We start from the raw sequence: 286089 nt of genomic DNA on the forward strand, positions 1-286089 counted from the left end.
GAAGAGGGGCCTGAAAACTGAAGGCTCTCCTCCCATTCTACTTTTAAATACTCTAGGAACAGCAAGTAGGCCTGCAGAGCGAGAGCGAAGTGCCTAATAGGTGATATGCACTACAAGGTCATAAGATAAGATGGGGCCTGATTATTTAAGACCTTGTATGTGAGGAGCAGGATTTTGAATTCAATTCTGGATTTAACAGGAAGCCAATGAAGGGAAGCCAAAACAGGAGAAATATGCTCTCTCTTTCTAGTCCCTGTCAGGACTCTTGCTGCAGCATTTTGGATCAGCTGAAGGCTTTTCAGTGAGTTTTAGGACATCCTGATAATAAAGAATTACAGTAGTCCAGCCTGGAAGTAATAAATGCATGAACTAGTTTTCAGCGTCACTCTGAGACAGGATATTTCTAATTTTAAAGATATTGCGCAAATGGAAGAAAGAAGTCCTACATATTTGTTTAATATGTGCGTTGAAGGACATGTCCTGGTCAAAAATGACTCCAAGGTTCCTCACAGCATTACTGGAGGCCAAGGTAATGCCATCCAGAGTAAGAATCTGGTTAGATACCATATTTCTAAGATTTTCAGGGCCAAGTATAATAACTTCAGTTTTATCTGAATTAAGAAGCAGAAAGTTAGCGGCCATCCAGGTCTTTATGTCTTTAAGGCATTCCTGCAGTTTAACTAATTGGTGTGTGTTACCTGGCTTCATGGATAGATAGAGCTGCGTGTCATCTGCATAGCAGTGAAAATTTATGCTATGTCTTCTAATGATGCTGCCCAGGGAAGCATGTATAATGTAAATAGAATTGGTCCTAGCACCGAACCCGGTGGAACACCATAATTGACCTTAGTGTGTGAAGAGGACTCTCCATTTACTTGAACAAATTGGAGTCTATTAGACAGATATGATACAAACCACTGCAGCACAGTACCTGTAATACCTACAGCATGTTCTAATCGCTCTAATAGGATATTATGGTCAACAGTATCAAACGCAGCACTAAGGTCTAGCAGGACAAGCACAGAGATGAGTCCACTGTCAGAGGCCATAAGAAGATCATTTGTAACCTTCACTAAAGCTGTTTCTGTGCTGTGATGAGCTCTGAACCTGACTGAAACTCTTCAGATAAGCCATTCCTCTGCAGATGACCTGTTAGCTGTTTGACAACTACTCCAACACTTCCAGTGTTAAGAGCCCAGACCCATTTTTTACCGTCATAAAAACCATGGGACAGTCAATTCTGAACATTAACAGAAAGTGTCCTCAATGTGTAAAGGGGCAGTGACACCTGTGTCACTGTGGGTGCTTAATATATACATTTTAAATTGTTTTGATCCCTTTACCCCGAATCCTAAAGTATATATTATTTCTTACTCTTCTTATATTTGTTGTTTGTTTACTTGCACTGCTGTAACTGGAGCCTCGTCGTCTCGTCTCTCTACATACTGGACTGTATGTAGCGGAGATGACAATAAAGTTTACTTGACTTCAGCAGCGCGCAGGCGCACCGAGAGCTCTCGCGCTCACTTTTCAGGTATAGAATTTCGAAAAAACATCAGTGCAAATTATAAGTCTGTATCATGATGTCTGGTGTTTTCGTGTTGTTGGTTTGTTTTAATTTTGTTTTATTTTGCGAGTTGGTTATTAGATGCTGCTCCAGTCAAACAGAGAATCCCCCGCCGCCCCGCCCTCTCCTCCCTGTGCTGCAAGAAGCAGGCGCACCTCGCAAACGGAGGGCGCCCTTACTCCCAGCAAATGGGCGATAGAAAACCGATCGGTGCCTATGCCATTCCCAATATGCGCTGGCTGATGTCGGGGCAGCATGAGTACGAGCAATTTATTTATTTATTTATTTTGCCGATGCCCGTGATGCCGCCCCCCACCAGGATGCAGCCCGGTCAACTGCCCGTGTCGCCCGTATCTAAAACCGCTACTGATTGTAACATTGTAAACATAATGTTACAATTTACATTATGTTAAATTGTAACATAATGTAAAATTGTAACATTGTAAACATAATGTTACAATTTTACATTAAAATTGCAACATTGTAAACATAATGTTACAATTTTACATTAAAATTGCAACATTGTAAACATAATGTTACAATTTTACATTATGTTACAATTTAACATAATGTAAAATTGTAACATTGTAACATAATGTTACAATTTTACATTATGTTACTGTCAGAGTCGGACGGTGCCCCGACCGGTCGACCTGTGTGTGTGTTGTTCTCCTCTCTCTCGCTCTGCTTTTTCTCCGGCTCCGCTGCGATTGTCACGCGGTCGCGTAGCAACGGAAGACCTCAGACCCGGAAGTGCTGCCGCTCTGAGCTGCCTCACCTGCGACCGATTCGTCGCCAGCTACTGCCAATTATCCACCATCGTTGGCAGGGCTATTTAACGGTGTGGCTGAGTGACAGACAGCGCTGGAGTATTGCACCAAGCCTGGAAGCGAACGAGACGGAAGGGGAGACTTCAATGATTCTCTGGAGTTTTGTGGACACACGAGGGGAGACGGGGAGAGGAGCACTGAAGGGACTTGCACTGTGGATAACTGTGGATTGGTTTTGGCTTCACTATAAATAAAGACACTGTTCAACTTAAACGAGAGGTCAGCGTCTGGGTTCGCTAACTCACCACCCTTAACAGTTACAATTTAACATAATGTAAAATTGTAACATTATGTTTACAATGTTACAATTTTACATTATGTTAAATTGTAACATAATGTAAAATTGTAACATTATTTTTACAATGTTACAATTTAAAATTGTAACATTATTTTTACAATGTTACAATTTTACATTATGTTAAATTCTAACATAATGCTTAACAGATAATGGTTATCCTTTTTTTATATCATACACAATTGTCTTTTTCACAGGTATTGATGGTAATTTGCAGTGGTTTAGTATTGATTGAAATACCTGTGAAGTCCTGTTGGTTTTTAATGATGATTTATTGTTGCTTCAATATATCCAAGGGTGCAAACGTGGTGGAAAATCAGAATCAGAATTTAACATTGATCCAACATCAGACCCTAACTTTGTTTCAATATAGGACAGCGAACTGGATGAAAGTGACAGCGAGTACGAGAGGATCCCAGAGTCAGGCCTGAGGAACAGTTAGGAGATCAGGGGTCAGTTAAAGGTTATCAATACCTGATGTGTGTAGGTAATCAATAGTGTGTGTGTGTGTGTGTGTATGTGTGTACTTCTATGAACATCAACTTGATGTTTCTTAAAATGATAACTTATTAATTCATATATAAACAAGGGGCCCAAAGCTCCTAACAAGTAGGGGTGGAAGTAGGTTTGGTACAATGACAGAAGATATCAGTAGGCCTGACACCGGAACCGGGCTGGACCCGCTTTTGCTTTCAGCCATCAGAAGAGGGTACACTGTGGTCATAACAATACTCAGACTGTAGCATTTAAAGGTCCCAAAGTGTACCAGGGAAATATCCCCTGCACGGTTACACCAGCAGCCTGAACTGTGAATGTGAGGGAGGATGGATCCATGCTTTCATGTCGTTCACTCCAGATTCTGATCCTACCAGCAGAAATTGACACTCATCAGACCAGGCGTCATTTTTCCATCTTCTTCAACATGTTCAGAGCTCTCCTCCGTACTTTGGTTGCTGTAGCCTTTGTATTGGCTTGAGGCAGTCAGGTCATTTGAAATCAACATGACCCAACCGGCCTGTCTAGCACAGACAACCACATCACGAGTCCATTAAATCATCTTTCTTCCACATCCAGATCCACACTTTGAACTTCAGCAGGTCGTCTTGCTCATGTCTAGAGTTGCACTCATCTGAAACGGGTTAACAGCTGAACAGGTGTACCTAATAAATCGGCCAGTCAGTATGTGGATTTTGGTTAAAAAAATTTTTTTTAAAGTGTCACAAAAGGGTAAGAAGACAGATTATTGTTCAGATCAACAGAAAAATAACCACCAACATGTCCTGTCAGGTTGTGTACATACATTTCCATGTGGGACCATTTGTCGGATATTTTCGGGCATTTCGGAGGCCAAACGATTAATCTGTCAATCATATTCCCTACTGATATGATAACACACAGATCTTGAAAGTCAACAAAAATACCAAGCACAGATTCAAATTTTCCTTTTTATTATTTTTCTTAAAAAACAAATATACATAAGAAATGATAAATATAAAAAAACAACCCAGAGCCAAAGAAAAAGTTCTTCAATGTTACAAACCACTTCGTACTGCAGAGAAAACAAACACTAGTGTTACACCTGACAGTTAAACTCGTGTTGCCTAAAGTCTTAACTTGTTCTTGTTGCTATGAAGCCGTCCCTCATGAAGACAAAGAGTCACATCTGAAGGAAACAAAGACGTCAGAGTTTTTAGTGCTGTGGATCTAACAGCAGATTATTCACACCGTACGAAGACGACGCGCTGCAATACGGAGCTGGAACACATGGACATGCAACTTTACTACAACACCGGCCCTTCATCTGCTCCGATCCGGGCCCGAGGAAGCAGGCAAACAGTCTCAGACTGCCTTATTTAAAACCTACAACTGAAGTGAGAGGGGTGGCACGTAGAGGACGAGTTAGAGACACTCCAATGTTAAAGAAAGATCACTCCCAAGGCTCAGAAAATCACATCTGAATAAAAATAAATAATCTGTAACTGGTTTGGTTGGTCTGTTAACAGGATTACTCAAAGAGCTGTGCACAGACTTAAAGGTTGGCTCAAGTTGCAAGTCTTTAAAGATCTAGATTTGGGATGGGGTTTTTTTTTACCGTTATGGGTAATAAAAATAGATAAAAAAAAATAAAAATGGACATTTTGGGACATTATATCAAACTGACCACTGATGTTCTTAAGAAAATATCAGAATAGTCTGGGTTGAGATGTTAATAATCGGGAGAGAATATGCGAACATGTTATCAAAATGTTGTTAAGAGTTTAGAGTGCTACCCCCAGCCGCCTAGCAGATGCACCTACGACAACATTTTCAGAAAACTTGACCTTGACCTTCACATTGAAGTTGAGGTCACTAAAAGGTCAACCTTTATGGCTGAGGGATAACAAGCAAGAAACAACTTCAAGGCTCCGACAAATGAACCTATAAACTTGAACTGAAACAATGTTGTGAAGTTAAAAAAAAAACATACATGAAATTTACTTTGTATTTGGATAGTTTTTGTGAGTTTGGTCAAATTTGTCGACATTCAAAGCTAACCCATTCTAAATTTCTTAAAGACAAAGACAAGATGCAACCTGAAAACCCTGCAGGTAACGATGAAGGTTTTATACTTCTTTTTAAAAATCAAGAGGTGAAATGTTTTCACGTAGGCTGTAACCTAAATGTCACTGAGCTACGAGCAGCACAAACATCACAAACACCGGTGGAGGTCACGTTTGTGACAGATCTGGGGTTCAGTTCAGGTTTTGGAAACATTCTTTACCTTCTGAGACGAGACAGAATTTGACTTAAATCAGCCTTAAATTTGTGTTTTGCTTTTCTTTTTTTTTTTACCTCTGTGATTTCAAACTGATGCTTCTTTTTTAAAAAGCTCTTGTCTTTATGCAGATGTGACAGATGTGACCTTAAAGTTAGATGCACCCTGTGTTTAAATAAAAATACAATAAAATCCACTGAAAAAAAAAATCATAATCTGATTATGACAACGCTGCATAAGTCAGTTGATACAAAGATTCTGATTGGAGTGTCACTAACCCACAGCTCACCTGCTGACCCTACACCTTCAGCAGCAGCTTGACCTCTGCGTGCCAACTGGATGGATTGAAATTGGTAAATGAAACATATAATTAATCAGCAGACAAGGAAGAGGAGCTGAAATGTTTCATTCCAAAAAGAAATAGAGTTAAATAAATAACAAATTTGCTTTGTTAGTTCATGATTTTCACATAAAGTCCTTAAACAGGCCGGTCACACCGGAAAACCCTCCAAAGTTTCTCAATTAAAACAATTCTGTAGAGACGTCTGGACAAAAATACCCCAAAGTGAAGTCTGTTTGTGTTTTAGGAGACACACCACTTAAAGCTTGATGGGGATTTTACTGTTTTTATATCACCACGTTTGTTTACCATCTCGTTTTTGTCATTATTCCAATCACACTGATGGATTTGAGTCTTGCATATGAGTATCTGTACAAGTTCTAACTGAATACTTAAAATGATCAGACTTTTCTGATGTTGGAATGAAACTTCTCAGTTCCAGGTTAATCTGCAGTCAGGTTAATCTGCCCGGCGACAGCAGTCACATGGTCCAAACTAATCTAAGTGTATCTGAATAGCAGGAGTTACATATTTCCTTGATTGCTCTTAGTTTTTTCTTTTCGGGACGTTTAAACATGAGTAAATGTGTGTGTGTGAGAGTGTAAGTGTGTGTGGTAATATCTGAGCTACGAACACTGTTCATCTAAAATACTTTACAGCTACTTCAAACGGACGTCAGTGATGAATGAACTCCATCTTTAGTGCAATTAGTTAACATGCTCAGAGCATTGAGTGCGGCGACCACGGCCTCGCTGCTTTTTCACACACATGCTCTTAATAATTGAAAGCTGAATGTCAGACTGAGGTCCAGTTTTCTGCACACGGAGAGATTTCCCACAACAGCTTGTGAATCTGTCGGATTGTTTTGTTTTTGTTTGGAGGAGACGCTCCTCAGCTTGGCCTCTCTGAGCGGTTTATCTGTCAAAGTGAAGGAGGTGTTTGGCAGAGACGAGGTGCATGATGGGAACAGTCGCAGCCTAAACACCGCCGGTCAGAGCCAATCAGCTGCGCCCATTAACATCTCAGGAACAAAAAGTGTTAAACTGCACACAGATGTTCATCGTCACAGCAGCAGACTCAGACCAGAAACATGTCAGCAGGTCGATGTTTGAACACAACAAACTTTAAACTGACTGAACCCACAGAACGTCCAAACTCCAGACTTCATCCTTAGGATGTCTCCATGGAAACACCTTCAGCTTCAGTTTACTGTAAACAGCTTAAAAAGGTAACATTTTTTGAATAATGTGGATGAAAGTTGCTCTGTTTCCACTGATGCAAATGGTAAAGTGCCCACAAGCTGCAGTTCCTCTAACATCCACCAGAGGATCCAGCAGCGAGTCAGTCCCCATAAACCCCCATGTTAAAACTTTACAGCAGAAATAAACATGTTTACAGTTTATATAAAAATGTTTTTTGTCTCTATAGATAATTTACACCTTCATAACACTTCTACAAGTCAAGAATGTTTTTATAACTCACCTCTTTAAATTATATTAAGGCTTGAAGTTTGCATAATTAGGGGTGTGGTCTATTTGACTGACAGCTGGATGGTGATACAGGTGACTGTAGCTGCTAGCTGTCTGCTAGGCTTCACCTCAAGTAACTGGAGTTAGAACTGGACCTCTGCACCATGTTTGTTGGCGCATTTTTAATGCAATTATCTGACCAATAATATGGCTGCTGTGAGGTTTATGGACTAACCGACTGTCCAAATGTTCTGAGCTTCAGTTTTGGTGAGGGAAATTTTAGGATTTTATTTGCAGCACTAATTAGGTTCTAAACCTTCATTAATTTCCCTCCATTTTGAACCTGGTTTCCAATGGGAGTTACTCATGTGCAGATCATCATAATGATTTAGGATTTGGGATGATATAGGAGTGTTCAGTCTACACAACATAACTGAGATGTAGGTCCCCAAAGTGCCCAGATAAGGCCAGACATGTTTGCTATCTGGGTTAAGTCTGTATTTCAGTCTGAAGGAAGGACGCTTGGATTCAGCCTCACACACAGCTTAACCTGCAGTGCAACAAGGCAACATGTTGGCCAACCAGGAGAGTAGTTGCCTCGGCAGCACCGTTGCTCTCAAATCAAAAGTTCCACTTTCTTCAGCACTTGACTAAAGACTTTCTGATAACTCAAACTCACATTTTGGGCAACCTTTCTTGCTCAGGATGCCCAATGAGTTGCCTTGTTGAACAATAAAAGGAGATTAAACCTCTGACAGTCGAGCCATTGGTCGGACTTCCTGCCTGAGGCGAAATTAATCATTGAACCTGGAACATGTTGAACAAAAGGAAGCAGGAAGACTTGTTGTCGTTGTTGATGTGGTCACATGATGCAGTGTTTTTTTTATTGCTGACTGAACTCAGCCGTCACATCTCCCACCGTCTTCTCGATGGAAACAACAATTTTGATTTGTGGCGGTTTCAGAGATCGGCTCTGGACAGGAAGTGGGATCCGGGTGATTGTTTGTTGGAGCATCCGTCTCTGACTCCAGTAAACCGTTTTGAGCCCCGACCACGAGGGGACTCGGCTGATCGTTACAGCCTACGAGGTGAGAGTCATGTGACTGATGGAGACAGTTTTCTATTGGCTATTTATAGGTCTGATATGCATCAAAGATTCTGTCCTGATATGTTTAGGCAATGCACAATACATATCTTGGTGTTTGAAATGACTGATTGATATTTTTTAAAAAGAGCGTGATTTCAAATGTATTGATTTATCAGTCAGGAAACCTTTTAAAATTATTTTCCATTGTTCACAGTCAATATGTTATCTGCAGTGGGTGGCAGTAGGCCACGCCCACAAGCAGATGCACAAACTAGAACCATGGGCTGCTATGTACACAAGATTTTCTCCACTTTACCCATATTAAACAGCTTTTTTTAAACAAGGAACTGATGCTGTTACACTCCACCAGACCCCATTCATAAAAACAGTAATTTTACCCCAAAAAACACAGGAGTTACTCATCTACTGTTGCCACAATTGAATAGTTTGTAATATTGTGTTACTTTGGTGATATAATGCATTAATTCGGACCCAAACTAATGCATTAAAAGCAAAAGTCACACAAAGAGGTCAACAACACTCTATTTTCAGTGTTAAAAAAATCCCTGTTTTTGTCAAACAAGTCTGGTGGATTTAAAAAAAGAGCCACTAACCCCGTCTTCGCCACAAGCTCTGTTGTCCTTCCTAGCTGCAGGAGAACTTCAGGCTTCAGCAAACTGAAGGTGCTTCATTAAGGAGTCACATGACTGGTCTCATGACCCACACCTTGCAGGTTGTAGCATTAACTATGGTAGAAAAAACAAAAAACGCACACTCGTGGTGATCCATCCCACATGGAGTCTGGCAGCCTCAGTCTGACCTGGACAGATCTCATCCACCAAATAAATGTAGTTTTATGGCTGCTGTTCGGCCTGTCCACAGGCCCCACCCCTTTGATGACTTGGTTGACGAGCTGTTGTCGGGTCGTCTCCAGAACAAACGTTAAGACAAAAAACGGAAAAGTGGCTGAAAACTGTTAGGAACTGAAGAGTGAGCGATGAGTTGGGGTGAGTTTTATAAAAAAGGACATCACTACGAAAAAATGCATCAGCCGGTTTAAAATCTGCAGCGCTTCAATATAAAGTGCTTCATTACATTGTTACTTTTTTACAGTTTCTTATTAAAATATTGTTTTCCCTGGAGTGAAACCATAGTAAACATGTTACACGTTGGTAAAAATAAACATTTGGAATGTCTCTTTTTAACAAGTCCCATTGGCTGATTTTGGTCAAGCTGAACTCGTCCCCGGAGCCTGAAACAGGAAAATGGTCATATGGTTAACACAAGTCATGATCAAACACATTACAGGCAGTCACACAGGGTATGGAGGAGAGAGCAGAGCATAATGGGAGATGAAGGTGAGTCAGGTCCACATAGCTGGAGCAGGGTTTGCTTATTTCCTAGTTTTTCTTACTAAGTTATTCACTTAACAGTTTTTAATATTATTATTATTATCATCATCATTATTATTATTATTATTATTATCATCATCATCATTATTATGGGTGTAACAATTCTTCAGTCGGTCCCTTATTCCCATGAGAGTTCCAATCTCTGGACATCCTGTTTCATGAGGACGCTCATGGGGATGCCTAGAATAAATGAGGCTCTATGGACTTAGAGCTAAAAGGGGTAAATTTTGAGGGTTAAAGATTTACTTCTGGAAGATGTTACTATGTTTCTGATCAAATGGAATAAAAAAAACAACAATGACAACAACAACACTTTTGTTACAGTTTTAGATTTTTGTGGTAAAATCCCTTTCCTCGAGTACTACAGCACCAGAAGCCGCTTTACTATATCTTACATTCTGATATCTGGCTTCATACAAGAGGTAGCTTCCAGATAGTATTACCTTTAACAACCACTTTGTCTACAAACACTTGTAGGATCTATATAGTTATTGCCACCAAAGGAGGACCTCCTGTCATAAATCCTAAACTGAGCATCCATTAGCAAAACAATGATGGTTTTTAGGCAAAATTGGCTTCACTGTAAGACTAACTGAAGGACTATTTGTAAAAAATTAGCCTAGAATCTGGCAAATAACCTCCAACTGATCGAGACAGTCCATCCTTCCCTGAGCCTGGTTCTGTTGGAGGTGTCTTCCTGTTAAAAGGGAGTTCTTCCTCTCCATCATCTCCAAGTGCTGTTCATAAGAGTTTCGTCTGATTGTTGGACCTCTTTCTTAAAGTTGTAGGCTTTTGATGTTACGGTATTACGGTGACTGTTATGAAGTGGTGTTATAACAGTTGAAATAACCATTTTAGCAGTTTGGCTCCAGAGTGGAAAAGCTATCCTTAAACTGCTCTGCAAAACTTTAAGAAGCGACTCAGGGTAAAGTGTATCCACCACAGCTATTTTTCCAGTGCTATTACTACCGTGACAGAATACTGGGGATTTTTCACAAACTGAAACACAATCTGCACAAACCTACAAGAGCTGGAGTGGTCCTTTGCATCTCTCTGTTGTTGCTGCACTTCTAGATTTGGTTGTTTTTTGTCTCTCTGCAGTTTTTCTTTGGTTGATTGTTGGGGGTCGCTGATGGACAAACATACAGGACGTGACAATCACCTGGTTTCTGGTTTTTAATTCGTCTCACTCTACCAGGAATAAACATCTGGTGGGGAAAATAATGAACCCTTTAGAATTCATTTCTGAGTCAGACCTAGCTCTTCCTTAGCTGCTCGAACTGTGAGGGACATGAGTTCAAGAGATGAAATATCATTATATGAAACCAAACAGGAAGCTAGGACCCAGAAGAAAGCATCTTTCTAAAAACCACCTTTAGTTAACCTCAATCGGCTCCCGAAAAATAGATTTTTTTTTAAATCTATGGTCCATAAACTGAACTCTGTCAACATTTTTGATTCATATTTTAAAAATGAACTAGCCTGTCTTATATCTGTTCCAATTTTATTGGTTATTCAATCATTTTGATCAGCAGGGGAGAGCAGAGTTTACATCTCAGTTTAAAGAATTTTTCTCCAATCATAAGGTAGTATATCTAAAAACATGATGACCAGGACCAGAATCACAGAAGCACAAAGAGAGCCTGAGACTGAACCATGAACCTGAAGCTGCAGCTTACCATCTACTGAGTCCTTCTTCTCGTTTAAAGCACCACAGTGAGAAAATAAGGCTGAACAGAAATTCACTCAAACAGCAACAAAAAATCAACACATTTATAAAAAAATATTTCAAATATAAAAATTACAAAAGTAAAAAATAAATAGATTACAAACAAAAAGTCAGTAGGAGTTTAGTCTCTGAGGAATCAGCCAGCATGATGATGATGATGATGGCGGCGGTGTAAATGGGTTTGGCTAGCATGCGTCAGTGGGCCATCCAGTCAGCATGCTTGAGTCACCACATGCATCAGTTAGCATGTATAGGTTAGCACACAGTGTTTACGGCGGCTGATTTAACATGTGATTTGGCAGAGGGGGCGGGGTTTGGCGTGTTCAGCAGGCTGATGAACAGGAAGAGAGTGGAGGTGGGAAGGCAGACACAGAGGAAGAGGACGACGTCCTCGCTGAGACAGAGGACAAAGTCGCTCTGCTCCATCAGCATCCAGTCCACCAGCACCCCCACCAACAGGTAGTAAACCTGGAATTCCTGATGCTCCTCCCACTCCCCGTCACCACCCCAGTCTGGACCCACCGATGCCTCCTCCAAAGAGTTCTTCTGCCTGGCCACGCCCCCTCTGGTGTCACTGTCACTCACCATGGGCTTGATCTCCGCCCCTTCTGATGCCACTTCCTTCACCCGACTCCGCCCACGTTCCACGGCACGCTCCAACCGCCGGCTGCTCTCCACAAACTCCTGCAGGAACACAGAAAGGTTGAACGAAGACCAAAAAGGTTAAAACACTGCGCGCCATTGATCTTCAAGAAAATCCTGTTATGAGGAATCATAATCAAAACTTTATTTAGAACACAATCATGTTTAACAATGAAGGAACTACACATCCCATAATGCATTGCAAACTGGAGATTCAACAACAAACAACTCACCCTTCTTGAACTGACACCTGCAGGTTATCATTACACTGACATAATTTCAGAGCTGAATGTTACCATATCAGTCATTTTAGTTAATTCACCGAGCTCTGAGGGAAACAGACGAAAGATCTCACCATCAGAGCTTTGTCCATGAAGAACTCCTTCCCTGGAGTGCCGTCGTTGTACTTCGTATCAATGGCGAAGCAGAGGAAGAGGACGTCCACCACGATCTCAAAGATGGACAGGAAGCAGTGGGCCACCAGGAAGGAGAAAAGACACACGATGATGAGCGGCAGCAGCCACTCTGCGTAATCCCGCTGGTAGTTCAGGAGGAGGACTCCAGCGAACGCTGTCGTCGTCACAATCAGGATCTGAGGAGATATATTCAAATAAACTGATGACAGGTGGGAAAAGAAAAACTGAAATCCACTGTCTGCAAATGCCGTGATGCTTCAAAGTTCACTTGCTACTTTTTTTCTATTAAAGACAGAAATCAACAGAGCTCCCGAGAACACCTTAGACAGGTAACCTACCAGTCAACATCAGCTCCAGCTCTGCTGGGGTGTTTGTAAGCTAGAAATTTATCTATCAGCTCAATGTGGACAAAAGCGGAGATGAAAGCCCTCCCTGCCACTAGATTTTACAGCTAAAAAACAAATGCAAAGAAAATCAAGAAAGAAGATGAACATAATAGCACTGTTTCTGGATCTGGCTAGCTAATAGCTCCTTTCCCCACCTATACTGGCGTATACGTATAGTATAGAAAAAACATTTAGGCATGGCATTGAATCTCATTTCACGGGACCAGTAAAAGTGTGTAAAGTCAATGTTTTGGAAATTCTGAACCTAATCCAACAGAACTACTGTAAATGGTAAATGGACTGGTTCTTATATAGTGTTTTTCTGCTGTACCTGAGCACTCGAAGCTCTCATACAGCAACATTCAGTTACGTGGTCACAGTGAAAGTGAAGATCCTTCCTCCAAAGCAGCACAAACCTGGCAGGAAAAATGAAAAATCAAGCTCCCGCCTCACCTTCCCCAGGAAGAGCACAAAGTCTCCAATGGCGTTGATTGTGGCGACTCGCAGCGCGTTTTCTACCAGGATCACAAAGGCGTCACGTGCAGACGTGCAGAAACTGGTGCTGTTGATGGCTGTGGCTGCATATGCATTCTGGGAAATAAAACCAGACATGGTGAGATGAATGTATCAATGAAGAGAAGAGAAGAGAAGAGAAGAGAAGAGAAGAGAAGAGAAGAGGGTGGAGTATTACCTGATTGAGATAGTTGAGGCACTTCTCCAAACACCACAGACAACAGATACAAGTTTTCAGCATACAGCGAGCGCACGCATTCTCCTGATAAACAACAGATAACATCAGGTTATATACAAAATGTATTTATGTTTACATGTCACATACAACACACTGTACATGTAATCATTTTAAAAAAGGATGAACGAGTTGTTGATGCAACAGAAATGGTGTGGTAGTGATGAGGAGAGTTCTGTATGAACAGCAAAACATCATCAGCATACAGACGGATGCTGTTTGGTCTGTATTATTACCAAACCAAGTGACAGTGTTATGGTAAGGTTCCCTACTGAGAAAAAAAATCCATAAACCTATGCACATCTCAGTATTCATCAGGAGTTTCAAGAGGACATACAGAAAAAAAGAGGGAAAAAAATCTGCCTAAATGCTTTCTTTAACTAATTGTTACATAAGATCAATGTAAAATCTTAAATTTAATGGGATCTGGTGAAATAAAATTTACTTGGTTGTTGTATATTCAGCTTATACTAAGCACTATCCTCTTTAAAAATTAGGTATTTGAATAAATAAACCTTGGATTTTAGGTATTTCGGTTGCGTCTTATTGCTTTATTGCTTCATGTTTATTAAAAGTGAAACATTTTTTGAGGGTTGGATTTTTTTAAGGCTTCTGGCGCCCCCTGTGTCTGTCAGCCTGTTACGGCAGCTCTGCTCATTTCTGAGCTTCTTTCTTATTTCCTCTTTATCTTCTTGTAACTTTCTAACTTAAGTCTTAGCAATTAGATGCTGCCATCATGCGCTACTGTTTTGTGCTAATTATAGCATTTTATCCTATTTTATATATTATGCTATTCTTTTATCTTATTCTATTCCATTGTTTTTCTTAATTTTTGCTGCTGTAACTTTGCAATGTCCACTTTCTGCTGTGACACAACAAATTTCCCAGGTGTGGGACTAATAAAGGTTTATCTTATCTTATCTTATCTTATCTTATCTTATCTTATCTTATCTTATCTTATCTTGGCGGTCTAGTTATAAATAAAGTTTTTGTACCTTTCCTTTGAGCTGATTATGAATGTACATGAGGATGAGTCGTGGGATCTTGACCAGTGTGATGATGAAGGATCCTTTAGCAACTGTGCCCAGGTGGTACCGGACCAGCCTCAGGACCGAGGACAGGATTGGAGTCACCGGGAGTCGGTTCTTGTCCCTGAAATACAAAGTCCTGGTTAAGAGTCTTTCCTGTCAGGAGGCATTTAGCAGAACCTTTGTTTCCTGAAACAAGGAGGTACTAATGTGGAGAATCCACTCTGAATCCCAGAGTTTAAAAAGGCAGGCTAAAAAGATGCAGTATTATGCTGTCATTGTATAACACAGTGACTAGAAATACAGACAGTATGATTTTAATACCTTGAGAAAAAACAAGAATAATAATTTTTTTGGTAATTTTGACTCTGTACACCTCCACAGTGTACTTTACTTCAAAGAATTACGATGTGGCTAAAGTGCACTCTCTAGAAGTATCACAGCCAAGGTCTACAATCAAGAGACACCTTCAAAAACATAAATCCATTTTGCAGCTTTCATCCAATAAGAGGACCAGATTAGACTTTATGACAAAACATCTAAAGAGCCTGCACAGATTAACTTACACCAAATGGCAAAAGAAAAGTATGGAGAAAGAGACACACATGATCCTGCTGTCCAAATACTTACAGACCAGCTGTTCATTTTCCTAAAAGTACACAAGCTGATTTTATCTACTTTCCACCATGATGCTTTACTACATTGATTACGGTCATTGGCTCAGGCGAAGAGAAGCTGTCTTTTCTATTTAAATACCATCATATACCGAATTCCCCAGTGAAATATCAAGTACGAAAAAGGTACGTAAAGTATAGTATGGACTCACCTGGTGAAATAGTACGTGACCACGGCACCGGCCACAGTCATCTGCTGACAGGCCAGGATGAACTCACTGATCCAGACCAGGCCCACAGCATGGTACCAGGTCAAGTACTGAAGAGGACCGGTCAGTCTGAACTCCGTCAGCCCCGTCTCCTCGTTCTCTACAGGGTTACCTGGATGACCACACAGAGCAAAGAGAGAAAGAATGATTTGATGAATAAAACTAAATGAAATCTGCTACTTTACATTCAACATTCGACACAAACGCAAATCCACAGAGATAGTTTCCAGTACTGGGATTCGCCCAAATTGGTTCAAGCATAATTTGTAGGATAAATGATTTACGAATGAGTTAGTACAACCAAAAGGTACAACAAGAACAGAGAGAAACTGTAGATATTGGACAGGTGAACATGTGTATGTGATTGGGGGTTTTTTTTCAACCAAATATATACCAGCTGTTTGACTTATTAGCAAAACAAAGACAAATATCTAACAGCATTGCAGTTTAAACTGAAGACAGGAGGCCGAGGTAGCAGTAGCAGAGTTAAAGATGTTAAGGTGTTCACTGGGAGTAACCAGGAGAGATAGGATTAGAAATGAGCACATTAGAGGGACAGCTCCGTGTTTATGATGTCAGCTTTTCTCTTTGACAACTGCAACTGACCGGTGGTTCCCAAGAAGAGAAGGACCAGGATCCAGTAGATCCAGAAGAGCAGGAGGGCAAAGAAGGTGACAAAGGGCTGCAGGGTGAGGAGGGGGAGGTGGATGAAGACTTTTCCTGCCACGTGGAACAGAGCGATGGTCAGAGCTACTCGTTTCCTCATGAAGAGCATCAGCAGCAGGAGGATGATCTGGAGACAAAACACACAGTCAGTCTCGGGTTTAAAACTCCAACTGATCACACTTTCTCCGCTCTGTTTGATGACGAGTACATACAGTGAATACAGTGGCAGCAACGGCATAGACAAGCAGCGCCTGTCCACTATCTCTGGTGACCTCCACCTCCTCCTTCGCTTCCTTCAGCACTTTAGAGGAGGTGTCGTTCCCGTATAGCCGGTAGTCAATGTAGAGCCACCAGAGCACACTAGTCCCCGCTTAGACACAAAAAGCAAAGCCCTGATTTCAGACACATTTCATCTGTTTACATCCTTTAATGCAACCAACAGACAGGAAGTGGTCTCACCAAGGGATCCAAGGACAACCAGTGAGGTGAGGATCCAGACGAGGACAGCAGAGATGTAACGAATGATCACCATGAGGATCATGGAGAGGACTAAAAAAGTCAGGCAAAAAAGTGATGTTAGAGCCTCAAGTGGCCATTAGAAGAACTGCAGTTTTTGGCACTTCCATATGAGAATTAGATTTTCATCTTAGAGGTTGATGCTTGTTCTCACACAGTGCGAGGACACAAAGTCCGATGATGATCTCTTTACTGGCAGCGACGCCAGCGATCAATCGGTGCAGAACACTGTTATCCCCGACAAACGTCACCACAGCCTCAGCAAACCTTGCGTAGCAGGAGATGTCCACCGGAGTGCAGCGATTAAACACGGGCAGCGGTTTACTGAGAATGGAAGACAGAGGTCAGAGGTCACAGAAACAGCAAAAAAGCAAGTGACTTTGGGGTGAAAAGCTGCTACATACCTTGGTGGAACAGGTAGTTTGGGGCATTTAGTGGTCCTCTGTTCGAGAACAGGATATCTATGAGCTGCTAACTCATAGGAGCACAGCTCAGAACCTGAAAGAAAAAAAATATTTTAAATAATAATAAAATAACTTCTAATACAGCCCTTTAGATGCAGGGAAGGTCTTTGACAAGGTTTAATGATCCTAGTTCTTTAAAGTCTCACTGGGATGGTCCTCTGCTACCGCTGCTGTTTACACTAGCAATTCCACTTTTGCAGTACCTGTACCCACAAATCTATGGGTTAACAACAGGACACATTGGCCATCAACTATCACTATATGTTGATAATATAATTTTGTTTATGCCAACAGCATCAGACTGATGTTTGCAGACGATATGCATGACCTAATGGAAAGCACATCTGCTTCAGTTGCATTCAGGCATTTACAACACAGTAAATCAAACAGTTCCTGAAATAGGTTTCTACTGGCTTAACCATTTTAAAAACAATAAAACGTAATAATAAACACTGAAACACCGACACCATTTTAACTAAATATTGCATCCTGCGTCATTGAGAAACCTGCAAAACAAAAATGCATGAATTGGATCAAGATCAAATTGCAAAGTGTCAGAGATTGTCAGTTAAGTTATTAGTATGAGAAGCCTATATTATATTCTTCCTGTGTAAATACACCTATTGCATTCACAAGATTTTTAGTAAACATAACCTCTGACCTTAACCTTGAGGTCAAGGTCACCAATATTGATACTCGTCCAAGATTTTTAGTAGATGCACTTATGGGATCAAGTCACTAAAAGTACAAAAAGGCACCACTGTTCAACTATAAGCTGTTCTGCTAAATTTGGGGTGTTTTGATATTCACAATATTGGTATTCTAGTCCTCAAGTTACAGAATCAGTATGATGTTAACATGCAGACTTTCATGGTTTTCACATCCAAGCTGATGTCATGGTCGGGGTGAGTGCTGGGTTTTTCCACAGTGCCGGCGTTTCCACCTCTGAGCGTAGCCGCCGCATCACCCCTGACAGGCTGCACCTGAGTGTAATCTGGGCTGCTGGCTTCTTGAAATCAGTGCTCACATTCACACTCCGCCAGATCGTCTGCTAACCCTTGTTAGTCAAGGCCGCCACAGTGATAGTGTCTTGCCATAGTTATTTTTGTATTGACCTTGTACTTTCTGCTCACAGAAAACCTCCTCTGGATGTTGCTGAAACTCACTGCCATAGCCCGTCTTGGTTCAGTCGCTGGTCAGCACGCAGCTTCTCCACTTACACTCACCTGCCTGCCTCCCTGTCCAGCACTCTGACATTAACGAATTTACTCATCGGAGTATCTCTACACCTCATCCGGACCACCAACCCCTCTATGCTTCGCTTCCGCCTGTGAAAAGTAAGATTGTTTGCAATTTGCAACCTACGCCTTGGATCAGCATCTGGGAGCCCTTCTAACACTTGTTTCCCTTGTTTCAGTGACTCTGAGAATTCCGCCACACCCCATGGGTCCTGCACTGGATGTTACCCAGTGTCGGGTCCTCAGCCCTCGTCCGCAACAGCCCCAAGGCTCCCTCACAGACCATGTCACAGTTCACGTAGTGATTTACTAACCACTCATTTCAGTGTTTTTGTAATTGTGTGACTTTTTTATAGTGTTGTTTCTGTGCATCATAGTATACTTCACGTTCATAGTGTTTCTTTGGAGCATTTGAGTAGTGATTATGGAACAGTTCAAGGAGCTAGTACATCATAGTATTACTCCTGTTCATAATGTGTCAAAGAATTATTTGAGTAGTAGCTTCCTAGTTTGCTTTGTCACTCGCCCTAAGTTTATGGTATACTTGCTAGCGCTCCTTGCATTTCTGTATACTTTGTGCCTCAGTTCACGCTCTGTAATAAAAGTCTATTTTGCTCACAGTCTCTGACTCCAAGTGTGGTCTGCATTCAAGTCCATTCCCTCGTGTTGACAGCTGGAGGAAAAGTTTAGGAATTATAGGTCTGTACTACACAGACAACTTCCAGGGGCCAAATGTAACTTGTGGTACAGGGTTTCATTAATTCATCATAAATTAAACAGCCAAAAGGTTGATAAAAGAGTCCAGGTCCATCTGCTATTGGCAGCTGCTTGTGTGAACCCAGAGCATGCAGCCAAAGAAGCTCTTAGAGTCTAAGCATCTTAGTTTAACTACCCTAAGCACAATACAAATCCTTCACTGTTCCCATGACTTGTGACACTAGGTGAGGATAGATCGATAGTTTGGTACATTCAGAAGAAAAATGGAACACAATGTTGGGCCCAGCAGTACGAAAAGGTCTGCAGTTCCACAGAAGACAACAGTGGAGGATGATCATAGGATCCTTTCCATGGTCAAGAAAAAAAGAACACTTTCCAGGAGCTAAACAACGTTGCTGAAGTTTACCATAAAGACACAACTTCAGAGAGCAACTCGAGTGGGTTCAGCACAAGCTGCAAAACCCTTCATCAGCCTCCAGAACAAAAGCACCAAATTAGACTAGAAGAAAAGAAAAACATTTAAAGCCTGAGTAGCTCTGAAACAGCAGACAGATAACACTAAAATAAACATGTAGAGTAATGATGGGGGGAAAATGGGTGGAGAAGGCTTTGAACAGCTCAGGATATGAAGCAAACCACATCCATACAGTGTGATGCATGGACCAGTTTAGCTTCCAGTGACACTAGGCCAATGCTGATTACAGATGGACTCTGAAATGTACATGGATATACTATACTGGTATACTCTAGAGGTAAGATACTATTTTTAAACCAGTTAGTTACTTGGGCTTTCATTTTTTGGTGCAACATAGACATTACTGTTTATCACACGGTCAGAAATATTGCAGAAAATTGCACATATTTGTATCAACAAGGTATCACTACCTCTGCTCTACACAGTGATCATGCTTGCTGCCATACATAATCACCACCCAAAGGCACCATTCTTGGGAGGAAAAAACTCTAACAAAAGAAACATGCAAAGCCACAGATGACTACAGTCATTAAAATGTCTTGTGTGCAAATCCTTTAAAAAACCCATGGGAACACGTGGCTGAAGAGGGGAAAAAAACACACCATCCAGTGCAAACGGCTCCAAGAAAAGCAAGTCCCCAACATGCCCAGTCATTTGACTAAGATGCCCAGTTTGTATAATTCCTGACTGTGAACTTGATTTTTATTTTGAAAGTTTAATCTGAAACATATGAATATTTCCGCTTGTATGAACAAACTGAGTCTGAACGTGCTGGAGCTGGGCCTCTGTGACAGGCTGCTCAGGTGTAGCAGATAAACTAGTTCCTCTGTGTGAATCTGTGACAGTGGATCCTTTATAAACGACTGCCGGAGGAGCTGTGAGGTCACCTGACCGAGGGTCTGCCGTCACGTTTCAACACGTTTGTGTCTCAAGCGAACAGTGAAGGCTCTGAGTCACAGAGCAGCCATGATGGAGGAGAAGCAGAGCAGAGTGGCACCAACGACGCGACACACATTAATGCTGCCTTTGTTACTGTACTGTAAGTTCAGTATACTGTTGGTGTGTCCGGTCTGCAGACATTCAATCATCACGGTGACGCGATGGCGAGCGGTCGGCCAAGTGGTGACATCACTGCTTCCTTTAAAACCAGCAACATGCTCGTACTTCTGTCTCCGCGAGAACATCGAGTCACACAGTGCACTCCCCAATCCCCTGCCACTTCCAGCACTCCACCTGCTTTTCGCCTCCAACGCATCACCCACCCTTCATATTTAACACCTGCTTTCAGATTCAGCACATTGTGTGTTTTCACCTTCAGCAGATCACCCGTTTTACCTTCAACACTTTGCATGCTAGAAAAGGATTATTTATTAAAAAAATCATTACAGAGAATGCCTTTGTCAGAAGTGTAAAGCTTGCACATGCATGTGGCAGAATGTGTGCAAAGCAAAAAATAACACAAGAAAACATGATGCAGCTGAACTGGTCCAGTTTAGAAGGTTGGTTTCAAATCCAAACCAGGACAGGGAGCAATGCAAGTGCAGGCAGACGGGAGTGTTTCACTGGGCCCAGCTCTCACAGCTAATTACTCTCCAAATCAGACAAGACGCAGCGAAAACCAAAACAGGGACATCTAGTGCCTAAGGGTCGTCACAACTTCAAGACATCACTTGCTTTCACCTGCAGCGGTTTACCTACTTACATCTTTAATGGTTCACCTGCTTTAAGCTTCAATACTTCATCGGCTTTCCTCTTTAACACTTTGCATACTTCTTTCAAACTTTATTATATTATTTAACCTCAACATATCACCTGCTAGCCATACAAGGGTAGAGAGATGGGGGGAGGGTGGGAAAAGTTTATTTTTTGTTCTTTTTTGTCCCACATACTGTCTTATCCTAATTCTTTCTTGTAATTACCAATATTGTTATTACTTTTTGTGTTTGGTTTTCAGATGTTTGAAATGATCCTTGAATGGCATGGATACAAGAATATACACCTAAGTGTGTTCCTGTAGTCACAATAACTTAGCATACTGTAACGAGTTGTGATATTTACTATTTGCCATAAATGTTCTGTAAGAGCTTTGGGTTTTTTTCTTTGTTTAAAAATGAAAATAAATCTTATTAAAAAAAAAATCACCTGCTATCAAGTCAAACATGTGAGCTTCTTTATGCTTTATTTCCTTCTATTTTTATTGTTTCCATTATCTTCATATTTATTAAGTTACCTGCTTTTATTTTTTTACATTCTGCACGCTTGATCTCAACACAATCGTCACCTTCTTTCAGTTTTCACCTCCAACACATCAACCGGCCAGCTTCACCTGTTTTCATCTTTAACATATAATCTGTTTATACCTCAAAAACTTTACCTGCTTTGAATGTTTGACCTTCCTGAACAATTAAAGACACATATTCAAATACATTTCCCATCAACACCCTCTCCTGCCTCTAAAGCCAAGAACAAAGCCTCTTTGTCCCTCAGCTCAGACGTGAAAAAACACATCTGGATATCCAGACAAGCGTGCAAGGAGTCGTGTGACATTTATGCCCTCACCATTGACCATAGCGAACCTCTTCAGGTCCTGGTAGGTCTTCAGCTCCTCTGTGGGACACAGAGACACACAAAGAGCCATCGACTTGATTTTCCTTTGAACAATGTCGATGTTACAGGGATCCAGGAAGAAGACAAACCTGTAAGCGACAAAAAGCACAGGAAGTCAGCACATCGACATTTATAATAGAAAAATGACTCAATATATATATATAAAAAAAAAAACGCAGGTAAATGCCTCCAAAGACCTTAAAATCTAAAAAAAGAGTGAGACCAAATAGGTCAGCAGTGGATTGGCATTTAAAACATTTAACGAATGGTGCTTCTAAAACCAGAAAAATCTCCATCTTCTAATAAATATGAAGACATGAAGCCAGTAACTTTATCAAAGTTTAATTTCAGGAATTGCTGATAAAGAACACAATGCATTTTTAAAAGAAAAGCACAATTTTCCCGACTTTAGAAGAGTACTAAATATTATAAATAAAGCAAAAAAGCTTCTGAAGTCCTTTAAGTGTCTTTAAGTGCAGGGAAGGCCTTCAGTAGGGTTGAATGGACCTTCTTATTCAATGTGTTTTAAAGTATCAGTTTTAAAGGATCACATTTAATTAAATATCAACTGCAGAAATGTTTAAGAACAGGAATATTTTACACCTAATTTCTATTAAAAGAGGGGTATCGAGACTGCAATAGAATGCAATCACATTAAGGAAATATATTTAAAAAACTGGATAAACTTGAATGTAAGTTATAATTTTATACTCATGATCCATTTTATTATTAATCAACCTCATTATGATACAAAACCCAGCAGAAGCACTACATCAGCTGCCTGCCCTTCAGTCCATCGTGTATCAGTGCTGCTACTATCTGACTGTTTCACGTATTGAAGACTTGAACTGACTGTTGAATTTTGGCAGCGCTGCCCACTCTGCCCAGTTTGATAATCCCGACTTGAGTCATGAACAGAAGTGTTCGAGTAAAAATAGAAGCTGAGACTGAGCAGAGGAGGATTAAAGCTGAGCAGAATGCAGGAATGTAGATGTGGGAGAAACGTGTGACTCAACAACAAATGGAAACAAAGAGCCACAAAGAGTCTGCAGAGACTCAAACCCTCGCCGTTCCTCTCCTACAGGAGCAGGAATCTGTGATCCCGCTCACTTCACCTGAAATCACCTCGCTCTCTGTTCAGCCTCGTGTTCCCGTGGGTTTATATCAGCTGAAGGACTACATCTGATCCCACATCAGTCAGAATGTCTCAGAGATCAAACAGTCTGACACAGTAAAGAGCTGACAGATGTCTAACAAATCAGATCTGTACCGTGTGTAAAAGTAGGTCTGACATCGCCTCCAAACTCCAACAGCTGCTCGCCCTCCAGCAGGTGGAGCCCTGTGTGTGCGTGTGTGTGTGTGTGAGATGAGTCACAGCTCTCAGCTAGTGTCAGCATAATCAATGCTGAACTCTCCCACAGGACCTCAAACGCATCGAGTGTTAAAGTGCCAGGATGAGCCGCCACAACGCTCTAAAAATACCAAAGTACTACTTCAGTAATACTGCAAATTAACAAAGACAGACTGTACAGGACAGACGTGCAACACAAAAATACTACAGAATTACAGTGAAATTAAATTATTTACATATATCACCACCAGGAGCACAAAATAAAGGAAACAAAACTGCAAAAAGACCTTGCTAACTTAAAAAAACCAAAAATATTTATGCAAAAAAAATCCCAATTATTAGACACTAAAAACACGGCATTGTGTAATAAAATATCACCACAATAATCGAAACTGCTATGCACTGAAAAAGCTTTATAAACTGCAAAGATGAACACCTTAATACAACCTATAAACTAAGATAAGCCAAACTACAGAATTCCTGTAGTCACGACAAATTCATAGACAAAATCTCCCTCTGATAACCTTTTTTTAAACATTGCTTTGGTAAGTGGAGTATATATTTACTCAAATATCACATTTTTGTTTCTCAAATAGTCAGAAGTAACTTCAAAATGCACAGATTCCTGTCAAACAGTAACAAACTCAACACTTTAACTGTACAAGGAACAGTAAAAACACCAGGACTTACTTCCTGTCAGTGTGGTCGAGGCCACTCAGCCTGACGCCTTCAATCTGTTCATTTCGTTGGCCGCAAGTGTTGCCATAGCTGTCATATCCGAAGACGAGGCGAGCGGCGCCGCCGGTGACGATGGTGAACCCGCAGATGCTGCCCTGGAGGATAGAAAGAGAGTCAGCGAGTGCAAACACACACCTTTAGCAACAGGCGCGTTTCTTGCTGTCTGTATTCACTGAATCTCATCACTGCACTCGGCTCCATCCCTCAGTGCACTGTATCCCATCTACTGCTGTCACATTCTCCAGTTACACTTTAATTTATATTCAATCAATAATCTAATCTCACACCAGACTCTGAATATATATGGAAGCTTTTCATGACTCTCGTCTCAGCAGCATGTAAAATGACCGAACTCAGGATGAGTTCCAAACTCCGTCAGGACATCACTGTGAAAAATCTGAGACCACATGACATCTAAAAGGTTTAAATCCACAGAAATCAGGGCTGAAGAGCAGATGTTCTGACCTGAATAGGTTCAGATCCACTGTTTATTCTCTACTCATCATAAAATTTTCATGCATCTATTTCTGTCCTCACTTCAGTTGTACAATCAAACGACTCCTGACCAGTCAGATCTCTGCCTGAGGCTCTACAAGCCAATCAGCTGCCTGCTCTGCTCCTGCTGCTACTTCCTGTTACCACAATGTTCATACAGATGTGCACATTCATTCAGCCCCCCAAAAAAATTATATAAAGGGGCAGACATATACAGTTTAACAACATGCTCCAGTGTGATCCACATAGAGCCACATAAAGTTTATTAGCCATCAAGTTATAGTTTGCAAAACAATTCATTCTGATTGCAGTTTTTCAGGTACCTCACAACTTTCACAAGTCTGAGTCTGACAGCTATGGTTAGAATGAGGCATTTCATAAAACCAAACATGTCGTGGTGCCGAGTCAAAAAATAATACACCTAAATAATCAGGGAGTTTGCCCGCATCATACAGCCTGGCCTTCTGCCTTCAAACGTGCTGCAAATAAAAATGAGTTTCATCACTGCTGTGCTGTAGTTACAGGTCTCTTCAAACTGCTGCCTGCCTCAATAAGTCTGGCAGGAGATGTTGTTGATGGTCAAACAGCATTTTGGTTTGAGTTGTTGAACCCACCAGGGCCAGCGTATGAACATCTTACCACTTCACCTTGAAAAGTAAAGCAATCTGTCCTGTCTTTTCTTTATTTCTGAGTTTTTTTCTCAGAAATTTAAGATGTATCAGAACCCAAAAGTTGTGTAATTACTAAGCTGAAAAGGAAGAAAAACTACTTAACCATGTTTATTAAAGGGCAAAGAGACAGCGGCGTTTCAGCAGTAAGCCATCGTCAGCGATCATCAGCGATTACTGTGTTACAATGGCTAACTATATATAAAATATAAAAAAGTGAAGACTTATTAGGTCAAAATCTACAATAAGGGGTTAAAATGTAAAATGAATGCAGTCATTGTGGCACAAGGTGGTAAAGATTTTCCATATCTGTGTTTGTAGCAGCAGAAAAGTATTCAGCTGCATGTCCAGTAAGTAATTTTCCTCATAAATCAACTCAAACAGAAACGCTGTTAGAACATCAACACCAAACATATTACAGAGGCAGGCAGCAGTTTGAAGGGGCTTCTAACTACAGTGCAAACAGTTTCTTCAAGTCAATTCTTAACAAGACGAAGCTGTAAAGGCAAGTTTCACCGACTTTACTTTTCATACATGTTTTTTCTCTACAAGTGTTCACAACTCTCGCACATCTTGATTATACCGCCATGCGCTCTCACGCTGCTCAGCCAAATCCCAGTTACAGAGAGTCTCAGAGTCCGTTCTTTATGAAAAACATTAGACTAAAACAGGCTTGTTCCACATTTTAGCACCAACTCTGAACCATAAACATCAGAAAATGCAAAATTCACTTGCCTGATTTTCTGGGTCAACGCTTATCGGTCAGTAAGATGCAGATTCATAATAATTTGTATTTTTATTTCATTTAAAATCTTTGGTTTAGTGTCAGTGAATAAAAATTTGCTCATTTAAGTTTAAAAAACAAAATAAAACATAATTTCATTTTCAGCCGTCGGCCACTTTACTGGTTACATCTGTTCAGACTGCTTTGAACTCAAATGAAGGCAACAGTATCTCAAATAACCACTCGTTACACCCAAGACATGCAGAAGAGCATCTCTAAACGCACAACCGTGAAGCAGATGGGCTACAGCAGCAGAAGACCACACCATGTGCCACTCCTGGCAGCTAAGAACAGGAAACTGAGGCTTCAATTCACACATGCTCCCCAAAACTGGACAGTAGAAGATTGGAAAAATGCTGCCTGGAATTTAGGGTAAACAAAATGAGAATGTTGTGGTGGTGGTGTAATGGTGTGGAGGGCATTTTTTGGCACACTTGTCCATTAGCTGTCCATGAATTTGGGACCAAATTCATTTCCTGATGGATGCTTGACACATGTTCCTCTTTGTGACACATCATGTCACAAAGAGGAACATGAGAATGAGCTCACTATATCCAGACGCCACTCACAGTCACCAGATATGCATAGAGCACATCTGAGACATGGTGGAACATAAGATCGATATCATCAGCAGGAACTATGTGATGCTATCACATCGATATGGACCAGAATTTCTGACAAATGTTTCCAGTACCTGAATAATTAAAGCAGTTCTAAAGACAAAAGAAGGTCCAACCTTAAAAAGGTGGCCAATGACTGTATAATGTGTAGTATTTGTCAGATTGTAAGATTTAGGAAGTGTGGAACTGTCCGGTTACACAATATACCACACAAACACCTGACTGAGTGTCAGGTACATATCCCAGTATCAATAAACAGATGCACCAAAGCCTCCACAGGTGTGTCGTGTTAACATAGCTTCCTAACCGACTGCAGTGACCCGGAAGTATCCACATAGCAGCCATAACAAGCACCAATCGAACATCCGACTATTCACGAAAACAAAAACCATCAACACAAGTGGCACAATCATGTTTAATCAACTGTGCGTTTGGAGCCTCTACGGACAGGCTGTTAATCCCACACAGGTGAACTGTGAACGTTATGCTGCTGTGATAACATCTGCTTCTTATGAAGTTTTTGTCATGTGTGAAGAATGCAGATTTATACTTTAGAACAGCGGTCCCCAACCCCCGGGCCACGGACCGGTCGTTTGGTACCGGGCTGCAAGAGTTGAGGCTAGTGTGAGAAATTTATGGTTTTCAGGGTTTTTATCGTTAACTCAGTTTCCCTGGGTCTTTTCCCGTTGTGTGTCTTATTTTGAAAGAAATATTTACTTCTTACCATAGCAACCAGAGAGCATTAAGGGGCAGAGAGGAGGATGTTACTCTCATTGTTGTTTCTGCATTTCAGGAGGATGCTGCTAATAAAGTTGCACAATTACACAGTGAATTGCATTTATTATTATATTTACAAAATACCACAGTTTTTGTCTTGGTCGTATCATTTTATTTTGTTGTATTTATTCGCGTTGTATTAAGGCTGGTCCATGAAAATATTGTCTGACATTAAACCGGTCCGTGGTGCAAAAAAGGTCTGGGACCGCTGCTTTAGAAGGTTTAGAAATGAAGATTATGAGCTAGATAAAGTCATCAAAAGGAAGCTAAGCTGTGTCCTAATTTCCTTGCTATGTCCTTACTACTCGGTATGACCATTGCTGTGTTACTTTTACTTTTATTATTAATTAATTTGACTTCAGCCACAGAAAGCCTTAATAATTTCACTCGATCGTCTCTCCAGCAGAAAGAGATTAAAGGACAAGCATTGCATTTCACTGTTTATGAGCTATATATCCATTATTGTTTATATTCTTCCAGTCTTTGTAATGAAGTGATGATTTTAACCTTATTTTTTATATGACCTGCTTCAAAGAACACGTTAAGAACACGTTAGCAAAATATCCAAGGTGAATTTAATAAGTAAACAATATCATTTCATTTTTTGAATAAAGCCTAGTTTTTATTTCAGTAACTAAAATTTATTTAGTCTGTAACTCAGAAAATATTCATAAATGAAGCAAGTAACTTTTAAATAATGTCTAATATGAGATCAAGATTGGTAACAGTGAAAATAATTTTACTGCAGTTAGTGTTAGAGATGAACAAATCTTGCAATTTTCAACATAATCCTTCACAAACTAATAAAATGATTTTGTGAGCAACACAGAGAGAAGAGCTATGCTCATAATCACAAATGAACAAAGTGGGCTCTTATTTACCCAAAAATCTACTATATTTTGTGCTTTTATTTTACTTAGTAGTTAGTGCTGGTGGACATTATTAGCATAGTATAACTGTTTTATGAGGTATCACTACTGTAGTATCACTGTAGCATTGGTGGTATAATTGCTGTAATACAGGAGGGTGCTATTGCTATAGTATCACTGTAGTACAGGAAGTATTATTACTGTGGTATTACTATATTATTGTGAGGTAATATTAATGCACTATTACTATTGTTTTGGCACTCTTATTGCTATAATATCACTGTAATGTCGAGGGTATTGTTACTGTATTTTTACTGTAGTACTGGGGTATCATTACTGTAATTGCTGTAATTACCAGAGTATCACTGTAGTTTTGTGTGGTATTATTACTGTATTGATACTGTATATTCGAGGGTATCATCACTGTAATACTGGGATGTTACTGTAGTATCACTGTAGTACTAAGAACATTATTTCTACAATAATATCGTAGTTCTGAGGTTATCATTACTGTAATAATAGGATATTAATACCATATTGTCATTGTACTATTAGTTGGTATTAATACTCTAAAAATACTGTAGTTATGGGAACATCTTTACTGTAATATTTACTGTGGTATCACTGTAGTATCAGGCATATCATTAATGTAATATTACTATAGTTCAGAGGTATAATACCCAGGGTATTACAGTAATAATACTGTAGTGTTATGTGACAATATTACTGTATGTACTCCTGAGGTAATATCACTGTAATACCAGGTTACTATCGCCATATTATCATCGTAGTATTGTGTGGTATTATTACTGTAGCATTACTGTAGTACTGTGAGTGATGTGGGTGCTGATGGAGGGTTTCTGTGGTTACCATGCCGACGCAGAAGACGGTGAAGAGCAGAAACCAGGGCAGGTCTGTGCAGCTCCGGTCCTCCAGCGGTCTCCATTCTCTCTTTGTCCTCTGAAAGACACACACGCACGCACGCACACACACGGTGAGAGCACAGCCGGGCCTGCAGGAACTCCATCCCTCCCTCTATCCCACCTGCCCCGGCCTGCTAACTCGGCTCGGCTCGGTTCCATCCCCCAGCTCCGTGTCTGTTTACGGCCGCAGAGAGCGGAGTGGGGCCGCTCACAGGCCGCGGTTACCCGCCTATTCCTATTCCCGGCTGGAGCTAATTGGATTAAACGAGCTGCTGGCTCTAATCCTAGCTCGGCCCGCTCTGCTGCCCGGGACCGGTTTCCCTTTCACGGTCACAAAATAAACACACACCGGCGCTCTGCTGAAGGACACACTTAGAAGAACGAGCACGGTACCGGATCGAGCCGAACCGGACCGAACCGAACCAGGCCGCGCGTACCTCCGTGCTACCGCAGCATCCCATTGCAGTCAGGGTGGAGGTGCCCGGAGCTTCACGGAGCTTCACAGAGCTTCAGCTCAGCAGCAGCGGGGGTCTGGAGCCCGACAGGCGGGGGGGTGGGGGGCGAGGAGGAGACGACCAGCCCCGCGTGATCCCGGAGGCCGAACCCGGAGCGGAGACGGTCCCGACGGTCAGACAGAACGCTCCGACCCGCTGAGCATTCTACTTGTCGGAGGCTACTCCGGGTACCTAACCGAGCGGGGATTAACGGCCGAGGATTTGTCCGCCACACTTCCTGGTGGGCCGTCAGGTGCTGCGGCCATTCATCTCATTGCGCGTGCGCAATTAGTGCCCGCGCCGTGAGCGGAGCAGAACAACAAAGCCGCTTTTGACCCGCAGCTGCAGTACCCGCTTTGACCACTAAATCATTCTAAAGGCAAGATGCCGCTGTTTGCCCTGTAGAGCTCATTTACACTAGAAAGTAACACAAAACACCCTAAACAGTCACATCTTCTAAGTAACAACAGTAATCAACAGTTTTCTGAAACAGAGTGAAATACCCTAAAGTTATGAAACAATCTATCCAATAAATAAATAATTAAACCTCAGTTTATCCCCCCAAATAACGCAAATAAACATTTCTGCAAACCAGACTGATATCTGCTATGAAAGGTTCAATAAAAGCATAAATCTCTCAGAGGTGTGGCTTATTTAAAATAATAATAATAGTTTGGATACTAATAGTGTATGTCGTACTCTACCCTATTTATTTTTAAAGCTTTATTTTTTAATAGAATATTTTATTATTATATAATGTATTTAACATAGATTAGTCAGGAGTACAATCAGTTGAAATCATCTCCAGCTGCAGCATTAGAGTGATGTGTGGCAAGGATAATGGAGCATTGTCTGATATGAAAATTAATGGATCGATAATTTTATTAACTTGTCATTTTAAACTACAGAAGAGAGATGGATGCAAAATTAATTCAATTTAAATTCAGTGTGCCGAGCACTGAGCAGTGTATATGCTTTGATTATTTTATTGACTGTATTTTTTATTGTTTTTTTGTAACATGATATAACATGATATGAAGCACACAGGAGCTGGAGGTGGCAGTACTGAAGGTGCTCAGATTTCCATTGGGAGTGAGCAGGATGCAGGATTAGAAATGAATCCATCAGGGGGACAGCTCAGTCAGAAACGTGAGGCTGAGATGATTTGCACATGTGCAGAGGAGGGAGAGTAAATGTACTGGACAAATGATGATGAAGGTGGAGCTGGCAGGCAGGAGGAAAGAGAAAGACGTCAGAGCAGGTTCATGGATGTAGTGAAGGAGGACGTGCAGAGGGTTGTTGTAGAGATGGAGGCAAATGATCATCTGTGGCAACCAAAATAAGAGGAGCTGAAGATTAATTTTCAGTAAACTTCCTCACTTACAAATACTGTTTATCCTTTCGATGTTTTCACTGTTGGGATAAGTTTGACCTGTGCTGCAGAAGAAGCTGCTCTGCTGTTGTCAGCTCCCCCGCATGTATGTATTTATGTACTTTTTCATTTCCCTCCTCTTCCTCAGTGTGCATTTGCTGTTGAAGCTGAATAAAGCCACTGTGTCTGTCACCGTAAACCTGCTGGTTTTGATAAAGCTTTTAAAGAAAGCAGTTTGACCTCTGACCTCCACAGACAGACTGCCACGCAGAGCTCCTTCAACATTTAAAGAAGTGACATCTTTGTTTCACGTTCATGTGAACACTCAGTGCACTGTTGACATTCTCCACCCCAGTCACCACATACACAAAACACCAACATACAGCAACACACGCTTTCTTCCACATGCTGGACACATCACTGTCATAGCTAAGAAAGAAAAAAGGCTGGCGTTTGAACTTTGCATCACTCATTTACGACGCCATGTAGCTGCTGTGGTATTTTCAATTATAGAAATGTTTCCTACCATGAATTCATCATAATTCTACTTTAACAACTTTTCATAGCTATTTATAGAAACTGCTCCATTGGTGTGGAAAGGAAAGGAAAGGAAAGGAAAGGAAAGGAAAGGAAAGGAAAGGAAAGGAAGGGAAAGGAAAGGAAAATAGAAAGTTGTGTGGAAATATTTTTAGCACTACAGGCTCTGATTTTGTTCTGATTTTTGACTTCTAATGGCTACCCTCTGATATTTCGAAGAGACAGATCTAGAAGAAGACTCGAAGATATCCTGAAGTAGGTGCAGTTTGACAATCGAGCAGCCAGAGCAGATGGTGAACAAACCTGCTGCTTTCAGGAATATTTGAACAATGTTTGTAGCGGGGCCTGTCTCCCTGGTTCTGATCTCTGTGAGGATGAACAGTTGGTAGCTTTCAGAGCCAGGTGCAGTTTCAGGCAGTCCGTCCCTTCTGAGAAAACCGTGATGCCAGAACTGCATTTTTTCATAAAATGACTGAAAATCATAATTCATGATGTCAAAATATTTTAGAGTGTCTGAAACAGTTATAAACACAAACAGTGCCATGAAAAAAGGCTTCCTTTGTAAGTTATGATGAGGTCTTGACCTGCAGCTGTTTCACTTTCTTTTTATAGTGTACATATTATTTATTAATGCAATTTGCACTGTTGTTTAACTTCCATCCATCCATCCATTCGCTTCCGCTTATCCTTTTCAGGGTCGTGGGGGGCGCTGGAGCCTATCCCAGCTGTCATAGGGCGAGAGGCGGGGTACACGCTGGACAGGTCGCCAGTCTGTCGCAGGGCCAACACACAGGGACAGACAACCATTCACACTCACATTCACTCGCACATTCACACCTAGTGACAATTTCGATTATCCAATTAACTTGTCTAACTTAATCTAATTTAATTTTTGTATTTTATTTGCTGGTTTTAATCACTATTGTATATATAAATTTTGCACAGCATACTATGCACCTGTGGCACTTTTACTGTAACTATATTGTTTATTTATTGCAGACTGTACTATTTGTATTCTGCACTAACACAGTCATTTCCCTTATTCTCATTTGCTATTAAGTCCTTTCACCTGTGCTCTGTCCTCCCACCTTTTCTTCCTTTGCGCTCCTGTACTCCTCGAGTTAATTCTTTTACTCCTTGTGCCTGTTGTGGATGCTGGTTTTGCCATTTCTTTGTGGTTTTTGTTTACCTTTTGTTCAAACAGGCAAATAAATTACTCACTTTTGGTCTGATTGTGTCCTGCATTTGAATCCTTCACACACCACTTTCTCACACTAGATATTAGATTTCTGGGAAAAGACTTCTTCAAGTTTGTGTCACTTCTACAACCACAGCTAGACTCTAGACTCAACTTTCATCATGTCAAACTTGAGTGTTTGAACTTTTATCTGAGAGCTGAGGTGTTACTGCTGGTATAAATTTAAAGAAGGATTTTCCTTCAGTTGATCTGATCTGAATGTTTAAAGAAATTCTCAGTTTATCCTTTGAAGCATTCATTAAACCATCTGTTAACGTGGGCGTGCCTTCAGTCGTGATTACCTTTTTTAGAATTTTTATAGGCTGTCATGGCATCCCGCCCAAAGACGTAAAAACAAAAGTTTATTTTGTGCTCTCTCTGACTGCCATGAAGTAAAGGATTCGGTCTTCATGACTGCAGCTTCTGCAGCAGGCTGTGTGCACCTCCTTAAACTGTTTTAGTGCTGATGTGACTGTAAGTGTAAGACAGTGAGGATGCTGATTTTCATTCAGTCTTACACTGATTTCGCAAAGTTTCCTTCACATTTGTATTTGACTTTAAAGCTGCACTCACTCTGCTAACTTCCTGTAGCCCCTCGTTGGCTGAAATAAGCACATTTCCCTGATTTTAGTAGCACTTTGTGTGTAAATGCAGTGTTTTTCTATTGTTGTATTTTACTCATACATTTGCTGCAGTGAAAGCTTCCCTACCTCCTCAGGTCATCCCTCAACAACAAATTGTTTCTGATGATTAAAATCAGGGGTTAAAGTGCTTTTTTTAAAACTTGCTTTATATTGTTGAGCCATAAAGCTCTCTGCTTTCATTTTGTCAAGTTTAGTTCTCCACAAAGGACAGTGAACATTGGAGTAGCAGCACGGGTTAGCAGATCACAGCCTGTACACAAAGCTCATAAAACAAAGTGTAATCTTAGGGTTCCCCCACTTTCCATATCGCACTTTAACTCCTCAATAAGGGTACTGCAGTCAGTTTAGAAACTCTTGTATTCATTGTCCAATCAGTGCTTTGTTATCATACTGTTGTTGTATTTTTTGTAGTACTTTAATATCACTGTTGGAGGTAAGTTTACTTTTTTGTCACACTACTTTTCCTGTAAATAATAATCAGATTCTCACCGAGTCATTGAGCGAAACCAAACCAACTTTTTATTGTTTTTGTTCATTTTTGTGTTGCTTTTTTTTTGAGTGTGTGTGTGTGTGTGTGTGTGTGTGTGTGTGTGTGTGTGTGTGTGTGTATTCTCCCTCCCTCCCTACGTCAAAACACGTACAATCAAACAGAGTTTCTGTTCTTGACAACAAGAAAAAGGAGAAAACGGACTCAGTGAAAGCACGATAAGAGCATGATGCTGTCAGTGTGGAAATAGGAACATTTTAGTTCATGTAAAATAATCACGTTTGCTGTGTGAAGAGCAGCAGATCTTTTACCTTTTGCCTGAGTCGAACCTGCTGCTGAGAGCTTGAGGAGAGGCGCTTGGGGTCCATGTTCCTGTGGGAGTCCTGGAGGGTCTCGGAGGGTTCCGCAGAGTCCTGGTGCTACTGTCAGACTGAGGACGGCAGTGATGTAGGTCTGATCAGGCTGCAGAGGACAGAGAGCTTTTGTCTTATTGTTTACTGTTGTACCAGGCTGAACACTGGGGGTGTGTGTGGGCATGTGTGTTCCTGCGTTCTTCTTGTTATGGGGAGTCTAAACTGTTCACACGGTCACATTTCGGGCACATAAAGCAGTCAAACCTCATAACATAAATCATGAAGTTTTATTAAGAATCAAAGTCTCAAATTAACACACACAGTCATGTTTCCATTCCTTCAGAGGGCGTCATGACTGTGTGTGTTCATTTAAAGAGTTGACAGGCAGCAATGTTCAGCAGAAATATTTAACTTCTCTCAAAATCACATTTGAATCAGGCAGGAAGCAATCGTGACCAAACAAATCTGTCAGGAAGAGGCAAAAATCCAAAGACAGGCAGACACACGAGGAATGAAACAAACAAGACTGAAGAAATTTCTGGAAGGCTTACTGGTGAGAACAAGAAAACACTGCAAAGGACCAAAGACACACAGAGGAGTTTACATACTGGAGAGTTATTAACAGATTGCGAGCAGGTGATGGTGATGGAGGTGGGGCAATAAAGGATTGCTTCCTGTCTTAGTCTGCCTCCCTTAACACTGAGATGGCAGGAATACAGAAGAACCAAAGATTACAAAATAAATTAGGAACTAGTTTGAGACAAAGCAACTCCTGCAAAGATGACATATTTGTGTAAAATGTTCCCAAAGAAATGCTATAAATATTAAACTCTGTGCAATTTTTGGTCTCTGATTTCAAAAAGAAAAAAGTTTGTGTTTGTGGAAATGGAAAAAGTAGACAATGTAAAGAACTTTTATTAGAGATGGAGCTGCAGTTTTCTTTGTTATTTTCTCTGACACAAACAGACTGACATAATGAGGTGCCCTTTGACCTCTTGAGTCTGTTTGAAGGATTTGAGTTGTGTCGAGTGATCTTTTTACACCAACCAAATGCTCCTGTGAAGTTAGACACAGGTTCATCCATAACTTTTCAGTGTGCTTGCTGTCGGTGTCCAGTCCGACTCTGATGGAGACACAGCAGTGTTCAGATGTTTGTTTTGTGCTTTTACAGGCTGTAAATTCATCAGTTCGCTTCAGCCACTTCTGTGTTTAATCCATTTACCGAGGGAAAGGAGGCATAACATGGTCTGACAGGGGGAAACAAACTTAGTCACAAATACAAGCAATTAGAATAAAAGAGCTGCTGATAGGCCATGTTTGCATTTAATTTACATTTATTCTGGTTTTACTTTCAAAATTAAACAAAGAAGAAATAACAATAAACAAGCAAAAGAGAAAAAACTCCATTAGTTAATACATATAGAATCATATAGAATCAGAGAGGAGGCCCTGAGGGCAGCCCCAGGACACGCTGGAGAGATTATATCTCTCAGCTGGCCCTGGACAAGCTGGAAAAAATAAAAAAAAAATAAAAAAGTAATCATTTGATTGCTGTTTGAGTTCCATGAGGTCTATGAGTATGTCCACGAGGCATGTTTAAATGAACCCATTTAGTCTGTAATTAAGTCTGCACAGGCTGCAGCTTTATTATTAAACAAGAAATTGTGTAAAATTTCTTTAGTAGGGGAATAATAACAGTTCTTTGTATTGACTAGACTTGATATTTATCCATAAGATAAGCACTATTATTAAATGTTGTTGTTGCCATGCTTATTTGAAGAGTTTCATTCGGGTTTCAGAGCTCATCACAGTACAGAAACAGCTTTAGTATTTAAAAGTAGAATGGGAGGGAGAGCCTTCAGTTTTCAGGCCCCTCTTCTGTGGAACCAGCTTCCAGTTTGGACTCAGGAGACAAACACTATCATCACTATCACACTAAGATTAGGTTTCAAACTTTCCTTTTTGCTAAAGCATATAGTTAGGGCTGGGTCAGGTGACCCTGAATCTTCCCTTAGTTATGCTGCAATAGGTGTAGGTTGCTGATGGATTCCCATGATCCACTGAGTGTTTCTTCTTCACTCATGTGCGTTTAATCATTACTTATTATTAATCTCTGGCTCTCTTCCACAGCATCCTCCCCTGACCCCTACCAGTCGGGGCAGATGGCCGCCCTTCCCTGAGACTGGTTCTGCTGGAGGCTTTTTCCTGTTCAAAGGGAGTTTTTCTTTCGCACTTTCGCCAAAGCGCTTGCTTATATGGGGTCATATGATTGTTGTGGTTTTCTCTGTTTTCTTTTTATTACTGCAGGGTCTTTACCTTAAAATAAAAAGCATCTTGAGGCAACTGTTGTTGTGATTTGGCACTGTATAAATAAACTTTTACTGAACTGAATTGAACTGAAGTTTATTAACAGGATCATCCAACATGTTCGAACAAAGGAACCTTCAGTATTTATAACTGATGTGATGGTGCAGTTTCACTCTGGTCCAGCAGAGGGCAGTGTGACACAGCAGATGCTTCATCATCGTTGGGAAAAACGCAACAAGACAAAAAATTTAAACTTTCCAAGCTGACTTTTACTTTATTTCACAGTTATAGACAATCAGGTTATTACAGGCTTTCTGAAATCTTATGTCAGCTAAAATCTATTAAAAGTGTGCTTTAATGTCTGCTAAAGTTCAAACAAACATCTTTTAATGCTTCCTGGGGGCAACAGCTGGAAGTAAACTCTCACAGCTGGTTGTCATTTGTGCAGCTGTGCTGTCATGGTGATAAGTACCCTTGTGTAATTACCCACAAAAGAGCTCAGGTACAGCAGTGGTCTTCTGTGGGCCAGACTTGAATTCAGGTCACTTATTTCTGTTGCACACTTAAAAACAATCAGGAGTTTACTCAAAGTGCTTTCCAGACACCAAGGATACAGAAAAATATGCAGAATACGCAGTGACAACACAGAATAGGTGGTGCAAAGGACAAATCATGAAAATCTCATAAAAGTGATGTCAAATAGAGTAGCTTAAAGGAAAATACATTTAAAAATATTATTGAATGGATAAAAGCTAAGCAAAACTGAGAACATATAAAAATATCTATATGAATGTCTTTATATCAGTTATTTAACTGAACATAGGTGAACACAATCAGGGAATAACGTTAAAATAAAACAGGAAATAGCCAAACAATAGAACATAACTACTGGTAACACCTGAGATGAAAGAGACCAGGAAACAGAAGGGACCAATGTACAAACACAGAAACAAAGGAGGTACTGAAAGAAACACTGATGTACACACATGGGAAAAATAAAGTTTTCACAGGATTCTACTCTTGCCAGTGAAAACTTTCTTTTACACATTATTGTATCCTAATAACATGCAGATTGTTAGCCAGAACACAAGATATCAATAAAATGAACTGACCACCAGAAACTGTGAATGAAAAATAGGAACTAAAGACTCTGAAAATACTTGAATTATAAAGCCTGAAAATGAACAGACACAAAAAAAAATCTAAACTTTAAACATTGTAATAACATTAAACATAAACTTAAGGACTCCATTATATTCTCTAAGCACCCAAAACAGAACTCAGCGGAAATGTGGAAAAGCTAACTTCAAGCCAGTAGCAAAAATCACCATTAACTGCAGAATCTACCAAGGAGATGCCCTGTGCCCACTGCTCTTCTACATGGGCCTGAACCCCTCAATGAGATCACTGAAAAGACTGGCTACAGATACCATCTATGGAACTGAGCAATCGTCAGCCACCTCCTCTACATGGATGACATCAAGCTGTATGCCAGGAGTGAACGAGACCTCAATTCGCTAATCCACATCACAAGGATATACAGCAATGAGACTGGAATGTCATTCGGACTAAAGAAGTGTAGTCGGATGGTAACAAAGAGAGTAGGTAGTCAGACCTGAGGGCATCGCACTATCAGAAGGCAGCATTGCAGATATCAGGGACAGCTACAAGCACCTTGGTGGGGATGAAGAGGCCACTAGGAAAGCTGCAACCACAAAATACCTGCAGAGGGTCAGGCAAGTCCTGAAAAGTCAGCCGAATGGGAAGATCGGGGCAATCAAAACCTACACCCTAGGTAGGAGGAAGGTGAGGGGATTGGTCATTGGTACCCTGCTGGGATAATAAGCTGCTCAAAGGAGGAGATAGAAGCCACTGACATCAAGACAAGGGAGCTCCTGAAAATGCATGGAGGGTTTAACACCAAATCCAGCACCCTGATACTGTACGCTAAGCGAAAGGAAGGAGGCCAAGGACTGGCGAGTGTCCGAACAGCTGTCCAGAATGAGACAACAAACATCTATGAATACATCAGGAAGATGGCCTCAACCAACCGTGTGCTTAGTGAATACCTCTAGCAGCAGAAACCAGAGAAAGAAGAGCAGCAAGGAGCAGAACCATCATGGAAGGACAGGCCCCTGCACGGTATGTACCACTGGCAGATAGAGGAAGTGGCTGACATCCGGAAATCCTACCAGTGGCCAGACAAAGCGAGACTGAAAGACAGCACGGAGGCACTAATCATGGCAGCACAGGATCTCTGTCCCAGCCTTTATGGATCTAAGTACAAGATCCATAGAGGCTAGGGTCTACCACACCAGGCAAGACCCCAGGTGAAGGCTCTGCGGAGATCCACCTGAGACAATCCAGCACATAACAGCAGGGTGCAAGATGCTAGCAGGCAGGGTATACATGTAACACCATAAACCAAGTGGTCGGCATAGTATACAGACACATCTGGACCAAGTCCTGAGGGACTTCCACACACAGATGGACAAATTAGTGCTGGCCAACCAACCTGACAAACTAGTGGTGGACAAGCGGATGGAGATGGCTGTAGTGACATGTAGCTACATGGTGTGATAGCAACATCAGCAAAAAGGAACACGAGAAGCTGGAGAAGTACCAAGGGCTCAGAGAAGAACTTGAAAAGATGTGGAGGGTGAAGGTAACGGTGGTAAATCGGTGCATTCGGTGCAGTGACCCCGAAGCTAGGCGAGTGGCTCCAGCAGATTCCGAGAGCAACATCCGAGATCTCTCTCCAGAAGAGCGCAGTCCTGGGAAGAGCAATCAGCAAGAAAATGATTCTGTCTGTCAGCTGCAATGAGGTCACAGCAGCCCCTTCTACAGCCACCATGATTCCAGTGTTTTATGGGAATCAGCAGCTGTGTGATGCCTGTGCCAGAAAGTTGGCTTTGTCCTCTTCAAAATAACTAGAGTAGTGGAATAACTGATATGTTTGACAGTTACAGTGACGATGTGGGAAGAAAATGTGCACAGATACGGACTGTCAGAGGTCCTACTAACTATCAGTCGAAAATAATTACTGCTCCAATGCAAACTGTGCATTTGTTATTCAGGTCCATAAAGACTAATTTAGAGCTACAACCTTTGGAATTGTTTGTGAACGTCACTTTACAATCTCAGGAGCGTGAGCTTGTAAAATGACATTATCTGTTTTATTGATCCTTTCTGGGTCAACATATTTCCTACATTTAATACACATCATCAAGAGGAATGGGCGGCCACCGCGTGACACCACCTGGGAAACTACCTGCCTCGGACGTGGGAATAGTTACAGGATATTTATTCCTGGGATAAGCCAGAAACTTGCACAATGCTAAAAGGACTTGAATTCTTTCTGATTGCCAACAGGGGGTAACTCTGGTTTTGAAAAGAAAGCTGGTTGTATAGAAGTACATCAGAATCAGAAAGTGTTTTACTGCCAAATGTTAAGCAGATTTACAACATTAGGAAATTGCTGCGGTACTTTGTGCGAGACATACAATAAGACAAACACTTAAATAAAAATAAAAAGTGCTAAGCAGAGAAATACATGAGAAAATGACTCTCTCACTCACTTGATCTGTGACCCCACTGAACACTTTCTTGATGGGTCTATGGCCTGTAGTAGTAGCCTGTAGTTTCAAGCCTTACTGAACACAACATGATGATATTTGATCAATTTTGGTCATATTACTTAAAAAAAAGATGAAAAAACAGACTGTATTAGAATGATATGATGATGATAGGGATCCCCAGTGCAGGAGCTGCATGGTACCGCCTGGCTGCTCATTTTCATGTCTTTGAAATGGACAGAATACATGTCAAATATTCAGCTGCAGGAGCCTGAGCTTTGTGACCTATATGCACCTTTATGCCACTTCTGTTTTCTCTGAAGCTCTATAATGGTGGTGGAGAACACAACATTAGCCTTAAATTTGACCTTGACCTTACCCACATGGACACAACAGACACATTAATGTGAAACAGAGCAAGTAAAAGCTTTATGTCCAGGGTCCAGTCAACTACTGACTACTGAGGGAGGGCAAAAACTGGTTCATGGTCACCTGATCCAATCTTAACTATGAGCTTTATAAGAAAAAAAAGTTTGACATCTGGTTTTTAAAAGTAAAGAATCCAATCTGAGAGTCGGAACCACAAGTAAGCATGCAGTCTAAGAGTGAGGTGTTCTATTGAAATATATGGTGCTATGAAGTAGCAGGGAGCCATATAATGGGTAATCTGGGAAATATATGTATATGATCTGTCTTTCTAGTCCACATAGTGCCCCTGCTGTGGGATTTTCTTTGATCAACTGAAGGTTTTTCAGCAGCTTTTACTGCAGTTTGATTATAACGAATACGAAACGATCCAACCTATAAGTTTGTCAGCGTCACATTCAGACAGGAAGTTTTCTAATTTTAGTGATATTTATCAGATCCAGTCAAAAATTACTCCAGGGTTTCTTACATTGATACCGGAGGCAATGGTAAAGCCACCCAGAGGAATTCTCCGCTAGGCATGACGTTTCTGAGACGTTTAAAGTGAATTTAGTTTCATTGTACTTTCATTGTTTTTTTGTTTGTTTTGCTTTGCTTTTCTCAATACACATTGATATTTGACATCGATACGGTCAACTTTATTAACCAAATAGAGAATATCACTATATGCTGATGATGTGCTGTTTTATTTTTTGGGATTCTGCTTCATAATGGAACAATGTCAGCTTTTATTAAAGTCAGTAAAGTCTGTACATCATCATATCAGTGCCAAATACCTAATAGATGCTAAAGTCTTTCAAATTCTCTGTACATTAAAGAGATTTTACAAAAATAATAACTCTGAGGAGCAGCTCTTTCTCTGTGACAGGTCTGTGTGAACGCTGAGTGTATATGGCAGAAGATTTTTAGGGTGACAGTTGAAGGGATTGTGTTTCTGTGTCACAACAGCTCAGATGCATTCCCATGATTATATCACACGTATCCAGCTGTGTGATCATCTGGAGCCAGGCCTCTGGGTCAGCAATCAAGCTGTGATGTCACTGTACAAACACCAATGAAATGGCTCCACTCTCACCTACTTATATAAAAGTCATATAGTTTGTGTGAGCTTTTTACTAGTTTGAGGTTTAGTATTTGGAATATTCTGATTCATTGTTAATCATCCAGGTAAGAAGATCAAATCACAAAAAGTTGATTCTGTGGGAGAAATGTGTCGACTTCTTCAGTCTCAGCAGGCTTGCCCAAACTTATAAACAATACATTTCCAATACATTTAAGTACCATTCACAGAGAGTTGGGGAATGGTTGCAATCACAGCATTATAAGATAGTCAAAGATGTACTCACAGGAATTGAGGAGGGGGCCTAGGATCTTTCACCATCCTACAATGCTGTGATTGCATTGTGAAAGTTGTCAGTTTTTGCCAAGTTTTTGTGCATCAGCAGAATCTTGATTATGAGTTTCATTTTTGATTAATAGAAACTGTTGGAGCTATTTGTTCTTTATTTCTATTATTTTGAAATTTGTTAAAGTTTGTTGTTAGTTTACTTATATTTTGGGGTTTATTTACAAGTTTATTTGTAGGTTAATATTTGTTTGTTTGGTGTTTACCTTGTTAAATCAGTCAGGATGAGCTGTAGGGCCATTTTGTTTCTATAAATAAAGAGACTGGTATAGGACCAGCATGCACTGGGGTGGGCCTATGGTTTTTTACCAGAGCAGGAGAAGCAGCAGGAAGAAACAAAAAAAATGGATCTTGTTATTGCTTGCCAAACTGGATGAATAAACCATAAAAAGGCAACCTTCAAGTTTGGACAGTGGAATTCTTTTGCCTGCGTACAAAATATTATCTCAGTGCAGCAGTGGCTTGTGGACTTTTAATTGTGGGATGTTTGGTTTGTCAAACAAAGGAATTGCCACTACAGAAACCATAAAGTTAAAATAAACATTTTCCTGAATTATCTATAGAAATCTAGACTCCTGCTTGAGAATATCAGGCTTTCTTTTATTGTCTGAGATTCATTTTATTTTCTAAGTATGTCCTACCAGTTAGTCATCCATCAATTTAATATGTCTATTCGGGTCCTTGGATCACCTCAGCTGGCTCCCTTTGTTGTCGAGGACTAGCAGTTCTGCTCTGAGTTTCTCCAAAATGACCAATCCCCTCACCTTCCTCCTCATCTCTCCCAGAGAGGCCAGACACCCTCCATGGATCACCACCTTATCACTAGTTAGTCTAAAATGTATTAAAACAGAATAAATACCAAGTAAAATAGGCAAGCAACTTAAAATACATTAAAAGGGCAAACCACCATAACGTGTAATGAATAAAAATGACCCCTTAGGTACTTCAGTGCAGGCTGTGTCAGTAAAACTAACATCAACTTAATAACAGAATAAATCTTTCAGCATTCAATGAGCTCTAATCAGTGAATAAATGTACACAGTTCCAGACTTAAAAAAACAAACAAACAAAATAACAAAATAACGAAACTACAAAATAAAGTAAGTGATGTGTATGCCAGGTTAAAGATGACTAAATAAACAAAGATTCTAGTACTTTGCGTCTTCAGTGTTCCCATTTCACATGAATCACTGCGGAAACTCTCTTATTGTGAAATATCAGCTGGACTATCTTTTATTGTGAAACAGTGAACCCATCTGCTGGTGACCGAGAGAAACCCCGCAAAGTGAGCGCTCCACCAAAGGACGCTCAGTATGACCGGAAGCGTTGCTACCACAATAAAAGCATATAAAAGCAATATAAAATATAAAAGCGATATAAAAACGATTTTCTTTTCACGCTTTTTAACAGGTTTAACTTTAACTTTTTAAATTTGCATTTGACCTGTTAAAACAAAAGCATGTCTTGAACAAATTACTCACAGAACTAATATTATTTTATAACACTAAAGTTTTTATATTTTGGTTGTTTCTGTCTTATATTTTTATTCTTTGCCTGTACTTGACTGGTTGTTACCAATTTACGTAACTCATAATTGTACTGCAGTCATACAATATCAAGAGTCTTATTTTTTTCCTTAATTAATAAGGTTGCATAAAATCTTATAAAATAAATTAAATGTATTACATTTCATAAATTTAAATCAGGTAGCCTATTTGTTAGCTTTTTACCTGTTGGTCCACACTAAAAATGTATTATTTAATTAGCTTTATTAGTTGCTGATGATGGGGTAACCCCCCCCCCACACACACACACACACACACACAAAATATCTCTGTCAAAAAGCAGAAATGAAAGTGAAATATGTTAAATATTATATGAAATATGATACACAATATACAATATTTAAAATATATTATCTAAAAATAGAATGCGATAAAAGAAATATTTACCAAAAGCAGCCTTAAAATGTGCTCTTTAAAATGTAGTGAAGCCGGAAAAAGAGCACTGACATGCTCACTACCCTCCACCTGAAATCAGCAGCAAAAATCAATAAACCTGAAAGATCCGATCTATGTAGATGAATTTAAGTAGATTTGCTTTGATTAGATCTGGAGGCGATTACATCAATGACCGCTTTCATGGACTTTTCTGCTGTTTTAGGGTTGCTCAGCTTTGACATTTGCTTGTTTTGTGTTTTTTGTTGTTATCCTGGTTGAATAAATGTTTCATTAATTTTTTCCAAAACATAAACAAGTACAAAATCACACACCGGTTTGTAAAACTTCCACCAACATTCTTGTAGTTCGTTTCCTCCCTGGCGGTCGGGTTTTATTTTGAAGGTCCTGGCGGAAGTGTGTTGTGACTATTGGGGCTTTACTCCGGTGAGTTTTGTCCGGCGGCTGCTGCTCCGTGAGCAGCAGATGCTGCTGAGTGAAGGCAGAGGAGGAGACAGGGAGTCCCGGACCGAGCAACTGACTGCTAGCCACACAGGTGAGATCACTTCGCTTCTCTCCTCCTGTCCTCCTCTTTCATGTTCTCCCCTCTGCTTCTGCTCTTTAATCCGGTTTAAACTGCGGTACAGTGGGAACACAGCGCTCGGTTTAAACGCGTCACGTTTTACCTCAGGGGAAAACAGAAAAGTTCGTTTTAGGTTCCCGGACTGAATAAAAAGAGGCTCCAAAATAAACTCCAAAGAACAAAAAGTGAGACATTAAGGAGGAGAAGTAGGTCGGGGTGTGAACCCGGTTCACGTCAAACCTTTAAACTCTTTAAAAAACAGAATAAACTCTTGCTTTCAAAGTGCATTTTAAAGCATTTAGCGGGAGTTATTTGGATTTTTAAGAAAGTTTTAAAGCGAGTTGAGAAGCAGAATGTGCAGTTTGTGTTCGTACCGCTGGGGACGCTGCAGCAGCCTGTAGCTGAGGTTTTATCAATCAAACTCATAAAGCGGCATCAAACTGCAGATCAAAGCTTCTGACATGTTTTATCTGCCCGGAAATGTTTATTCCTGAACCTCCACAAGTCAGAGTGTGTGAAATGTTCATATTTACTCACTTTTTTTTACGCCACACAGCCTCCTCCAGAGTCCCAGGGGAGTAAAATCCAGACCTGATGAGTTGAAACCAGCAGCAGAATCAGCTTTTAGAAAGTCTGTGAAGAAAAGCTCAGTTTTTACGTGTTGTAGATGATGCCATGTCAGGCTGCAGGTATTGATTATTGTCATATTTGCTCAGTGTGTGTGTGTGTGTGTGTGTGTGTGTATTCAATTCAATTCAATTCAATTTTATTTATATAGCGCCAAATCACAACAGAAGTCGCCTCAAGGCGTATGTGTATGTGTCAACATGTGTCACGCTGTCTGTTAGAACCCACAGACATTAAATCCTCAGTCTGGGAGTGTTATCACTGATGATTGGATTCTAATCATTTACCTTAATCAATAACTGCATTGATTCGGGCAGACTTTGAAGATGACAGTGTGGCGTTTTCGAGATGAATTGTGGAGTTGCAGATTTACCTGATCAAACTTTATCCATAAAGTTTTCTATAGATGAAGCAGCTGTTGCGCCGTGGGCCGTTTCTGATATGCTGATTTAATCATGGGCACACCACAAGAAACAAGTGTGTGTGTGTGTGTGTGTGTGTGTGTGTGTTAGAGGCGGACCTGCGGCTCATTGATCAGTGTGAGTAAAGGTGTGTGTGTCCATGTGGTCTCCTTCCTTTTTGCCCAATCACACTGATCAGTCGGGCCAGTACCGATCAAACTCTCCACTGCTGCTTAAACTACTTTCAGATCAGTGAAAACTTTATTTAAAACCACGGGCGGCTCAGACTATTCTCGACTTTGCTCAAAGATTAAGGCAGATTAGTCGTAACTTTCTACGCCCAGGATAAGTAAAGCTAAGTCTTATTTCAGAGACGTGCCTGAGGAGCAGCCCCGATGGCAAAGGAGGGGAGAAAAAAACAACACAGCTGATAATTTGCACGGCACAAAAGAAAGAGAAGAAATTGAGCTCAGCAGTTTAGATTAAAGACTTGATCCTAACATACAGGTGATAGGCATGAATTTAAATGCCCGTAAATAGCAGCGGTGCGTTTCAGGTGCAGATCAGGCTCTGACAGCCCTGCTGTGGATGGTCGGTGTAATGAAATGAATGAATTTAGTCGTCTATCTAAAGTCTGAAAAGATCAGTTCCAGCTTAAAAAGCCAGCACTCATAACTCCTTAAGCAGCTCTCCACATGTGTTCGCTCAGATCAGATTAATCATGCTGGCTGTAGCTCAGGAGGTAGCGCAGGTCATCTACTGATCGGAAGTTTGGTGGTTCGATCCCTGGCTCCTCCAGTCCATGCCTGAAAGGAGCAGCTCCCAGGTGACGTCCAGCTGATCCCTGCGGTGATGCAGCAGGTAGACGTCCAGAGAGCGTACATCGATTCAGTTTAGACTCCATCTTTAGTGCCTGCTTTGTGATGAGACAGGACGCAAGTAATAGGTATTCACTCTCGTCATTATGCATTATTAAACTTTAAAAAAAAAAGGCACACTATGAGCAAGCACTTGGCAACAGTGGGAACGAAAAACTCCCTTTCATGTTCTTCAGGCTTGGGGAAGGGCATCCATCTGTGGCAACCGGTTGGGGGTGAGGGGAGGAAGACAGGATAAAGACACACTAGAGCCAGAGGTGAATAATAACTAAAATTCCTTCAAAAGGATCTTCCTCGAAATATAATTCAAATAAAAAAATTAAAAGATGAAGAAAAGGCAGTGTTGGGGTTGCTGGTATACACAGGGATGGATTCTGGGCGTTTTTGACTGTAAGGGTTATTACCCAGCCTGTACCGAGCGAAGAAACACAGACTGTGAGAGTCACCTAGACCCTAATTCCTGGTCCCTTCTTAGGGTCCTGTTCTGTTACCATGTCCTCAATCTCATTAACACCACGAGTAACACCTGAGCTCCCTGAACCTGGCGACAGGACGCATGATGACCTCTCACACCACCCAGACTTTAAACCCGAGACCTGCAGGTTAAAGAGCGACACCTGTGGCTCAGTCTCAGGTTAATGTAGCGCACGTGTAAAACCAGCTCGCTTTCTTAGGCTACGTTCACACTGCAGGCGAAAGCGTATCAAATCCGACTTTTTTGACCCTATGCGGCCCATATCCGATCATGGTATGACTGTGTGAACGGCACAAATCCGATATTTTCAAATCCGATCTGGGTCACTTTCGTATGTGGTACTGAATCCGATACATATCCGATGTTTTAGAAAGCGACTGCTGTTTGAACGGTCATGTCGCATTAAATCCGTCTTTTACGTCACTGACACAAGACGGACGCCGATTATCAGCGCCGGAGAAGACATCGCGAACGCTTCCTGGCCATCCAGTGTAGATGTCAGTGAAACTGTTGGGAAGACAACGTGAACATTTTATTTGTACTGTATAATCTGCAGATTCTGACAGAAATCTGCAACTATCCTTTGAAGCACCGCTCCTCTCTAAAACAGCAATAAGGGTAATTATTAGGTTATTTACATTATTATGTAAATAACAAAATAACTTAAAGCAAAAATTGGGAAACGTAAAGTCCGAAGTCTTTATATTAAGGACCATCAGTCAAACAATATTGTTTGCTCTGGGTCTAAACAGAGCGCGTTGTGTGTGACATCTTCTTTTGCGCATGCGGGCCGCTTTGAGCGTTCACACTAGAGCGCGTTTGCTGTCGCATTTTATTTGTAGTGTGAACAAGCAGACAAAAAAATCGGATTTGATCAAAAAATCGGAATTGAGCATTAAGACCTGCAGTGTGAACGTAGCCTTATTTTCTTAACAAGTTTTACTGTTTCTGCATCCGAGAGTATGCAGGGTGACATGAAGTTTGTTATCAGACGGTGAGGGTGGGGCTCAGTGTGTACATCCATAGGCTCTGCAGCTCTGTGTCCATACCAGTCAGTGGGAGGTGAATGATTGACATCTCTCATTTAAATCAATACAAAATAGAAAACAGAGCAGCTTCGTATGGAGACGAGGGTTGTACGTGTGCCGCAGTCCTGATGCAGCTTTTTGCGTGCTGCCTATTGTGTGTGTTCTGCTTTTCTGTAAAGAAAACCACCAGTAGCCCACGAGAAGTTCTCAGAAATGAGGGCTGATGTCACATGGGTGAATATTGCTGACTGGATCTCTAGTTGACGTCTCTTACTCATTGAAATGTCTGACCTTAAACACCACATATCGTATCTAAGCGCATATTCATGCCGCAGTAAAGGAAGAGATAAAGCTTTAGTTTCAATCTTTATGGTGTAGATTTTTACGTGCACTTTGAGGCGTTTGAATGCTTACACGCTGGATTTAAATCACAGGTGCTCAGTTTGTTATTAGCTTGCAGGCGTGTTTTGTTTGGTTCAGACTTTCAGACCAATTGGAGTTACGACAAAAAACCCACAAAGAGAATCAAAATCACTTGGCATGTGTTTGAAGATGCAGAAACGTGTTTATTTGCAGCTTCTTGGTATTAGACCTTCCTCGAGTTCTCTACCTTTTCTGCTAATTAGTGTGTGGGAGGCTGTTTGCAGATCCAGACCTGAAAAAAGTCAAAATACGAGGAAGGGATCAAGTTTTTACTGAATGATGGTTTGACGTTATACAAAGTAAAGTGGAATAAAGTAACGCCTACAGGCAGGCAACAAGATGGATGTGCTCTCTGTTTAATAAAGTCATAATAGAAGGCAGTAGTCATCACGGTTCAAAGCGAGACCAAGCCCATGTAGGTGATGATGGCAGGGTGGAGGTATGTGAGGTAAAGTTGTTTTTGTGCTGTTGCGTGTTTACAAACTCAAGCTAAAGTAAACCCGAGTGCATGAAACCAAAACGTGAACCTTAGTTTGGAGTTTGTGGTGTGAGAGACGCTCAGGTGTGTATTTTTAAATCCTGAAAGTTGGATCGTTTCATAGCCAGAAGTGACCAAATCTGGATGAGAGGGTGGAGTAAACCCGGGAGGAAAACAAGAGAGCTGAGAGGGTAAAAAAGGAGATTTTCTTAGATTCACCTTTGCTATAAATAATTCTAAGGGGATGAAATCCTGAATCCAGAAGGATACCTGGATCTGACACAGGTTGCGATGTTCTCCTGAGATCATCCAGGTGACGCCTCATAGTTCTGATTTCAGTTTGATGTGTTTGTAAAGATGTAATGGCAGATGTGCAGTTTGCTCCAAAGGGTCCTGGGTCAGGATTCGAATCACCTTAAAAAAAATACAGATGTCCGGTTTCTGATTAAAATCCTCAGATAATTTAAAAATGTTTGATAAGATTTTAATTAGTGTTTAACTTTGTGAAATATTTCCTGTTTTATTTGTAAATGCTCTCACTAAGAATGAAGAGTGAACCCCGTGAGGACGACTCCGATGGGAGACACTGAGACAGCTGCTGACTGTGTTTCAGCTGATAACTTGGACTGAGATCAGCAGCTTCAGTATCTGATGTGACCTTTGACCCCAGCACCTTTGAGCTCAGTGTTGTGTGTGTGCTTTAATGCAGAGCGAGCGGCAGCTGACGATCATTCCGGCGGAGCAGCGACGGCGGCAGCAGGCATGTCTGTCACTACACAGCTGGGTCTGCTGCTGTGGAAGAACTTCACCTACAGACGACGACAGACGGTCAGTCACACACACACACACACACACACACACACACACACTGTTCATCGGGGCTTAGCCTGCGAACCTTTTCATTCATCAGGGTGTCATTTGGTCTTTTTAAAGGTTCTTTTTCAGTTTCGGCGTTATTCAGTCAATCACTTGGTCCATAAATAACCTTTGAGGACCTTTAGACCCTTAAAATGTTAAATGTTGGACTGAAGGAAAAATATTGCTAGACAAAACAGTCGATTAGGCTGCTTTTATGAGCCTTTACCTTCCTGTCCTTAAGAAACTGCACCTTCTTCAGCTCTGACATGTTGGATTTATTAATCAGTCATGCGGTTCCTGAAACAGCCGATATCTTGAACTGAAGGAAAAAGTGTTTGTGGGATTTTTACAGATGGCTGAAGAAAAGTCTAAAAACGTGGATTAAATGCCATGTTGTTTGAATATGTTATCAGTGTTTGCCTGTCCTCGCAGAAAGAATTACTTGTATAGCAATTTAGATTAAACGTTATTTAGCTGATCAGTTTCTGGATAAATCAATTGCTTGATTGGTTGATAACATGTCTGATAACAGAGAGAAACGTTTTTTTAATGATGCTCTTCTGCAAAGCATCATGAGTGGAGCTGGAAATAAAAAGAATAATTTTATTTTCTACATTTTTATGTTTGCAAACTGAGATGAAGCTGACTGTAAATGGTTCAGTTTGTGTTACCTGGATAGATCCACCTGTCTGATATGTTTTATGTTTGATCACAGAAACAAAGCGGTCAGCGTGATGGGGGTTAAAGGTCACCTCTCTGGAGTTGTGTGGGTTTTTTTTGTTTTTTGGGGGGGTTTTTCACTCGACCCTGATCAGTAACCTGCTTCGGGCTCTGCTGCTGATCGATCAATCACTTTTCATTAATTATGAATAACTTCTAATAATAAACACATGAAGCTGCTTCCTGTCGTGGGGAAACACTTAAAAGGAGCCAATCAGGAGGCTTTTAGACCGCATGCACACATTCTTTGTGTTTTTCTCTAATGGTTTCCTGTTTCTAGCTGGATTACGTGTTAAAGTCTGTGTCTGTGTGTGTTTCAGCTCCAGCTCCTGGCAGAGATCGTCTGGCCCCTCCTCATCTTCTTCATCCTCATCTCTGTGCGGCTGAACTATCCTCCCTACGAGCAGCATGAGTGTGAGTCGAAAACCTTTATTTAAACGTTACTCTAACGGCGCTCTGGTTCAAAGCCTGAGTCGATCGACCCGTTGAGGCAACAGCTGCCCCAGTTATACAAAGTTTACCTCAAGTGATGAAGAGTGATGTCAGAGAGCATCCTCGTCCAATCAGCCTGCAGCATCGTGTCGTGACGCGAAGTTTATGCTTGTCATGGTTGACCCAGCACACGGAGCTTCGGGCTAAAAATGATGATGTCATAACCATGGTGGTGACAACATCGGGCTCTGTTTGACGTATGTTGGGCGTCTGTGGGGACTGACATGTTTATCGGGCCACTTTTATTTCTACGTTGACTTCGTTTTTCAGCTATGAAGGTGATTTTCTTTGCACAAAAAATGAGCACAGCTTCAGCTAGAAACGCTCTCAAACCAAAACAGAACTGGACCAGCACCAGTCAGGTGGTGCAAATACGCGCTGGAGGTGAGAGACATGAACACAAAGGTTCAAATCTAGAACATTCCTGCTGTGAGGCGACCCTGCTAACCACTGCACCACCATTATATAAACCACACGTATAATATATTAGTGTAGCGGGAGTGGGTTGTGCTGATGGACGATTTTATCAAAGAATGCGCTTTTCTGTTTTGTTTTTTTGTCTAATTTTCCCATTAATGTGCAGATAAGTCACACACAGACTGTGTTCTTGCCCAGAGCTCTGCCCTCTTTGAAATGAATGATAAAAAATACCCCAGAGCCAGGCTGATGTTCAGCTGACTGCTCTTGACTATTATCTATGAATTAAAGCTAAATCTATATCCTTTTTTTTTTAATTTATATTTTACAAACAAAGTCGCAGGTGTGTTTCTGACACCAGCATCATCATGGAGGGGGGATAGCGCTACCTTAATTTGTGCACCCTGACCCCGCCTCCTCGCCCGGCGTGGCAGTGAGGGTGTCAGTTATCGGTGGTCACACAGAGGGCGATCAGGCTGTGGGCACATACATTCCAGCCTAGTCCAGCTGGAGTCCTGCAGATGTTGCAGAGGTGTTTCTGAAGGGTCCAGGGGCGGCCAGGTGTGCGCTGGTTATCATCTCTCTTCAGACCCTTGCACCTTTAGGAACATCTAATATCGGTTTCACACTGATTGATTTCCGATTACCCGAGGTTATTGATTGACAGTGGTCCTGGAAGCAGGAGGAAGTGCATTATTGCTTACTGCTGCAGGATTTCAAATTAAAGCTCCATGTGCTAAATGAATCGCCCTGTGTTGTTTGTCACGAGGAGCTTGTTTTTTATTGCTCTTTATCGCTCATTATCAGACATCGTGAAGGTCGTAGAGATTCATCGACGATCATTAAAGTTCTGATAGGAGTGATAAACTGCACGAAAGGGTTAAACCTCACTTCAGCGTCTTCTTTTTCCGTCTCAGCGTAGACCTCGATGTTGCATAAATAAATCAGCTGTTTGAAATCAGATGTTTTGAACATCTCCCCAAGCCTGAAAGGAAATATGACGAAGGACATGGAGAAGTTTGGAGAGAAGAAGCTGACTCAGACAGGAAGTTATGGTGATCTCACAGAGAGAGAAAGCAGGAAAACATTTTCCAGGTTACTTCCACATGGAAAGGAGCTCATGTTTGAATCAAAGGTGTTCAAAGCTGGATTGAACTGCAGATGGAAATTGGTCTTTTTTAAGTTTTCTGTAATGTGTAGATTCAACACCGGTTAATCTCTTGAATTTGGTGCCTTTTTATGTTTAAGTGATTCATTTGTTAATGCTAAGTGGTTAAAAATGGTCAGGTATAAGAACTGGACCATGGAAAACTGGAAAATGAGTGGAAAAGCAGCAAATGTCCAGAGAAAAACTGGATTTTGCTTCTTGAAAGCAAAATATGAAGACTTGAAGGGATGACTCGGTAGCGTAGGTCCACTTTAAACCGATAGTGAATGGTTGTGTGATGTGAGGCCTTTTTGCCCGGCAAGCGCTGTGAAAATGAAGAAAAACTGAACATCTGCGGTGACTCTATTTATTAGTCACATGTCAGCAACTTAAATATGTTTCCACCCATCTGTTTGTTCATTTACTTTGAGCATTGACTGACACGTCCGCTCAGCAAAAGCTGACGTCGCCCGACCAACAGTCCAAACCTCAAAAACACAGAGTTCACGATTGATCAGTTCACGTTCTTCCCAACAAATGATCGGTAAACTCTTCCGCAGCTGCAGACGATATTGTGCATGCAGCCAACAGTCCCTGTGACCCCTGTGAGATATAAAGTCGCAATCTGGGACGACCCCAACCCCAACCCTGTTTTACAGCAGTGCAAAAAAAAAAAAAAAAAAGACTTCCTGTTGTGTGTCAATCAGAATGATTGTTTTCATGCCGAGACTTTGAAGAAACAAAAAAGTAATTTTTCTCATTTATTGAGCAGTTCAGTTGAAAAACAAAGGAAAAACAGCCTGAGATTGCTTAAGAGAAATTAGTGGAATCAGTGGAAATATACCAGTTTTTTTCCACACTGCTGTCCTTAGAGACCCATTGTTATTCCACTGCCATGAAATCTTTACGGGAAAGGTATTCAAGCAACTTCTCCAGATCAAGAAATGCTTTTAGATTTTAACTTTCCGTATTAAATCTGGCATCACTGCACTGGGAATATCTGTGATTTTACTGGGAATTTGTCACAGTTAATAACAGTAATTTGCTGTAATTGACTCTTCAGCTGTCTTTTCATCTCGCTCTGTTGAAGCTCAGGAAATATTTCCTTAAAACGACACAGTTAAACTTTTAAAGTGTAACACACGTCGGCATAAACCGGCTCAAATAGGGTGTAAAATGCCAAAGTTTAAAATGACTGAGGGGCTCTTGAGATAATCCGGTGTCAGCAGCTGAAGATGAAGAATCAGGAGCTTCAGGCTATACTTTTTTATGGGATGAATGAAACCTGCCTGACAGGAAACAAAAGGGAACGCTTTCATTCCTCACCGATTATCTCAGAGGAGGAGCGCCTCTCTGCCTCACTCGGGCCAAACATCAACATCAGGAGATGAAGACGGAGCAGGAAGCTGCTCGTCTTCCTCTTTCCCCATGAAAGCAGAAGCTCTGGGCACTCGAAGTACTTTCAGTTCTCGTGCTGTATGAGAATAGTTGTGCAGTGATTCACGCAGCATGTGAGCTGCAGGGACGTGTTGAAACTCGCCACTCTCGGCTGGAAGGCGCTCGGAGAAAGTTCCTGAGGATCAGAGACGAGCTGGAGCGTGGTCCCGCTCGATCCTTTAATATCCAGTTTTACACGACAGCGTAGCTTTGAACGTGTTCATGGAGATGAATTTATAATGGTTAATCCCTCTGCGTGGGCACTTTGGGTCAACACCGCGTGCTAAACGTGCTGTACAAATGAACGTGACTTGACGTGACACGACAGCTCCGCTGCACACAGTTCATCGTCTGCTCTGTGGAAACTTTTCTGTTTGTTTTTGTGGCAGATATTCAGAGCTGCTGAGCTGCTTTCAGCTGTAGATCCCACTTTTCTTTCAGGCGATTGTCCGCCATGCCAGCCAAAAACATCAGAAATATAATGGATGTGACTTTTAGCTGTGAAGCTGGGTTAATGAAACATAATCGGACTGATTGAGTCAACAGGATAAAATTACTTTTTAAGGTTAATTTCTAAAAAGAATGTGGCTGTTGACATCACCTTTAACGAGTCTGAATCAGTTATGTTAGAGCAGTCTTCTTCATCTGTGGCTCATTTTTAAGGTTTTTGCACATTATTCACTTTACTTGACTCTGTTTCTAAAAAAGTTTAGATGCTGTTTAAAATCTAAAGAGTAAAACCAAAGTGTGGATGTTTCATCCTACAGCAACTCGTCAAGTGTTGAAATGTGATTGTCTTTTAAAAAATATCAGCTTTTTCTCAAATTCAGTTGTTAACACGCTTGAGTGAAGTTGTTACGGGAGAATGTTTCCCACTGAGGTGCATCACATCTGTACGCCAGCGTGTTCCTCCAAAACCTCTGACTTTTCAGAGGTGTACTTGAATGCATCGCCAAGTCTCACAGGTGATTTAGCGTTAAGGCTTTGCTGAAAAACTCACCTGCTGCACCGTGAAGCGCTTTGGGAAGAAAATATTTCAACTATTTCTTTATTTTACCAACTTCTAGCTAACTCTGAACACCTCAGGGGACATGATAAGTGAAATTACTAAATAAAGCAGCCAGCTGACTGAGGTGTAACCACGCTGGAATATAACTGCAAAGAAAACAACGTGATGATGTGGATGGTGTGACGCAGTTATCACAGCAGAGTCAGGCCACAGCGCGTAGCTCCACATGTTTGAGTTGGCAGCACGAAACAGAAGTTCTGTTTCATAATAAGACACAGACAAGAGAGACTCCACCTGGTGCTGGGACAGGTGGAGGACTGAAGGATATCCCTTTAGTCTGTCTGTGCCTAGACTAGCACCAGTTATCTTTAGAGTGTAACTAGTTGCATTACGGTGTGTAAAAGGCTGTTTACGGATGTGATTCAGACGTCACTGAATAGCGAGCTAGCGTAGGTTACCAACCATGAAACCCACATAACCTCAGCTCTCCTGCAGCTCTCTTTCTTCCTCTGGTTTTTTTTTTTTTTTTTCAGCCCCAGTGGGAAAAATCTTGATCTGATCTGTCTGTGTGTATGAACATGACTTCTCTGTCACGGGCAGCAGACATGATGAAACCAGTAGTGATAAGTTTATTAAAATATTTCTCTAAACCCGCATGTTTATGTTTACCTGCCTGTTTTTGAGGATTCTTGGCCGCTGCTGGTGTGGGGAAATCATGGTTCAGTCCGTGGATGCCCGTCGGCCTGCAGAGGGTGGCTGCTGGTGGTCTGTGAGCCACTCTCTTGCTTGTTGTGTTGTTGGTCCTAAAGGAGAGTGAAGTCATGATGTGCAAGGAGGTGAAGTGAAACCAAGTGTTCGACTGACTCATGGCGTCATCCACGTCCCGCACTGTGCAGCACTTGGGAAACTGCACGGAGCACGTTTGCAGTGGTTGGAAAGCCCTCTCTGGGGAAACGCGTGCACAAGTGGATCCAATTGCAGTACTGTAAATTGCACATGAGTCTGCTTATGCCTTCTTATGATGTAAATCTGAACCTGACAAACACCAGGAGGGAGGTCCGAGCGGCTGGAGCTTTTGCTCGAGCTATTAATTGATTATTAACATGTTTTATGATCATTATCAGTTCACATCAGTTCTTTTACACCCAGTCTAACAAGTCAAGCTCTGGTGTTTTGATCTGGAGCCTGTGGGAGTTTTTCACCCCTGTCGTCCTGAGCTCATCCTGAAGCTGTTGTTCCACCTGTGTGGCCCTCACTCTGCTGTCGAGTGAAGTGAATCTGCGCCTCTCGTTTATCTTATCTGTGTTTTGATTAAAAAGAGGCCAGTTGGCAGTCTTAAAGGTTCCCTGATATCAGCGCCTTCTCTGCGCGTACGGCTAACACGGTGAAGCTCGATGAGAGAAGGGGGTAAAGGTCTTTGCTCTCCAGTGAACCCGCTCGCGCCTCTGCCCTCAGCTTCAACCTGCAGCGGGTGCCACTGATGCTCGACTGCGGGCGACAATAAACCAATTGCAGCTTATCTGACACCTCTGAGTCCAGGGGAACGTGGGAACACTTTGTTCCATCAGATCAGGAAGATAAAGAAGCACCCTGAACATCTTTCAGATTAAATCTGACCGCAGCACACAGGCAAAACCACATGTATGGCTTTAAAACCTGCACATCTTACATTGGGAAACACAGGGGCTCTATTCTCTTCATGTTACAGTGCACAGGTGAGTTGGAGGGCGCCTCAAAATGTGCACTACATCTCCCATGAGCCTATTTGGAGATCTGTTTGCTGTTTGAATTAAAGACTCACTCTTCTTTATAAAGTTAATTATAAAATGTCGAGCTGGTCACAGCTTTCCTGTCACTTTTACTGCAAGATCTTCAGACTTTCTTGTGACTTCCTGTTTTCATTTCCTGTCTGCAGGTCATTTTCCAAACAAGGCTATGCCATCAGCCGGGACGCTGCCCTGGCTTCAGGGAATCCTCTGCAACGCCAACAACCCCTGCTTCAGACATCCGACTCCGGGCGAGTCTCCAGGCATCGTCGGGAACTTCAACGACTCCATGTGAGTGCCCAAAAAAGAGGCTTTTATTCTGAAAAATTACTCATCTTTATTAAACTGCGAAAGCATGTTTGTGGTTTCATCTTTTACTAATCAGCAGACATTTTTAAGTAAAATGAATTTTATTTTGATAGTACCTCACATTCTTTCATTTCTTGTTATTTACATTTACATATCAAGTCTGTAGAGTTGAAACAGGCTGTCAGTGACTTTATTTCTGAAACTTTATTGATACACTTTAACTTTCCTTCTCTCACACATTAACAGACAAAACTGGATTTTAAGATTTCAGCTGCTCTCAGTGTTTTTGTATAAGCTGACGCTTCAGCTGTTTTCATGGCCAGTATCACCCAGAGGTCGCTGGAGGTTCACAGGCTGGTCTCTAGGCCTGTGTGACTGAGGCCTCAAATCTTTAATCTTATTGGTTGCTTATCAAATTCCTGTTACTTTTTCCCTCTCCTAAGGAGCCAGAAGCTCAACTACTCTCAGATGTTTTGAAACATAAACATCAACTACTTTTAAGACTTAAAGCTACAATATAAATTACTTATCTGAGGTTTTTCACTTTAACACTTCAAGTTATATAGTGACACTTAAACTTCCTGTAGAGTTTAATTTTGAACCTTTTTCCACTGTTTCACTTCACATATTTTAAATGACACCTTCCTCCCTTTTCTGTCTGCAGACAGTCAGTGTAAGAAGGTTAGCTTTTGAACCTGTGGACTGAAGTAGTAATCCTGACATAGCTACTACTTTTATCTAGAACCTACTTTTGGCTGATCCCTTATTCAGAAGGTCGTCACGATCTGTGATCAAACCGGGGGATCTTTTGCTTGTTAGGCGAATGTAAACCTTAAACTCTGGAGTTCAGTTAGTTTGTATGGAAGCAGTGACTAACACTTTAACTGTTTTGAGTGTCAACAGGAATGTGTCATTTTAACCTGTTTGTTGTTTTCACTGTAAGCTGGCCTGTGCCGGGTCTTTCCCTCTGTGTTTGTATGTATGCTAAGAGCTCCTTTGTGGCTCACGTTTGATGTTTTACCTTTATTTTGCAGAATTTCTCGCCTTTTCTCGGATGCCAAGAAGATCCTCCTGTACAGTCAGAATGATAAAAACCTTGAGGGCTTCAAGGAGCTGGCTCGAGCCTTGCAGGTGCTGCAGTCCAGCCGCTCAGGTAGGACACACAAAACGCAACCTTCACTTTGTGGAGATGAGCTCAGATCAGGGTTAGCGATGCAGTTTGACTTTGTTTGATTTTGCTAATCTGCGCATCAGTGTTGTTTGGAGTGATAGCAGACATATCAGCCGTAATCATGTCATCACAAAATAAGAAATACACAGTGTAGATAAAAGCTCAAAGCGTGTTTAACTGGTGAAAGTTCCAGCTACGAGGTGTATTTATAGTTATGTTTTTTTTTGTTTTTTTTTTAATCTTAACAACCTGCACACGGCAACAAAGATTAAAAAAAAGGACTTTGTCAGCTTTTGGATAAGAAAAGTAAATCTTACTGTGTCAACATGACCATAGTAATATTAATTATTATGATTTTTAAACTGTATAACAGAACAAATACAGAATGTAAAAGAAGTAGAACATTTTTTTAAACATCCAGCCGGTGCCTAAATGTGAAGGTTTTATTGCCATTCCCACAAGGTAGTCCTTTAACAGAGGAACCTAAAGGCCAAAATGCATGCACTTATTTTGAAAAGTAATGTTGTAAAAACACAGCAGAACCCTAAAACTGGTCACCTGGGCCCTGACTGGTGTTAAGAGGTTAAACTGACTGAGACTTCGGGCCAGATGAGAGCCTCAGAAACCAGCCACATAACACCCATCTTCCATATTTCTGTACAAACCGTTCCACCTGCAAAACAAGGAAGCTGGAGGCAAAGGTTTAAACATTTCTGGTGCTGATTTCATGGTAGCTATAGGACGTTCAGACGTTTAAGACGCACCTGATGAATTCCTTAACCCCAGGTTACCATGTTAGAGGAGAGGATGGACTGAAGTTATCACCTAATGCTGGCTACATTGGTTAGCAAGCTTCATCTATAGACTGTACAGTAGGACACACACAGTTAACAGACAACTTGGAAACTGTATTCATACAATTAAGCTCACAGCAGCCATAATATTGGTCGGATAATTGTATGAAAAATTAAAAAACTGCTGGAGCCTCGAGTGGACATTAGAGGAACTGCAGCTTTTGAAACTGGAGCCTTAGCTTTTATTTTTTAGCCCCAGAGGTTAATGTTTGGAGAGCATGCCTGGACTAATCCTACAGTGTAATTCATAAACCTGTGAGTCATGACTGTCGGCAGGCTCTTTTTTGAATGCCACCTTCGTCAATAAATCATCTCTGAGCTCGCTGAAGGAGCCTAACAGCTAGCGAGTCTTTGCAGAGCCTCTCAAAGGTCAACAGGTTTTTAGGCATCCTCTCTCTGCCGCAGGAGATTTCAGGCTCGCTGAACAAAAAGAATTTCTCTCTTTTGTGCGTTAATTTGCAGCTTTGGCTCTCTGTGGGGGGCGTTTGTTTTCCCTACCTGCACCGACCTGCCGGCTCTCTTGCTTCTCCTCCCTGTTGATTGAACATCAGCAGTTTCTGCTCTTTATTCCCACTAATCTGATAATAAATGAAGCTGTTTTATTGGTCAGGAGGAGCGATGGTGTGATGAGGGGGCGGCATGACACGCCGCAGCAGGTTTACCTGCTTACCTTCCAGGTGAGCTCACCTGGTTAGGGAGCAGCAACCAGGATTCAGCAGTTCTCAGGAAACTTCATAGCCCGAGGGCTTAGAAACAGATCCGCGAAAATGCAAATGTTTCTCTGCAGCAAGCGACCTTTAACGGTTTGTTTAGCAACAATAAAACGGAAAAATTTTCATTTCAGTTTTAAATCCAAAGCAAGCATAGAAAGCTAATCGGCTAATTATCCAGCTTCAAATGAGCCAAGACCCCCAACTTTCACATCGAGGCGTTAAGACCAAAGACCGCACACTGAAACACACTGAAAGTTTTTCCTTTGTTTGTTTCTCTCTGGTGGTTTTTATAGTTTGTTTTGTCACTTTGTGTTGTTTTTATTTGTATTTTGTGTTGTTTTTGGTTGTCTGTGTTTGTGTCCTGTTTTTGTGTTTCATTGGTTTTTGTCTCTTCATCTTTAATTCGTTGTCTTTTTGTCTGTTTTTGTCTCTTTTGTAGTTGCTTTTTGTCTCTGTATGATATTTTGCTTCTTTGTATCCAGTTTTTGCCTCTTACTGTTTGATTTCTTCCTCTTTGTGTTGTTTGTCTTTGTTTTCTGTGTTTTTGGTTGTCTGTGGTTGTTTTTTTGCCCCATTATGCTGGGTTTGTTGTTTTGTGTTGTTGTTTTTGATCTTATGTTTTGGTTTGTTTTGTTTTGTATGGCATGTTTTTTTTGTTTTTTTTTGTCTCTGGTTTATTTATTTGTAGTTTTTTTGTCATTTTGTGTCCTGTCCTTGTCTCGCATTGGTTTTCTTCTCTTTGTATTTGATTTTTGGCTGTTTGTGTTGTTTTTGGCTCTCTGTAGTTGGTTTTTGTCTCTGTGGTGGATTTTGTTTTTGTGATTTTGTGTCTTATTGGTTTTTGTTTCTTTTTATCTTTTTTTTGCCTCTTCATGTTTGTGATTTGCGTCTGTTCATTTTATTTTTTCTGTGGTTTATTTATTTGCCACTTTGTGTCCTTTTTTAATTTTTATGTGATTGTTTTTGTTTCTTTGAATTCAGTTATTGCATCTTTCTATTCAATTGTTCCCTCTTCGTGTTTGATTTTTGCCACTTTTTGTTGTTTTCTCTCTGTTGTGGATTTTTCTTTCCGTTGTCGTCTGATCGTGAGCGGTCACTCCACACGCAGTTTTCTGATATCAACACAACTCTCTTCTGACTCTGCTGAGGGAGGTAGAAGGGTGGCAGCAAGAGCCGATTCTGATTGGCTGGCCCTGTGGCCCCTCCCCTGCAGGTGGACTGACAGGGTCAGTGTGTGCGGTGTGTGTTCGCGACGCCCTGTCGTGTTGGATTTTCTGCTGCTCAGCTCGGCGCCGTCCCGCAGAGCGTCACTGAGTTCAGATGTGTCCCTGCAGCTGTACAAACGTGTAATTCAGAGTGCCTTAATGGGGGTCCACATCAGACCTGAACCTGGATTGGGTCACTGCAGTCATCTCACATAACCATTACTGTACAGTTTAGCAGCTGACTGTTAGTTCCTCTGTGGATTAAAACCAATCTGGCGAAGTTGAAATCATGAAAGTGGAGGACTCTTTGAGTGTCTTTATTTTCTGAAACGCTATCAGAAAGTTCAAACATGATGAGCGGCAGACAAGAACCAGTTTTTTGATGTGGCTCCGGAACGCGGTGGTGTGGCGGTTTAATGACGCCGAGTTGTGATTGAAGCAGACGGGCTTCTCTGCTGGAAACTGCTTCTCATTTGACCAATCACATCACTGCAAGCTGCTGATGTCAGACAGCTGGACCTGTCCTCTGACCCGTCACTAACACTAACTGTAGTAACACACAGACGGCTTTTTGTCCCCAAAGGGCCTCTATACCGCCGCTCATCTCAGCACAGATGAACACCACCTGATTGCTGCCTTGGAGCTGAAACAGGAAAATTAATCATCGATTGATTTATTAGAGACAGATCAGAGAACATATGATACTTCCTTGGAAAAGACTCGCTTTTACAGCGTTCCTGCCTGAACTTGATCTGTTCAGGGTTCCTCCTGCTCGAGCAGGAAGTGAAGCGAGTAGCTGATCTGGGCTGGCACTGAAATCAGATTGAGGCTGAGGAGTGACAGCTTCTGATTTAAAATAATTTCTTTCACAACAAAATCACATAAATCATAAATACGATCTCTGTATTTTAGCTGAACATGGTGAAGTCTGCAAACATGGAATGAAAAGTGGACAATTTAAACAGGTAAATATGGAATGATAGATTTTCCAGGCTTACAAAAGCTTGTAAACCAAAAAGATGTGTGTGAAGTGTCCTACGTGACATAAGTTAAAGTGCATTTAGTGGAAAAGTGTCCTAGTGTCAGTCCCAAGCCCAGATAAGTGGGAGGTTTGCGTCAGGAAGGGCATCAGGCGTAAAATCTGTGGGAAAGCAGATGTGCAGATCCATCCACTGTGGCGACCTCTGGGGAAAATAAGGAAGCAACCGGAAGTACCTGTACTGTCCAGTCCAAATATGGTCGTTTGTGACAAACCTGTAATAAAATATAAATATTAAGAAGAACCAACATGGCACGAGCCAAGCTACTAATGTTAAGTCACTTTGAGTGAGCTATGGTAACAACTGTGTGACAGCACAATGGCTTTGTCCATGTTTTATAAAGTCTGTGAATAGAAGGGTAAAAATATTAATTGGATGTATGAAAATACGGATCAAATCTTGGAAAATAAGAAGTGAAACAGGAAAACTGCAGAGAGGGATAAAAAAAATATGCCTCAGTTTGATGCTTTCCTGCTGATAAACAGAGTGATGAAGGAGCCGATTAATAACGGTGACGTCGTTCTAAGCTGGAGGATAAAAGCTTCTGAGGAAGCTCGACGATGCTTTTATTGAATTTTGGGGTTTCTGATGGAAGCTGGCTGATGGATCAGCAGCCGCATTTTACCAGTTAGAGCGTTTCTTCATGGATGTCCATAAAGCTGCAAATAAAGCCAATCGATCGATACATTTCCGTGGTTTGCTGATGTTCAGCAGGCTGGAGGAAGGAGGACAGCAACACAGCAACGACTGTAATCTCGGATGATCCATCATCTTAAGTCTCCACGTTTTGAAAGAGTGAAGCAACACAGGCAGAGAAGCTTCACACGTTAGCTTCCTGTTTGTTTCAAATGAATGACAAGAGAAGCTCCTCTCAGCCTTCGTTGCAGCTGCCTGTTCAAACCTGCAGAAGAAGAAGAAAGGCGCAGGGAGGGGTGGGCATGTATGCGTGTGGGGGCTTCATGCAAAAGTGCATCCAGCTGCTGTGATGGAGCTGAGTGGAAAGTTTGAGCTGCAGGCGTGTGAGAGCACGCAGGTCGAACGAAGAGCAGCGATGACGTAGCAAAGACTGAACGTAGAGGCCACTTGCAGCCGCTCGGGTACGGACGTGCCCCCGACAAGCCCAAATATGGTCCGAACGCCTCCTCAGGCCGCGGTTATAGCATCTGTACCTTTACTAAAATGATTTCTATCTGACTTTCAGACTCAAACTGACATCAGATTAAAATTAAAAAATCCAACCACAGTAAACGGACCATTAACAATCACTCCAGCCTTCCAAATCCAAACAAATAAAACCTCTCAATCTTCCGGGATTATTCGTAGTTCAAATATCTGTCAACAAAGGTTTTTATTGGTGTAGCAGTCGGCTCTGTTACCAACAGTCACACCTGTTTTGTTTTTTTTTTCTTTTCTTTAATTTAATCTCAGATCTGTGTTTTTGTGTAATTGAATTTTTGTCATTGCAGTTTTTTGGGTGTTTGAGGGATTTTGTTTTTCAGGGATTACTCACAGTTTACTTACCGATGTCATAAGAACATAGAGGAAGGTCTCTGTTTAACGCCCTGACTGTTACCTGTTAGTCTTTCTCCTGCACCAATCACGAGTGAATGGTGTGTCACCTGAGAGGCCTAAAAGCTTGAATGAAACCAACATTTTATCAGCCTGTCTCGTTCCCAGCTTGGACGGATTTTAGTCAAACCGAAAGCAGAGATGTCATTTTAAAAATGTGCTGGGGGAACTGCTTCATCCCCTCCTCTGTAAAAAATTACACAATTGCTTTGTGGCCGCAAACACGTTCACATTTAAAAGACAAAACCCTCTGATTTACTGGAGGTGGAGGAGGAGGAGTCAGGTTTCTCTGACCTGCTCTGTTTTGTCTGTTTTTGTTTTTTCTCCCACAGGCTTCAAGTTGAAGCATTTCCTGCGAGACAATGAGACTCTGTCAAGTTTTCTGTTGAGGAACGCCTCCTTCCCCGAACACAGCGTCCAGCAGATCACGGAGGCCGGCATCAACCTGGAGAAGGTGAGGAGGCATTCTGCACATGCTCAGTCTGACCCCTGTGAGCCCTACATGGATACGGGCAGCTGGAGGAATTTTACTCTAACAGTGTGGAGTAAAACCATCCAAAATATACGGGATAAAAAAGTTGGCAGATATCAGATGAAAGTCTGAAAATATAGGTAAAATTAAAAAAATATATAAAATGCACACAAACACAACACAGTATGGAGTATAAAAGAAGAAGAAAGTGTCAGACTAAATGGAAATCATTTAGGAAAAAGTCAGTTTAGAATATTTGGAACATAAAATTAAAGAAGTCTGAGCCGATGGTGGAAAAGTGACTGAATTTGGAATAAAAAAAGTACAAATTAGAAAACAAAAAGTGGAATATTAAGCGAATGACAACTTAAATTCAAATATACGAGAGTTGGATAATACTGAACTTAACTTTATATCCTGGGGTTTTATTCACTGCATTTAGTCAACTGCATGTATTAAAAGCAGTGAATAAGATTATGTGATTATGGGGATTTTCTTAAGGAAGGTCTTAAAATTGGAATTAGGTTTGGTCACTTTGGAAAATATGAAGGAGAACAATGAAGACATGGAATATAAGCTTAAAAATATGCAATAAAAGCTGGAATATTGTGGACCGGTGTACAGAACACAAAAAAGAAAAATGCAAATATGAATTAAGTGGAGGGGTGGAATAACAATAAGGAGGAAAAGTTTGTGGATGATTAAACACTTGAAATAGAATTTGCCTACATGCAGAAAATCTGGATCCAAACTTGGAGAATATGGAATAAAAGACTGAAATGTTGGAGTACATGTTACACAATAAGAACATGAAGTAAACACAATGATTGAAACTAATTTCAGAATATTAAAGTCAGACTATAAACCTGAAGATAAAGAAATCCGTCTTTGGCCTCTGTTTCTGTCTCAGGTCCTCCTCGGGGGGTTTGGGGTCCACCTGAGGGACATGTGTCCCAGCAAGGGGGGCAAGCAGAGCCTGGAGGAATTTGTGACGATCTCGGACCTACAGGTGTCAGCGATGGTGCAAGAAAAGATCTGCCAGACTTCGCCCACCTGGCTCAACCACGCCGAGGAGCACTTTCTGGACAACGTGGACTTCCTCAAACCCATCCGGGTAAATACGGCCCCGCTAATCCACTGATATGATTCATTTTTTTGTTATGGTTTACAGATGATCAGTTTCTGCTTTAATAAAGTTTATTTTAGCTTCTCCCAGTGTGAAACCACTTCCTGCAGCGTTTCAGCTTATCCTTTATGAACACATTTCAAATCTTGACTTGTCTTCTTGTCTGTTAAATACTTTCTCAGGTTTTATAAACTTATTATATAAAGTTCCTTATAGATGTTAAACACTTGAACTGACACATTGAGCACTTTTAGCCCAGAGTTCTGCCTGCAGGTATGTCTTTCAGGCTGCCTCTAACATACTTTAAATAACAAACTTGTCTGAAAACGTAGTGAATTTTACACTGGAATAGTCCAAAGGCATTTTTTCCTTTCTTCCCCCCCGCTCAGGTGACACAGCAAAGGTGTGCTGGCGTGTCCTCAGCATATTAAATGCGTGTGTGTGGGAGGAGGCGTGCCTCGGCCTGTCCCGGCTCTTTACAGTCTCAGTTTTCGTAGCCGGGAGACCAGTTTTAAAGAGTTTGAAGGATTCATTGCAGCCGTATGTCACAAGAGGCCTCAGCCTCTTTTGTGTGCAGAAATCTACGAGCGCTTCGAGTGACTGCGAAGCTGAAACCGAGCGAGTTTCCACAGCAGCACAGAACGAAGTCCGTGAAAATCCAGCAGCCTCGTCTCAGAGAAGTCATAGGTGTTTGGCTAGTTATCAGTTATAGGAATCTTAAAGAGAATGAACTAGACTTAAAAACCAGATTTTAGGGGAATAACCCACACACATGCCCATTATTGCCGTGCATTTATCTCCAGTTATGACACAGCAACTTTTTAAACTTGATTAAAAATCAGACAAATGGCAACGTTCGGAGAAAAGTGGACAACACGAAAGCAAAGAAATGTTAGATATTCAGAGAAGTCAAATCGTCACAAATATGAGCCCAAAATAAACAACAGCGAGCAGAGTTCAGGTGATCTGCTAGAAGTGCAAAACACCTAAAGAGTTCAGAGTTCAGTTTGCTGAATGAGTGCTAAATCCGTCTGTTTTCAGGGTACAGAGAACGTTCATATGATGACTTATGTCATTTCAACACTGCTGGGAAGGTCTCTGTCTCATCTGACTGTGAAACATGTAAAAATAAAAATGCACTGAAATAACTAAACTGAAGATAGATGAGTGGGTTATTATTTATTTCAGCCAAGGTTGAGCTGAAACTGAAAACGTCTCTTTGTGTCTTTCAGAGGGACGTCAGGGCTGACCCCGAGGCCGTCCAACAGGTCGCCAGGGCAACCGACAACCTGCTGGATAGTCTTGGTTCACTGGCAGTTGAGGTAAGTCATCAGCAGGAGCTCAGACCTTTATTAGTACGATTAATATCTCAGCAGCCGTGTTATTGGTCCACAGGTCCAGTTCAGACACTGAGGTTTAGCCTAGCATAAGCTAGCAGCTTAAACCACCTGTCAGTCAAAGAGGCCACTCCCCTTTTGTATCAGACTCTGAAGGTGTTTATTTTTGCTTTAAAATTGGCCTCTTTGGGGACTGGCTCACTCCTGGAGCCTTTGGTGGACATTAGATGAACTTCAGCTTCAGCTTAACTTTTCATCCCTGATGGCTGATGCTTGATTCAGGCTAATGCAAAGATCATCAGTCAGTTTTTCTTTGTCTTTTTTCATCATGTGTTTTTAACGATGGTGTTTGTCTCACGAACAAAGATCAGGGCACAAAATATCACAGTCAGCTTTTTACTGGACATGCGTGTCCCCCAGTCAAGTCTTCCGGGCCACGTCAGCACCATCAGGGGCCACTGGGTTTACTTGGCAGCTCCGAGTATCTCTGCAAGTCTTTGTGTCCAGATAAAAGCAGTTTCCCTGCAGCAGAGACAGACGAGTTCCCAGCTGAACAAAGACTCAAATGTCTCAGTGGGTTTTCACTTCACAGCCGCCTCAGGAGGAGAAAACACGAGTCCGAACAAACAGCAAACACTGAGCGTCCATCTATGTCCTGCTGAGACGCTGCAGACCGCAGATGGCTGCATGCAGCCTTTAGTGACCATGTTAGAGGTCACAGAGACACTGAGGAGGCTCTGAAAGCTGCATTGTGCAGCAGAAAGTTGTTTGTGACACATCTGCAGCTCTGCAGAGCCTCCAGCCTGGGATTACAGTGGGAATAGACTGGAAATAAACTTGGAGTGGGAGACTGTGGTTGGCGTGAACAGTTTGATAATCAGAGTAAAGTTCAGTGAGACTTCTCCAGATTGTTGTTTTTTGCCCCGAGGTTATCACATACTTTAAAACACACAGTACACACAATCGCTCTGTGGGCTAAAGTGAAAACATGTGACAGAGTGTTTTGTTTGGTTTGTGCAGGCGCTGAGTCAGGGACAGGACGAGTGTGATCCTGTAAAAAAGGAACTTAAGATGGGCATTATTGAACTGGCAAGCCAGGAAATTACAACATTTAGTTTTAAAAAAACCAACAACAACTGTTTAATAACTTTAACAATCTTATCTCCTTCGTTCTACTTTGTTCTCCCGGTCAGAGAGGAAGTGTTTTTCCCAGCACTGTGTTAAAAATCATGTGATGAAGAAAAAAGAGACACTCGGCTGTGATGGGACCATTAGAACAAAACCCATTTTACATTTTCTGTGAAAAACTCCCAGTTTAAAATAACTTTATTTAAACATCTGGAGCTCCATCTGTTTGATAGGATCCCAGTCATATGAAGAACACATACAGTGTCTCCCTGTCCACAGGTAAACACATAGTTTACACGCCCACGCCGTCAAAACCTGACCTACTTTCAAGTGTCTCAGCTGTGAGGTTTAAAGACGATATGTACGGGACCCGACGATACAGTGACAATAAAGTAGTCCTTAATTTTACTGCCTGGTTAATATACTTATTAGTTTAATCAGTTCATAAAAAGAGTGCTTTGAACAATAACTTGAACAGCTTTAACATGAATGGTAAAACATGCCTGTCCGAATTTCCCAGAGCCCAGGGGACACACTATAGAAGCACTGACAACAAAGGCTGAGGACAGTAGAGACACAATAAACATGCTGAGGACAAAAACAGGAAACCCAGCGTAGAAATACTGGAAACAAACTTTAGAGATACTCGACACATAGTACTCAAACTTTTGCAGATAATCCGCATAAATATTGAAGAGGTGTTGGGGACAAATTGAAGAAATACTGGGACAAAACTGTAGACATATTGAGGACATGTTTGGGACAATAACTGACCTTTTCCTCAGATTGGAGCTGCAGCAGTTTCATTTCTGCTGAGGGCCGGTGACCTAAAGTAACCTGCGGCTCTTCCTCTTTGAGGTTCCTTCCTCTTGAGGCAATAAAAATAATAACATCTGAAGGTCCTTTTACCTTTCCTCTACTGTTACTTTTTAATGCTGATATTTAGATTCTGCCAGCAGGCACCAAAACTCCTGTGGTGTTCTGGTCAAATTAGAACCTTTTCAATTAGAAGAAAATCACTTTGTTACAGAAGAATGTGTTCTTTCTGGTTCCTATTTTGTGACACACCTGGGGAACATCTGTGAGCTTAAAAGGACCTAATTACCAAAAACAGGTGAAATAGCAGAACTGAAAAGATTTTGAGTCAAGCAAGCAAAAGTTGATGCTCAAATCTCTAAATCTGTTTGCTCTCTAAAAATGTCTCATTTAAAGGAGAATAAACCAGATACGCTGAAAAATCATGATGTGGTTTAAGGACCGAATGATTAATCTGTAAGCAGAAAATGAAACTGCTGATTAATGAGTTATCAGATATTTTGGTTACAACTGTGAGACTTTTTAAAACTACTTGAAATTAAGCTTGTGGACCTTAAACCTTGTTTTTTGACATTAACTGGATCAGCTGTTTGCATCTGAACTTTTGCTTTGTTACATCACTTTTGTTATGAAGTGTATAAAATTAGTCTGAGCTTCAACAGGAAGCGCAGCCAGACACGAGTTTACTGTCAGCAGTTTTTAGCTAGGGGAGAGTTCAGCTTTAGTCTGTGATCCATTTTTAGCGTGTTCAGTTTTTAAACTTCAGCGAATGTCTATAATTCCTGAGTTCTGACTCTTTTTAAAGTTTATTTCATTTTTAATTAGTTTTCCACTTGAGCCTTAACTTTATTTATATTTTTCATTTATTACATATTTATATATTTTAATTTAGACTTTTATGTAAATCTAGCATTGGTTCGTAACAAGAGACAGAACCCAAACATTCAGATGACCTGTGAGAAAGCTTGGCGACGTCAGGGAGGAAAAACCTCCCATTTGACAGGAAGAGACCTCAAATAGAAGCAAGATCAGGGAGGAGCATCTGCCTTGACCTGAGGGGTGAAGGAACAGAGACGAGAGTGTAGATATAAAGAGCAAAACACAAGCTACAGTCAAGCGCAGACAAAATTTAACAATGTGAAGAGGGAAGTGGATGCTCAGTGCATCATGGGAAGTCTCCCAGCTCCCTGAGCGTATGCAGTGTAAATTAAGGGAGGGTTCAGGGTTGCATGATCCAGTTTTAGCTATCAGTTAATTGCCTAACTGCATTTATGTCAATGGGAGTCTCCCTCGAACCAGTCTGACCAGTATCTTCTGTCTCGGGTCTACAGTTGGCCAGTATGAAGAGCTGGATCGATCTGAGGAACGAGATAGTCTTCCTGACGCAGAACGCCACGTCGTCGCCCAGCACCATGTACCAGGCCGTCTCCCGGATCGTGTGCGGTCACCCCGAAGGCGGCGGTCTGCAGATCAAATCCCTCAACTGGTACGAAGACAGCAACTACAAGGCTCTCTTTGGAAACTACAACAGCAGCGAGGACGAGACGGCGTCGCTCTACGACAACTCCTCCAGTGAGTCCTCGGGGTCATCCTCGGACCTTCCAACCCCAATGAAGCGTTTGTCTTCAGATGTCCTCTTCCATCTGTCAGAGTAGACAAACATTCAGCTAATACAGCCCATGTCAGACAAACTAAAATCCTATAACAGCCTCCTGTGAACAGATAGATGTCCGAGTCCAAGAATAAAAACACTGAGGTGGAAATGAGCTATTATGTCCACTTCAAATACTCTGACTCTGATACTTCTGTATTTATTTGTCTTTGTGTTATTGTGACTCCTGAAACACGCCAGCTACATGTATGTGGTAACCTCCATCACGTGTGTGTTGTAGCTCCGTACTGTAACAGCCTGGTGAAGAACATGGACTCAAACCCCATGTCCAGGATGATCTGGCAAGCCCTGAAGCCCCTGCTGTTAGGGAAGATCCTGTACACCCCCCACACGCCCGCCACGCAGAAGATCATCCACGAGGTATGATGTCACTTCCTGTGCAAAAGCTCCAGACTGCAACTGATTGGTCACCTTTAGCTAGTAACCCAGGGTAACAAGACTCGTGTCTGTGGTGTGTTTAGGTGAATCGGACCTTCCAGGAGCTCGGTGTGTTTAGGGAGCTGGGGGGGATGTGGGAGGAGATAAGACCCAAAGTCTGGGACTTCATGGAGAACAGCGAGCAGATGAACGTGATCAGGGTAAGCAGGCTCCGTCCACCACCTCATCGATGTCTTTCTAACTCATCTGCTTTATTTTAGACTGTGTGGAAATGACTTTGTAAACCCTCCGTTTGTCCTTTCGTATTTCCTTCCTTAATTCCCTCTCTTTTCTTTTTCTTTCAACCTTCCTTTGTCCTTCCTTCTTTCCTTCCCTCCCTCCTTCCTATCTTTCATTCAGACTCTGCTAAAGAACAACATCACCGCCAGAGTCTTTCGCGCTCAGCTTGCTGACACGGATTGGACCGTAGAGGACATCTCCAACTTCCTGTCCAAGCAGGCAGATGACCAGCAGCCACCAGGCAGCACCCTCACCTGGAGGGATGTGTTCAACGAGACCGATCAGGCCATCATGAGCATCTCCCACTTCATGGAGGTCAGTATCCGAGCATTCAAGGCAACTGGCTGTAGTTGGCGTGCACAGATCACATGACCTGATGTGTGTCTGTGTGTATTTTAAGTGTGTGAATCTGGACAAACTGGAGCCGGTCTCCAATGAGGAGAGAATGGTGAACCTGTCCATGAAGCTACTGGAAGACAGGAAGTTCTGGGCAGGGATTGTGTTTCTGGATGTCCCCTCCAACGCCACAGAGCTACCTCCCAAACTCAACTACAAGATCCGCATGGACATCGACAACGTGGAGCGGACCAATAAGATCAAAGACGCGTAAGGAGCCACACACACAGGCAGATAACAGTGTCCTGTTCCTCATTCCTAAATTCCAGAATTTGCTCCAGTAAAGCCAGCACAAATAGTTTAGAGGTGGGTTTGTATGCGGCCCGTGTGAGGACTCGACTCTCAGTCAGTAACAGCCAGGACATCACCGCAATGTAAACATTTCATTTCAGGGCCAAAGAAACTGATTTCATTGTCTCTAAGCATTCAGACTCATGAAAACCAAAATTACGCTACAAAGGAACCTGGAAAACAAACCTTCAAAGAAAACCCTCCCAAAAAACTGTAAACCTGGTTTAATCGGTCAGATTTGGAGGTGCTACTAGGTGCATTTTATCAGGGCTCACTTTGGGGTTTCAGGCTCGGACGTTAAAGCTGATTAAATCTGAGATTTTGTTTTTTGTTTTTTTGTTTAATGTGTATGCTGTTTGATGTAAGCTATAGGTAAAAAATGTGTCTGGCAACACTGTAGAGAAAGCATAAACAGTCTGTGGTTGAAAGGTTATCTGGTGCTAATGCTGATCCTCAAACAGACATTTTTAATCTTCCAAACATCTGCAAACCAGAGTTTTGGGTTTTTTTGAGGTCTAAAATGACAAAGTCATGGCCTTGGCTCCTTTGCTTGAGCATTATTTAACCTTTCTGAGGCTTTCTTTCAGTCTTGCACTGTTTCTTCTGCAGCTCACATCCTGCCGTTTAACTAGCAGCACTTCCTGCACTCTGTCCTCCTCCTCAGATACTGGGATCCGGGTCCTCGTGCCGACCCGTTTGAGGACATGCGTTACATCTGGGGTGGGTTCTCGTACCTTCAGGACGTTATTGAGCAAGGCATCATCAGAGCGATGACGGGCACCAAGGAGAAGACGGGAGTTTACATCCAGCAGATGCCGTACCCATGTTACGTAGATGACATGTGAGATTATTCACGTCATTTCCCAGGTTCGGTCCCCTCCTCGCCACTCTCGGTCTGTAACCCTGTCCTTCCTGTCCTCTGTCTCAGTTTCCTGCGGGTGATGAGCCGCTCCATGCCTCTCTTCATGACTCTTGCCTGGATGTACTCAGTGGCCATCATCCTGAAGAGCGTGGTGTATGAGAAGGAGGCCCGACTGAAGGAAACTATGAGGATCATGGGTCTCGATAACGGCATCCTGTGGTTCAGCTGGTTCATCAGCAGCCTGATTCCTCTGCTGATCAGCGCTGGGCTGCTAGTGTTGCTGCTCAAGGTGACGACTAAAAACCAAAATACATAAGAAACACAGAACATCCACACACACGCACATCTCCAAGAATACAATATTAATAACCTGCTTTCTCTTCTTCTCGTGTTTCCTATGCAGATGGGAAACCTCCTGCCCTATAGCGACCCCGGCGTCATCTTCCTCTTCCTGGGGTCCTTCGGCGTGGTGACCATCATGCAGTGCTTCCTGCTCAGCACGGCATTCGCCCGCGCCAACCTCGCCGCCGCCTGCGGAGGAATCATCTACTTCACCCTCTACTTGCCGTACGTGCTCTGCGTCGCCTGGGAGGAGTACATCGGCTTCGGGACGAAAGTCTTCGCTGTAAGGCTGCGCATCTTTTTCTCGATTTTGTTGGTATGAAGGGAATGGGGCGAGTCACATGCCCACCTCTCGCTCCGCAGAGCCTTCTGTCCCCTGTGGCATTTGGATTCGGCTGCGAGTACTTCGCCCTGTTCGAGGAGCAGGGAGTCGGTATCCAGTGGAAGAACCTGGTGTCCAGCCCACTGGAGGAGGATGACTTCAGCCTCCGCACCGCCATCATCATCATGTACTTTGACTCCTTCCTGTACGGAGTCCTGACCTGGTACCTCGAAGCCGTGTTTCCAGGTGAGAGCTCTTCTTCATGTGTTTACTGAACTGCAGTCATCATTATTTAGCATGCTACAGGAAGTAAATGTGAGTTATACATCTTTATTAACGGTTATAATCAACACATTAGCGTCACATCCTTTCAATAGCCCATCAAACTATCGATCAGTCCACAGGCTGTTCGTACACTGACCATGAAAAATCTCTGATACACAACAAAGACTGCATAAAGCACGTTCTCCTCCTCAGGTCAGTATGGGATCCCTCGGCCGTGGTACTTCCCCTTCACTAAGTCCTATTGGTTTGGAGAAAAGGACGGAAAGTCCACCAAACTCCCTCTGAATCGGAAAGGAAACCCCGGAGGTGAGACTGCTGTGCTGCGAAGCTGCAGAACTTCCTCCTAAAAACCAACAACTGAGTTCTCTTTATTTTTAAACAGAGCTATTAATGTGAAAGAGACTTCCTGAACAGTGCGGTAAGATGTGTCTGTATGTCTGCAGCGGTGTGCATGGAGGAGGAGCCGACTCACCTGGAGCCCGGAGTCTACATTGAGAACCTGGTGAAAGTTTACCGTCATGGTAAGAAGCTGGCGGTGGATGGACTGACGCTCGGCTTCTACGAGGGACAAATCACCTCCTTCCTGGGACACAACGGAGCCGGAAAAACCACCACCATGTGAGTCCCAGACACACGCCATGCTGCTGATACAGATTCTGTCACAGGTCCTGGTGCAGGCAACATCCTCCTTTCTTTTCCCTGCAGGTCCATCCTTACTGGCCTCTTCCCACCCACCTCTGGCACTGCCTACATCCTAGGCAGAGACATCCGGACGGAGCTGAGCGCCATTAGGCAAAGTCTGGGAGTCTGTCCACAGCACAACGTCCTCTTCAGCATGTGAGTGCTTTTCCTCAACCCGCTTGTTATGCTGTCTTTGCTCCATCTTTACCCTGATTGTTGTGACATGACCTTGCTATTGATGTGGCACGCCTTGCAGGCTTACGGTGGAGGAGCACATCTGGTTCTACGCACGGCTCAAAGGCCTGCCAGAGGAACGCGTGAAAGGTGAGATCGAGCAGATCCTGCAGGACACAGGGCTGCCACACAAACGCAACTGCAGGACCAGCACTCTGTCTGGGGGCATGCAGAGGAAGCTGTCCGTGGCTCTGGCCTTCGTTGGGGGGTCAAAGGTTGTCATCCTGGACGAGCCTACAGCCGGCGTGGACCCTTATGCCCGCAGAGGAATCTGGGACCTGTTGCTGAAGTACCGCCAGGGTAAGGTTCTCTCAGATTGGTCAGATTTCAGCTTCTCTTTTGGTTTTGACTGGATTTTTAACGTTGGGTCTCCTTTCAGGCCGGACCATCATCCTGTCCACTCACCACATGGATGAGGCGGACATCCTTGGTGACCGCATCGCCATCATCAGCCACGGGAAGCTGTGCTGCGTAGGCTCGTCTCTGTACCTGAAGAACCAGCTGGGGACTGGCTACTACCTGACACTGGTGAAAAAGAACCAAGAGCCATCACTCAGCTCCTGCAGGAACTCGGCCAGTACCGTCTCCTTCACCAAGAAGGTCTCTGCAGAATTTAGTTATTAGTAATGCTTAGCTCTGCAGTTTTCAGTAGGTCTTTCTTTACGCTGTAGTTCAGCAGTTTGTCTGTTAGTGAAAAGTATTTTTGCAATATTTTACCTTTACTGTGTAGTTGTCTCGTTATAGTATTTTTCTTTAGCATTTGGAGTATTAATTAGCAATATTAATTCTTCCTGTGCAGTAGCAATACCTTAAAGTAAAACTGTTTGTGTTTTAGGAGGAGGAGTGCGGCTCAGTCAGCAGCAGCGACGCAGGACTCGGCAGCGAACATGAAAGTGAGGCCGCTACCATCGGTGAGCTCTCTGTTCTCACAGAGCGTTTGATTGGTTCGCTGTCCAGTGGAGCTGATTTGTTTTGTGTCTCCATCCTCAGAAAATGGCCCAGCGGCGTCCATCTGCAATATCCCCTTTGTACCCCCGGACGTGTCTCTGGTTTCTGCCTTGATTCTGCGTCACGTCCCTGACGCCCGCCTGGTGGAGGACCTGGGACACGAGCTGACCTACGTCCTGCCGTACAGCGCTGCTAAAGACGGAGCTTTTGTGGAGCTCTTCAAAGACCTGGACACAAAGCTTTCCGACCTCGGCATTTCCAGCTATGGAGTGTCTGACACCACACTGGAGGAGGTGGGACACGTTTGCGTAAATCTGATTCGTGAAGGGAAATGTTTCTTCTCCGTGAATCACCGTGAAGCATGAAAACAAAAGCGTTACATTAGTTTTAATGTTTTATGTCACTTTAGATTTTCCTGAAAGTGGCTGAAGACAACGGAGTCGACACTGAAGTGACCTCAGGTGAGGAAGGAGTGATGTCTGACTGTGACATATCAAAATAAGAGTCTGAAATCACATTTCCACGTTTTTTGTTTAGATGGGACATTTCCTGTCCAGAGGCGGAGGAGGACTCATGCTTTCGGTGGAGGAGACCCTCAGAGCTGCTTAAGACCGTTAACAGATGATGACAATGATGACTGTAATGATTCTGAAGACCAAGGTACAAAAAAAACACACAGCAAAGCAATATTTATTCACAGAGAGTTGCAATGGGATAAAATACCAGGGGCGCAAAATTCAAGGGAAGAAAACAAAAGACTCTGGAATTGCAAAATAAAGCACCAACTGTGCAAAGTAACGAGTGCAAATCTGAGAAGTTTCTCACTTTTTTTGTGTTGTAACATCCTGTCTGTGCACTCTCCAAGTTTTCTTATTTGATCATGTGACCTCGTTTCCTGTCAGAGTGCAAAGAAACCGACTGGCTGAACTGTACTGATGGCAAAGGCTCATATCAGGTGACAGGCTGGACTTTGAGGAGGCAGCAGTTTGTGGCTCTGATGTGGAAGCGGTTTCTGTATGCCCGGCGCTCCAGGAAGGGCTTCTTCGCTCAGGTATGCCGTCGCCAGCAATAAAAACCCGCTGCTGCTTTCTGATCAAATCCGCCTGCTGCGGCTCATCAGGAAAACAAATCTGTGTTTCAGATCGTCCTCCCGGCCGTGTTCGTCTGCATCGCTCTGGTCTTCAGTCTCATCGTGCCGCCGTTTGGAGTTTATCCCAGTTTGGAGCTGCAGCCGTGGATGTACCAGGAACAAGTGACCTTCATCAGGTACACGCCTGTCCTGAACTCTCTTACTGAGTTATCCGGAGGTATTTCCTGCGATCTGACTGTGGTTGACTGTGGTTCTTCCTCTCAGTGATGATGCTCCTGGAGATGCCAACATGCAGAAGCTTTTAGATGCGCTGCTGAATGTTCCAGGATTTGGCACTCGCTGCATGGATGGATACACAATTCCGTAAGAAGCGGCGACACCCTGAGCATTAAATTCCCTGTTGCTCCTCATTGAACTCGTCTTCATTTCTGTGTGAACGAATCAGCTTTTACTCACCTGAAACCTCACTAAGTTTTTTTTTCTACCCTCTGTCTCTTCCTCTCTCACCCCTGTAGAGAGGCACCCTGTACGATGGGCGATGAGGACTGGTACACTCCTGAAGTTCCTGAAAGCGTCCTGGAGCTCTTTAGCTCCAGAAACTGGACCATGGACGATCCCTCTCCAGCCTGCATGTGCAGCTGTGATGGCAAGAAGAAGATGCTGCCAGACTGCCCGGCTGGAGCCGGAGGTCTGCCCCCACCTGAGGTCAGAGCACGGGATTGGTGGGCGGATAACGCACACATTCGGCCTCTATGGGGTGCCCGTTTTACACCCAGTCAACTTGCTAATTAAGCTCAACTACAACAAATTCAAGACGAGCAGTTTTTTTTTTTTTTTCAACAAACCATCAGATTTCTCAGTTTCTTTATTTCAGATTTTTTTTTAAATTATTTTGTGAATTAAATGCAGACACTTTAAATGATTGTATTTACATTTTACACAGCATCCCAACATTTATTACTAGAAGAATTAGAACACTCAAATCATCCTCTTTTTTTACTTTGAGCTCTCTGAAGAGGGATTTCTGTAAGCTTAGAAAAACTTTGAAAAGAATCACCTGAACACATTTAATATTAAAATATTAGTTCTAAAATAGTTCTTATATTAATATTAAAACTCTTTTTATGCCACGTTTTTGTTGATTTTTTGCATTTACCCCAACTTTAGTCTTAGATTTACCTGACCTAAGCCTGACCCCACCTGTGTGCAGCATCGTGTGTAATTGTGGTTAAATAACAAAGGACTCTTCCTGTCATTCAGATGAACCTGAGCGACACAGACATCCTGCAGAACCTCACTGGGAGAAACATCTCCGACTACCTGGTGAAGACTTACGCTCAGATCATTGGCAAGAGGTAAGCCACACACACGCTCAGATAACTCACCTGCTCACACACACACACTCACATACACACACACACACACACACACACACACACACACACGCTCAGAGGACTCACCTTCACACCTGAACACAAGCTGGACTGAAAGTTTTTTTTTCTGTTTTCACAGCCTGAAGAACAAAGTCTGGGTGAATGAATTCAGGTTAGTGTCTGGTTTTATTTTGAAATCATAAACACCATCTGTTGGTCATTTGCAGGTGCTCAGATGTTTTCTTTTGGTATTTTTACAGGTACGGAGGCTTCTCATTGGGTGCCAGGAGCACTCAAGTGCTCCCTCCGGCTAACGAGATCGATGACGCCATAGAGAGAGTCCGAAAGATCTTTGAGTTACAGAAGGTCAGTCAGAGAGAAACCAAATGTTTGACTCATTGCAGCTTTTATTATCCAGACATTCCTCCAGGCTGTCGGGTTTATTACAAAGCAAACGTTTTACTAAAAACATGTCGGCTTCAGGCTCGACTCACAGGCTGGATGAACTCAAAAGACAATTACACCATCAGAATCTAAGTTGAGATGGTGGATCTATTTTAGGTCAGAAATTATTTAGTCTAATTAAGTTCATCAGAGGAAAGCCAGTCCACCTGTCTGATCCAGAACCAGCCCTTGGTTCTTTAAAGGGAAAGTAAGACTTGAATGTGACTGCTGTTTCCTGCAGGGAGCCGCTGCAGATCGATTCCTGGACACTCTGTCTGGCTTCATCAACGGTCTCGACACAAAGAACAACGTCAAGGTGAGAACACATGGTGGCGCCGGCGCCCTCTGGAATATGACTGGAATGATAACTTTAGTATTTTCAGTGAAGGCCTGCAAATGTTTGGTCTTTATACTATGAATTAGCTTTTCGGCATTTTGTGCTTTATAGCTACAGGAGATATTAAGACAGTTTTTTCAGGGTGTAGAAACACTTAAGTTAAAATCATTTTATAGTTTAATTTTGTTTCCAATTATTGAAATCTAATAATACGAGTGGACTTTTGTGGACTCAACATGTACATGCAGCAGGTAAATTGTGTGTTTTACAGACAACTTGATGTCATTTTACTTTGTTGTTTTGTTTATAATGTATTATGTTTTTATTTTATTAATAATTACATGTTAGAAACAAAACCATCAGTCCATCAATCACGCCAGCTGACCTGAAGAGGCTGTTCACTGGTTTGTCCTTGAATCTTCTCTCCTCAGATCTGGTTTAACAACAAAGGCTGGCACAGCATCGGCGCCTTCATCAACGTGATGAACAACGCCATCCTTAGGGCAAACCTGCCTCAGGGAAGAGACGCCAGCAAGTACGGCATCAGCGCCTTCAACCACCCGCTGAACTTGACCAAGGAGCAGCTGTCCCAGGTCGCTCTGTGAGTGTGCACCTGAACGACGCACCTGCCTGCAGTCTTTGTTTGCACGTCAGTCCTCTTAACCCGTCCTCTCTTTGTCTCTCCCCACCACCTCCTTCTGCTCCTCATCTCCAGGGTGACGACCTCCGTGGACGTCCTGGTGTCTATCTGCGTCATCTTCGCCATGTCCTTCGTGCCTGCGAGCTTCGTGGTCTTCCTCATCCAGGAGCGGGTCAGCAAAGCCAAACACATGCATTTCATCAGTGGCGTCCATCCGCTGCTCTACTGGACCGCCAACTTCATATGGGACATGGTGAGACCCAAAACAAGCGCCCCTGTGTCCTGTGTGTTTGTGCGCTTGCGTGTTTGCTGATGCCTGCTTGTCTCTGCAGTGTAACTACGTCGTCCCGGCAACACTCGTCATCCTCATCTTCATCTGCTTCCAACAAAAAGCCTACGTGTCATCCACCAATCTGCCGACCCTCGCCCTGCTGCTGCTGCTCTACGGGTCAGATACTGCAAAATACTGCAAAGTACTGCAGTGTACTGCATGCTGCCACTGTATCGTACTACATCAGAGATTGGCACCGAGCCAGTTTGTGCTCTAACAGAAACCTTCGTTTTCCTTTTTTTCCCCCAGCTGGTCAATCACGCCGCTCATGTACCCGGCTTCCTTCTTCTTCAAGATCCCCAGCACGGCGTACGTCGTCCTCACCAGCGTCAACATCCTCATCGGCATCAACGGCAGCATCTCCACCTTCGTCATGGAGCTGTTCGGAAACAACGTGAGTCCTCACGGACGTCGATGCTCGATTTTAAAACGATTCACAGATCGAATGAAAATAAACCAGTTAAATAAACCCGAGAGCAGCGGTTTGACTTTCCATTCTTTTCAGGAAATCGGAGGAATCAACGACATCCTGAAGAACGTCCTCCTCATCTTCCCTCATTTCTGTCTCGGCCGAGGTCTCATCGACATGGTGAAGAACCAGGCGATGGCCGATGCCCTCGAGAGATTCGGTAGCTTTACAGTTTCTGATCGCAGCATTTATTTGTTTTTGTAGTCAGTCAGTGTGACGTGAGGCTGTTGAATGGTTCTGTGAGCGCTGTGGTTGTGTTCCAGGTGAGAACAGGTTCCGCTCTCCTCTGGAGTGGGACATGGTGGGAAAAAACCTGCTTGCCATGGCTGTGGAGGGAGTTGTCTTCTTTTTCATCACTGTCCTCATTCAGTACAGGTTTTGCATCAAACCCAAGTGAGTCAGCACACCTGGATCGCTTCATTTCGTCTTATGTAGACCAGTTTGCAGGAAAGCCGGTATGAGCGTCGTGTCTGTGTGTGTGCAGGCCGGTCAGTAAGCTCACCAAACTGGCACCTCTGGGTGAGGAGGATGAGGACGTGGCCCGAGAGAGACAGCGGATTGTCCACGGCCTCGGACAAGGAGACATCCTGGAACTTCGGCAGCTGACGAAGGTGCAGATTTTTATCCAACTTCTGTTTTTTCCACCTGAACACAGTCAGAGGCTGAATGACGCTGATAAACTACATTAATGAAACAAAGCAAGTACTTCCTAAGAGCTGTTACCCAACGCAAGGAAATTTTACTCCCGCTTTTCCAAACATCTTGGTTTTATTTCAGATGCTTACGTTATTTTACTTTCCACACAGAAACAACATTTTTTCACCAAAACCAAAAACTACCAGGGTCCAGATGGTTAGCCCCCCATGTTAACAGTCAGTTTTGTTTAATTTTTGCAGTCGTTTATTGTATTTTTTAAGTCGTGTACGTCTCCTGAGCAATCCCAGCCCATTCTTCTTTTGGGAATGTCTCCGGCTCCTCCTCAAATCTGGAGGAGCCTGAGAAAGAAAACCTAATGAGTCACTCTCTCTTTCTCCCAGATTACAACAAATCTGTTGTTGTGTACGTGTATTTTTATGATGGTTGTTAATCTTTATTGGAGATAGGAAGCACTTTAATCCAAAGTAAATGATTCCTGACAGAGTGAACTGTGTCCTGCAGGTGTTTAAGAGGAAGGAGAAGCCGGCGGTGGATCGACTGTGTGTCGGGATTCCTCCCGGAGAGGTGAGCTCGATCTGCAGTCTCATGTTTCAATTCAGCCTCTAAAACCAAACCATCACCTTCATAAAAACAAACCTGTGAATGGTGGTTTTTAAATGTGCGTCCTCAGTGTTTCGGCCTCCTCGGTGTGAACGGAGCCGGAAAGACGACCACCTTCAAGATGCTGACGGGAGACACCATAGTGACCAGAGGAGAGGCTTTCCTGGCTGGGAAGAGGTGAGGTCAAAGGTCTAAGCAGCTCAGAGCTTATTGGAGCTGAAACTTTGTGTGTTGTTGTTGTTGTGTGTTGGAGTCGGGGATTGACCTGGTTCCTGCAGATTTATTCTGAGGATTTAGTTCACTGAGAACTCATTTCATATCACATGGTTGGGCCTAAAAATTGGAGGCCGTAAGTCATAATTAAATAATTTAACCTCATTTCTAAAGAGAAGATAGGACGATGTGTAGCACGTAAAAAAGTTTAAACATTCTTCAAACAAGTAAAAGATCTTTGGATCGATCCTGAAATCTCTTTGGGGTTGTATCAGGAAGAAGATCTAAGGTAAAAATCAGGGATTTCAAATCTGTGGAGCCGCCCACCATGTTATTCCAAATCATGACCACTGATTAACTAAAGACACGAGCCTCTTCATCTCTGAGGGCTTTGTCTTCTCTTGATTTCTTCTGACTGTGCAAACAGAACCGGAGCTGAAGCTTTAACACTCACATACACTCGTTCCCCGATAAGCTCATTACTCGCTGCTCGATCAGCAGCTCAAACAAAGTTGTTAAAACAAAGCCAGGAAGTTGCTCCATTATTTTTTAATTGTCAGGAATTCGTGTGCAGAGCTGCGCAATGTTCCCTGCAGGGCCTTCGCCCTCACACACCGTCCTCCACCCCCCAGAAAGTCACACTAGGCACAGGTGCAGCGGTGGGACAGCAAGAGGATTAATGTAAATTTAAATTAAAGTATTTTTCTGCTCTTCATGCTAATATCTGTGTGTTTGCAGCATCCTGCGGGAGATCGACGAGGTGCATCGAAACATGGGTTACTGTCCTCAGTTTGACGCCATCAACGAGCTGCTGACAGGAAGAGAGCACCTGGAGCTGTACGCCATCCTCAGAGGGGTGCCTGAGAAGGAAGTGTGTGACGTGAGTGTAAACACACACTGTAAACACACCGCCAACAGACTGCAAACACTCAAAAGAACAAAGCAAACATGCACTGCCAACACACATTGTAAATATGCAGTTTTAAATAATAAGACACCCTGAGCAACACACTGCTGTGCATCTGCTACCCATGGTAATTCTCATCATGATGATACTGCTGCTGTTTGATTGACAGGTAGCAGAGTGGGGTATCAGGAAGCTGAGTCTGGTCAAGTATGCAGATAAAGCAGCTGGAAGCTACAGCGGAGGAAACATGAGGAAGCTGTCCACATCCATGGCTCTGATCGGAGCGCCCCCTGTAGTGTTTCTGGTAAGATGCACCTCACTGCCTAACTTTAGTTAAAGGTAAAACTAGATTGAAGTAAGATTCAGTAAGATCACCACGAGGGGCATCGAAGCAGAGCCACAGATTCACCACAGGGGTCAAGACTGCAGGCTTTTCCTTTAATTTGTCACTCGTCTTGTAACTGAAGGAACGCTAAAAAACACGCTGTTGCACAACAGCAGCAGAACCAGGGCAGCCAATCACAGTGCAGATGTTTAACAGTAGGATTTGTGTCTGGGGGCGGGGTGGAGTTGGAAGGGTGGAGGTTGTGTAATGGGAAAAGGATTTAAAGGAGCTGCTGAGGAAAACAGGAGTAGGAGACGGGGAGGTCTGAAGCACAGAAGGACGAGAGCCGGTACTTTGTCAGGTGCAGGTGGAGGAGGTGTGGCTACAATGACACTCCTCCCCCTCCTCCTCACCTTTACCTTCTGCTTCCTGCTGCATCTGTGGGCCAACCTCAACCTGGCTATCCTACTCGTTACAGGACGAGCCGACCACGGGTATGGACCCCAAGGCCCGCCGAGCCCTCTGGAACTGCATCCACAGCGTCATCAAAGAGGGCCGCTCCGTCGTCCTCACCTCACACAGGTAAACACGAGGAGAGGCGGATGGTTTTATGGTTAATGCGTCTGCCAGTCCCTCGGTTTAGTTGGTAGAGATTTTGAAAGGTTGAGACATGTTTTTACCATATCTGTTTTATTAAAGCGGCTGTATGTGTTTCAGCATGGAGGAATGTGAGGCTCTGTGCACGAGGATGGCGATCATGGTGAACGGCAGGTTCAGATGTCTCGGCAGCGTCCAGCACCTGAAGAACAGGTAGCGCTCACAGACACACGACAGCACCTACATTTAAACACATTCATGCTCCTTTTTCATATCACAAATCCAGCTTTTTAATTCGATCAGTCAGAGAAGTTTGTGCTCAGAGGTTCAGGATACTGGAGAGTCTCTAATGTGACTTTATTTTAAATGAATATCTTCAGTGTTGAACTCCTGGTTTTGTGCCTCAGGTTTGGCGACGGGTACACCATCATCCTGCGGGTGGCGGGGCCGAACCCCGACCTGCTGCCCGTCATGAAGTTCATTGAAAGCGAGCTGAGCGGCAGCACGCTGAAGGAGAAGCACCGGAACATGCTGCAGTACCAGCTTCCGTCCTCGCTCACCTCGCTCGCTCACATCTTCTCCATCTTAGCCAAAAATAAAGAGACGCTGAGGATCGAGGACTACTCCGTCACTCAGACCACGCTGGACCAGGTAGAGACTCGCACGCACCTAAGGAGGTACTAAGGGGGTGTGGCCTGCAGAGGTTCTGACTGATGTTTGTGCTTTCAGGTGTTTGTAAACTTCGCGAAGGACCAGAGTGACGACTATCACTCCAAAGACAACTCTGTGAGGCGGAAGGACGTCGTCGTCATCAACCTCCCGGCACTGAGCTCGACCAGCGGAGCCTCGCATGACGGTGGCGGGGTGTCGGAGAGCGTCATGTGACCGCACTGTGAGGCTGAAGCTTCAGCCTGGACTTGACCCGCAGCAGAGAAGACACCTACCTCTTCTCTGATGACACACTGATTTAAAAAAAAAAAATGGCAGTGGGCGGAGTCACCTGCTGCCTTATGCCAGTCAATGCAAATGATTTCCTCTGGAGGCGGGGAGCGCTTTGCCGACAACGCCGCCTTAAACACTTGAACGAGTGCCTTCAGACCTCCCGCGGCTCTGAGACTCTTCTTCTCTTCCTGATTGAAGGCGAAGAACACGAGCGACTGTTTTTGGTGACAAACGATGAAGAATCCGAATCATTTCAAACGGCCGAGGGCTCGACTGCAAAAAAAAAAAAAAAAAAGAGAAAAAATCACACGTTTTAGAAAAAACAAAACAAAAAAACATTTGATTCCGTTTCTATTGTCAGACTTTATTTATATGTGTAGTGAAAAGAGACGTGTAATTTGTTGTTTTACTTTGACGGAGTCATTAACTGTTTCCTGTAGTGTTTAACTGCCAATCAAAGCACCTGATACAGAGGAGACGTACTGATTTTTATAGTTTTGTTTTTTAAAGAAAGGATACTAAGAAAAGCCGATTTGTGAGTTTGGGTGTGAAACAGTGAAATACCTCATCAGCTTCTGAAGCACACTACAGTATTGATGAGCAGCCTTGCTGATCGATCGGTGCTCTGATTGGTCGGCGAGCTGCTAAAGGCGACTCTCTGTGACTGCAGCACTTGAAGTGTTCAAACACCATCAGTTTGTCTTTGCACTGAAATCAAACTTGCTTTCCTCTGATCACGTTTATTGATCGTGCGGCTGATGGATGAAGAGCTGTTACGACCCGAACAACCAGGATTAAACTGAAACAAATCTCCCGCCTCCACCTGGCTCTTTACTTCGCTCTGAGACACACACACACACACACACACACACTCCTCTCTTAGGTTTTTTTAAATCACTAACAGTAAAAAATGAATTCAGGTTTGGAAAAGTTCAGTTTAAAGAGCAGAATCAGTTTTGGAAGCCAGGGCCTCCACCCACCGCCTGACTGCCACTGAATCTCACCCAGCAATCTTGAACACCACCTCTGTGAGGTATTTTGACCATGTCCTACAGGTAGGAGGCTTCCGAACACCTCCTTATCCCCACAGATGACTGGGAGGTGGTGTGTGGGGAGAGGGCAGTTAGGACGTCTCTGCTTAGACTGCTGGCCCCACCGATCCGAACCTGGATAACCGGCAGGAAGATGGATGGATGGATCCTGATGAATCTCCTCAGACCTCTCGTATACACTCATCACTAAAAAATGTTTGTGGAAACAAAATTTGTGCCACTATGTTTTTTATTATTATTATTTTTTACATGTTTCTATGATGTAGTGAAGAACAATCGTGAGCATTTCATGTTTCAAAGGCTTTTACTTGTTAGACTCCCAGAGTCCCGCTCTATACACAAATAAATCAAATTTCAAGCAAAGACTCTTCTTCTGCTGCAGTTCTCTGTGACGTGCTGGCTATCAGTGCTGATCAGGTTGCGGGTTTCTGCTTGTCCACCCATTTTTTTTTTTTAAGGAAAAACCAAATAATGTTACTGTTTATAATCCATATAGCCTGAGGTGGACATGCATAAAAATAAAGTCTAAACTGTAAAGACAGAATTCAGATTTACACAAACTTTGAAGTTTTTGTGTGAAAAGAAAACGCATGTTAAAACCGAGAATTCTTCAAATTTTAGAAATCTTAGTTTTTCTCCTTTATTTTGAATGAGATGCTTTCCCACTGGGTTAAATAAGCTTTTAGGGTCATTTCATCAGGATCAGCTGATTTTACCTGAATACTAGTAAATTACTATTACACAAGAGCATCCATAGCTCACAACGCCCCCCGAAGGCCAACGGCTGTATTAAAACGTTGATGTTTGTATTACCACACGATGCCGCCAACCTGTTATGGCGTCTCTGTGCCTTTTCATATAATATATTACTCCATGGTTTTTTTTTTTCCAAGGTCAGTTTTGACCTTGGGTGCCAACAATGAAGGTCAAATGCTTAGCCAGCCTGGGTACTCGTGCCCCCCATGGCCTTTGTATTGATATAAAGTATAAAGACTATGCATAAAAATTGTGGGAAGTAAAAAGTTTCTACTGATTTACACAGTTACTGTGACCTTGACCCTCAATCATCACACAAAATTTGAAAATGAAATCTTAAACTGTGGACGCCTGACTGCTAACAAACAAACCGATTATATGCTCCAGCAGAGACCAGCAGAACAGTGACTGGATGTTGATCCTGGTGTTAAAAATAGGTGAAAATGGGAATTTTCACATGTTCCAACTTGTTTGGAGCAGCCACCCATCAAACATGGTGACACAATGCCTTAAAAAAGTGCATTTTGGGTAAAATTTAAGTTTTCTCAGAAAACAACATGATCAAAATTGCATTAAAAAGCTCCAGATTTTAACCCAGCTCTACTTGCTTCTCAGTTTTCAGCCTTTTTATATGTTGTCTTTGTACCAGATATTATCATATATAAAGCTACTTTGGGCTGCTCCTTTATTCACAGCAGGTAGCCCCACACATGCCTGATGCAACCCCTTTCAGAGCCAAATGAGGGACCTTTCACCTGTTAGGTGAATGTGTAAACTGCTCCAGATGTTATCGGATAACAGGCGTGAAATGACATGTAAATCATCACCTTTGTTTAAATATTTTTGAGTCCCAGCTTTGTGGAAAATAATTCCATCCATGAGTGGAAAAACAGTCCACAGAGTCTGAGAGGCACGTGACAGTTTATTTTCACACTTTGAAACTTTAAAGCAGCCAGTCAGCTAACGTAAAGCAGAGAGAAGCCCTGCCCACCTTTAAGCAGTCACACCGTGCGATTGGATGCTGTTGCCAACACTTGCTGCTGAGAGTGTGTCTGTGTCTACAGAGGCCCACACAGGTCAAACTAAAGATCAGGTTTGCATGCTAAACTTTGTTCTGGGTGAGAGGCGGGCATCAGGACAGGAAGTTACTTCAGAGGTGAGAAAGGACACGGCAACATGAGCTGGTTCCTCTGAGAGTCCAGATTGACGATGTTGTTTCTCACTGAAAGACACAGATTATCGATTATTGATTAATGTATGAGGGATGTTTGTCAGTGTGTGATGTCATTATGGGCAGAGTCTCACCTGCAGCCACCACTCTGGCGTCATGGTGAGCTGTGTGTCGGATTTCAGCTCTATGGTCGGGGCTCTCGAACCACCAGAGGGCGTGAACTGACGAGACGCACACAGTGACATTGTCAGCCACTCGCAGTCACATGATCTTTCACACACAGTGACATCATCACCTCAGTACCTCTATTTTGCAGTCCGAACTCGCAGTGGAAAGCTCCTATCAGCTTGCCGTACCCAGGTGCATCATGGGCAGTGACAGCGGCCTGGAAGGCCTTTCCCCAAACTGCTGGTCCACCAGGACGCATCTGGAAAGAAACCAGCTCGTACACACCTGAAACAAACAAACAAAACAGGTGATTGTTGACCGACTGGGGATGATGTCACTGACACGTAAAACACAGAGGGCGGGGCTTACCACCCTCTTGCGGCGGACTTTGCAGGCGGCTCCAAGGAACCATATAGGTGACTTCGTTGTCCTGTGACGTCAGCATTGGTAAGGCCTTGGAGAGGTACTCTGACACCCAGGTGGGATCCTGAGCGAGCGTCGCCCGGACCTCTGCCCGCTGGGCGTAACTGTCTGAGGAGTAGGTGGGGACGCATTACCTTTTAAAAGCCCCATGAAGAAGAAACACCTTCATATTGTGTGAGAGAAGAAGAAACAGGTCCTCACCATACTTCCATATGTGGAAGACCTTGTTCAGGCCACCGTACTCAACGCTCCAGTAGCCAACCAGCTCAGAGTGGGCAGTGCGCAGGTGGATCTTCTCATTGGTCAGCTTGAGGAAGGCGGCATTCTGATCCGGGTGGATGCAGTAGGTGCGGAACTCATAGAAGGTTCTGTGTTTCTGCTGGGGACCGGTGCCGAAGTGCGCACGTGGCTGCAGAGAGGAGGGAGGAGAGCAGAGGTCTCACTCTAACAGAAAAGAAGGAGCACGGGGTTCACCGATACTCAAAACACGTCCTGGTTTCTGTTGTCCTAAAATCAACGTTTGTATGATACAGCAACAAGAACACGCCAGCCAATCAGCAAACAAAGAAACACATTTGGATCAAAAGGTCTGAATTATGGGCCAGTGCTGCTGGAGCACAAGTCAGGAACTGATCACCATTGGCTGGGTCGCCTGAACGAGGACGTCTGATGTCACAGGACTGAAACACCGGATGACTTCAGGAAACATCACTGATGATGTGACTGCTGAAAGAAGTGTACAGAAGTGTGTACAGGGGTATACTCCCTCAAAAACTGACAGGATGAAGATTAACAGTGTGAATGGGTAATTTTATAATAAATAAGCAAATGACTGTGTTCCATCAGACTGTCCTTTATTTAAATAAAACTGGGGGTGAGGGTCATGAAATTATTTCTGTGTACCTACTATCACCAACTCCTCTGTGAGATGCGGTTCTTCAGCAGAACGAACCATCTAAGGCTGGAATCAGAACCACAACCAGAACTCCTAAAGCATGTTTCATTAGTTTTTTGTTGTTTAATTTCTCAGAGATGTTTCCTATTTAACCACCCCCTTCCCCCATGCCTTTTTGGGTCCCACATTAAAAAACTAAAAATAATCTGTTTATAAGTCTGTATTGGGGCATGTGAGCCCTTTAATCTGTGTTAGAGATATGACCAGAGTTAGAGGAACATCCAGAACCCAGCATGGGAGGACAGACACCAATAAAAATCAACACAAAACTGTGGTCATGGAAACGGTTTTAGTTGTATCCTGCTGCCACCTGCTGGGCTCCTTAAAACAGGGCAGCTGAGGGATACGTGACCGTGGACCACAGAGCAGGCTGTTTGTGTCTCCGTGTACTCGTGTGCGTATTCACGTGAACCTACTGCTTTTCTGCTGCTGGTTAATTTTAAACTTGTGACCTTTGACCCAGATCAAAGCTCAGCAGGTCAAACACGGAGCAAGCAAACATGAAGTCCAGAGCAGGAATGTGCGCGTGCACAGGTTCAAGTTTACATGTTCCAGCTCGGACGTGCGTGCACTGTCAGGGTCACGGTGCAGATTCGGTGCACTGCCCTGCTGGGCTGGTTCTGGGCTGCAGCTGGACTCACCTGAGCAGCAGCAGCGGGTCTGAGGAGTAGCGCGGCGGACCTCAGAGAGCAGCTCAGCTTCAACATGTTGACAAAGTGTCCGAAACAAGTGGAACTGCAGGAAGAAGCTCAGGCAGGACGTGTGCAGATCCTCTATGAGCGCGAGGTCTCACTCCTTAGTACTTCCTTCCGCTCCCTCTCAATGAGATGATTCCTATCAGGGTATTCCCTGCATAGGATTGGACATTGCACTGACTCTGCCTGCTGTCTCTTCCTTCTTACCTGCCCCCTTACTATCCCTCTGTCTGATTGGACTGATGCACCCAGTCCCTGCTCCAATCCAGCTGCACCACCACCCACTGTACCACCAGCTGGGGTCATTAAATAAGTTACTCAGAAGGTTCCAACCACGCATGACAGTACCTTTTCAATGTGCGTGGAGACACAATGAGGGATTTTACATCCACAGCAATCATTAACACATAGGTAACTCGGTTGTAGCTGCTAGCTGCCTCCAGGCTTCTCCACCTAGGGAGTAAAGACACAAATGAGACTTAAATTCTATCTGGTGACAAATATTTATTGTAAATTGTCTCTGCTAAAAAATAAAATAAACAAATTAATTAAGGTCAATCTGTAAACAATTTGTTTTTGCTTTTTGTTTTTTACATTTGTGCGTCTAAATTTAAGGCGGAGTGAATTCTCCTGTCTTAAAGTCTCAGATAGCAGGACGTTATGACGTCACGACGTTTAAAACGTTTTCCATTTGGCTGAATTTATGAATTACTTTATTATCACTATCTCACGCGCAGTGTTTGATTTTTTGATTGCTTTTAAAAAAATAAAGTACATTTATTATTATTTTTATTAAACCGGAACATAAACAAGCCACTAGCTTTACGTCACGTCCACAGGAGGAAGTTGACGCAGAGAGGTCGGCTCCTCCGCGTGTGCTGAGTGTCGGTGCGTGTGTGGCCGTCGGGATGCTAAAGGTCCTGCAGGTGTGCGTCCGCCGCCAGCTGTGGAGGAGCGCGTGTTCTTCTGCCGCGGGAGCGCGGAGGAGCTCTGGGGCCGCGGGGGGTCGCGGTCTGAGCCGGCCTGGGGCCCGGACCTGCACCGTAGACCCGAACCTGGAGGAGCAGTTCGTGTTTGTGGACTGTACAGGTGTGTGCGCAGAACAGGCTCAGCTCAGCAGGTGGTTAGCTGTTCTGCAACAGTTTAATGTGGAGATATCTCTGATTATTTATATCTCTGTATATGTGTTTAATGTGGAGATATGTCTGTTGATCAGAGAGAAACACTAAAATCAAGCACCAGCTGACAGTTCAACCTTAACTGGAAGGTTGAACTCTCCGGTTACCTGCCGGAGGTAGGTGTTTACAGTAATAGTTTTTCTCATTTATTATTATTATTATTTCTGCTGGATCAGTGAAGGTATTAGCATAGCATTACCTGTCTGTCCTCTGTTATGTTCATATGATCAACAGGTACAGACAGGTACTACTAAGAATCTCTTAATAATGCTTTGAATACTCTTTAAAAGCTTTAGACCCTCCTGCTGTCTGCACACTGAGGTCTGCGGGATCTTCCAGGAGTGGTAATGCTGTTTTTTTAGTGGAATGATTGATTGGTGGTGGTTCTGTACCATAAGCTGCTCTGGAGCAGGTTAGGTGTGCACTCACTGAAAACCGAGCCTTAAAGTTTGCTAAGCCCCAATTCCAGCTTCAGAGGACAGGTCTCTGCAGAGTTGCTGCACATGTGTCATGACTCTATCTTCTTCTCTCCTGGTTCAGATCCAGATGAGGACTCCAGTCAGGAGGAGAAAGAGCTCCTCCATCAGCTGAGCGCCACCGCCTCCTCTTCTTCCTCCGCTGCTGCGCCCGGATCATTGGTCGATACTCAGTTGTCCCCTCAGAAACACCTGAGGTCTCTGGAGCGTCAGCTGCAGCTACTGAGGCATGGCGTCCTGAAGGAGCCACAGGCAAAGCCAGACTCCCTGATCCAGTTCCATGATGTGGACTTCCCGCTGGACGAGAGCATCGTGGCTGCAAAGAAGAAAAAGAAGAAGACGTTGGGAAAAGGCGAGCACAAGATCTTCGGCACCCCTGACGTGGACGAGCCGGTCAGTGACACGTGCTGCTCGGGCTGCGGCGCCGTGCTGCACTGCACCGCCGCCGCTGTCCCTGGCTACCTGCCCAACGAGAAGTACAAGGTGCTGGTCCAGGAGGGTCGTCTGAGCGGTGCCACCTGTCAGCGCTGCCACCTGCTCACCCACCACCACAAGGCCCTGAACCTGCAACTGCCCAAAGACCAGTACCGGGACGTGGTGCGGCAGATCCGCCCGCACAAGGCTCTGGTGCTGCTCATCGTCGACCTACTCGACCTGCCGGACTCCATCATCCCCGACCTGCCTGAGCTGGTGGGACGCAACAAACACATTGTTGTCCTTGGCAACAAGATCGACCTGCTGCCCGGAGACTCGCAGAACTACCTGCAGCGACTCAAGCGGCAGCTGTCTCAGTACTGCAAGGACGCCGGATTTGGCGATCAAGTGACCGATGTCCACCTGATCAGTGCTAAGACTGGTTACGGCATAGAGGAGCTGATCTCGAGTCTGCAGCGGTCCTGGAAGTACAAAGGCGATGTGTACCTGGTTGGCAGCGCCAATGCCGGGAAGTCGACGCTCTTCAACACACTGCTGGAGTCCGACTACTGCAAGTCCAGAGCCTCAAACGTCATCCACAAGGCTACCATCTCACCGTGGCCAGGTCTGCACCAGACTCCATTTACATTTCCCCCAATTTATCGTATCTTTATTTTCATCCAGACAAAGAGAAGTCCCAGAGCATGATGGGAGATGTTTATGAATTTGAAGCAGCTGCTGCTTAATTCAGGTTGAAAAAATATTCTGTCACAAACAAATCTGTCAGAGATACATTCAAGACAAATGCTGCTGGTTTTAGATTTTTAGTTAAATCTACTCCAATCATGTTTATTAGCTTTACTAGCTTAGTTAACAGTTACTAATGACAGCTGCACCCATGAGAGATTGAGTCAGAGGGCCTCTTTTTAATTATTTTTTTATTTTAAGACATTGGCAATAAAAAAAACATTTAAAACAAAAAAATATCTAAATACTGTTTTAATGATTGAATTCTTCTCCTCTTCAGTTATTTCTGATATTCTTGCCTTTTGGTTGAACTGTTGAGTGTCCCATCATCATGTGACTGTTTCCTCCTGCTGTGGGGCCTTCAGGGACGACTCTGAACCTGCTGAAGTTCCCCATCATCAACCCGACTCCGTACAGGATGTTCAAGCGTCAGGAGCGACTGAAGGAGGCGTCGCAGCAAAAGGAGAGCGAGCTGTCGCCGGAAGAGCTGAAAAGGCTGCAGTACTTCAGCAGGCAGGGATACTTAGTGGGTAAGTGGTGAAGGAGCAGGAAAGACGAGGAGGTGCTTCCTGTCTGAACACGTGCTTATCTCTTCAGGTCGCATTGGTAGAACGTTCCGGGTTGAAGGATTCAGACCGAATGAGATCCAGTTTGATCCTGACAGTCTGGCATTTGGAGAAAACGAAGACAGTGAGGAGACGACAACAGGTGGGTGAACTGATATTTTATGATAATCCAAAAAGTGATCATTAATTAAGCTTTAATTAGTGGTTATTTTGCTGTAACATGCTTTACCTTCTTCCTGTATTCAGCCTGATATTTACTTACTCCACAGGAGACTCCATTAATCTTCTCTCACATCTAAGCCTCCAGTTGTGATTCTCATAAATTATTACAAGTCTTGTAGAGTTTTACTGCACTGCTGATTTGACCTTTGACCTCTGTGTGACGTTGCCTTCCAGCTGCCAGCGGGTCAACTGAGGAGCTGAGCCACAACGAGCTAAAAGACGCCCACTGGCTGTACGACACGCCGGGAATCATGAAGGAGCTTGACGTGAGGCTCATTTTAATCTTCAGGCTCGGAGCTAGTCCTTTAAGAAGACTTTCTTCTGATTGGCTACCCTTCGTCCCAATTATTGTAGTCACCTGAGTTCATTCTCTAAGCAAATATCTCTGGTGTCACTCTTATACTTTCATTAACTATAAATCAGTGCAGAAGCTCTGATTTTACATGTTAACTGTAAATGCCAGCCTCCATACAGCAGGGGGCACTGCTCCACTGAATAGACTTCTCCTCAGTGTGTTGCTGACGTTGGATGTTCACAAATCTTTCATTGCCCCTCTCTCTTTCTCAGATCCTAAACCTGCTGCATGAACAGGAAGTGAGGTTGGTGGTTCCCACCCAGGCCATCGTCCCGCGGACGTTCGTTCTGAAGCCTGGCACGAGTCTGTTTGTGGGAGCTCTGGCCAGGATTGACTTCCTGCAGGTGAGAAGAAGAAGCTGAACAAAAGAACTGAAATCCAACAACTGTGGCGAAGAGCGAAAAAGAGCAAGAGAAGCAAGCTGTTAGTCGCAGTGGAGGAGCAGCACCAGTGAGAGCGCTCCATATAAACTGAGCTGGATGAGCTGGTGACTGTAGTCCTCGATCATCTCTGCGGCGCTGCTTTGGGCTCGAAGTTTGGGGGAGGGGGCAGAGCAAGGCAGAGCAAGGAATACTTTTGGATCACAGAGTCCAACAACGGGATGAGGCTTGCTAGAGAGGCCACTGAACATATTCTTCAGTCATTTATTTATTTATTTATTACAGAGTACAGGTGTGGTCAGAAGTTTTCATCCACTCACCGTGGGTGTGAATGTCACGGTTGGCTGGGGAAAAAATAAAAATCCCAAATAAATTTCAATTTCTTTTTTTTTTCTTTGAAGTCTTTAAAGATGTACAATAATACCACCGTGGACACAGAACACTTCAAAGAAATCATTAAAAGCCAAAAAATATGATGAAATTCATACCCACGAGTGAAGAAGTAGAAAATTACAAATTACAGGGGGAAAAAACAAATATTTTCTTATATAACTTGTATATCTATAATGTGTGTAACTTTCTGTTATCCTGACCACACCAACGATCCAGTATCTGTTTAAATAAATCCAGATATTGTTAAATAAATTGATAAATTCATGGTTGGAGATGTTTAAGGATTAAAAATATCACAGTGGCACACAGACGTAAGCCTGGGCTCTGAAACGGCACCACTGTCACTTGAAATTCGAGAACGTGTGGATGTGCCTGAAGCAGCTGCTGCCACAAATAGAAATGAGCTCTTTGGTGCTTCTGAGCGATTAATAAGTGATTGATCAGCTGCTGATCGGCACTGTTCTCCACAGGGAGAAAAGTCCTGCTGGTTTTCCGTCGTGGCCTCCGATCGGGTGCCGGTTCACATCACCAGCCTGGAAAAAGCCGACAGCATTTATGAGAAACACGGTGGACACATGCTGCTGGGGGTGAGTTGCATGAGCCCTGCACAGAGCTGCTTTCGAGTGCCTGTGATTATTAATGCTTGTGTGCGTGCTGCGTTCAGGTGCCTGTTGGAGGCTCAGAGCGCATGAAGGAGTTTCCTGCATTGGTCCCTCAGGAGTTTAGTTTGGAGGGTCGGGGTTACCTGGAGGCTGCTGCTGACATCAAACTGTCATCTGCAGGTAAATTCATAAACATCACCTGCAGCACCTTCAGTGTCTCACCTGCCTCACCTGCCCATCTCTCACTCTCTCTGCAGGCTGGGTGGCTGTGACGGCGGTGGAGGGTGATCAGCTGCTGTTGAGAGTTCACGGGCCGCAGGCTGCAGGCTTTGGTTTGAGGACGCCGCCGCTGCTTCCTCATGTTGTCTCTCTGAAAGGAGAACGTATCCGCAAGTCTGCTGCCTACAAACCGATGAAAGCCGTGGGTCTGCTGCACAGCGGACTGTCGGCCGCCGGAACCGAGAGGCTGCAGGTGAAGAGGAAGAAGAAGAAATGAGCCAAGGGTAGAGGACGTGGACTGTCTCACCACCAAGACTCTCTGCAGGTGGTTGTAGCTCCACTCCTAGAAAAACTGACCTCTGACCTTAGGGAATGTGGTTCTGGATCAGTTTGGCCTTGCTGGACGATGTGTGTCGTTCTGTTATATAAATATACGTTTCATACTGTTATCGTCAATGGCGTTTATACAGCTGGGTCTTAATGTTCTGACAGTGACAGGCTGAAATTCAGCCACAATAAATATGAAGTTATACTATCAAAATAAAATAAAATTCACACTTTTAAACTTGACATGAAGGATTCATGTCTGAACCCACCAACGTCCTCACAAACTGGGCCTCCAGTGCCGTTTCTTCACTTCTTTATTTGTGGTTCTTAAATTATTCAGTTGTTTCCCTCCAAAAATTCCTGGTTTCTTTCACTCTTTCTGGTAGACTTTAACCTCCTGGGCAGTGTTCATCATTTGGCTGGACAGAAGAGGATCCTGTGGTCAAACCCCACTCTTATCATCTATGGACATCCAGGCCAACAGCACTCAACGGCTAAAAGCTTATGCGTGCTTACTTTGGGGGGGGGTTGTTTTGTTTTTTTCAGAGCGTCTTCTTTGAAACAGTTTATTTTGTTGACGTAGCTCATGAGTGACATTAGACTTTGTATTTCACTACGTTGTACGCTAATTTTCCCTGAGCCTGGTTCTGCTAAAGGTCTCTTCCTGGTAAAAGGGAGGTTTTCCTTTCCACTGTCACCAAGTGCTTGCTCATAGGGGGTCATTTGATTGTTGGGGTTATCTTGCTATTATTGCAGGGTCTTTACAATATAAAGTGCCTTGAGACGCTTGTTGTGATTTGGCACTATATAAATAAAGCCTAGGTGGAAATACCCTCACATTAAATCTTAGTTTTCACTGTTTAAACTCGTATTCACAAAAATCTGTTGGTAAACTGTTAATTTGGGGAGTTTCGGTGTTAGCTGGCCGTGATGCTTTGATTCCATTCTGTGCAAAAACACATCCATGTGTGATATTTTAAAATATGTTGTCGCCAGCATATAGATTATATTTAAAGTCACACCAGATTTTCTTTGATGTCTGACATTAAGGACTAATGAGGCTTTTAATAGACTCCGAGCTCCGGTTACTTCTGAATGTGTTCCAACTTTATTAAAAACGGCCAGACAGATGCGGAAGCTGCTGATAGTGTTTGGAAATCTTTATTTACAAAAAAGCAGAAGAAAGTACGTTACAGATTAAAGCTTTAATCGGTTAGTTTTTAGCTGAAGAGTGCACTCAACTTGCTCACAGTAACATCAGACAGTTAGACAAACATTTCTAATTTGATTTAAACCTCCTGACAGGAGAAGACATTTCATCTTGTTAAACAGACTGCAAACCTTTGTAAACGATAAAGTTGGTGTCATTTTATCTGATCATTTTCATCACTCAGTTACTCTGATATTCAGCTGTACACCTGCAGGTGTGAAGCAGATCTCAGGCAGATGAATGGAGACTGAAAATAGGCTAATGAAGCACTCCACCCTCTCCTTGTAGCTTCCAAAAACCAACATGGTGGAGTCCAAAGTGCTCAGTTGAGGCTTCAAGACAGAAACTAAAATACAAAGTCTGTAGAAGCAGGAAGAACCTTCTGATCTCTGTGTGAACTAGCAAGAGAAGCTGTTTCGGGACCCACTGGACGGATTTTTGGGCTCACATAAATGTAGTGTCCTCTGAACGCAGCCCTAAATAGATTTAGTTCCTTTTTTTAAAAATATCATTTTCACCTTTTTGTCACAGTTCAGTTAAGCTTAGAGATGCCTGAAACCAAGAACTGAGGGCAGTGCTTGGTCTCGAAGACTCGATGAGCCCCAATGAGCTTAATTACAAAAAAGATCAAATAACACCATCCTCATCGTTAAGTTACAGAAACTACACAACCTGCTGCTGACACAAACCTTTACAAGCAGTAACTCATACATATGATGTCGTTTTCATTTGATAGCAATAAGCCTCTGTAATAATAACAGTCCTCGGACGACGATCACTCTGTACAGTCGGAAAGAAAACACTTTGGCGTCTCCACTAAAGGGAATATTGCACTGAAACTGTAATGAAAAATAAGAATATAACCCCCCCAACCCCTAACCCCTAATGGAATTTAATGTTTTACTAGAGCTGGTGTAATAACCAAATCTTTAACCAATCACATCTCAAAGCATTCACAAACTGGTACCAGGGCCCCACTAAGGAAAAAAAAAAGGAATTTTGAGAATAAAATTCATCTTCCTGTTGGCGCCTCTATAATATGGCCTGTGCTGATAAATTTGCACAGTCTGGTCAAAAGTATCAGGAATTCAGTTATTCCCGTTAGACACATTTGAGCAAACTCAAATAGCTGCTAATGCACAGATGCAAGAACATCAGTGGTCACATCTGTGTGAAATAGTGAGAGGCCACCACAGGAAACAGTGAGACACTTGGTGTTTGATCCTGAAGGCGTGGGGCTCAGGTGCTAACCTGGCAATAATGGCTTTAGCAGGTGTGGTTTGAAGCCTGCTCAACACACACACACACACACACACACACTCACACACACATCATTTTTTTGTGGAAGCACAAAATAATTGTGTGAGCAGGTTTTCATCCTTTCAAAAATCTGGTTATTTTAAGTAGACTTATTATTTAGTTTGGTTTTAATCAACCTTTTCCATAAAGTGGCCCTGACACTAGAGTCCCTAACACAAAAATGGCATGTTCAGACCAAATGCAAAGTGAAGTTTAAGTGCAGCATGATTACAAACAAAGTTTGGAAAAAGTTGTGAAGAACTGAACGCAAATTCAACAGATTTGCTTTGAGCTGGAAAAGCCAGTTGCTAAATGATAAGGAGCGTAATCTTAGGACTTCATTTGAATGTTACATGACTTCAGGTATTGGTGAGGTTTATTAAGCAGCAGTCCTCCCACTGGCTATTAATATTTGTGATTGTGAAAAGGTCCAAAAACATTCCAGCGACTCTGCTTCAGGTTTTGTTTGAACACACCAAAGGGGAAAAGCATTTTTCTGCAGACTTGAACCTTCAGACGACAAATATAAAAACAAATGAGAAAAAGAGCGCAACATTTCAACAGCTGATTGTCAAAGGCACTGAATGTTTTTTCTTTTTCTCTTTTTTAAAAATGGGGAAAACAAAAATCCACTTTTACACTAGAAAATCTTTTTTTTCCTACATGGAGACTTTACGACACTGACAGGTTTCAAAAAGGTCTTCAGATGTTCTGTGGCGGTCATGAAAATTGATATGATGTTAAAATTCATTGTATGTGCTACAGCAGAGTTGAGGTGGACATGATCTGAGAGAGAGAAAAGCATATGTACATGTCACTGTGTCGGCTCAAACTGACCCTACAGACCAGACCAGCATGTAAAAGTTCAAAAGGGTCTGAGCACCTAACACAGCCCCCTGACACCTCTTCCAGGACTCCACAGGAGGAGGATTCCAGGTCTTCAAATCAGTCAATCAAAAGCTGTGGAATCTGAGCAAAACAAGAGCAAATCTGGTGATAACTGAATAGAAATCAGCTGCTAAATTTGAAGAGTTGGTGCTTGGACACCAAATGATGAGACATTTGTTCAGTTTATATGTTTGTGCAGTCTTATTTCACACAACTGGAGTGTTTGCACTTTAAAGCAGAGATGGGTCCTAAAGATGCACAGTGTGATGGATACAGCTCCTCATTTCTGGGAACTGCTGTCCATGTAGTAGACGTTCACCAGGTGGCGGTTCAGGTGGCGCCGGTACTCCACCTCCAGGGGGAACGTGCGGTCGCAGAAGATGCACATGTGACTCTTTAGCTCAGTAGGAGTCGGGATCTCATCAGTGGGTGTTTCCGGGTCATTGGGCATCTTAGTCGACCCGGCGCCGTTGCCATTGAGGCCGGAGTCATCGCTGCCCTCAGAGGCGCTGTCACTGATGTCACTCCCTCCTTCGTGGCTGCTGTGGATGCCCTCGTCATCCTCGGGCTCGGTGGGTTTGCTTCGCTGCCCAGGGAGCACCAGAGAAGGTGGTGACTTGGGTTTTAGGAATGTTGGGGCAGGTTGTTCTTCAGCAGGAGAAGGCGTGTCCTCACCGGAGCTGCAGGTGGGTGAAATGTCCGTCTTCTCAGAGGGTTTGTTCGGAGTCTTTTCCGACTCTGATGGAGCATGTGTACTTGCGGAGGTGGTTCTTGCTGCAGGGCTGTGTTCTTTTGGGTCGCTGTGAGCAGTTTTCTTTGAGTTGTCCAGATGAGGAGAAACTTTAGGAGCCTCTGAGCATGGACTGTTGATTGAAGTTGCTCCACCCTCTGCTGGCTCCACAGCAGGCTGAGGGATGGTGGCTTTCTTGTTGGAGCTCCTTGTCTTCTTCTGCTTTGCAGGTATTGCCCCATTGGACTTGTGTGCTGTCAGACTGGACTCAGTTACCTTGCTGGTCTCTTGTGAGGCAGGTTTAGACTGAACATCCTCCACAGCTGAGGCTTTCACCCTCCTGGTTTTGGATGGAGTGCAGGGCTTGCTGGAAAGATCTAAAGCCTCCACAGCTCTCCTCTTTAAGGTCTTTTCCTTGACTACCTTTTCCTTCTGACCTTTCTCTGGACACTTGGGTTTCTGTGGAGCTTGTTTGACGTGCTCTGTGGTCTTCTCAGACTTCTTTGTTCCAGACTTTCTGGCTTTGCTGGCATTTTTGCTGTCATTCTTCTGATTTTCTTTCTCTTTCTCAGGCATCACTTTTTGTTCCTCTTTGTCCAGCTTCTGCCTGGCTGATCTTGCCTCCTCTGGTCTTTGCTGGTCAGATTTCTCAGTCTCTGCTGGGTTTTTCTGGGTTATGGGTGCTTCTGCTTGGTTCTGAACAGCTACTTTCTCTGTTGCAAGCTTCTTGGCTCGTCTCTTCACCTTGTTCTCTACACTTCCTGTCTCCGTCTGGATTTCTTTAACAGGTGCGTTCTCCACCGGACTCTCAGTGACCTTCTCGACCTTCTTCTGTCTTGTGATCTTTTTCTCTGATTCCACTTTGTCCTTCGTCTTTGGCAGTTTCTCAGATGTGATGGTTGATTTCTTCTGAACCTTGTCAGGTGTTTCGGTCTGTACCGATTGGCCAGTACTGGGCCGAGTGTTTTTTCTGATTGACAGATTGATAGGACTCGACTCCTCCTCCCCCTTGTCCATGTCCAGGTCTTCCTCAATGCTGGATGAATCATCGAGCTTATTTGCTCCAGAGTCTGACTTTTCCTCTGCACTCTCTGGACCTGGTTTCTTGACTCGCAGCTTGACTTTGGAAACATCCAGGGCAACGTTGCAGCCAGAGTGCCTAGACTTGATGTGATACTGCAGGTTGCATTTCTTGGAGGCAGCATACTTGCAGAGGGGACAGAGGAACTGCCGAGGGTTGAGGTGGAGTTCAACATGCTTCTTGTAGTTGCTGCGATCGGCGGTTTTGTACTCACAGTAGGGGCAGGAAAGAGGTTTGGGGCCATTGTGGACCTGTCGAGCGTGTCGAGTCACCTCGTGTTGGTTGGCTGCCAAGTAGGTACAGCTCTCGCACTTGAAAGGACGCTCACCTGCACACAAGAAAGTGAGAAAGTGTTACAACCCTGCAGTGAAGGCAGTAGGATATAGAAAAGCTTCATGCAGCAGGTGAGTCTGATACTTGAGGATCTATACACATCAGTAGACTGATTCATTATGTTTGTCTGTAACTGCTATATGTCTGTATTCACAACACTGAGGTCCCTTTCTTAACCATAAAGAACAAAAAACACACCATGCATAAATCTGACTGATCTCTACTTCAAGGTAATCTCCTTGTGGACCTGTGGACAAATTCCCATTGTGGCTGCTGCTTTTTGAATGAGCTCCATGGTGAAATCAAGCAAACTAGCTTCCAAACATCAACTTCGGTTTTAAAGTGGCCACCTTTCAGGCCAAAGATCATGACTGCTGAAGCTGAAGGGTCTCCAGCTGCAGCCCAGAGACCAAACATTTATCCAACGGGGTGAGGGAGGGCAATTACTGCTGACCAAACCAACAAAACTTTACCATCCTACCCTCCTCACAAAATTTGGTTACGTGGAGATTGGTCAAATTGCTGTTAATATGTTTTTTGCTTTTTATAGGTGGAGTTTTTTATTTAACCTTTTCTCAGCAAATCTATAAATTGTGTCTTGTTTAGTAAAATCTGCAAAATTATTACTTTCAAATCATTCAGGTTTATTTGTGTATCCCGATGGAAGCCAAACAACTGAAACAGGATTGTTCATGCAGGAGTTTGAGGATCACAGAAGAGCAGATAAACTGAAACCACTTAAATCTGAGGCCGTTTTCAACCCCGCTGATCTGTTTTCAGATTCATCTGCTCCTCGGTGTGAATGCCCCACACAGCAACACAACACAACACAGGAGGTGGTAGCATGTAGTTCTGCTGTTACCATGTTAGTCCAACAGCGACAGCTTCAGTGAGAGCAACACAAACAGAAATGTTCACAGTGAGTTAGAGGAACAAAAACAGAGCGATAACATCAGTGACATTAATTCTGCTTAGTCCTATCATATATCACTAATATCACCATGCTACATCTACTAAAGTATAGCAGTGTGAGCACTACAACTACCGTAATACTAATATTTTAACAGTTTTACTCTCGGGTCTTGGATATTCAACTATGAGCTAGATAAGAAAGAAAGGTACATTTCAATATCTAGACCAGGGGTGTTAAACTCAGCCGTATTTTATAAATATGGGACAAATCCTGCTTTCAAGGGACAAGAAACTACTACTACTAATACTACTACTGCCCTGAAAAACTGCCCGTGTCTTTACGCCATCTGCTTAATCCTGGAACAAGTGCCAAACAAAGAAAGCAAACCACTCACTCTGGCCGGCTAAGAGAAACATCGAGCAGTGCTGTACAACTGATATAACAGGTGACTATTCAGCTCTCCAACTGATTTATTAGCCTCTACAGTTAGTTTTACCTGAGTGAGTCCTCATGTGTCGGGTCAGATGGGTCTTTTGTGAGCTTGAGTAGTCGCAGTATGGACACTGGAAAGGGCGAACACCTGAAATAGACAGAAAACAACACTGAGGTCCCACGACCACCTACATACAGACACTGTTAGTGCCTAAAAGACTGATACACAGAGGACCGTCGTACCAGTGTGAGTCCGAATGTGCTGGATATAGTTGCTCTTGCGGTCAGAGAAGTAGGAGCACTGGCTGCAGGTGTGCAGTTTGCTGGGGAAGTGATTCCTTAGGTGTTTCCTCCAGTGGTACTGACTGACGGTGGTGTATGGACACAGAGTACACTTAAACACCCTGCAGAGACACAGCGGCAGCACACATTCGTCACTCAAGTCGGTAAAAAAAACTGGTCATGGTTTCCTGCAAAATGCTGGTATATGGAGGCAAACTCTGTGTGTGTGTGTGTCAGTGCACAAGTGCAGGTCTTACCTGTGGTCTTCACCCTCCTTGTTGTGGTGTTTCAGGTGGGCGATGTAGTGGTCGTATCGGTTGGTGTTGTAGCCGCAACGCTCACACCTGATCAGCCCTTTGATATCATCTGCATTGGCTGCCACCTCCCCGCCGCTCTCGGCCTCCCCACCTGCTGGGGCCTCGGGTGCTTCTGCCTCCTTTGACTTGGTCTTGCTCCTCCCCTCCACCCGGTTCACCACCATCATCTTGCTGATGCTGTGGCTGCTAAGATGATCCACAAACTCCTGCTCATTTTCCGCCTGGAAGTGACATGGTTTGCAGTGGAATGGTTTCTTCTTCTTCGTGCTCTCCGTCACAACAGGACCGTCTTTGCGTTTGGCACTCTGGGGAGGTGGTGTTTTGGTGGTGGTGGCGGAGGAGGAGGAGCGGGGCTGAGGCGGGCAGGAAAGATCTTCAGCTTTGTCTTCCTCATCCTCGTTCTCATTCTCCTCTGTCCTGTTTCCAACAACCACGGCGCGGATACCTGGGCCCAGAGTCTCGGGATACTTCTCAATACCGGCATCTCTCTGATTCTGGTTCTCATAACCATACCTGATCGCACACACAGGTGAGTTAGTGGCCAGATGAAACAGGTATCTGCAATATTACTATCAGGTTCTACAGAGCAGGTCTTTCTTTTATTATCAGTAATATCTCAATCAGAAAATCTAGCGCATGCTTTAAAATATTTTGCCTGCTGTGGGCATCCTTTGCACAAACAAGGGAATTCCTCACAATACGCACTCACAGCTCAGCTGAAATCAAACCAAACTACCCACACTAAGTGCTGCTGGACAGGGAAAATGACTACAAAAGCAACAACTCATTCTCCATGACAGCAAAAAAGGCAGATAACTAGCTTCTGAACTGGGAGCACATGGGAGCATCGCGGGCAGTCCTTACCTAGAATATGTAACGCCTTTTGCAACTTCACAGGGAAATATAAAACATTTATAGATCTTAGCTTCCTTCATTTTAATTCCAGACTTTTTAATGACCCGCAGGAACCCTGTGTGTGTAATCATGTTGGACCAAACGCATTCCCAACAGAAAAAAAGTGTGATTATGATTTCTGCCATTCAGAGGAGCTGTCGCTGAAATGTCTTTCTATTAATGTCAAATATAGAAACAGCTGGATGTTTCCAGGAATAGCAAACAACCCATGGAGCAACACAACTGGCCAATAAAAGTCAATTACTGTGTTAGCAAATAGTTTCAATGTTTGGTTAAAGTTTCCCTTGGTTAAATATGGGGGTCAAGCCGAGGTCAGACTCGTTCTCACTTCCTCACCTGATCACACTCTCGTCCTCGCTGTCCGAGTAGCTGCCTCCCACAGTTTTCAGCTCCATCATCTCCTTCTCACCGTCACATCCACCACCGCTCTCCGCGGCTGTCACCGCTGCCACGTTTGCCAGCATCACCAACTGAGGGGCGGGCAGCGTGTTCCTGGGCATGTCGCTGAGATTCTGCCCATCCTCCATCAGAGGAACGCCCACGGGGAACATGTCGAGCGAGAACACGGGCTGAACTGCCATGTGGAGTTCAGCGCTTCACCTCGACACACAGAAAGCTGCAGGGACAACGACACAGGAGGAATATTTTTAATAACTGCAATCTCAGAATTATAACCACATATATGTTTCTTGTTATTTTTTCCTGTAACTTATGTGTAACACTGAACATGAAGCGTTCTAAACCCTCTCTGCCTAAGACGGACCACAGATAACAGTTTTTCTCATGTAGGATTTGAGTGCAATCTACTTAATAATGTTCATAATTACAGATAAATGCAAATCTGTTAAACAACACCACACAAGCTCATGGCCCTCATTTCTGAATATTTGAGTGGAGCCGTTCCTACCCTGTGCAAAAAAAGAATCTACAAAACATGTGCACCAGCTTGTTTGCGTATGTTACTAAATCAGACTCATTCTGAACCAACAGGCTTGTGCAATCTGCATACTGCCACGACTTTTCTATCACTTCTCTAGTTTACCTCCAGTTGAAGCGGAAGTGGTGATGATGTTTTAAGAGAGAAACATGCACCGCTAAGGCAAGAAAGGGGGTGGTGTTCCACTTTATCACTTCCACTTTGGCTTTAGAACTGAAGAAACCTCTTGGATGAGACGTGAAACGTTTTCAAGAAATTTAAATAAGTCCAGTTGCCTTCTTTCAAAGCTTCTTAGGCTACCATGACCTGGTTGACTGAGACATTATGGTTTGTTTGGGGGATTTTTGCAAACTGTAGATGATGACCAAAGGGCAATAATAACAACAACAGTTTTATTATTGTTATTAGCAGCAGTTTTCAATTTAAAGACTTGTGATTTTTCCTAAGACAAGGGCCACTATTTGTTCTCATGCATGGTCGGAGTTACATCTAAGTTTGAGGGTATAGTACGAACACAGTCAGGTATAAAATTACTGATAAATCACTGGTTTGTGTGTAAATTTTTCTTACTCACAATTTACGCAGTGCATATGCACAGTTAACAAATGAGCACCAGTGTACTCCTATGTGTCATAGAAACAGTGTTTGTCTTAACTTTTAAAAATGTTTTCTTTTCCCAGTATTACTAAAATAAAGACAAACTTTTTTTTTTAATTATTTGTAATACTTGGACTGTATAAATACATTTTACTGATACAATGTGTGTTTTTAACTCATTTAAAAAAAAAATGGGACTTCATTTTATTTTATTTTGTTTAAAATATTTTTCATAGTAAAAAAAAAAAAAAGCGATTCGTTTGTCATGTTAGTCGCTTAAATAGCTTGGTCACTTGAGGCTTACGTCATTTTAATTTACCAATTTTAAATATTAGCGCTTATTACTAATCAATGAGCCTCCCGGGAGATGAATTTGCCTAATATAAAAAAGAGGAAGTCATTACAGGGTAATTTTCCTTCCTCTCAGAATAAACATCCTGCAGTGAAGACGCTGAAATAACAACTGAAAACTTTCACTGCATCTCTCTGTCGGCCATTTTGAAAGCAGCACCACGGCTCAGTCGACAGCGCCACACAGAAGTCCCACTGGAAAAACACCAAGTTTAGAGGACCACCCCGCGGGAAAGGAGGCCGCCTGGCAGCTATTTCAACCCCACATCTCACCAACTAAAGGTCAACGTTATTCAGCAGAAAATAAGCCGAATTTATGGTGGAAAAACAGAAGTGACAAAAACCTTAAACTCAGCCACATAAAAACACAAATACCTCCATAAATCTGTCGAGCACAAATTAGCAGTGGTGAAAGTAAACTTGTTCAGCAGATTTGGATCAAAATAAATAAAGTCAGAGTGGGCATAAGAAGAAGGTTTTAAGTAGGTAAAGGATTAAAAAGTGAAAGTGCAATAATCTGCACAGATTGAGGATGTCTGGGGACTAACAACATCAGGAACTATTTTCTGTAGAAAAATAAAATCTCACTCCCGATTTTTTTTTCCTGAGACGTCTGATTAAATCACTTTAAACTTGAGCCATGAGATTATATTTTACTCGTGTAAAAAAATGGTGGCTGTAAAGCTGCCGTTGTAATTTACAGCCACCATTTCAGACCCTCTCGGAGTTTCACCAAACTTCGTTTGCGGAAGCGCACAAGTCGAATCAAACAGCGACATTTTACTGCGGCACTTCGGAGTCGGTCTAAAGTGCTACAGGAGCTTTTCCAGCTGTTTTCCAGCGGTGAATCTGCAGCTGGCAGCCGGGAAAATGTGGGGAAAGTGTGGGTCGATGTGTTAGAGTGTTAGCCATGGTCCTGATCAGCCCCGGACAGCGCCTTCTTCACCACCTCACCGCCTCCATTTTCCCAAACTGACTTCAACTTCGCAGCCGTTCCCCTCCGACAAAAACCCCGCACAGATGCGCTTTCAGCCCGACACTTCCTGCCCTGCAGCCCGGACACTTACCGGCTCCTCACGTCCGAACTCTACGGAACTTTTCCTGGACTTCTGCTTCTGTTTGTAGCTTTTCCTTCTCCCTTCGACGAACAGCGCACGGAGAAAAGTGGACACAACTTTCCGCACATTCCTCCACAGCGACGCACGCCCGTGACGTCAGCACGTCGCTCACACAGCGCGAGGAGGTGTGGAAATCAGCTCCCGTATTATTTATTTATTTATTAAATTGTATTATTTATTAATTTTATTCACTTTATTTTGATTATTGTATCTGATTCATCTAGTTGATTTTAATTTTTTTATATAAAATGTTACAGTTACCTACAAAGATGACTTTTCCCTCATACGGAACAATAAAGAGAGGTTTTTGTTTTGTTTTTTAATTCAAAACAAAAAGTTATACTCTGTTGTTTCAGTGTTGTGCCAAAAAGTAGCCTTATATTGTTATGGAACTCTTGTGCTTGCTACGCCAAATGGCCAGTTCCTGTAAAAAAAAAAGAAGAAAAGAAGAGGAAGCAGATTAACATTTATCATGCCCATTATAATTAAAAATATCACAGCACACAAATAAATATATGACTTGAGCCATAACTGACCTCACCTGGTCACTTGAAGGTTATGTAGGCAACTTTTCAAAAGCAAGCACTGACAGTTTGCAGCTTGAAAATATAACTTTCCTTGCCTTTTTGAAACAAAAACGACTTCCAGTGAACAATAACACTTTTCTACCATCAAACATTGGTTTAATACTGACAGTGTTTCTGTCATAATACAGAAATATTTGGACAAAAATGCAGGTTTTCTCATTTTATTTTGAATTTTTATATTTTGAACTTCTGAAAATGGGAGACTATAGAAATATGTGTCTCCTAAACAGCTAATGCAATGCTCTGGTTAAATTCTTTGAATTAAAGCTGAAAGTCTGTGCCTCAATCACATCTTGTTTTTTGTTTTGTTTTTTTAATTTTAAATCCACTGTGGTGTGGACACAGACAAAATCACACAAAAAATTCTACATACATTAATACATATTGTAAAACCTCCATATGTATACACACCTATCATTCAACTAGATTATCCCATTAATGATGAAAGTATGTGAATCAGTATGATAAAGGGTTACATGCTCACACCACTGACTCCTCAGAATCATTTTTGTTTCAGTCAATCAGATTTGATTCCTTATTGAATGATTTTAAACACAAAATCAACATCTGAGTATATCAAAACATTGCTTTTGCGACTCTGTTAGCAAAGGGAAAGGTTTATAGTGAATTTTATAGGAGGCCGGATACTAAGGAATGACAAAAGAACTTGCATCAATTGGCTAGGCAGAGATATCAAACTGGAAAGGATGTGCAACAGGTTAGGGTGATTAAGGACAGAGATGGAAGTGTACTAACACCCGAAAGGAGTACTTTGAGGAGCTGATGAATGAAGAAAATGAGAGAGCGAGTGGAGGGTGGATGGAGGAAAGAGTGAATCAGGAAGAGCTGATGATTCGTAAGGAGGAAATGAGGGCAGCTATGATGAGGATGAAGAGTGAAAAGGCAGCTGGTCCAGATGTCATACCTGTGGAGGAGATGTCTAGGAGAGAGGGCAGCGGACCTTTTGATCAGATTGTTTAACACAGTCTTAGAGATGATCTATAGTGAGAGTAGGGAACAGCTGGGAGAGGGGGGAAAGGCGTGCTCTGGAGAGGATGACTGAGAAATGGAATAGAAGTGCGCTGGTACCAAATTTCAAGAACAAGGATCCCAGAGTTTAACAAGAGCAGTGAGCAGTACGGCTGGTGTTTGATTTGAGAGTGTTCATTGAGAAGTATAGAGAAGGCCAGGGTAATGGTTAGGTGTGCAGACAGCAAAGGCAAGTGTAAGGTAAATGAAAAGAAAACATTTACTGAGTTTGGAAAAGTCTGAGAACATAAATCCAGGAATTGTAAAAACAAGCTGGGCATCTACAAAGATAGAAGACAATACAGCGTGACAAGAACTGGGGCAAAGTGAGACTTTAAAGAGACGCATCAGGTATTCAGCGATACAGGAAACATCAGGGTAACGAGACACAGAATTCAAGAAGATGAGACCAGGGCAGCATTACTGGAAACAAGAGACAGGAGCTACAAAACAAAATACAAACCTGATTTATTTTGATTTTTCTAAAAGGATCTTGGAGCAGTTACCACTAAAAGAAATGAGAATGAGGAGAGGAAGTGGAGGTTTGGTACCTCTGGGCCTCCATCTGGAGCCTGCCTAACATTAAAAGTTTCATCCACAGTGAGAAACAACCAGCAGCTTACTTACAGGTATTCTCACTTCACCTTCAGTTTGCACAGACGACAGAGCAAAGACTGCCCGCCGAGGGAGAAGTCCAGGTGCTGCTGAATGCTTCTGGAAAAACATAATGAAACTGATTCTAAGTCCAGCATAAACTTTAAATTTATGGATGGGTACTTGTTTTCTTTTTTGCCAGACAAAAAGCTGTATTGAACATATTGTAACAACAACACAGGCTGATCAAATATAATGATCCATAAATATAAATATGAAAAATAAATATGTCAATAAATAAAAATTATACAAAAAGGAGAGAGAGAAAAGAAAAAAGGCACACACACATATTAAATTTAAATTACTAAGTAATAAGAGTAATTTATAGACTGATCCATTTTGAACTGCCTTCAGAGAATTTCCACTTTTCTATTCTGGCCTGCAACCAGTCCAAAAGGACTGTATTGTTTTACTCTGAATTTTTCTAACTCACTGTTACAAAAATACAACAATTTACATGCTCTTTAAATCTCAGTGTAATAAAATCATTAAGTGGATGAATTTCATTTGAAATGGTTTAAAATGTTTTTTATCTGTCCAAATTTTGGTTATCTGATCTGATAGAGATAAAATATCTTATCAAGATATAGTGTCTTTTAACCGTATACTACCGTTTATTCACGGTATGTCACTGTAAGCCCGCTGCAAGGTAATAAACTGCAATTTATTTACCAGTAACTTACCGTTGTCATGCATCATCAGTACCAAAAATATTCATCTCTGCTAGAGGATACTGTGTTCCTACAGGCGGTCATTTACTGTTTAACAGGTTGTAATTTACCGTAATTCAAGGAAACAGTAACATACTGTAAGAGACTGGAGGGTTCCCAAAAAAATAAATAAAATAAAATACAAAAAAAAAAAAAATTGTATTGTATTTAAAAAAAAAAAAAGTACCATTCATTTATTTATATATATTTTTTATAAAAACATATATACCCACTATCGATCGATTGGTCGAGATAGATATATACACACACACACACACACACAAAATATAATTCATGTGCTTCACACTACTTTTTTATTTGTGTTCTGATTTTTCCTTGCTGAAATACACATTTCCAAAATCAAGAACTGAAAACATATTTTCATTGAGGAAGCATTTGTTTTTACTAAACCATGTAATCCATTATTTTCTCAGATGGTTGTACAAACAATAACAATAATATGTCATATGCATATCATGGCAGTCAACATATGCTCAAGTGTTGGGTTTTCTTAGTTATATTTTGTAGGGTCTTAAACCTACACTGTGAAGTGCCTTGGCATTCATTTTGTTGGCACCATACAAATAAACGGAATTGTAATGAATATAATATCAAGCCCCACACTTCTGCCTTTATATACACTTTGTCCAAAATACTGGCTCACACCACCAAATCAATGCACAAAGCAGGGTCCACAACGACATGGATGAGCGTGTGTGGTGTGAAGGAACTTGACTGACCTGCACTGAACCCTGACCTTGCTTTGTGGACTGAGTTCATTGATTTGTAGGGTGAGCCAATACATGTGACAATTAAAGTGTAAGTAGCTGAAATAAATTTTAACAAACGGGTAAAAGAAGGAAAAAAAAAAAATCAAAGCTGTTGCACTCAAAAAACCTATTGGACAGAGACAGCTTCTTGCAAGATGGCGAGAGAGCTTGTCTTCATTGGTGTTCGTCTTGTGCAAATGTCCAGAAAGCATGGGCCATGGATCATCTGTGGAGACACAGGTAACAACACATTGGTCATTTAAATTATACAAGAAATTCACTATAAATGGCAACAACAGTTGCCTAATTTGAAGTTTTCCACTCAAATTCAGTAAGCAACTGGAGGAAAGTTGTGACATGAGGGTTAATGTGAACAACCTTTCGCTTCACAGTGGTCCCAGTCTTTCTGCTTGTCCCAACCTTGGAGGTACATTTTGTTCCCTCTTCAGGGTTTATCCTTACAAAAAACCTTAAAACATGCCACAATAAATAGTAACATACAGTAACATTGAGTTGTGATTTGAAATAATGAGTTACTTACGGATAATTTATTCATCATCTATCACTATTAGCTAACTGTTCAAACATACCTCTGAATTAGTTCCAATGTTGCACACGCTGACTCCTGGTATTCCAGGTTCAATACATAGAATGAACCAAAGAAGACTGACAGCATCAGCAAAGGTGTTCTCTTTGTCCAGCTCAACAATTACACGCCCCTCTGCACTCACCATCCAGCAGGTGGCGGTCATTAAACTTTGTCCTTAAATGTATAGGGGCAACATGTTGTCATTATGCAACATAAAATAATTTCAATACTTCACTTCTTCACACTGTCTAGATAGTCATAAAGCAAATAGCTACGTACAGTTAATTATTAATGGCCTTATGTACATAAGTCTGTTTTAACATATGATTGTACATAATTGGGAATTATTCTGCACTTTAAACACACCTAACAAAGAGTCAGCCCAATTAAATTACCGGAGATGAATCAACTGTATGGTTATTTTGGAGTTTGTGCTGCTGTTAAACTTTACAGTATTGACTTCAGTATTTCTGCTGTTGGTGTAGCTAGACTACTATGTTGATCAGTAATATGTAATGTGAAACTTGATATTGTTACTTTGCTGGATTCACTGAGACACATGTCCAACAACCTTGGTTTATAAAGGAAATTACAGAAGTTTGAGCTAACAAAACAGAGACTGGATACCCGTGTCCATGAAAATCTCCTGTCCCAAACAGAAATTTTAATATGGTCTAATCAGCTCTATTTCATAAATGACTTCTTACCAAGCATAATCAGCCTTGGGGTGCTTGGCAGGTTGCTCTCTGCTTCAAGGGACATCCTGGTAGATGTTTGCTGCCAGAAAAAGGACCAAGACATTTTATGTAACAAAAAACAACATCAAAAAAAACAAAAACAAGAACAAAAAAACCCCAAACCAAACCAAACCAGGACAGCAAGCAACAGCATTAAACCTAGAGCTGTATGAAAAAAGCTTACAAAGAGGGAGTCTTCATCTTCCTTGTAGTACTTCATCATGAGAAGTATGGCTGCTGTGCCAACCTTGTTGTTGGTCAAAACTCCCTCACTTTCTATCTGCTGGATGAGTGTCCTTATACCAAGGTTCCATTTGAGCTTCTGGCTGGAGAAATAGTTAATAATCCTTCTGCCTTTGGTTATGAGGGCCTGACCTAAGCGCTCACTGATATCGATGCCTGTGAGTTTGTAAAAGTGGTTCGAAAGACCTTTCCGAGTAAACAAGAATGGCCACTGCTCCTGAATTTCAGCTACTGAAAGTGAGGGACAACTGTTGATAAGCTGCCGCTGAGAAATATATGCGAGTCATGAAGTCATCCACATCAGGTCTCTCCACAGCTCCAGGTCCTTCTGAATTAAAAATTGTTAACAAGACGTGTTTCTTTTCCTCTAAAGAAGCTGGCGTTTCCCCCTCAGGAAGTTCAACTGGCTGCCAATTAATACAACCATAGCGATCAACAAGGCATCTAACTTTTTTAGGTGGGGTTGCATTACTGTTGGGATCACTTGCTTCTCCAATGATTTGAACTGTAGGTGGAAACAGTTGGCCCACTGAGAGGTAGGACTGCAGTAACTGATGCCGTTCTGTCAGAGTCTTGCATAAGTTGACAAAGTTGTTCTTGTACATGCTTTGAAATACGAGTGCTTGCTCTCAAACCTAAGGGTCCACAAACGAATGAGTGGTCCAAAGTGAAGGATAAGCTCTGCATAATGTAACAAATAGTGATGTTTAGCTTTTAAAGCTTTGTCAGGAAACCTGTGTCTCAGATGTATACAGTCCTCTATCAGTATCTTTAGATAGGCAATGTCATTGTGACTTATTTTCGTTGTGTCCTTGGGCAAGACACTTCACCCGTTGCCTACTGGTGATGGTCAGAGGGCCCGGTGGCGCCAGTGTTCGGCAGCCTCGCCTCTGTCAGTGCGCCCCAGGGTGGCTGTGACTACTATGTAGCTTGCCATCACCAGTGTGTGAATGTGTGTGTGAATGGGTGGATGTCTGGATATGTAAAGCGCTTTGGGGTCCTTAGGGACTAGTAAAGCGCTATATAAATACAGGCCATTTACCATTTATTTTGGGGGCACATACAAGATCCACAATGTCTCTAAGTTTAAGGCATAACTGCCAAACCTCACTATCCACAGGATGTTTTATCTTTTCACCAATGTACAGAGGCAGAAGTGGTAGAAGACACCAGTTCTGTGCTGCTGAACCCCCCAGCCTCTGCCCTGTTTTCACCTCACATGGCTTACTTAAAGCATCACTTCCTACGTGTTTGAACTGTACAATTGCTCTATTTAACTGGTTGTATGTGAAATGCCCTTCCACTCGCTATATATTGATACCACAAGGGTATCAATATATAGCGAAAAGGCACTGGAAACCACTCCTTCAAATAAATCATGGCCCAAACATTGAGGTAACCCAGAGCACACATGGAATTACTTCAGTGAATTAAACACAGAGTCAAATTTAATGCCATTCACAACCGAGTGGTCACTTGTAGAGAGGACCTCAACACTGTTTTTATAGTTATCAGCTGTTCTTTTTTGTCCAAGTGATAGTGGATCATTGATAAAGCTTTCCCTGTCAATTAAGCAGTATCTGCAAAAATGTTTGCTGCAGCTGAAATTCTCAGTGAAACCACCTATGCAGTGGGAGCCCGGATTATCTCCTAAGATGGCTATCAAAGCTGCCTTCATTATGGTTCCATCCTCTACCAGAACCCCTGTCGCTTCCATATCTTTAAGGTCTGCAATAAGACTGGAAAAAACTTTGTTATGGCCAGAAGTTTTGAAGTCCGTGTCCCTGCAAAGCAGAACAAGTTGCATTGCATCAACAGAGGACTGGTTGTGTGGCAAGATCTCACCTAGAGCCATGTACACTGCCAGGATTTTATGTTTCTTTTTGCCAGACCCTAATGGATTAACCACTTCAAAAGCATCTTGGTAGAGAATGAGTGAAAGAGATGATGGATAGTGCTGTAAAAGTGCATTATCCTTGACATTTTGACCATCTGAGACATCCTCTAAAACAGGGGTGGGCAATCTCAGTCCACGAGGGCCGGTGTCCCTGCAGGTTTTAGATCTCACCTTGGGTCAACACACCTGAATCACATGATTAGTTCGTTACCAGGCCTCTGGAGAACTTCAGGACATATTGAGGAGCTAATTTAGCCATTAAAATCAGCTGTGTTGGTTCGAGGACGCATCTAAAACCTGCAGGGACACCGGCCCTCGTGGACTGAGATTGCCCACCCCTGCTCTAAAACCATGTCTGGTGATCGGCGTAGTTTTGACTGTTTGTACTGTTCCCGTATTGTGGGTTGTCTCAAGAGAGACTTCAGTGTTTCTTTAATTGGCACATACTGAAAATAACGCTGTTTGCCTGTACTGTCAGATCCTAAAAAACTGAGTGGGTTCCACATAACTGAAATTTTCTTTGAAAATTGTCTTCCTTGTTTTGTCAGATCTCAACACACCTTTAGTGTACAGTGTTAAGAGATCATTCTGTGAAAGTTCTTGAATGATGTTACCCACTTCTGCCTGTGGAATATTAAATGCAGACAGTTTGTCAGAACATCGTGCATTGCACAGCTGTGAAGATCCTGAAATTCCTCTATGATGCACTGTATACTGCTGGTTGGCAAGAGCATTGTAGCCTGCATTTTTAAATAAAATAATGCCAATCAATCTAGAAATAAATCTTCATCAGTAGTATTGTGCTGTGAATCCCTGTCTTCTAATAGATTAACTGTGTCCTGTCCTTGTATTATGGCAATTTCACCAATTTCTTGTTGCCTTGACTGCTGAACTGTAGGCTTATGTTTTCGAGAAATATGGCTGGAAAATGATGTTCGGACACTGAAGTATTTAGAGCAACCTTCAAATGGACAATACTTTCCCCCCCCCCCATCTTTGATGTGAAATCTGAGTTGTGAAGTTTTGTGCAGCATACCCACATCCAGGAACTTGACAGCTGAGGTCACCAGTGAACTGGTGACCTCAGAACTCCTCCTCAGTGGTCTCCCTTCTGGTTCTGTGATTCCTATGCATATGTGAACGAAAGGCAGAAAATGTTCTGAACGTGGCAGGACAGTTCTCAGTTCCACAGGAAAACCTATAATTAGCTACATGTTTGTGGCTTTTAACATGCAAACTGAACAATATAAATTTCCGTGCACGGAAGCCACAAATTTACAAATAAACATATTTGCAAAAACTTCAATGACAAATTACCTATCCAAAATGCCATATGCAATGCAAAAAAAAATTTAATAAAAATAAGAGTATTGTCAATAGGGACCAATTCCCAGTTTTGACATTTTCAAAATTATTCACAAAAGGCTTCAATAAACACAAAATGTGTGCCGACAAAAAGCACAGTAAAGACAAGTGAGCAGTGCACAAAAATGAAAAAATATTTGAGCTCGACGCTTGAATGAGTTTAGCCTGACTTAGTCAGCACCCCGCACCGTACAGGTAGTACAAGCACACCTGAAAACACTGACCATTTACCAGCTTTAAGCATGGTAAATGGGCGCAACCTCGTTAGTTCGCCAATTCACCTGTTGCAAACGTCCATGTTTCTATCATCTATTGACATTTTGTCTTAGCATTTGACTGAAAATAACCAAACAGTAATAAGAACACATTTCTGACTTCTCTCGAATAAGTGAAAAAACACTTACCTTCAGACTGATTAGCTTGTTCCAGTTCAACTTTAATGTTTCCCATGTCAGTCAGTCTTAGGGGAAAAGTGTTAAGTTTAGTTGTTTCATTTACTTTGAGATACTCCCGCATTAATTGGATGAGAAATTTGGAGTCTAGCAGAGTTGTCATGAATAGCATACGATCTTCAGATATAATCCAATCAACTGTGCATTTAACCTGATTGAACTCCATCCAGTTACCTCTGACTGCTTCTAAGTTGCACATCTTAACGGTCCGTAAATTGTCTCTTTTGTTCTTCCACCATCTCATCATCACTCTGTGCTGCAGCGAACTGGGACTGTGGCACAGAATAATTGATGGTCATGTTGTTCTCCTGCTTTGCAGCTTTGTTTGAGTCTGAATCGCGTCTTAAACGTGCACAACTAAGAAAAACAGATCAATATTTTCTTCTTGTTGTTATTTAATGGTGGTTGGCAACCAGCATCTTCTATCCGCCATTGTTGTTTTGAAAGCGTGCGCCATACGTCACGTTGTACGTCAGGTAAAGGTGTGGTCTCGACTATGGCTCTCCCATTGAGATGTGTAACAAGTGCTACACACACCTGTCGCATAAAATGCTTTAAAAACGTAACATTCGCTTTAAAAACACAACCCAACGCGCTAAACATGAACAAACAAAAACACCCGTGTTACATTATCATGTATATCCAGGACATCTCTCCTGAACCAAGATAAAGTGGTGCTACAAGGAGAGTGCATTTTATAGCAGTCTGGCCTGCCACAAAATGCACCGCTAAAAATACAGTTTCTGCTTGTCCCAGAATTTATTAACCTTGAGAGTGAATGTACAAAAGGCCCCGTAGTTACGGTTTTATTCTGTTCAGTTGTTCACCTGTAGTTTTTGAGAGTGGCCAGTAGAGGTCACCCCACCGCTTTGTATGAGAGAGACCATGGGCAGGGAGAAACGTGGGCAAGGCACCTGAGCTTTTCTGCTCCAGATTACCAGCAGAGAATTGGTCATTCCGTGAGAAGTGTGCGTTAATGAGCAACGTAAGTTTGTGATATGTGAGGATGTGATAATAAGATGTGTTTGGGACTTGTCCCTAATTCAAAAATATTGAGGATAAGAACGAAACAACAATGATCCAGAAGACTTTGGTCAAACAATTATTTTATTGAACACACGCACGGGGAGATGGATACTGCACACAATCAGCATAGATCTCCACCCAAAAATACACAAGCAATTGGTTTTATAATGTCGGGTTTGACGCCCCTTCACGCCTTACCAGAACATAATTTGCATCTTAAGAACATTATTTGCATCCAGGGGCGATTTTAGCCCATTTTTGGGGGTGAATCAAAGCACCCCCAAAAGATTTCTTACTTTTTTTGGACAATATTTGCTGTCTGTGTGACACACTGCTAAAAATATAAAAAGCATACAGTACTTGGTTGAGACATAACATTTTAACAACAAAAGTATAGATACCACCCCCCCCCCTTCCAAAATGGTTTGTTCCAGCTCGGCTCTCCCCTACTCTGGCTCTAGCGCCGTTGCTGCCAGAGCGGCAGCAGACGCAGAGGAGCGGAGGTGTAAGTGCCTGGCTTAAAACAGGACATATTAGCTGCATTTAACCTTCAGTTTCTCTTTATATAGTTAGGTAGGAGTCATAACATGTTTCTTTTTAGCTGAAAAACATTACACCCAGGTAACCTGCAGTGTTGAAAACATGTTTTCTACCCTACAATCCGTCCTGCTCTGTAGTAAAATCAGCGACAGGGGTGTTTTGGAGTAAGGAAGGCTCAGGGTTTAAGTAGTCATCATCATGGGCTCATCCGATTAGAATGAGATTAAGCAGTCATCAGTCATTTGCAGGTTTTGTCCTTTTATTGGATAATGGGTAAAGAAAGGAAAGACACACATGGACTGCTATCTCTCAGCTGCCGCCCCATGTGGGAGTGAAGAAAGAGTGAGGGGTAGGTGAGTGCAGTCCTTATATAACAAATGACAGGTGAGTGCAATTAAGGCCAAGCACCACCCCCAATCAAAGGTGAGGAAAAGAAACAAGGTGCATCTGGTGAAGTGAATGTGCTGAATTGTGAGCCTTTACAACAAGGGGAACGTGAGGAGAAAGTACAAGGTCAGGAAAAACCAGGTAAGAAAACAGACAGGGAACAGTGACAGGCACAACAGAAAATGTTAAACTGACAAAGAGAAAAAACCTGATTTTACTCATACAATCTGGAAGTTGTGCTCTCCCTATATTAAAGCTGCTATACAGAATCTGCAAAACAAACTGGGTTGAAACATTTTTGACCCTCTTTAACAACATTCCAACATAACATTATCATTGATTGGGGAGATTAAAATTAATGATATATTTTTATGTGGTTCAGCCACAACTCTACTAAAACCTCAGCCAGTAATAGGTAGGCCAACTTTTGGACCGTCCAGTTGTCTGTATGACTGCCGCAGTACAGTATCAGAAAGTGCCAAACAGCCCTGGTGGAGTGAGGAGCTGTAAAGAGAAGCAGAGTGCTCTGTTTATATTCTAAAAGTGTTTTAAGCTGGCTTGTTTCAAAGATTCTGTACTGCAGCTTTAAATGTTTTCCAAAAGCACACATACACTTATCAGTGTTTCTCAAACTTTTTACAGTGTGTACCACCTGACAAAAATGTCAAGCTCTCCCAAGTACCACTATGAAAGCATGAAACTCATAAATCTTACAACACAAAATTAGTATTATTAAATCAGTCGAATTAGTATCTGCAGTAAAGATTTTTATTTGTAATAATTTATTCTGTTTTGGGAGTGTTTTTTATGTATCTGTATTATATTATACATACACATTAAAAGTGAATCTCTGTCCAAATGCACTCAGTTTACTTCTTACTCACTATGAGCATCATTCATTATTCTCCCCCAGTAATTAAGGTTAGGATATGTTTTTTTTTTTTTTTTTTTTTATTCCAATCCATTCTTCTTTTGCAGCATTTAAATAACCTTTATCAGATTTGATGGTTTTGTTACAGACTTTTCAAAAAAAGTGTTTTGCCTTTCTTTCTCAAATGTGGGGATTAAATTGTGTTAAAATGTACAAAACAGTGATGTCATGGTTTGAGACGAGGACCAAGGCACAGAGAGATTTGTTAAATTTAAGAATCATATGATTTAATAAAGAAATTTGCAGACTTGCACAGAGATGGTAAAATTATGATGACTGATAACGGAAATGAAGACAACAGTCGACGAGGACAGGGAGGAACAGGGGTTTAAATGCACCAAGGAGACAGTCAGAGGGAACTCGGGACAACTGGAGACATTTAAGGATGCAGGGACTGACAGAGACAGGGAAGAAGTCTCATTGTGACGTGTAAAGTTTATCTTGCCTGGCTGGGCAGCTCTCTGGGTGCTCAGCACCCCCAAAGCTCTGATCCTAGAATCGCCCCTGTTTGCATCTTTTACAGACAATGATCATTTTTAGAGCTAAATGCAGACACAGAAGTTCCCCTCTCTAGCATCTTCTTCCAAATATGGTGATGATCTCAGGCCTTTGAGGTCCCCATGGACTGGACATCTTCTTTAGCACATCTTCTGTCACGTGTTACTAAGCAAACTCAAACGCAACAAGTTGCTGAATAGATTCAGGCCTTTGCCCAGGCCTGTTCCTAGATTATATGTACTATCAGGGCTCTAGACTAACTTTAAAAAGTTAGGCGCACCGGCACAAAAGTTAGGTGCACTCAAATTTTTCAACTGCATCGCTTAACACCGCAGTTTTACATGTGTGCTTTTTTTGGGGGGGGGGAGTTGCAGTCCATACAGACAATATTCATTTCTAAATTATTAACTAACAATCTTGTGCTTAAAGTGCTTTGTCAATATTGTAGAAAATGTTAAACTTAATCATCATCTTGGCTCCTCTGACGACCTGTTTGCTGCTGCCTGCTGCTGAAAGGCAGTGGGGAGAGGGGACACTTGGGCAGTGCATTTATTGCAGCATATAATGTGTTTTCTGGATACACTGCTGCTTTTTCAGCATTCAAAGATTGATGGCACCATGTCAGAGCTGGCTATGAATTTCAGACGGATCAGGCCTTAACAAAAAAGTTTTCAATAGTTCTTTTCATCTTTTCTTATTACCCACAGCTACATCCACTTCTGTCGGGCCTAGGCTGCTCACTAGGGCTGGGTATCATCACTGATTTCTATAATCCATTCGATTACGGTTCTCAAAGTCCTGATTCGATTCAATTTAGCCTCAGACAGTCAGAAATATTATAATTCTGATCATTTATCAGTACTGATACATGTGAGACTTCATCAGAATTGCGAACATCACAGCAGATGCCTTTGTGTCAAAGTAACTGAGAATAAAACAGAAAAACATGAAGGAGATTTTCCTGGTCTGGCTTTTTATAGCAGATAACCTTAAAAATATTCTGCAATTTTGCATAATTTTAAAAAGTTTAAATTTCTTCAGTATTGAACAGCAGAAATTAGGCTTTCTTGTCCGAGGACATTTAAGTAAAAAAAAAAAAAAAGAAAGAAAGAAAAAGACAGCGGCCGACAGCGCTGTAAACAACGGTAGACTGGTGGGTAATAACCGAATGAATAATGCAGAAAACAGAGACGGGAAACTGTTCTTGAAGTACAGAGAGGGAGAGAGCTGTGCATGAAGTGTGATTTTTTTTTTTCATGGTGGAAGCAAAACAGCAAAACTCAGAGGGAATTCATGACGACATTGATCAAATATGAAGCGTAGTTTGCTGCTTCTTTTGCTGCTGGCTCGGTGAATTTTGGTTGGAGAGAGACAAAACCTGCAGCTTAGAATCAGCGCAAAAAGACGTAAACACAGCGCGGACCCGACGCATCAGAATCGGTGAGCTCCGACAGCGTGTCCGTGTACGGGCCATTGGGTGAGAAAGCCGAGAAAGAGAAAGCTGATTTTGATGCGTCGGGTCCGCTCTGTGTTTACGTCTCTGTGTGGAATCCGTGTACCTGCTCTCATTTGCTGTTTTGTGGTTGTTGAAATAGTTTTGTGAGCTTTAATCTGAGAATCTGGCGTTTCTGGCAAAACACAGTTATATTTAAAAGTCGATTCAGGATTTAATGAATCGATATCGCTTTATTCAAGCTACTCACCTCCTTCTTCCACCTGCACTTTCAACTGGACCACGGCCAATCAGAGAGTTGCCGCCCCTGACTATCTGATTGGTTTAGTCCACGATAGGGACATAATGGCTGTATCCCAATTCAGGGTCTGCAGCCTTAAAGTACGCAGCCTCAACGGTCCTCAAGGGCCGCGTACTCAGAGACCGCTAAGGCCGGAAGTGCAAGGCTTGTGAAATGGGACGGTCTAGCCTCACTCGCGCTGCCCAGGTTGCCTAGCAACCATGATAGCTGGAAACGTGTGATTGACAGAAATGAAGGAGAACATATTTTGTTCATTTGTTTGTTTGTTTCTACACGAGCTCTGTGTGATTTAATAAGTATCTGAGGCTGAGACCACAGGACTGTAAAACATGATTGTTGGGCTTCATATCTGTACTGAACAGTCATATAAGATTAGCTAGTAAATAACAATTAGTTAATGTTGTTCATGAGACTAAAATCAGTGTAAATATGATATGGCCAATATTATAGTTATTATATTAATCATTATTAGTTATTACAGCAGTGAGTTTGAACTCTCAAATCAAATCACTTTTATTGTCACATCACATGTGCAGGTACACTGGTACAGCACATGTGAGTGAAATTCATGTGAGTGAACTCTGTGTCAAATACTGAGCTCCAGTAAAGATTCAAGTTGCAGTTATTTATATTTCCTATCACCTTAAATCTTCACTCAAAGACAAGTATCTCTGACAGTGTATATATAGGTGTATTATATATAAGAGACAAATGTTGTTCCTTCAGTATGTTGGCATTACTAAATTTGGCTCAATGCTTACATACATGTGTAAAAAGCAAATGTACGAGCTGTGATAACTGTTTCTGATAGAATGAAGAGTAGACTGATGTATGAAATATTCCTTTATTGGGTGAGAAAATCACACCATGTCATAACTGCTTTAAGTCATACAGAATAGATATCAGAGCCTTAAACAGGCTGACTTCTGCTAAATGGGTCAAACTGGGCAGAAAGTATACAAACACATAACATCCTTATAGAATATGATGTAACACTATAGATCAACTTACCTCAGAATATATAAAGCATATAAACAACTACAGAAGCTCAAGCTTCAGGATCTGCTCCAGTATCAGGATAAGTGAACAGACAAGGCTTTGCAATTTAGCTGAGATCTTTAGACTTGATCAGGTGTGTCGAGTTTGGAAAACGTAAAGGAGTGCATAGACGCCTTACCTGTATTTTCATAGGTTTTACAGCTTTTTATATTGATAAAAGACCCCTCCCTGCAATGGTAATAGATACACAAAGAAAAAAGAGGGGTCACCTTCTGGTATAGACATTACTTTTTCTTTTTTTTTTTCATTTTACAGCGAGTTCGAGGAAGTCTTCTGTGAATGAACAAAAACTTCATATGTTATATTTACAGGAGAGTCTGGCCAATGAACCATCAGCAGTTATATTTTCTGTAATTTTACACATTTTGTTATATACTTTCACTGATCCATGATGCAAAATAACTTTGAGATCCCTGGACTAGATTAACCAAATGTGTTTTGTGGTACATGATATGTTTTGAAGTGTACCTGGAAATAGCTTAAATGGCATCTCGGTCCAAAAATACCTCCTGCCTCCTTCTGTCGTGAGGTCAAAGATAGCTCTGAAGTACGACTGATAAGAACTTGTGCTCTGACTTCATGCTAACAGTTTGTTACCATGAAAAAGTCATTACAAAAGAAGATCCAGTGTAACTCCATTCTTCCTCCTTATTAAGGCTTCTCATGTCTGCATCACTATGAATTATGGGACAGCATTATCTCCTCTCCTTCCATAAAGGATACCGCAGTGTATGCCCAGATAAATGAGGTAATAAAGGAAGCATTAAAGCACCTTTCCTTTGTATTTGGAGAATCTTGTCAGGACAAATTAAACATATGCATATGTGTATGAATTTTATGGACACATGCTAAATGTAGCAGTGGGAAAGCTTTAATGTTTTGTTTTGTTTTTTTAATTAAACCAATTAGACATAGAAAATGTTACAATTTTAATCACCCCTGACACAGTCTTAAACCTCAAAAATGTGATTAATTTGCTTTAATAATAAGAGTGCATGCACGGTTGCATTCATGTGCTCCTTGGAGGGCTGGAATCTCCCAAGCTGAGAAATCATTCCTATGATAGTATTGTGCTGATTTAGCCGAAGAGGATTACTGCCAGTTAATACCTCTTCCAAATAATCTGTGGACGGTTACAAATTACAAACTAAATTCCCAAAACTCCCAAAACAACGAAAAGTTTCAACTTTATTATTGGCAACTTTATTACCATTTTCCCATTATTTATTTTTTAGCCAGCTGGAAACAATTTTTTTCGATATCACATGACCGCGCAGTAAGATTGAAATAACCAAAATGAGAGTAACTGTTGTCTGTGTCGTTACTTTTTAAATAGATGAGGTGGAAGAACACAATGAGCTGCCTCCACGTTAGGTTTCATGAATCTGTGGGGTTGCAGATAGCTCTAGTTTAACCACCAGAGTGGGCTCGATTTATGGGGGAGTTTTGTGTGTTCTTGAGTTCATCTGATTGGAGTCCAAACAGCGTTCAGGCGATACGACGTACAGCTGCAGCCAGGTGTTCGGTTACTTTTCAACTTCGTAGCTTGGGCTCACATTAAACCTCAGTGTCATCCAGCTGTGATCTAAAGATCTCTAATAAGGTGTTTCCTTTCTCCTTGTGTCTCCTCCTGGTGTGGGGATGCAGTCAGAGGTGCTGGGATGTTCTCCAGATGTGAGATAATGCAAGCCAATCAGAGCCTCTGTACATGCTCCTCCTCTAACTGAGTTTCTATTGGAGCTTCGGTGTTCTGGTAATCCATCCTACCTGGCAAACTAATTAATTTGCCATCCACCTGACCTGAACGTGACGGACGTTTTTTCTTTTTTTCTTTTTTTTTACGTCTCGGTTATTCGCTTTATTCCCGCGACATTTCGCTCTTATTTTAACCGGATATCACTGGAAACTTTCCCGACAACTTGCAGGAAAGTGGAGTCTGAAAGCAGATAACATTAAGCGACCAGGGGAAACAGACGTTATTTCCGCTTCATCGGCCGGGTTTTAACGAAACAGCTCCCGGACTGTGCGAGCCAGGATGCCCGGAGACTCCTCCGTCAACTTCAGCGTCCTCCACCGGATTTGTAAGCTGGTGGTGCTGCTGTGTTTTCTCCACATCGCCGTCACCGTGGTCTTCTATGTCCGCTCCTTCGATTTCCGGGTCGCCTTCGTTCAGAATCAGCAGTCCAATTATAACATCCCTATGTTCCGGAATACCAACCGGGTGGTGAGCTCCGGACTCGAGCCTGCGAAGGAGGAGAAAGTCTTGGAGCAGCCGGTGAAGAAGCTGGAGAAATGCCCCGAGACGTCCCCCCTGCTGGGTAAGACTAACCAGAACCCTGGTTCTGAGGTCCAGAGTCTGTTTAAAGGTTTAAAACACCACAAACCTCGGAGACTGACTAGTTTCGGTCCTCACCTTTTAATAGGAAACGGCAGTAGAATTGTGACAGTATTGGTTTCAGTGACTTAATAATCTATTCAAACAGACTTTTTAGCTTCAGATACCAACAACAATAAATATGCTTTTGTATTAATATTGTTTTCTTTTAATCCAGACTCATTCACACGATCGTTTACTTCTTAACGGCATAAATGCAGATTATTAACAATTAACACCAAGCATTTGGGGCTTAAATAGTGTACTCGTTCACTCCCGACACCTCACTGTATTTCTGCAACAAGATACTCTCCTGCTCCTTTAAGTTTCATCACCAAGAAGAAACGAGGTCACTTGAGTGTTTGATTTTTTGTTTTAGAAACTGTTTGTGTAGCTGGATTTTTTTTTTTTTTTGATTTTTTTTTTTTTTTTTGGAATAACTGCCTGAGGTTGGAAATGCTGCCTTATTGCAGGGGTAAGATCCATCCATCCATTCTCTTGCGCTTATCATTTTTAGGTTGATGATGCTGTGACAGCATGAGTCGTGGCAGAGAAAAGCAGCACACTGGACATCGTGTCTTCCTTTCCTGTCAAAAATTACAGTTAGGGTATCTTTATCTACTAAACTTAGCTCATACTGGTTGTTATTATTTATGTGTGGCTCATCCCTCTGCTGTGGAGAAGAGGCGCGAGAACAGTTACTCAAAGAGACGCCTTCACGTGCTCATCTTGTCCAACAAACAGTCCAGACCTCTGCGATATTAAATAAATGAAAACGGCAGTTGAAGAGTTTCACTCAGGAATGTGGCCGCCTTAAAGCCACATTCCTGTACTCTTTATTGCCTGTTGCACAGTCGAGTTACAGATCACTTCCTGTTCCCACTTTATGGGATTAGAGAGCACCTACTTTCAGTGATGCTGGCAGAAATGAAACTTACAGGTTTTAAAAGTATGATCTAAATATGAAGCTCAAGCTTCAGGATCTGCTCCAGTATCAGGATAAGTGAACAGACAAGGCTTTGCAATTTAGCTGAGATCTTTAGACTTGATCAGGTGTGTCGAGTTTGGAAAACGTAAAGGAGTGCATAGACTCCTTACCTGTATTTTCATAGGTTTTACAGCTTTTTATATTGATAAAAGACCCCTCCCTGCAATGGTAATAGATACACAAAGAAAAAAAAAGGGTCAGCTTCTGGTATAGAAATTACTTTTTCTTTTTTTTCCCGTTTTACAGCGAGTTCAAGGAAGGCTTAGGAGTTTCTGAGGAGGTAGAGCAGAGGAAACCAGATGGTGTCTGTTCACATCTGAGCTGAGGTCTCGACTCCTGAGGCTTCCTTATACACACACACACACACGCGCAAACACACACACCTCATGTCAAAGTTGGGATTTATAAGATAAAAAACGCTTACAGATCCCCTTTATCGGAAACATTCAGACCAGCTGGCTCTCGAGTGCGTCTCTCCTCCCACCGACACGCTCCATCTCCTCCGTGTTGGACTGCAGCTTGGAGTCCTCGTCTTGTTCTGCAACCTCTGTGGTTTTGGCACAGCACCACCCATGAACCAGTTCTCCATCCTGCTGCAGGTTTTAGTTAGAGAGTAGTAATAAGATGGCATTAGTTCAAAATGGCGGCCAACCAAACCGGTTTGACAACTGGTTTGACATCCGGTTTGACAACCGGTTTTGTGCGTGTGCGCATGCGCGTTCAGGTGTGCTGGGGGTATGCGAGTTCATGTGTGGAAACACACAGGGTGTCAGAGAGGTTATATGAGTTCATGTGTTTTTAACTTATTTTAAACAAACCATAGGGTTTTTAATTAAACTATTTTTATCGCTTTGGCGTGTCTCAATATTCAGTTATGCAGACATATGTGTTCTTAAAAGCAATTCTTTGTTTTTGCGTGTAGGGGCGGAAGCTGTTTTGCTTCACAGTGCTCCTTAACAAAGCCCGAATGCTTTTTATTTACATCTAGTCAAAAGTGTTGGTAATAGTGTTTTAATCACACTAATTTTGTGATTCCAACAATGTCTCAGCAGGCGGTGATCCAAGCATTTTATTTTAAAAACGGCTCAAATGGGAATTTCTGCTGAGTGGGTAATGTCACCATGTTCACAAGCGTTTCATTTAATCAAACCACTAGTTTTTAATCTAACTAGTTTTACGCATCTACTGGGGTTTCTTTCACTGGGTGATGCGATCATTTTATTTAAAAATCGGGATTTCGGAATGTTGATCCAAGAGGGAGACAGAGGCTGCTAGTTTTTAACACAGTAAATGGTCACAAATAACATTCAGACCCTTTAGAAAATAAAAGCTATTGGGCTACTTCTAAAACACGTTGCCTTTTCTCTCCAAAACAGCCAGTATCGCTCTTTTCAAACTAACTGTGTTTTAATCACACTCATTTTGTGATTCTGATGTCACAGCATGCAGCGATGCAACCATTTTATTTATTTAAAAACAGATCATTTTCTTCCGTAAGGAGTTTCATGGTTTCACAGTAGTTTTTAACACAACAGATGGTCGCATCGGTTCCTTTCTTTTTGGAAACACCCATCCTATATAAGACACACTCAGAGCCTGAAACCCTTAGCCATTTACCCGTCAAGATTCGCTGCGGAGCACACCATTTTCTTTGAGATCATCAAAACTAACATCGTTCTTTATAACATGGACATCGTAAACGGTAAGTAAAACAAAACCTATTATTGTATTTTTAAAGGTGTTATGTTAACATATTATAGGATATTCAAACAATTTTTTTTCCTAAAACAAAAGCTTAATTTTTAGGAGTTCGGGAGAACGGCGCAGGACCCGTTTCTTTAGAAACGGGCGCTTTTACAGCTGGAACGAGTTCTCTAACAAGCACAAGGTGTGTACAGAATTACGGTATTTTTAAACGTATGTATGTTTTAAACTTGCGATTGTTTTAAATTATGTAATAACAGCGTTTTTCTTTGATCGTTCCAGGGTTAACAAACTGAGTAGGAAAACATTCAGACACAGAGACCACAGAGCCCAACCTTACAACAGGTGTGTATACAACGGGATGTATAGCTGTGTATTTAAAAAACAACAACAAATGGATTTAAGCAATTACAAATGTTCTAAAACCGACCGTTTTACACATACAGAGCCACGCCAGAGAACCGTGTGTGTGGAGAAGCAGGACCGTCCGGAATAACGCACACTACAAGGTAAGCATAGGTATATATAAATGAGATAAAAAGAGAGAGAGAGGGAGACACGCTTATTCTGTTTGAAATGGGTACATGTATAAAATGTTTTAACACATGTCTATCTTCACAGACTGCAGAACAGTACCCCTCCTCATAATGATCAGGACACCGTACGATCCCTGACGATTTTGGAACGTTTAAGCAGTATCGACCTCCCAGAACAACAAAAACCTGGAGCTTTGTACAACAGCGGAGAGTCAGAACCGATCTTCATCAGCGGACCTGCAACATCCCCGAGTGAGTGGCTGCATCGCGATTTCTCTGATGTTTTTGAGTACAGTATATCAGATTTTGATCTAGTTCATATACCCACCACCCCAGAATGTGCCAGAAATAGCGATGATTCACTCATAGAGTTTGAAGAAAACGGTATAACAGACTCTCAAATATCTGCGGCTTATGATGCTTACATGAACGTTGCAGACGCTCAGCCTGCTGAACAGACCTATTCTGCTTCAAAAAACGATATACTATCTTTGATCTACGGTGGCCCCTAGAGACAAAGCATGTACAAACTCCAAAACACTTACAAATTCCAAATAGCACGCACAAACTCCAAAACACATGCAAAATACGAAACACATGCAAAATACAAAACACATGCAAAATACAAAACACGTACAAACTCCAAAACACATGCAAACTCCAAAACACGTACAAACTCCAAAACACGTACAAAATCCAAAACACGTACAAAATCCAAAACACGTACAAAATCCAAAACACGTACAAAATCCAAAACACATGCAAAATCCAAAACTCGTACAAACTCCAAAACACATGCAAAATACAAAACACGTACAAAATACAAAACACGTACAAAATCCAAAACACATGCAAACTCCAAAGCACAACGGAAGTGCTCCAGGACGCTAGGGGCAGTGTTGAGCTCGATTTGCAAAATAAACGGCAAGTTTGGGATGTATGGGACGGTCTAGTCTCCGTCGCGCTGCCCAGGTTGCCTAGCAACCATTATACTAACCGCTGGAAACGTGTCATACAACTTAGTTTGACAGAAATGAAGGAGAACATATTTTGTTCATTTTTTTGTTTGTTTCTACAAGAGCTTTGTGTGATTTAATAAGTATCTGAGGCTGAGACCACAGGACTGTAAAACATGACTTTTGGGCTTCATTTCTGCACTGAACAGTCATTTTAAGATTAGCTAGTAAAGAACAATTAATTAATGTTTTTCATGAGACTAAAGTCATATCACTTTGGTAATGTAAATATAATATGGCCAATATTATAGTTATTATATTAATCATTATTAGCTATTACAGCAGTGAACATGAACTCTGTGTCAAATACTGAGCTTCAGTACAGATTCTAGTTGCAGTTATTTATGTCTTTTCACCTTTTCTTTCCAAGCTCCTTAGTCTATCACCTTAAATCTTCACTCAAAGACAAGTATCTTTGACAGTGCATATATAGGTATATCATACATAAGAGACAAATGTTGTTCCTTCAGTATGTTGGCATTACTAAATTTGGCTCATTGCTTACATATATTTATAAAAAGAAAATGTACAAGCTGTGATAACTGTTTCTGATAAAATGAAGAGTAGACTGATATATTAAATATTCCTTTATTGGGTGAGAAAATCAGACCATGTCATAACTGCTTTAAGTCATACAGAATAGATATCAGAGCCTTAAACAGGCGGACTTCTGCTAAATGGGTCAAACTGGGCAGAAAATATACAAACACATAACATCCTTATAGAATATGATGTAACACTATAGATCAACTTAGCTCAGAATATATAAAGCATATAAACAATTACAGTAATATGATGCAACAAACACAGCAGTGCTACTAATCCAAAATACTCAAAGCTTCATAGAACTGAAACAAACATTTATTTTTAGCTCCATTCTGCTGCTGATACATACTTTAGGTTTCTGAATATTAAACTTGTTGCTGCCTTTCATAGTGTGTAACTTGAAGGCCCTGAGTACTTTCTCCCACACTGAAAACACTGGGATGATAACATTATTTGAACATTACCTAATAAGACTGATTCAGGACAGACAATTAGTTATGTTAAACTTTCCTAGCAGTCCTTCACAAACAGGGAACAGTCTGTCTATTCTCTCCATCTGTCAGCTGCTGCTGGCTCTTCCTCCTCCTCTTCCTCACACACTGCTGAGTTTGTCCTGGTGGATCATCAGGGGTGCAAAGCCTCACAGATGATGTGCAGCAGTGGGTCCCTCAGTCTGTCCTCACTCTGGACACTTGCAGTTGGCACACATGGAAATCAAATGTGTGATAAGCTGCAGGATTCAAACACAAGTGTAACTTATAAATACATGTTCATACTTTTATTCCACAATCAGAGAGAAAGAAACAGAGAGAGAGTGCAGGACAGACAGACAGGTGACAGTCTCAGGTGTACACACTGCTACAAAACAGCACAAGAGAAGGAGGATTTAGTGTTTGTGTTATTACGAGTGCTAAACAAGAAGAGTTCCCAGATGGTCCAGTGGACACATGTGTGACTCCTGTGATTAAAGCATCTTTCTTTCACCTTAACGAGTGAACCGTCAGCTCGTTCAAACACACGTTAAAGTCCGTTTGGCTCGACACCACCGAACAGAGGCAGCAATATAACATAACTAACATTAACAGTGCAGTGAATCCTGCTTGTGCCGTCATATTCAGGACTGCAAACTGAGCAGCATCACTGACTTTCAGCTTGTTGTGTTTGTGGATATATGACTGACTTTAATTATCCATAAAATCATCACATTCTCTTTAAGATTAAAGTCAACTATTGAACGGCGTATATTTTGAAGTAAAGGCTTTAAAACCAAGTTAGTACAAACATCGCTAATGGCACATAACTTTCCCGACATGTGGCCAACAGTAATGTTTTAATGTTGTTCATTATTAAACATTTGCACATAAATAAGTGACATAATACTCAGTACTTACTTTTGAAAGTACTCTTCGGCCGCTTCGCTTCCACGGTTTTTTTCGGCAAAATTATCCACACCACCGCCGCGCTATGAAGTCTGGGATATGTTGGGCCATGAAGGCTACACTGACCCATCCTTAAAATTCAGGGAAATGAAGGACGCATTTGAGGGCTGCATTTCAAGCAGCCTTTGAATTGGGACAGCCTTTGGCCTTAAAATGCGGCCTTTAAGGCTGCAGACCCCTTGACTGTATGTCTAAAATGGGATAAATAAAGTGAGGAAAAAAAAGCCTGCAGATACAGCCCAAATCCGGTCATTGGGATGTCCTGGCTTGTGTAGTTACTAGGTAACAAAAGCTCAACACTGCCCCTAGCATCCTGGAGCACTTCCGTTGTGCTTTGGAGTTTGCATGTGTTTTGTATTTTGTACGTGTTTTGTATTTTGTACGTGTTTTGTATTTTGTACGTGTTTTGGAGTTTGCATGTGTTTTGGATTTTGCATGTGTTTTGGATTTTGTACATGTTTTGGATTTTGCACGTGTTTTGGAGTTTGCATGTGTTTTGGATTTTGTACGTGTTTTGGATTTTGTACATGTTTTGTATTTTGCACGTGTTTTGGATTTTGTACGTGTTTTGGAGTTTGCATGTGTTTTGGAGTTTGTGCGTGCTATTTGGAATTTGTAAGTGTTTTGGAGTTTGTACATGCTTTGTCTCTAGGGGCCACCGTATTGATCGATGCTAAACTCAGCCAACATCAACAAGCGGTACAGAGGGATGTGCAAGAAATAGCAGTTAAACTCAATCAACATCAAGAAGCAGCACAGGGCGACTTGCATGAAATAGCTGGTGGTCTAACTAGTACCCGGCAGGCAATAAACAGTACCTGGGGTTTATTAGATCTCATTAGTACCCGCTTTTTAAATCGCTGACTTTTAAAATCCACACCATGGACCCACCCCATAAATTATTCAAACACAATGATGGTACCTCCACTCGAGCTAAATGGTTTGACTTTGAGGCTTATAACCAGTGGGCTGCGCAAATAGTAAACAAATGCCAAGTTTTGCATGCAAGACTTAGTAGTGTAGCTGCATCATCCTCATCCGATACACGTCCTTGTCAGACTGTTCCTACGCCGGCTATTGCTGCTAGGGCTATTGTTGTTAATAATGCTGATTGTACACCCACTGTTACACGGGCCGCTGCTGTTACTGATGCTAACCGTATAGCTGGTGCTGCTGGTGATTTTGCGTCTGATGCACAACCTAGCCGGGTCACCTTTGCTGCTGCTACTGCAGTTGCTATTGAGCCCGTTACCGCTTCTACTAGTACTTCTGCCACACATGCGTGTCCGGGCGCCACTGCTGATGCTGCAACACCACACACCCCCTCAATCATTGCAAATTTCTCACAAATAGATACTACAGTAATCGAGCCCGTTGTGCAGTCTGGGTCTGGCAGTCACTCTCAGCCACACATTAGAGAGATACCTAATTTTAATGCTCGCGAATTGCGTGAGCGCCTTGATTTTAGGGGTATAAGTCTCGATCATCCAGAACAAGTGCCTGGGCGAGTGCTTAGCCAATGTGATAGACAGAGCTGTGGCTGGATCCCAACAGGGCAGCGTTCTAAACGTGGTCCTGCGTGGCCCCTCGCTGGCTTCAGATGTTCAGGCTGTTTTGAACGCTGATGATCGGTATGATCCGGAGCTGTTTCTCGATCAAATTGCACAAGTTATGCAGAGTAATGATGCATCACCGATAGGTGATGATGAATTAGAGTTTATTGTCACGGTAGCTCAGAACAGTAGTGGCGGGGCTCGCTTAAGACTGGTGCACATACCTTATGATGAGGTTCTCTCAAAGAAAGGCAGACATTTATACACACCAAACAACACACACAACAATTTGTGCTTCTCCCTGTGCATAGCACATTCATTAAACTCATCATCCTCTGAGCATGAAAAACTTGCTACAGCTAAACAGATACATGCTGAAGTAGGTCTATGCGACACACAGAAGAAAATTTGAGAAGCACTTCAACATTAAGATTGTAATCTATTACCACACAGAAGGGCGTAAACGCCTGGAATGTTTTTTCACACATGAAGAGCCAAACACAAACACGTTGATGATGTATCTCCATAATCAACATTACCACCTGATTTTAAACCCGCCCGCTTTTTTGGGGGGATCCTATGTGTGTAATTTCTGTTACAGTATATATAATACCCCATTACAACACAGCTGTAAACATAGATGTAACACATGTTACACACACTGTCAACATCACAGGGGTCCCACAGTGAAATGCAGCGACTGTAACCGCATCTGCAAATCACAACACTGTTACCAGCAACACAAATTACCAGAATTAAAACACAACATGATCCCCTGTGATAATATGAAACATTGCATGCACTGTGGCACCACATATAGAGAATCCAAGAAATTGCCACACAAATGTGCGCAGCCTAGATGCGAGCACTGCCGCGAACCTAAATTAGCAGGAGACTCCGACCATCAGTGTTTCATACAGCCTGTTGAAAAACAGAAGCCTAGCGATAAATACATTTTATATGATTTTGAGACGTGGTACCACAACGGTAAACACGAGGCTAACTTTGTGTGTGCGTCTGATTTGAAGGGCAATAAGTTCACATTTAATACATTAAAATGTGTGGAGGCGTTTGTGCAGCATTACAGACGCCCAAGGTTTCGTGGGTACACTTTCATAGCGCATAATGCATCTGGCTTTGATAACTACATACTTCTAGAGTACTTTGTCAGACAGAGCATAACACCTAGTGTCATAATGAGCGGTAGCCGTGTGATTTTGATGCATGACCGGGACTATGACCAGCAGTGGTTTGATTCGTTCAGCTTTTTGCCCATGGGTCTTGCCAAAATACCCTCTGCTTTAGGTTTTCAAGACCTGCAGAAGGGTCATTTCCCACACAGGTTTAATACGAGGGATAATGAGCATTATGTGGGCCCGTACCCAGACCCCTCCTTCTACGGCTATGAGCACATGTCTGAAAGTGATAAGATGCGATTCATGGAATGGTACCAGGTTGCCTCACAGAATCCCTTTGATTTTCAGGCTGAACTCAGGCGCTACTGTGTTAACGATGTTGATGTCCTGCGTAAAGCATGCAGCATATATTGTGACACTCTACTGGGTTGTACACAAGTTGATCCATTCACGTATACCACCTTGGCTGCATTTAGTATGGGTGTGTATAAAACGCTGTTTCTGCTCGCTCTCACGTATGACGGGGCATACGCTGAGCAGAATAAGACGTTTTCTAACGTCTCTATCGAATGGCTTCAATACGTGTCTCACACCACCAACACAGTGGTAAAACATGCTCTCAGAGGAGGCGAACAGAGGGTTGGGCTGTATTTTGTGCACGGTTTTGACCCCACAAGTAATACAGCTTATGAATTTGCAGGATGTTTTCACCATGGTTGTGTTAAATGTTACCCCGAGAGTGAAGTTAATCCTGTCAGCAAAGCATCCTATGGACTGCTGCATCGCATGTTTTGTGACAAAGTGGATGCACTGAGATCACAACACAGTTTGAGCGTAATAGTGATGTGGGAATGTGAATGGGCTGCCTTGAAGCAGACAGACCCCGCAGTTGTGGCTTTCGTGCACACATACAGAAAGCCAGAACGCCTGAATCCCCGAGACGCCCTTTTTGGCGGTCGCACAAATGCTCTAAAGTTGTACCACATGACTGCATGTGATGAAAAAATATTTTACTACGACTTCACCAGTCTCTATCCCACAGTGCAGTCTAAAAAAGACTATCCTGTAGGACACCCTCAAGTCATTTACATCAACTTCGACAAGCTAGAAAATTATTTCGGCTTTGTTAAATGCACAGTGCTCCCACCTAAGGGTCTTTTTCACCCCGTCCTACCCTACAGGTGCCACGGCAAACTGATGTTTCCACTCTGCAGCATGTATGCTGAAGACCAGAACCAGCACACTGCATGCGGGCACAGTGACAGTGAGAGGGTGTTGAAAGGCACTTGGGTCTCATTTGAGCTTGAAAAAGCTGTTGAGAAGGGATACAGGGTTCTTTCTATTGATGAGGTGTGGCATTTCCCCAATAAGACCGACACATTGTTTAAAGACTATGTGAAAGCCTTTCTAAAACTAAAACAGGAGGCCTCGGGGTATCCAGAACACGTGAAAACACCTGACAAACAGCAGAAGTACATAGACGAGTATTATGAGAAGGAGGGTATAATGCTAGACCCATCCAAGATTTGTGTAAATAAAGCTGTTCGTAACTGTAATAAGCTGTTGCTAAACTCGTTATGGGGTCGTTTCAGCATGAGGTCAAACATGGCGTCATCTGAGCTCATTACAGACCCTTCCAGATTTAGCCAGCTAATGTTTAGTGACCAGTACGACATGCGTCAGTTTTGTTTCATCTCTGACAACGTCGCAATGGTGCAGTGGCGCCACGCTGATGGTAGAGCTTCCTGTGTGAAGGACGTTAATGTCTTTGTCGGGGCCATGACCACTGCACACGCCAGACTCATGCTGTATGATTTGCTAGACAACTTGCAGCAGCGCGTGCTGTATTGTGACACGGACAGTGTCGTTTTCATGGCACGCCCTGGCGACTGGATGCCTCCTCTAGGGCCGTTTCTGGGGGATCTCACAAGCGAATTAGATTCTGGAGAGGGTGGTGTGGAGGATTACATAGCGGAATTTGTTTCCGGTGGGCCAAAATGCTACGCATATCACACATCACACATCGCTGGGCAAGACACAGGTCAAATGTAAAGGCGTGACACTGAATGCATTAAACTCAAAAGTTGTCACCCACGACTCCTTGAAAGGTTTAGTCCACAAGTTTGTAGCCAATCAGACATCAGACGCACACCTAGTTGCCGTGTCTGATAGCATCAGACGTGATAAAAAGAAACTTCATTTGAAGAACGAAACCGTTGTGAAGAAAGTTGTTTACAATAAGCGCCGTGTGCTCCCAGACTACACAACCCTACCTTATGGATTTTAAATTAGATCAGGGGTTTGACGCCCGGTTGCAGCACCCATTCAGCATGGTGGTCAGCGGTTCCAGTAACTGTGGCAAGACTTTTTTTGTTAAAAGCGTCATTGAAAACTCTTCCTGGATTATATCGCACAGCATTGATAACATTGTGTATATATACTCATGCTGGCAGCCACTATATGACCAACTTCTTAAGATAAGAGCCATAAACTTTGTTAACGGTATACCCGAATCTCTTGCTGATGACACCCTTCTGCCTACAGACAAGAACAACTTGTTAATTATAGACGACGTAATGAATGATGCCGCTAACAATTTAGAAGTACAAAATGTGTTCACAAAGTATGTGCATCATAGGAATTTGAGTTGTATATATCTAGTTCAGAATTTGTTTATTCAAGGAAAATCCAGTAGAACCATTTCCTTGAACACTAACTACCTAATATTGTTTAAAAATCCGAGAGATAAATATCAGGTTATGCTTTTAGGTAGGCAAATGTTTCCTGGTAATACTAAATATTTTATAGAATCGTTTAATGATGCCACATCCACAACATACGGGTATCTTTTAATAGACTATAAAGCTAAGACACCGGACCATTTAAGACTCAGAACAAATTTACTATCAGACCATCCGGTTGTTTACATTCCAAAACAAAAATCAGCAAAGAGGTGAAAGGATGTTATCACGCCTACGGAGGAATCTGTCTCTGTTGGAGATGATATACAAGGCTCCACCTACTCTACGCAGAGTCATTATTAGTAATTCAAACTTAGATTTCATCAATGCGTTGTGTGAGATAGCCTTTAACGTATTGCATGGTAACATTCCACTGACCAATCAGCAATACAAACAGCTAAAAAAGAAAAAAACAATAATCAGACTGATTGCTGACAAAAAGATCAAAAGAGACAAGGTGCCCGTGAAAAGAATGTATTGTCTTTATCACTACCGGAACAATGTAACAGGGATGTGCAACCCCAGTCGGCGGACACATCGGCTGTTCATGGTGATGCAGGGGTGAGGGATCTTGTTGCAGAGAATGTTTTAACACACATACCTAAAAGGAGTAGGAGGAATGCAGAACTTATTCTATCAGCGGTGAGCCGTTCGCCAGACTTTATTTCTTACAATGACAAAGGCGAAATTGTTGTTGATAAACACACCATCCCGGGTTCACACATTTATGATCTGATTAAAACCGTCACAACCACACACACGCACACACCTTCTGAGGGTTTGAGACCTATCGGCTGGACAGAGTTTTTAAAAGCTGTCTCAGATTTAAACATACCGTTATCAGCCATATCTAACACCGGCATACGTAAGACCATCGCCATGTATAAAACCGATCACACACTGCCTGAAGACCCTGGTTTTTTAAAACACACACCAAAAAAAGAACACCCCTGGCGGACCGCTGCGACATAGTACACTAAAAAAAAATAAAGAATAAAAAAAATAAATTAAAGGGGGGTCCTCGAGTTTAACTGCTATTTCTTGCACATCCCTCTGTACCGCTTGTTGATGTTGGCTGAGTTTAGCATCGATCAAAGATAGTATATCATTTTTTGAAGCAGAATAGGTCTGTTCAGCAGGCTGAGCGTCTGCAACGTTCATGTAAGCATCATAAGCCGCAGATATTTGAGAGTCTGTTATACCGTTTTCTTCAAACTCTATGAGTGAATCATCGCTATTTCTGGCACATTCTGGGGTGGTGGGTATATGAACTAGATCAAAATCTGATATACTGTACTCAAAAACATCAGAGAAATCGCGAGGCAGCCACTCACTCGGGGATGTTGCAGGTCCGCTGATGAAGATCGGTTCTGACTCTCCGCTGTTGTACAAAGCTCCAGGTTTTTGTTGTTCTGGGAGGTCGATACTGCTTAAACGTTCCAAAATCGTCAGGGATCGTACGGTGTCCTGATCATTATGAGGAGGGGTACTGTTCTGCAGTCTGTGAAGATAGACATGTGTTAAAACATTTTATACATGTACCCATTTCAAACAGAATAAGCGTGTCTCCCTCTCTCTCTTTTTATCTCATTTATATATACCTATGCTTACCTTGTAGTGTGCGTTATTCCGGACGGTCCTGCTTCTCCACACACACGGTTCTCTGGCGTGGCTCTGTATGTGTAAAACGGTCGGTTTTAGAACATTTGTAATTGCTTAAATCCATTTGTTGTTGTTTTTTAAATACACAACTATACATCCCGTTGTATACACACCTGTTGTAAGGTTGGGCTCTGTGGTCTCTGTGTCTGAATGTTTTCCTACTCAGTTTGTTAACCCTGGAACGATCAAAGAAAAACGCTGTTATTACATAATTTAAAACAATCGCAAGTTTAAAACATACATACGTTTAAAAATACCGTAATTCTGTACACACCTTGTGCTTGTTAGAGAACTCGGTCCTGCGCCGTTCTCCCGAACTCCTAAAAATTAAGCTTTTGTTTTAGGGAAAAAAATTGTTTGAATATCCTATAATATGTTAACATAACACCTTTAAAAATACAATAATAGGTTTTGTTTTACTTACCGTTTACGATGTCCATGTTATAAAGAACGATGTTAGTTTTGATGATCTCAAAGAAAATGGTGTGCTCCGCAGCGAATCTTGACGGGTAAATGGCTAAGGGTTTCAGGCTCTGAGTGTGTCTTATATAGGATGGGTGTTTCCAAAAAGAAAGGTATGTCTCCAGCCAATTTAAATGAGACCCTTCAGGGCTTTTGCCTTCTCAAGGAATTACAAATGAGCCGATACTTCAGACAATAGGCGGGGTCCCCACCCGACTGCTACACCTGCCCCTTTTACCTTTTACCTTCTCGAGGAATTACAAAAAGAGCCGATACCGGCCACTTTAAACAATAGGTCGGGCCCTTGTTCACATGGTACTCTCAACAGCTAAGTGATACACCTATCTTTTACCTTTTCCTAAGGAATCACAACAATTAAATGATACCCACAGTGGGCTTTTGCAATCCTGAACAAATTCAAACAATTAACCGGCTGTTGAAAAGACTGAGCGGGTCTGTGCGACTGGTTTTAGAAGTATCACTGCAGCGTTTATTTTCTAAAGGGCTGAATGTTATTTGCAACCATCTGTAGTGTTAAAAACTACTCTGAAACCATGAAACTCCTTACGGAAGAAAATGATCTGTTTTTAAATAAATAAAATGGTTGCATCGCTGCATGCTGTGACATCAGAATCACAAAATGAGTGTGATTAAAACACAGTTAGTTTGAAAAGAGCGATACTGGCTGTTTTGGAGAGAAAAGGCAACGTGTTTTAGAAGTAGCCCAATAGCTTTTATTTTCTAAAGGGTCTGAATGTTATTTGTGACCATTTACTGTGTTAAAAACTAGCAGCCTCTGTCTCCCTCTTGGATCAACATTCCGAAATCCCGATTTTTAAATAAAATGATCGCATCACCCAGTGAAAGAAACCCCAGTAGATGCGTAAAACTAGTTAGATTAAAAACTAGTGGTTTGATTAAATGAAACGCTTGTGAACATGGTGACATTACCCACTCAGCAGAAATTCCCATTTGAGCCGTTTTTAAAATAAAATGCTTGGATCACCGCCTGCTGAGACATTGTTGGAATCACAAAATTAGTGTGATTAAAACACTATTACCAACACTTTTGACTAGATGTAAATAAAAAGCATTCGGGCTTTGTTAAGGAGCACTGTGAAGCAAAACAGCTTCCGCCCCTACACGCAAAAACAAAGAATTGCTTTTAAGAACACATATGTCTGCATAACTGAATATTGAGACACGCCAAAGCGATAAAAATAGTTTAATTAAAAACCCTATGGTTTGTTTAAAATAAGTTAAAAACACATGAACTCATATAACCTCTCTGACACCCTGTGTGTTTCCACACATGAACTCGCATACCCCCAGCACACCTGAACGCGCATGCGCACACGCACACGCACAAAACCGGTGGTCAAACCGGTTTGGTTGGCCGCCATTTTGAACTAATGCCATCTTATTACTACTCTAGAGTGCTGCCACTAAAAGGAGAGAATCCACATTCATTAGGTGCTTTGCATTTTTGGTTGAATGAGGTGTGTCCTTTATGAGGTGGACTGACTTTTAAAACAAGTCTGTTGTAAATCACAGGTGCAGACAGTGTTATATAATATTTTATAGTGCAGGTACACTTTTAGTACGAGTCCTGTGTGCTCTTTCATAAACGTTCTCTCTGTGTGTTTGTCTGGACTTGATCAGTTTGTGTAACTTTGCTCAGTATGTTTGTTATTAGTCTGATGATCTCACAGTTTCCTCAGCTGTGACCTCTCGGACCCCCTCAGACCTCTCAGATCAGTTCTGTCAGCCCACAGACATTCAGCTTGATCACACTCTTTGGTTTCTGCGTGCGAACTAGTCTGAACTAGAGATGGGTATCGAAAACCGGTTCTTGTTGAGAACCGGTTCCCACTGTTTCCTTGCAACTGTTTTCCATTTTTGCAAACAATTCCCTTATCAATTCCCTTATCGATTCCCTTTGTCCCGAATGACGTCACCAAACCTAACCTAAAAATCGAACTGGATCTTGTTGATTTGTTGCGAAAGGAATCGGGAAGTAAAGGTTATCAGGCCTTATTTCAGTTTTTAAAAGAGGGGAACCTGTTTGGCAGGATTTGAGGGGGGTTTTTTTTGTTTGTTTTTTGAGCGTCGTTCCAGACCATACTCCATACCAGTTGGTGGCGGTAATGCACCTTTCAGTTGTTTGCCAACCGCCAATACAAATAAGAAGAAGAAGAAGAATGACGTCACCACGTCGCGGAGCGTCATTTACCTGGCAGGAAACATGGCGGCTCAAACGCTTAAAAGTTTGGGCATACTTTATGAGAACGGATGACAACAGGGCAACTTGCAATACTTGCAAAGTAGATATTTCATTTAAGGGAGGAAACACTACGAATATGCAAAAGCATTTGCTCACAAAACACGCGATGACCTTAAATGAATGTCGTGTTTTTAATTCCGCTCCGGACTCGTGAATCTCAACCCAGCAGCAGCAGTAACGTTTGCACGTCCTCTCCTGTTAATGCGGCAGGTAAATAATCAACTAACAGTGTATATTATGTTAGTGCGATGATAGTTTTCCATGTGGATGTTAGTGAATGAGGCCTAGTTGCTGTATATTTATATATTATTTCACTTTTTGTTTTTCTACACTCTGTTTTTTTTAAATAATACTTTGGCTCAGTTTTTTGCCTGTGGACGAAGCTCTCTGCTGTGGCCACCTGAAAAGGTTGTGCTGATCCTTTACTCTGTAGTCAGACTCTCTGATGTTGGTGTTTGTGTCCTCAGTGGGTCCCCTGCGGGTGGAGTTTAACTTTAGTGTGGACCTGGAGCTGGTAAAAAAGGAGAACCCCAACGTGCAGCCGGGCGGCCGCTTCAAACCCAAAGACTGCGAGGCGCTGCAGAAAGTGGCCATCATCATCGCGTTCCGCTACCGAGAAGAGCACCTTAAGTACTGGCTGCACTACCTGCACCCGATCCTGCAGAGGCAGCAGCTCGACTACGGGGTCTACGTCATCAAACAGGTACACTTACGATGTGTGTTCATACATGAGAACAAAGAGACAATTAAAATCCTGTATGTATAAGTTCCACTGTTTACTCGACAGGGTGGACTGTTTGACTCTTTGCGTGAAAATGAAATGAGAGAGAGAATGTTTATCCAGAGTTTGGTTTCACAAATAGTAAAATAATACATCAGGTCTCCTGCCTGTGTGACGCCGGTGTTGGCATGAATGGCTCTTTATCCTCACAACGCCAGATATGTTCCTGGAATTCAAGCTTCAGCTTGTTGCTTACATGAAATAATCAGTTTGGAGACATGTTTTGTGTTGTGCAGAAGGCTTATCAACACAACACAAACTGGAGCAACACTAACGGCGTTAGTGGCTTTGGAGCTGAAATTCAAGTCAGATCAGTCACCCATCTCAAACAATTTTAGGTTTAGATTGGACTCTGGTTACTAGGAACATTCAATTTATTGCAGTTACTCTTATATATTTATATATTTATTTATATATATATATTTATATATATTTATATTTATATATATATATATATATATATATATATATATAGATAGATATATATAGATAGATATATAGATATATATATATATAGATAGATATATATATATTTATTTATATAGATATAGAGATATAGATATAGAGATATAGAGATATAGATATATATAGAGATATATATATATATATATAGATATATATATTTTTCTAGTTTTCGTCCATCTGTTTATAGTTTCAGTGCACTGTAATAATCTCAGTTCGGAGCAGCTTCTGCTGTCTTATTGTCCTTAAACGGCTCTTCTGACTTCACTCTCTCTTTGAAGGAAGTCATTTTTTATATGAAGCAGAAAGTACACTAAATGCAAGAAAAATGCTGCAAACTTGCACAGTGCAGCAGGAGACTCAGTCTATCACCGCTAAATGGGTGATGCAGATTCGGCTGCACTAAAAGTAGCCCCTGTAATCTTATGAGACGATAGTCGTGCGTCAGCGGAGACATAAACATTTTTAAACCCAGTAAAATTTCATTAAAAGGTTTGGGTTGTCTCAAAATCCTGCAATGTTTTAAGGTCATACTGAGCTTTGTCTTGTATTACCTCGAGGGAGGCTTTTACTCATGTCAGTTTCTGCATATTTGTACAGTTCAAATTGTCCAACATTCTTCAAACCAGTCGATCAGGAAGCTGCTGATCGACTGCTGCTGAATAACCCCGTTATTATCTGTGTGTGTGTGTCAGGATGGCAATGACACCTTCAACAAATGCAGGCTGCTGAATACTGGCTACGCAGAGGCCTTGAAGGAGTATGATTACAACTGCTTCGTCTTCAATGATGTCGACGTCATCCCCATGGACGACCGCAACACCTACAAGTGCTTCAGCCAGCCTCGGCACCTGGCTGTGTCCTTGGACAAGTTCAACTTCAGGTGAGACGCCCCAGGAAATAAAGGGATGAGAAACTTAAATGACAGTTATGCCACGGAAAACTGTGAATGGAGGTGCAAGACAAGCAGATTTATTGTGACCATGTGCAATGAACTTGGGATCTCGTTGCCTTTGAAATGATTACTTCAAAGTCGGGGACCAGGTCTGCAATAACATGCAGTCTACTGTTGTCTTCAAAGCAACTTTGGTGCATCGAGATAGGACGGAGTTAGTCTGCTTATTAGTGATAAAAACTGTGATTGGAAATCATTTGCTGTCTACATTCACAGAAATTCATATGAACTTCTTACAGTCAGAGTCCAGTCAGAACCTCGTAGATTTAGAACAGAAGTTCAGAAATTCCTCCATAAATTGTGACGTAGTTGCTGCAGGAAGGTGTTTTAATTGCAAATAACCAGAATACAACCAGCTGATTTGAGTTGAGTCCCGATAAGTGGAGACCGACTCAGATTGATTGCAACATGTTGACAATCTGTCTGCATTAAATTAAATTTAAATAGAGGTTATTTGGAAACCTTCACCAATCTGTCTGAGAGTGATTGCAGTCGGTCAGAGTCAGACCAGGAATGTTTGGAGATGGGTTTTTCTACCACCGGGTGACCTTTGCCATCAGTTTCTGATTGAAAGTGGTCGCCCACAACTGAATCTGTGTTGTGGGCGGGGTTAATTGTGCAGACAGTGGGTAGTTCTAGTGAAGAGAACAGACAGACTTTGAAACCACTGAGAAAGAGGTGGGTACTGAAAGGAAACCTCCCTTCTTGTTTCCTGTCACCGCTCTCCCTGAGCAGCAGCGTTTCCTGTCAGGAAGCCCAAAGAAGCTGATGTGTGTCATTTTACCTCCTGCTGTTGTTCTGTGAAAAACAGGCTGAGCATGGAAGGAAAAAATGTCCACTGACACTCAGATCACGTTTTGTGTCAGTGAAAAGGTCAAGCTTCTGGATGCTCAGCACCTGTGTCAGTTTTGTGTTTACACAAAACTGCTTTGTACAAATACAGGATGGTAACTGGTTATGAAAACAAGTAAAAGCTGCTTCCTCTATGCTCTGCAGGCTGCAGCTGAGTGAGGCCTGTTCATGTCCAGCTTTACGTTTTGCTTCTTCACTCTATTAGAGTCACTTTGCACGATTCACAGTTTAGAATAATAATAATTTACCTTATATTAGGCTTTGATGCAGTCCTCCTGTTCATGCTTTGTCTGAAATGAGCCATTTTAGCTCCTCTGCCTTTAATATCCAAGATCGATCATGTCGGTCAGCTTTAATGACCTGTTTGTCCTCTGCAGGTTACCGTACGTTCAGTGTTTTGGAGGCGCCACCTCGTTGAGTAAAGAGCAATACTTGAAGATCAACGGCTTTCCCAACAACTATTGGGGCTGGGGAGGAGAGGACGACGACATCTACAACAGGTACGTTTGCTGCTTCACATGCTGCAGTGGACTCGCTCGTGTCATTACAAACACATCACGTACCGTCTTTATACACATGTCACATGATCCACAGTCTACAGGTCAACCACAGCTCCAGTGTCAGAGAAGACTATGCATTTTTTTATGTGTCTGAAGCTTTTATTTGATTTGAATTGACAGCAAATATGTGTTGGTATCCACTCATCAGTTAATGAATCATCGTAAAAATGAATAAAAACGTGCATGAAAATTACCCACGTTTGAAAAGAACATTTTTATATGGGGCAAAAAGGAAATGCGTAACATTTACAAACACTTGGAAAATAGTTTATAAAATTATGAAAAAAAAATGAATGCCTGGACAATAATAACATTTTTTTAATTATCAAAAAATAATTCAATGCTACAAATTAATTATTACCATCTTTATTATATTTAAAAAAACATAAATCAAAAAAAATCAAAGAAAGACATTTTAAATATATTCTTTAAAAAAACTTGTGTTTTTTAGGGTGGTGACTAGTGGAATGTCCATCTCCAGACCCAACAGTGAAATCGGGAAGTGCCGCATGATCCGACACAACAGAGACAAGTTGAATGATCCAAACCCACAGAGGTGCAGACCCAAATCATCTTCACACAACTCTGCTTGTTATACCACCCACCCACACACACACACACACACACACACACACACTTGTTTATTCTGCATGATGACAGGGAGTCACGCTGGAGTACACCCACTCTCCTGAACTGTTTTCACTTCATATAAAACTTCTCACATGAGATTTAATTTCATTAAATTAATTTCCAATGTTATTCCTCACTGTCGCATACTTAAGAAATGTAACATTGACTTTCACTGCTATTCTGATGACCTGCTGCAGTATTTCTTCCAAACCCAGTTTCTCCCTTCCACCCATCTCTCTTTGATTGCTTTATGAAGATTAAACCATAGTTCTCTGATTTTCTCAAACTCAGTAGTAATAAAATTGAAGCTCCACCTGTCAGCACAGATTCCACTTTAACTAAATCCTACAGGTTTTTCATTAATATTGATGACAACTCCATCCTTCCCTCTGATCAGGTTAAAAGTCTGGGTGTCATCCTCAACAGTACTTTATTAAATCATCTCTGTCCTCTCATCCTCCATGCTGCTGTCATGATTAGTCGACTAGTCACGATTACGTCGACTATCAAAATCGTCGATGACTAATTTAATAGTCGGCGCGTCGTTTGAAGCTTTGTAAGATCCCAAAAGACGCAGGAGTAAAGTAGTATGATTTAAGGGTGTAATAACGGACTGAAACAGAAGATGGCAGCACTGCATGTACAAGGATGCCAGCTGCCGTTAAACCCAGAAGAAGAAGGAGCAGTGTCCAGTATCGTAGTTGTGTCCAAATTCAGGAACCGCATCCTCCTGTGCCCGCATTTGTAGGCCGATTACGTTACAGCGACACGATGAAGACTGTCCAAATTCGAAGACTACCGACATATGCGGCCGACAAATGCGCCCTTCATTTCCCCAGATTTGAAGGATGGGTCGGGTGTATACTTCGTGGCCCAACCTATCTCTGAATTCATAGCGCTGCCCTGCTCAGCGCTCAGCACTAGAGCCGGTGGGAACACCGGACTCCCGGCAAATCGTTTTCAAACCCATCGCCGTCTTTTGCTACTCAGGTTAAACATGATATATATAAGTCACTTAGATAACTTAAAAATGTTATTGTTTGGCTTTATTTTAAAGTATTTTATTTGTTCCTGAGTAAATCGGTTTGGCTGAGAAATAAAGTTATAGTTTTTACACAGCTGAATAAACTTCAAGTAGACAACTGATTATCAGAAGTGTGAGATGCTCAAGAATATACTCCGGTGTCCTGTTATACTTTAGATAGCAAGGAGCAGACGGCTGAGTTTATTAAACTTCACCGAAACAATCTGCAAATTTCATTAAAATTTAATAAACTATCATCTTGTCTTTATTTTTGGTTAGCACATACCTTAAACACTTCAAGCTGTAAGCTAATGATTGTTATATAAGAGCAGATGCATGCTGGTGCAATAAGCTGTATGTTGTACGTCAAATGGATGCATGATCTGATTAGTCAACTAATCGCAAAAATAATCGGTGACTAGTCGACTATCAAAATAATCGTTTGTGGCAGCCATACCCTCCATGCTGCTGCCATCCTTGACCACAGCCTTGTCACTTTTTGGATGGATTATTGTACTGGGCTCCTCCCTCCCTCCTCCCTGCTTGTGTGATTTACCCCACGTTGCTACTCCCTCCTGCTCCCTATGTCTTCTTCTGCTACTCACCTTATTGTTCCCCGCACCCATCTCACCACTTTTGGGAACAGAGCTTTAAGCTGCTCTGCTCCCCAGCTCAGGAATTCACTTCCTCCTGATATGAGAAACACAGGCTCTTTTCCCTTGTTCAAGTCAAAAGTAAAAATGCATCTTCAAACTGGCTCACTCTCTTTAAACATAGACTCCAATTAGGCTACGTTCACACTGCAGGCGAAAGCGCATCAAATCCGACTTTTTTGACCCTATGCGGCCCATATCCGATCACGGTATGACAGTGTGAACGGCACAAATCCGATATTTTCAAATCCGATCTGGGTCACTTTCGTATGTGGTACTGAATCCGATACATATCCGATGTTTTAGAAAGCGACTGCTGTTTGAACGGTCATGTCGCATTAAATCCGTCTTTTACGTCACTGACACAAGACAGACGCCAATTATCAGCGCCGGAGAAGCGATGAGAAGACATCTTGAACGCTTCCTGGCCATCCAGTGTAGATGTTAGTGAAACTGTTGGGAAGACAACGTTGGAGAAACATGAACATTTTATTTGTACTGTATAATCTGCAGATTCTGACAGAAATCTGCAACTATCCTTTGAAGCACCGCTCCTCTCTAAAACAGCAATAAGGATCATTATGTAAATAACAAAATAACTTAAAGCAAAAATTGGGAAACGTAAAGTCCGAAGTCTTTATATTAAGGGCCATCAGTCAAACAATATTGTTTGCTCTGGGTCTAAACAGAGCGCGTTGTGTGTGACATCTTCTTTTGCGCATGCAGGCCGCTTTGAGCGTTCACACTAGAGCACGTTTGCTGTCGCATTTTATTTGTAGTGTGAAGAAGCAGACAAAAAAAATCGTATTTGATCCAAAAATCGGAATTGAGCATTAAGACCTGCAGTGTGAACGTAGCCTTATTGTCTAATGCTGTTTTGTTGTTTTTAAATCCTTTTTACTGTTTGTCTTCTATGCTTTGAACACTGACCTTGGGTTTTAGAAAGGCGCCCACAAAAAATGTGTTATTATTATTATTATTATCAGTACTGTTAGGTCTACACTTACAGACCTAGCTGACTCAAGAGACTTATTCCTGTGAACAAAGCAAGACTAACAGATCGATCGGTTTTAACTTGCGCATGGGGAGCCCAGTTGGAATCTTAGAGCTGTGAGTTCTGCTCCCAACCTCAGAGGACTCCAACTCTGGCCCCCTCCTGCAGAACATATGTCGTGTGTGTCCGCAACAGTGAACGTGTGATGTGTGTGTGTGAGCATGTGATGTGATCAGTGAAACGTGAATGTGTGTCTGTGTAGAAAACAGAGGTGAGCATTCATGCTAAAGATTTGATCATCTCTCACACTGACACCCATATTGATCCACAATTCTCTAACAAGTACCATTACGGATCAATATTTATACTGCTAATTAAAATAAAGGCTAAATGTGGTTTTAAGAGTGAGGCTGTTGGTTCTGAAGGGTGTGGATGTTGTTTTTGGTTCCAGGTTTAACCTGCTTTCTCACACTCAAGAGACCATGTACAAAGACGGCATAAACTCTCTGAAGACCCAGGTGTTGAGCATCCAGAAGCTTGACCTTTTCACTATGATCACTGTGGATGTGGGAAAGCAATGAAGGATCTGTGGCACCGGGACCGGGCTGAAATTCACACCGTGCCTCTGACACTTGAAGCTTTAAGTTCTGGTTCTGCTCCAGAACTACTGGACTGTTTCCGTGATTCTTTTTTTTTTTCTAAAGTTTTTTTTGGTTTTTGGGTTTTTGCACAAACAGACTCATGGTTTGTGAAGTTTTTTTCGGGGCCTTAAGGACTCATTTCTGATTGGTCAGCTGGAACTAATCAGCTCCCACCATCTGTGCGTCAGATGCTGCTGCTGGGATATTTCCTAAACAAGACTTTTGTTTTGAAAATCAGACAATCAGAGCGGCCCTCAGGGTCATGTGGTCTGGGCTTTACTGCTGGAGGATTAGGGGTTATTGAGTGTGTGTTTGACCTTTTTTAAAAATCAGGTTTTCAATCAGTGATCAATGTTTCTTTTCTTTTTACAGCCAAAGTTTAATCCAAAATGAAACAAGAGTCTGTTCATCAATAGATTCTATTACTAATTAATCAGCACTGATTGATTATCTGCTTGTTTTGATTCCAACAAAACAGAAAAAAGGAAAAGAAAAATGATGGATTATCGGTGATGGTTGGTTTCTCTGTTGACTGATTAGCTGTACTTCATTTTGATTGATTGATTGTATCTCTAAGTGTCCTTATTGGTACCAAAGACTTTACTGATCCTGTGGATGAGGTCAACTGACTGCTGGACGAGTTCGTCTGATTATTCATGACACATATTGATCCAGTGTGTGTCATCTGTCCTGCATGTTTGTTTGTGTCTGCAGACCAGTCTCCTCCTCACTCTGTGAACAAATCATCTGTAAATGTGCCTTAATGGTGGGACTGGTGGAGAAGCCAGTGTGTGAATGTGTGTTTGTTTTTTTTGTTTTTTTCCCCATTTAATATGCTATGTTCTTCTTTGTGTCTTGTTTCACTTGGTGTTTGTGGTGTTGTCTCTGTGGGTCATGCTGTGCTGTACATAATCATTTCCAGGGTGGAGGTCAGCCCGACCCACAGAGACGAAACGTGAATGGGAACACAGCAGGCTTGAAGAGAAAAAAAAAAGTGTAATGATCCTTTTGAAAGCACTAAATTCAGATTCCTAAAACCAGTTAAATTAATAAATACCTGAAATCAGATTTCTGTCCTGCTGCAGTGATGTTGGCTATAATATGTTTCTGTATGTGGACATTAAAGATGATGTGTTGGGCTTTTCATTGTTTCCTCTATTTGCATTGCTTTCCTGTAATGCAAACAGCATTTCACAATTTAAAAAAAAAAATAAAATAAAATAAGTAAATAAAGAATTATTTGGTTTCCCTGCACCAGTAAAATGCTTTGATGCTTTTTAGAATATTTTAAAAGCTTTTGCTACTGAAAAACAGGTTTTTATTCAAATATTATTCACAGAAGCCCCGCCCAGCTGCTCTGTCTGGCTCAGAAAGCTTATTTAACATTTTAATCTGTTTTGCCTGAAAAAGAAAGATACTAGTCCTGTCTTCACCCCCAACTTGTTGCTGCAGATGGCTACCACTGCCAGTGCCTGGTTCTGCAGGAGGTTTTTGACATTGGGGTTTTCGTAAGCTGTAAGCCATAATCATCAACATTATAAAAAAAAAATAAAGGCTTGAAATATCTTTCTTCACATGTAAAGTCAAACTAATATCATATATTAGTTTGACTTTTTAAGTTGAATTAATGAAAGAAATTAACTTTTGCAAATCTTCAAAATTTTCAAGTTTCACCTGTAGGAAATTCTATCCAAATTAAATAAAAGCTGTGCCTCCGAAGCATAACAGAAAAGGAACTTTGCTTTGATTAAAAAAAAATTTACGCACGTAAACGAGGGAAAGTGATACAGTCCTAAAAGCAAATATTTAAAATCACAGCTTAAAACTGACCACTGCATGTACAAAATCATTAGAAACAAAGTCACACGGCAACTTATCTAATTTCTTCCTTGAGATCAGAACAAAACAAAAATAAATATTAAATTGCTATGGAAAAGTATTAATCAGAGAGCACCTGAAAAATAAATCCATACAACTTCAAGTAAACTGGACCATATAAAATGACAGTCTTGTTTTAACGACTATTTTATTAATGTTTGTTATTAATATTTTATTAAAAAAGTGTGCAGAATTACAATCCGCTTTAATTTAATTGGTAAAACTACTTTATCATCTTTGTAATTGGGAGCTAAAGTATGTAAAAATATCTAAACTATAGCCAAACCCATGAGCAGAATGCACCTGGGGGTAGGGCTGGGCTATATCATACCATTCACGGTAATACCGGTGTAATGTTGGGCAACGATAGGAAAATGAAATATCGCGATAGAATATGGATAAAACACGCATGCGCAGTGTCTTTGTTTACATATGCACATGGCGGCGACGCAGAATGAGAAGGACGAAAGTGGATCATTAAATGAAACGGACGAACCAGAACTGGTTTGTAAAAATGCTGCAACTTCAGTGGTGTGGAACTGGTTTAGCTTTCGTCCGTCAGATACACAAAAAACCACTATTTTTGGTAGCCCATGCTAGCGGGCCGTCGTTATTACCGTGTTGTTTGGAAAATACGGCACACTTAAAATCAATCCTTTGATTTTTCTGAAAATCGACAGTGCCCCTTCTAATCCCGTGTGCTTTATGTATGAATTCTGGTTGTGTTTACTGACCTCGAAACGATTTTATGTGGTACACGGCGCTCGAAAATCTGTCAAACGTTTCAGTACGACTTTGCTAAGCTAAGAAGCCGCACCGCTTGATGGATTGTCGGAGCATTACGGCTATCGTAGGCAGGAGCCTCGCGGAGTGATACGTACCCTGCTTCAACATAATGGCCCTTTCTCAATTCTAAGTACGCAAGTACGTACTCGCGTTCTCGGCGAGACCGGACTTGCCGAGACCGCACGGGAGTACGGACTTGCCGAGAACGCGAGCACGGACTCGCGATTTGTACAATTGGAACACCAGCGTACTTGATAATGTCACAGGTAGTTTTTACTGTCGTCCCCTCTTAATTTAACTGTGAGTAATAGGTTATGAAGCTTAACTTTAATCACAGCCAAACCGATTTACTCAGGAACAAATAAAACACTGAAATAAACCAAACATTAACATTTAGAAGTGATCTAAGTTACTTATATATCATGTTTAACCTCAGTAGCGAAATCTCTATTAATAAAAATAGTGTACATGTATGTCTTACTAAAAACAAGCAGGTGAGATGTTAGAACGCTTTTATTTTTATTTTAGTGGACACTCAATACAATAGACAGCTGCTGGGGTTTGGGGTGTGTTTAACCTGAGTAGCGAAAAGACCGCAGGGGGTTGAAAACGATGTGCCGGGAGACCGCTGTTCTCGCCGGCTTTAGTGATCCTCGACCTCGCTGTCTGCTATGGAGCTGGCGGGTCACAGACGTCTCCGAAAACGTCGGAGCACGTTTGGAAATATATGATATCTTGATAAATCGAGCAGATATTTGAAGCTTACACAGCTACATTCTCGTTTGAAAATAACTTAAAAGTTTATTTTGTGACCCAGAAAGAGTAATATTTAAAAGTTTTTAGCCCCGCTCGTCCGCCATTGCCGCATTTGAGTTTTGGACGAAATGCATTCTGGGATATTTAGCTGTACCAAGTCCACACAAGTCACCACCGATGCATGCTCGATAAAACGGGCGGAGCGAGAACACATCCGGGACTTTTTCGCGTTCTCTGCTTGATGCGTACTTTGAATTGGAACAGTACTTGGCCTCCGACTGATGACGTATCACGAGTACACGAGAACGCAAGTACGCATATTGAGACAGGGCCAATGTTACCGTATTGTGTGTGTATACTCTCATTTTAAGTTTTGTGGATATTATACATGGTTATGCTGAGGATATGTCGGCCAGTTTCCACTGGAAATGCCTTTTGGTTAAACTGTGAGCAAGGAATTTGCATTTGCACTGTTAAATTGTTATATAACTTTAATGCACATAAAAAACAGCTGCTTGTTTAAGTGAAAATACATTGATATTTTGGGGGTTTTTTTGCACTAATAAAGTTGTGGAGTTGTAAAATATTTTGTCTAGTGTCAATTATATCGTCAGTTATATCGTTATCGCAAATTTTCAAATGTATATCGTGATAAATATTTTTGGTCATATCTCCCTGCTCTACCTGGGGGCTTGATACTTTCCCCTAAAGGATTATAAGGACATTTTAACTACTTCTGTTTGTCACTTTATTAGTCTCTTCAAAAATGATTGAAAAGGTTGTGTCTAAAAAGCTGATGGCCTAACTAACTGGAGAAAATCTACTACACCCCATGCAGTTTGGTTTTCGAGCTTACCGCTCCACAGAAACAGCATGCTGCTATTTCACTGAAGCCATTAAGACTGATGGGCGGTGGGTGTTTTTCTGGACCTGCATAAGACTGTTGTACTCAGATAACTTTAAGAGAAATACTAACTCCATCTGTCTATCAGTGTCAACAAACTGGATTCAGTCCTGACTCCTGCTTATCTTACTGCTTTCAGTGTTTCAGGAAAAAACTGAAAATATCATAACTGAGAGCCTGTACTATGGGAGTACCACAAGGCTCAATCTTAGGACCATTGCTTTTCACTATAAACAATTTAGTAAATATGATTTTTCATCTGTGTGATGGTGTTAAAACCTTGATGTATGCTGATGACCTAGTGCTATATTTACACATTAAAGACCTTGAACAAATTGCTGCCAAATTAACATTCAATATTCAAAAAAATGACAAATTCACGTTTTATTCTCAATAAACAGAAATCAGTGACTGTTCTTTCAGAATGAACACAACGTATTCTCCCAGGTATCTACACTGATGGAAAACAGTTAAAAAAAAAAAAATAAAAAAAAAATAATGCTGTTCAGTTTAAATATTCAGAGGCTACCTTAGATTCCACTGTTATATTTTAGAAAACATTTCAAAAAGATGTGCAATATGCTGAAATACAGCACAGCTACTTTAATTCATTAGGAACTAACTGACAGTTGCTGCATCTAAGACATTTTGATAATCAAATATTGTATTGTTTATACATAATGCTGCTCTGACACCTTTGATGGAGAATGAAGTTCCACCAAGTCATGTAGTATAAAGAAGAGCTTTATGACTTGACCAAAGAGTTTCAGCCTGTCCCTTTCATCAGGGTAATCAAGAACAGTATTGCAGACAGCATTTTAAATACATTAAGTGTCTGAGTAGAGAAAAAAAATCTAATAGGAAACATTTAAAACAACCGATCGTATGACCTCAGTGTATTTCTACACCAACAGAGCACCAGCATGTGGTCATGTGACATAAGACCAAGTAAGGAGTGACTGATGTCACATCTAAGTGTGAGATTTGTCCAGCACTGCTCTGAGTAAATCAGTGGAGCTAATAGCTTCACTCTAATGGTAGGACTGTAATGTGCCTTTCCAGATGACACTGGGAGTGGCAGCAGGAAGTTTAAGGTGGTTTTCAAACAGGATTTACAACCAAACACTTTTATTATCAGCGTGTTGATCAGAGTGAGTTTACTGAATGTAGTCATAAGAGAAAGTTTGGAAGAGTTTGAGGTATTTTCAGACCTGGAGGTTTGATGATTGCTTAAGTCCAGTGGCGGTCCTAGCCTGTTTGGTGCCCTGGGAGAACACTCCCTCTGGCACAAATCATGAATGCATAATGGGCTTGGATTTACAACATTATGAATGAAATGTGCTCTATTTGGAAGAAGCACCACCCCCCCCCCCCCTTTCGATGGGTTGTGTGTGAGACTTGAAATCATCAAACCGTAAAATATACATTTTAAATTGTTATTGATCCCTTTACCCCGAGTCCTAAAGTATATATTTATTTTCTTACTCTTCTTATATTTGTTGTTTGTTTACTTGCACTGCTGTAACTGGAGCCTCGTCGTCTCGTCTCTCTACATACTGGACTGTATGTAGCGGAGATGACAATAAAGTTTACTTTGACTTCAGCAGCGCACAGGCGCACCGAGAGCTCTCGCGCTCACTTTTCAGGTATAGAATTTCGAAAAAACATCAGTGCAAATTATAAGTCTGTATCATGATGTCTGGTGTTTTCGTGTTTGTTGGTTTGTTTTTATTTTCTTTTATTTTGCGAGTTGGTTATTAGATGCTGCTCCAGAAAGCCAGAGAATCCCCCGCCGCCCCGCCCTCTCCTCCCTGTGCTGCAAGAAGCAGGCGCACCTCGCAAACGAGGGCGCCCTTACTCCCAGCAAATGGGCGATAGAAAACCGATCGATGCCTATGCCATTCCCAATATGCGCTGGCTGACGTCGGGGAAGCATGAGTACAAGCAAAAAAAAAAAATTTTTTTTTTTGCCAATGTCCGCGATGCTGCCCCCCACCACGATGCCGCCCCGGGCAACCGCCCGTATCAAAAACCGCTACTGCTTAAGTCTCCATGAAACAAACTGAATTCGCAGCCCATTGTTCATTCAGTGGGCTAGTTTCAGTCATTGTGCACAGTAGCGGTTTTTGATACGGGCGACACAGGCGGTTGCCCGGGGTGGCATCGTGGTGGGGGGCGGCATCACGGGTATCGGCAAAAAAAAAAAAAAAAAAAAAAAAAAAAAAAAAAAAAAAAATTGCCCGTACTCATACTGCCCCGACATCAGCCAGCGCATATTGGGAATGTCGTAGGCACCAATCGGGTTTCTATCGCCCATTTGCTGGGAGTAAGGGCGCCCTCCGTTTGCGAGGTGCGCGGCACAGGGAGGAGAGGGCGGGGTGGCGGGGGATTCTCTGGCTGACTGGAGCAGCATCTAATAACCAACTCGCAAAATAAAACAAAATAAAAACAAACCAACAAACACGAAAACACCAGACATCATGATACAGACTTATAATTTGCACTGATGTTTTTTCGAAATTCTATACCTGAAAAGTGAGCGCGAGAGCTCTCGGTACGCCTGCGCGCTGCTGAAGTCAAAGTAAACTTTATTGTCATCTCCGCTACATACAGTCCAGTATGTAGAGAGACGAGACGACGAGGCTCCAGTTTCAGCAGTGCAAGTAAACGAACAACAAATATTTAAGAGTAAAAAAATAAATATACACCTTAGGACTCGGGGTAAAGGGATCAATAACAATTTAAAATGTGTATTTTATATTTTGTTTATTTAAAGTCTCACACACAACCCGTTTTTAAAGTTTAAAAAAAAGAGAAAAGAAGAGTGTAGCGACTTCCAGTCGCTATAGAGGCCGGGGATGGAGCCTGCCTATTTGCCTGACGCGCTGTCAACTTTACGCAATAATGCGAGAGGTGGAATTGCTTGCTTGTTTATTAAAGTGCTTGAAAAGTTTACAGAGTGTTGCATCTTCAAAAATAAAAATACAATAACTGAGACTTACAATGGAGTATCATTGCAACTTGTTTACTGAACCTTCTTGTCAGTACATGTTCAGAACATCAGTGTCCATTTTTTACTGCCTCCTACAGGACACTCTCTTCTTCCACTTTCTTACAGCATAAATGTAACACAGAACCCATACTGCCTCTCCTGGCATTACCATTGTAACGACACACTCATTCTGTTTCCTTCAGATGAATAACAGGAACTTATTATTCATAGATACCTACATCCTAACTATTATGCATACTCATATATTTATATAACCAACTAATTTCTTGCGATACCACATCTCCTCCCCCCTTAAGTCAACAACTACCTTGACTTACAAAATAACTGTTTAGGTAAAGAATGCTCAACAAGCAATCAACACGTAATTAAGGTAACCATACAACTGTATATATGTTTCAATGTTTCTTTTTTTTTTCTTTTTTTTCTTTTTCTCTTTTTTTCTCTTTACGATCGTTTTTTTGTTTTTTTAACTAACTAGGAAGATACATCCTTCCTGTGAGATCAGAGCGCATTGTTGCTCTATTCCTGGAAGATCTCACTCTAACAAAGTCCTTTAAAGTCTCTGGTGGACGTCTCTCTCTCTGGGAACGTTGCAACACTGGTGTCATTGAGGAGTCTCCGGGAGCTGGAGTCTCCGGAGCATAAGGCAACTCCGTTTCCAGAGGTTGTGGCGATGTGTCCAACTCTGATGGCAAGCAGCACTCAGGCACTGCTTCTTTGTCATGCAATGGCTCCACCTCCCTGTCTGATGTACTGGGAACAGTGTCAGCCACTCTTGCTCTCACCTGATCCACGTGCCGCTTCACAGTTTGACCTGATCCAATGGTAACAATGTAAGACACTGGACCCGATGCTCTCACAATGACTGCAGGAATCCACTTCGGGCCATAGGAGTAGTTTCTGATGAAGACCTCGTCTCCTGGTGTGAAACTTCTCAATCTTTTCTTGGTGTCATGATTTTCTTTCTGTTTCAATTGTTTGTGCTGCACTTTTGTTTTCACATCAGGCATGAGCAAGTCCAAAACTGATCTGAGTCTCCGTGACATCATCAACTCTGCTGGTGATAAACCAGTAGTGGCATGCGGTGTGATGCGATAACTGAACAGAAATTGGGACAGTCTGGTTTGCAAAGTATCACCTTTGACTTTCTTCATCCCCTCCTTAAACGTCTGGACCACCCTCTCAGCCAGCCCATTTGAAGAAGGGTGGAAAGGTGCTGATCTCACATGGTCAATTCCATTCTGCTTCATGAATGACTCAAATTCAGCACTTGTGAAACATGTTCCGTTGTCTGAAACTAACATTTTAGGTAGTCCAAACACACTGAAACTCTGGCGCAGTTTCTCTGTAGTTACCTGTGATGTAGAGGATTTCACAGGGTAAATTGTCCATCCACTTGGAATGAGCATCCACAATGATTAGCAACATCTCCCCGAGGAAAGGCCCTGCGTAGTCCACATGGATTCTGGACCATGGTGACTCCGGCCACTCCCACGGGTGTAATGGTGCAGTAGGTGGTGACTTATGGTGTTTCTGACACTCCTCACATGCCTGCACTTCTCTTTCAATGTTCTCATCCATCCCTGGCCACCATACATAAGACCTTGCCAAGCCTTTCATCTTCGACATGCCTGTATGAGTCTGGTGCAGGAGTTTCAATATTTTGTCTCTGCCTTTGGTGGGAATAATTACTCGGGCTCCCCAGAGCACGCAACCATCCCTCACACTCAGTTCCAGCTTTCTCTGTCGATACGGCTTGAAACAGGCATCGGTCCGAGCTGGCCAGCCTTTTAAGGTGTACTCGTGGACTTGCGACAACAAGACATCCTTAGCTGTCCAACGTTTGATCTGTGTAGTGCCAACTAATGTGTCATCCAGTACATCCATCATCAAAACTTGCTCAGCCATCTCTTGCTCAGGTGCTGAGTCTGGTACCGGCAACCGGCTGAGCGCATCCGCGTTTTCATGGCGTTTTCCTGGCTTGTACTCATAAGCACTCAATGTCACAGCCCATCTTTGTACTCTTGGTGAGCCCATCTGAGGTATAGGCTTCTTTTCATTGAACAGTGAGATCAGGGGTTTATGATCTGTGTAAATCGTGAAAACTCGGCCATACAAGTATTTGTGAAATTTCTTGATGCCAAACATCACAGCTAAAGCTTCTTTGTCAAGCTGAGAATACTTTTTCTCAGCAGGAGAGAGTGTGTGTGACATGAACCTCTCTCGCTTCCATCCTCCATCTTATGTGACAATACGGTGCCTACGCCGTATGGGGATGCATCACATGAGAGAACCAACTCTTGGTCAGCAGAATAATGAACTAACACCTCTGCTGAGTTCAACAGGTTCTTGGATTTCTGGAATGCTTCCTCTTGTCTCTTTTGCCATGTCCACCGTACCTCGTGTCTCAAAAGTTCATGTAAGGGTGCCAACAGGGTTGCCAGGTTTGGAAGGAATTTGTTATAGTAATTTAGCAAACCTAAGTATGCTTTCAGTTCAGTGACATTTGTGGGGGTAGGTGCGTCCATGATTGCTTTAACTTTCTTTTCCACTGGGTGGAGCCCCTGGGCGTCCACTATGTGCCCCAAGTACTCCACTTTCTCTTGCATGAAGGCACACTTGCACCTCTTTAACCTCAACCCAGCTTCCTCCAACCGGGTCAACACCTCATCCAGGTTCTGTAGATGGCTTGCCTCATCCACCCCAGTCACTAAGATGTCATCTAAATACACCACTACCTGAGGTATCCCCTTCAAAAGACTTTCCATGGTCCTCTGGAATATTGCTGGAGCAGAGGCCACTCCAAAAGGCAATCTGTTATACGTGAACAGCCCCCTGGATGTGTTTACTGTCACATACTTTTTCAATTGGTCATCCAAGAGGATTTGCTGGTAAGTGTGGCTCATGTCTAATTTTGAGAACCGCTTACCCCCGGATAGTGTGGCAAACAGGTCCTCCATTCTGGGTATTGGATACTGCTCCAGTGAAGCCACTGTATTTACAGTAAGCTTGTAATCCCCACACAATCTTATTGTCCCTGTGGGCTTCAGAAGTGGCACTACTGGTGCCGCCCATTCAGCATATTTCACTGGCGAGATGATGCCTTCTTTCAACAGTCGGTCTATTTCCTCGTCGACTTTTGCTCGCATAGCAAAGGGGGCAGAACGTGGACGGAAGAAGCGTGGGGTGGCATCACTTTTCACATGAATAGCAGCTTTCATACCTTTCAGGGTGCCCAACTCCTCTTTGAATACATCCTCATGTTTACTTAACACTTGCTGAAGTGTTTTTTCCTGTTGTTTTGACTGTTTTTCACTTCACTCCAGTCCAATTTAATTTCCTCGAGCCAAGCTCGACCTAGCAAGCTGGGGCCATCGCCTTCGACCACCACCAGGGGCAGATATTTTTTCTGCTGCTTGTATTTGACGCCAACTCGTGTTGCACCAATCACCTTAACAGGATCCCCTGTATAAGTTTCCAGCTTAATTTTGATGGGCTGCAGGCTGGGGGGCTTGGTGTCTTTCCCTGTTTCTCTGAATGTTGCTTCGTTCATGACTGTTAGGCAACATCCAGTGTCTATTTCAAAGTTCACCTTTTTCCCATCAATTTGCATATCCACAGTGTAGGGGGTCTACTTTTCTCAAGTGTACCACACTGCCACGCCCTAACTTGAACAGTTTTCTTTTGTGCCCTGAACTGCACTTGACTCTTTCACTTTGAACTGTGTCATCTTCAGAGCTATCAGTTTTGCTGTTATCTGCTTTCTCGCCCACATTGTGAGTACTGTAGTGTGAACTCTGCTTTTTGTCTTTCTTTACATATGTCGATCCATACTTTTTCTGGTTCAGTTTAGTCTTGCTTCTACAAGCTCTGGCTATGTGTCCCACTTTACCACAAGCATGACATTTTTCTTGTTTGTACTTACAGTCTGCTGCTGTGTGCTTGGTTCCTTTGCAACGATAACACTCTTTGCTTTCTCCTTTAAAGGTACGACTCTCCTGTTGTCCTCTGGTGAGACTGAAACATTTTGCTGACGTCCCTGAGGTCTGCAGATCCTGTGCATTTTTATTTGCAGTCTCCATGGCTGCTGCAATTGACAGAGCCTTGTCAAAAGTGAGATCTATTTCCAAAGGGAGTGTTCGCCCAGGGCGCCAAACAGGCTAGGACCGCCACTGACTGCCCGTGTCGCCCGTATCTAAAACCGCTACTGCTGTCCAGGATGTGTACATCCTCATCATTGAAAGAGTGTCCACTGGCCTGTAGGTGTAAATAGACTGCAGAGTCCTGGCCTGACGAGGTAGCTCTTCTGTGTTGTGCCATCCGCTTCACCAGAGGTTGTTTGGTTTTCCCGATGTATAAATCCTGGCAATCCTCCTGACACTTAACGTACACTATGTTACTGTTTGTGTCGGGGGACCCGATCCTTGGGGTGGACCAATTTTTGGCGCAGCGTGTTTTGGGGTTTAAAAGCCACAGAGACCGGTGTTTAGAACTGGGGTGGACCAGTTTTTTTTCCTAAACACCGAGACTGAAGAAGTCACTTGGATGAGTCACGAAACGTTTCTCCCACAAAAATGCTACGTCCAGATCAACTGACTTCAACTTTGCAGCCGATCCGCTCCGACAAAAAACCCCGCACAGATGCGCTTTCATCCCGACACTTCTCCCTGCAGCCCGGACACTCACCGGCTCCTCACGTCCGAACTCTACGGAACTTTTCCTGGACTTCTGCTTCTGTTTTTAGCTTTTCCTTCTCCCTTCGACGAACAGCGCACGGAGAAAAGTGGACACAACTTTCCGCACATTCCTCCACAGCGATGCACGACCGTGGCGTCAGCATGTCGCTCACACAGCGCGATGAGGTGTGGAAATCAGCTCCCGTATTATTTATTAATTGTATTATTTATTCATTTTATTTTGATTATTGTATCTGATTCATCCAGTTGATTTAAATTTTTTATATAAAATGTCAGTTACTGTTGGATTGTGCCCACAGGTGTTTGTACTTTGCGTCTTAATAAAATGACGGTAAAAGGCTCCGCCCACCACTTATCCATGCCTCACTATGCAGTGACTTTGTGAATGGACTGGAGAGGTGTAGTGGACGAGTCCTCCGTCAGGAATGAGATATGTGTGTTGACTTTTTATTCTCCCTCAAAAATATTATGCCATAACGCTGCACAGAGCAGCTCTGCTAACAGGTTATGGGCCCAGTGCAGCAGCAAAGAGATCCTGTAACTGCCAAAGGAAGGGCAGCGTTTCCTGAAACCGCAAGTTACCGGCAGGTGTTAAAAGTTTGGCACGATTGAGTGAGTAAGCGTTTTTGTGCATCATGAGTAGACGCACGGCAGAGTCGGGCAGTCGATATTCCCGTTTGCAATTTGATGGAGATGAAAGGAAATATGAGATATGGGAAACGAAGTTCCTTGGTCATCTCAGACTACAAGGTTTGAAAGATGTCATCTTAAAGGCTGAGGGTGATGAAGAAGCCGATGGTGAAGATGATGACAAAAATGCAGAAGCATATGCAGAGTTGATACAATTTCTGGATGACAAAAGTTTATCGTTAGTTATGAGAGGTGCAGTTGATGACGGACGGAAAGCCCTAAAAATTTTGAGAGGTCATTATGCAGGAGTGGGCAAGCCAAGGATCATAAGTCTGTACACCGAACTTACTTCTCTCACAAATGAAAAGAATGAAAGTGTGACGGACTATATTATCCGAGCAGAAGCAATTATCACAGCGTTAAAAAATGCGGGTGAGTCACTAACTGATGGACTTCTGATCGCAATGATAATGAAAGGTCTACCAGAGACGTTTAAACCCCTGATTGTGCACGTTACACAGAGTGAAGCAAAAATCACATTTTCAGAGTTTAAAGTAAAACTCAGAAGTTATGAAGAAACCGAGAGAATGCGTGCGGCTGTAACTGATGACAACGTAATGAGGACAAAAGTGCAATCAGACCAGGATTCTACTTCATGGCGAGCAGATGACCGAAGATCAAAGAATAATGAGATTGTGTGTTTTAAATGTGGACTAAAGGGACACACTGCAAGAACGTGCCGATCCAGAGTATGGTGCAGTTTTTGCCGGAGTAGTACACACAAAGATGCGACCTGTAGAAGGAAGCTAAGACGGGATGAAGCGAGAGGGGTCGTGGAGAAGGACTACGCGTTCAAGACGGGCTCCGAACCCCAGAGGGTCCCGGACGGCGGCCAAGAGATGCTGAATAACCAGCTACTGGTGGATACGGGAGCGACGTCACATATCTTTACGAAGATCGAGAGTTTTAAGACTTTTGATGACACATTTCGACCCGAGGCTCATTGTGTAGAGTTGGCTGACGGAAGGCGGAGCAGAGGAGCTGCAAAGCGGCGAGGAGATGCTGAGATAAGTATGATCGACAGTAAAGGACGCAGCCACAAGGTAACATTGAAACAAGCACTCTACATTCCATCGTTCCCACAGGACATTTTGTCAGTAAAAGCAGCTACTAGTAACGGAGCCACTGTGGTTTTCAAACACGGGGACAGTTTTCTTAAACATGTTGATGGAACAAAATTCCCTATATATGAACACGAGAGACTGTTCTTTATAAACACTGTGCAAGAGTTTGAAGATAAATGTAATGGATGTTTTGATATGCAAACGTGGCATGAAATTCTAGGACACTGTAATTATGAGGATGTTCAAAATCTGCAAAATGTCGTTGATGGAATGGAAATTAAGGGTAAAATCAACAAAAATATGCAATGTGAAGCCTGTATACAAGGGAAGTTTACTCAAACTAGGAACCGAGAACCAGATGAAAAGGCCAGGGCAGCATTAGAGTTGGTACATACGGATTTAGCTGGTCCGATTACGCCAAACTCTAAAGAAGGGTTTAAGTTTGTTTTGTCGTTTGTTGATGATTATTCAGGTGCAACATTTGTATATAATCTGAAACACAAAAGTGATACAACTCAAGCAACTGAAAGATTTATTGCAGATGTGGCGTCATATGGGAAAATCAAGTGCATTCGTTCTGATAATGGAACTGAATTTACAAGCAGACAGTTCAGAGATTTATTAAGTAGACACGGCATTAGGCAGGAAACTTCGGCGCCATATTCGCCTCATCAAAACGGAACAGCAGAGAGGAACTGGCGTACACTTTTTGACATGGCGAGATGCATGTTAGTTGAGAGCGAATTGCCAAAGTCTTTATGGCCATATGCAGTACAAACCGCGGGAGTGATTCGGAACCGATGTTTTAACAAACGCACAGGTCAGACAGCGTATAAGATGTTAACTGGAAAAAGACCTGATCTTTCTAGAATGAAAAAATTCGGATCATTGTGCTATGCTTATAAACAAAATAGGGGAAAACTGGATCCAAGATGCGACAAAGGTGTTTTCTTGGGATATGACAAAAATAGTCCAGCATATTTGATCTATTTCCCAAAAACCGGGAAGGTTGAAAAGCACAGATTGATAAAAATACTAAATCCCGCAACAATGGATCAACAAACACAGAGTGATCAGATGTATGAAGATGAGGTTTATGAATCCAGAAAAGATGGTGAACCCAAACAGATGAAGGATGAGGACATTCCAGATGGTAGTGAAAGCAGTCAAACTGAGTCCGAGGTTAAAACTGAGGATAAGGTAGATGCTGGAGCTACACGTTATCCATCCAGAATCAGAAAGAGACCTGATTATTTGAGTGATTATATCACGGATGTGAAAGAGTGTGAAAATGAACAGATGCAAACCAGTGTTGATTATTGCTACAGATTGTTGTGTGAAATACCCACATCATTTAGCGAAGCTATTGTGTCAAGTGAGTCAAAAGAATGGGAAAAAGCGATGAATGAAGAAATTCAATCCCTTAAGGAGAATGACACATTTACTTTAACCACTTTACCAGAGGGTAAGAAAGCAGTGGGGGGTAAATGGGTTTATGCCGTTAAAAAGAACTCAGACGGATCAGACAGATATAAAGCTCGATTTGTGGCTAAAGGTTTTAGTCAAACAAAAGGAGTTGATTATGAGGAGACTTTTTCACCGACTGCTAACTTATCGAGTGTGAGAGTTTTGATGCAGAAAGTGGTTCAGGATGATATGTTGGTTCACCAGATGGATGTAAAAACCGCCTATCTACACGCACCAATAAATGAAATATATATACAACAACCAGAAGGTTTTGAGACAGAATCAAGTGAGACTAATAAACTGGTGTATAGACTAAAGAAATCACTTTATGGGCTGAAGCAATCGGGTCGTAATTGGAACCAAACCTTACATGACTATTTAAGCAGTTGTGGATTTAGACAAAATATTGCTGATCATTGTGTGTATTCAAAAGAAACTGAAAGTGAAAAAGTAATCATCATAGTGTGGGTGGATGATTTACTCATTGCAGCTAACAATGAAAATGTTCTTTCAGGCGTGAAAGAAATGCTCTCTTCTAAATTCCAAATGAAAGATCTGGGGAAACTTAACCATTTTCTAGGAATAGATTTTCTTCAAGAAAAAGAATGTGTCAAAATGTCACAGGAAATATATATTGAGAACATTTTAAAAAGATTTAACATGCAAAACTGTAAGCCAAGGTTAACACCCTGTGAACAGAAATGGACTCATTCTGATAAAGTCGAGACATTACCAGATGTGAGGAGATATCGTGAAGCGGTAGGATGTCTTATTTATCTGAGCTATTGTACGCGACCTGATTTAAGCTATGTTGTCAGCAAACTGTCACAACACTTCAATGCGCCAACTGTTGATGATTGGACAGCAGTGAAACATGTTCTGAGGTATCTAAAAGGTAGTCGAGGAAAAGAACTGTGTTTTAGGAAATGTTCAAGTGGAAAACTAGGTCTACAAGCATATAGTGATGCAGATTGGGCATCCGATGTTTCTGATAGACGCAGTATGACAGGTTATTGTGTAAGCCTAAATGAAAATGGTCCTTTGATATCATGGAAAACCAAAAAGCAGACAACTACAGCACTATCAACTTGTGAAGCCGAATACATGGCACTAGCAGCAACAATTCAGGAATGTATGTATTTGACTTATTTGATTCAAGATCTTGATGAGTTTGAGTATGAAATACCTATGATATTGGAGGACAATCAGGGAACAATTGCTTTGTCAAAAAATCCAGTGAACAGACAAAGATGTAAACACATTGATGTGAAATATCATTTTATAAGGTCAGCTGTACATGAAAGGAAAGTGCTCATTGATTACTGTCCAACTGAGTCAATGGTAGCAGATATGATGACGAAACCAGTTTCAAAGTCTAAGTTAGACAAATTCTCTGTATTTGTGTTCGGAAAAAAAACATCTTACATTCCAGAGGATTGTTTTTCCCTAACCTGTGTACAAGTGGGGGTGTTGGATTGTGCCCACAGGTGTTTGTACTTTGCGTCTTAATAAAATGACGGTAAAAGGCTCCGCCCACCACTTATCCATGCCTCACTATGCAGTGACTTTGTGAATGGACTGGAGAGGTGTAGTGGACGAGTCCTCCGTCAGGAATGAGATATGTGTGTTGACTTTTTATTCTCCCTCAAAAATATTATGCCATAACGCTGCACAGAGCAGCTCTGCTAACAGTTACCTACAAAGATGACGTTTCCCTCACACGGAACAATAAAGACAGGTTTTTGTTTTTTAATTCAAAACAAAAAGTTATACTTATATTGTTATGGAACTCTTGTGCTTGCTACGCCAAATAGCCAGTTCCTGTAAACAAAAACAAACAAAAAAGTAGAGGAAGCAGATTAACATTTATCATGGAGAAAACATTTTTATAATTAAAAATATCACAGAACACAAATAAATATATGACTTGAGCCATAACTGACCTCACCTGGTCACTTGAAAGTTAAGTAGGCAACTTTTCAAAAGCAAGCATTGACAGTTTGCAGCTTGAAAATATAACTTTCCTTGCCTTTTTGAAACAAAAACGACTTCCAGTGAACAATAACACTTTTCTACCATCAAACATTGGTTTAATACTGACAGTGTTTCTGTCATAATACAGAAATATTTGGACCAAAATGCAGGTTCTCATTTTATTTTGAATTTTTATATTTTGAGCTTCTGAAAATGGGAGAATATAGAAATGTCTGTCTCCTAAACAGCTAATGCAATGCTCTTGTTAAATTCTTTGAATTAAAGCTGAAAGTCTGTGCCTCAATCACATCTTGTTTTTTGTTTTGTTTTTTTATTTTAAATCCACTGTGGTGTGGACACAGACAAAACCACAAAAAAAAAATATATATATATATCTATATCTATATATATCTATATCTATCTATCTTCCCAAAATTCTTTGGACATAACTGTACATAGTCCTCACCCTCACCTGACCATGAAATTTATACATATTGTAAAACCTCCATATGTATACACACCTATCATTCAACTAGATTATCCCATTAATGATGGAAGTATGTGAATCAGTATGATAAAGGGTTACATGCTCACACCACTGACTCCTCAGAACCATTTTTGTTTCAGTCAATCAGATTTGATTCCTTATTGAATGATTTTAAACACAAAATTAACATCTGAGTATATCAAAACATTGCTTTTGCGACTCTGTTGGCAAAGGGAAAGGTTTATAGTGAATTTTATAGGAGGCCGGATACTAAGGAATGACAAAAGAACTTGCATCAATTGGCTAGGCAGAGATATCAAACTGGAAAGGATGTGCAACAGGTTAGGGTGATTAAGGACAGAGATGGAAGTGTACTAACACCCGAAAGGAGTACTTTGAGGAGCTGATGAATGAAGAAAATGAGAGAGCGAGTGGAGGGTGGATGGAGGAAAGAGTGAATCAGGAAGAGCTGATGATTCGTAAGGAGGAAATGAGGGCAGCTATGATGAGGATGAAGAGTGGAAAGGCAGCTGGTCCAGATGTCATACCTGTGGAGGAGATGTCTAGGAGAGAGGGCAGCGGACCTTTTGATCAGATTGTTTAACACAGTCTTAGAGATGATCTATAGTGAGAGTAGGGAACAGCTGGGAGAGGGGGGGGAAGGCGTGCTCTGGAGAGGATGACTGAGAAATGGAATAGAAGTGCGCTGGTATCAAATTTCAAGAACAAGGATCCCAGAGTTTAACAAGAGCAGTGAGCAGTATGGCTGGTGTTTGATTTGAGAGTGTTCATTGAGAAGTATAGAGAAGGCCAGGGTAATGGTTAGGTGTGCAGACAGCAAAGGCAAGTGTAAGGTAAATGAAAAGAAAACATTTACTGAGTTTGGAAAAGTCTGAGAACATAAATCCAGGAATGTAAAAGCGAGCTGGGCATTGAGAGGAGGTATTTTACTGTTATTTTATCATTGCATCAGAATCATACAACAAGCATTTATTGAAGCGAGTGATATTACATTAAGGTTTGTATTACAGTGATTGTTATAACTAGTATAACTATAATCTTCTATTCACAGGTGTTGGTATAATCATATAATCTTTCATTGCAGGTGTAACCATGATCATCTTTATACATATTGCCGCTTGGTGCTTATTATGGAATTGTGCTCACGTCAGTAAGTGTAGGGGCTAAGCCTACGCTTGAAGCCACTGAGGTGGTCGTTAACGGGGGTGACGCGATGTCACTGGTATGTATGAATTAAGTAAACAGTCCAAGAAATCCAGCTGTACTTATCTTGTCCTTTTTGTTCTTTATTTCAATACCATCTTGACATAACAGCGCAGCGGTCACAAACTGTTTGCCTTCTCACAATTAAAGACACACCTGATGCTGATTATGTGCGTCTACCTTAAATACCTTTACATGAACAAAAGAGAAAAAAGGTGACCTCTAGCGGCCACATAAGGTATTAACCCAAAATGACTCCTACACCCCGGCCCCTAATTCCAATGGCTATCAGACATGGCAATTCTAATCACAAAGAAAATAAGGAGCCACTAATACAGTCTACTTTAGACATATACATTCACATAAATAAACATAAGTAATAGAGCACTTAAACACTTTTAGATTACAGTCTCATGTAACAAGCAAAGTTTAGTTACAGGTCTTTCTAGAATATTAGTCTTTGTTTTTAAACGTACAGATCGTACAAGTCCATTGTTGTCATGAATGGTTTCCTGAACTCTTCCAAGTAGCAAGGAACCACGTGGTGCAGAGGAATCCATTATAATGACTATATCTCCAGGTTTTAGATTCTTCTTCTTTTGGTTCCATTTTTGTCTCTCCTGTAACAAAGGCAGGTATTCGAGTATCCATCGTTTCCAAAAAAAGATCTGAGATGTACTGAGCTTGTTCCCATCTTCTCTTCAGATACATATCCAGAGCTCTTTCCACCGGAAGTTTGTCTCTGTCAAGATTTAATTCTTTCAAGTCTTTAGCCCGTTGCTCCTCTGAGATACTTTGCAACAGGGTGCGATTGTTATTAACCCACTTGGTCAGTGTAAATCCTCCCCTCTGACAAAGTGATGAAAGATTTTTGACCAAATCAACAGCATCTGAGGTGGAGGCCACACTCTTTAAACAGTCGTCCACATAGAAGTTCTCTTTTATTGTTTCACATACCTTGTCTAGGAATTCAGTTTGATTATCCTCAGCCGTTTTTCTCAAAGCGAAACTGGCACAGCTCGGGGAAGATACTGCACCGAACAGAGGAACAGTCATTCGAAACTCAATTATGTCCTTGCTCAGATCTCTATCTGGCCACCACAAAAAACGCAGAAAGTCTCTGTCCTCTTTGGCAACTTTAACTTGATAAAACATTGCCTTTATGTCACCCATAAATGCGACTGGATCCTGTCGAAATCTAAGCAAAACCCCAAGCAATGTACTTGAGAGATTAGGACCCTGTAAGAGCTGCTTGTTTAATGATGTCCCCTGGAATGATGCCCCACAGTCAAATACAAGTCTTATAGATCGTTTTCTGGGATGATAAACTGCGTGATGAGGAATGTACCACTTCTTACCATTTTCGCAAGACAACTGCTGTGAAGGTATTTGCTCTGCATATCCATTACTTAGCATCTCGTCCATAAAGTTTTTATATCCTTTATGAAACTGTTCATTGTTGAGAAGTTTTCGTTTTAGACTTTGCAATCTTTGTTTAACTATGGAGAAATTGTTTGGCATCTTTATGTTATCCTTTTTAAAAGGTAACTTCAAACAGTAGTGTCCATCTTCCATTGTTGCAGACGTTTCCATGATCTTCATGAACTTAAGGTCCTCCCTTGACAAACCCTTTTCCTCTGTAACCTTTTCATTAAAGTCGTAGTTATATTGACTTTTCAATATTCCCTCCAGCTTACAAACAGATATCCTATTTACAACTGTTGGTGGGTGCTCGCTGTCCAAGTTGCTTTTCCCATCTTCCATAGGCCCATTTATGACCCAACCCAATGCTGTTCTTATGGCATATGGGCCATTCCCCTGGCTATGAATGACCTCCCATGGTTCCAATAACTTGGGAGCGTTGCATCCAATCAACAGGTCCACATTAGCCATTATGTGGGGAATTTGAACCTTTGACAGATATGGCCACCTGACCAGATCTTCTTCCTTTACAAGGTTATCTGTGGTGACAGGCATCCTTTCCTGTGTTAGGATTTCTGGAAGTTCATAGAAGGCATTGCTGCCTAAACCAGAAACTTCAAGACCAGTAAGTGAGTGGGCAGAGACGACCTTTTCTTGACCCATCGTTCGTAACAGGAAGTGCGTTCTTTTGCCTACAAGATTTAGCTTTTGCATGAGGTGCTCTGAACAGAAGCTAGCTGAACTGCCAGGATCTAAAAAAAAAAAAAAAAAAAAAAAGCATATGTCTGTATGACATGACTACCTTTAACAGACTTTATTTGAACTGGCAGAATGGAAAGCAAACCGCTGTCTCTTCCGGCCCCTGTATGGCCACAAGTTTTCACAGGAGTTACATTCTTTGAAAAGGAGGGCTCTCTACAAGATTCTGGACTTAAACCATTGTTATCAATATGGAGGACAGTGGAATGACCTTTACCACACGTCCTACATGTCAAACGCTTAGCACAGTCCTTGCTTACGTGCCCAGCACCTAAGCAACCAAAACACAGCCCTTTCTCCTTTAGAAAAAGCATTTTGTCTCTGTGCTTCTTCCGCTGAAACTGTTGACACTCCTTCAGTGTGTGTCGTTGGGTACAGCAGACACAAGATGGCTTTACTGTAAAGTCATGGTTCGTTGTGGTAATCAGCCTTTCCGTGCTGTAGGTTTTATTCGGGTTCATGGGTGTGACTGTAGCAGCAAAGCTGTTCCCTTGAGTTTGTTTGATTGGTTGTGATTTCGGTCTGTTGTCAGCCTTTGACACAGGGATTGTTGATGTTACATTCTGAATGTCCTCAAATAAAGGATCCGAAAGAATTTTCACCTGCTTTTCAATAAATGCAACCAAATCTTGAAACCGAGCTCCGTGCTTAGAAGTTTCCAATATATCATATGCAAAGGCTCTCCATTTCTCTCTCATTTTATATGGCAACTTGCACAAAATGATTTTCATGTTCACTGGCATGTCCAGTTCCTGCATATACTGCAATGTTTTCATGACATTACAACTCCCACGTAAGAAAAGAGAATATGCTTGCAATGATTTCACGTCTTCATTCTTAATTGCAGGCCAAGATAATGCCTTTTTAATGTAAGCAGTTGCAATTTTATATTCATTTCCGAAGTGTTCTTTGAGCAGTTGCTTTGTTTGTATATAGCCTTGTCCTGCAGCCATATGTTGACAACTGCGTACCAGCTCTCTCGGCTGTCCTGTTGTAAACTGCTCCAAATAATACAAGCAGTCCTTCATATTGGCCTTTTCTTCCACTCCTTGTTCAAACGCATTAATGAAAGACATGTACTGAAGAGGATTACCATCGAATACAGGTATTTTCCTGGATGGTAATGACGATGAACGCTGATGCTGAACAAGGGTTGCAGTTATTTCATTTTGTCTTTGTAAAATGGTACAAATGTCCTCCGACTGTCTTTCTCCCGCTGTAGGAATCGGCCTGGGCAGTGGAGGATCCACTTTGTGAAATTGTGTTGTGATGACCGTTTGAGCTTGTGGCTCACTTTCCATTTCCGTTTCTGGCAGGATCATTGCAGATATGTTGCTTTCAGTCTGTACCATTTGCATTGCAGGTTTATCTTCATTGACTGGTGTACTGGGCTTGACTGCGGCTGAAGCAGCCGTTTTCCTGATTTCCCTTTCATAATATGAATTCATAGCATTGGACGATATGTTAGATATACTTTGAACTTCAGCAGCTTGGAGAACAGCTAACTTTGCAGAAGAGGCAGAAAGCAAAGCTTCAAGCTCAAGCTGTTCACGTTTCCTCCTTAGCTTTAGTTCTTGCTCCTCCAAAGCATGCTTCTCTTTTAGGACTGCCATACGAGCGAGTAATGCTGCTTTTTCTGCTTTTGCTTTTATTTTGGCAGAAGAAGTTGTGCTCACTTTATCACTAGATGAGCTTTTAGTGACTGAAGATTTACCAACAACATTTGAAACACTGTCCTCTGGCTTAACACCATCATCAACACCATGATCACCCTTTAAATGTAAATGTTCGCAACCTGATAACCATTCTTTCACTTCATGAGTGAACTCATCATAATGCATTGTTTTCGCTTTAAACCATGTTTCATGCTTTGCTTTTTCATCATCTGGTAACAAACACATCAATGAACCATTAACTATTTTTGCTTCATTACACAAACCAAAAAAAAAAAATCATTAAATGATGCTTGAACCATAGAAGTTTCATTTTTTTCCATTGAGACCCTTATACTCTCTTTTAAATTATTAGCTTTATTTAATTTAGCTTTTCTATCACGTTGCAGTCTGTCCAGTTTCTCTGCAAGTGCCTTAGCAGTCAATTTCACCACTCGTTTTTCCTTTTCTGGATGCGCCCCAGTCTTGCTGGCGTTGCTACTTTGCACAGCTGACTCTGCAGCAGGCTCAGGGAGCCTGTCAGCAGCTTTATTTGTGTCCATAGTTCAAATGTCCCAAAACTCAAATATTTACCAAGTATTGGGAGTTTATGCGCACATGCGAAAGTTTGTTTATAAATCAGATTTATTATGTTTGACCACCAATGCATTGGAATTACGTCTTCTTAAATAAGTGTGCACACTTTTTATAAATGGCCATTTATTAGTAGCGCTACTCATACCTTACGTTGGGCGCCGTGCTGATTCCGATGAAGAATTCTGAGTCCTCTCCAATATCCACGGAACAGTCACCAGGAATCCCACGTCGTCAGCTGACAGACCGATATTCCAGCTGTCCGCTCCTCGTGAACCCTCCACGGTAAAACGTTTCCAAACGACATTCAGCTCTCCACGGCGATCGATCACTCAGTCCTCACTCCTGTCCTCTTTGCGCCGAGCCCCCAAAACACCGCGGCGCAGTTGGCACAAACTTTTCCCCAAAGAAAAGCAAGTTTGTGACTCTAATTGTAGAGGCTAAGCCTACGCTTGAAGCCACTGAGGTGGTCGTTAACGGGGGGTGACGCGATGTCACTGGTATGTATGAATTAAGTAAACAGTCCAAGAAATCCAGCTGTACTTATCTTGTCCTTTTTGTTCTTTATTCCAATACCATCTTGACATAACAGCGCAGCGGTCACAAACTGTTTGCCTTCTCACAATTAAAGACACACCTGACGCTGATTATGTGCGCCTACCTTAAATACCTTTACATGAACAAAAGAGAAAAAGGTGACCTCTAGCGGCCACATAAGGTATTAACCCAAAATGGCTCCTACAGTAAGGGTTAAAAGCTACAGTCAGCGGGATGTCTGGCTGATCTATTGAGTGAAGTGACGTAGAGCGTAGAAGGCCGCACATGCTTACAAAACACATATACCATGTTATTCATCATGATCCTTTATTCATTTATATTCTTTTTATTAAGCTTTGAATAGTGGCATTTGATTAGAACATTTATTCAACATATTACATGTATGGTTTCAGTTAGGTTATTGCACACATGAAGAGTTGGCCTCTGTCCTTATAGACAGAGTGAATGCTGAGGTCGAGGCACACACGCACACACACACACAAGCAGTAGTTAAACTCATGTGTACGGGAGAGTTCAAATATTTAAATAATAGTTTGCAAGGCCTTGTAGCTGTTTGATTATGCTTGCAGGAGAGACTGTTTGTTCCAGGGGATAAGCAGAGTTAGAAGATTACCGGGAAGGATCTGGCCTCGGGAAGAAGAAAATGTTCTTTTAATGTGTTAAAAGTTGTCAACATTGATTGTATTGTACCTACTTTACGCATGAGGGGGCGTTCCAATACCCTGATTTTCATAAAAACTATAGTTGTGTGGTTTTCGGTGAGAGATCGATGCTGTCTGCGTGCAGTGTTCATCTCCCACACGTGTGTTCATTAAAATCATCGTTTGACTTGACCCGGCCAGACCAGTGTTGTTATTTTGGTTTTCCTCCTGTATCCATCCCCAATATTTTGAACCCGTGACAGCATCTACAAAGATAGAAGACAATACAGCGTGACAAGAACTGGGGCAAAGTGAGACTTTAAAGAGACGCATCAGGTATTCAGCGATACAGGAAACATCAGGGTAACGAGACACAGAATTCAAGAAGATGAGACCAGGGCAGCATTACTGGAAACAAGAGACAGGAGCTACAAAACAAAATACAAACCTGATTTATTTTGATTTTTCTAAAAGGATCTTGGAGCAGTTACCACTTAAAGAAGAAATGAGAATGAGGAGAGGAAGTGGAGGTTTGGTACCTCTGGGCCTCCATCTGGAGCCTGCCTAACATTAAAAGTTTCATCCACAGTGAGAAACAACCAGCAGCTTACTTACAGGTATTATCACTTCACCTTCAGTTTGCACAGACGACAGAGCAAAGACTGCCCGCCGAGGAAGAAGTCCAGGTGCTGCTGAATGCTTCTGGAAAAACATAATGAAACTGATTCTAAGTCCAGCATAAACTTTAAATTTATGGATGGGTACTTGTTTTCTTTTTTGCCAGACAAAAAGCTGTATTGAACATATTGTAACAACAACACAGGCTGATCAAATATAATGATCCATAAATATAAATATGAAAAATAAATATGTCAATAAATAAAAATTATACAAAAAGGAGAGAGAGAAAAGAAAAAAGGCACACACACATATTAAATTTAAATTACTAAGTAATAAGAGTAATTTATAGACTGATCCATTTTGAACTGCCTTCAGAGACTTACTAAACAGCTTTAGATCATTCTTCCAGAATCTGCATTTGTGAATGAAATATTTTCAAATTAAAATTTCATTTTTCAGTAAATTTCCGCTTTTCTATTCTGGCCTGCAACCAGTCCAAAAGGACTGTATTGTTTTACACTGAATTTTTCTAACTCACTGTTACAAAAATACAACAATTTACATGCTCTTTAAATCTCAGTGTAATAAAATCATTAAGTGGATGAATTTCATTTAAAATGGTTTAAAATGTTTTTTGTTTTTTATTTGTCCAAATTTTGGTTATCTGATCTGATAGAGATAAAATATCTTATCAAGATATAGTGTCTTTTAACCTGATTAGTATATTTTTTTTCTAGCATTAAATGTAATATTTTCATTGTGGCGTTGTCGCAGATCAGGAGAAATCTCTGAGTGCTGCAGATCTTACCTAAATCTTTGAGAAAGTGGGATCGTTTTATCAACTTGTTATAGATTTTTGGATTAAAGCGAAGATTAAATTTAAAACAAAGTTCTTGACACGGCAACGCACCACCAATATCATTCATGAAATGTGATATTGCCCAAACGGAGATTGGTGTATTAAGAAAACTTTGTTGTTGTATTTCAACATTTTGACCACATGGAGGCGCAGTAAACATTCGTAAACTACCACAGCCCATTCAGACTGTAATAATAAACTTCATGTCAACAATTTATTATACTTTTTAAGTTCTTTTGCGTAGTTTATATGATTTATTTTCAGACAATTTACTTGACTTGTAGTTTTTATTTTGTGCCAATTTTTCTTATGTTCTTTTAATTAATTTCACTTTATTATATTTTAGTTTTGTTTGCTTAATCGTCTAAATTAATTAATATTAAATTAATGTAGTTATTGTTTTAAAGGTACGTAATTGATTGTCAGTTAAGTAACGACAACTTCTGTTGTTTGTTTAACTGAAGCATTGTTTGTTGTTGTTTACCTGTTTATTGGTCGTTTATTAAATTGTTTATTAAATTGTTTCTTCTCATTGTTTTATTTAGTCTTAATGTACTTTATTTTTTTTATCCGTTATTTTACTTTGTGTAATTCATTTGATTTAAGTAATTTTAGTTTAGTTTAGTATGATTTATTTCATTTCATTTCATATATTTCTCTATTTTTTATTTCGTTTTATTGATTTTTTTTTTTACAGCCTTTAATCCTTAAGAATAACTAGATTGACTCAGGGAAGATCAGTGATTCATAACGCAAATAAAAGATTTATTTAAGTCTGTAGGCGGTAAGAAGACGTCACTGATTTGCATAACCGGAAGCCATGTCTCTTCTTCGAATTCACATAAACTGAGAACTTCCTCCAGAAAAAGTGTTGCGTTTGCCTTCAAAATAAAAGTCTAGCTAAGCATTAGGAGAGAAGAACCAAACAAGAGTTTAGTTAATTTTATTCTCTGCTGTTATCGTCAGCCTAGCATATTAGCATAGAAAAAAAGTAACTGATTATGTGAGCAATTTCATTCAATAATCTGATACATTCTAAATGATTTGGTGCTCTGATAATTTTGACAGTTTGACCTTCACTAAAGCTGTTTTTTGTACTGTGATGAGCTATGAAACCTGACTGGATCTCTTCAAATAAACCATCTTCAGATAAAAGGAAGGTTGGAGATTGGCCTGTAATTAGCTAAGACAGTGATGGCCTTTAAAAATGATCATGAAAGTACTTGAAGGCCTGTGGTACATAGCCAATTAACAGCGATAGATAAAATGGTGTGGTGTGTCTTTTATTATGTTTATCTATATGATTGGAGCAGAACTGGTTGAAATCTTTGCCTTCTATAAGCGGTAAAAACGTTATATTAATTACTATGTGCCTCATTGTGACATTTTAGGGCACTGTATTGCATAGGTACAAAAGTGTGTTGCCCTTTCATATGTGGACACTCAATATGGTTTCTTGAATTTTTTTTTTCAATTAGCTTTGGCCTTGGGCAGTGAGAATGAAGGTAAAGGTCAAATGCAAGGCCTAGTATGTCTTTAAAACTGTGGATGCTAACAAACAGACTGATTACCTACTCCCTCCCTTGGGGTGGAGTGGGGGGGGGATTATGTTGTGCTAAATAATTGAAAGAAAAATGTGTTTGTCAATAAAAGAAAATACTTATCAATGGATACGTCCATGCTTTATATAGACAAAGACTTATTGAATGATTAACTGACTAAGTGGGATTAACTTATAACATATAATTTATTAGTAAGGATACAGAGAAACGGCACTCCAGGTGGTTTTGTGTTTTATTATGAAAGTCTGAAACCGGAGGTGCTCACTATAGTTTCGTCACACTGACAGGTTGGTGTCCTCCGCAGCGAACGAAAGTTTATCCACTCTCTCCGGAACTTCTCAGCTCACTGTCCAAATTGACGTGTGCTGCTCCCGGCTCTGGTACAGACTGACGTGCGGATGTTTCTCTCGAGCATTTTTCAGAACTTTTCCGCGGGATTTGTTTACGTTTGTTAGCCAACTTTAGAGGCGTTTAACGAAGACGCGAAGTTTCCGAGCCGCGTAGCTGTGAGTTTATTTTAAACCGGAACTGAGGGGCAAACTAATTAATTTGCCATCCACCTGAACGTGACGGACGTTTTTTCTTTTTTTTTACGTCTCGGTTATTCGCTTTATTCCCGTGAAATTTCGCTCTTATTTTAACCGGATATCACTGGAAACTTGGAAACTTTCCCGACAACTTGCAGGAAAATGGAGTCTGAAAGCAGATAACATTAAGCGACCAGGGGAAACAGACGTTATTTCCGCTTCATCGGCCGGGTTTTAACGAAACACCTCCGGGACAGTGCGAGCCAGGATGCCCGCAGACTCCTCCGTCAACTTCAGCGTTCTCCACCGGATTTGTAAGCTGGTGGTGCTGCTGTGTTTACTCCACATCGCCGTCACCGTGGTCTTCTATGTCCGCTCCTTCGATTTCCGGGTCGCCTTCGTTCAGAATCAGCAGTCCAATAATAATATCACCCCTAAGAGCCAGAATAACAAACCGGTGGTGAGCCCCGGACTCGAGCCTGCGAAGGAGGAGAAAGTCTTGGAGCAGCCGGTGAAGAAGCTGGAGAAATGCCCCGAGACGTCCCCCCTGCTGGGTAAGACTAACCAGAACCCTGGTTCTGAGGTCCAGAGTCTGTTTAAAGGTTTAAAACACCACAAACCTCGGAGACTGACTAGTTTCGGTCCTCACCTTTTAATGGGAAACAGGGCAGTAGTGTGTAAAGTACAGTATGTGTGTGCAGATACATTGAAGCATTGAAGTGTATGTGTTAAGTGTATCAACACCTCCACAGGGAAAAGAATGGAATAGATTGGTTGTTTTGTAGAATTGTGACAGTATTGGTTTCAGTGACTTAATAATCTATTCAAACAGACTTTTTAGCTTCAGATACCAAAAACAATAAATATACTTTTGTATTAATATTGTTTTCTTTTAATCCAGACTCATATTCTCACGATCGACCTTTTAACGGCATAAATGCATATTATTAACAATTAACACCAAGCATTTGGGGCTTAAATAGTGTACTCGTTCACTCCCGACACCTCACTGTATTTCTGCAGCAAGATACTGTACTGCTCCTTTAAGTTTCATCACGAAGAAGAAATGAGGTCACTTGAATTTTTGTTTTAGAAACTGTTTGTGGAGCTGGATTTTTTTTTAAATTTTTTTAATTTTTTAATTTTTTTAAATAACTGCCTGAGGTTGGAAATGCTGTTTTATTGCAGGGGTAAGATCCATCCATCCATTCTCTTCTGCTTATCCTTTTCAGGTTGACAGTGCTGTGACAGCATTGTTTAAGATATTAAATGGAAAATTACTCTTGTTTTCAATCAGAAATGAACAATTTCAAAGTGCTTTCTGAACAGTTCAAATGGAAAGACCTGCAGGTTTGCTCCTGAGACAATTTAAGATTAAGATTTTAAAACTAATAACTGAACTTGCATGAGTCACGGCAGAGAAAAGCAGCACACTGGACATCGTGTCTTCCTTTCCTGTCAAAAACTACAGTTAGGGTATCTTTATCTACTAAACTCAGTTCAGTTATTTATGTGTGGCTCATCCCTCTGCTGTGGAGAAGAGGCGCGAGAACAGTTACTCAAGGAGACGCCTTCACGTGCTCATCTTGTCCAACAAACAGTCCAGACCTCTGCGATATTAAATAATAACGGCAGTTGAAGAGTTTCATTCAGGAATGTGGCCGCCTTAAAGCCACATTCCTGTACTCTTTATTGCCTGTTGCACAATCGAGTTACAGATCACTTCCTGTTCCCACTTTATGGCATTAGAGAGCACCTACTTTCAGTGATGCTGGCAGAAATGAAACTTACAGGTTTTAAAAGTATGATCTAAATATGAAGCTCAAGCTTCAGGATCTGCTCCAGTATCAGGATAAGTGAACAGACAAGGCTTTGCAATTTAGCTGAGATCTTTAGACTTGATCAGGTGTGTCAAGTTTGGAAAACGTGAAGGAGTGCATAGACTCCTTACCTGTATTTTCACAGGTTTTACAGGTTTTTATATTGATAAAGACCCCTCCCTAATAGATACACAAAGGAAAAAAAAAAAGGGTTCACCTTCTGGTATAGGAATTACTTTTTTTTTTTTCTTTTCTTTTTTTTTTTTACAGCGAGTTCAAGGAAGTCTTCTGTGAATGAACAGTCTGACCAATGAACCGTCAGCAGTTTTTTTCTGTAATTTTACACATTTTGTTATATACTTTCACTGATCCATGATGCAAAATAACTTTGAGACCCCTGGACTAGATTAACCAAATATGTTTTGTGGTACATGATATGTTTTGAAGTGTACCTGGAAATAGCTTAAATGGCATCTCGGTCCAAAAATACCTCCTGCCTCCTTCTGTCGTGAGGTCAAAGATAGCTCTGAAGTACGACTGATAAGAACTTGTGCTCTGACTTCATGCTAACAGTTTGTTACCATGAAAAAGTCATTACAAAAGAAGATCCAGTGTAACTCCATTCTTCCTCCTTATTAAGGCTTCTCATGTCTGCATCACTATGAATTATGGGACAGCATTATATCCTCTCCTTCCATAAAGGATACCGCAGTGTATGCCCAGATAAATGAGGTAATAAAGGAAGCATTAAAGCACCTTTCCTTTATATTTGGAGAATTCAGATGACTTATCTTGTCAAATTGCATATGTGTATGAATTTCATGCACACATGCTAAATGTAGCAGTGGGAAAGCTTGAATGTTTTTTTTGTTTTTTTTGTTTGTTTTTTAAGTAAACCAATTAGACATAGAAAATATTAAAATTTTAATCACCCCTGACAGCCTTGAACCTCAAAAATGTGATTAATTTGCTTTAATAATAAGAGTGCATGCACGGTTGCATTCATGTGCTCCTTGGAGGGCTGGAATCTCCCAAGCTGAGAAATCATACCTATGATAGTATTGTGCTGATTTAGCCGAAGAGGATTACTGCCAGTTAATACCTCTTCCAACTAATCTTTGTCTGTGGTCGGTTACAAATTACAAAATGAATCCAAAAAAACCCAAAACAACAAAACGCTTCAACTTTATTATTGGCAACTTTATTACCATTTTCCCATTATTTATTTTTTAGCCAGCTGGAAACAACTTTTTTCGATATCACATGACCGTGCAGTAAGATTGAAATAACCAAAATGAGAGTAACTGTTGTCTGTGTCGTTACTTTTTAAATAGATGAGGTGGAAGAACACAATGAGCTGCCTCCACGTTAGGTTTCATGAATCTGTGGGGTTGAATATGCCTCCAGTTTAATCACCAGAGTGGGCTCGATTTATGGGGGAGTTTTGTGTGTTCTTGAGTTCATCTGATTGGAGTCCAAACAGCGTTCAGGAGATACGACGTACAGCTGCAGCCAGGTGTTCGGTTACTTTTCAACTTCGTAGTTTGGGCTCACATTAAATCTCAGTGTCATCCAGCTGTGATCTAAAGATCTCTAATAAGGTGTTTCCTCTCTCCTCATGTCTCCTCCTGGTGTGGGGATGCAGTCAGAGGTGCTGGGATGTTCTCCAGATGTGAGATAATGCAAGCCAATCAGAGCCTCTGTACATGCTCCTCCTCTAACTGAGTTTCTGCTGGAGCTCCGGTTTCTGTTAAAGCTGCTCGTCCTCCATGCTTTGTTTGTGAGAAACAGCCGACAGCAGCAGCAGTTTGCAGGCTTACGAGTCTCTGAGGAGGTAGAGCAGAGGAAACCAGATGTTTGTCTGTTCACATCTAAGCTGAGGTCTCGAGTCTGAGTCCTGAGGCCTCTTTTATAAACACACACACACCTCATGTCAAAGTTGGGATTTATAAGATAAAAAATGCTTACAGATCCCCTTCATCAGAAACATTTAGACCAGCTGGCTCTCAGACACACTCCATCTCCTCCATGTTGGACTGCAGCTTGGAGTCCTCGTCTTGTTCTGCAACCTCTGTGATTTTGGCATAGCAGCACCCATGAACCAGTTCTCCAGCCTACTGCAGGTTTTAGCTAGAGTGCTGCCACTAAAAGGAGAGAATCCACATTCATGAGGTGCTTTGTATTTTTGGTTGAATGAGTTGTGTCCTTTATGAGGTGGACTGTGGTTTTAAAATAAGTCTGTCCTAAATCACAGGTGCAGACAGTGTTATATAATATTTTATAGTGCAGGTACACTTTTAGTACGAGTCCTGTGTGCTCTTTCATAAACGTTCTCTTTGCGTGTTTGTCTGGACTTTCAGTTTGATCAGTTTGTATAACTTTGATCAGGATGTTTGTTATTAGTCTGATGGTCTCACTGTTTCCTCAGCTGTGACCTCTCGGACCCCCTCAGACCTCTCAGATCAGCTCTGTCAGCCCACAGACATTCAGCTTCATTGCACTCTTTGGTTTCTGAGTGCGAACTAGTCTGAACCAATCTTGACTTTTAACTACACAGAGAACTTGTGAGAGTGTGGATTTGTAAAATTGTGACCTCATACAGAGAGTTTTTTGTTTGTTTGTTTTTTTTTCCAACAGCAAACTAAATGTGTGACTCAAAATCAGGGGTGCCAAACATTAGGCCTGGGGCCCAGAATCAGCCAGGCAAAGACTTAAATCCGGCCAAACTGGACAGCTTGTTTGATTTGGTGAACTCTGCCAGACATTGTGTCATATAAAGAGCTGTCACTCTACACTTATTTGATTCTCTAAGACCAAAAGCTCCTAATATCCTAACTAATATTTACTCAAGAATTGCACATGTGGACACAAGATGGCTCCACGTAATCTACGGCCTGACAGAGGTCAGTAAAAAGTATGTAGGATCAGTCGATTGGTCAGCTGTGGGGTTATTTAGGTCAGGTGACCTGTGTTTGCTCCAATACCATAGATGGCAAACTGGCTGAAATGAACCTTCACTATCAAATAGGTTTGAATTTTCACAGTAAAGGAAGCCCAATTAAAGCCAGTTGTTAAGTGGATATGATTTGCCATAAGCTCTTTCTGGGTCCAAGCGCTCCTTCGGGTTCCAGAATCAAACAAGCACTTAAAAACAGTCCATATTCTTCTAGCTCCAGTAAAATGATCTGTGCAAGTCTGCTTTTTAAGGACTGCCCTTAAATCTCCTCAAAGACCAGCTTGAACGATCCAGGAGCATTTCAGTGACATTATCCAGCAGTTTCTATCCATGGGCAGGAAACTTCCCAGCTTTTAATTCAACTGAAAACCTACAGGTAGTCCTTTAAAAGCACAAACTGTGATCAGCTAGGAGTGTTGGTAAGTCCAGCATGCTACGGAGGATTGAAAACGTTGTGAAGGAGAGTCACAGCTGTAAATACGGACTCTACACTGTAAAAGTCTTTGAAACTTATGACATGCTTATGATTGTTGTTCACTGTATCATAGAGATGCGTCAAAAATAACCGAAATAAAAAATGAAATGGAAAAGTGTTGGAAACAAAAATTGAGCAACTGCCCAACATTTTATATATGACTGTAGATAGTAAGCTCAAGATTAACTCCCCCTTTATAAAAAACAAACAAAACTCCATTAGGATATCTCAAAACTCCTGAAATATGATTGCATGCTGCTCTATTTAACAAAGCAAATGTTCTCACGCAGGCCTACATCTTTTAATAGCTGACCTTAAATCTTTATCCACTGGGATGGCCAACTGAAAGCAGCTTGAAGTGGCTTAAAGATGAACATATTAACATGTGAAGCTGTGCTGAAACCACAAGTGGAAGGCTAAACAGTGAAGGATGTGGTAAAATGGTTCCAGCTGTGCTCCTGCTTCCTTTGTTGGGAGTCCTGTTTGGTTGCTGTTGACACGTCATCACACTGTGAGAAATAGTACTCTGGACTCGCAGAGGAGCAGAACATTTTATCTGACGTGAGTAGGACTCTGTTCTAGCTGCATACAGTTTTCTTGGCACTGGTCTGGCATGATGTCACTGTTACAGAGATGTCCGTAATGCGAGGGCAGACATCTTTCCGTGTTCAGGAAAATGACGTGAATATACAGGCTGTATAAAAGTTGTTGACCTGAGATCAGCATCTAACTGCTCTCTGGATGAAGAGAGCAAACCTCTGTGTGTTAATGAGCTGTTTGGACTTTTGGACTCTTTCTGCAGCAGCATATTTCTCTGATTACACACTGAGAACTGCAGAAGGTTGGAAAATGTTCTGCAGGACGAAAACAGTTTTCTGTCCTGCTGTTTGTGCTCACATCATTTCAGTCAGAATAAACCAGAACAGACTGCAAGAACGTGCTGCAGGCGTACACAAACACGTTTAACTTGTCCTGACGATTATGTGACCAGACTCTTCACAGACATTTTACTTCGTCTCTCCTCAGGGGCTGCTCTTTTCATTCATTCATATATAATGCTTATAAGAAAAATTAGAAAACACATCAGAGTTTAACGGGAGGGGGTGCTGGTTATCTCGGTGATATGTTTGGCATGAAAGGATGCCGCATCGTTTGATGGGAATGAAAATTATCAACTCACAGAGGGCTGAACCCTGAAAATCAAGGTGCGGCTGGCTAGTCCATTTTGCCCAAATTTCATTGCAGCAACTCAAAAGCGGTTCTCAGTAGTTTGTATGGCCCCCCCACCTGCTTGCATGCCTGACAATATTGGGCCATGCTCCTAATGAGATGAGATGGTGTCCTGGTGATCACTGAGCTCCTGGATAGTCTGAGTTGCAACTTGGCAATTGACCCAAACATAAGTTTTGAGCGGATCTATTGGATTTAGATAAGGAAAGTGTGGGGGCCAGTCAGTGGTATCAATTCCTTCATCCTTCAGGAACTGCCTGCATACTCTCGCCACATGAGGCCGGGCATTGTTGTGAACCAGCGGGAACCCAGGGCCCACTGCACCAGTGTATGATCTGACAACGGGTCCCAGGATTTCATCCTGATATCTAATGGCAGTCAGGGTGTTGTTTCTGAGCCTGTAGAGGTCTGTGCATCCCTCCATAGATATGCCTCCTCAGACAATCACTGACCCACCATACTAATACATACGTGCTAAACGATGTTACAGGGAGCATATTGTTCTCCACGGCTTCTCCATATGCTTTCAAGTCTGTCACATGGGCTCACGGTGAAGCTGCTCTCATCTGTGACGAGCAGGACGCCAGTGGTGGACCTGCCAGTTCTGGTATTCTATGGCTAATGCCATATGGGCTAAGGGCCTTCTATGGCCCTGTCCAGCACTCCCAGGGTACCTGCCCAGAATATTTGGAATAATTCGTATTCATTAACATATCCTACTGTACTTTTCCATGTGGATGTTAGTGAATGAGGCCTAGTTGCTGTATATTTATATATTATTTCACTTTTTGTTTTTCTACACCCTATTTTGTTTTTTTTAAATAATACTTTGGCTCAGTTTTTTGCCTGTGGGTGAAGCTCTCTGCTGTGGCCACCTGAAAAGGTTGTGCTGATCCTTTACTCTGTAGTCAGACTCTCTGATGTTGGTGTTTGTGTCCTCAGTGGGTCCCCTGCGGGTGGAGTTTAACATTCCTGTGAGCCTGGAGCTGGTAAAAAAGGAGAACCCCAACGTGCAGCCGGGCGGACGCTTTAAACCCAAAGACTGCGAGGCGCTGCAGAAAGTGGCCATCATCATCCCGTTCCGCAACCGAGAAGAGCACCTTAAGTACTGGCTTTACTACCTGCACCCGATCCTGCAGAGGCAGCAGCTCGACTACGGGATCTACGTCATCAACCAGGTACACTTACGAAGTGTGTTCATACATGAGAACAAAGAGACAATTAAAATCCTGTATGTATAAGTTCCACTGTTTACTCGACAGGGTGGACTGTTTGACTCTTTGCGTAAAAATGAAATGAGAGAGAGAATGTTTATCCAGAGTTTGGTTTCACAAATAGTAAAATAATACATCAGGTCTCCTGCCTGTGTGACGCCGGTGTTGGCATGAATGGCTCTTTATCCTCACAACGCCAGATATGTTCCTGGAATTCAAGCTTCAGCTTGTTGCTTACATGAAATAATCAGTTTGGAGACATTAAAGCAGCACTGTTGTGTCTGGGTACTTCCTCCTCACTATCACTCCCCCTTACTGTGCGATGGCAGGAGTTTGTTTTGCAGTGTGCAGCTGTCAGTGATAAAAAGAAATTCGTGGACCACAAGTGAACAAGCGTGACTGATGGGGGTGTGTGCTGGGGGTTGATCTCGCTACTTCTGACCAGAAATACCAGTCAGTTAAGTTATTCATGCAGCTAACTATTGGTTTACAACAGGAATAAACCATTTATAGTAAGTCCTCTGTACAAAATTAAACCTTTTTATTAATGCAGTAACTACCTTTAAAATTACTGTTGAGTATTAGATTAACAAGAAAAAGAAGTAATGAAAGAAAGCCAGAGGGTTTAAAAATAAGATGATAATCTTTATTTTTTGGCTTCTTTTTAAACCGGACCCTATCTTATAACTAAAAAGGAGCAGTGGCTATCAGATGTAAAGCTCTTAAAAGTTCCTCTTAGGGTGGAGAACCGTGTATTTAAAAAAAAGAAAGGAAAAAAAAAAGGCTTCAATCCTGGAACAATTAATTAAATACCTTTGTTAAACTTCTCTGTCTACACTTCAATCACATCATGATTGTTTAACATAAAATACACAGGTGGTTCACAGAGTATCTCACAGTAAGAACTCTAAACTTCTCTCATACACGAAGCTTTTTCAGTCAGCAGAATTTACTGTGAATTCTTGGAAACTGAGAGTGTGATCTCTAGTTCTGCTGATGTTTGGAGGCTTCTGCAGTGTCACATACTTTTGACCCTTCTGGAAACTGTGTGAGTGTGAAAGACTGGTGGCTTTTGCTTAAGAACACAGAGAGGGTGTGTTCACTGGTTTGTTTTTTTTTGTTTTTTGTGTGTGTGTGTGTGTGTGTGTGTGTGTGTGTGTGTGTGTGTGTGTGTGTGTGTGTGTGTGTGTGTGTGTGTGTGTGTGTGTGTGTGTGTGTGTGTGTGTGTGTTGTGCAGAAGGCTTATCAGCACAACACAAACTGGAGCAACGTTAACGGCGTTAGTGGCTTTGGAGCTGAAATTCAAGTCGGATCAATCACCCATCTCAAAGAATTTTAGGTTTAGATTGCACTTTGGTTACTAGGAACATTCAATTTATTACAGTTACTCCCACCACTTATAGATTACCAGAGGAGTTATTTAACATGTCTCTTAGCAGGACTAAAGTAAATACGCTTAAATCTACTTTAAGCCCAACAAAACCCACTCAGGCAAATTATATTCAAAATAAACTATTGTTGTACAGTTTGATAAGCTGACAGATTCTGCTACTCAGAGACGATGGTATTTTTGTGTTGTGTACATGATGTGTTTAACTAAACAAACGAATGCGTCGGTGTGACATCAAGTGTTGTGTTTGGATAGTAATGCCTTCTCCCAGCTTCTTAGATCCTGTTCCTGATAAATCCTACTAAGGGAAACTAAGGGGAATGAAACTGAATTGGAATAAAAATTCAAAATGAATTAAAATGAATAACTCTCGTCTGCGTTGATTATATTTTGATTACTTGAATAACAGAACAGTTTTTAGTTTTGGGGCTCTGAAGTCACCAGTGTTTCTGGATCTTTGCATAGTTGAAATGTTAAAATGTATTTACACAGCATCCGGAGAGCTGGTGATATGCAGTAGAGGCCACCATTAAAAACTTGTACCTCTGGGCGCTGCTTTCTGCTGTCTGTGTGGGAATGAGGACTTTGCGTATAGTTACAGTCCGCGTGCTTGGTCTGAGGATCTCTGCTGAGACACTGACAGTAATGTTAGCAGTCTGGCTTGGTTTGATAAAAGCCAGCCACCAGGCCTCTGAGGACGGATAAGCAACCTCGGGTGTTATTTACATGTAAATGAGCTGGTGTCCCACCTGCAGACAGAATCGGGGTCAGTTTACACCTGCCCACGTGAATCCAGGTGACCTAATGACTGACTATTCACTAAATACGTGGGAGTTCATTTGCAGAAAACCTTAATAAAAGAGACGAGTAAACACGTTAACTGGTGTCCTTGAACCAGCTTTTCCAGTCAGCAAAGACTTAAGTGTTTTGTCTCTATACCACCAAACTCTATTCAGATATCTCCTAATTTGCCTGCAGTCACTCTGCATGTATTCAAACCTCAGAGCTCCTAATCCAAATGTTTCCCAGCCTCCATTCAAATATCTGCTGATTTACCTTCACTCTGAATATGCTAACATAAACATACACAAAACTTCATTTAAAATAAATGCTAATATAACATCAGTCTGCACTTAGGCCAGCAGGAGGCTGTCGCTGATGAAAATTTCACACAATTGGATGGAAAATGCCAAACAACAGTTTTGTATTATAATCATTTTAAGTTGAAGGGTTTGAATCATAAATATTTAACACTCAGTGAATATATGTGGTGATGGTGACTGTTTACAAACATCATCTGGCACACGCAACTGTTGTATCACCTGACTGATTTCTGAACTTTCTTCTTCTGCTTTGTTTCTCTGTGTGACTCACAGTTGTTGTTCTTCTCTCTCTTGTGTGTGTCCTTCCTCCTCTTCTTCCTCCTCAATGTGCTTATCTTGCTGCCCCTCCTCACCCCTCCAACCTCCCCTCCCTTTGCATGTCAGGCCTTTCTGACCAATGGCTGTGGCCCTGGAGACACTGAGGCTCAATCCCCGTTTGGTGTTGACTGAAGGGGTCGCACTGGTAATACGGGCTTCCTTCTTCTCTTGTTTTCTATCTGCTTCAACTTGTTTCTACTGCATTTGTTTCCTGTGAAGCTTACTAACCTTTTTGTGGATCTTTTCATTCTGCAAACAGGAATTTTATTAATTCCCTTCGGGCGGATTTCTTTCTTTTTTTTTTTGCATGATTACATGTGTTGAAGCACGCTGCAGAGCTGCTGTGATGCAGATATCTGCAGCAGCAACAGATCTCAACTTGCCTTCTTGGCTCATGAAGTCACCTGAAGGATCTCTAGCTTTGTGTGCTTGTCAGCTGAAACACAACTCCTTTGTTGGGTTGATTTAAAAATAATTATATAAATAAGTATTTATTTAAAAATAAATATGTTTGCTTTAGTCTTTTAAAAGAATGCTTGTTTGGTTAGAGCGTTAAAAACTACTTGGTTAAGATTAGTCACTAAAAAGTACTCAGTTATGTTTAGGCCCTCCATATACCTTGGTCAGGTTTAGACTTTAAAACTACCCATTAATAGGCTTCTGTACTTTTAGGATGTGTGAAAATCTGAAGGTTTAGCACACGTTTATGTAGATGTACATGCAACCTTCATCTTCAGGCTCACTTCACACCTGCTCGGTGCTCACGTTTGTTGCATATCACCTGAGCTCTGTTTACTGCCGCCATAGAAACCTGGGTTATTATTAGCTCAACAGCAGCAGCAGGCATGAAGTTCTGAAGTTTCTCTCATCCACCCCGCGTGGCTGCTCAGCGCTCCTTTATTCATCATCAAAGACGACTGGACCAGGATCAGTGTGAAGGAGTGTTGGATTCACTGCTGGTCTGTTTGTGACCAGCTGTTTGTATACGTGTCCTGCTGTGATGACTTTAAAAAGACCCCTAACGTCAGCCCAACACCCTCCTCTTTAGATGTGAGGGTTGGACATTCACAGCTGGCGTGAAAAGGGCATCACTGTGTTAATGTTTTTGGCTGGCCACTGATCATGTAATCAGCAAATTTTTTTGGAACCATGAGATGGTTTACCATCAGTTTGCTGATGTTAGATCAGCAGATTTAATTTCCAATTTCTGCATCTCCCAAAAGGTTGGTTCTGTTCATCTGGACTTATCGTTTTTAGTGGGAGAAACATTTCGTCACTCATCCAGGGTGACTTCTTCAGTCTCAGCTGACTGCCAACCTTATTAACACTACATTTGCATGATGACCGAAACTAGCACCACTGAATGAACAATGGGCTGTGAGGTCGATTCATTGATCATGAATATGCAAATTGTCATGACCGTTGATCAACAACCACTGATCAAAGACCACCGATCAATGGTCGTAAGTACCATTCACAGGGAGTTGGGGAATAGCTGTAATCACAGCATTGTAAGATGGTGAAAGATGTACCCTTTGGCCCTGTCCTCGATTCAGAGATGGTGAGGTCTTCCACACAGCCCATTGTTCTTTCAGTGAGCTAGTTTCAGTCATTATGCAAACATACTGTTTATAAAGTCGGGCAAACCTGCAGTCAGCTGAGACTGAAGAAGTCACCATGATGAGTGACAAAATGTTTCTCCCACTGAAAACGCTACATCCAGATGAACAGAATAAACATTTTGGATTTCCTTACCTGTATGATTGAGCATGCATCTTACCGTCACACACTCACCAGACATTCAGACATTTTTTAAATGCGCACCAAACTCCATTTGAATATTCACTAATTTAAAACATCAGAGGATATCACAAACATACACCAAAACTCCATTCTAATGTCTGCTTTACTTCAAAGCGGCCTCTGTTCACACTCTCTCATGTTACACTTCAACCAGATACTTTTTTTCTTTTCTTTTTTTTAACCCCTCACTCGTAAAAAAGGCTGAAGTATTGTCGTCACCCTGCAAGGTGGGCGCCCAGGTTTGTGAATGCGATAACTCAAGAATGGTGCTACATAGGATTTTCCACAGGTGCATCTGCTAAACCTCTCAGATGTGTTTCAATGACCTTGAGGTCGGAGGTCAACTTTTCTTAAATCACCTAGTTTTAGATCAAAATCTTATCTACCAGCAGGTAGACAGGATTTTGTGCCTTTGATTGAAGAGTGTAGACACACAAGATTTTATTTGATCAGTGTGACTGGAAGCTGTCAGACCAACTTTGAGTCACACTGAGGCTTTCAGAAGTTTTATTTACTTTATGGGGTAGTGCAGATCTTTGACTTCACTGGCTTCTATTTATCACCTCAAGGCGGTATGACGATTTGGATGGCTGGGAACAAGTCACCGAGGAGTCCAGAAGACTCAGTCTAATAACTTGAATAATGATTATCTATATATATTTGCTAGTTTTCTTCCATCTGTTTATAGTTTCAGTGCACTGTAATAACCTCAGTTGGGAGCAGCTTCACGCTTGTTTTAGTGTCCTCAAACGGCTCGTCTCACTTCACATGCTCTTTAAAGGAAGTCTCTTTTTTTTTTTTTTTCCATATGAAGCAGGAAGTAGAAAAACGTTGCAAACTTGTATAAAGCCATTAAGAGTGTAGCAGGAGACTCAAAGTCTGTCACCACCAAATGGATCATACAAATTAGGCTGCGGTGAAAGTAGCCCTTGTAATCTTATGAGCAGACAGCCGTACATCAGCGCAGAAATAAACCTTTATAAACCCAGTAAAATTGTATTAAAAGGTTTAGGCTGTCTCAAAATCCTGCACTGTTTTAAGGTCACACTGAGCTTTGTCTTGTATTACCTTGAAGGAGGCTTTTACTCATATCAGTTTCTGCATATTTGTACAATTCAAGTTGTCCAACATTCTTCAAACCAGCCGATCAGGAAGCCGCTGAATAAAGAGACAGTCCTGGCCTGCAATACTGACAGACTGCAAAACAAACAAACAAAAAAAACATCATTGTTTGACCGGTGATGGATACATTACATTTTATCTACTATATAATATATTTTACGATACAGGTTAACTTGAAAGTGTTTTTAGTGACTGACTTCACGTTCTGTTCTTTAACCAGTGCCACCCTTTTAACCCCGTGATTATCTGTGTGTGTCAGGACGGCGACGAGACCTTTAACAGAGCCAAGCTGCTGAACATTGGCTATGCAGAGGCCTTGAAGGAGTATGATTACAACTGCTTCGTCTTTAGCGACGTCGACCTCATCCCCATGGACGACCGCAACACCTACAAGTGCTTCAGCCAGCCTCGGCACCTGTCTGTGTCAATGGACAAGTTCGGCTTCAGGTGAGACTCCAGAAGAGATAAAGGGATGAGGAACTTAAACTGACAGTTATGCCAGGGAAAACTGTGAATGGAGGTGCAAGACAAGCAGATTTATTGTGACCATGTGCAATGAACTTGGGATCTCGTTGCCTTTGAAATGATTACTTCAAAGTCGGGGACCAGGTCTGCAATAACATGCAGTCTACTGTTGTCTTCAAAGCAACTTTGGTGCATCGAGATAAGACGGAGTTAGTCTGCTTATTAGTGATAAAAACTGTGATTGAAAATCATTTGCTGTCTACATTCACAGAAATTCACATGAACTTCTTACATTCAGAGTCCAGCCAGAACCTTGTAGATTTAGAACAGAAGTTCCTCCATTAATCATGAAGTAGTTGCTGCAGGAAGGTGTTTTAACTGCAAAATGATGTACATAACTAGAATACAACCAGCTGAGTCCCGACGAGTGCAGACCAACTCAGATTGATTGCAATGTGCTGACAATCTGTCTGCGTTAAAATAAAATTAAATGGTGTTATTTGGAAACCTTCACCTATCTGTCCGAGAGTGATTGCAGTCGGTCAGAGTCAGACCAGGAATGTTTGGAGATGGGTTTCCTACCACCAGGTGACCTGTGCCATCAGTTTCTGATTGAAAGTGGTCACCGTGAGGTTATGTGTGCAACACTATCACTCTCAGTTATTACAAATACTTGCAGTGAGTCACCAAATGCTGATGGTGTCAAACTCTGTTTGTGTGTTCTGTATGTTGTAATGAGCTGAGAGAGCAGAGTATGTGCTGTATACCTATCAGATACATGCTGTGTGGCGGCTGGGTAAAAATAATACAGTTTAACCTCGTACACTTAACTAGTATCACGGCTCAAGTCAGCTAAAGTTATTTCAGGCAGTAGTTGTTCCCAACACACAGTTGCTGTTTTCTTTTGGCGTTTTTGGGAGGCGACTTTTCAAGGATTCGTGTTTATCTCAGCTATGTAACCAAGGTCGAACACAAGGTCAGGCAAAATTATCTCATGATTAGTTCATAACAATACTCTGGAACTGTAAAAATGACCCCTGCTTGCTTGCATTTAGGAGTTTTTGAGAAAAACATCCTCTTCCTTTTTCTTGCTGGATCCTCCAGCCTGACTATATTGCAACACAGGAGAGGCTGTCCAGCTGCTGATCGTAATGCTGTGTGTGAGGCCTGGATAATTAAATAACACGAAAGTGGTTGAACTCATTAGTCACATTTTGGGAGTAAAAGAAACTTGTTGCTGAAGATAAATTATTAAAAAAAAAAAAGCCTCCTTGAAGCATTCATAGCTGAGAAATGAGGGTCTTTTTTTTTTTTCTTTCTTTCTTTCTAAAAATCCATGTCTGTCTCGCTGTGAGGTGTGAAACAAAAGTACCACTTTGGTGTCAGAGCATCCTGCCAGCATGCAGCTGTCAGGTCGGAGGACACTGCTGAGTAACTGTAGAGCTGACGTGTCAGTACTGAGGTCTGGATGTGCTCAGCACTGAATCTATATTGTGGGCGGGGTTAATTGTGCAGACAGTGGGTAGTTCTAGTGAAGAGAACAGACAGACTTTGAAACCACTGAGAAAGAGGTGGGTACTGAAAGAAAACCTCCCTTCCTGTTTCCTGTCGCCGCTCTCCCTGAGCAGCAGCGTTTCCTGTCAGGAAGCCCGAAGAAGCTGATGTGTGTCATTTTACCTCCTGCTGTTGTTCTGTGAAAAACAGGCTGAGCATGGAAGGAAAAAATGTCCACTGACACTCAGATCAGGACACAGTGTTTACGCAAAGCTGCTTTGTACAAATACAGGATGGTAACTGGTTATGAGAACAAGTGAAAACTGCTTCCTCTATGCTATGCAGGCTGCGGCTGAGTGAGGCCTGTTCATGTCCAGCTTTAGGTTTTTCTTCTTGACTCTATTAGAGTCACTTTGCATGATTCACAGTTTAGAGTAATCCTCATTTACCTTATATTAGGCCTTGGTACAGTCCCCAGTTCATGCTCTGTCTGAAATGAGCCATTTTAGCTCCTCTGCCTTTAATATCCAAGATCGATCATGTCGGTCAGCTTTAATCACCTGTGTCCCCTCTGCAGGTTACCGTACAATCAGTATTTTGGAGGTGTCTCATCGTTGAGTAAAGAGCAATACTTGAAGATCAACGGCTTTCCCAACAACTATTGGGGCTGGGGAGGAGAGGACGACGACATCTACAACAGGTACGTTTGCTGCTTCACATGCTGCAGTGGACTCGCTCGTGTCATTACAAACACATCACGTACCGTCTTTATACGCATGTCACATGATCCACAGTCTACAGGTCAACCACAGCTCCAGTGTCTGAGAACAGAGAAATGTGTCTGAAGCTTTTATTTAATTTGAATTAACAACACATACGTGTTGGCATCCACTCATCAGCTAATGAATCATCGTAAAAATGAATAAAAACATGGATGAAAATTACCCACGTTTGAAAAGAACATTTTGATATGGGGGGGAAAAGTAAACATGTAACATTTACAAACACTTGGAAAATAGTTTTTAACATTATGAAAAAAATGCATGCCTGGACAATAATAACATTATTTTTTAAAAATTACCCAAAAAATAATTAAAAGGTACAAAATAATTTTTATTATATTTAAGAAAAATATAAATCAAACAAAGAGATTTATTTTTATATTAACCCTTTCATGTATGAATTATGACAACCTCAATCAGGATTTTTTTCTTAAGTATTTTTATTCATCTTTAGGCATGAAAAGATGAATACAATACTTTAGAAAAAAAAAATCCTGATTGCGGTTGTCATAATTCATGCATGACAGGGTTAATTAACAATAATTACAATGAAACACATCATACATCTATAGTAACATTAAATGACCAGTGGGTGGCAGGGTATGGAGTGACACATCAGTGTCCAATGTAGTGGTTTATGTGCAAGTATACAATCAACACTAACACAAACACAAGAAAACAACCTTTGAATAGCTGCCCACTGTAGTGACCACTATGTGGGTTAAGAAGGGTTTTGTTTAAAAATGTAAAAACATTTTAAATATGTTTTTTTTTAAAATTTTTTTTAAAGAAACTGTTGTATTTTCAGGGTGGCATCTAAAGGAATGTCCATCTCCAGACCCACCGGTGAAATCGGGAAGTGCCGCATGATCCGACACAACAGAGACAAAATGAATGATCCAAACCCACAGAGGTGCAGACTCAAATCATCTTCACACAACTCTGCTTGTTATACCAGACAGACGCACACACATGCACACATGCACACTGTCATTTATTCTGCATGCAGGGACAGGGAGTCACGCTGGAGTACAGCCACTCTCCTGAACTGTTTTCACTTAAATAAAACTTCTCACATGAGATTTAATTTAATTAATTTAATTTCCAATGTTATTCCTCACTGTCGCATACTTTGGAAATATAACATTGACTTTCACTGCTACTCGGATGACGCGCTGCTGTATACTTCTTCCAAGCCCAGTTTCTCCCTTCCACCCATCTCTCTTTGATTGCCTCATGGAGATTAAATCATTGTTCTTCGATTTTTCTCAAACTCAATAGTAATAAAACTGAAGCTCTACCCGTCAGCACAGATTCCACTTTAACCAAATCCTACAAGTTTTCCATTAATGGTGATAACATCTCCATCCTTCCCTCCCCTCAGGTTAAGAGTCTGGGTGTCATCCTCGACAGTACTTTATCAATCTTCCACTTAAGCGACATCAATAGTCTCTGTCCCGTCTTCACCCTCCATGCTGCTGCCATCCTTGTCCATAGCCTTGTCACTTTTCGGATGGATTATTGTAATTCTCTTCTCTTTGGTCTCCCTAACAAGTCCCTTCATGAACTCCAGAATTCTATGATCCTGTGGGGATCATAACTCGCCCACACCCTCAGAGAGCACATCACCTCTGTTATTCAGCCGCTTCACTGGCTGCCTGTAGCGTCTAGAATCACTTTTAAAATATTGCTTCTCACTTTCAAATGTCTCCATAACCTGGCTCTTCCCGCTCCATATGTCTTCTTCTTAAGCTGCTCTGCTCTCTGGCTCGGGAATTCACTTCCTCCTGATATTAGGAACACAGGCTCTTTTCCCTTATTCAAGTCAAAACTAAAAATGAATCTCTTCAAACTGGCTCACTCTCTTTAAACATTGACTCCAATTACTGTGTAATGCTGTTTTTTGTTGTTTTTTTTTTGTTTTGTTTTGTTTTTAATCCTTTTTACTGTTTGTCTTCTATGCTTTGTTAACTGACCCTGGGTTTTAGTTAGACGCCCACAAACAATAGTGTTGTTGTTATTATCAGTACCATTACTGATCAATATTTCTATTAATACTGCTAATTAAAATAAAGGCTAAATGTGGTTTTAAGAGTGAGGTTGTTGGTTCTGAAGGGTGTGGATGTTGTTTTTGGTTCCAGGTTTAACCGGATTGCTCACACGAGAGAGACCATGTACAAAGACGGCATAAACTCTCTGAAGTACCAGGTGTTGAGCATCCAGAAGCTTGACCTTTTCACTACGATCACCGTGGATGTGGGGAAGCCGTGAAGGGTCTGCGGCGTTGGGACCGGGCTGAAATTCACACCGTGCCTCTGACACTTGAAGCTTTAAGTTCTGGTGTGCTCCAGAACTGCTGGACTGTTTCTGTGATTTTTTTTCTGAAGTTTTTTTTGGGGGGGGGGGGGGGGGGGGGGTTTGCACAAACAGACTCATGGTTTGTGAAGTTTTTTTTCGGGGCCTTAAGGACTCATTTCTGATTGGTCAGCTGGAACCAATCAGCTCCCACCATCTGTGCGTCAGACGCTGCTGCTGGGACACTTCCTAAACAAGACTTTTGTTTTGAAAATCAGACAATCAGAGCGGCCCTCAGGGTCATGTGGTCTGGGCTTTACTGCTGGAGGATTATGGGTTATTGAGTGTGTGTGTGAGACTTCTTTTAAAACTGAGGTTTTTTTTTAATCAGTGATCAATGTTTCTGTTAACTTTTCTTTTTACAGCCAAAGTTTAATCCAAAATGAAACAAGAGTCTGTTCATCAATAGATTCTATTACTAATTAATCAGCACTGATTGATTATCTGCTTGTTTTGATTCCAACAAAACAGAAAAAAGGAAAAGAAAAATGATGGATTATCGGTGATGGTTGGTTTCTCTGTTGACTGATTAGCTGTACTTCATTTTGATTGATTGATTGTATCTCTAAGTGTCCTTATTGGTACCAAAGACTTTACTGATCCTGTGGATGAGGTCAACTGACTGCTGGACGAGTTCGTCTGATTATTCATGACACATATTGATCCAGTGTGTGTCATCTGTCCTGCATGTTTGTTTGTGTCTGCAGACCAGTCTCCTCCTCACTCTGTGAACAAATCATCTGTAAATGTGCCTTAATGGTGGGACTGGTGGAGAAGCCAGTGTGTGAATGTGTGTGGGGGGGGGGTTTGTTTGTTTTTTTGTTGTTTATTTGTTTTTTCCTTTTAATATACTATGTGTATGTTCTTCTCTTTGTCTTGTTTCACTTGGTGTTTGTGGTGTTGTCTCTGTGGGTCATGCTGTGCTATAGATAATCATTTCCAGGGTGGAGGTCAGCCTGACCCACAGAGACGAAACGTGAATGGGAACACAGCAGGCTGGAAGAAAAACAAAAAAGTGTAATGATCCTTTTAAAAGCACTAAATTCAGATTCAAAAAAATCAGATTTCTGTCCTGCTGCAGTGATGTTGGCTATAATGTTTCTGTATGTGGACATTAAAGATGATGTGTTGGGCTTTTCATTGTTTCATCTATTTGCATTGCTTTCCTGTAATGCAATCAGCATTACACCATTAAAAAAAATAAAAATAAATTAAAAAAAAGTTAAGTAAATAAACAATTATTTGGTTTCCCTGCACCTGTAAAATGCTTTTGCTACCTAAAAACAGGTTTTTATTCAAATGTTATTCACAGAAGTCCCGCCCAGCTGCTCTGTCTGACTCAGAAAGCTTATTTAACATTTGAATCTGTTTTGCCTGAAAAAGAAAGACACTATAGTCCTGTCTTCCTCTCCTCACCCCCAACTTGTTGCTGCAGATGGCTACCCTTGCCGGTGCCTGGTTCTGCAGGAGGTTTCTTCCCGTTGAAGGGGAGTTTCTCCGTCCCACTTCTGCCAATTGCTTGTTTGTATTGGGTCCTCTGATTGTTGGGTTTTTTTTTCTGTGTTACTGTAGGGTCTTTTCCTTACAATACATGTAAAGAGCCTCAAAATTAGCTTCCCAGAGGACTGTTAAAAGGCATTGATTCAATTATTCTAGAAATAAAGGACTTAATTAGTATTAAAACTTATGAAATGCTTTCCTACTGATTGATTGGTTCACCTCTGTTATTGTCATGTAGGCGACTTGTCAAAAGATAATACCAGAATTATTGGGGTAACAGTTATACTTGCCCCTGAAATGTCCACAATTTTATTGACCACCTACTGATCAGTTTTTGATTAACTGTCTGCTGTAGTTTGAAAATGTAGCAGTTAAAAAGTGCTCTTAATGGACAATTTCAGCTCAAATTGGCTAGATATAACACGCAGAAAGAAACGAAATGGAATTACTAATAAATTCCATCTGACACAGATAAACAGAAAACCCCTGTTGGGCTCAAATAAAATGGAATGCATATCTAAAATATATAATTTCATTAGGTGCTTGTCAGATCGTAATCTAATTTTGGTTGTAAAAGTTGCACAGTGGGAAATGCATCGTTTTGATCATGAAATAAGGCAAACACAAGGAAAGAGTACTTCAAGATAAAAATAGTGAACAGGGCTGCGAAAATTAGAATATTGTGCAAAAGTTTATTTATTTCAGTAATTCAACACAAAAGGTCAAACTAATATATGATATTGACTCATTACTTGCAAAGCGAGATATTTCAAGCCTGTATTTGTTATAATTTTGATGATTATGGCTTACAGCTTATGAAAACCCCAAACTCAAAATCTCAGAAAATTAGAATATTGTCAAAAGGTTCAGTATTTTAGGCTCAAAGTGTCACACTCCAATCAGCTAATTAATCCAAAACATCTGCATAGGGTTCTGGAGCCTTTAAATGGTCTCTTAGTCTGGTTCAGTAGGAATCACAGTCATGGGGAGGACTGCTGACCTGATAGTTGTGCAGAAACCCATCACCGACAGCCTCCATAAGGAGGGAAAGCCTTAAAAGGTAATTGCAGAAGAAGTTGGATGTTCCCATCCAAAGCACATTAATAGAAAGTTATATGGAAGGGAAAGGCCATTCAAAAGTGTGGGGGACCTTCACAAGGAGTGGACTGAGGCTGGAGTTAGTGCATCAAGAGCCATCACACACAGACGGATCCTGGACATGGGCTTCAAATGTCATATTCCTCTTGTCATGCCGCTCCTGAACAACAAACATCAGAAGCATCTTACCTGGGCTAAAGGGGAAAAAGAACTGGTCTTTTACTCAGTGGTCCAAAGTCCTCTTTTCTGATGAGAGCAAATCTTGCATCTCATTTGGAAACTAAGGTCCCAGAGTCTGGTGGAAGAATAGAGAGGCACACAATCGAAGATGCTTGAAGTCCAGTGTGAAGTTTCCACAGTCTGTGTTGATTTGGGGAGCCATGTCATCTGTCATCAAGTCCAAAGTCAACACAGCTGTCTACCAGGACATTTTGGAGCACTTCATGCTTCCCTCCACAGACAAGCTTTATGGAAATGCTGACTTCATTTTCCAGCAGGACTTGGCACCTGTCCACACTACCAAAAGTACCCAGAACCTGGTTCAATGACCCTGGGATTACTGTGCTTGGTTGGCCAGCAAACTCACCTGACCTGAAGCCCACAGAGAATTTATGGGGCATTGCCAAGAGAAAGATGAGAGATATGAGACCGAACAATGCAGAAGAGCTGAAGGCTGCTATTGAAGCTTCCTGGTTTTTCATAACACCTCAGCAGTGCCACAGGCTGATAGCATCCATGCCACGCCGCATTGAGGCAGTAATTCATGCAAAAGGGGCGCAAACCAAGTGCTGAGTTCATATTTATGATTATAATTCTTAGAGGTCTGACATTTCTCTATTTAAAATCCTTGTTTTATTGATTTCATGTAATAATTTAATTTTCTGAGATTTTGAAATTTGGGTTTTCGTAAGCTGTAAGCCATAATCATCAACATTATAAAAAATAAAGGCTTGAAATATCTTGCTTTACATGTAATGAGTCTATATCATATGTTAGTTTGACCTTTTAAGTTGAATTAGTGAAATAAATTAACTTTTGCAAATCTTCTAATTTTTCAAGTTTCTCCTGTATACAAGAAAATTCTATCCAAATTCAATAAAAGCTGTGCCTCCGAACTTTTCTCTGATTAAAAAACATTTTACGCCAGTAAACGAGGGAAGGGGATACAGTCCTAAAAGCAAATATTTAAAATCACAGCTTAAAACTGACCACTGCATGTACAAAATCATTAGAAACAAAGTCACAGGGCAACTTATCAAATTTCTTCCTCGAGATCAGAACAAAAATAAATACTAAATTGCTGTGGAAAAGTATTAATCAGAGAGCACCTGAAAAATATATCCATACAACTTAAAGTAAACTGGACCATACAAAATGACAGTCTCGTTTTTGTAAACAGTTTTAATGACTATTTCTGTTAATGTTTATTATTAATATTTTATTAAGAAAGTTTGCAGAAATACAATCCACTTTATTTTAACTGGTGAAACTATTTTAACTCCCAATTACAAAGATGATGATTATGAGAATTATAAGGACATTTTAACTACTTCTGTTAGTCACTTTATTAATTAGTCATTGGAGGAAGGTATATTCCCTGGGACATTATGGTCATAATAGTAGGACTGTAATGTGCCTTTCCAGGTGACACTGGGAGTGTCAGCAGGAAGTTTAAGGTGGTTTTCAAACAGGATTTACAACCAAACGCTTTTATTATCAGCGTGCTGATCAGACTGAGTTTACTGAATGTAGTCATAAGAGAAAGTTTGGAAGAATTTGAGGTATTTTCAGACCTGGAGGTTTGATGATTGCTTAAGTCTCCATGAAGCAAACTGAAGTCAAAGCCCACTGTTCATTCAGTGGGCTGGTTTCAGTCATTGTGCAAATGTACTGTTTATAAGGTTGAAGAAACCTGCAGTCAGCAGAGAATGAAGAAGTCACTTGGATGAGTGACGAAACGTTTCTCCCACTGAAAAAGCTAAGTCCAGATGAACAGAATCAACCTTTTGGGATCTTGATGAAACAGCACACCCCTGCTGGAGGACCAGAGTTCCTGCAGCTTTTCGCTGTTTCAGGACTCTATACAACATGCCACATTCACCCATTCTCACAAGCACTTTCTGTGTACTTAGTGCTTTCTAACTACATTCACACACATTCATACTCCAATGGATGCATCGGAGAGCAACTTGGGGCTAGTATCTTACCCAAGGATACTTGACATGCAGACTGGAGGAGCCAAGGATCGAATCACCAACCTTCCGATCAGTCGGCGACCTGCTCCACCTCTTGAGCTACAGCCACTGTTAAGGACTTTTAAATACTGAATGCAATACAAATTTCTTCAAATTTGTATCGTGAGAAATATCTCATATCTGAAGAATCAGGTGTCGATTTGTGCTCCCTGATGATGTTTCATTACAACTGACAAAACCAAATAAAGGCATCAATCACCATATAACTGACTACCTATAAGCATTTGATAGTTTTTCATTTTCTGTGAAGAAGCAGTGTCATTGTGGTGCTATGAGTGCTGATCATCAGCCTGAAACCGACCGGCTTCCTCGAATTTGACCCTGGCTCACTGTCTTAAAAGCTGTTTAAAACCGGTCCTCAGCCTGCTCTGCTCACCTTTGTTTTGGAATGAAGTTTCTGGTTTGGCAACTAATCTTCAGATAAGAGATAAACCTGACTCATTCAAAGCACATGCAAAAGGCTTGGAACATCATCTGAAATCTTACTGAAACACACCTGAGATTCTAAAAGAGACAAGTTGTTGACAAACTGAGGTGACAGGTGCACATTTAATCTGTTCTTTCCCCAAACAGAATATACAAAACAAGCCTAAAATAAGGGCAGTGACCTCCATACACCCACATGTGAAACCAGACTAAGTGAGGAGGACTGAATTTCCTAAATGAGAAAACTGGAGAATCATTTTTAGAAAGTGATGAATGTTTGAGCTCATCACTGCACTGTGTTAAGCCCTCATCAGACATGTGTCAGAGATAAGGGAGGATAAGGAAGTTGGTGGTTACTTCCTTATGTCGTGGTTACCAACTGCCTTTGCAGGTTGTGGTTCATTATCTGTGAGCACAATAGCAGAGGAGGCATTTGGTGCATCGTTTCTCTTCTACTCAAACTTGACCAAGTGAGCTCCAGTCAGAGACGTTATCAGAGGGAGAGGTGACAGACAACAGCAGATAAAGATCTATAAAGAAGATCAAAATGCTGCAGAACAGCATTAATATTCCTGCGAATTTATGAGATAATATTAAGGTAAACAAACATGAAACTGTGTTCTTATCACTGTCTATGAAACAGTTGCTTTGGTCTTTTTAAAAAATTATTTTCTTTTGTTTTCGTTTTTATGTGTTGCCACGTTCCACCGCCCCCTGGTGGTCAACAGAGATGCTGAGGGTCATCCACAAAGTTATTTAGAATAAAAAAATAATTAAAAACAAAACTTTTACTTAACACTTAAATTTAAACCCCTTTAAAAACCAGAAGTAACAAATTAAATCCATATTTAGAAAATGCACGTTATGCTTCATTTCTAATTTTGATCCTGATCCCATCTTTGGGTTCATCAACACGGGGACAATTATCAACTTCAGACTATCTGAAAATCTAAAGGAATCATGAAAATACAAAATTTTATCACTCAGTGTCTCCAGTTATGCTGCTGCTGCTGCTGCTGTGTCTGCCATCAGGAAGCCGAGCTGTTCATGTTGGACTTGGAGCCGAGAAAAAAACAAAACAATCATGACTAAAAGTTTTGACAGTATCAAAAAATTGTGCTTCAGCTTTTTTTAAATGTCTCCAACTCATAGAGAACAAAGCAATTCATAAATTTCAAAGGCTTTTATTGGCAAATAAATCAAATGTATGCACAGAGTTAGTATTTACAGAGTTGACCCTTCTTTGTAACCTCTACAGATCTCCGTAATGTACTGGAGATCCATTCCTGCCTCATCAGCGCTCCAGCTGATCACAGATTCTCAATCTCATTAAGACTTGTGGAATTTTCTGGTCCTGGATCTGAGATATTAATTTGCAGATCTTTGAAACTCTGAGGGATCACTTTACCTTGTGACGTGGTGCTCCATCATGGTGAAAAAGGCACAGACTGTCACCAAACTGCTCCAGGATTGTAGGAAGGAGCCGCTCTTTGGACAATCATCAACTTTTCTGAACATTTATAATTTTGACATTTTTATACATTTTTTAAAATTACCCCCCCCAGTTTTATTTATTTTCATCCTGATAGTCTGTCATGTTTGTGGTTTTTGGTTCTTTAACATCTGCTTTTCAAAAATGTTCAGACTGGAGCTCCATGTGAAAACATGTAATGATCCTTTAAACACTGAACAGCTGCAGCCACGCTCAGTGTGATGTCACAGAGCCCAGGAGTGACATCACTGCAGCATTACACCTGGACTCAGGTCTGAAGTGGTCTACAGTGTGGCCTCTGCTGGTTCAGTCCATGTGCTGGAGGTCAGAAGTCGTCTAGAACGCCCCCTGCTGGACCTTCCTGAACAGCTGCTGTCTCTGCTGAGCCGTCATGGTTTCGGCACTCTGCAGCAGGTTTGCGATGATCAGCGTCTGCTGCACGGTGGCCGATTTGACCCAAATGCGTCCGTTCATCCCGACCACGAGCTCACACGGGAAGAGCTGCTCGAGGTCTGAGCGGATGTCGCTGTGGGGTGCCAGCAGCCTGAAGAGGGGAAGCAGTAATGTTTAGGCTGAGGTAAAAAGATCCTAAACACAAATGCTGGTGTCATTACATGAGCAGCAGAGGGCGCCGTGGCTCAGTTACCTTCTGACGAGGCCGAGAGAGACTCTGAATAGCAGACCTCCTGCTCCAAACACTCCCATCCCATTGGCTCGTCCTGAGCTGTCAATACACACCAGCTCTGGTTCCATGTCCTTATTGGCTATGAGGAACTGAGCAAACACCAGGTCACCCACCTGTACAGGTGACACACAAACACACAGGGAGGAGAGAGGGGGAATCATTACAGTGGCTCTCTTTAACCTAAAGGTGGATTACCTCTATTTAGAGTTCCCTGCACACCAAACTCCAGTCTGATTTTGGATACCTGGACGTTGGGTCTGTTCCTCTTGGTCGCCCCTTCGAATGTCAGGTAGGACAGAGACGCCTGCTCACTCCCTCCGAAATCCACCTTGAAGACATCTCCAGATTTGGCGGTGACGATCCCGATGATGCTCTCTCCTTTAGCTGGGACATACTGAGGATAAAGAGACATAATCAGCTCCCAGCACGCACTGCTTTACATTCCGACGCAGCTTTACTGCGCACTTCCATTGGAGACTGCCAGACTCCATTTAAATTTTTGTATACTTATGAATTAACCTGCAGGAGGAAGTTTCAGACCAAAACATGAGAGCTTCCGGAGGTCTGCTTGATGCTGTGATTAATTCGGGGTTGAACACTGAGAGAAACACACTTTTCACGCTTCCAGGTTTCTAGATGAACGAGCATCCAGAGAGCAGAAAACCAGCGCCTATCGATGAATTATGTTAGCAGAAACTCACACTGGCGTTATCTTACTAATATTTCTCTCACCCTTCTCTGTTGGGAATCGATCCAGAACACGTTGGGCTCCTTGTGTCGCAGCACGCCGCTCTTAAACACCACTAGCCGGTCACCGCAGCGCCGCAGGCCCGGACCGCACACCACCTTCTCCGACTTCACCGGCGCCGTCAGAGAAATTTTCTCTTCGGCCTCGAAGGAGAACTCGTCCCCCGGTAACAGCACCTCCCCAACCCTTTCCCTCACGGTAGAAAACATGCTGCCGCCTATTCTTCAGCGTTAACTCCTCCAACAGGTTGTTGTTGTTTTCCACCGGAAAAAAACCCAGCATGACACGCAGGAAACACCCAACAGCGCCCTCTGTCAGTCGGGAGGTATTACAACAAGCTGCCAAACATGCCAGTAATTTGTTGGTAGATTTAAAAAACAAAACAAAACAAAAAACAAAAACATGTGTGACCCAAATCATTGTTACCAGGTCTGACTGATCTTTACCTCATTTTTAACATGTCTCTTTATTAAATATGTTATTTAAAATCACAAAGTGATTATAAATTGAGAACAAAATCATACATTATTATAGTGTTATTTTATTCTCCAGATACTTTGGTATGACAGTAGATTGAAAGACAAGAAAAACGAAAAAAATAGGGATGAGTCTGAGAAAAAAGGTTCAACAGTGAAGTCCCAATTGTATCAACAAACAATTAAATAAACAGTGAAAAAACAAAAATCCAAGAGTAACATTATAATTTACAAGAAAAAAAGTGTCATTTACAGTGAAGATCATTGTACACCTAAATAAAGAAGTAAATAAATACATAAATATGTAGACAAACAGAGGATCTAATCTAAATTAATTTACAATAAAACAGTTATGTCACATTATATAATTAATGATTCTTTAGTTGTTACATTTTGTGCATTTAATGGCACTTACTGTACATTTTAATTGGTATTAGATGCTGCTCCAGCCAGCCAGAGAATCCCCGCCGCCCCGCCCTCTCCTCCCTGTGCTGCAAGAAGCAGGCGCACCTCGCAAACGGAGGGCGCCCTTACTCCCAGCAAATGGGCGATAGAAAACCGATCGGTGCCTATGCCATTCCCAATATGCGCTGGCTGATGTCGGGGCAGCATGAGTACGAGCAATTTATTTATTTATTTATTTTGCCGATGCCCGTGATGCCGCCCCCCAACACGATGCCGCCCCGTCAACTGCCCGTGTCGCCCGTATCTAAAACCACTACTGATTGTAACATTGTAAACATAATGTTACAATTTTACATTATGTTAAATTGTAACATAATGTAAAATTGTAACATTGTAAACATAATGTTACAATTTTACATTAAAATTGTAACATTGTAAACATAATGTTACAATTTTACATTAAAATTGTAACATTGTAAACATAATGTTACAATTTTACATTATGTTACAATTTAACATAATGTAAAATTGTAACATTGTAAACATAATGTTACAATTTTTACATTATGTTACTGTCAGAGTCGGACGGTGCCCCGACCGGTCGACCTGTGTGTGTGTTTGTTCTCCTCTCTCTCGCTCTGCTTTTTCTCCGGCTCCGCTGCGATTGTCACGCGGTCGCGTAGCAACGGAAGACCTCAGACCCGGAAGTGCTGCCGCTCTGAGCTGCCTCACCTGCGACCGATTCGTCGCCAGCTACTGCCAATTATCCACCATCGTTGGCAGGGCTATTTAACGGTGTGGCTGAGTGACAGACAGCGCTGGAGTATTGCACCAAGCCTGGAAGCGAACGAGACGGAAGGGGAGACTTCAATGATTCTCTGGAGTTTTGTGGACACACGAGGGGAGACGGGGAGAGGAGCACTGAAGGGGCTTGCACTGTGGATAACTGTGGATTGGTTTTGGCTTCACTGTAAATAAAGACACTGTTCAACTTAAACGAGAGGTTCGCGTCTGGGTTCGCTAACTCACCACCCTTAACAGTTACAATTTAACATAATGTAAAATTGTAACATTATGTTTACAATGTTACAATTTTACATTATGTTAAATTGTAACATAATGTAAAATTGTAACATTATTTTTACAATGTTACAATTTAAAATTGTAACATTATTTTTACAATGTTACAATTTTACATTGTGTTAAATTGTAACATTATGTTTACAATGTTACAATTTTACATTATGTTAAATTGTAACATAATGCTTAACAGATAATGGTTATCTTTTTTTTATATCATACACAATTGTCTTTTTCACAGGTATTGATGGTAATTTGCAGTGGTTTAGTATTGATTAAAATACCTGTGAAGTCCTGTTGGTTTTTAATGATGATTGTATTGTTGCTTCAATATTATCCAAGGGTGCAAACTTGGTGGAAAATCAGAATCAGAATTTAACATTGATCCAACATCAGACCCTAACATTGTTTCAATATAGGACAGCGAACTGGATGAAAGTGACAGCGAGTACGAGAGGATCCCAGAGTCAGGCCTGAGGAACAGTTAGGAGATCAGGGGTCAGTTAAAGGTTATCAATATCTGATGTGTGTAGGTAATCAATAGTGTGTGTGTATGTGTGTACTTCTATGAACATCAACTTGATGTTTCTTAAAATGATAACTTATTAATTCATATATAAACAAGGGGCCCAAAGCTCCTAACAAGTAGGGGTGGAAGTAGGTTTGGTACAATGACAGAAGATATCAGTAGGCCTGACACCGGAACCGGGCTGGACCCGCTTTTGCTTTCAGCCATCAGAAGAGGGTACACTGTGGTCATAACAATACTCAGACTGTAGCATTTAAAGGTCCCAAAGTGTACCAGGGAAATATCCCCTGCACGGTTACACCAGCAGCCTGAACTGTGAATGTGAGGGAGGATGGATCCATGCTTTCATGTTGTTCACTCCAGATTCTGATCCTACCAGCAGAAATTGACACTCATCAGACCGGGCGTCATTTTTCCATCTTCTTCAACATGTTCAGAGCTCTCCTCTGTACTTTGGTTGCTGTAGCCTTTGTATTGGCTTGAGGCAGTCAGGTCATTTGAAATCAACATGACCCAACCGGCCTGTCTAGCACGGACAACCACATCACGAGTCCATTAAATCATCTTTCTTCCACATCCAGATCCACACTTTGAACTTCAGCAGGTCGTCTTGCTCATGTCTAGAGTTGCACTCATCTGAAACGGGTTAACAGCTGAACAGGTGTACCTAATAAATCGGCCAGTCAGTATGTGGATTTTGGCTAAAAAATTTTTTTTAAAGTGTCACAAAAGGGTAAGAAGACAGATTATTGTTCAGATCAACAGAAAAATAACCACCAACATGTCCTGTCAGGTTGTGTACATACATTTCCATGTGGGACCATTTGTTGGATATTTTCGGGCATTTCGGAGGCCAAACGATTAATCTGTCAATCATATTCCCTACTGATATGATAACACACAGATCTTGAAAGTCAACAAAAATACCAAGCACAGATTCAAATTTTCCTTTTTATTAGTATTTTTTTTTATTATTTTTCTTAAAAAACAAATATACATAAGAAATGATAAATATAAAAAAACAACCCAGAGCCAAAGAAAAAGTTCTTCAATGTTACAAACCACTTCGTACTGCAGAGAAAACAAACACTAGTGTTACACCTGACAGTTAAACTCGTGTTGCCTAAAGTCTTAACTTGTTCTTGTTGCTATGAAGCCGTCCCTCATGAAGACGAAGAGTCACATCCGAAGGAAACAAAGACGTCAGAGTTTTTAGTGCTGTGGATCTAACAGCAGATTATTCACACCGTACGAAGACGACGCGCTGCAATACGGAGCTGGAACACATGGACATGCAACTTTACTACAACACCGGCCCTTCATCTGCTCCGATCCGGGCCCGAGGAAGCAGGCAAACAGTCTCAGACTGCCTTATTTAAAACCTACAACTGAAGTGAGAGGGGTGGCACGTAGAGGACGAGTTAGAGACACTCCAATGTTAAAGAAAGATCACTCCCAAGGCTCAGAAAATCACATCTGAATAAAAATAAATAATCTGTAACTGGTTTGGTTGGTCTGTTAACAGGATTACTCAAAGAGCTGTGCACAGACTTAAAGGTTGGCTCAAGTTGCAAGTCTTTAAAGATCTAGATTTGGGATGGGGTTTTTTTTTTTTACCGTTATGGGTAATAAAAATAGATAGGGGTTAGGGGACCTAGCTTCTATTGGATATTTATATAGAGATCCTCCAGCTTCAAACTGTATTACCTTTCAAGGACCTGCAGTTCAAAAAAGCGCCCCTCCGACAGCCAAACCCATCTGTTCTTTGATTGGATTGTTACATTTGTGATTGACATGACCTTGACCAATTAGATGAAAGGAAGAAAAATAGGGTCAAAATTCGTACTTGTAACTTGCAGGTGTTTTTTTTGGCTAAGTCCATACACAAATCTTTTTTACGCACACACAAATTCTTTTTACACATACAAATCTTTTTTACACACACACAAATTCTTTTTACGCATACAAATCTTTACACACACACACACACAAATTCTTTTTACACATGCAAATCCTGATTTACAAGTACAAAACTGATTTACAAGTACAAAATATTTATGACCACATTTTGAGCCCATACAGAGTGCCAATTTCGGCTCACTTTTGCCGGTCCAAGCCCAGATAGAGCATGAGGATTGGAACTGTGACATTAAAAAACAATTGCTAAAAGAAATTTAATTTGTAGTTCTAAATAAATTCTAAATGCATTTAGGACGTTTTTTACTCACTTTATGTCTCTTCCACATGTTATTTCTCTCTCCAACAAAGTAGGTTACAATTACATTAGCATGACCAATTATGTAAATTAGACGATGACGTCATTTAGCGACTTCTAGCGACTTTTAGGACAGCCAATAGCGATTTTCCTTATTGAGGAGTTGGCAACAATGTGAGAGAACGTTCCCCATAGTGAGACACCGGAACGAATGTTTGAAAGACAACTTCTTACCTCAATGTGTTTTTTTAGGTTAGACACTGAAGTCTTGTAAGCTGAGATCACTGTAGAGATCAAAGTTTGCACTGCATCTGGACGCTGTCTCCTTTTCTCCCTCTGTACATGAAAAATTCATTCCTCCGGGTACGGCCACGGGCACCCGTCCTCCGTTATTTCTACATCGTTTTCTCGGTTGATGGTGTTGTTTTCTGTCTCCATTTGTCTCCAATCTTCAGTCTATAAATTTGTTCAGCAGGTTGCTTACGTCTTAAGTTGACGCGGTCGCGATTGCACGGTCTTATTGGCTGCAAAGATGCAGATGAAAGGTTTGAATATTAATTCAAATTCTGGGCATACTCAGTAGCGACTTTTGATTTTATAAGTAGCAAAGTAGATTACATGGTCTATATTGTACTCAAGTATGAGTAAAATTACACACTTGAAAATTTACTCATAAAAGTACAAGTACCCACCCAAAAAGCTAGTTAATTATAGTAACGTGAGTATTTGTAATTCGTTACTTCCACCCCTGGTTTTTCCTCCCCACTGTTACATAGTGCTTGCTAAGAGTTTGTCTGTTGGGGTTTTCTTTTTAATACTGTAACGTTAAGAGCTTAAAGTAATACGCTGCAAACTTACCTTGCTGTGTATTACTTTAAGATTGTAACCTTGCATTGTGAAGGCTTTGAGAAAAATACCATTTCATTTGGGGCTATACAGATTGAAGTGAATTGAATTGAACTAACATGACTAATTCGGCACTTCAAGTTAACCTCAATAAAAGTTTTTAAATTTTACACTCTGATTTCTGTTTGTTTCCATTGTCTGTAAGTTGAATAAATACATGTGTTATCTGTCATTTAGTTCAAACTGTGGGTAGAAAATGCAGAGAATATGCTGTGTTGTCATGTGACCTGTTCTCTCATGTGTGTCTTTTTCGTGTTTTGTATGCATTTCTCTTGTTTTTTATTTATTCCTGCTGTCTTACTAGTAATATTTTATTCCTGCGGTTGGTGTGGAATTCACATTTTCATTAAATTATTTTAACCCTCTCTGGCATTGATTTTAGTTTTTCAGAGAAAAAAATATTTCACCCTATGTATGGTGCTGGAAACATTTTACCAACTTATGAACTTATAAGTCTAAAACAAACAAGTTCATGTCGTGATTGCTGAAATTTCCCATCACCTGAGGGAATGTAACTCAGTTACCTTGGGTCAGATGTTCTCAGATGTTCGTGCTACACGGAGCTGAAAGGTTTGAGTTCAAGAACTTTTCCAACTTCTGTGCCCTGCGAGCAGCAGCTGTCCTGCATTACCTGCTGCTGTCACTCATCTCCACAGCTGACACCTGAGCCGTGGCTTTAAACCTGCTGTGCATTAAAAGAAGCCAAACACGGAGAGCAGACTGACAGGGAGTTCCAGAGTCTGCTCATGCTAACTAAATAAAAGGCCCGGTAATTTAATAAAGTCAGGCAGGGAGAGCATGTTTGTAGAAGAAGAGGTCATCCTCACCGTTTCCAAAGTTTCAGGTGAGCTGAAGCTGATAAAAGTTAAACTAATGATATTGGTGACTTATTACTGACTTGATTTAGACTCACTATGAGTTTGTTTTGTGCTTATGTCTGAAATTTGATTTTGATGGGAAACACTCATTGAACAATTCACGGCTGATGTTGATGTTCGGTCTTGAAACAAGATAATTTTAACAGCATGTTCTGGTCTCTGAGAGGCGTTCACTGCTTCAAATTAAACTGTAAAACTGCAACTGCAAAAAGCAGCTCAGCTTCAAACCTGGATCACATCAGGGATGATGCAGGATTCCTAAATGTTAGAGGGATGGAGTTACAACCACTGTTATAGATAGAATCTGAGAAAATTACAGAGCAACTTTTGTTGTAAAAATGTAACTAAGACATAATGATTTGATTGTTCTTCAACTTCACTTTCATAAGAGATGTTAGTGCAGACAGACGCGAGGTGAGGCTGAAGGACACATGGTGTCAAACGAGCGGTCTCACTTTTCGGTTTTATTTTACAAAAAACCCCAAACAAAAACACACACAGAAACCATCAGCTCTATGTTTGCTTTGAGCTCTGACATGCTGCAGAACAACACGAGTACAAAACACACTTTACAAAAGTTCACACTCTGAATTATGGAAGTAAAAACTAGCTGTTATATATATATATTTTTTTACAGCGCACAGAAAAAACAACATTGGTTTGATTAAAAATAAAAAAGGAACAATTTTAAAAAGTCTTCACACACATTTCTTCTTCTCCAGACATGAATTACACCAGAAAATCACCTTCAGATCCTCTCACGGCCACGCAGCAGAGGAGTTAACACATGACCTTTGACCCTCTCTAGAGAACCTCTGCTTTTCTTCTTCTCGTCTTCCCTCTTGGCAGTGTTACTGCCTCCGGCTGATCATTTTGCTGGAGTGACTGTTGAGAACCTTCTGGAAGAGATCGTCTGAAGAAATAGAGAATGAAGCAGAGCAGATTCAGATGAGAGTGACGTGCAGCAGGAACTAAACACATCATGAAGACATTACAAACACTCACCGTTCCTGAAGCCCCTGGAGTCTCCCTGCAAGACACAAAGGAGGGCATTGCAGCCCAAACATGTGATTCAGTAATCAGAGGACAGGTATTACATCATTTAATCTTTCTGATTTCAGGATTTTGGACATTTTGAGGTGCAAAAGTGATATTCAGATTATTTGTGAAGAGTTTTTTTGGCATAAAGAAAGGCCTTTCTCACCCTGGAAGCAGCAATGGCTCTGAGAGGAGCTGCAGGTCCATCGCTCTGCTCTCTGTCCACCTTTGGAGCTGAAGACACAAAAACGACAGGTCAGCTTTAAAGGACAGGTCCAGGTTTGAAAAGCACTTAATTCAGTTTTATTTATACAGCACCAAATCACAACATCAGTCGCCTCATGGCACTTTATATTCTAAGATAGACCCTACAATAATACAACTATCTTATCTATAGTTTGATGTTGTAAACATGGGACTCACGCAGAGGTCTGATGATGCTGTTGACGGCGTGGATAATTCCGTTTGTCGCCATCAGGTCAGCCTCGGCCACAGGGATTTTGTTGACGTAAACCGTGTAGTTACGCTGAGAGACAAAGAAAGGCGTCAGACTCGCTGATTATCCTAAGGAATGTGATATTCCACATGTGCAGCAATACTGTGCAACATCTATGGTCAACACAAATTAAATACGCCATTAAATGTGAAATAAGATACAAAGTGCTGAATAAAATATTAAAAACAAGATATAAAATAGACAAATAGAGATGAATAATCAAAATATAATAATAATAATGATAATATTAATATAAATAATAATAAACTGTGTATTTAAAAAAAAGATTTCGTCATCTTTTAAATAAAGTTTTTGAACCAACCAAGCCCAGCTCCAGCTTCTCCCCCTCCAGAGTTTGGAATCTGGTGTGAGAGGAGACACCACCGCTCACCAGCATACTCTCCCCCAGGTGATACTTGAGCACACCTGACAGCTGCTGAGGGTCACCTGGACACAGAAACACAAACAGTTCTTACTGTGCGTCTGATCTCATTTCCTTCTTCGTGCTAAGCTCTGCTATAAGCTACGGCTTGCTTTGCTCCGTGTTTGTAGATGACTGGAATCCCAGCCAAGTCTCTGCATGTCTTTATTAGGGTGCTGATGCTGCTGCTGATGTTTGTGCAGCAGACTAAACAAACAGTTTGTGAATGTTCAGCGTGTTCAGTCCAAACAAAGAGCAGGAAATTAGCCCCACTGAGAAATCTCTACAAACCACCTCTCAGTATAAGCTGCTGTAAAGAAGAGAGACGCTTTGCACACGTGTGTGGAAACTGTCCATGTGGACAAATTAAGAATGTGAATAAAGAGAAGCTGTGTGGTTGAATAAAACTCACGCATCAGCCTGTTGCGTTCATCCTGCGGCATTGCATTGAAGGCATCATCAGTGGGAGCGAAGAAGGTGAACACCTTCTGCTGGTTCAGAAGCTCGGTCATACCTGCTGTCTGGATGGCATTGACCAGCGTGCTGAAACAGCAATATATGATGTTAGCTCGAATGGTAACTACACAACAACACACGAACACCTCTGGTTCCAGTCATTATGCTACACCAAACTAACAGCTTTATGATAATCTAGGCTAACAGCTGGCTCACTTTTTTGGAGCTTCAAACTACAAAAACCCCTTTTTCACTGATCATAGTTCATGCAGTTGCTACTTTGTGCCTCTGGGGAGCACTGTAGAGTCATTAAAACTGCTGGGAGTGTTTTTGCTGTACTTTTCCATTAAATAAACATGATTCAGATGGTACAGATCCTCACATGAAGCGGTCATCGGCCTTCAAGACATCCATGATGTTTCCCATTGGTGGAGTGAGGACTTTGTCCACCGTGAACATGGTGGCATAGCGTCCAACCTTGTCATGCGCAGCAATACAGGCGTTCTCGATGCAAAGGTTCTACAAAGAGAAAACATTTGCGTTTAAATACATAACACCGGGCGTGGAATCAGAAAACACGAGTTCTAGTTATTATCACTGGTATTATACTGTTTAACCTTCACATTGACCATGTTGAGTTTGACCATGTTGATTTTGAAGGCACCCTTCTATTTATTATTATGTTACTTAGATTAAAAAAATGACCAACCAAAGCTTCTTCTCTGTTTTAAGAATTTTTTCATGCCACTGTCTCTAAGTTCTAGAGTCTAGTCTAGCTTATTGTGTTGGTCTTATCTTTACAATGTAAAGTGTCAAACACAAATCTTAAAACATACTTCAGATTAAAATGTAACAATTAATATTATAATGCAACTCTGTCTCTAAGTAGACAGTTTTATATCCTCTTTAAATGAGGTAATACCTGGAACACACACACACACACACACACACACACACGCACGCACACACACACACACACACACACACACACACACACACACACACACACACGCACTGTCCCACAGCGGTTAAGTATGGAAATACTTAACCGCTGTGGGAAGCAGGAAACTTGATGTGGTCTGCAGAGTTCATTACTGAGCAGACAACCACCCACAAACCAAACCTGGGACATGTGGAAACAAGCAGAAACACAAACGCCTCACATCCTGTTTGATCAGAGCACAATCAATACTACTGCTAAGACATATCAATGCATGAAGCATCAATGTGAGAGGCAGCTAATCAATTACAAAATCAGTTCACTTTTTGGTCATTCATTGATCATCTGACTTCACTTTTACAAAGTATGTTTCTGAGAGCCTATGGAAAAAACTGAAACTGACACATAGAGAGGGGTCAACAAGGGCAGAACAAGGGCTAACAGCATGCAAGGGGGCACACAAGAACCAGCATGGGCTAACATGGGGTAAAGGCCAAAGTGACTCAATACAGGGGCGATATAGGTCAAATAGGTATCAACTTATTAGGTGTATTAGGTGCTTATGAGATTAAAAAGGTTTTGAATGTAGACATAGTTATAACTGACCTTCGGTCAGCAGCCAGCTTGTTCCAAAGAACAAGACCTCAGTAACTGAAAGGACCCTCAGCAGGCTGAGATCTGATTCTGAGAACAGTTAAAAGATCTGATTACTTGAGAGGTCTGACTGGGTTAGAGAATCAGCAAACCAAAGATGGACCAAAACGTGAGCCTTGAGGAACCCCTGATTGAACTACTACTAATCACAGTTTAGGTCTCTGACCTGAACCAATGAAATCATAAAGGCTTTGAATTAAATGTCATGATCAACAGTGTTGAAGTCAATAATGACATCACGCGGAACTAAGACAAAGCAAACAAGGACCAATAGCAAGTAGAGGGTGCATAACATAAAGTAATCATCCGAAATAGTGACATGGTATGACTCATGATCTGCCTAGCCTACTCAGCAATAGGTGACACTGACTGTTCAGCTCCAAACAATCATAGGAAAATAAGCATTTATTATGTTTCATTTCTTACTTCAATAAAGTTCTGTGTGCATGTTTCAAGTTAAAGTTAATAAAGAAAACAGGTTTTCAAGAGAGATGAAAACCAGCATCTCGTTAGGAGATGGAAGCGGTTTAATTCCTCTTGGCAGCAGCAGACAGAGGGAGCAGCTCCATCAGAAGTTGATTATTCAGCAGCTTCCTGTTCTGACCACAATCACATACAACAAAACCACATAAAAGAGCAACATCTGCTGTGAACAGCCTCTGGATCCAGCAGAGAACCATCCACACTCAATTCAGCCAAACAGCTGAACAGTTGGCTGTTCTGCATTCAGAATATTTAACTTTTTTCAGCTCCAATTAAACAGTCTCACGGCTGTATTTTGACACATGATGAAACGGTATTACTCTACTTCTTTACCCTGTGAATTCCAAGTACTCCTAACCACATCTGTACACTTCTAGAATTTGCGATTTTTGGCTGTTCAGTAGCCCTAACAGAGAGTTATGGTTAGTAACCACAACTGAGTCTGAGACACAAGGAATCTGAAAAGTGTCTCTAACAAACTGTGGAACAAACCACCAAGTAAAGAAATGTCAGTTCTTACTTTTCTGTAGACAAAGACTCTGAGTTTGAGGCCTCCCAGTGTCTCCAACTCCTGCCCATGGTATAGAGCCTTGGATGACAGCTGCTCCTTCAAGATGTGATTGCTCATTAATTTTCTCATGCTGGGAGTCATCGTCATACTTCCTGTTAGACATGTGGAAACAATGGCTGTTCATACCCATTTCTGATTATCCCTACAGGATGGCAGGAAAGGCCTTTTTTGGGGGACACACGTTACCTTTAAAGGCATCGTTCAGAGGAGCAAGCATGGTCAGAGCCTCAGACCCAGTCAGGTGGGGGGTTAGACCAGCTTCAACAAACATCCTGGTCGCAGTGGAAACAGATGAACTTTCAGCCAGCTCCAGGAGAGTTTTAGCTGCAATAGACAAAGAAGTATTAATACTATCTCTGGTACAACTAATAATCTTTCTAGGTAACCCTAACACTTATATCATCTAAAAATGATAACCGTAACTTGTGTTTGTTAGAATTTTCCACCAATGTTCAGTTCCAGTGGGACTCTGAATGTGGACAAATGTGACTTGGTTTATGTTAATATTTTTGGTCCCATAGTCATTCAACACCACCATTGGACCAATCAGTTGGTTCAAGCTGTGATTTCATTACACCAAGATTTAATTTGGTTGAATACCACCCAAGTGTAAAGATCCAAGAAGTGGACGGATGAGACTAAGAAGGTCCTCACTCTTAGTCTCAGTGAGGACTCTAAACCTTAAAAGATCTGTAAAAATAATAAACATGAGCTTGTTTTCGGATCTCCAGCTAAGACAGAAGTTCTTCCAATGACCTGAAGGTATAATTCAATTCCGAGTCCATGATTATTCCAAGTGCAGTATGTTAAAACCACTACTCAAGGACTATTTTGTGTGGATTCCTTGCACAGCAATATCTTCCCTATATTGGATGCAGCATTGTGGTATTAGTAGCATTGTTTGTAGTGCAATTACCTGAGTCAGGAATGAGCAGCTCGCCAATGTAGTGGATGACTCCATTAGTGGCCAGTTGGTCCGTCTTGGTGATAATAGCTTTGCCGTTCAGGGTCATGTGATCTCCATCACAGCCGACCTCCAGCATGGTTCCCTGCAGCGTTTCCATTGGTGTTCCTGACACAATCGACTCCGCGCAGTGCATGTTCTTCAGGATGTGGTAGTTGAGCAGGTCTGAGGGTGGCACACATCAGATCAGACAAAAGTGATTGAAAATATAATCAGAGCCAGACAGAAGGAGTCACAGTGTCTTGTGCAGGTCACCTTTTAGAGCTATGGGGTCTCCCAGAATTCTGTTGAGGGTCTCCCGAGGAATCTTCTCAAAGGCGTCGTTGGTGGGAGCGAACACAGTGTAATGACCCTCGCTCTCCAGCATGGTGGTGAGACCTGCAGCAGCAAAGGCCGTCTGAAACAAAATGAGAAATACAACAGAGACAAGAGTTTAAGCTGATGCTTATTCCATCAGAACTTACAACAACTACAAGTGTCTGGGGACATGCAAACCTGCTGCTGGAGAAAAGCTAAATGTTCAGGATTTCATAGTACTCTAATTGTTTTCTGTGGGTGACAGATCTGGACAGCAGTCACCCAGAATATGTTACTGTGGAGCATGTGGTTAAAAAAATGTTGTCTTGACATATGAAAAAAACTGTGAAAAAGATTTCTCCTCAGTGTCTCATTTGTTACTCAAAAAGCTGTATAATATCATTCAGCATTCATTGGGCCTTCACAGATGTCCATGTTACCCATGCCATGTGCACTTATGTATACTTTGGCTGTAGACATTGTTGGGCTGCCTTAGCCAGCATTCCTTTTTTAATGTCTGCAACAGCAACTATGGACTAGCAGATCCAGTTAATGGGGTATCATACTGTTCAGTCTTCCTCAGATATCATATTCCATGGTGCTGGAAAGAAAGTCCGACCGACTCCTGAACCTTAGATTCAGAAGGAGAGTTCATGGGACTCTAGAACTTTTACTGATAATTTATCTTGTGCTATATTTTAATCATATTTACTGTAGTTGATGGAATCAAACTCATTTTATGGTGAAAAATGTTCTTCTTAAACTGTTGAACTATATACCCTGCTATGATTCACAGCCTGGTGAAACTCTCTCTGTGATACTTATTCTATACCCAGTCATGTTACTAATGAACCTAATTAGCTGGCTGATGTTCCACCAGCTGTTACACAACTTTTACAGTTGCTTTAGCTGTTCCTGTAACAACTTCATTTAAATATTTTTAGATAAGTAGGTATTCCTAATTTTGTAGGCTGTTTTAATACTATTTTTTCCAAAGGTTAAAAACAAAAAAAGGATTGTAAATTCAATGCACTTACACGCAGAGTCTCCAGGTCCTCATCAATGTCAATGATTGATTGCATGTTGTTGGAGATGGCGGTGATGACGCGGTCAACCACGTGCACGATGCCATTGGTGGCATGTTGGTCAGGTTTGACCAGACGAGCGCAGTTCACAGTCACAATCTGTAGAGATAAGAAGAAAATGTGTTAACGTATTGTTACTGCAAACATTTGTGTTGTGCCTTTAACAGTTATGTGTATGATCTTACACTGATGATCATACACATAACTGTATGATGCTAATGTAAGATAATAATCATGTTCAGAGCAAAACTGTACATACACCCTCAGTTTTGAGCCTGGAGACAATTTGGTAAAAAAAAAAAAAGGTATCTTAACAAGGACTGCTGACCAAAGTCCTCTGTGGAGAAGGGAGAGCAATAGCTTAGCTGATTAATACTCAGAGACCTGGCTAAAGTCAATTGTCTCAGCTAATGAGTCTTCCTGCGGTGGTTTCACACTGATTACAAATTTCTCTGGTCTATATTCATGTTATCATGACAGCTAAACTTGATTCCTGTGCCAGAGTTACAGGCTAACAATAGTATGTGTTCATTCACCCCGTTGCTGTAGTGGTGTATATGGACGGGGGCATCCTGGTACATGGAGGAGAAGGTGGATCCATGCTTCAGCTCCTCTGAGGTTAGCCGGCGATTCACCATGTGGTAATGAAGAGCATTCAATAGCTCAATATTCACGTTGCTCACCAGAGCATCAAGGATCTCCTGGAGAGCGACAACAAACAACACACAATGAGTTAGCTGGAGAACTATTGCTGATTACTCCTCACAAAAGGAGCATGAGGTTGCAGTAAAAGTGTGTGAGTATGTACTGACTGTTGGCAGAGATTCCCAGGCCTTGTTACTCGGGGCAAAGAAGGTGAAGCTTCCTGGACCTTCGATCTCATCCCTGAGTTGGGCTCGATCAGAGTACATCTGAGTGGTGGAGGCACCGACCACACCCAGAGTGCTGTAGATGTTCACAAGAGGCAGCGCTGCAATGGCACACATAAACAAACACAGCTGATGACTCTCTGCAGTAAAATCCCAACAGATGTTTTAAACATATTCAGTGTAAGGGGTCAGAGGTCATACCCGCAGGACAGCCCTTCTCTCCGGGAATCTTCTCATAACCAGGGCAGCACTCATAGGTGATCACCCTGCAGGGAACACATAAAAACACAGGAGAAAATGAGGATCCTTGTGGACCTTCTTGTATTCCCTGACATCAGAGCAGAGGCCTCATGTCGGACTTCATGTTCCTGTTTCTCTATAAAACTCTCAGCTTCCACATCAGGAGCTTGTGACTCGTCTGTAGTGTTTCTGCTACAGGATACTCATAAACTCCTTAAAGTGCAAGTGGTCTCATGAAATGAGAAAAAAAGAGCTCCAGTAACCAATCAGCCCTTACCTGACTCAACAAAACACGCCTCTTTGTCCAGGAAAACAACAGCTTCTGCAAAGCTGAAGACTCACCTTTGTTTACTGCATAAGTACTTTGCACACTAACCACTAGTTTATCTAAAGAAAAGACAGAAAAACTATCCATATTATGGCTTTAGCTGAATGGAACACCTTTACATGTTTCAGCCTGAGTAAGTCATCAGCTGGAAGGAGTTAATGTCATATGACACAAGGGGAACTCTGAAACCAAACTTCCCTTCAAAAGAAACTTAGACTTTGAGAGAGCTGGATCTGAATCAGAAGCAGCTGGACTGTTTGCTGGATTATGTCAAAGTGCTGAATGAAGGAAAAGTATAAGATAGTGGAATGGCAATATGATATGAATTTCATCCTTCCATGTGTGCCTGTTTGGTGGCTCTTTAGTGTGCCTACGTACAAATGACACCAATCTACCTGTTTAAATAAGCATCTGTCTGTAGAAGACAAAACAGAATGAGCACAGCCTCTGGACAATCACTTGAAAAGTCGGAGTACCCATTGAGGCCACATTATTAGCCAGTACACGCTGCTGTACTGCAGCCAGTGTCGACCAGTGGGACAAGTGAGCACTGAATTTTGCTGATGACCCTTTTCTGAGCACGCAAACATGACTCATTTGGACACAGAGTGGATGAGATGAGTGACATGCTGCCTGCAAATTATGGAAAAGAGAAGAAAAACAGACAAGGAAAGGCTTTGTGTTTCTCTGAATGTTTTGGATTCACAGTTTAAAGTGTATTTCACCAGAAAAAAATATTACTTCTGCATCCAGACCATTTAATTGCCCTCTAATTTGTTCCAGTTTCTCACTGACTGAAGAGTTTTTCAGTCAGTTTTTGAAGACATGATTTAGGGCCATTTCATCTCGCTTAGATTCAGTTACACACGCCTTATTGCAGGTTATGACATGTGTGCTAGGTTTACATGTCACACATTAGTGGAAGCAGCACATGTACTATTCCTACTCATTGTAAAGCTGTATGTATGGGACTGTTTTTCCTCGCTGTGCCAAAACATTTACAGTCTGTCCACAATCTGTTCGTCACGGTGGGCAGAAGGTTCCTCTATGTCTAAAAAACAATTTAAAATAATTGGAATTCACATTATAAACATAAACTTGTCTGAGAAAGGAGGAAATTACTTAAGAAATGTTTTGGTGACAAGTTTATGGTGTCAAATTGTAGTTTAAAATCTTACGAAAAATCCAAAAAACACGGTTTATTTTATAAATTATGGTGTGGATGTAAAAAAATAAGGAGAAAGAACAGTATGGCTGATGGCTGGGTTACCCTGTGAGTGACAGAGATTAATAATGGATTCTGACTCTGATTGCACGGTTTTGTACCTAGTGGTCACTCTGGGAAGTGCACCCACTGAGCAGGGTTTACAAGCAGTAACTGTGGGACCAGGAGGACCTGTGGAGGTCTGTCTGCTGGAAAAATCTCAGAACGTTACTTCAGCTACAGGCACATGTGGGCTGCAATGAAGCGTGCAGCCTGAATGGAGCTTTCAGGACTTCCTGTCGAGATTTCCATAATAAATGTGGCTCCGCCGTCTGGGCTCATAAAGCTCATTTCCTCAGAGAGGAGAAGAATCTCCAACCAGACTAGACGTCTGAGAGGAGACCTGCACCCACTGCCAGGAAAAACACTAAAACCAGCACAGGAGCACCCATCCAGCTCCTCACTTCCTGCCCACTACAAAATAAAAGGTCAGTATGAAGAGATGAGTGACAATTCGACTGCACGTATAAACATCAATTTGAATTGTTCTGGATATGAGTTTAACAGCTTAGTTTAGCAGTTTAAGGGTTATTAAGACTTAACCAAAGCAGATTTGAACTATTATGTCACTGCAAAGGTGGTGAAGAAGAAGACTGCGTACCCATAATCATAGTCAATGTCCTTTAAACTAAGAGCAAATGAGCAGGGAAAAAATCAAGCTTTGGCTCAACAACCTTCACTAAAAGAGCTTTTCAGTTCTGACAAATACTTTGATTACATGAATGACAGAATAATTCTTCATTTATTCGAATGTCATCTTCAAAGACTGTTTATAAAAGACAGAACCAAAACTGGAGCAAACGTCTTGGTCAGTCTGTTTATCGAGGAGTTTATCAAGGTTGCTGGGGTTGAATTCCAGAGGCACATAAGAATGAAACACAGTGACAGTAACAATACTATCGTTATGAAAGATCTAGCTAAATGTATTAGAAATATATTGGAAATAACAGTGGACCAAGGATTGAGTCTTGAACACCATAAATAGAATGTAGAAGGTGGAGAGCAGATTAGCTGAGGTGAAGCATAGCAGACAGCCAGCAGCTACAACCACCTGTGTCACTTTAATATTTAATATTTATCCTGCATGTACAAGCCAACCTCTTTAAACCAATGTCAGCCTGCCTCTGTGTTGCATGACATAAAAACTATTTTATTTGCAGCTGGAGATAAATCATTGAGTGATCAGTCTGCCAGAAAATTAACCAGCAGCTTAATTCTTCTATTCCCTGAACTTCCTCCTGTGTCAGCTGCTCCACTGTGTCCTCTCTCTGAGACTTTCTGAGTCTATAAACGTCAGATGTGTATTTTCTTCAGCTTTACAACTCAGCGATTGTTGGCTTATTTCTGCTCTCAGGTCCTCTATAATAAAATCAAGTTTAACGTTGACAGAGAGAAAAAGGAAACTCCCAAAGCTCCCGCAGCCTCAAAGCAGATGGAAACTCGGGTGCCTTTTGTTCTCTACATAAGTAAAGATGGCTGCTGTGGATTTATGACAAAACAAACAGAGCAAGGTCGCAGTAATTCAGCTGTCGGGATCGAGCTGCTCCATGAAAACCTTAAAAAATAAATGCTTTCACATCAATCAGCAGCACGTCATCCTTCAGATTGTCAGAGGAAGCTTCAAACATGAAACTGCCAGCCATGAAAAGCCCGAGAAAAGTTTCATCAGGGATTAAAAGTCATTCTCAGAATGTCAAAACAAGGTGGACATTACCAAGTACAATTTTTGTCTTTGAGAAACTTTTATCAACTAAAGCTGATGAATTAAAGTTAGACACCTCAGTGAGTAAATTAAGGGACGAGTTACACAAGCTTGGTTATTGTGAGGGTGCGGTACACAACTCTAAATGAAATGCCCTTTAACTTTACTACAAAATGCCTTTGAATGGTCTAGATTTTTTTTTACAAAATGAATACTTATACACAATATTTAAGAGACAGAAATCTAATCTTCTGACCAAATTCTGTCTTATCAGTGTACCGCACAGATACAAGATCACTGATTTTATTAACATCTCAACAAAAACTCTGAATAAGTCAGTCATGACATGCTAACAGCTAACAGTTTCAATCCAAACTCTACAAACCACATCACACATTCACAATAATCAAAGTCTAAACATCACACAGCTCAAATCATAGTCAAGCGTTCCAAACTTCATGTGTACATCAGTGTGTACCGCTATAGTTAAGTTTTATTTTGCATTTTACAAATAAAGGATTTGAAAATTATACTAAATTGGCTTCTAAAAATCTTGTAGCTCTAAAAACTTCCAAAGCTGGAAGTGAGCTTGAACCTTTAAAGCTCTGAAAGCTATTGGAGCCCTTGAAGCTGTCTGAGCTCTAAGCTTTTGGGGTATTCAAAGCCCTTGAAGCTCTCAAAGCTGTCAGACTGATCGAGGCTCTCAGAGCTCTTAAAGTTCTTGGACCTCTAACAGCTACCGAAGGTCTCAAGTCTTTAGTTCTCAAAACTTGTGGAGCTCTGGTAGCTACCAAAGGCTACCAGCATCTGGAAAGTACTCAAAGCTCTCAGATTTCATAATGGTTATCAAAACAAGCTTAGGTAGCAAAAGATCAGCGTATAACTTGGACACCAGACCTTTGTGCACTATTATAAAATAGTTTTTAAACATAAAAAATCACAGCAAGAAGATCAAAGAGACAAAAGTAATGTAACAGTGATTACTTCTTCACTATGTAGACCAGAGTGAAGAAATCCCCCCATCAGATCTCACCCAGCTGCTGAGCTTTAAACATCTCCAGGCTACATCTCTGACCTTTGAGCCATGTTTTAGCAGTTGTAGGCTGACACAAAGTCTCTTCTCGCAGTTTGACTCCAAACCTTTAACGCAGTGTCATTTTGCTTTTGTTGTTTTAGCTCCTAAACTGTGGAATGAATGAACTCTCACAATCTGCGCAGCTGCCTCCTTCAGTTGAAAACCTGTTGACCTGGATAGTTTTACCTCCTTTAACTGCATATTTTGATCTTTTCTTCTTTATAACATAAATAAGATGGTTACTTCAGTGCTGTTATTGTAAGTATTATTATTATTATTATTATTAGTAGTAGTATTACCTAAGGTTAAAGAAACAGATGTGGCATTAGTGTCTGACAGACAGAGGGTACTGGAGGACCGGGGGTTCAGAGGGGGGTTGTAGTGAATTACGATGGGAGTTATGAGTCTTCCTTCTGCTGACCTCTAACCTCCAGATCCTCCTCCACAGAAACCCACGGGTCCAAAGCCGCAGAGACAAAGACATGACTGTTAGACACAAAATGCCCCACCAGTGTAAATCCAACTAAACTGTCAGAGATAAGAGCTCAGTGTTTCCACACCCACACTGTGGGTGTTGTAAGATTTGTGCGCATGGGGCGTCAGGGTCCTCCAGCGACTTCACTTCCTACAAATGTCCACAGAAAGTCTCACTTCCTCTTTCTGTCCTATTTGCTGCCAGCTGAAAGAATCTGTTTGTGAGAAACGTTCAGGCTGAACTGTGAGCTGTGTCAAGGCTGTGTCCAACATCCTGAACGGACACATTCAGGACAGGAAATGCACAAACACACGGTACGAGCCTCACAAATGCATGAATAAATACACAGAGTAAGCAGGAGAGATGAAAACAGTATGAGACAGAAAGAGGTGGAGGACAGGAGGAGGATCATCTTTAGATACAAGACGGGAGAAGAAAATAGTGGAGCAGGCTGAGAGATGAAGAAGATGACGGAACAGAAACTAACTAAGAAGAATTAAAGTAGAAGAAAGAAGAAGTAAATGAAACATTGCGAACAAACTTATGAATCATTTTTTATGCTGTCTGTTAAACTGCTGAAGTGGACTTTTCCATAAGTTTGCCTCATGATAAATCTGTGACAGAAACACCAAAGCCTTCGGTTTGAATTCAACATGCACCAATAACCGATCAGCTGATACGACTGTGGCAAATTAAAAGACATTAAACAGAGACAGGGGCTGATATTTAGCTCTTCTATCTGGCCTGCTTAATATTAAAAATTATAGTGATAAAGACCAAAAAGGTTTTAAAATTGTTATTTTTATCATCATTGTGCGAATCCAGCCTAAATGCTCCGATAATTCTATGTAACACGTGAAGCATTGCTCGTCCAGAGCTCATGGAGAGATGATGGATGAAACAGTCAACCAGGACACCAAGATTCAGGTTCCCTTTAAAAGTAAAAGTAGATGTCAGAATTAATATTTTTAGACTCAGATTTACTTCATTTTCTATGATTTATTAAGAATTCGCGTTATAACGTGAGTTCAGGGATGCCACGTATTTATATCTACTGATCTAATTTAAAGAATCTCCCCAAATATGGGATAAATAAAGTATTTCTCATTGATAATTGATCTGAGCCCACACGAGCTGATGACTTAGCTGATACCCTTCCACAAATCCACTTTTTCATCAATTTTGATTTTAAATACTTCACACATACTTATTATGCCTCTGCAAGCTGTTTTGCTACCCTCTTTTCTTGTTTCAGTGTCATATCTGCTGCCACTGACGCCTGCTCTGATCTGTGAGAGGGTCTTTGTGCTACACATGGAAAGGTGGGGCGGTCCCACAGCAGAGTTTCACCAGTAAATCTAAACGACTGCAGATATAAATCTCCTCTGACTGCTCCTTTGTGGTGCTACTTTAACCCTGTCTGGGTTTAAAAAGACGCTTTTACAACATTAACCACATATTTTCTGACTTTGTGTACTCTGTTTTGGTGGTAGTTTTTCTTTTTCTTTTGTATTATACTTCCTCTCACATATTGGACCAAAGCTGAGTTTAAAGTGGCAGCAAACAAACAAATTGCTGGCACACTTTGAAGGCATGAATGCATTCACACTGACAGTGGGTGTTTGTGTTTGGTAAAATGTGCTGTCAGAGGCTTGACAAGTTGCAGATGTTCAGATTAAAAAAATCAGCTCTGATGTTGATGTTTAAGTTTGTTAGAAAAACAGAAGCTAATAAAGTCTGGGGAAAAGCAGTTTCTCACTTGAGTGGACTGAATAAATGTGGTTAAACAGCCTTTAAATCATATTTTGTTTCACGTGTTCAGCTGATTACTGCTTTGCTAAACTGGCTACTGGATATAACTCAGAGTTTAGTTTTTCTGAGTAAGATTTAATGCCTGTAGTGATGAATGTTATGTAGATTAATCAGGAGAAAAGCTATCTGTTATCACTGCAGAGGCTTCAAGTCCAAATCCCTGTTTATGTGTTCTGTCACTTTGATTCAACATTTGCCACTGCTGCTTCATGAGTAAACTGTATCACTGTGTTCCTGTTGAACAGTGTTGTCTGTATAAACACATGGAAGAAAAATAAGCCTCCTGTCTTTTAAATCTTCCTCACCCACCTTCACCTTCCTCATGTTCACAGCTCTGCAGGGACACTCCGCAGCCAGCTGCGTTTCACTCAAGAATGTGCTCATAGAAAGAAATTTTTGGAGGATTTTAGGATTTAGCAGCACGTTTCCTCTGCAGCGCCTTCCAAACACATACCAAGCAGAAATCCGGATTTAAAATAAAAATCAAATGCAGCGTTTAACGTTCAGAAAGGTTTTTCCTCTTTGGGCTGAAGATGGAGTTGGGAAGTAAATGCAGACAGTAGATTTCAGTGGTTTACAGTAAGAAACACACACCCACATTATTAATGAGGCAGCAGAGGCCAGCTGTGCTGCAGATCTCATGCCGCATGAGCTGGACAGGATTAAAGCAGAGTGCTGTGTCTGTCTATTCCTGTGAGGACAAGTTTCAGTTATAGACTTTAGGGCTCTCTGGCCTTCACTTTAGAACTGTTCAGACTTGGGCTCAGGTTTAGATGAGTTCTCACAAAAGCAGGTGTAAAAAAGCAGTCCGTTTCTCTGCACTCTTGGAGCTCAAATTGGAAAATTCAGCACTTAAGTGAAGTTGGTTTTAATCCAAGTGTTTGTGGATGGTTCTGGAATGACTTGTCTGACCGGCCAACTTGACCTCATGACAAAACATAAAAGCCAAGAAAATCAACTATTTGATTTTTCCACTCCCAAATTTCCCAGATCATCTCAGTACAACACTCTCAAACTTTATGTGCATTCTCTAGCGTTCCTAATGTTCAGATGATGTGCACGACGTCTTGCCTGTTTGTGGATGCTTTTCACCTGACAGACTTGTTTACTATACTGCCTGACCTCCAGTGTATAACCTCAACTTTGATCAAAGACTTGGATTTTGAATTTCTGCCATAGACACTTACAACAACAACAACAAGAACAACAACAACAACAACAACAACAACAAAAACAAAAAGGCTTTCACTTTATGTACATGGATGCATTAATAGAGATGGGTTGGACTGTAAAACAATCAGTAATGCTTTATTAAGAACAAACTGGTTTCTGTCATTTTGAGGTTTAGATTAAGTCTTATAGTTTAGCTGCTGTTTTAGGTTTGTATTCCTGGGTTAAGTAATATTTCATTCTTTTTGTTTAGGTTATTATTTCTTCCCCAAGTCTTTATCTCCTTTAAATGATAAGTGGACTGGTTCTTATATAGCACTTTTCTACACTTCCTGAGCACTCAGAGCACTTTATACAACTTGGCTCATTTGCCCAATCACTTTTTGAAAAGAAAAATATAAGTGGTTTCTATCTAACATTCACACTTCAGTTGATGCAATAGAGACCAACTTGGGGATATTTGGCATGCAGACTGGACGACCGAACCACTAACTTTAGTACATCACTCTACCTCTACCTCCCGAGCTACAGCCACATAGAGATACTTCTTTTGTTTTTAAAGTATCTCTCATGTCTCGTATTCAGTTTTACTTCCCTTGTGTGTTTGTTTTGATTAGTTTCAGCTGTTTCTTGTTGCCCACCTGTTTCTCTTACCTTGACTGAGACAGAGTGTCTGTGACCCAAAACTGGTACCGAATGCAGATGGAACTTAGTTTATGTTATTGTCAGAGCAGAATAGAAAAAAAAAAGGTATATGTGGGCATGTTTTGGCAGATTTGGACAGAAATGGCTACCACAGCAGGTAGCTCCACGTTTGATTTGGTAGAGTTATGCCCTGGATGCCTTCCTAATGCAACCCCACAGCGTCTTGCCATTCACTTGGGAGGGATCTTTTGTTTACCAAGTGAATGTGTAGAGACTAGCCTTACATTAAAAGTCTTGTTATGATCATTTTCCTATGCTCTGTACGATAAAGCTAAGTGAAGAGGACTTTGTTTTCCTATCCTGGACCACAGTGTGATTCACAGGCAGGTCTCTGCATTCACTCTAGGTCACTGGATGCTTTTTATCACTCTGCCTTCTGGTTTATTACTGGCAATGGTTACATCCATCACCACTGCAGCTTACATGGAAACACTGGATGTTCTCTGCAGTCCTTATGAAATAATATAAACATTTTACTGTTTATAAGGCTGGAAGCTCCAGTTTCACATCTACTTTGTCCTTGTGTTGTATCCTTATGTGACTTTAAACTGACATGACTGTAAATCAGAGCTAGCCTCATTGCAGTTTAAATAATTGTCAGAATTATGGATGACTTTAAAAGCTAAACTCACTTTTCAAAGGATGAATAAGTGTTTTTAATAAATTAAAAGCTTGCCTTACATACATTGAAGCACATCATTAATACAGTTTGGGGATTGAGTTCTGTGTTTCAACCTTATTTGATCTGAAATGAAGCTTCAGGTAGGTAACACTGAAGGAATTCATACTTTGACTTGGACTTAAATTAATGACTCGGACTCTAACTCAAGAGACTTTAGACTTAGACTTGAGGACTCCAAAGGAAGTGGAATATATCAGAAAAGTCAATGTAAATGTTTGCATGTGTCCTTTAAATGAACTCATGAGCCTGGGAGTGGAGTCTCAGCCTCAGATGTAAACTGACTCTGAAGTTTCTGCTCTGCTCTTTTTATTCTGCGGTTATGTAAGAGGCGAGGACACCTCCGGAGAAGGACATTTCTCAGCAGAATTAAAGTCAAACTAACAGAGTTGGTGTAAAATCAAATACAAAAATAAACTCAGAAAGACGGCTGTAACCAAAAGTGAGAAGCAGTCGACCTGTGCTGTGCTTCTTAAGGAAAACTAAGAATGTATTTAAAATGGTAAATAAGTGCAGTCGGTGGGACTTACGTGGGTTTGCCACAGATCTTGCGGTGGTACCACTGTTTGCAGTTGGTGAAATATTTCTTGCTGGTGCCTCTAATCTGTTGCATGGCGCAAACATTGGGTCTGAAACAGAAGAAGGACAAAGAGGAAAAAGTTTAGTTTAATTCAAATGTTTATACTTATTAACCGCTTTCATTTACAACATACAGAGACAGTCGGCTTAAATAAACCGTTAATCCTGAGCATGAGAGCAGAGACACGTAGAAGCTCTGTTAAAAGTCTAAATCAAAGTATTTGAGTCATCGATTCAAAAACTGAAACAGACTGACAGCAACAGGTTTCACAAATGATAAACTGGGACTTTTTTACTGTCAAAAAATTGAGTTCATACCAACTCTGGTAAACATAATTATCCCCAATTAAGAAAAACACTCAAACTCACTCAAGCACAATGTTGTGATCTCAGTCGGCATGCACATTGTTTCATTGTGTATTGTTCTGTTTGCATGGGGATAAATATTAAGACGAACCACACCACACAATTTATAGCCTAAGCTAATTTGCACTGGCTGTCTCCCGAGGCGTCTGTGTAAAACACACACGCACATGACTAATAAGCAAAACAATCTATACCATAAATCATACATGAAGAAATCCCAAACTCAGAACATAAAGTACAGACAGAGCAGTAAAAGACATGAAAGAGCAGATTGTTCACGGCTGCAGGGCTGATCCCTCTGCAACAACCGTTAAAATGATTAAAATGATCTCAGTTTGAGTTCTGCAGGTTAGGAATTTGTCACGTTGTTGACCCGAATTGAAAAAGTTGTTTATCCAAATGAGGATTTACGTAATGGCACCTTACAGTTCTCACTAGTTGGCCCATGTGATTATATCCATCGAGGAGCCAGAAGGAGAAGGGAGGAGGAGGTCTGATATTAGGTAATTTTTCTGTCCGGAAACCAAGTAAGCAACAGTTTTCTGAAGTGTTGTTTCTAGTTTGGTAACTAAGAAAATGTTGTCTGCCCTTCTTCCCTTCCAGCCTGGGCTCACAGCCAGATGTGAAGTATTTAGGAAAATGCATTTGTCCTTGTACGTAAACACAGTTTACATCGCTTTTTTCAATTCCAGTCAGGGTGACAGTGAAACCGGGAGTTTTTTCTCGTTAAAATCATCCGAGAACTTTTGTAAACCTATTATAGCTGTTAAAAAAAAACAGACAGAAAAACAGAACATATGAATCAAAATGAAACTTTTTTCTGAAAGTTGAGGTCATTAAAGTTGATTCAAACTAAACTTAAAAGTGAAACTGCCGTCGTTTTCAAAGGTTTTGGCACTGGTACCAACTTAGTGTGTCATACACATATTGTCACTTCAGTTTTTAATTAGATGATTTTTCCAGGTTTATGATATAGTGAAGAACAATAATATCAAACACCTCATATATTCCAGTTTATATTCAATTGATATTGAGTTTTTTCCACCATAGATTGATGCAAAAAAGATGCAAAACTCTCCAGGCTCACCCCACTGCATTTGTCAGTGCTCAAATGGTCCACGACTGATTGTTGGAGCTCTTTCTCTAACATCGTAGGGTCTTAGGTATAGAAATTTATTTAAATTGAAGATGAAGAGTTATGGCAGATTATATCAACCAGTCTGCACAGAGTACAAGCCGGATCACTGTAACACCCTCACACGCTGACTCTCAGCTTACACTCACACAGACTCGCTCAGGCTGGCACCGGTTTCCTGTCTGTGAAGGAAATCCAGCTGTTTAAACCCTGACACCCCCCCCCCTCAAAACCATGGATATTTAATATGGTACTGCAGTACACAAAGGAAAATTCAGATCCTTCGCTTAAGAAACAAGAAACTGTGTCACTCCAGTGAGAGCTGAAAATTACCACCACACCCAGCATGAACTGAAACCCTGGATTCAGATGGACATCTGGAGCCGGGCTAGTTTTTTTTTCATATTTTCTTCAGAAAAACCAGGATGTCTCCCTTTTTGTGTGTAAATTTCAGTTATATTTGTATTTGTGAAGATATGACAACAAATATTCAATTATGTCCCCTCCCACAACAGTAAAGAATGACTAGTTGGCCAGAGCTCCACTAAGAAAAACCCGTCAAGTGAATCCGTCCAGAACCTTAAGAGCAGTCCTGCTAACAAACAGACACAATGAACCAATCACATGAGAGGATGATGCTCAAAGAGTCAGCAACTTCCTTCAGACTATTTCTAAAATGATTTTTTATTCTCCATTTATCATCTCCGATCATTTAATAGTTTCTTTATTGCTTTTCAATTCTCCAGCTGTGCTTTGGAGGAGTGCATTATACTCTTTGAAATCATGAGGAAAACGTGAAGTGGTAGCTCTTGAATAAACTTGATCACAACCATTGCCCAAATATGGAGACACGCGCTTTTCCCTGCACAGTAAGGCCATGAGAAACAGCCGTCAGACAGATGCGAGTAAAATGGATATTTTAGCTGAGGTGTAGTGCAGACAAAAGCTGCACAACACGAACTTGATTAAAAATCAGCAGAACATCTGTTTTTCATCTGCAGCAAATAATTATATTCATGATGAATCGATCAATGAAAATCAATCAATTCCTAGTAGTCGCCTTTAGAAGTAATCTTTTTATTTCTCCGGTAAAAATATTAGATACACGTCATGTTCCTGCATAATGAAGTTCTTTTACTTTCATACTTTGTTTCCAAACCGGGACTTTTACTTTGTTATTTAAGCTGAAATTTTAGTACATTCAGTGCGGTGACTAAAGGACCAGAGTACTGACGCTCCCGCAGATTATCGATCACTCTCCGATAATTTCTATTGATCAGCTCAGTAGTTGAGGTTCAGTCGGGCAGGACCAGGCTCGGCTCGGGTCACTTTGATTTGAGAGAAAAAAAGAAAAAAACCTCACCCATGCGTCCGGCCTCTGATCCGGCTGTGCTGCAGGACCGCCTGGAACGGAGACCGGGCCACACACACGGTCAGAACCAGGGCCAGACCCAGGGCCAGAGCGCACACCTTCATCTTCACTTTCTGGAGAAAAACCTGCTTCTTCTTCTCCTTCTCTTTCTTCCTGTGCTTTTTCCTCCTTCACTCTCTGCAGCCCTCGGTCCCAGGGACCAGGACAGTCCGGCTTTATACACCGAAGAAAGAGGAGGAGGATGAGGAGGAGTGGCGAGGAGGATGGGGAGGGGCGCACCAGAGCAGAGCTGGGAGAATCCTTTGTTGCGGGAGAAGTAGTACAATAGTGTAAAATACTCCCCGGCAAGTTGAAGTTTTTAAGAGTACCCTGCAGTAACATGAGACTACTGCTTTGGATTCACGAGTCACCGATGATGATCGATACATTATTGGTTTATTTGTTGATTGTTCTTCATGACTCGATCAAATGTTTGTCTTTCATCTTGTGTGAATCCGTTACTTTGATCACGTTATATTGTCAGAGTAAGTCATTATTTTATTAATTTTATTTAATTATATATACCAACAACTACTGATCCATCCATTTCCTTAACCGCTCATCCATCCAGTTGAGGGTGGTGGTGTTTTCTTGGGTGGGTGGGGGGCTGGAGCCAATCCCAGCTGTCACAGGGGAGAGGCGGGGTACACCCTGGATCACAGCTCTAACACAGAAAACAGACAATCATTCACACTCACATTCACAAATGTTTCTGGCCTATGGGAAAACGCAAGAGTACTCTGAGGAAACCCACGCAGACACGGGAAGAACACGCAAGCTCCACACAGAAAGTTAGTCTGTGTTTTGTCACTGAATTTTTAGATTTTTCAGTTATTATCTCGTGCAAAGACATTATCCTGTGCGAATGACTTCTCCTGTGCAAAGAACACATTTCGCACAAACGGAGTCGCCTTAATTATTGTCTTATGCAAATTAGCAATTATCTTATGCAGATTACTTATTATCATATGCAAATGAGCTGTCTCGTGCAAATCAGTCACTCTCGTGCAAATGAGTTAATAACTTGTTATGATATAATAAATTGGTTTGCATGGTCTTTTCTTGTGAAAGAGTTATTGTCTTGTGTAGATAACGGTGTTTTAGCTACACTTGCCACAATTTATAATTCTTGCACATGGACATAACTGCTGTATAACACACTGCCTGTCTGTGAATTTCATTGTGTGGCCTTCAGGCAAAACTAAAACTTGACCAGCTGAGCTCTGGGGGTTGTGTGCATCTTTACTCAGCGGTTTTATAAATGCATGAGATGTTTTACTGTTCCAGTAAGATAAAAAATGTCACCTTATGGGATCTCAGGGGCTCCACAGATTTGTAAAAACTGAAAACATGGTAGAATAAATTCTGAAATCCCAAATAAAATATGTGAGGATGAAATCAGTTTCATGCTTTTGCTTCATGTGTGTTTCCTTTTTTCCCTTTCAGACCCTGAAGTAATTTTGAGTGTTTCCACTGGTTTGATGGTTCAGGTCACTAAGGTTCACAAAAAAAGGGATTATTTAATGCAGATGATATTATGAGATTTGCATATGATCTCATTGCCCTCCATCTCTCTTGGGCATTAAACAGCTGCAGCTCAGATTTGTCTTCTGACATTACTTCATACAGATGACATGATTTTTCTCCTCACATCAGCTCCTGAAACTCGTACAGTCGGCCCACGTGTTCTCTGTGAACTGAGGCCGAGCTGAAGTTTTTCCATCTGTGTTCATCGTGATGCTGATGACACCCCCGAATATCTCACACAGTCAGGGGTGGTTTTAACGGAGAGAAAAAAAAATCAGTGTTTGAAACACATTCATGCTTCCACATACTAAAAACCAAAAATGCTGCTAGGAACTCTAATTTAATTTTATTTGTCTAAATCTTTCCACCTCATGTGCTGAAGTAAATGAACAGGAATGGGCACCCCATCACCTTCTCCATCGCCCTTATATTTACTAAATCATACATAGAAACATCAGTATTCAATAAAGATTCAAGATTATGGTGGCCACAGAAGATCTGCTGACATGAAGTTATTCACTTTGCCTTTTTCTTCTAATCTAAAAAGAACAAAAAACATACACATTCACTGACTACTTTATTAGGTACAGCTGTTGAAGTATTTATTAACCTAAATATCTAATCAGCCACTCAGCCAATCACATGGCAGTACCCAATGCCTTTAGGCATGTAGACATGGTCAGGATAAACAGTTAATGTTCAAACCAAGCATCAGAATGAGGACAAAATGTGATTTAAGTGATATTTAATGTGGCATGGTTGTTTTTGAAAGACTGGCTGATCTGAGTATTTCAGAAACTGATGAAATAATTTTCCAGAGCAACCATCTATAAGGTTTACAGAGAATCTGAAAAAGAGAAAATATACAGTGAGAAGCAGTTTTCTGAGAAGAAGTGTCTTATTGATGCCAGAGGTCAGAGGAGAAAGGACGGGCTGATTCAAGGAAGGCAACAGTAACCACTAGTAAGTAAATAACCACTCATTCCAACCAAGGTATGCAGAAGAGCATCTTTGAATACATAACACGTCCAGCCTCGACGCACATGGACAGCAGCAGAAGATCACAGCGAGAGCAATTCCTGATGGCTAGGAACAAGAAACTGAGGCTAATGAGCCTCAGTTTCTGCTGGAACGTTCAGGATTTGATGCAAACAACATGAAATCATGGATCAGCGGTTCAGGCTAGAGCTGGTTGTGTGATGATGTGGGGGAGGTTGTCCTTTAGACTTTACCAACTGAGGATTGTTTAAACACCACTCCTCATCCAGCTGTTTATAACCACAGTGTAGCCATTGTCTGACGCCTGCTTCCACCAGGATGACGCACCATGTCACAAAGCTCAGATCATCTCAGACTGGTGTATTGAACATGACGATGAGTTCACTGTACTCAAACATCCTCCACAATCACCAGATCTCTGTCCAACAGAGCACCCTTGGACGAGCAGACCTACAAATCTGCAGTAACTGTGTGATGCTGTCGTGTCAACATGGACATGTAAAAAGTTAAGGAAGGTCTGAAGGCAAAAGAGGATTCCACATGGCACTAATAATGTGTACCTAATAAAGTGTCTGGTGTTTTATTTATGTATGTGTCAATAAAATTAAAGAGTAGATGATTCTCTGCTGGACAGATGTGCAGTATTATACAGAATTAGGGGATGTGAAATGATTTCCTGTATCTGTCATGTGCAGAATCACTCTGTTGGTGCTGCCTGTGGTGCAGAGGGTGGTCAGGATTCTGGACAGTTTCTTCACTGATCTCTTCTCCAGCACAGTGGACATTTAAGTCTCTTAGCATTTGTTTCCTCTGTTACTTTTGGGTTGCCATTCCAAATGGAAAAACATCACAAAGGCCCAGTGGCTTTGTTTGAAGTTACAGTTTTTCATCTTACTGGTCCATGAACTTAAATGACTTTGACATGTCCGTTCATGGCTTTAGGTCGCCCTTTACAAAAAAACCAAAAACAAAACAAAAAAGACTTTCTGTTTTCTGGGGTTAAATACTGTTATTTAACCCTATTTTAGTCAGATGTGATTTTATATCTGAATATCTGAAAGTGGAAACCACTCCACATTTAAACTCCCTGTGCACAAAGACATAACGTGTCCATGTCTGTGTGATAGCTGCTCTTCATTTCCCCACACAGCAGATTATCAGCAGCAAAGCATTGCAGCAGAAAATTTAAACCTGCTTGAGGAGATGTTTGGAGGAGTTTGGAGGAGGTGAACTGGACTGGAACTGGACCTCCAGGGTGGGCTTAAGTTGTTCCAACAAATGCGTCCTCAAATTTTCTAGATTTAAAAACAGCAGGAAGCAGGAAACTGCTGCTCTGGTTTTCATGAAGTGACTTTACAGATTATTCACTCTGACACTGATTTTTTCCACCAACTTCTCCCTCTGCTCCCCAGTGAAGCATCACAATAAAGATTTCTTCCAGATTTCTTTCTGAAGTGCCTACAGTTGCAGTTGATGAGGAGCCATTTTAGCATGGGAGTCTGTGGGAAGTGACTCACTTTTAGAGCCAGCCTCTTTAGTGGTGACTTCATTTCTCTGCCCCGGGGGGTGATGCTTGGCCTAGATGCTTTGGCAGTATTAACCACCGATAGAGCGTGGAGCTGTTTTAGAAACCTGCAGAGATCCTGGTGGGGTAGTAGGGGCAAAGGTGCAGGTTTGCTTTCATTTATAGTTACACTCTCAATAACAACTCAGTGTCATGGTCCCTCCTGTCCTTCAGGTGGGGTACCTGTCATTGTGAGTGTGGGTGATCTCTTTCAGTGGTGGGCGTGGTCCACCACAGTCGATGCAGTATATAAACCTGACTTCCACCAGACTTTTAACCTACTCGTCTAGTAGTGGACTTATCCGCTTCTGTAATGCCACTAGTATTATGCCCATCTGCAGCACTGTTGGTCTTGCAGAGGTGACAGCTTCTGGATGTTGCATGGGCTTAAATTTAAATTGTCTATACCTGAGAAGCAGAATATCTCACTTTTTGTGGGCATGATCCCTTGAAACATGTGGCTCACAAACAGATTTTGATCTGTGGAAGAAGGTTGGTTATTACCAGACCAAACAACAGCTGAAGGTTTAACAGGAACTACAACAGCAAGAGGAATACACTAGACTTTTAGTGCCCATTTATACGTACTGGAAGTTATAAAATGTAATTCAAATGAAAAACAAGTTAGTCTGTCTGTCGTATTCTCCGTGACAAAGCATTGCATATATCAGAATTTCAGACCAGCTCTTACAGTAATGTCTCAAGTTGTCCCCCACAGACCTAATTTTTGCACTGCATTTAGTTTGTGTCGTTTACAGATGATGCTTGGGTTACAATTAGTTTGAAATTTCTATAAAAACACAGAAAAACACACACGATTGTAATACATATGTGATAAAAGATCAATATCATTTTAACTTCTCCAGATTCAAAAGCCGTTCAGATTCCCTCCGCGTCGCTAGGGGGCGACATAGCCACCACTTCATGTTTTCGCGTCAGAGGTTAAAGGTTGTGAGTCTGACACCGCCACATGCATGTTGTTGATGTTTGATACTGGAGAGATTTTCCTTGCCTCGGCTTGTTTTTTTTCACGGTGGGTTTATTATTTTTGTTATCGTTTTATTTGGGGCTCGTAAATTTTCTTTAGTTTAAAGCAAGCTAGAACGTCTTGTTCCATTTTCGGACACCCTGTAGCCTCAGCGTCTTCATCACTCTCACACTGAGCAGCAAGTACTGGACAACAAACCAGCTGTTTAAAATGTTAAATGTCTTTAAAAAACTTTTGCCATCATCACATTTATTTATTTTACTGTTTATGCGTGAAAAACGTTCAGTCCTGACTCGGAAACCTTGCTAATAGCTTAATACGATTCCTTACATACGTAAATATTCCTTTAAGGAGGCTCGAAGTTATTTTCAAGCCTTTGAATAGTAATTAAACTCATGTGAAACAAGAATGTGTGTTTATATATTTAACGTTTATGAATCTGGAGAAATTTAAAGATTTAAACTATCCTTGATCAATACAGTTGCAGTGGTTCGTAAGTAACTCAGTATTGATGAGGATACATTATTTTTATTATTTTATTTTATAATTTGTTTGGGCGCTTTTAAGATTTGTTTCCTATCATAAGGCAAAACTAAAAATAACTTTTAATTTTCTGTTAAATGTAGAATTGTTCCTGCGTTATTTTTTCATATGTGATATTTTCTGTTTCTATTGTTTTTTTATGAGTGTACCATCTCATCTACATACATTTTAGACTTTCAATATAATAATGCTGGTTTAAAAGATAGGTAGAATGGATATGAGACTTTTCCAGTAAAACAAAACAAATGCAAAAGTCATTTTCTCCACATTGAGCATAGTTATTTATTTATTTTCTGCCTAATTTGTGCCAAATATACTGTGTCAGGTGACCTTTGGCCCTTGGAGGCAGATCCTGAGGTGAAATGAGGAATCTGAAACTTCTGAAGAGCCTTCGGAGCTCGGAGCTGCAGGGCCCAGGCTCGCCGCAGTGTTTCTCTGTGCGAGCGGACACCGGCTCGCTGCTTATCGCCTCTCAGTACTCCATCACAGAGTACGACCCCCGGACAGGCCAGGTGAGAAGCGATGATGTAACACTAACACACTGGAAATACTATGAAGGGCTGTTAATACTCAACAGGGTTTAGTTTGGCGTGATTCAGTGAGGAGACGGACGTGTTTAGAGTGTCCAAATTTGAATATGTAACAAGTAATAAAAGAAAAGGAGCAGCACTTTAATCAGAAAATGTCTTTGGTTTGATAATTATTATATTATTATTAATAAAATATTCAGATTCTTAAATATACGACAGTCTGATAATTGCCTCTATTTCTTTAGAGGAAGTGTGTTTGTTTGTGTCTATACAGCATTTATACATTTTTGCGTTGTTTGCAAGTGTAACATATATTTGCCTCAAGGTGTACCTGGAGTTTCTTCATACCTGTACTGTTTGGGACTTGAACAGGGTGTCTTTCTTATAAGCTTTCAGCTCTGCTCCGTTTTTCTTCGGCAGGTTGTCAGTGAAGCCTCTTTGACAGCAGACGGTTTCCTTCCAGAGGACGGCAGCGGGGTCGTGGTTGGACTTCAGGACCTGGCTGAACTGGAGTCTGCATGTTTGGCCACAGCAGGTGGTGATGTCGTCCTCTTTAACCTCAACACCTGCCAGGTTAGTAATGCTCAAAGTCAGACAGATTTTTAAAACTTGTGTCCCCTGTAAAATCTGAAGTTTGGTTCAAGCTCTGGTTTTGATCAGGCGGAAAGACGTTAGGACAGTCGGGATCCTCAGTTAGTGTGCTCTGATCCACAGCTGGAGTGCGTCGGCAGTGTCGATAGGGGCCTCACCTCGATGAGCTGGAGTCCTGATGAAGAGCTTGTCATTCTCACTACTGGTCAGTATGTTATATAATAGTCAGAAATGCTGATGATTTCCATAGTGAGCAATATTTCTTAGATCACAGATGAAGTGTTCAGAATTTCTTGTAAGATAAACCAAAATGGTCAGTATTTGGACATTTTTTTTTAAAATTTTGTGACACATCATAGCTTAGGTAATTATTAATCATACACAGTTATAGGTGTTGTGGTTGAGTCACTAGTGTTTTGTGTTCACAGGCCAGGAAACGATCATCATGATGACTAAAGACTTTGAGCCGATCACAGAGGTTGGAATCCACCAGGACGATTTTGGTGAAGGTACGGTGACTCTAAATAAATTAGTGGTCTCCCAGCTGAGTATCAGGAGCTACTCAGGTTCACCAGACGGTGATGTGCTCACCCACATAAATTTGTTTTGCAGGGAAGTTCATCACTGTGGGTTGGGGGAAGAAGGAGACTCAGTTTCATGGCTCAGAGGGCAAACAGGCAGCACAGAGGAAGATCCAGGTCCCTTTTAATTACTCAAATATTTGAGTTTATAAAAAGAAACTGTAAAGTCAAGTTGATGATTTGATCATGTGCCTGCAGGAAGTGCAGCCTGCTGTATCTTGGGATGACCACAGGCCGCGGGTGACGTGGCGAGGGGACGGGCAGCTTTTTGCCGTCAGTGCCATCTGTCCCCAAACTGGGGCCAGGAAGGTCCGAGTCTGGAACAGGGAGGGTGTCCTGCAGGCCACCAGCGAGCCCATCAACGGCCTGGAGCAGGCGCTCTGCTGGAAGTAAGTTAGTTCATTAGTTTTCCCTCTTTCTCTCTCTGGAGAACTTTTATAAATCTGAAGCGCACTTATTGTTGTGTGCTTCAGACCTTCGGGCAGCCTGATAGCGAGCACTCAGCGCCATCCCAACAAGCACAGCGTGGTGTTCATGGAGAAGAATGGGCTGCTGCACGGAGACTTCGCTTTGCCGCTCAGTAAAGTCCAAGCCAAGGCATGCTCATCGTAATCACTCTGTCTGCACAAACACTGCAGTTTATGATCCAGTGGAAAGTTTAATCTGATCATTGCACTGTGTTTGTGCTTTTAGGTGAAGGAGCTGCTGTGGAACAGTGACTCCGCTGTTTTAGCCGTTTGGTTGGAGGACATGAGTGCTGGAGAGGACGGGCAGGTCAACACTTACAGTAAGTTCACCATCAGATTTAGTGAACAGATGCCACCAGCTGCAAACTCATTTATGTTAAGAAGCAGGAACAGGAAAAATACCGTTAACGTGGAGAGTGTTGCATGTTGTAGTCAGTCAGAAAATCAGGAAACAAAAAAAAATCTCTTCACTCTGCAGTCCAGCTGTGGACGGTGGCAAACTACCACTGGTATCTGAAGCAGAGTCTGGAGTTTGGACCGGACCCTCAGAAGGCGCCGGTCTGTGTCTGCTGGGACCCTGAGCGTCCCCTACGGCTCCATGTGGTGACCCGGAGCTGGACCAGTATCACCTACGACTGGGGCTGGACGACAGAACGGAGCACCGGACTGGACGCCACTGACAACGCCAGCGTGGCTGTGATCGATGGAGGTGAGAGTCAATGAAAGACGAGAGGGTGCTCAGTTGTAGATTTATTCCAGTATGGTGTTAAGATTTACCAAAATCCCCTCAGAAAAAATCTTGGTGACGACCTTCCGGCAGTGTGTGGTTCCTCCTCCCATGTGTTCCTTCGAGCTCCAGTTAAAATCACCGGTTAACCAGGTGACCTTTCTGTGCCAGCCTGAGGGAACCAATCAGCTGGCAGCATTCACCGCCGATGGACAGATTTCAGTCTACACCCAAGGTGGCTTAATAACAACAAATTAATCTATTCATTTTCCTTCAGAAAAAAAGTTGAAGTTTTAGGATTCATGTAGTTTTAGAATTTAACACCTGGATTTGAAATCTATTCATCAAATGCATAAAAGTGATGTTAACTTGATGTTAAAGCCAGAGAGCGTTTACTTTATTTTTATTTTCTGAAATAAAAATGAAACTTCTAAATTTAAGTGAAAATACAAACTACTTAAAAGAAAAAATCATAATACCTAAAGTTTTATGGCTAGAAGAAGACCTATGTGACTGAGTCTTAAATTTTTTTGTCTCATAAACATGACTTCATCTTTCTGCATGATTCCAGATTCAGGAGAAAAATCAGACAAATCAGCAGATGGGTTCAGGGTTGTGTCTCATCCTCTCATCCTGCAGAAATCATTCAGGTAACACAGCCTTCAGACACACATTCTCATTTTCTTCACCTGATTAGGCTGTTTCTACAGTTTCCCCAGATTTTTCTCCCTCCTGCAGACCGGCAGTTCTTCAGGATGTTCCTCTGGCTCTGCGGCAGCTGCTGTGGCTGCAGGATGAGCTGTTTTTGGGTGTCAGTCCTGGTCTGCTGCCAACCTCCTCCACTCTGTTGATGCTCCACCCCAGTCAGGATGCTGGTGATACCCTCACTGTCAGGTCTGCAAACTAAGAAACCTCCTGCAGCCACATAAAGCTTGTAGATTTCACAGATGTCATTAACAAATCTTTCTAATACTGATTTTCTTCCTCAGGTCTGAGGTGGAAGTGGACGGTGTTGTGGTCAGTGTGGTTCATTCCTCTCAGACAGGAACTGTGGCCCTGCAGCTGGAGGATGGACGGATCAGGAAACTGATCTGGGGTCAGCAAATGTACCTTTATTCGTGCGTTTTAGCAACTGATCCATGGGGTGGGGGGTTAATTTTCATTTTTTAATTTTTCTGACATGTTGATACCTTCCTTTGAAGCTTGTTGTACATGTAAGGAAGCTGTATCAGTTTACATGAATAAATGTTTTATTTCTGTACATTTCTGTGTAGACTGTCAAGAGCCATCAGTGGAGGACTGGCAAGACTCCAGCGGCTGCAGCATCAACTTTCCTGTTCCCTGTGTCCAGATGGCCCTCTGCAGCATCAGTGGAGAGGTAGAAACTCACCAGCATATAATTAATTACATGAGTAATTATGTCTAAGTTCTAGTCTGCAGGCCTGATGCTTGTGTATGCTTTTGCTTTCCATCCTCAGGAATATTTGCTCGGCTTGACGGAGAGATCCCACCTATATGCTGGAGACTCAGAGGTCTGCATTTTTTTCTTGTTTCATTGGCAGTGAAGAAGCAGCAGAGCTTTTTAGAAATGTGTGCATTTATCTCTGCTTACTTTCAGCTCGCCTCTAGTGTTTCTTCCTTTGCAATTTGCAACGACTTCCTCCTCATCACCACGCACTCACACACATGCCGATGCCTCCAGCTGAGCACGCTCACAGTCAAAGGTGGGAGTTTTTCCTCCTCTTAATAGGCCTTAGAGACCAGGTGCTGTATGAAATGTGAAAGTAACAATCATGATAGTTGATGACCTGTTGGATAGAAGCCTCCGAGTGTTTTCAGTGTCATCATCTTGGTGTTTTAATATTGCACACTGGCTGTGTGATCATTCTGTGGTTTATCTAACAAGGACCATAATTTACTAAATGAACTTGAAAATAGTGCTTTGAGCTCATAAACCTGTCAGTAAGTGTTTACTGAGGCTGGGGGACGGTTGGAAGTGAGGGGACTGAAGATTGTCTACTCAAACACTTCTATGTGCTCAGAAACCTTTTAGCTATTAGCCTCCAGACACTTCCCCCTTAGGCTCCAATCTCAACCTTGTCCCGGGGAGGCTAAGGCCTGATTATCGTGTGGTCTTTTTCTAATGTTATTGTTCTTCTATTATTGAAAAATTCAAAAACTGCAGTGAAAAAGTAGCGGGAAATGTGCAGGATGAATTGACGGCACTGAACAAACTCATCACTGTAGTTGTGGGCTGTGCTGACTCGGAGTGTAGTAATATTTCTCGAGAGGCGCACGTCAGGTTACAGCGTAGATTTCCCGCTTAAGCATAAATCCCTGCTAACTGTGCATCGTAATTGGCGTGGTTCTTAGTTGGAAAAGAGCCCACTGTGGGTCAAGGATGATTTGTTGCCACAGGTGGAGGAGTTTAAGTATCTTTGAGGTCTTATTTTCTTAACTGAGGGAAAAGCAGAGTGGGTGATGGACAGACAGATCAGTCTGTAGTACAGATGCTATACTGGTCTGTTGTAGTGAAGAGGGAGCTGAGCTAGAAACGTACTACTCCATCTGTGTTTAATCTATGATCCATGTTTCTACATGGATCACATATAAATGTTCACCTACCGCCGTGAGCTCTGGCTGTTGACTGTAAGAATGAATCGCCAATACACTCAAATGGGTTTCTTTTTTCTCTTCAGCTGCTATCATTAGCTTTGTTGTCCGTAACATAAACATCTGTTTTTCATTTACTGAGCAACGTATTCTTGTTTGGTGTGTAACAGTGATGGTGAGCTGAGTGAACTTTGACCCCACAGGGTTGCAGGCGGCTCTAGCCTCTGATGGCGGTCAGAATGATCAGAATGATGAGACGCTTAGGCGAGTGGAGAGAGGATCCAGGATCGTGACTGTGGTGCCACAAGACACCAGAGTGATTCTGCAGGTCACACACGCACTTTCTTACCTCGACACACACACACACACACACACACACACACACACACACACACACACACACACACACACACACACACGTTGCGTATTCCTATCTTGTTTTGGTAAGTGATCTAGCCACTTACCCAAACCTTCAAAAATGAATACCTGACCCTAAACCTAACCATAACCCGATTGTAACCCTCACACTAAAACCACATTTTGAGTCTCAAAAATGCTTTCAGACTTGTGGGGATTGGGATTTTTGGTCCTCACAAGTATATGAATACACGCTCTCACACACCCACACTCTCTCTGATTTAACTTGTGTCCATCCAGATGCCTCGTGGGAATTTGGAGACCATACATCACAGAGCGCTGGTGCTGGCTCAGCTCAGGAAGTGGCTGGATAGGTGCGTTTGAGATCGTCTTGTTGTGCTCTTTTAGAGCTGCGTTTCCCATAGTGACGTCTGATATCCAGAGCCAAGACTAAACATTTTACACTAAATCATAAAAATGAGACGTGTTTGTGTAGATGGTGGCCTTCTTTTTTTACATTTTTGGTCCTTTTTATTCACTGATTTTACCTTTTAAAATGTATATATTCTTTTTGTTGGTATGGCTAAAATTTAATTTTTTTTTCGGTTTGTTGCTATGAAACTGTTGGAAGAATTTAAAACCTCTTTTTAAAAAAACAACAACTTTTAATTAATTAATTAAATCTTATAAATTATCTGTTAAGACTGAAAACATTAAACTTGTTTTTTTATAACCAGTTTGAAATTCAGAGACGCTTTTGAATGCATGAGGAAGCTGAGGATCAACCTGAACTTCATTTATGATCACAACCCAAAGGTTTGTTCTGCGTCTTTATCTGTAGTTTTATAACTTTTTATTTTCTTTTAATGTTCAGAGCAGGCAGTTTATTTAAAATGAAGCTGAAGTTTATAGTAATATCTGCTATTAGTCACCAAAAGTGATAAGAATATATTGCAAAGCCAGAGGAGCTGCAGGAGGTTTCTGAGCTTAGACACTGAAAGAGGGACGGATGGGTGGATGCGTCTAAGCTATAACAAGGCTGTGAATGAGTAAAAATAATGTGTCATTTTTCTTCAAAGGCTTTCCTGGAGAACATAGAGACCTTCATCAAACAGCTCAGCTCCATCAACCACATCAACCTCTTCCTCACTGAACTCAAGTAAGACTTTTCAAAGAGGTCAGAGGAATACATTCTCACCTTAAAAGAAAAATGACTCTATGGTGTGACATCACCTGCTGATTTTACTGCATTTTAAAGACTTGGCATCAAGTCCACTTTTTTAGCCACAGATGCCTGCTAATTTGTACTAACTGATTAATTAAAATACTAGAATTTAATAAAGCTGAAAATACTGGATGTTCGTTCCCATTGAGTCATATTATTTGTTTGATCCTTTGTTTGTGGGTTTTCTCCGGGTACTCCAGCTCCCTCCCACAGCCCATAGACTTGCATATTGGTTTAACTGGTGACTGTAAATTGGCTATAGGTGAAAAGATGGATGCCTGGATCAAAGCAGTTTTGTATCAGGCTGTAAACATGTTTATTTTTGCTGTAAAGAGATTTTAACATGGGAGTCTGCGGGGACTGACTCACTGCTGGAGCCTCAAGTGGACATTATAGGAACTGCAGTTTCTTATTATTTCTGCATTTGTTTGACCTTAAATCCCTGAAGGTTGCAGCTTGTTTTTGATTTTGATTTTTAAAAAAATAGTTTTCTCTTCCGTTTTTTACTCAGAGAGGAGGATACGACCAGTAGTATGTACCCCCGTTCTGAAAGCAGTCCGGTCCAGCCTCAGCCTGCCTCAAAGCAGAAGAAAGTGGACGTGGTGTGTGATGCTTTACGGAGTGTCATGGAATCAATGGATCCAAACAAGTCAGTGAAATCTTTTTTTTTTTTTCTTAAATGATAGTAAACATATTAATGTAACAAACTTTACTATTTGGGATCTTAAAATAGCTGAAAGTAAAACTAGGAAGGATCAGAAATGTTCAGTAATTGGATCATTAGATGGGAGCAGTGGGACATAAAACGATTCTCCTTTCAGGTACTGTCTGTCCATCCTTACGGCTCATGTGAAGAAGACTATTCCTGAGCTGGAAATTGCTCTCCAGAAGGTCCACGAGCTTCGAGGTGAGCACACCTCAGACCCATCGATGACCTTTCTGTCTGTACTCGCTCTGTTTCTTCACTCAGTGCTCTGTGTGTGCATTCCTATTTAGAGAACCCTCCTAAAGCTCCTGGTGCTGTGAGTGCTGAGGAGGCGTTAAAGTACCTCCTCTTCCTCGTCAATGTCAACGACCTTTATGACTACTCGCTGGGAACATACGACTTTGACCTCGTACTCATGGTGGCGGAGAAATCCCAGAAGGTAGGAGACTGCAGGGGGAGAGGAAACACCAGACTTTGTGTTTTTTAACTCACTTTACCTCAGTGCCATGAAATACTTTGTACTTTATACAGAATCGGTGATAGTGAGATCAGTAAATAAGTTCGTGGATATTTCTAATAATGATATACCATTTGATATTTTTTACTTTTCAAACATTAAACAGGAGACTTTAATGCTCTGAGAGCCTGTGGTGTAATCAGGGGAAAGAGTATCAGTAAATTTGGTGTGAATTAAAGACTTTTCCATATCCAAAGTTTTGAGATCTTCATATTTCGAGCAGCCATATGCAACAGCAGAAAGGGTCATCTTTCACATTGTTTATAGAGTAAGAATAGAGCTGATTTATGGTGCCTCTGTTCTTTCGGTCGTTCTAATTGATTCTATCTCCTCAATCCCTGCAGGACCCCAAAGAGTACCTGCCTTTCTTGAACATGCTGAAGAGCCTGGAGCCAAACTACCAGCGCTACACCATCGACAAACACCTGAAGCGCTACAGAAAGGCCCTGCACCACCTCAGCAAGTGTGGTCAGTCCGCTTGTGCCTGTCCGCTTGGTCTTATTTTACTGAGAGTTGCTATTTTTGGAAACTCTGCCAGAATCTTTTTAAGTTACATGATGAGTGTTTTTGTACAGGAGAGGAACATTTTCCTGAAGCTCTGCAGCTCGTGAAGGAACAGAAGCTCTACAGTGAAGCTCTGAGACTGTACTCAGCAGACAGCGCTCACTACAAGGTACGCAGACAGCTCAGGACTGTTTCAGGTCCGTGTCGAGCCGAACCCAAACACTGCAACATGACACATGCATTCATGACACTGATCATAGTTTTTCAAATCACTAATACCAGGAATGACAAACATACACCCCCAGAAGGGTTTAGTCTGGCGCATAGGATGGTTTTGCAGAAAAAAATGGAAAATAAAATGGCATAAATTTGCACAGGAAGCTGTGTGGTAAAATCATCATGGATAAATCACGATGAAATTGGCTGTCTGAGCTGTTTATTATTTCCAGGCCAAAGGTCTGACTCTTTGTCAGTTTTACAGCCTTCTGTCTGACAAAGACATCCCACATTGTCTGCCATGCCACACCAAAGTCAGGTGGTTAAACCCAAAAGAGCTGTGCTGATGGGGCTCTTTGATTTACTACAGTGGAAGTTCTTTGTAATGACTGGATGAATGTGGGAAAACTGAGGCATTTTGTTGAGATTGTGCTTGTTTTTCCCAGACTCAAGTTTTATAAAAGATAATTTATTAAATGTGAAATTTGTCAGTGTTGTGTTCTCAGTCATCCACAGATCTGGAGTGAAACACTTGAAATGTTTCACCTCATACAGCTGTAAACACTGATGGAGAGTCTTGGGTATTTAACCCCTAGCAGGGTTGTCCCCTTGTATGCTGTGCAGTGCAGGGAGGAGCGCTTGGACCTTTTACATAGGAGAGACTGAACAGCCACGGCACAAAATGAGGCCCACGACTCAGATGTACTCTCCTCTTTCCTTTAAGTGCAGATGGTTTACATATTGGACTGAGTAGACACGACACATGGTTTAAGTAAAAGAGGCCATGTAGATCCACTGTGATTGACCATCATCAAACAGAGGTGGTGGTCTTCAACATCAGCTGACAGTGTTGAAGTATAACACAGACTTGAGATGCTTTACCAGGCGATTTGGCCCCCACTCACATCTTGACCCATGTGACTTTAATTGCTCGTGATGGCATGATGGGGAAATGTCTGACAGAGTGTTCACACCGTGGCCTCTGTGACTGCAGTGAGCCACGTCTTGGGTTACTTGAGATTCAATTTGAGTCAAAGACAGCGAAGCCTTTTGGATGAAAGCTGGACAGATCTTAAGACATTAAATGTAAAAGTTTTTTTTAAAATGTAAAGAAAAGGAGAACAATTTAAAAAAGGTTTGATTTGTCACATATTGGTTATTATGAGAGGTAATTTAAAGAAGAAAAATCGGACTACAAACGTCTTGAAAACAAGAAAGCACTGAGCACAGTCTAATGAATGAAATTAACACAATTATTATTTTGCATTCTTCGATAATCAAACCTCATTTTAAATCTCACTGTGGCACTTAAGCTGTGAATAAGGTCATACACATAATTTCAGGTTAGCTTGCCAGTTTGGCTAACATTAGCAGTGCTAGCAGCAGCCACCTTTCCACTTAAGTCCACTCACCCATAGAATGCGCTCACCTGTTCACCCGGCCTTGTGTTTATATGCCAGTTCATTTTGACACCCTTTACCTTTGCTCTTTGACCTCAAGACACTGAGCTGTGCCTACGCCGAGCACCTGGTGGAGCAGCAGCAGGCGGAGCAGGCCGGCCTGCTCCTTTGGCGATGTGGAGAGCCAGCACGGGCCCTGCAAGCTTTTGCCACCAGCTCCAGCTGGAGGAATGCCATCTGCGTGGCGCAGCAGATACCGCTACCACCCGACCAGTTAGCTCTGCTGGCCAGAGACCTGGCAGGTAATCATGAGAACTGGTGGTCATGTGACCTGGAGATTGAAGTGGAAAGTCGAGAAGCCACATTGCTGCTGGATTATATTTCCAGTAAATTTTCTGCTTTGTTCCTTTGTAGAGAAGCTGAATGAACAGAGGCGCTACTCAGAAGCTGCTCTGCTGTTGGACCAGTATGCTAAAGTAAGCTCTTCTGCAGCCATGACCAACCTGAGAAATTCTGATACAGCTAAAGATCATCCAGCAGTGCAGCACTTCCTGCCTGCAGCTGCTAGCCAAGGTCTAAATGCCTGATTTTTCTTTGTTCCAACAGGACTGTGAGGAAGCCATCTTAGCTCTAATCACTGGGGCATCCTGGGAGGAGGCGCTCCGATTGGTCAGTAAATAAACCGCCATCTCTTGGGCCTTTTCACTTTGCCTTCACCTTTCTTTTTACACAGTAGAACACAAATATTTCTTCTGCCTGCCTCAGATTTACATGCACAACAGACAGGACATCACTGAAACCAACCTGAAACCCGCCATATTAGAAGGTAGGAGAAGTTCACTCTCTTATTTTATTGAACCATGCTACTAAGAAAGAGGGCAGCCATACAAAGAGGGTATTGTCTTATCAAGTTGATGTTTTCCATCAGCTGTAAATACCCAAACCTCCTTCCTGGAGGCTCAGATTGGGACTTTCACCCGACACAAGACCCGGCTGGCTGTGGTTCGAGAGCAGAAAGAGAAAGCCAGACTGGAAATGCTCGGTGAGAATCGGACTGAATTAGCGGTTTTTGTGTTATCTGGCGTGAACGTGTTGTGACCCGATCTTTTGTCCGCCTCACCAGACGAAGACGGTCCAGACTGTGCTGACGCTGAGCTTTACTCTGAAGCCAGCAGTGTGATGACCAATTCCAAATACTCTCACAGTAACTCCCGCATCTCCTCGTAAGCCAGACGCTTCCACCTTAAGAGTTTGTTTTTAAGCGTAGCCCAGCTGGAAAATACTTCAGCTTTGTTACTGATGGAATGTTTGTCAATGTGCAGGAGATCATCGAAGAACCGGCGGAAAGCAGAGAGAAAGAAGCTCAGCTTGAAGGAAGGAAGCCCAATGGAGGACAGAGCACTGATGTTCGCCCTGGCTGAGATCATCACCACTGTGGACAAGATGAGAGGTACGACTATGAAACAAAACCATCAGTAAACAGTTGTGTTTGTCCACATTTAGTGCTGCTCCCCTTCACGTGGAAGACAGTCTGCACACATGCACACCGGGACAGGTTTTTCTTTATAATCATTCCTCTTGTTTGAACTCTACATCAAAAGATTAATTCCTGGTCTGACTTGGTGTGCAATTTAAACATAATAAGTAGAAAAGTTTCACTGCTCACATGGACACGTGTTATTTTAATACAGAATTCAAGACTTGTATAAGTCACTGTGCCTTTCAGTGATGTTACATCCATCTAGGTGAAACCTTATTTGTTCCCTCCCTCTGACAGAGGAAGTCCACAACCTGCTGAAGGTGTTGGTGCTGTTCCAGTTTGACAAACAGGCAGAAAAGCTGCAGCTGACCTACGATGAAGCTCTGCAGATGATGGAGGCAGCAGTTCCTGAGGTGTGGCCTGAAGGCCTGCAGACCAGCCAAGCCCCGGTAAATATAGTTCTTATCATTGTCTTTAACAGTCTTTCTGTACATTTGACTTTTTGCATTAGTATGGATCTAAAGATGTAAGAACTTAAATGAATCTTAAATACTAGAGGTGGGGGAAAAAATCGATACTGTGTAGTATCGTGATATTTTGTTTGCTAATAATGTATCGATACAGGGACAGCAGAAATCGATATTTTGTTACAAAAGTTTTTGTGGAGCTGATCAACATGCTCTGAAGTCAGAGCATGTTGATCAGCTCCTTTTTCTGAGCAAGAATCCTGACATTCCTTCACTGTCCAAATGTGTTTAACTTTTTTTTTATGGCAGCAATAAACATGACAGTTTGCTTATTTTAATTTAAGACATGTTTTATTTTAATTAAGTTTAAAACTTTTTTATTTAATGTAAAATAATATTTTATTTTAATTTACTTTCAAATTCTTCAGTTGCTGAAGGGGTTGCATAGTTTTCACAAATTGCATAGTTCAGAATAGCCATAATTGTACCAGATGGTTGCATTCAGTTAAGTTGGACTAGACCGTAATACAAACCGTTCAGTTTGTCAACAATAAAACTGACTGAAATGAGAGAAAGACTGAGTGTGAGACTTTGCTATTAGATAAAATGAATATTAATAAAGTTTACCTTTATGTACAGAATCTGAATATCGCAAAATATTTTAAAAAATTGCAATAATATCGTATCGTGTGGTAAGTATTGTGATAGTATCGTATCGTGGGATGTATGGTGATTCCCACCTCTATTAAATACCCTACCCTAAGAGGACCTCTATGAAAGAGAACAAATAAAGGGAGCAGTTCACCCTGCCTGGGATAAGGGGGGTTCGCACTATTCATATAAGCGCTATACAAATGCAGGCCATTTTACTATTCCTTCCTGATAAGATGTATGGCAGGGTACTGGAGAGGAGGTCTGTCCATTAGTGGAACATCAGATTCAGGTTTTCTTCCTGATTGTGGAACGCTGGACCAGCTCTTTATCCTCTTGAGGATATTTGGAGTGTGTAGGAGTCGACATGTGTTTTGCGGACATTGAGAAAGGATTCTAACACGCTTCTTGGAGGAATCTGTGGTAGGGACACAGAGTCGAGTTGTTACTCCTCCACATCGAAGGAGCCAGATGAAGTGGTTCGGCATCTGACTGTGATGCTACCTAGGTGACATGTCCTACCGGGATGAGGTCATAGGATAGACCCAGGACACGCTGAAGAGTCATGATGGAGCATCATTGGTGTTTATTAATTTGCAGTGTATCACTCAGGGTGTAGGTACAGCTCAGTGGGTTGAGCAGACGACTGCAGATGCCAGGGTTCGATTCTGCTCCGGGCCTTTTCCTGCCTGCTCCACTGACCTGTCATAAGAATGACAAAGGCCAAAAATAAATCTTAAACTTTTCCTGCTCTGCAGCTCACTGGGCCAAACTCCACTGCAAACAGCATCATGGCTTCTTTCCAACAGCAGCAGAGACCAGCAGCTTCACAGCAAGGTCAGCAGAATTTGTTTCTTTAGTCAGTCGCTTCTCTTCTCCTTAGTTTGACCTTTTTAGTCAGATAAATATTAAATGCCACCATTTAAATTTTTCTCTTATTGTTTCCCATCTTTTCCCCTCCGTAGACGCCGAGGTCCCGACCGCTCCAAAGATGAGAAACGGTGTCAAGTGGAAGCTGAGTGTTCTGAAGTGAATTAGTTTTGTTTTTAATTTTAATTTTTAACTGTAAGGTCAAATACTAATCATGTAATAAATAAAGACTGTTATTGACTTCTCTTATAAAATGTGTTCATTCTCTTGAGCTCAAAGAAAACAATATGACATCACATACATTTTTTTTCCCCAGAAATCAGAATAATTAATGTGGCTTCCGCTGCAGACTGTTTCCTAAGTTGCTCTGCTGCTCCACAGCAGAAGATAAAAACATTTCTAATGTGTGCCTGTGAATCCTGTGAAGGTGGGTCTTTGAACCAAGTCCTGCTTTGTTCTCGCTTTGATCACGATCATTATCACACCCTCTTTGCCCGTTTAGCGGCAGCAGCGCGTCTCCGGTTGATCGCCTTGGTGGTGACACGCAGCTTCCGCATCCGTAGCTGCCGCAGCCTGAGCTGCAGGTCTTTGGGAAGTTTCCCTCCCTTCATCAAAAGCTCCTTCAGCCTCTCTTTGGGCATCTTGGTGAGGCGGAAATCACAGATTGTGGGGTAGTGGTCATACATGACCTGGCAGGTACGGGAGGAGGGGAAGTAGCCGTCTGTGGTGGCCGTCACCCGATACTCGCCGGGGTTCAGCAACCGCCAGTAATCGCCATCGGCCACTGCAGAGGGGAAATAACAGAAGGTGGCATGAGGAAAAATATTAGTGCGGTGGATTATTACAGTATACACAAACATCCAGAAAACCTTCATTTTTTTCCTTTATTTCCTTTATTTTATATCACGTTATCAGATTTCCACTTAACATCATGATAAAAAAATAATTAAAAATGTCCAGAATCTATTGACAGGCTATTGATGTTTAGTTGCTTCTGTGATTCTTACCACCAAAACTGATTCAATATCTGACGTGAAATAAAAATGTACCTGATCTAATGTGATGATCAATGTCATCGACTTTGATAACGGCGTCTGCTATTCCAGCCCCCGTATCCTTGTCGCGAACCACACCCTTAATACCACGGTGCACCTAACATAAAATAAAGTAAACACAGCCTTTTATAAGAAAAAAAATCAAGCCGTTCATAAAATAAACCTATAAGTAATATACCTGCTCCATGTAAGTCAGCAGAGACTCCCTGTTGTTTTCCCACTCGATGGGAAGTTCGCTGGCGTGAGGAAATTTATCACAGGACAACTCCACAGTCACCTCGAAGCAGTTTGTGTGCAGATAGCTGAAGTCATTCATACCTGAAAGTAAAAAAGAAAACTATGACAAACTTTATTTATTCAATCCAAGTTATGTTTTGTGCTGAGGTGGACTATTGGCAGTTTTTCTGATGTGTAGTTTGTTTTTAAAGACATAATCATGTTCAGCTAAATCAAACACATCGTGTTATTGAACTCTTTCTCCTTTGGTCACCTGCTGGGAGAAACCCTAGTTTATCTGTTCTGACCCGAGCGGTTTCGGTCATATTTCAGCCCTGCTTTCAGAACAAAATGAAGCTAGTGAGGGTGATCTGCGCCTGTGAATCTTACTAGGGATACCCTCGGAAAAAACTGTGACCTATTCTAATGTTTGTCAAGCCACGTCTTTACTAATACATACTGAGGTGTCAAAACCTCTCAGGGTACAGAGGTTGTATAATATCGTCTTTATCCATTCAGTCTCCTCTATTTCACCCAAAGCATCTTATTTACTTTTAAATAGGTGTACCAGAGCAACCAGGTTTGTTAAAAAGCTGAAAAAAAAACTTATATTTTGACAGCAACACTTTGTAATACAGCCCACGACAAAGGCTGTAATTCCTCTGTAACTAAATGAAATTTCAGTGTAGTTATATTTACCTACATATACTTAAAGTCCAGTCCTTGACGGAGGTGTCCTGCAGGTTTTAGATATTACCCTGGGTCAACACACCCTAAATCACTTGAATCAAATGATTAGTTCATTTGATTCATTACCTCAACAAGACATGTTGAGGAGGTCATTTAGCCGTTTAAATCAGCTGTGTTGGATCAAGGACACATCTAAGGACACCAGCCCTGGAAGCCTGGAGTTCGAGAGCCCTGACTTAAAGGTAGGCACACCAGAATAACAGGGTAACAAGTCTATTTTTCACAGGTAACAAAGAAATGATTATACTTTTATTAAATTTAAGCAGACTGTAAGTAACCAAGTAATGCATAAGTAATTTTAGGTAGTGAAAAAGTTAGAGCTAAGGTCACATGTGTCTGCAGAGTCTGATGGTATTAATTTGGTCTTGTAAGCTGATAAAGGAGACAGAATAATAATTAAATGTTAATTTAAGAAATAGAACAGAGATCTCAGCTTTAAATCTGACTTTAAAAACACTTGTTCTTACTTCCCGGTACATTGTGCCAGTCGGCTCCATTGATGATGTTATTGTATCTCAGGAAGTCCTTGTTGTGGCACGGCCGGCGGTCATGGTTGGACATCACCTGTTTTGTATTACGTGTAAAAGTACACTGTTCACTCACTTTCTTTAAGGTGTTTTGCAGTTTAATAGCATGGAAGGAGCAGTCACCTGATTGGTGCTGGCGTACACTACCGCCAACCAGCGGAAGAAGCTCTCATCAGCAGTGGGCGTGTGCTCACGAGGCGCCCAGTCCCGTGTCATGTCGTACGGGTAGGTGACCACCAGCTCTCCACCGTGGAGGTTGGCACCCAGAACAAACGGGATGTTCTGCATCCAGCTGATGACAGCTCGGGTCTCTGACGCCACCTGATGTTAAAGGTGCGGAGTTTGTTAAAACGTGCAATCAGGGTAAACTCGACTCTGTTTTAGACATTCAGGTGACATTTTAATGCCAGTAAATAGTGGACGGTATCCCCAGAAAACATGATGCTGTGGATATCTGTCCATGTTTTTAGCTGTTTTACAAGCTTGTGGAACAAAGAAGTATTGATTATGACCCTCCTGCAGCTCCTTCCTTCCTCTACCCTCTAGATGCATTTGAATTAAGACATCCTTCAACGTGTTGTATTGAGATTAACTTTGGGATCACAGGCAGGAGGAAAGAGGAGACAAGGAGGCACAAATTAGCCAAAAGAAATATTTAGGTATGACTCATCACAATACTGAGCTACAAATATTACATTTAGATGTTTGGTTTGAACTATCCCTGCTTCTGAAAGCCTCCACATGACCCTGATCCACTTGTACAGGTTGTTTTTACTGATGCCTTTTCTCAGAACTGAATCAATGTGAAAATACTGCAACCCTTGTGTTTAAACCGTTAGGTTTAAAACGTCATTAAAGGTGATGATCTCAAAGTTTTAAATAATTCTACAATAAAATATAAATATGAAATTGAGAGGCAGGAAAACAGGTGATGGAGATGTTTTTCGTGTGTGTGAGATGTGTGCTTGTCACTCATGTGTCTCACAAAAGCTTCTTCGGTGGTGTACTGTTCAGGGATGGGGAAATAGTGGTTGATGAGTTTGGACTGGTCCGTCTCCAGCTCGATGGCGGTCCACATCACTGAGTTGAGGTCAGCAAAGTTGTGGTTCATATCGATGCCTTCATAGCTGTAACGTCCCAGCGACCAGCCTGCCAGCTCTGAGCCCTGAACGTCAAAGAAAACAGGATCCTGGTAATCTATTACTCTCATATGTCTAGTGCTGACATTCAGAGCTGACAGGGGAGTTTCCTGCACCTTTTTAAAGGCCATCTCATATCCATCGGGGTTCATGGAGGGCAGAAGGTGGATGCGGGTCTCTTTGACCAGGTGCACTATGCGTTGGTCTCCCCGTTTATACTCCTGGCAGATGTACTGCATGAGATTTAGCAGGAGCTCTCGTCCCAGCACCTCGTTCCCATGCATCCCTGCAACATATCGGAACTCTGGTTCTCCTGCAGGGGGCGCCAAACACAGAGATGGAAAGGCTGGCTCATACCAGACTTTTACTTGTCATTTGGTTAATGCCTTTTAAGATTTAAACACAAATCTCATCAAAATCCTTTATGTGCAGTGGATATCATATGCAACAGCTTTTAATACACCTGCAGTTTGATGTTTTACACGCAGAGTTGCACAGATCAGTGGGCCACATACTGCACATTCAATGGCAGGTATCTCTGAAATGTCACGTTATTCTCAGAAATGTTAATGAGGAGGACTCTGAGCTCACTTCACTGCTAACTCCACATACGGCACATAACATGCAGAAAGTGGGACTTTCAAGTTAGATTCTCACCTGGGGCGTCTGTATTCAGCAAGGGTCCTAGGCTAGACCCCTCATGCTGCTCTCACAGCTAGAGATTGATGAGGTACAACACACATGCTATGGCAAGGGGGAGCCAGGATGACCGGTCAGGGGGGAGATATCATCAGCCCTCCCAGTGTGGTGTTCTGGGCTTATACCAGGGGACCAAGTATAAACTGACTATGGGGGCAGATTTGCATTCAATTTCTTGTTCACACTATGTTGAAAGGTCATATTCTATAAATATGACCTTTCAACATAGCTTCAACAAAACACTGATGACACAACCATCATCAACAGCACCGTAAAATAAATGACTTCAACATAACAACCTGAAAAATCCTCTGGCAGTGATTTTTGCACCTGTGAGAGGATTTTATCGACAACCTTGTAGAAATGTAAATGAGTGAATTAGCATGGTCTCCTGTTCTCCCTCTGTTTGGCTGTGCTGCATTCGCTGGCATGTTTTTTGGCGGGAAGTACCCTACCTACCACTCTGCTGCCACGCGAGCTGAGTTGATGAGGCCAAAGAAAACATTTGTACACCTTAAAGCAAACGAGGGAGAACTCTGGACTGTTTATGTGTCGCACAGTAGTGCACTGTATCTGAAGAAGGGCTGAAAGACACGGTCAGAACCAGCATACTGACCCGCTGACCTCTTAGTTTACTGTCTCATTAGGGCAGAAGCAACATGGCAGCACAGCACCATGTGGAAGATTCAAGGTTTAGTTAAAGCTTTAGATTGGAGCTTTCTTATGAAACAGTGCCTGCCCAGATTAAAAGGTGAATAAAACTGTAAATAATTACATATCAATGAAAAGACAAATTATGTTGAGGAATACTTTGACCTAGACGGAGTATATACAAGGACAAAAAAGAACAGGCTCCATGATAAACCCCTGTGGAACTCCAGATGTCATAACAGCTGATCCACTGGAGTACTTTCTAGTGATAGCTGAGAAAATCCTGAGTTTAAGATAAGATTTAAACCAGTAAAGAGCCAAAGCCCTGACTCTTCACAGTGTTCCAAGCTCTCAATGATTGCAGCTTTGTGCCATGTTTCTAATTAGAACTAAGAAGTTCAGCTTCTGAGAGGTAAACAACAGCCATTAAAAAACACCAGTGAGGAGGAGGTGGGACGTCATGAACATGCACAGAGCACCACTGCCATCCTCAGGGAATTTGGGGTTCTTTGCTTTTTTGCGTTGCACAAGGATACTCTGACATCCAGACTAGAGGAGTCAGGGATCAAACCACCGACCTTCTAACTAGTAAGACTGGATTAAGCTTTGATTTGTGATCAATAAACTAATGATTTCACTGATGAGCTTTTCTACCTAGATTTAAGCTTCCCCCTCCTGCAGCTTTCACATTTCTCTGTAAGTCTCACCCAGCTCGTGTTTTCCTGGATTGTCGGAGATCTCCATGACGTAGAGCTTCAGCCCCGTGTAGCTCTTCCCGATGCTGTAGATGCGGGTGATGTCAGGGCACTCGTCTTGTACCGACTTCATCAGCTGGGAAAACAAAAAAACGTGTTTCACTGACACTGACAAGTATTTCAAAGGGCAACTGTTTTGTAGCCTCATTGGAAGTGTGTTACGCTTAGATGATGCCCAGATAAAATTCAAGTGCATCATTTCAGCCCATCTCAGTGGGAAACAAATGATAGGTATAAAAATGTGGGGTAAATTATTTTACAAATGGATTATTAGAAATTAATTATCTGAATGTTCCTCATTTAGTCTGAGCGTTTTTGAACCATCTGAAGTATTTATCCAACAATTCTTTTAGGAAATTGAAGTTAAAAAACTGCCAAAGAATGCATAAAATACACATACAAAGTAAGTTAGATGGCCCAGGGAAACGTCTTGTCACTGAAGAGGAGTATAAACATTTCATATGTCTACATCCCATAAATCAGCCATGTCAGAACTCTGGGTATGTTTGGGGAAGGCGGACCTGTGTTGGCTTTGGTTGTTTGTTTTCTGACCGTCAGATTCAGACAGCTCGTAGTGACAGCACAGTGAGGATGCTGCTTCCGGGGAATGAAACCTCTGTATATTTGCTTTTGGTCAGACCAAGCAGACCACACACACACACACACACACACACACACACACACACACACACACACACACACACACACACACACACACACACACACACACACACACACACACACACACACACGCACGCACACATTAAAATGTTCAGGATATAAAACAAACACCTTTCTCATCTCCTTATAGTTGTGGTGTCTGAAGTCCAGCTTGTCTTTGGACTCTGTGGGCTCTGTCTGCCATGGATAGATACTGTTTGGATCTGTAAAATGGGAAACGTGTGTCGCTTTAACTAAATACATATATCTATATGAATGTAAAAAACTATTTCCAGCTAGTGGCCTCTTGTACCTGGGAGTGCACAGCCCAACACCTCAGCTCTCAGGCAGATGTCCCCCTTTGTCCCATTCTGGTACCAGGTCTGTGGGTTGATCCGAATGTAGCGTGCCACTGTGGAAGTGTCGAAGAGGGCAAGGACGGGTGTCTCTGCATCTTGGTTTCCTTCAAATATCTGTGACACAAGGACACATTTAGGTTAACGACCTAAAATACAAATACTGTAAAAATTGTACTGTAAAAACTATTTTCATAACTGAGGAAGAGCACATTGCTCTATCACTGCAAACCATGAATTTTAACTTCAGTTTGTGCACGCTTGTCATATTTTGATCCCCTCTGATTTTCACCACCTGAATTCAAAAGCTCTGTGCAAAAAAAAAAAGAAAAAAAAAAAGGTTGGACAAAGCACATCTGGCACATCGTGCCCAGCTGTGGCTGAGTCACACATGCCAGACAGAGCAGGGGAAAAAAAACAAACCCCAACAAGCCTGCACAGTTAAACCAGTTTTTGCGTTTTCAATAACCGAACGTCACAAACTTTGCCCTCATGCTGTAAAAATGCTGTGAAATAGCAATATAATCTTTAAATGTGCCGCATCAACACTACGGACCAAACTTTCCTTTACAGACTTTGTTGGAATGATGGTAACAGCTTGCGGGTAAATTAAACTCTAATGGCTTTTCCTTTTTTCTTCCATGAAGTGGGTTCAAGCTTCTGTGGTACTAATAACACAGTATAACGCAAAATTATTTCACAAATACAAGAAAAACACCAAAAAAAAAAAAAAAAAAATCCCTAAAAGTCAAGTGATACATCAGTTTGCTTATATTATTTTGGGCTGTATTCTTTCATAAACCTGCAAAAGGCTAACCCGTTACCTTCAACAGATAAACCCAAGAAAAGAACGGCCTTGTGACTCGTTTTATAACCAGCTTAGAAAGTGAAATGTATACACAGAGTACAGGGAAGATCAGAGCTTGGATGTTCACTCACAGCCTCTTCAGTCCCGTTCATACATGGCTTCCAGACCAGTGTGTCATTGCTGAACTGCACCTTGTAGGTATGCACAATGTCCCAGCTGTTTGTGAACAGAAAACACACATCTGGGTTGTAAATATGGCACATATGATATGACTCACACTTTTTAACTTAATCAAGACATTACCAGGTTTCAGAAAAAGAGCCCAACCTGAAGACAGAGCAAAGCCTACTTTTATGTGTCTTAAATTAAGTAACATTGAATAACATCTCAAAGTAGGCAGACTTTGGGAACATTAGCTTGAACTTAAAAATGAAACAATACTTCCATTCTGCCCTGAAACCAGTTTCCCAGCAGGCTTACTGATTTCTAACCCACCAGCACTGACCTCCAGATGGAGTTGCGCCCCTGGAGGATGACACCAGTAAAGCGAGTCAGCCGTCGAGCGTCGACCTCCAGCCACTGCTTCTTATCCCTGTACTGAGCACACCAGGCCCCATCATAGATATCTCCATCCACTGTTCCAGACTGCCACACACAAATGGAATGCACAGTATTTATGATGCTTCTGCAAGTATAGCCTGAAGTGGAGCGATGGATCTTTTTTAAAATTCTGTGCAGTCACCTGGATGTTGAGTCGACCCCTGTGGGGACCCAGGCCTCGGCGCTTGTAGGACGAAGCCCTCAGCTGTGTGTCTTTGACCTTCAGTGACTCGAGACCCAGTGGAGGACATTCTGAGACAACCAGCAGGGCTTTGTCAGTCATTTCACTTAATTATGAATGCAATTACAGGAGAAGGGGTAAGTGTGAGTTCAAAAGGTAGAAGTCTGATTTTTTTAGAACGTTATTAAAAGACAGAATATCTGTGAACTGTCAGTTTCTGATTATTTTTCCCATCAGACAGAACGCACTGTTGGAAAAAAGTTTTCTTATTTACACTGAAGCACGTTAGATTATTTTAAAATGCAAATGTTCAAATCAAACTACCAAGAACTTGTGGCTCAGTGTGCTTTGACGCCCTGCATTAATATGTGATTGTATAAAATATTCAGCAGCATGGATGCATTGCATTTAAACAAACATAACCTTGCCTTGTACATATTTTACTGAACACATGCACACACGTTTCTCGTGAATAAAAGCTGAGAGTTGACCCCTCAAAAGCATTTTTCACATTTTTCAGCAGATTAAATAAAAAGGCAGATGCTTCCATACAAAACTCGCTTGTTTGATGAATTTGGAAATGCTCATCAATATTGTTGAGCTTTTAGTGGGCAAATCTGAACCCCTCTGTACAAGCACTGAGTGGAAACATAACTATTATTATTTTATGTTTTTAAGACTGTTACTTTTTCATATCTCTTCATTCTTGATGGGTTTACAAATTAAGCCCAAGGCGGCAGGTAGAAAACAGAGAAAGCTGAAGAAGTGAGGTTTCTGTAAACCTGTTCACGGGCTCTGCAGCCGTGAGTCCTCGGACAGACTCTCATTGTCTGCTGGGTTCAGCTCGGTTCAAAATGCCTCCTCCTCTTAGGAAGCTTTATTAGCTGCTAAAAAGTGTTGGGCCAGAATATAGAAGTAGCATAAATGAATTCTAAATGTTGGTGGCATTTCCTGTAAAGACCCTTTCCCCCTTTTGCCTTGCACTCCTGTAGGATCTCTTTCAAGTTGCTTGTGAGTCAAAATGTGTCTTTGTTGCTGCTGACCACGGGAATCCTGCCAAACCACAAATTTATTCTCAAACTTCTGAAGCGGAGCCAATGACAGCTGGCAAACTCGCAACGATGCCCGGATTACACTCAGCTTTGACTACATTAAAGGAATCCACAACTGAGCTGATTAACTGTGTAAATAAATTCCACCAGGAATTTTTCTAGAGGTAGAAGACCATCATTATGCCTCTTTCATTTTTCTCCAGCACTAAAGATTTCATCTTTCATTTAAAATGAATGAAGCCATAGAAGATGTTTTCCTGACCCTGAATCTGACCTCTGTGCTGGTTTCCCATTTTTCACAGACTCGCTCTTTGCTGCTTCCTGTTGTTCTAAAGTTCAAGTCAAGTCACACTTATATTAACTTATGCATCATGCTGCTGATGAATGAAGGCAAAAAAACACCTCCGCTATCAACCAGGAAGAGGCAATATTATAAGTTTGACACGTACTTATTCTCAACACCCAACATTTTCTGTCATATCACTCACTGCTAATCTCACCCCAGCACTGTCTGACGGGCCTGCATGGATTTTAATGAACATCGGCTCTGATTTGACACGACATGACAGCTTGCCTACTAAGCATTTATTTCTAGCCATCCTCCACTGAGCTAACCTTCGATCATTCCCTCTGTACACACAGATTAAGCAGACAGATGCACTATACACACACACGCTTACTCAGCTGGACGATTTCCGGTCTAGTACACAAATATGAGATATGTACTGTATATACATATTACAGGGGAATATGCACACAGCAGAAACCAGACTGTGCATAATCACACTAGTAACCACAAAACACTTCTATTCCGTGATGTGTGTTAACTACAGGGACTAAGTTCATGCTTAATGATACAAGAGGGACAAAAATCAAGAGACTCTAAGAGTAAAAGGAAGCTAGAGGAAGATAATAAAACTCTTTAAACTGAAGTGAAGGAGGAGGAAACTCACTGTATATGGTACAATACATCATCTCTTATCATGTTCTAATTGTAAATAACGAAGACTGGCAGAAGCAGAAAGGTGAAATCTGTGAGCAGTTCAGCAAAAGTCTAAGTCTGCACTTTTTTTCTTTTTAAGGGCTTCAATGAATCAATTTTGCGTTTGTATCATGAATACCTGTGTTTTTAAAAGTAGCTGCAGGTTGATGGAAGCTGCTGCCAGGCTTTAGTCTGAGCTTGCACTGAACGAGTGTAACACACAGCAGTTATACATCAAGCTGATATAAAGTACAAGTTTTTACATATACAGTATGCCTCCATTCAGCACTGCCTTGAGTTTGATTGTCACAATATTAAACCCATAAATGGCTCTTATTTGAGCTAGTTCAGGAAATAGTTTGGTTTGTTTGTGGCTGCCTGTTGTGAGTTTAACCTGACAGCAAATGCACCTCTTTCAAGCAGGAACAAGCAACCAAACCTGTCTGATGGGCATACTGTATACTTTGGGGCTAACCCCCAATACATACGTGGGGCTGTTTCTGTGGCCACTGATTGGCTCACTCTTTTTTTGACCTGGGGTTTTGCTCTTTCAGCAGCATTTGGCTTCTTGTCGATGACTTTGGGTTTCTTCAGGACCGTTTTGGGCTTCTTTGCTACCTTAATGCCTCTGGTGGACCTCTTTGCTATAAAAAAGCAAACCATTTCATGCACAACAGGACATGCATTCCTCATACAACATGCAAAATTTCAGACAGGACAGTTTACAATGGAGCTTTGCTTTCAAGGAAAATAGCTATATTTCAGTCTCTAGCAGAGAGCTAGATGAGACTCTCATATATTTCTATTAATAATAAGTTGGTCTGCTTATTTTAACACAGAAACTGGAAAAAGTCCTGCACAAACAATCAAATTTGAAAAATCAAAAAAAGTTTAACTATGGAGACAAGGCCAGCTGTTTCTTGGTGCTGTGCATCATTTTTTGATGCGATAATAATAATGTACAGTTTCATTTTTGAGGGTGAGATGACTCTTGCAAAGAAAGCAAACAAGATGTTACCCCCTGCACCCCAAGTCTGCGAGACAGTTAACATGCACTGTCCTCCTTGAATTAAATAATGAGCCCAATAAACAAACTAACAACCCCTTTTTCAGTGATGTCAAAGAGTTTTTCAATTTCTTTACTCATTTTCAGAAAAAGAGCCACAACAAGCAGCACAAACTTGAGACTACATTCATGTAAATGCTGCAGTAGATGCTCTGGATATGCATCTGCTCGCTGTGCAGTGGAATGTTCCGGCATTACCAACATTACATGTGACTGGTTTTAAGAAGAGTTGCCTTCTCTTTTCTGCTCTCGGGCATCACACAGCCCATCTGGTTTTCATCAGCCCAAACACACGGCTAAAATGTTTCACTGCACCCTCTGCAGAATGTGGAACATCCTCCCCCAGCCCTCGGACAATGACTCTCCGACCGCAGATATGAAAACACTAACACAGTCCTTTTACACTCTGAGAATCTAAAAAACTTTGGGTCAACTGTGGCTTCAAGTTGTGGTTGAACGTCTGTCGCTTCATCAGTGATTAATGCGACCATGACCAGAGTTGGTTTGTTGCATCTAACTTTCAAAGCAGAATTTACATTGAATTAAAGTTTTGGCTGCTTTGTTCTCTTTCACTGTCACCATGATGCATTTACACTGAAACTGTACCACAAAGGCTTTTTGCTTAAGGGAAAAGTAATGACCAGTAAAACCAAAGGACAATCAGTGGAGTTCATTTGCTCTCATGTAAGCTTTTCCATGAAGGAGAAGCCTTTGAACTTAACAATTTGTCATCAATTTGAGATTAAACAGCATTAAAGAAAATGAAAAACAGAAATCAATATCAGTTTGTGTCCACTCACCCAACTCTGGAGGACCTTCTTCTTCTTCTCTTTCAGTTTTTTTACCAGCAGCTTCACTCAGACTTTCTGGAGCTGTTGTGGGTTTGCTTATTGACTTACGATACCTAGTTGTGAATCCTGTGGTGGGAACCTCAGTGGTATTGGGTTTCCCTGCAGAAAAAAGGCTCTCGGTTGAAGTTAGAGCTGTGTTTAAAGCCACAGTGGCTCTCCTTGAGGTTGTGCCATCTGCAGGTCTGCTTATAACAACAACAAATGAGCCACAGTTCAGATAAAAAAGCAGAGTGATGAGCAGAAATCCTGCCATAGCAACTCTCCCCTGCAGAAAACCCTCTAACACTAACTTCTCATTCAACCTCTGTGACCCGCTGCTCTGCAACATCAAGTCCACAGCAATGCAAACAACTTCCTGTTGTATATACAAGTTAAAAAATAAACCTTAGAATGATGTGAAATCCTCTGAATGATAAAGATAATGAAGACATGGGAAGACAAATAAGTAATTTAAAAGCTTTTACAGTTTTAAACGTAGGAAATGTTCATTGGTGTAACAAGAAGAAACCACCACATCGTTTTTTACATGCTGCCATTACAGGAAACAATAAAAGGCTCCAGCATCTTTAGAATAAATTATCTTTTAATAATTCTCTTAAATTTTCTTGACTTGGTAAAATAATCAAAACAATTCTGGTGACAATCATCAGAGTAGAGGTACATTATACTTTCCAAATTTGGGCTTTTATTTTGAAGGATTTCCAAACCTTCCTTACCTTGCTGACTGACTGGAAGCTCCTCTCCTCTCTACAGAGCTGCTGTACTGACAGCCATGCACCAGTTTATTCAGGGATTAAACTCAGAGGCACAGAATTACTAAAACTTCTTCCAACATTCAGGGAGGCAGGAAATGAAATGTAGACCGAGCTGCCTTTATAAACTTCAGATGTTTTGTGAGGTTCTTTTTCTCACCTTTAAAATGTGGAGGATTTCTTGAATTAACGGTATGTCGCAATGATTCAAAAGCACTGGAGTGGATTATTTCTTTTGCACAGACGTCACATTTCAGTGCTCTGGTTAAACAGCTTTAATGGCACAGACAGACGGCGTTACACAGGACGTGTGCATCCAGACAGCAAATTCATATAAATGGATATAAAAAAACCAAACAAACAAGAAGGAAAAAACACAACACATTTGACATATTACACCCCATTTCCAAATGATAACCAAATAGGTGGTATTTTCTGGATCACCGAACAAAACTGTTTTCTGTCCAAGATCAGCAATGTTTGAGGAATTCAAAAATTCTGGGTAACATTTTCTTCATCTTACACTTTTTCTACGCTAAATGAGAGGAACCAACATGCAACCATCTTACCAGATCTTACTGAAAAAAAGCAAACAAAAATATATTTACAAAAACAAACTTTTAAAATGAGTCGTCTCAAGTATCTGCACTCTCACTGTGGACCTCTCTCCTCCCTCTGAAGCGCTCTGACATAAAAGTTGGAAATGCTCGCGTGTTGAACAACAGAATCTTATTTATTGAACAGCCAGTGAAAATGTGCAGAAAGCTTTTCTTTAGGATTTCATCAAGTACAGTTCGAGAATTTGTGACAATCACGTTTTCTTCACATTTTTAATAATTTCTGTGGAAAACTGTTACTGAAAACAACAACAGCTGGGTGGCCTACAAATTATTAAATAGCATCGCTGTTCATCAAACTGCTTTCTAAGACACATGAAATGAAAACTTTATTTGTGAAAAATATGCAACAAACCTAAGAAGCTGAGTTAAATAAGACTCTGCTGTGCAAACACCCCAAACTGTCGTAAGCTGTCAACATTCACATGTATATTTTTTAATGATACAAAAACTTCTTAAAATTCTGCTCAGTCTTTGCATTTTTAGTCACTACTGTGAAAAACCGACTGTGTTCCCATTAATTTAAACCTCTGAACCACCTGAATCTGAGAAGGATTCATTAGGGCTGCAGAAGGTTAAATAAATCAAAGTGGGCGGAGCCATGTCCAGACTGAGGAGAGCATCAGTCTCTTCTCCTGAGGTTTTTTTATTTTTAAGGTTTCCAGAGCTTCAGCAGGCCATCCTCACTGTAGGTGGAGATGAGGTTCTGGTGGGGGTGGTGGGCGATGCCGATAACATCCTTCTCGTGGACCTGGAGATGGGAGATGTAAGATGTGACCAAGATACACCAAAAACATCAGGAGTGAAACAGAGTGGAGCTTCTTCCAGTCTGAAGTGATGGATTCACACAAAAATTACCCATTATTTTGCAAAACTAAAACAATCCCTCCAACTTCAGCTACTGTGTGTAAAATGGAAACACATCAGCAGTGACCAGTATGACACCTACATGTATATAGTCTTACAAGGAAGACAAGGCAGCTACACATCTCCCCTTCAACACTGACTTCAAAACTTCAGTGATAAGAGCTTGGGGGAGGAACAGAGGAGGGAATATGGTGTGGTATTTTTGGAAACTCTGATCCTGAGTGCCGTAACGTACCGTCAGTGTTCTCTCCAGCTTGCCGGTGACTGTGCTGAAGCAGTAGAGCACAAAGTCTTCACCCACGCAGTAGATCCACTCGCCACGGGGCGACAGAGTGCAGCACACAAAGTCACCACCTTCCCTCTTACCGGAGCTGAAACTCCTCACGATCTGCACAACAAGAAAACAGCTTAATACCTAAAACTCCCAAACAACTGTTAGTGATGTGGCGACATTGACGGACCTGTCCCTGCATGTTCATGATGACCACTGTGTTGGAGCGGTTGCACACGACAAAGTGCTCCGGGTTCTTGGGCAGCAGGATGACGTTGTTGACTGTGATGTCAGTGCCGGCTGACGTTCCCAGAGGCTTGAAGGTGCTGCTGCACTCAGTGGTCTTCACGTTCCAGACCTGAAACACGTTGAAGATGAGTGGGAAAGCAAGAGGCATTATGAGAAAGAAGTGGATGAATGGGGTTATTTTTAGTCAGCTGCTTCTCTTACCTTTACTGTACCATCAGAGGACGCGCTGATGATGTGATGGCCGTCCGGAGTGAATGTGACCTCGTTGACAAACGAGGAGTGACCGCGGAACTCCTTTAGAGTTTTACCCGACTTCAGTCCATGGATTCTTATGAAAAACAACAAACAAACAGGGATGATGTTGACATAATCACATTATTAAAGAAGGGTTCCTGAAGAGCACAGTAGTTTTAATGAAGATTGGAAGAACAGTAGTCTATTCAGCCTTGTTAATTTCCTGTGATTCTATATTTTCCATTGCTGATCAAATATGGAGGCTAAGATGGGATGCCACCGTTTCTGTTGCTGGTAAACATCTGGGAGTTTAATAGAAACAAAAGTAACTATGCTTTTAAATCAACACTACATTAATGTTACAGAGGACCAGGACTAAGTATTTCTTGCCCAGCTCTAACATTAACGTTATTATTTGTTAGTCATAGCTGGTAGTGCTACCATAATCATAATTAACATAATTACATGGCTAATGTTAACATGTGTGCCAGTCAGGTAAACAGTGTAACTGTCTAGTACCTAAACCTGGAGCTTTATTGAGCTCTTGAAATTCCTTGTTATTACTGGTTGGGTTGTTTGTTGCTAGTGTTCATGTGTTCAGCTGCTAGTGGGGGGAGGGGCTTTAGTAAATCATGTTTAGAGGAGCCACCACTGCTGATTTACTGACACAAAAATGCAGCTGTCATTGTTTTTTAAAGTAAGTGTATTTAATAATTTAAGACACAATTAGTATTGTCTTTTATTGCCAATGGTAACAATGTTCTTAGCATCTAGGCACTATCTGTTGTTAGATAAGAGAACTTCAAATCGACAGTAGCAGCCATTCGTACACTCACACAGGGTGGAGCTAAAAACTACGGTTCTTCTTAAACAACCAAAATCATCATGATGAAAAGCCAATCACAGCCCTTTACTGAACTTGGCGGAAAAAGTGATCTTTCACATCCTCCCATCCACCTCCTACATGCTTGAACACAACCAGATCACACTTATGATCCCATAGCCTGCTTTGAAGTTTGGTCATCATGGACATCAGCACTAAGATCATTCATTTGGTGTAGGGCTGCCACAAACGATTATTTTGATAGTCGACTAGTCACCGATTATTTTTGCGATTAGTCGACTAATCAGATCATGCATCCATTGGACGTAAAATGTACAGCTTATTGCACCAGCATGCGTCTGCTCTTATATAACTATCATTAGCTTACAGCTTGAAGTGTTTAAGGTATGTGCTAACTAAAATTAAAGACAAGATGATAGTTTATTACACTTTTAATGAAATTTGCAGATTGTTTCAGTGAAGTTTAATAAACTCAGCCGTCTGCTCCTTGCTATCTAAAATATAACAGGACACCGGAGTATATTCTCGAGCATCTCACACTTCTGATAATCAGTTGTCTGCTTGACGTTTATTCATCTGTGCAAAAACTATAACTTTATTTCTCAGCCAAACCAATTTACTCAGGAACAAATAAAATACAAAAAAAAAGCCAAACAATAACATTTTTAAGTTATCTAAGTGACTTATATTACATGTTTAACCTGAGCAGCGAAAGACGGCGGTGAGTTTGAAAACGATTTGCCGGGGGTCCGGTGTTCTCACCGACTCTAATGAGCCTAGAAACCCGGCTCGCTATCGAGCTGGTGGGTAACAGACGTCTCCGAAAACGTCGGAGCGCTTTTGAAAATATGTGGTGTCTTGATAGACTAAGCAGATATTTGAGGTTTACACAGCTACATTCTCACCTGAAAATATGTTAAACGTTTATTTTGTGACCCAGAAAGAATAAGAGTAATATTAAAACTAACTAGCTGCCGCCATTGTTGACAACTGCGCTGGGCCGCGCTATGAATTCTGGGACACAGTTTCTTCTTCTTCGGGGTTAACGGCAGCTGGCATCCTTGTACATGCAGTGCTGCCATCTTCTGTTTCACTCCGTTATTACACTCTTAAATACTACTACTTATTCCTGCGTCTTTTGGGATCTTACAAAGCTTCAAACGACGCGTCGACTATTAAATTAGTCGTCGACTAAATCGTCGACGTAATCGTGACTAGTCGACTAATCGTGGCAGCCCTAATTTGGTGACAATTAAACAACCTCGCACGTCCTTTGTATGAGCTTTAGATTTTGGGAAATAATAGTGGCAGCCGTAACCACTGTATTGTCTTTATTTCACACCACAGTCGCAGTGAGAAACTAGAAGTGAGTGCATTATTGAGTTTATTGTGTTGGGACACACATCGTGCATCATGGGGCTAGAAAACACCACCCTAATGGCTGCACACCCTCCTCTGCTGCCCCACCCCGGCAACGATGTTGTCATAGGGCGACAGGAAAATGGAGCAGATTGCCTGACATTAATAAGCAATATCAGCACTGAGATCAGTAACATCTTAACAATTATGATCCCTGGTAAGGATAAACAGATATTAGTTTACCTGATGGTCTGATCAAAGGAGGCACTGAGGAGCTGGCTGCTGTCCTTGCAGAAGCTGACACATGTTACTCCTTTGCTGTGGGCACGCTCGAACCTCCTCAAACATTGACCACTCTGGATCTTCCAAACCTAAACAGACACATTCAGTTTGTTCTAAACTCGTGTTTTAGTAAAACAGAAAACACACGAGTAAAAGCGACTGAGGTTGTCAGTTTTCTGAGAGCTTTCATGTGTAATAATTAAAATTTCTTCTTGATAGGCTTTATAATTTTATACCAACAGATATGGTTATATAGCCTAAAAATGGGCTGCAAGTACAGAACTGGTGAATGAAACACAGAAGGACAATGACAGAAACTGAAGTACAGCTGGTCCTCTATACCTTAATCTTTCCATCCTGGGCTCCAGTGGCCAACATCTCTGTGTCCCGACTGAAGCCCATACACAACACGGCGTCATCCATCATCATGAAGTTATCCTGGGCCTGGTATTTCAGATCCTGCAAAAACAAAAGACATATAATAATTAAAAATCACTGCCATAAACAGAGTGATATTTAGACAGAAATTAAATCTGCCTTTCTTTTCATTTCAACCCACCTTCCTGATTTTGCCAGTTGTGAAATTCCAGACTTCGATGAAACCGTCCACAGAGCCAGTGACCAGATACTGACCATCAGGGGAGAATCGGGAACACTCCACGTGAGATTTCTGTCCAAACTGCGCAGGGAGGAAAAACAAATCACGTCAGAACAAGTTTAAGTCATGAACTTGAAATGTCAATAAGGCCTGGCCACAGTGAAGAAGCTGACTAATGCAAACTGCCATTTTGGGATAGTGTGGGTACCTTGACGTGTCTGCTGAGCTGCGTGGGAAAGCGCTCCTCTTCTACATCTTTAACGGCAGCTTTACCTCTGAACAAGTCGATGGTCATGCCAGGAGGCAGGAGACCCTGATGCTGCTGCCACTTCAGAGCCTACAGAAGGAAAAAGATGACGGGGGACAACATAAGTATTTGCATGTTATCTGCATAGAGGAACAAATTTTATTATTCAATTTTATTTATATAGCACCAAATCACAACAAGGTGCTTTATAGTGTGTAGTTAAGACCCTACAATAACAAAGAGTCGATATTATGCATGCAGAATCATAATCAAGGACAACTACGCTTGTACATTCCTATTTTTTTTGTAAAATTAAGAGGCAAATGAGTTTCACAAACTAGTACAACACCTGCAAATTTCCAGGTCACATACCTGTCCCAGCAGAGCCATGAGACGAGAGGGAGGCACCACGCTGACCTCTCCTGCCAGGGCCTGAGCGATGGCCGCCCGACGCTTCTCCTTACTGCTGCCATCTGGGTACGCCTGGATAGAGTTTCAACAATCCGTAAGAAACAAAAATGCACATCTATTACAAATGTACAGCACATTTTAATCTGATGTTCTTTCTGATTTAAAACCTTATGTTTCAAGATTTAAAAAAGAGAATTTATCAAAGCCTACATTCTACTGAGGAGGGAAAAAAAAAAAAAAAATCAGGAAAAAGTGGAAAAAATAAATAAGTCACTTTAAGCAATTTATCTCACCTCTCTGGGATCAAAGTAGGAGCGAGCCAGCAGGTTCTCCAAGTGGATGTATCTCTCTGGCTGGGTCTGTTTCAGCATGATCATGGGGTCGGTCTGTCTGAGCAGTGAACGAGCTGCACCCAACTCTCTCAGTTCAATCAGCTCTAACACAACCTGGCGAGGGAATCAACACAGAGGCCCAACTTAAAACAAACAAACAAAAAGATCTACTATGCTTACACTGGGAGATTTGCTGTGATACAAATGTACAATGTACTATCATCATCATCAACATCTATCTATAACTCTCTCAATCTAATATTCACACTTTACTGTCAACACTTCTTATTGTGTACAAACAAGTCCTCATTCCCCTTGTATAATCCCAGATGATGATAATATGCCAGCGTCTTCTGGATCTGTCAATCAAAACTTTATCCAGACCTTACCTGTTCGTAAAGGTCTATCAAGGTCTTGTCTGGCAGCTTGAGGGACTGGATAGCTTGTAGAACAGTATCCCAGTGGCCGCTGTTGATGTCTGCCACAAAGCTCTCTATACTGTCCACTGTGTTCAGAGACACTGTAGTCTCCTCCTGCAGAGTAGCTAGTGTCCGGTGCAGATTGTTCTCTTTTAAGTACTGCATAATCAGACGGACCACGCTGCGAAAATAGACAAACAACGTAAGACAGAAGACGGCTCAGCTCAGGTAAAGCAGCTCAGGATGCGCTCTTTTTACCTGGTTAGGATCTCATAGTAACTTATACCAAACATAAAACATTATCTGCATTTTATATTCACCAAGTCTTCAGTATGCTCTAAGAGTGAAATAGATTCTCTGGTGTGGGAATAAGTGTTTGTGCCTTACTAACACGTTGCATTAATGTGGCGCATAATCACTGGGATTGAAATGCATTTAGACTTTGATGCAGAAAATAAATGCTTTTATGCTTGACTCTTATCTGCTGCAATGTCTGATTATACTGACACAAATGCAGCCAATCTAAGAAGATAGATAAGAAAAAAATGAGAAGGCTATTTATCGGCTATTCATCATGGAGAAGATTAAATCTGTTGAAATAATTCACTTTAATCTGGCAACAAACTAAAGTGATTTCTCTTTCATTAGTGTAGGAAAATGCCAGTCCTGCATGCACTGAAAGCCCAGCACTCATTTTAGAACTTCTAAACTCAAACTATTTTCTAGATCACCATCAGCACCACCAAGGGGGTGCCAGGGGGGCAAAATCTGCTGTCCTCCCCAGAGGCCCCTTTAGCAAGACTGTCCTATGTTGGTAATAATTTTAATAAACTTGATGGATGGATAAAACTGTTTTGAATAAACGTGTTGCCAACAGATTATTTTGTTTTGCACCAGTAAATAGTTGATTGTGAAACACATGGAAATCTCTCTGTGGTGTTTAAAATGTCAAAAGTCTTATTTATTTATAGGTATTTGATCCATATCAGGTTGCAACATAGAGACTGGCAAACAGTTCACACTCATACATTATCTAATACTCATTTATCTTTCCTCAACAAGTTTTCTCTTAAAGTGAACTCCATTCTGGGAGACTAATCTTAAGCTGCTCCTGCTCAGCTCTGGTGAGAAACATTAAAGAGTTGGGACTTCCCAGTTAGTCAATCAGTCAATTAAAATTGATTATTATGGCTTTCAAAGTCATATCTTTTCCTTCTCACCATATTTTTCAAGTATATAAATATATTTGACAACATAATAAAACTGGAAATTCTGTTTTTGGTGTGCCACCCCAATATTATTATTGCCCTCAAATGGCCACCACTATGAAAAACACATTCTGAGGCATCCCTGTATGTTAAACTTGCTTTGGAGCACATCCTTCAGTCGTAATCAATATCTTTCCCTATTTTTTATTGTTACTGTGTTTGCCATAAATTTTCATTTTAAGGAGTAAGAATCTGCAGACAGATGTGTGGTCATTTCTAAACACTATCCCTGCTTACTGCTAATGTTTTCACTAGTATTTCTTCTTGCAAAAAGCCTCAGTTTAGATAATTCAATTATGGATTCCTGCGAGATTTTGAATATTAGCAAATTATGAGCACTGTTTTGAATCTAGTGTGAATCTAGTTTTGAATAAACCGCGTCGACAAAAAGTGGAGTTACTGACACTAAACGAAGCGGACTTAATATCTCAAGTAATCTGGCTACTTTAGTGAGTTGCCCAGGTTGGGTTTGTTTGAATCAGTAACACACTTCCAGCTCATGTCAGAATCTACGGCGACTGGGAAGCGCACATCTTAAGCTAATGCTAATTTACTCACCTCTCTTTCAGTTTTGTGCACAGAAGCGATTAAAATATAAATGATCAATAAATAAACATTTCATATCACATAGGCACTCTTTCAACTGACACTACCACCACTTTCCAGTCATACACTACAGTGTATGGCTGGAAGTTAGCTCGTTAGCTTAGCACAAAAACGCTACCTACCGCTACTGCAGTTTACTGCAGGATGAAGGAGGCCTCACTGCCCAAAATGTGATCAAATATGGAGCTTTTAAAACCCAGTTTACTTTAATAATAACCCTCCTTTAACAATAGTTAAGCGGAGTACTCACTCTGCAGATTCCACCTCCAGAGACATGATTATTTATGTGAAAACAGCCTCCAAGATGCACTCCTGAGTCCACAGCAGAAGCAAACGCCAGGAACACACGGCTACGGCACCGGAAGAAACAGGATCAGGAGGCGGGTTTTTTTTTTTTCCAAAATAAAAGATTAGTTTGACGCTCAAATAACGGAGTTATTTTTGTTATTGCCGTTTTTGTCTTTGGATGACAAAAATTTTCACGTTGCGACGTCTTTATAATATTTAACTCTTAAAACAAAAACAAATAAAGATACCAAATAATTGTACTAGTTCACATTACTGTATATAAAAAAACCCTGTTCAATGTCAACTGACCATCTGTTTGTGTATATCATACACAAACTAACTAACTAACTAACAAAAATGCTGAATTTTAGCTTTCCATTGTTATTAGTTTGGTCAGAAAAAGGTAAGAAGTATTTTTGTGATGAAGCTGAAGTTCAACATAGATTTCTGAGAGCTTGAGTTTGGTTAAAAATTTGACAGCAAGGTCTGAACTACCATATTTAAAGGTTTATTGAAATAATAATTTCAAAGATGTTGGTTGAAATTTGTAACACAGATGATAAGTATAAAAAATACTGCTCAGGCTTAAAATGCCCCTAACCTCATCACAAAACTCTAGAGTATTTTATTTATTTCATTAATAACATTACAAAGCTAAAATTGGACAGTTTTAAGAACTTTTCCATCTGCCAGGAGTGTTTTTTTTTCAGGGAAATCACAGATGGTCAGGCTGGGAATTTTTCTTAAATCTTGGTCAACTGATATGATATAGAATTACCCAGATAAAATAAAAACAGGTATCTAATCCAGTGTTGTTCAGTGCACTTAAAACTTCCTTAGTTTTAAATTTTCTTAATTATTTTTCTTTAAAACTGATAAAGTTATGAAATTAGTCTTTTATTTTGTCCCATTTAAGGCACCTGTAATTTTTTTTCAATGTTGCCTCCAAATATCCATGTTACTTTGGTTGAGTAGAACGTAATTCAAATTCACCCACTGATTCATGATTCCGCCGCAATATTCACATTTGTTGTAAATGTTCTAATTCTGAGATCAGTTATTTTTAAACTACAGGAAAGTCATAAATGCTTGGGGTAGCCCCAAAGGACAGCAGAATTATTTTTCTGCTAGAAAAGATCAAATAAATTAAGATGGATATTTAATTAATTAAGGTTGTTTGAGTGTGGATATCCTCTTGCGTCCTTACATGGCATCAAAGCACCATTCCCAGCAGTACGGGATCTTTTCTTCATAAGCGTGTAGCGTGTGCACAGCCAATTCCCCTTTTTTGCTGATCAACAGGGGGTGCTATTTGCACAGTTATGGCATCGAGGCCCTCTTGACTTCCCTCTTTCTGCCCGTGAAGGTCTTTCAAGGTTATAATGATAATAGTGCACAGTGCAGCAGCACTTCAGACTGCAGGCCTGGGTTTGATTGTTTTGGCCAATCATGACATAATCCCACTGTGAGCCCCATCCACATGGCAAATGAAATTGGCACTGAGAACACGGCAGATCCTGGTCGGTTTCATTTGCCTTTGCAGATGGAGAAATATATTGGGAAACGATGAGGGGAAGCAGACGTGATGGGGAGGAGTGGTGTTTCCACACAATACCATAAGACCTCAGTCATCCAGAATATATTACCATAAAACACAAGAAAGATGTCAATTCAATTTTGCCATCTTCTGGCAGGACAAAGCACAGGCTGCTGTTTGGAGACTGCTTGCCGATGAGGTAGACGCCGCCATGCTGGAAGAGTGACAGCAGCACAAAAGGCTGTAATGCAATCACACCGTCTTCTCTGGTAAAAACAAAAGAAATTTAGTTTCTATTTATGCGAGGTGCCATTCATGGTGTGAAAAATTGTTACCTCTTTCCAACATAATTAGAACACATTACCACCACAAAAAAACATAACCTGTCTTTGTGCTGTCGGGGAGGAAAAATTGAGTGAAAAAACATGTTTTTACCTGATCTGTAACTGCGTTTTGAAAGAATGTCACTGCTGCTGTAACTACACTTATCTTCTTCTTCTTTTTTTTTGTCATGCCAAAAAGGAACACAAGGACACAACAACCAAATGGTGACATTCATTCAAACAGCATTTATCTACCACTCACAGCCACTACAAACAGTTCTACATATCTAGGAAAATCTTCACAGATAAACTGTTTATTGTTCTCATGGAAACCATTTAAATGCTGAGTCCATTCTTTGGTGTAGATGTAAGTGAGAATAGGTAAACTCGAGAGGCAACAACAAGACAACCCTCAAAAAAGGAAGCAGACTGCCTTCTCCTTATGCCTCCCCTAACTCATTTCCTCTGTTTTTTGTCACTGCAGGTCAAGCTCCTCCAGGATGCCACATCCGTACAAGACATTGCAAGGTTTGCTGCATTTCCCAACACAGTCTTAAGAGTGTGGAGAAGACATGAGGTGAGCTGGGCAAGACTGTAGAAGGGCAATAACCCAGCAGCAGGCCCATATCTGCTTTTTTTGCATAGGCGGCAGCAGGAGTGCTGCCAGAGCCTTAAACATTGACCTCCAGTGGACTACTCGTTATTCTGAGCAGTGTATAGCAAAGTGCAAAGAAAAAAAAACAGTGAGAGATAGAGAGCAGAAGATCATGAAGGTTTTAATGCTTGGAACTGAACAGTAATGGACCCGAAGCAGAAACATTCACAAACACCAAGAAAGGACTGGACTGTAAATAATGAGGGCTGATTGTGAGTAGGAAACAGCAGAGGAACGAGACACAGGTCACAGGTGAAAACAAACAGCACAATAACAAAGTGGGATGTAAAACTAACACAAAGGAAGAAGGAAGCCCAATTCAGAGACGAGAAGTCTCAATAAACATGAAGACAGAGACAAATGAACACTTGAGCACTCTGATGCATCCACACAGGAAATTAAATCAGGAATGAACAGACAGGGAACTAAACTAATATTTAGGGAACTAAACACAAACAACAAACTCAAAGCAGGAACTTCTTAGGAATAATCCTAGAACAGAAACCAGAATCTACTTTGCATTCTGCAAAAACACAAAAGCTTAAAATACTAGAATACACAATTGAAGCATGAACTGTAACACAGGACACCTCACAAGAAATCAAATTCACTTTAGAATAATAACGAAATGAAAACAGGGACCCAACATTTCAAATGCCGGGATAATAAAACCCAAACTCAGAGATAACAAAAACCCTATGACTGCGACAACAGCACAGCAGAACGAGACATAGTGATTAGTTTGAGGAAGGGGTGGAGAAAGAAGAGCACCCAGGTATCAATGCAGGTCTGCATGTATCACTGTGGGACTGTCTGTGATGTCGATATTATAGAGTGCTGTTAACGAGACATCAGACAGCTGCCCTACTTTCTATATTTTTACCCTGTCGCGTCGTGTGACACTATTGGAAGTTGTTGCATAACAGCTTGTGTTGCTTTGATGGAGAATATATACAAATGAAGGCACTGCAGGTGCTGCAAGAAGAAATGATAATAATTGTCAGGTATTCTGTATGCTGTTGGTTGTATGTATTTGTGTTCAGTGTTTTGAGACACAGGGGCAGCCGCAGTCGGCCAATTACTATGAAAACTCTGACAAACTTCTCTGCATGTAATAGCTGAGACTCACTGGTGTTGCTTTTTAGTTGGGATAAACCCAGATACGATTAAGCTACATGAAGCAGTAAATCTTTGCAAGAATTTTCAGCAAACAATGGGAACAGATGTGTGGTTGGAGTAGGATGCACCAGGCTTTCTTTGCGTGCTTTCTGCTGTTCAGTTGAACTGCACATTTACAAAACCGAGAAGCAGCTACGGAAGAAAAATAAACGTCAAATATCATCTTTGGTGTGAAATTGGACATTATGGAATAGATTCATCATTCACATCAGACAAAAAACAAACAAACAACCTAATGGGATTCTTTTTTTTGTTTATGCTGATTAGACACTAGAATCTAAAGAACGTCACACTGATGCAGTGTGATGGATTATCAGACTGTGAACAGAGTGACAGGTTATTTCTTCAATACTGCTTCAAAAAGGCAGGGAGTTTGGTAAGCAAATACAGGTAGATCAGTGATTTGCTGGACAAAGACACTATTGTTGTGGTGTAGAGGGGCAAAAGTACAAAAATAGATTTTAAATCAAACAGTCAAGATGTGACTGAAATACAAATGTTAATTCAACTTTAATTCCAAGGATTTTACAAAAAACCTGCAGTAATTGTTTAGCAATTACAGCCTTTTTTAACATCACTCCACATTTTCAGAGTCTCAAAAGTAATTGGATAAACTAATATTATGTTTAATATAAGGACTGTTTTTAATACTTGCATGAAAATCCTTGCAGTCGGTGACTGCCTGAAGCCTAGAATCCACAGACATCACCAAATGCTGTTTCCTCTCAGGAGTTGCTCTACTAGACCTTTACTGCAGCCACCTTCAGCTGTTTCTTTTTTGTGGCTCTCTTTACATTCAGTTTTGTATTTAATAAATGAAATGCTGCTCTGTTGGGTTGGCATCAGGTTACTGCCTTGGCCATTGAATTTCCCATATCACATATCTGTGCTATATCTTTGCGAAACTCTTATGTTGGTTTTGCATTTTGCTTTGAGTCATGATCCTTTTTGCATCGTGTGGCCCTGTTAAATTTATTTTGGAGGTTTTGTCTGAATCTGTGCAGCGAATATAGCCCTGCTCATACTTCTATCAGCAGACACCTCATTTATGAACACCAATGACCCAGGTCCATTGGCAACAATACATCCTGCCATCATAACACTGCCTTCACCATATTTGACAGATGTCGTATATGCTTCGGATCATGAGTCGTTCCTTCCTTCTCCATACTTCTTACTACTTTATACTTCTTCATACTTATCTGTCCATTTGGTTCATCTTGTTTCATCTGTCCAAAAGGTTTCCAGAAGTTTCCAGATCAGTGTTTTCTAATTTTCAAATCCTTTGTATTTCCATTCATGAAGGCATCTGTTGATTGTAGAGCTAACCCACCTCTTTGGGAGTGACCTTGACTTGGCTCTATGTTGTTGTTTTTCTTAACCATGGAAATAATTCTGTCATCATGCACTTTCCTTGTTTTCTGACATCGTTCAGGCATGTCGGTGTTCCTGAGTAGGTCAGAATATTCATTATTTTTAAGAATAGACAACACTCTTGATTTGGCCACTCTTAATGTTTTCGCTATCTCTCCAGCAGGTTTATTTTGTTTTTATATGCAATTACAGTAAAAAGCTTTGAAAACTTTGAATTTTATTTCTGCTTCATTTTGTCATGAAATAACAAGGGAACAAGGCTCCTGTAGCCATTAAACTGCAGTCATTTGTTCATTTAATTTTGAGGAACTATCTATAAAAAATTTGGTAATTCCTAAATATTTAATGAAATGTTTTTGTGAAACACTGAGTTAAAGCTAAAAATGTGCACTCTAATCACATCTCGATTTAAAAGCTACTATGATGTGTACAGAGGCAAAACTACATCAGAACGTATGTTTTATCCAACATTTTATGAACTTCACTTTACATCTACTGTGTGTTTTTCTATTGAATGGAGGATTTAAATCTGCAGTCGACTTTCCTTACTGCTTTCAGGTAACAGGTGGTTAACGTGAAAGGAATATGAAATGGAAAATGCCTTTAAGTCTTTCCAACGTGTGAAGAAAGGATCACCCAATGGCTGAAAAAAGATGCCCCAAATCAAGTCAATTACAATTAAATGCTACATCCACAAGATCTTCTTTTTACCTCATGGTTTACCGGGATTGAGTTTTCAATTGAAGACTGCTGGTAATGGATTCAAATTCTAACCTACAACATTTGGCCCTTTTTGTGCCTCAACGATGTAGCCTTGTTTTACTCCCCCTGCCTTTTTTTGTGATCTTTTCTTTGCAAAAGATTTTTATTACAGAGAAGCAACAAGGCATAACGCATCAAGAAGACATAAATGACAACAGACATCAAGCAAACACCCCCACAGCTGGTGGGACTCAGTCTGGTTGTTTTGACCAAATGTTCCATGAGGAATTTCCCAGAAATCATATGCTCATCAGTACATGTTCTTGGCAGGCCTTTTCATCCTGATATTACCAAACTAAGCATCCCAAAAGGTCAGTAGCTATCCTTGCAGACAAAACTGTCTCTTCTTGCCAAGATTCTGAAAAAGTGCAACTCAAGGTGTCGCTTTGCACGACAATATTCTGAATAATATACTGGAGTGCACAAAGAGCATCAGTAATGGATTACATGTATTTTAAAGATGCCTTAAAAACACAAGGCATCCCCTCAATGATGCTCTTGGAATGATAACACTCAGCTCACTCAAACCCATCTTAAACATAGAGTGTATTTGCTCCGGCATAACATTTAAAAATATAAATATTATTTTCTATATAAGTGCTTTCTTTCTAACACACATTTACACTCAGATTGATGCATCTGAACAACTTGGGGTTAGAACCCAAGGGCCTTTGACATGCAGCCGGTGCAGCCAGGGATCAAATCAACCTGCTCTAGCTCCACCCAAATGCTAAGTCAACAAAAGTACTACAACACCTGAGCAGGTATGTTGTTTTTACTGTATAGTCTTAAAGATTAAAAGAAAGTGAAGGAGTCTGTTGCTAAAGGCTTGCACACACCACCGGTCTAAATTTAGTGGAACCAGGAGGCAAAGATGCCCTCTTCTTCATCATATTATATTTATAGTCCCTTTCAGTGTTTCTTTAATGTGAATTTGCATCTTTAGATCATCCAAATGTTATCTGAGTGTTCCTGCAATGCTCATTTCACGACATTTTCAGGAAACAGCTGATGAGGAGAACCTCACAAAAACCTGAATGGTTTGACTCTGGAAGAAAACAATCACATCAGATGACAAAGCCTTATTGATCTGTTTGGTTTTGTTTATGTCTCTTTGAGAGCTTCGCCCTTGAGTGTACCTGGCGGCCAAACACAGTCAACAAGAGTCCATTAATTTGCTGCTGAGAAGCTACTTACAGCTCCTGGCTAATGGCTGATTTTTCCACCACTCGCTCATGACTTTCATCAGTGGTAGTGGGTGGAAGGAGTGCGTTTGTGAGGAGAGGTATTGGTGATAGGGTAGTGATGGCAGAGTGGGGGTTATTGTCCAGGCAGTAATTCTTGATTCCCCTCCCGTGCTATAACTCGGGTCTGCGCTTCAGGCATATTGGCATAGCCATTATTTTTAATGCATGCATTAGAAAGAGCCAAAAGGGACTCAGTGAGAAACCTTTGATGGTTTCAGTCTTCTTGATGCACACAAACAGGACTCAGAACCAATGCCACAACTGCAGGACAGCATTCACGTTTTTGGAGAGGAGATTGGGAAACACGGCTCATGCCGTGGCAGCTTGCAATAGAACGCGATAAATAACAGGTCATCAAGGTGATAAAGCATTGAGCTGGAAATGGGATTGTGCCTGTAAGGCAGCGGACCAGGCAGCACAAACGTGAACTGATATACATTAGTCCCCAAGCAGTCTGTACAAGAGAGATATGCTGCTGGGTACCCTTCTACCCGTGACAATGTAAATAGAGGCTATCCACTTACCGGGTGAATGCCGCTGCCTCTCCTCAGCTGAAAGGCTTCAGGGGCTGTGTTGTATTAAAAAAAAGAAAAGAAAAAAGGAAAAACACCCACAAAGTGCTGACACAAGTGGATGGTTTTGAGTGTGGTAAGAGTTCTCTTTTCACTTACTGGTTCTGCTTGTTCCAGTGTCTAAACTCATGTAAGTCTGCAACTGATTTTCCTTTTTTAGGGTCTTTGGGAATTCACTGGAGGCATTTGTGGACATTGACCAAAAGCAGGAGCAGCTGAAATGAGGATCTAATGGACTCTGTTTGGAAGATTAAATTCATCATACACATTGCAAAGTGTTAAAATAAAAAATGGTGAAGGAACAATAAAAGCTTGTATATTGCAAACAATATTAATTTGAAGAAAAAGTAATATCGGGACTTAAAAGATAGAAGAAAAATCTTCAAAGGTTCGTGACTCCTTTTGAGGCTTTGAGTTTGGAAGCTGTAAAAAAAAAATCCCATCACTACTTTGATGATATTCTAAAGGCCTCGGCATGCTTCAAACAAACTAGGCCATGTGTTATTTGACTGTATGTATGCATGAAGGCAAAAGTCTTTATATCTGTTGCGAAGGACTCCTCTTAATGGTGGAGGGAAAAGCTCTTATTACAGCATCCTCTGTCTGTGATGACAAGAACTCTGTGTCCTTCTAGTCTCGAGATAAATAATACAAATGGGAATAATAGCGCACTTCATGACAGCCTCTCCTTGAAAACATTTACTGTGATGTGCTTGAATGTACAAACAAAATGTGAAGTAACTGCGCGTGTTAAAGGGAAACCCTGCCAACACCCTTCCCACCAGGTCGTATATGTCAGCTGTCTATAATTGTGATGTCAGAAGTGGCTTCGGGAATAATGTGACCTTTGCAAAATAATGGTATTCCACCAAGGCACTGATTCAGTTTTTAGTCTTTATTTTAGTTTAGGTCCTCTGTTTCCACCTGGAAAAATATTTGGGAGGAAAAGAGTCAGAAAGGGGAAAATAATGACTTCATTTTCAAACTAGAAGACTTCTAGTTAGCTGCTGTGTAACAAGCAAAATGGTCTTTATATTTTTGGTCTACTGAAGCACAATCTCTGCAGCAGCCAAAAATTGTCAAATTGCCACTTTAGGATGTCGAGCCCCCAAAACAAGAGAAATACAAAATAAATTAACTGTCTGGTACAAAATCTTTAGCGAAAATGCTAAAACCATAGTTTTCAAAATTGAAGTTAAGGGCATAGACAGTAGCTCATCCACATAGCTAACCACTAGTATGTACTTTTTCTTTAAAACCATATTTGAATCAGAAGGTGGAGTATCAACTTATCAGCTAAGGCTACCAAGCTGCATCAATAAAGGGCATGGGAGTCATGCAAAAGGCACAGAAAGCTGTAAATTAGTGCTGAGCAAAAAACAAATGAAGTACTGGAATTTCAGTCACCAAAACTGGAGCACAGACTTATTGAACAGCCGTATTTTACCTAATAATTCCATTAAAAATCCTCCAATATGTTCCAACTAAACACAACCCAGTTCCTGTGTCAACAAAGCTGTCAGTCAAAGCAATCATGCCCCTAACTTTAAGCCTGAAAAAGTCTCATCTCTAAAATCACTGATTTACATAAAAATAAAAATCATTGACTGTAGAGTTGGTATGAATGGGGAAACATTGCATCGAGACTAAAACAATGCTTTGTAGCAGTCCATAGACAAGCTTTGTAATGCTGTGAAACTGAACATTTTACACTGGAGTCTGTGGGGACTGACTCGATGTTGGAGCTGCTGTTTTAAGCACTGTTTTCTTCCACTTGGACTTTAGTTCTGATGCGTTTGAGATAAGAACAATTGAGATTTTCCTTACAACAAGTTCGAACAGTGAAAGCTTACATTAGACCTTCCCAACTGTCCTTGTAAATCTACAATATTTCACTGTTCACCTGATCTCTTCTGTTGCTGGTGGTGGAAACTGAGGAATTGCCTCCTTTACCCTAGTCTCAAGATTCAAACTAAGGACACTCTCTAACCCTTGAAGAATCATGTTCTGTCTATGATACTATAAAATCCTCCAAGGTGCAGAACCACAAAAGCCTCTGTTCACTCAATTGAGGCCCACAATTAAAGCCTAATTGTGTTCAGAAACCCAGTGAACAGAGCTCACAGTAGGCAGGTTGAAATGAGGTTATTATGCAAAACACAGAAGACAAAAGGAGGCTATTTGCAGTTAATTAATGTGGTAATTTCTTAGTAACTGTCTGATAATTTATACAGCAGTATGGATGGAGCTGCTTTTCTTTCATGCTTACTTTTACTGGAGGAATTGCCTTACTTGTAACCTTGCCTGACCCTTTATTTCTATGGCCCTCACACTTTTTCCCACAGAGTTATTGATTCCACGTCTTGCTTATTCACATGCACAGACGCCATAATAAGTAAATCCATCTCCCGTGAGTCCCTGCTGAAGCAAGTGCAGTCCTAAGGGGAGGGACGCAACACATTCAGGCCCAATTGTCTTGTCTTTTGTTAAGGATTACCATCATATTGTTATGCACTTTACAGCCCCAACATCTTGCCAATTCATGAAGAGCAGGGGGACTCGGACACGTTTGGGATACTCGCTGGCAGAAAGAATCCAATAATAGAATATATTCATCCGTGGTGGCTTAATTAACGGGTGCTGCTGGAGTGGAACAAAGCTAGTTGATGGGATATAAACACTCAAAAAAGGCACAAGTGCATTTCATGAGATAGAAACACCCAAGTTAATGTATAAAGAAAATCATTTTGGATTCTGGCCATCTTAGACGTCCAAAGTACAGAAATACTGAGATATGCAATTAGTGTTTTTTCACTTAAAATTGTGCCTCAGTTTCCTAGGTCTGCTCTTAGAGTAGGCTGTAGACTTTTTTTTGCAACATGTTAGCATACATGTCAGCTGTCCACTTGGCTTTTGACACCCCACTGGTTCTGAAAGAAAGTCTCCGACATTTCATTTTTCAGTGATTGTAGTTATTCTGGCTGCTTCACTGTAGCATATCTCAGCATGAAGCTGGTTTCACGCTGAAATAATGGGCCAAGGAATAGCACTGTGCCTCATGTCAGCTGTCATCTTTAGAAATGGGAAGGGTGTGCACGGTTCCTTTTCAAATATTGGATCGGGCTGAAAATCACTAGTCGGTTCTTTAAGGTGGGGCGACCACAGAAAAGAAACAAGGAATCTTAAATGTCACTGCCTCTCCTCGTCTGTCCAGAAGTGCTCTATATTACTTTTCGGTGGCATTTTGCCTCCCTAAGAATGTGTCTGGATGTCAGCAATGAAAGAAAGTGGAGTAAGGAAGTAGCCATTTGCAAAGGGCACAGCCTAATAATCAAATCCAGATGGCCTTTTTCCCCTTTCCATATCTGCATTTTGAATCGATCATTTGTCATGCATGGTAGAACAAAGAAAAAAATAACAGGCAGTCTCGTTTTTAGTGCAGGACCGCTCACACTTCCTGCTAGATTTGCATCCTTAACCTGAAGTTCCTCAATGACCACATGATGCACATCTGCTGTGTGCACCGGACATCATTTGCTGTGTCAAAACAGCAATTCTTCAACTTACGTTTAATTTTGGGGCGGAAGCTGAAGTTGCATGGTGCCAGGACACAATGGGAGTTCAAGTTCAGTCAATCCAGCCCAGCAAATGAACTCACTCTGCACCACTGAGTTCCAACCAACCAACAAACCTACCTTCAGGTTTGGACATTGTTGGCTCATCCACTGAAAACTGTCATCTGGTCCTTGGATCATAAGCATGAGCAGCAGTGAGACTGCTGGACCTAGGTCTGATAAATGAGGCCAGTATGGAAGTACCACATGGTGCAGTTCTTTTAGCGGCCACTTGAGGCAGCAGCAGGCAGCACTGTGGTGCAGTAGTTCGCGTGCTGCAGACAGCTGCTGACTGGGGCCTTTCTGTGTGTAGTTTGGTGCCCGGTCCAGGATGTACCTCACCTCCTGCCCAATGACAGGTGGAACAGGCTCCAGCCGCCCCGTGACTCCAGAAGAAAACAGAGAGATGGATTATTAAAAATGCAGGTTTACAACAGTGGGATCACATCACAAAATAAACATGATTTACCTATATTCTTCAATTATAAGAATTAGACAAGGTCTACTAAACAGTAAGATTTTATTAACTATAACTATATTTACTGCTATAATAATCTAACACCCCTCTGATTTGACCTACCAGAGGGGGGTCAAAGCTTCTGGTTATAAATCAATCAATTAATAAACACAAACATTAAATTCCTAATAGAAGCAGCAGTTATATGAGACTGAAGATGAAGATTCAAATCTTGTTAAGCTTCTTTAATGTTTCTGTAAAATATGTTTGCGTGTTTGATGTGTTGCCTTCTTATTTTTTGGTGAAACAATCATGCACAGGTGAGCTCCTGACTGAGTGACACATTTTTCTTTGCTGTGTTCACGAGGATGAATGCTCCCCGATGCAGAGAAAACACCTGCAAACAAAAACATGGACACACACACAAACGTACACAGGTGGACTGGAAGCAGAAAAGCAATGTGTGAACATGTGTCAGTCTCTCCTTTCTCCATCTCCGAGCTTCAAAGTGAACGTGAGGAGAAAGCCAACACTGTTGCTGCAGCATCGTGTGCTACTGTTTTCTACAGCAGTCTGATTCACTCAGAGCGGCCACAGACATTAGCTGGGCGATCCTGAATTATACTATCATATAACAGTGAATCTAATACCGTGGTTCTCTTGACATGTGACTGGAAGCAATGATTTTTACCTCTGCTTTATTCAGTATTTTGAGATATTGTGCTATTTGGTATGTGCAGTGTGCATGGTGCTATTTGCTCTATATGAACTGTTTGATCTTTAAGGTACATCATACTGTACTAAATAATGTCACAACTTTTAATAAATTTGTGTAACAAAACAGTAATTTAAGCTTTCACATATGTTATGAAGCTTCGAGCTGATTCTGTGGCTCAGTCAATAATTAACTTCCATTCTGTAAAAACTCAAAACAACAGCTTTCCCACCAATTAATTAACCAGGAGCCAAATGTTTGCATCTGGGTTTTTAATGAATCTCCTTATGACGGGCTTAACCCCCCACTTCACCCCCCACAGATCACAAAGTACAAGTGAGCACGCAAAACACGTATGACCTTCATTTTATCATGCTTTATCGAAATCTTTGAAGTCATGCACAGGATGACTGCACTGAATATGCTTTCTAGCAGCACACTGTAACAAATAGGTGTAAAAATTCTCCCCTGGGGATCTCACACAGCACGAGTGGAACATGCACATAATCCAGCCTTTAAGACATCTCGTTCTGATTTGTTATCCAGTAGTAGAGAAGACTTTCAGTGACATGTCATCAATTTTTTTTGAAATGATGACACTTGATTATCTCACATTTTGAAAATCCATCTTTACTTGTTTAATATTCTTCTAAAGATTTCCATTCACAATCCACCGAGTGCCATGCCTTTACGTTCTAACCTCTCCTATGTTAAGACATCTTTATGAATGACAAAATTTATGCATATTTGTGCAGACTGATCAGTTACTTTTAATATTTTTGTTGCTTCATCTATAAAGTATCTATCAGGCCATGTGATATTCTCCTTGGATTTTATTTGTCCATCCAAGAAGAGACACTGAATATGTAAGATATTTATAAGCGGATATGGGTTCAGTCACTAAAAGACATTAAACTGTTGCACAGCGTTACTTTTAGACAAACGGGGTATGAAACCATTAACCCTGGCAGTCAATGCACTTTACACTACTCAGTGAGCCACACTGAATCCCTTTAGCCTGGAACTAAAAATAAAAAGGACTGCACAAGCTGTTGCTGCGAGCGACTCTGCAGTTTAGTCAATATGTATTGTCAAAATTATTGTCCATTTAATTTCCTTAATTTGGTTCTGAGTAGAGGCATGAGAAAAATGTGCTCGCGTTTCTGTTGCTCAAGGGACAAATTATGTAACATTAAATGTCTTTTGTGGCCAAGGAGAAAGGAAGAAATGAATGATGTCAGAGAGCAGAGGTGTTTCTAAACCTCCATTCACGGCATAAAAGCTTACACAACATGAAAACCCACGCAGCCCAACACTGAAGAGCTGATAAGACTCTAAAGCAAATCCAGTACATTAGGGTGCCACTGTTGGTTTCTGGCTGCAGAGAAGACAAAGAGAGAGCAAAAGGACAGACGCAAGGTCGTCACTGTGGGGTTGTTGGTTCACATCTCTAGATTGTTGCATTCATAATGACTCCAAAACT

The 286089-nt window shown here is 41.5% G+C and overlaps 13 protein-coding genes, 2 long non-coding RNA genes and 1 pseudogene across 30 annotated transcripts; 5 read left to right on the forward strand and 11 right to left on the reverse strand.

Annotated features, from left to right (window-relative positions):
- Nucleotides 1-4123: 4123 nt before the first annotated feature.
- slc44a1b (solute carrier family 44 member 1b) lies at nt 4124-34704 on the reverse strand. 3 transcript variants are annotated; one of them, XM_025909820.1, is made up of 16 exons: nt 34578-34703; nt 29443-29532; nt 24312-24454; nt 22223-22359; nt 17174-17267; nt 16924-17093; nt 16713-16802; nt 16466-16623; nt 16194-16380; nt 15531-15699; nt 14672-14828; nt 13620-13703; nt 13382-13519; nt 12482-12718; nt 12070-12168; nt 4124-9595 (listed from the first exon to the last, which is right to left on the reverse strand). In XM_025909820.1, exons 1-16 carry the CDS (start codon nt 34632-34634, stop codon nt 9572-9574), a joined length of 2034 nt encoding a protein of 677 aa, XP_025765605.1. In that variant the 5' UTR covers nt 34635-34703; the 3' UTR covers nt 4124-9571. The 3 variants fall into 3 exon arrangements, with proteins under 3 accessions (XP_025765605.1, XP_025765600.1, XP_005467241.1); XM_025909815.1 differs by lacking the exon at nt 4124-9595 and having other exon boundaries at nt 10970-12168; nt 34578-34704; XM_005467184.4 differs by lacking the exons at nt 4124-9595; nt 34578-34703 and adding an exon at nt 29933-30296 and having other exon boundaries at nt 10970-12168.
- Nucleotides 34705-44674: 9970 nt separating this feature from the next.
- On the forward strand, nt 44675-87018 carry abca1b (ATP-binding cassette, sub-family A (ABC1), member 1B). Of its 2 annotated transcripts, XM_019363627.2 has the most exons (50): nt 44734-44825; nt 45409-45541; nt 49872-49990; nt 51061-51154; nt 57158-57299; nt 58352-58470; nt 64202-64323; nt 65252-65455; nt 66700-66789; nt 70080-70320; nt 70641-70780; nt 70882-70998; nt 71198-71392; nt 71478-71683; nt 72429-72605; nt 72693-72915; nt 73030-73251; nt 73332-73536; nt 73768-73881; nt 74019-74193; nt 74281-74412; nt 74513-74790; nt 74870-75090; nt 75326-75401; nt 75481-75731; nt 75848-75899; nt 75976-76098; nt 76341-76489; nt 76580-76704; nt 76793-76891; nt 77044-77233; nt 77789-77883; nt 78041-78073; nt 78162-78267; nt 78587-78661; nt 79114-79283; nt 79398-79575; nt 79655-79770; nt 79903-80047; nt 80159-80282; nt 80386-80515; nt 80607-80733; nt 81281-81343; nt 81450-81556; nt 82331-82472; nt 82669-82803; nt 83303-83406; nt 83542-83634; nt 83829-84072; nt 84151-87018. In XM_019363627.2, exons 2-50 carry the CDS (start codon nt 45520-45522, stop codon nt 84304-84306), a joined length of 6966 nt encoding a protein of 2321 aa, XP_019219172.1. In that variant the 5' UTR covers nt 44734-44825; nt 45409-45519; the 3' UTR covers nt 84307-87018. The 2 variants fall into 2 exon arrangements, with proteins under 2 accessions (XP_005467245.1, XP_019219172.1); XM_005467188.4 differs by lacking the exon at nt 45409-45541 and having other exon boundaries at nt 44675-44825.
- A 57-nt stretch (nt 87019-87075) lies between these two features.
- On the reverse strand, nt 87076-89762 carry nipsnap3a (nipsnap homolog 3A (C. elegans)). Its single transcript, XM_005467192.4, has 6 exons — nt 89530-89762; nt 88135-88342; nt 87880-88041; nt 87646-87795; nt 87477-87563; nt 87076-87393 (listed from the first exon to the last, which is right to left on the reverse strand). The coding sequence occupies exons 1-6, from the start codon at nt 89593-89595 to the stop codon at nt 87317-87319; spliced, it is 750 nt and encodes a 249-aa protein (XP_005467249.1). The 5' UTR covers nt 89596-89762; the 3' UTR covers nt 87076-87316.
- Nucleotides 89763-90422: 660 nt separating this feature from the next.
- Nucleotides 90423-97593, forward strand: noa1 (nitric oxide associated 1). Of its 2 annotated transcripts, XM_013270272.3 has the most exons (10): nt 90423-90672; nt 91302-92276; nt 92764-92928; nt 92996-93106; nt 93361-93452; nt 93754-93885; nt 94785-94901; nt 94979-95096; nt 95174-95460; nt 95849-97593. In XM_013270272.3, the coding sequence occupies exons 1-9, from the start codon at nt 90492-90494 to the stop codon at nt 95410-95412; spliced, it is 2130 nt and encodes a 709-aa protein (XP_013125726.1). In that variant the 5' UTR covers nt 90423-90491; the 3' UTR covers nt 95413-95460; nt 95849-97593. The 2 variants fall into 2 exon arrangements, with proteins under 2 accessions (XP_013125726.1, XP_005467248.1); XM_005467191.2 differs by having other exon boundaries at nt 95174-97568.
- rest (RE1-silencing transcription factor) lies at nt 96608-106972 on the reverse strand. Its single transcript, XM_003443432.4, has 6 exons — nt 106815-106972; nt 104199-104478; nt 102888-103460; nt 102592-102752; nt 102413-102496; nt 96608-100998 (listed from the first exon to the last, which is right to left on the reverse strand). The coding sequence occupies exons 2-6, from the start codon at nt 104441-104443 to the stop codon at nt 99140-99142; spliced, it is 2922 nt and encodes a 973-aa protein (XP_003443480.1). The 5' UTR covers nt 104444-104478; nt 106815-106972; the 3' UTR covers nt 96608-99139.
- A 3500-nt stretch (nt 106973-110472) lies between these two features.
- LOC102079335 (uncharacterized) lies at nt 110473-117104 on the reverse strand. 7 transcript variants are annotated; one of them, XR_003221414.1, is made up of 6 exons: nt 115851-117104; nt 115122-115207; nt 111912-111981; nt 111206-111378; nt 110994-111084; nt 110473-110841 (listed from the first exon to the last, which is right to left on the reverse strand). XR_003221414.1 is itself a non-coding variant. In XM_013270330.3 (5 exons), exons 1-5 carry the CDS (start codon nt 116143-116145, stop codon nt 110743-110745), a joined length of 723 nt encoding a protein of 240 aa, XP_013125784.1. In that variant the 5' UTR covers nt 116146-117104; the 3' UTR covers nt 110473-110742. The 7 variants fall into 7 exon arrangements, 2 of the variants coding, with proteins under 2 accessions (XP_013125784.1, XP_019219204.1); XR_002063516.2 differs by having other exon boundaries at nt 110994-111378; nt 115118-115207; XM_013270330.3 differs by lacking the exon at nt 110994-111084.
- A 5995-nt stretch (nt 117105-123099) lies between these two features.
- Nucleotides 123100-149230, forward strand: LOC100692970 (beta-1,4-galactosyltransferase 1). Of its 2 annotated transcripts, XM_019363663.2 has the most exons (11): nt 124325-124411; nt 124985-127157; nt 127262-127343; nt 127442-127504; nt 127606-127668; nt 127781-127947; nt 141002-141237; nt 142473-142660; nt 143962-144084; nt 144596-144700; nt 147897-149230. In XM_019363663.2, the coding sequence occupies exons 2-11, from the start codon at nt 127142-127144 to the stop codon at nt 148024-148026; spliced, it is 1173 nt and encodes a 390-aa protein (XP_019219208.1). In that variant the 5' UTR covers nt 124325-124411; nt 124985-127141; the 3' UTR covers nt 148027-149230. The 2 variants fall into 2 exon arrangements, with proteins under 2 accessions (XP_019219212.1, XP_019219208.1); XM_019363667.2 differs by lacking the exons at nt 124985-127157; nt 127262-127343; nt 127442-127504; nt 127606-127668; nt 127781-127947 and having other exon boundaries at nt 123100-124411.
- On the reverse strand, nt 137468-138481 carry LOC102079521 (uncharacterized). The gene is made up of 5 exons (XR_002063522.1): nt 138213-138481; nt 138063-138120; nt 137902-137964; nt 137738-137800; nt 137468-137627 (listed from the first exon to the last, which is right to left on the reverse strand). It is a non-coding gene; the product is annotated as an uncharacterized LOC102079521 (long non-coding RNA).
- A 6655-nt stretch (nt 149231-155885) lies between the features above and the next one.
- Nucleotides 155886-169111, reverse strand: LOC100692697 (uncharacterized protein K02A2.6-like; annotated as a pseudogene).
- Nucleotides 169112-175962: 6851 nt separating this feature from the next.
- b4galt1l (DP-Gal:betaGlcNAc beta 1,4- galactosyltransferase, polypeptide 1, like) lies at nt 175963-195888 on the forward strand. The gene is made up of 6 exons (XM_019363673.2): nt 175963-176775; nt 183645-183880; nt 189912-190099; nt 192189-192311; nt 193202-193306; nt 194535-195888. The coding sequence occupies exons 1-6, from the start codon at nt 176490-176492 to the stop codon at nt 194662-194664; spliced, it is 1068 nt and encodes a 355-aa protein (XP_019219218.1). The 5' UTR covers nt 175963-176489; the 3' UTR covers nt 194665-195888.
- Nucleotides 178318-189905, reverse strand: LOC106098084 (uncharacterized). Of its 2 annotated transcripts, none has more exons than XR_003221421.1 (3): nt 186681-189905; nt 180010-180185; nt 178318-179867 (listed from the first exon to the last, which is right to left on the reverse strand). It is a non-coding gene; the product is annotated as an uncharacterized LOC106098084 (long non-coding RNA). The 2 variants fall into 2 exon arrangements; XR_001224181.3 differs by having other exon boundaries at nt 186629-189905.
- A 5307-nt stretch (nt 195889-201195) lies between the features above and the next one.
- Nucleotides 201196-203247, reverse strand: exosc3 (exosome component 3). The gene is made up of 4 exons (XM_003443374.5): nt 202937-203247; nt 202449-202598; nt 202166-202317; nt 201196-202063 (listed from the first exon to the last, which is right to left on the reverse strand). The coding sequence occupies exons 1-4, from the start codon at nt 203159-203161 to the stop codon at nt 201856-201858; spliced, it is 735 nt and encodes a 244-aa protein (XP_003443422.1). The 5' UTR covers nt 203162-203247; the 3' UTR covers nt 201196-201855.
- A 6638-nt stretch (nt 203248-209885) lies between these two features.
- Nucleotides 209886-230844, reverse strand: tgfbi (transforming growth factor, beta-induced). The gene is made up of 17 exons (XM_003443373.5): nt 230609-230844; nt 227696-227794; nt 217917-217981; nt 217659-217816; nt 217383-217547; nt 216799-216945; nt 215720-215861; nt 215417-215629; nt 214687-214824; nt 214450-214592; nt 212235-212371; nt 211809-211939; nt 211298-211422; nt 210903-211005; nt 210646-210713; nt 210447-210471; nt 209886-210354 (listed from the first exon to the last, which is right to left on the reverse strand). The coding sequence occupies exons 1-17, from the start codon at nt 230719-230721 to the stop codon at nt 210293-210295; spliced, it is 2034 nt and encodes a 677-aa protein (XP_003443421.1). The 5' UTR covers nt 230722-230844; the 3' UTR covers nt 209886-210292.
- A 4801-nt stretch (nt 230845-235645) lies between these two features.
- elp1 (elongator acetyltransferase complex subunit 1) lies at nt 235646-250433 on the forward strand. 2 transcript variants are annotated; one of them, XM_003443430.5, is made up of 36 exons: nt 235646-235779; nt 236603-236789; nt 237228-237380; nt 237522-237603; nt 237827-237907; nt 238011-238096; nt 238178-238368; nt 238453-238576; nt 238673-238766; nt 238925-239155; nt 239238-239408; nt 239745-239823; nt 239912-240067; nt 240163-240269; nt 240448-240551; nt 240652-240705; nt 240792-240897; nt 241990-242114; nt 242444-242517; nt 242881-242959; nt 243223-243302; nt 243880-244017; nt 244190-244275; nt 244365-244513; nt 244936-245059; nt 245167-245264; nt 246812-247013; nt 247126-247187; nt 247318-247380; nt 247477-247537; nt 247640-247753; nt 247835-247934; nt 248034-248161; nt 248489-248640; nt 250068-250146; nt 250275-250433. In XM_003443430.5, the coding sequence occupies exons 2-36, from the start codon at nt 236640-236642 to the stop codon at nt 250340-250342; spliced, it is 3951 nt and encodes a 1316-aa protein (XP_003443478.1). In that variant the 5' UTR covers nt 235646-235779; nt 236603-236639; the 3' UTR covers nt 250343-250433. The 2 variants fall into 2 exon arrangements, with proteins under 2 accessions (XP_003443478.1, XP_025765650.1); XM_025909865.1 differs by lacking the exons at nt 250068-250146; nt 250275-250433 and adding an exon at nt 249408-250045 and having other exon boundaries at nt 248489-248740.
- Nucleotides 250434-250630: 197 nt separating this feature from the next.
- On the reverse strand, nt 250631-262853 carry cpxm1b (carboxypeptidase X (M14 family), member 1b). Of its 2 annotated transcripts, XM_025909870.1 has the most exons (15): nt 262477-262853; nt 261099-261254; nt 258538-258647; nt 258301-258440; nt 257927-258011; nt 256945-257104; nt 256764-256855; nt 255924-256047; nt 253983-254179; nt 253713-253892; nt 252851-253048; nt 252668-252764; nt 251413-251552; nt 251229-251331; nt 250631-250963 (listed from the first exon to the last, which is right to left on the reverse strand). In XM_025909870.1, the coding sequence occupies exons 1-15, from the start codon at nt 262778-262780 to the stop codon at nt 250659-250661; spliced, it is 2391 nt and encodes a 796-aa protein (XP_025765655.1). In that variant the 5' UTR covers nt 262781-262853; the 3' UTR covers nt 250631-250658. The 2 variants fall into 2 exon arrangements, with proteins under 2 accessions (XP_025765655.1, XP_005467251.1); XM_005467194.4 differs by lacking the exon at nt 261099-261254.
- Nucleotides 262854-263539: 686 nt separating this feature from the next.
- Nucleotides 263540-272265, reverse strand: smu1a (SMU1 DNA replication regulator and spliceosomal factor a). Of its 2 annotated transcripts, none has more exons than XM_003443372.4 (12): nt 272134-272265; nt 269980-270190; nt 269552-269704; nt 269220-269330; nt 268809-268937; nt 268562-268681; nt 268345-268461; nt 267964-268091; nt 265485-265611; nt 265225-265392; nt 264999-265151; nt 263540-264647 (listed from the first exon to the last, which is right to left on the reverse strand). In XM_003443372.4, the coding sequence occupies exons 1-12, from the start codon at nt 272157-272159 to the stop codon at nt 264549-264551; spliced, it is 1542 nt and encodes a 513-aa protein (XP_003443420.1). In that variant the 5' UTR covers nt 272160-272265; the 3' UTR covers nt 263540-264548. The 2 variants fall into 2 exon arrangements, with proteins under 2 accessions (XP_003443420.1, XP_025765673.1); XM_025909888.1 differs by lacking the exon at nt 272134-272265 and adding an exon at nt 272006-272099.
- Between the last annotated feature and the right edge of the window lie 13824 nt (nt 272266-286089).

This window comes from Oreochromis niloticus, linkage group LG2, assembly GCF_001858045.2.
Source record: "Oreochromis niloticus isolate F11D_XX linkage group LG2, O_niloticus_UMD_NMBU, whole genome shotgun sequence".
NCBI classification, from domain to species: Eukaryota; Metazoa; Chordata; class Actinopteri; order Cichliformes; family Cichlidae; genus Oreochromis; species Oreochromis niloticus.

Coding starts and splice junctions, on each gene's coding strand:
- slc44a1b (XM_025909815.1), bottom strand. CDS start 34,634: ATGGACCCCAAGCGCCTCTCCTCAAGCTCTCAGCAGCAGGTTCGACTC. Junction 17,094..17,173: donor AAACTACCTGTTCCACCAAG/GTATGTAGCAGC, acceptor TTCCATTCTCAG/TAAACCGCTGCCCGTGTTTA. Junction 15,700..16,193: donor TCTCTTCTTGGGAACCACCG/GTCAGTTGCAGT, acceptor GTGGTCATCCAG/GTAACCCTGTAGAGAACGAG.
- abca1b (XM_005467188.4), top strand. CDS start 44,756: ATGCTGCTGAGTGAAGGCAGAGGAGGAGACAGGGAGTCCCGGACCGAG. Junction 71,393..71,477: donor GCATCTCCCACTTCATGGAG/GTCAGTATCCGA, acceptor GTGTATTTTAAG/TGTGTGAATCTGGACAAACT. Junction 76,099..76,340: donor TAATGATTCTGAAGACCAAG/GTACAAAAAAAA, acceptor GTTTCCTGTCAG/AGTGCAAAGAAACCGACTGG.
- nipsnap3a (XM_005467192.4), bottom strand. CDS start 89,595: ATGTTGAAGCTGAGCTGCTCTCTGAGGTCCGCCGCGCTACTCCTCAGA. Junction 87,796..87,879: donor AAGTCCGCCGCAAGAGGGTG/GTAAGCCCCGCC, acceptor TGTTTGTTTCAG/GTGTGTACGAGCTGGTTTCT. Junction 87,394..87,476: donor CGCCAGAGTGGTGGCTGCAG/GTGAGACTCTGC, acceptor TGTGTCTTTCAG/TGAGAAACAACATCGTCAAT.
- noa1 (XM_013270272.3), top strand. CDS start 90,492: ATGCTAAAGGTCCTGCAGGTGTGCGTCCGCCGCCAGCTGTGGAGGAGC. Junction 92,277..92,763: donor TACCATCTCACCGTGGCCAG/GTCTGCACCAGA, acceptor TGGGGCCTTCAG/GGACGACTCTGAACCTGCTG. Junction 95,097..95,173: donor CATCAAACTGTCATCTGCAG/GTAAATTCATAA, acceptor CTCTCTCTGCAG/GCTGGGTGGCTGTGACGGCG.
- rest (XM_003443432.4), bottom strand. CDS start 104,443: ATGGCAGTTCAGCCCGTGTTCTCGCTCGACATGTTCCCCGTGGGCGTT. Junction 102,497..102,591: donor GCACATTCGGACTCACACTG/GTACGACGGTCC, acceptor TGTCTATTTCAG/GTGTTCGCCCTTTCCAGTGT. Junction 100,999..102,412: donor ACACATGAGGACTCACTCAG/GTAAAACTAACT, acceptor TCTTGTGTGCAG/GTGAGCGTCCTTTCAAGTGC.
- LOC102079335 (XM_013270330.3), bottom strand. CDS start 116,145: ATGATGAGATGGTGGAAGAACAAAAGAGACAATTTACGGACCGTTAAG. Junction 111,982..115,121: donor CAGCTGTCAAGTTCCTGGAT/GTGGGTATGCTG, acceptor TTTTTCTGGCAG/CAAACATCTACCAGGATGTC. Junction 111,379..111,911: donor CCCAAGGCTGATTATGCTTG/GTAAGAAGTCAT, acceptor TATACATTTAAG/GACAAAGTTTAATGACCGCC.
- LOC100692970 (XM_019363663.2), top strand. Junction 127,344..127,441: donor AGTTCTCTAACAAGCACAAG/GTGTGTACAGAA, acceptor TGATCGTTCCAG/GGTTAACAAACTGAGTAGGA. Junction 127,948..141,001: donor CGGACCTGCAACATCCCCGA/GTGAGTGGCTGC, acceptor TTGTGTCCTCAG/TGGGTCCCCTGCGGGTGGAG.
- b4galt1l (XM_019363673.2), top strand. CDS start 176,490: ATGCCCGCAGACTCCTCCGTCAACTTCAGCGTTCTCCACCGGATTTGT. Junction 190,100..192,188: donor ATGGACAAGTTCGGCTTCAG/GTGAGACTCCAG, acceptor TCCCCTCTGCAG/GTTACCGTACAATCAGTATT. Junction 193,307..194,534: donor AATGATCCAAACCCACAGAG/GTGCAGACTCAA, acceptor TTTTGGTTCCAG/GTTTAACCGGATTGCTCACA.
- exosc3 (XM_003443374.5), bottom strand. CDS start 203,161: ATGTTTTCTACCGTGAGGGAAAGGGTTGGGGAGGTGCTGTTACCGGGG. Junction 202,599..202,936: donor TCGATTCCCAACAGAGAAGG/GTGAGAGAAATA, acceptor CTTTATCCTCAG/TATGTCCCAGCTAAAGGAGA. Junction 202,064..202,165: donor TCTCTCGGCCTCGTCAGAAG/GTAACTGAGCCA, acceptor TCCCCTCTTCAG/GCTGCTGGCACCCCACAGCG.
- tgfbi (XM_003443373.5), bottom strand. CDS start 230,721: ATGAAGGTGTGCGCTCTGGCCCTGGGTCTGGCCCTGGTTCTGACCGTG. Junction 211,940..212,234: donor AAGGCCGATGACCGCTTCAT/GTGAGGATCTGT, acceptor TTGCTGTTTCAG/CACGCTGGTCAATGCCATCC. Junction 210,714..210,902: donor CAGCATCATCAGACCTCTGC/GTGAGTCCCATG, acceptor TTGTGTCTTCAG/CTCCAAAGGTGGACAGAGAG.
- elp1 (XM_003443430.5), top strand. CDS start 236,640: ATGAGGAATCTGAAACTTCTGAAGAGCCTTCGGAGCTCGGAGCTGCAG. Junction 240,552..240,651: donor TCTGCAGCATCAGTGGAGAG/GTAGAAACTCAC, acceptor TTCCATCCTCAG/GAATATTTGCTCGGCTTGAC. Junction 245,060..245,166: donor GCACCACCTCAGCAAGTGTG/GTCAGTCCGCTT, acceptor GTTTTTGTACAG/GAGAGGAACATTTTCCTGAA.
- cpxm1b (XM_025909870.1), bottom strand. CDS start 262,780: ATGGCAGGATTTCTGCTCATCACTCTGCTTTTTTATCTGAACTGTGGC. Junction 258,441..258,537: donor GGGGTCGACTCAACATCCAG/GTGACTGCACAG, acceptor TGTGTGTGGCAG/TCTGGAACAGTGGATGGAGA. Junction 257,105..257,926: donor TGAACGGGACTGAAGAGGCT/GTGAGTGAACAT, acceptor CTTGTGTCACAG/ATATTTGAAGGAAACCAAGA.
- smu1a (XM_003443372.4), bottom strand. CDS start 272,159: ATGTCTCTGGAGGTGGAATCTGCAGA. Junction 269,331..269,551: donor CCTACTTTGATCCCAGAGAG/GTGAGATAAATT, acceptor AACTCTATCCAG/GCGTACCCAGATGGCAGCAG. Junction 264,648..264,998: donor AGCTGGAGAGAACACTGACG/GTACGTTACGGC, acceptor TCCCATCTCCAG/GTCCACGAGAAGGATGTTAT.